Here is a 280,970-nt window from a genome sequence, read left to right on the forward strand (position 1 = left end):
GTGACTCCCCATTAGCCTCAGGAGAGTCCCAGCCTCTCCCCCAGGGCCCCAACACCCCTGGTCTTTTACAGCTCCATATTCTGGGCTCTCTCTCACCTTTAGGCTTGCACACCTGCTTCCCCTTGGCTTCAAACTTGCTGGTCCTTTCTCTCTGCTTTGGAATACTGACTGGAGTTTAGTTTAGATGAGGTAGGCCTTCCCCCCTTCTCTGCTTCCATGGCCCCCGCCCTGCCCTCTATATAACCCTCACCCGCTCAGTACCCATGTCCCTCCCCACATACTCTGCTTGACTTACCACTGTCAGTTCCCCCAATGCCTAAAACAGTCTTTGATACAGCCCAGACACTCAGTGGGTATTTGTGGCATGAATAGATGAGTTTATTAATAATTGCATGGATGGATTGTCATGTAGGTGGCTTTGGTGACCGGGTAGGGCTGAGGGAAGATACTACAGAAGCTGTAGCCAGTGTCTGCCCATGGCAGCAGGTGGCTGGAGGGAAAAGGCCATGTCATCTCCAGCAGGCTGGGTGCTGATTTTAATGGCCCGGCAGTGAGGTGCGTGCATGGCGGAGGCCTGCAGAAGAGGTAACGCCGAGAGGGCAGCCCTGCCCACCTCTAATTATTGCTTGAGTCTTTCTGGCAATGCCAGCCGCCTGCCCCAGAGAGCTCGGTCTCGTCCATCACAGTGTGAGCTCAGGGTGGGGCTGCTGCCACTGCCAGTGGGGAAGATGGGAGAGATTCCCAGGGGCCTTTGGGTCTTGGAGAGCAGAGGCAGCCTCAGGCTTGGACCGTGCTTAGCTCCTGTCCTTCCTGTCCCCAGCTGAAGGGTGTCCCCTGACTTGAGGGTCCCATCAAGAATCCTCCAGGGTGGCCAAGGAGCAAGCCAGCTGAAGTGGGGGGTCCACAGCACCCCCCCAGGCAGGGATCCTCGGATGGTTTGGTGTCTGCTGACGTGGAAGCCCTTGGGAAAATGGTGCTCTAGTGGCCGCCTGGGCAGGCAGGCAGCTCAGGCCCGGAAAGAGGCCTTGACCACACGGCCCTTCAGTGGCTGTGGCGGCCGGAAGTTGTTCACCATGTGGATCCTCTCATCGTCCTCTGAGGTGAAAAGCAGGCTCCGGAACTTCTCCATCTTGAGAAGATGGAAGAGATACTCAGGGCAGAATGGGGGTGGTGTGGTCCTCTCTGATCCCAGACATATCATCTGGCCAATCAGCTCCACCTCTCCCTCCTCTTGCTCCTAGGTCTTGTCCCCACTCCTCCCCACTCGTTCTTTCTTTGGGATCCCGACCTCAAATATTTACCCACTAAAGGCCCTCTGAACCTGGACCCTGCCCCACCTAGCTCCAGTTCCAATTCCGTCTAGTTAAGACTTATCAACAACTGCAGGATTCAGATTCTAACACAGTAGGTAGGGGTGGTCCTAGGATCCAGGGACCTCCCCTCTCAGCCTGTGCTGAGGTCCTAATGACTTACAATCAAGTGAACTCCCAAAGTATCTAAATGTGAAAACAAAAACAAAAACAAACAAAAAGAAAGCAAGAAAGAAAAAGGAGGTTGTGGGGGGGGTGGTGGGCAGCACCTGGCTGACTCATCCAGAAAGCAACCAAATCTTGATCTCAGGGTCCATGAGTTCAAACCCCACGTTGGGCATTGAGCATACTTTTTTTTTTTTTTTTTTTAAAGAATCTAAACGTCTATTAGTAAAAGGTGGCAGCGTTGATGGTGGGACCATAAGCTATAGCTTGTTGGTTGGGAGAGTCGCTATCCCTGGGATGGGCCCTGAATGCCATATCATCCCATCTCACCTGGTTCTCTGGGAAAACTCACCTGCCTCTCGGAGATGCTGATAGGTTCCCGCAGCACGATCCAGGTGACACTCTCACTCAGTGGGGGGGTCGTCAGGGAGCCCGGGTAGGTCCAGTAGTGCCGGCTGGCAGGCAGGAGGCACTTGGGGTTGAAGCAGCTGAACTGGGCCTTTGTTCCCTGAGGCAGGGCAGGAATCAGCATAGACCTGCCACTCGACCAGACCAGCATCCTCCCCACTCTTTCCTGTCGGTGGGATTTAGGCTTCTCCTTGGCCCACTGATGCAAATGTGGGCCTAGGCCTGTGATACCAGAGGCCATCTCCTGGCCCGACCCGGGCCCTGTCCACCTGTTGGCCGGTATGTAAAAGCTGTGGTTCCTTAAGCTCTCTAGTCTCCGTGTTCTGTCTCTGCTTTGTCCTTCAACTGCACTTAGCTGCCTGTAGGATGGCCTTTGACCAATCCTACACCCAAATGGGTGGTATGCTGGGCACTCCGTGAGGCCACTGACTCTGGTGAAGAGGAGTCATTCGCAGGGCCCTGCAGCTGCTAACCTGTAACCTTCAGCTCAGTGGGGGTTTGCTGTCAGATTGGAGCAGTGGATGGGCCCACTCTCTGCTCCAGCCTCTTCCTCCCTCCCACCAGGCTGCTTGGGTCAGGGCTACGGACCCCCGGGCTCACCTTAAACCGAACCATGTACAGCGCATCTGTCAGCCGGTTCATGCTGGGGTGCTCGTTCCCTGTCTGTCAGAGAAAGGGTAGTGTAAGCCCAGCACCCACCACGTTTGGAATGAGGCCCAGCGCCAGGCTTCCCATATCCCTCTTGCCCCCAGTAACCACCCCTTACCTCCAAGAAGACACCGACCACAGCCAGGCCATCAGGTGCTGAGGCTGCCTCCCCAAAGGTGCTGTATTTCTTGGCATTCCAGTGAACAAGGTGCAGCTGCGGGGGCAAGGCCAGTGCTTAGCGCCTCCGAGGGGCCCTGGGAGCTCAGAGCCAGGCTTCCTTCACTCCCACTGGACTCCTGGCCCCTCTGCAAGTGTGGTAAGGCTGGGAGGACCCAGAAGAGCCCCCAGTGGAGCCCCCAGTGGTCACAGATAGCATCCACACTGCTCTGGGCCCCACCTTTTCCTGAGCCCCCGGTGACCAAAGAGGAATCTGGCTGGGGCCCTGCCCTTAGTGAACAGTGAAATAGATAATGGCCCTCAGTGTGACACATCTTGGAGGAGGCAGTGCCTGCAGCTGGGTCCAAAGAATGAGGAGGGGGTTATCAGATAGAACCCTCGGGAAAACTACCCCAGGTAGAGAGAATAGCATAGGCAAAAGCTTGGTGGTTTGAAGGAGGAGCTGGGTGTGGACAGGACATTCATCACATGCCGGTCAATATGGGGAGAGGTAAGGAAAAGATGAGGTCAGGCAAAGCCACTACGTGTGGGGCCTTAAATGCCAGGCTCAGTCCTAACAGGTTGTTAGCAAGCATGTGGTGGGACTGGACTTTCTTCAGAAAACTCCTTCTGGACCCACAGAGCAGGCTATCAGTGGGCAGAGTTCAGGTGGAAGACCCCATGCCAGGGGCCGGAGGAAGGTGTCTCTCCGAAAACCCCTGGGTGCTCCTCCTCACCCTCTCCAGAGCCCCACAGCAGGCACCCATCAGGTCCCTGACTCTCCTGTCCTTCCCCAAACAGTAAAGGGATTCAGGTAGAGGGCCCTTACCTCGCTGGGGAATGACTTGCCATCTACCGTGTGTTCTGAGCCCACACTGTGCTTCTTGCCCCAGTGGAAATGGAACTGCTTGAGCCGGTATGGCCCATCCAAGGGCCCCCCAGTCACCACTGCAGGAAGAAGTGGGGTGTGTAGTCATTGATGTGAGAGATCCCACGTGGCCCAGCAGGTGGTGGTGCCAGGACCAGGCCAGTGTCCAGGACACAGAGAAAGTTTTCATTTGGAAAATTCATTGGGCTAACTACGCTTGGGGCCACGCTCACCTAGTCCCCTAGGCCCTTAGCAGGGCCATGGTGGTTGCCTGAAGGTGGCAAAGGTAGTGATAGAATACGCCAGTCCACTTGGCCATCCTCCTCTTTCCCTCCCACTTCTGTATGGAAGCTGGGACCTTGTCTCCCAGGTCCCCATTACCACTAATAAGAGGACTCTCATGTCGGGATCCCTGACCAAGGGCTAGATTGGAAGGATTCTTTTGTTCAGTCCTTCTGGAAGCCTTTTAGAAGTCATGAGGGACAGAACCTGTTGTTATCTCTATCTCATAATGGAGAAAAATGGCACAGAAAGGGCAAGACATTTGGCCCAGGTCACACAGCAAGGCACTGAGCTAAGATATAAGCCTTTATCTCCCTCGTAAGTCCAGAGCCCAAGCCCCTACTCGCCAGATCACACTGTCTCCCTAGAACCTTGAGCCTTCTCAGGACCTGGTATTGTCTAGAGTGCAGCTCCTAAGGGTCCACACTCTGATGACCAGGCCCAGGACATCTCCCATGGCCTCTTAGTAGGTCCCTACTTGTGCTGGTTTGGTGACTTTCTCACCCTGATACCTGGTGAGCTGGGGCCATACACAAGGCCTCCTGGGACTGGTTGAATTTCCAAGTGAAAGGGATCTGGCCGTTGAGGGAGCCCTGGGATCAGGTGACGGCCCTCGGCTCAGAGTTCCACCCTAAGGCCCCTCCAGGATGGGTGACTAGGGCAGGGCCTTGCCCCTTTGTAGGGCCTGTGAGGAGGAGGAGGACGGAACAGTCCAAAGGGCCACCCTTGCTACCCGGCTTTATCTGAGAAGCAAGTTCTATCCATAGCATTGCTGGAGGGTTGACAAAGAGAGCCTGGGAGGGTGGCCATGGCAGGGGCCTGATCAAGCTGTCCCATCCTGGGGAGGCAGGAGCGGTAGGGCCTGCAGGCTGAGCTCCCTGATAGGACCTGTGAGGGCCCACGACTCCGAGCATGCCCCACCTGGGATGCTACAGTGTGGTCTGCCAGGGAGTAAACTCCCCACCTAAGCCCTTGAGCATAGCACCTCTAGCCCTCTCCCAATGTCCTATCGAACAAACTGTCACTCACTGTGCCCTCACCATGTATTCTGCACTCTGTTGCCATCAACCCCCATAGTGTCCTTGAGAGGAACATATTATTACCCCTGTTGGACAGATGTATGGCTGAGGCTCGGAAAAGCAGATGTCATGCCCAAAGTCACACAGCCGGTGAGTGGCAGAGCCCCAGCGGTGTCACTCCCAAAGCCTACTCTCTTTCCGCTGACTCCCTGCTCCTTCTAGCCTGGGTATCCTAGTAGGAGAGGGAGCCAGGCCTCAAAGTAAGCCACTGGATCACTGATCCAGAGGCATGCCCCCTTGTACTCCCTCCCCGCCTCCCAACAACAGCCTTCACTAAGCTATTGAGGTCTGAATTGAACCCTCAGTGCCCTCTGAAGGCTGTTAGAAGGTATAGTCGTATGAAAACTGCTCCTTTAAAAACTGTCATTTAGGGTCATCAAGAGCCCCATGTCCCTCCCCCAAGCTCTGGGTGAGAGGCTTTATTAAAAACTCAGTACCAGGAAGTGTCTCTCTTCTGAGGGTCTGCTGGATTTCTTCCCTTCTGCAACAAGAACTATAACTGGTCCTCTTTCCCTCTTTTCCTAGCCTACCAGGGAACTCAGTGCTAAGCAACTAAGATCACTCTTCTCTGGCTTCCCTCCTCTTCTCTGCTTTTTGATTTTCTTCTTGAAACTTAAGTTCCCTTGTGTGCTTTCATTGTGTGGGGGGGGAAAGTGGATAGGGGCAGAGTACCAATTACTTCCTTATGCAAGAAACTCTAGCAGCTTCCCTCCTTGATTCACTCCACCCCTCATAGGCCTGTTCATAAGGATAAAATCTCTTCACTGAGGAGCATTTCTGAGGCTTCTGCCTAGGAATTTATTATGAAAGAACCTGAACTCTCAACCCAGGATAAACAGATGTCATAAGTTCTGTGGGCCTCTCTCTGGCCCAAGCTGATTGGAATCTTGAGGTTGTGGGTGGACTGGAGACAAGACCTTTGGAGTTGGACCAGGCTGATTTTGGCATGCCCCTGCTCATTGAGTCTCTGCTTGCCCATCTTAGAGGTGGGTTCTTGAGAGGAATAAAAGAGCCGCCTAAGACTTTAGCAAGGGACCTGGCACACAGAACACTCCAGCTCCCTTCTCTCTCTGGGCTTGGCCAGATCACACAGGGAGGAGCGTTTGGCCTTGGGCTGCACAGCAGGTCAGTGAGAGGGCCTGGACTGAAAACAAACCTAACCTAAAGCTGTAAATGGAAGAGAAGGAAGGGAATTCGCATTTCTTGAGCATCTGCTATTTGCCAGCACTACAAATGTCACTTCCATTTTTTATTTTTCCTCTCTATGACCCAGAGAGGAAAAGAGGGTCTTACTGCTCCCGTTGTATGCATAAGGAGATGGAGGCTCAGCCCAAGTCTTCACAGCTGGTAAGAGGTGGAGCCTCCCTTCCCCACCACAGCATCCTGCCCTTCCTGAGCCTGCCCCACGCAGGGTGAGGACCCCAGTGGGAAGGGGGGCCAGCCTCTGGCAAGGGCCACTTACCAGTTCGGTCATCGCTGTCATTGAAGTCCACCTGGACAGAGTGGCCATTGTTGGCGATGCTGAGGGATATGCAGGCCTCATAGGAAAGCTCCAGTGGTTTCAGGCTGGGCGAGTACACAGCCTGGCTGGACACAATATTGATTGGTGACTGGCGGTCTCCCTGGGCAATGGGATACAGCTTGTGCCACTGTGAGGGGCCTGCAGGTGGGGAGAGGGCAAGGGCTCGGGCTGGCTTGGATCTCTGGGTTTGCAGGTAGAGGATGCCTGTCGGGGACAGTCTCTCCATACCCCTTCAGATGTCAGCCCCTGCTTTGGAGCTCCAGTCCCAGCTCTGCCATTTCCCTCTCTGCCTCCATTTCCTTTCTGCAAAATGGCCTCACTAAAACTCTGCCCCCAGAGGTGAGAGGAATTACCAGAGAGGTAATTCATGCAAGGGAGCACAAGATAGCCACAAGCCCGGGGGGTGGGGGGGGGGGAGGGGTGGGGGGGTGGGGGGTGGGGGAGCTGGGGGCTGGGGGGGTGGGGGGGTGCTGCTCCAGGCAGCAACTCCTCCCCAACTCCCAGTACATGCTCCCAGAGGGCCCCAGGCCTCTGAAGTCCCTGACCTGGTCCTCCCAGGTATCTGGACTCTTCCCACACCTTGAGCATGTTCGTGTTAGTGTTTGTGATAATAGTAACAAGAGCTAAGGTCAACCTAACCGTGGCTCTGTGACATGTGCTTGCCCTCACAACCACATTGTGAAGCAGAGACTAGCATGATCCCCATTTCATAGGTGAAAGAAACGAAGGCCATTCATGCACGCGTGCGTGTGCACGTGCACGCACACACACACACACACACACACAAACTTGGGTACGGGTATAAACATACAGCTTGTGCCTGGGCAGTCCCAGTTGCCTTCCCCTCGCGTGTGCCTACAGATCTATAGAGATTTTCACGTGTGCACACATATGTGCACAGTGACCTGGGTTCGTCAGGCCCAGAGTGGCTGGACCCAGCAACATACATGTGTACATACACACCCACAGTCCTGCCAACTACACCTGACACACACATATGCACCATCACACACAAACACCCCTGTTGCAAACCCAGGTCTGCAATAAAAGACTACAGCAAAACACACACTCGTGCAAGCACGTACACACACACACACACCTGCGTGCACACCCACGAGCGCCCACCACCTGCCTCCCAGAGGCTCCATCTGCAGCCGAGAGGCTCGGCATCTCCCCGGGGAACATCCTGAGATGCAACCTATTTTTAGAGCTATTGCCGGCTGGTGCTTCTCCCCGTTTTTGGCTTCTTAAGTTTTCCTCAGAAAACAGCAGCAGGTGCCGACAGAGCTGTGTCCCCAATGGATGACTCAGAATCATGGCCCAGACCCACTGGGTTATTTTTGAAGTCCTGCAAGCATGCCGCATGCCCGCACCTCTATCCTCTGTCCTTCCCTCCCTCGTTGCCCCTAGACTGAATGGCCCAGGTCCGGCTGGGTGAGGGGCAGTGGCCTGAGCGGGCAGGCCCGTGGGGCAGGCCATATAGGATACTGTATGCTCAGAGCTGGTAGGCAGGACTAACAGTCAGGGGACTCCAATTCTGGAGGAAGCACCCAGAAGCTAGTTCGGAGCCGGTGCTGGAGGGAAGATGATCTTCTATGGGTACTGTCAGCCTGCCCCTTCTCCGTCTCTCTCTCTCCAACTCTGCTGGTCTCTGTTGCCTTTTTGTGACTGTCTCTAGCTTTTTCACACCCAGATCTGGGGATCTCCCCTCCAGAGTATGCTCCTGTGTCCCTGTGTTCCAGAGGGAGCCAGACACATCACAGCACCTCCCTAGCTCCCTCTGGCCCACTGCCACTTCCTAACCCAAAGATTAGCCCAGGACCCCCACCCTCCCTCAAAGAGTAACTCCCAGAAAAGGGGAGATGAGGAGTGTTCTCTCACCAGCACTTCCCTGTCTCCCCACATCCACCTGCCCTGCCTGGGGTTTCCTTCTGGCAGCGTGGATCTTGGGTCTTCATTGTTCACCTGACGGAAAGCGGGGAGCCCTTACCCCACACCCCCACCCCAGCTTGGTAAAAAATAGCTCAAAAGGTAACAGACCTGCCCCAGACCACATTCAAGCCATCTGGCTCTCACCCCTGCCTCCTTCTCCCTTCCTCTGCATCCTAAGGAAACTGAGGCAGGATCTGGGAGCTATTCACCCAGACAGGAGGCTGATGTGGGCCATGCACTCCCACGCCTCACACCAGGACGTGCTCAGACACCCTCCTCGATGTAGACATCCAGACACACGCGTGCACCCCCAGTTCCCCCTTCCCTCACATACCTGCCAACGCGAAAGCTCGGACACTTCCGCGGGGAAACTCTCCCGGGGACACCGCGCCCTTGTCCAGCAGAGCCCGGCTCCCGGGAGGTCCCCGCACACACGCCGTGCGCGCTCCCCGCATAGACACCCGCGCACAGCGCTCGGCCCCGACCGCCCCCCGCGGCCCAGGGCCACCTTCGCCCCCTGTGCCTGCCGCGGGTGAGTGAGTGTCGGGGCCCAGGTCCGGACGAGCACGGCAGTCGGGCTGCGCGGAGGAGGCGGCAAGACTCACGCTCACCCGCGGGGTGGCTCGCTGGCGGCGGGGCCGGCGGGGTCGCAGCGCGGACTTTGGGCCAGAAGCCGGGGAGCAGGGGAGCCAGGGCTCGCGCCAGGCAGGTGGCCTGGGTTCTGGGGGCTGGACCAGAGGGGTGTCCCGGTCCGGTCCGGAGGGTGGAGGCTTGCGGATCCGGGAAATCCGACTGGGCTCGAGGGTAGGGGGTTAGATCCAGAAGGTCGGGGCTGGCGGGGTCTATACCTACCGTCGTTCTGGCCGTAGCCCCAGCCGTGGTGGCCGGTCATGCCGCTGCTGTCCCCGCAGCCGTGCACCTGCCTGCTCCGCTCAGTTCCGCTGGCTCCGGCTGCGGCTCCGGCCCCGCTCGCTACCTCTGAGCTGCCTCTTAAAGCTGCGGCGCGCGGGAGGAGCAGTTCCTGGGGGACCCGCCCCCCAACCCCCGGCAGGGCTAAAGAGGCCGGCGGTGCCCCGCCCCCGGCCACCCGCAGACCAGTTGAACCTCAGAGTTGAGTCCAGGTGAAGAGTCAAGGGACCTAAAGACCTCTCCCTACTCCCCACCTCCCCTCCCCCACCCTGGCTGGACTACTCTCCCCCTCTATTCACGTGTACAGGCTCTACTGCACTGTGCCGTGAACCGCCCTGGGTTCTCCACATCCCATCCCATCCCATGAGCCGCAAATCCCTTTACGCGTTATGGGGGAACCTGGACTCTGGGCCCTGAGTCCTTTGGGATTGGAGAGTCCCCTCGAAACTGCAAAGTGCATTGACCATCAAGTGTCCAGAACTAGAGCTAGACACTATAAGGCAGGTGTTGGACCAAGCCTTGGATCCTTTGGGTCATCTAACTCTCTTAGCTACCCTAGACATTGTGTGGTACTCCAAGAGCCCACTTTTCACAGAGACAGGGCTGAAGCCTTGAGAGGTATATGATCTGTGCAGTGTGCAAAGGATTCACGCCCAGGTGGTCTCACTCTAGACATTGTGCTTTTTACCACTTCTCTTTGGTGCTGGGGGCAAGGGTTCCCATGGTTATGGGTCTAGGAGAGGGGACAGGACTGGCAATCCAAACCTCTGGCCCCAAAGGGGGAATAGGGAGGAAGTAGCATCCAGTGGGCATTGAGGACAGGTGGTCAAGAGCCAAGAACCAAGTCTGAGACCCTGCCTCCCACCCTCTTCTTCTCTCCATTGCTTCCTCCTTCCCTGCAGGACTATCTGCCCATCCCTCTCCAGCTTGCCGTTTGTCCTTCTTCTCCTTTTCTCTTCATGACCTTCGGCACACCTGCTGGGAACTCAGGCCCTCCACCCTGTACTCAACCTCCCTGCCTGCCTTGGCCCAACATTTTCCCACCGATAGGTCTTGGTCCTTGCTGTGCCCTCCTTGCAGGTGAGTCCTCTGTCTTCCACCCACTGGCTTCAGGCCACCCAATCTGATTCATGTTAGGACGTGGCCTTGTGCCAAGGATAGGCCTCATCTCTGACTAGGCCTCAGCAGGCAGTTTTGGGAAGACAAATCGGTGGGTTGATGGAAGGATGGACAGAAGATCCCACCCAGGGACCTGTAACCGACAGGAGGTAGAGGGCCATTTGACCTTGACCAGAGGAGACTTTTTCAGGTCCTGCTCTTCACTGACCTTGTGAAGGAATCTGCCATCTTGTCTGCCTGACTCCCCTACATCTCTGTGGTTATCTCAGTTTCCCTCTTCTCGGCCCCAAATCTCAGTTCCACAAGTTAGAGTTGCGGAGATTAACTGACAACTGGTTGGCTGGGTCAAGGTCAGTCAGTGACTTCGCAGCCCTGCCTAGATCTCTTCTCTGACCCAGGAGCTGGAAGGCGTCCTTACTAGAAATAGGACCGGCAGGTGGGGGCAGGAGATTCCTGATTGAGATTCGGGACTATGGGGCTCCCGGAATCAGCATGTGACAGAGAATGCAACGTTGTCAAGGCCCCAGGTCTAAGCCAGAACTCTCATCCTCAGACCAAGAAGACAAAAGCTTGCTCAGTCCCTTCTCCTGGGGGGAGTTGCAACACTCTCAGGTCTGGGGGGGCCCAAATGTATCTCCCTCACAGAGCTACTTCTTCCTTCAGAGTCACCCAGGCCTAGTCCATATTTATTTGTAGTATTTAATTAAAAAATTGGAATTATGCATATAATTTTGCAACCAATTTCATCTGCACAGCAACCCTAGATGGATTTTTTGCCCCCCTTTTTTTTTTCAAATGAGCAAAGTAAGCCTTCAGGAAATTGAGTTAGGGTCTACGGCCATACCACCCTGAACGCGCCCGATCTCGTCTGATCTCGGAAGCTAAGCAGGGTCGGGCCTGGTTAGTACTTGGAGGGGAGGAAATTGAGTTAGGGAACATGGCAAGTGACAGAGCAAAGATAAAAATCCAGTGCTGCCCAGTCCCTCATTCAACATGTCTAAAAGCATGGAGAGGGGGAGGAAGTGGATTTTAAATTTGATTGTCATTTGCATATATGCAAGACTTTCCCTGGAAGGACTTAAGCTTGGGAGAGTGTTTGCCTCCTGGAAGGAGACTGGGAAACAGGAAGGGTGGGGGAAGGTGCGGAATGGGGGTGGGAGGGACACCATTGCTTATTCCTTTGTACCTTCCGGAGGAAACGATTACCTCTTTAACAACCAAATACAAGTTTATCTAATTCTTTGCTTCCTGCATTCTGTCTTCAGCAATTTTCTCTGGGTTCTGGAGTGCTGGGCAGGTGAGAGGAGCCAGTGCGCTCTGCCCAGTTTTGCCCATTTCAGGTAAAGCCCTCTTTACCCCAGCAGCCCATTCAGGTCAATCTGGGAAAGCTGATAACCCCATTCAAGTGCCTCCTGTCTCAGTTATGTGCTGTCTTTAAAAATGAATTTGTTGGGGCACCTGGGTGGCTCAGTGGATTAAGCCGCTGCCTTCGGCTCAGGTCATGATCTCAGGGTCCTGGGATCGAGTCCCACATTGGGCTCTCTGCTAGGCAGGGAGCCTGCTTCCTCCTCTCTCTCTCTCTCTCTACTTGTGATCTCTCTCTCCGTCAAATAAATAAAATCTTAAAAAAAAAAAATGAATTGGTTTCACTGCCCAGAAGTTTACTCTTTGGTCTCACTGGCATTAGTGGCTTCTAGATTTCACTGTTTATAAGGGAGGGGGAGCAGGGAGAGGGTGTGGGTGGTATGAGGGCCATGATGAATGGTTGGGGGAGGAGGGCAGGAGCAGCTTAAACAGCCATAACTCATTCAAGTGACCTTGACCATATCTCACTTCCTCTCTCAAAGGTACAATGTCTTTGCTCTACAGGGTGATGAAGGGATTGTCCCTGCTGGCCTACCTCATGGGGATCCTGTGAGTATTGGTTGAGACAACAGATGTCCAAAGCTGTTCCAACAAGTAGAGTCCTATGTACTGTATGTGACTTTGTTCCTGTATGTTATGCACAGGGCCTACAGGCCAGGCCAGAAGACTTGTGGCCTGGAGACTCTAAAAGCAAAATTATAGCTTTTCTTTTCTTTTTTTTTTTTTGTAGTCCTTTGGTTTTATTTTCTGGGATTAAAAAAAAAGTAAGGCATAAATGTTTTTACATGGTCTTCTTGAAGATACCCTTTAAAATAACTTATCAAATGGCTTTATTCATGTCTCTTGATTATCAGTATTCATCAATATTACTGTCAGCCTTGATTAACTGGTTAAAATTTCAGAGCAGAATAAAGAACTTTCATGAACATTTCTCCCAAATCCCTGAGAATCACAATCATCACAGATACAAATCTATATTTTAAGGTTTTATTTCTTTGACAGAGAGATAGAGAGCACAAGTAGGCAGAGCAGCAGGCAGAGGGAGAAGGAGAAGCAGGTTCTCTGCTGAGCAGGGAGCCTGATGTAGGGCTCGATCCCAGGACCCTGGGATCATGACCTGCGCTGAAGGCAGATGCTTAACCGACTGAGCTACCTAGGTGCCCCATCACAGATACATTTTATCCCTTCATCATAAATCTCTGGAAAGTATCCGAGTTCGTTCATTGTTAACAAGGCAAGGAGCAGTGTCATAGAGGGTTAATCCATGTAAATTGGCTTCCACTTGTAAAGAAAGCTTCTGAAAATCACAATGTAAGTCAGGAAAAAAACACAGAAGGAGAAAGACAAAGACCATTTTGCTGCAGTGGTGATCATGTGAAGCACGTAACCTTTGTCCTCAGGGTTCCAATGGAGTTTCTGTACAATATCTGTGCCCAAATTCCCACTGGACAGAAGTGATGAACAAGTCATCATGCTAAATGCACTTCCTCCACATAACTTCCTCCAGATAACCACCAGTCGTCTGATCCAGAAGACTTGTTTGCTGCCAATTTTGAGCTGCATTTGGTAGGAAAGGATGGTCTGAACGAACATGTGTAACGAGCCAATACCAAAGGTGAGCACAGCTCCACATACATGTACAAGAATAAGGCTGTTGTCTGGAAGTTTGCCACAACAGAAAGTCCAAAACAGCTCTAAGCCAAGTACAAGACCAGCCTTGATTAATTTGATGATATGACTCTCTTCAGGATTCAGGGCATGAACTTGCTTGTAATGAACATAAATGGTTGCAACGCACAAAACTGCGGCAGTATTTAACATTGCCCCAAACAAGCATTTTTCTAGAGCTACTGAACCAGTGTCACTGATATAAGGCAGAGCAGGGTCAGCATGGTGAAGTGTTATGGCCGTAATGTATGAAAATATGAAAGCAGTAGCTGTCCAAATTACTGGGGCAGAAGGGAGGAAACTGAGACCTTGTTGAAACCATCACATCTCAAATAGGTCTTTGTTGCTTGTTTGCTTGGTTTTATCTTCCTCACTAAACCTTAGCTTCTGACAGGAGCAGGAACCAACCGTTTTGTTTACCATCATATTTCCAGCTCCTGTTTTACAAGCTCATAAGGTACTGGTCTTCAAATCTGTACAAACCTGCACCTTTCTAAATCCCAAAATCTTCTGGGCTTTCTTTGAAGATCCATGAATCAGAATTGCAGTCACAATTCTTAAATTTCACAAATATTTGAAAGCCACTGGTAATAAGATTAATTCCTTATACTGTCTCCTCTAAGTGGTGACTGCTTGCTTGGATGACCTTGCCAGGGTTGGCCGCCACATCCAAAGCCGGCCGGTGGGACTGAGACAGGGTCAGCTTTTTGTATTTAAAAAAAAAAAAAAAAATTTCCGGGGCGCCTGGGGAGCACCCCAGAATAAATAAATAAGATAAAATCTTTTTTTTTTTTTTAAGATTCTGTTTATTTATTTGACAGACAGACATCACAAGTAGGCAGAGAGGCAGGCAGAGAGAGGGGAGGAAAGCAGGCTTCCCCTGAGCAGAGAGAGCTGGATTCGGGGCTCGATCCCAGGACCCTGGAATCATGACCTGAGCCAAAGGCAGAGGCTTTAACCCACTGAGCCACCCAGGCACCTCATAAATAAAATCTTAAAACAAAAACAAAAACAAAAAAACATTTCCACTCCCAAGTATGTAGGTATGTGTGTGCAAACAGTGGGATAGGATGAGCCCTGACATGGCCTCCAGCATACCTGGCTGTGGGACCTGGGGTAGGTTACTTCACCTCTCCGAACCTGTCTTCTCATCTATAAAATGGGAACACAGAGTCTAGAAGGCTAATAGGATGGTCAGGTAACACGATGTCTATGAGACTCCTGGTGTCAAGGATGTACTCCTCAGACCCTAGAACATCTCTTCTTTCCCCCTTTTCCTTAACTTGTTGGACACATTTAGGACCCCAAACATTCCTTTTGCAATTACAATAGTGACACCTATTCATTGTAGAAAACTTGGAAGAATCAGAAAAACACAGAGAAAAAAATTAAAGCCACTGGCCATATGATTACCCAAGAGCCAAAAGTGTTAACATTTTAGTGGCCATCGGCCAGGCTTTCTAGATATGTATTAGTATTTCTGAAAAAAACAGAGTCACACGTATAGCTTTGTGACGGGTAGTTTCACCCAATGCCCTACGGTAAGCATTTCCCTGCTCAGCCAGCCTTGGAGAAAGAACTTTACACTTAATAATTGCACAATGCTCTAAATGTATAGATAATAACCAGTTTTCACTATTGTAAATAGCACTACAGTGAACATTCTTATTTATACATCTGCGCGGGTATGTCTGATGATTTCCTTGGGACAAACTGCTGAATGCCAAATCCGATGATACACATGTTGCCAGTAAGGCATTTGAAAATGAGCAAGTATGGTAGGAGTAGTTTGCAAAATTTATTCTTTCATTCAGTACACGTTTATTGAAGCCTTACTGGTGCCACATTCTGAGCCAGGCTTGGGTGATAAAACTGTGAACATTACAGAGCCACACCTGCCTCAGGGGAGGGGTGAGTGAGAAAGACAAGAAATTGGCCAAAGAGCACCAGAATGAGAAGGGCAAAGATAGGCAAGGACAAGAAGGGAGAGATAGTGGTGGACGCCAGGGAGGGTGTCCTGGGTGTGATTCATTCTTTATGGCTGATTTCCCACATATTGTATGCTCTTTCAGGGTAGAGCTAGCCCCAAACTGCCAGGGAGCCCAAGGATTTAGTCTGTCCCAGCCAAGACCAACCAGGATGGGTAAAATAATAGTTCTGACTGGGGTCCGGCCAGATCTGCTGGGGTATTTATATGTAATCCTTGTACCACTTTTTAATAGCTGTGAGGCCTTGGGATTGTACTCACCTCTCCAAGCCTCTGCTCTCTTGTCTATGAAATGGGGTGAGCAACGTATCTATTGCATTGGTGAGCCCAAAATGAGATGGTGCATGGCAAGGCTGGAAGGTAGTAAGTGCTCAGTAAGTGGGGGTCCTACTGTGGTTGTGGGGCTCATTTTTCCCACTTGCGTTGTTCAGTGGGGGGCTAGGCTAGGTCAGTGGGTGTTTTTGATTGTTTTTAGATTTTTTTTTTATTGGACAGAGAGATAGAGTACTTGTTGGCTGCACACACAAGCAGGGGGGACGGCAGAGGGAGAGGGGGAAAAGAGAAGGAGAAGCAGAAGCAGGCTCTCTGCTGATCAGGGACCCTGTTGCGTGGCTCAATCTCAGGACCCCGGGATCACGACCTGAGCCAAAGGCAGATGCTTAACTGACTGAGCCACCCAGGAGACCCTAGGTCAGTGGTTATTAAACTTGAGTGTGCATCAGAATCACCTGGAGGTAAGCCCTGACCCAATGTGACTGGGTGTCTTTTTTTTTTTTTTTAAAGATTTTATTTATTTATTTATTTGACAGAGAGAGAGAGATCACAAGTAGGCAGAGAAGCAGGCAGAGAGAGAGGGGGAAGCACACTCCCTGCTGAGCAGAGAGCCCAATGCGGGGCTCGATCCGAGGACCCTGGGATCATGACCTGAGCTGAAGGCAGAGGCTTAATCCACTGAGCCACCCAGGAGCCCCGTGACTGGGTGTCTTTATTGGTGACCCAATGTCTTTTTGAGGAGAGATCCAGACAGAGACATGAGAGATGAGTACCAGGTGCCAATGGAAGGAGAGACTGAAGTATGGGGAGCTGTAAGCCAAGCACTGCCAGCCAAACACCAGGAACTAGAAAGGCCAAGGATTCTTCCCTTCAGGCTGCAGAAGGAACAAACATACTGCCCACACTTTGATTCAGACTTTGAGCTTTACTGCGAGACAATACATTTCTGTAAGGTTTTTTTTTTATATAAGAATTTTTTTTTTTCTCACAGATTTTATTTTTAAGTAATCTCTGCACCCAACGTGGGGCTCGAACTCACAAGCCTGAGATCAAGAGTCACATGCTCTACCAACTGAGCCAGCCAGATGCCCCTATGAATCTATAGTTTTAAGCTACCCAGTTTGTGGTACTTTGTTATAACACCTCTAGGAAACTAATGCTGCGTGGTATCTTTTTACAGGCACCACCAACACAAACCCTTGTCAAATTCATACAATTCTGCATGGGCATTATGACTTCCCCCACCAAATTTGGGGATGTTTCCTTTTATGCAGTCCTTGACTGCGCAGAGCATGAGAAGCTAAGCTGTGGACTCTCACCTGTTGTCTTTTGACCTTCTCACATTCCCTGGGTGTATAATTATCCCTTATATTTCACCTGTCCAACTGGAGAAGGAAATGTGACAGCATAAGCACATGACATGCTGGGAGAACCTCATGCCTTTGTTTCCCATCAGTTGTATTCTATGGGTATTGGGTAGGGACCAGGGAAGTCATAAGAGGGTGTGCCCCACCCTGATCCTAGGGACATCACCCAGGAGAATCATGTCCATCACTTTACTGCATCATTACCATCAAACTGTCCCTCCTCCCATCCCCATCCCAGGATTCATTGAGACAGGGATCTGTGCTCATTTTCATCATATTTCAGGCAATTATTAACCCGAAGGTGCCTTTAGGGTCTGGGAGATAGAAGGGAAAGAACCCTCATCTCCCTTCCTGCTGCTCTTCTGACTTCTAGTCTCCTCTCCCCCTTTCTCTTGGGGTAAATCTCTTCCTTGGCACCCATCCCCACAAGGCAGCCATCTTCTTCTTGAAAAGTGGCTCTTTACAGAAAATAAAGCGCTTTACATTCTTTCTTGCTATTATATTAAAGGGCCTCACAACCTCGCCCCTGCTGTCTCTCAAGCCTCCCCTGACCATGTCCTACCCTTCACCTAACACCCCACCACATCAAACTTCCTTTAGAGCCTCCATCCTACCCTGCCTTCTCTGCCTCCCAGGAATGACACCTGCTGTTCTTTCTGCTTAAGACATGCTTCCTTGCCCACACCATGTGAAACATTCCTGGAGAGAGAAGAGGGGGAGTGGGTAGAGTTCCTCTGCACACCTTTCGGGACCCCAGCTTAAGGGTTAGGGTTAGGGCCATATTGTACTTACTTACTGTCCCTCTCCCTTCTGGAGGCTATGAACTTCTCAAGAACAGGGCCGCGGACTTACTTGTCTTTGTATCTGCAGCTGGGAGCAGCTAACTTTGTGGTCTGAAACAAGACCTTGCGTGGGCTTGTGGCACGAGAGGATGGAAGAAATGAGTGAACAGTAATGACCATAATAATGAAAGTTATTATTCACACAGGATTTTTTTGTGAACCTGGCTCTGTGTGTATTCAAAACCTCATTTAAGGCTAAGAGAAGCCGGTGATAGAGACTCATTTATCCCCACTGCACAGATGAACAAACAGAGGATTTAAGAAGTAAAGAGCAGATTTCATAAATAGTAAGTGGTTAAAAACCAATCTGCCCGATTCCAGAGCCCGAGTGCCCCACGACTACCGCACGTACAAAGTCACGGACTGGCGGACTAGCAGGGACGCAGCCCGAGGGAAAGACCCGCCTGAGTCCGGGTTCCGGCTGTGGGCTGTGGTCGTGTACTCGCGGCCGGGCTAGGGACGCGTGCGCAGTGAGGTGGTGGCGCCCCCTGCGGGCGGTGCGCGGGAGGCAGAGACGGCGAAGGGGGCGCTCAGTGCGCCTGCGTGCTTGTGGAGGTGGTGGCGGTAATCGGTAGGGGCTCGGCTGTTCGCGCTGCGGGTGCGGCCATGGCGCAACCGGGGAAGCTGCTCAAGGAGCAGAAGTACGACCGGCAGCTGAGGTGAGCCGGGGCTCACCGAGTCGGGCGGGCCGGCCAGCGGGCTCCTCTGCGTCCCGGCCGGGCCTAAGCGAGGGGGCGGCGCGGTCGGGCCTCTTCCAGGCCTCCCGCTGGGCCGGGCCAGGCGTTCTTGGGCTTGGGGAGCCGACTCTCGGGGCTCCCTGGCCTGGGGCCCTGGGGTGTCCCTTGAGGGTTGGAACTCCCCTTCTCCGAGGGGTGCGCCCGCCCGCCACGCGGTGTGCAGTTCGAGGTTCGCGGTCCCAGCGTCGGCCGGGTGACCGGGGCGGCAGTCGGCCCCGCCTCGCTGTGCGCTCACTCCTCATTTAGCAGAATCGGGGGATCGGGTGGACCCCATCCCGGCCGCCCAGAGCAGCGCCGAGTGTTAGGGATTGTCCTGAGCCAGCGCTGTCCAGTAGGAATATAATGCCAGTCTTGAGTGTGAGCCGCATATGTAATTATACATTCTCGAGTAGCCACCTTAAAAAGAAAAAAGAAACAGGTGAAATTAATTTTAATACAGTTTCTTTAACCCAGTATATCCAAAACATTACCATTTTAACACTTAATATAAAAATTAAAAAAATAAAATAAATTTATTAGGGATTTTTTACCTCTTTTTTTCATACCGTTTTCGAAATCTCGCATTTTACACACTTGTAGGCACGTTCCAGTTCCCACTAGCTGGCCTCATTTTTGGAGCTCAGTAGCCAAATGTGGTTGATGGTTACCTTAGTGGACACTGCAGGTCTAAGCCATCAGACAGGTCCTTGGCTAATTCTTCTCCCTTGCCATTTCTCTTTACACTCCCCATTCCTTATTTATTGAGCATCTACTATGTTTTAAGGCAGTGGAAGTAAGACAAATGCTTGGCCCCCATCCTTTTTCGAGCCCCCCCCCAAGCTGGGAGAAATTACAGTATGTCCCTATAGGTCCCCTGGAACTCCCATATACACCTACAGCCTAGTTCTGTGGTAGGGGCTTTAGGCACTTAATTTTGAAAGCAGCATTGAAGGCAGACATTCTCTTGGCTTTTGGAGTTTCTTAGAGAAACTTAGATAACTTGTCCAGAGTGTCCCATGTGTTTGAGCCCTGATGTAAACATAGGCCCTTGTGGCTCTTTCAGAGCCTGTTCTCAGTCACATCACTCTCCTCCCAAGCTTCTGGGAAAGGAAGCAAGGTGACAGAGCCCTTGTAACCAGCTTGTGTTCTTTTGTAAATTCTTAGCATTGCTTGTGTTTTGAATTCAGATGTAACTATACAAGACAGAGCTGAGAAGATATTTTAGCTTACTTAGTAACTGTGACAAAAGAGAATTTTTGCTGAGTCCCATCCAGTTAAGGACCAAATTTTACTTTTCATGGTGAGAATTGGTTTTGGAGTGTCATAGGGAGGCAGCTAGACGTAAAGTGGTACAGCCAGGCAGCAGTCAGCCAGGCGGTGCTCTCCAGAGTTAAGCCAGCGAGGGAGCAACGAGGATTGATTTCTTGTCTGGCCTCTTTCTTGAAACATGTAACCTAGACATGCACCAGTACTCTCTCTAGGCTCAATATCTGAGTCCCCAAGCATCCATCAACCAAATCTGTCAGTGTCTTCTGTGTGCCCTACTTTCATAGAAAAAAACAGATGTTTCCCATCTGCTTGGTTCTTCTAGGCTATTCCTCCATTCACTTGACAGCTGTTCACTGATCACTTACTCTGGACAAGGCAGTGTGCCAGGCATTTGGGGCTCCAGTGGCCCACATAGGGAGTTATGTGGGCCCTCATGGAGTTTAGAGTGGAATGGAGAGATGGATGTTCCTCAAATAAAAAAAAACAAATGAAGTAGTTACCGTTGTGAAATGCTCTGGAGGACATACTGGCTAAACAATAACAGGGCATCTGTTTTAGATTAGGTGACAGGGAAAGCACAGTAAAACCTGTCAGTCCTCCAGACTGTGGCATTTTTCTGGTGATTTTCAGACTTCCCACACTGACAAGGAAGGATCATAGGCTTTCTGGGTGAAGGTAACCAGGCTGGGCCAGATGCCATGATACAAGTGTGATCATGTGCCTTGCCCTGTTAATGATACGCCAGTGCGAATATATGTAACATATATTTCTAATATTTATTATATCTTTGTGTTTGATAATGTATAAATGTATACATTTATTAATCATGATATTAAAATAACATTGGGTGTTGTATTTTATTTTATTTATTTATTTTTTAAAAGATTTTATTTATTTATTTGTCATAGAGAAGCGAGAGTGAGCACAGGCAGACAGAGTGGCAGGCAGAGGCAGAGGGAGAAGCAGGCTCCCCGCCAAGCAAGGAGCCCAATGTGGGACTCGATCCCAGGACGCTGGGATCATGACCTGAGCCGAAGGCAGCTGCTTAACCAACTGAGCCACCCAGGCGTCCCTGGGTGTTGTATTTTAAAGCACTCCTGTAGAAGTCACTGTGAGGCTTTTCAGATGATGGTAATTCGGTTTTCTTGGTAAAGCTTTCTCTTGGAGATGTCATAGTGATAAGTTCTACGTTTCAGATGATGGTAATTCGGTTTTCTTGGTAAAGCTTTCTCTTGGAGATGTCATAGTGATAAGTTCTACGTCAAGATATACTTGACGTAGATATAAGATATCTTGATGTCAAGATATACTTGACATCAAGATAAGACGTACTTAAATATACTGGCTCTATGTAATTTAAGGAGAAATGATATAGAGGAATAGGTTTTAAGTCTAACGCAGTTATTTAATGTTAGTGTATCTAATATATCTGTACTGTAAGTTATCTTGAAAAGAGTAATGGACAAGGAGCTGGAAGACCCAAGTTTTTAGTACGGATTTGACCCCCTTCTAATCATGCAAGGCATCATTCTGAGTCTTAGGTTACTCAGCTGTATAATCCCCATAACACCTGCTGCTCTTCCTGTCTCACATGTTTACTATGGTTATCACATCAGCCATTCTGTCCAAGAACACTTTGAAGGTCTAAGATCACCGTCCAAATAAGAAAGTTGCATTTGTGTGGAAGTTTTAGAAATGTTTAATTTTTGTCTTGCTTTGTAGGTTGTGGGGTGATCATGGGCAAGAGGCTTTAGAATCTGCGCATGTTTGCCTAATAAATGCAACAGCCACAGGAACTGAAATTCTTAAAAACTTGGTACTACCAGGTAATGTAGTTTTGTGGTAGTCAATTTACTCTATACGGTTTTGAACTAGAAGTTATGTGTTCTTGACTGACTCTGTTTTGTCTTCTAGGTATTGGTTCATTTACAGTTATTGATGGAAATCAGGTCAGCGGAGAAGATGCTGGAAATAAGTATGTTCTGTTCTTTTCAAACACATGTGGGTTAGGAAGGGCAGTGCACTGCCACAGGAGACTAAGGCCTAAATCCCAACTTCACTTCCTCAGTGAAGGTGACTTGACTCTCAGGTGGAAATAATCCTTGTGTTTAGGATTATGGTGAAGATGAAGTAAGTCGATATAGGTAAAGTGCTAGCATAGTGTCCAGCAGATAGACTGTTAATAAAAGGTACCCGCCGTTATTCTCTTCATTGTTTTTATTAGTGCAAAGGAGTAATCCTTATTCCTTGATTTGTGAAATCTAGATAAGTCCTAAGTCCTTGCATTGATCCCTAGGGGTTAGTACATAATTTGAAATTATTGTGTTACTGAAAAAAATTATATTTTTGGATTATAAGAATAAAAAAATTACCTTTTATTTGTGTTTCTTCTGAGCTTAGTCCATATATATCTCTCTGTATACTCCACTGTCTCTATAAAAATGCTGTGGGTCTTTTTGTTTTGTTTTGTTTTTTTTAAAGATTTTATTTATTTATTTGACACAGAGGGAGATCACAAGTAGGCAGAGAGGCACGGAGAGAGAGGAGGGGAAGCAGGCTCCCTGCTGAGCAGAGAGCCCAATGTGGGGCTCGATTCCAGGACCTGGGATCATGACCTGAGCTGAAGGCAGAGGCTTTAACCCCCTGAGCCACCCAGGCACCCCTAAAAATGCTGTTTTAAAGATGGTCTGCATATTATTTTTTAAAGATGATCATAATATAGACTTCCAAAGCATTGCAAGATTTGGATTTCAGGCTCTTTTCAGGACTTGGAGGCTGGAATCTCTCTTATTTGTTAGTATATGACAACAGTGAGTACATACAAGAAAAGTCAGAATTAGTTCATATTGAACTCTGATATCTTTTCTTTGGGTGGTAGTGTTTCTGCAACAGCACGCTTTTATTGGTATCTTTAAAGAAAAGGTCCTGTTATCTTTGCTTACTTGGTTGGTTAGGGCAGTGTATGATGAGAATAAAGTTTCTTTTTCTTATGGAGCCACTGATTTTGTGCTACAAAATGGTACCCAGTCTGAGATCTGGGCCTTGAGACATGACAAGGGTATGTGTGGGAAGAAACCTGAATAAGTCTGTTTTAGTTAACCTGCAAAGCAAGCGGTTCAATATAGCACTTCCCGAGTATGGTCTGTGGAATACTGGCTCTAGGGAATGTTAATAGCTGCTAAATGGGCAAATGGGTTCCATGGTCAGATGAGTTTGGGAAATGGGCCAAATGAAGTTAAACATTTCTCTAATATAAGACCTTAATATCATGTGTTATATTTATTATTAATTTCCAAGGGGGAAATATAACATGCCAAACTTCGTAAAGCCAGGGAACTCTTATTCTCTCAGAGCATCTTATAAAATTTATACTCTGTGGCATACACTTTAGGAATATTGATTTATTAGCCTGGTCTTTGGTTACAAGTTTCATCCTGTTATCTTCCTCCAGGAAGACTGTTAAAATCTAGAATCAAAATATAGTTAGTGTTCTATTATGAATGAAATATACTTGGTGTTACAAATAACCTTCCCTTTGTAGTCAAAGAAGCCCTTAATTTTTTAAATTCTCTTCTAGTTTTTTCCTTCAAAGAAGCAGCATCGGCAAGGTAAACCATCTGTTTCTTATAGAATATAGTTGCGTTTGAGCATCTAATCATGCCACTATGTTTTGATTGCTTGAAAAGTTTTGACTTTGAAAGAGCTTATTATTTCTCTGAGAAAAAAGTTAAATTAGTTTTTTTTTAATCTTGTAAATCTTTATATGCTTAGTAGTTTAAGAACTTAAAAGTACTGTCTGTTTTTATGCTATATCCTGTTTTAAAGCTACAACTTGAGATTAACATAAAGTGTAAATGTTTAGAGGATGGAATATTCTGGTTTACAAGATTTCTAAGACTTAGCAGCATATCTTTTATTTTTGTACATTCCGTATTAATCTTCTTATGAAGCCATAATAGTCAACTTAATACAATGTTCTGAACAGAAATGATTATTTCTTTGACCTCTCTTATATAGGATTATAAATGTGGGAGGTTGTAGTGAGTCTAAACTTGGTCCAGAATATCTCTACCTGCTACCCAAGGTTGTCTGGTCATTTGCGTACTCAGGAATGTTGGGTACAAATAATACAGTCATTTAAGTAATATTTAAAATAATATTGTGGTTGAGCCTTAGTTTAAATACTATGAAGAGCAGAATTGTCATATCTATGTATGAAATTTGGGTAATTTTATAATATGTTTGCTTGATCTGTAAGTTGAGGGGTTACATTTTAACCAGATTTTTTCTAATTCAAGTCAAATGCTTTTTTTTTTTTTTTTAAAGAACCGAGCTCAAGCTGCCATGGAATTCTTACAAGAATTAAATAACGATGTCTCTGGGAGTTTTGTGGAAGAGGTATATGTCCAAAAGCTTATGAAGTCTGACTAGATGGAGGAGGGACAGAGGTGTAGTCCCCATATAGGATTATTGGCTATAAATACAAATCAGGATTTTAAAAAATTTTTCCTTGCTTTCCCACAGAATAGTTATAAAGTCAGTTTAAAGATGTTTGATCTTTGTTTTGAGGGCAATAGAACACATGTATATGCATTATTATTTTTCTTTTTTTTCTTTTTAAGATTTTATTTATTTGACAGTGATCACAAGTAGGCAGAGAGGCAGGCAGAGAGAGAGGGGGAAGCAGGCTCCCCACTGAGCAGAGAACCCGATCCCAGAACCTAAGATCATGACCTGACCCGAAGGCAGAGGCTTTAACCCACTGAGTCACCCAGGCACCCCTACACATTATTATTTCTGTGTGGAAATGTAATTTTTTAATAATTCAAAGCCCTAAGAATTTAGAATTTTGAGTTTATTTATTTTGGTAGTCTCTACACCCAGCATGGGGCTCAATCTCATGACCCCGAGATCAAGAGTCTCCTGTTATACTGACTGAGCCAGCGAGGCACCCCAGTATTTAGAATTTTGAATCTTTGTGTCTTCATGTTTAGTTGAGAGTTGAATTACTTTAACATTGGAGTCTAACATGTTGCCTCATTTGTTCTAAAATAGCTTAACTGTTTCTGCCATGTTTAATATGATTGTAAAATTTTTCAATTTTTTTCCTGTGTCCTATTTAGAGTCCAGAAAACCTTCTAGACAATGATCCTTCATTTTTCTGCAGGTTTACCATTGTGGTTGCAACTCAGCTTCCTGAAAGGTAAATTTTTATGTTAATTCATTTTTATTTTGGTCTCCTACTAGATTTGCATAGTTTTGTTTTCTCTGCAAAGACTGTAGTTCTTAAAATTCTTCATTTAAAAATTTTTTTAAATTAATTTATTAATTATACAGTGTGCTTGGGGGTGTAGATAAGGGTTTTATAAATACTTTCCTCTTTGTTAAAGAAGTGTCTTTCAGGGGCACCTGGGTGGCTCAGTGGGTTAAAGCCTCTGCCTTCGGCTCAGGTCATGATCCCAGGGTCCTGGGATCGAGCCCCACATCGGGCTCTCTGCTCAGTGGGGAGCCTGCTTCCTCCTCTCTCTCTGCCTGCCTCTCTGCCTACTTGTGATTTCTGTCTGTCAAATAAATAAATAAATACTCTTTAAGAAGTGTCTTTCAATAATCTTCTCCCTAATACAAAAGAGAAGGCTTTCATGTCCCTGTAGTCCAAAAGATAAACTTTCTATGAGACTGCAGCCTTGTTGAATTGCTTGTTTTTCAGTGTATCCATGACTTGCTTGTGTAAATGTAACAGATATGTATTTGCATTTATTACTTAGTAAGAAAGTTGCTTTATTTTAGGGTATTTTCCTGTTTGGCCTGTATCCATTTGCTTATGTTTTTATTTATTGTGCTTTCCTTTACAGTACATTACTACGTTTAGCAGATGTCCTCTGGAATTCACAAATACCTCTTTTGATCTGTAGGACTTACGGACTAGTTGGTTATATGAGGATTATTATAAAAGAACATCCAGGTAATTCTGTTGCACATATGGGGCTTGTCATTGATTGCTTTAGCTACAGTTTTAGGAACCTGGCATTTGAGAAAGTCAATTTTATTTTATATTTTTATTTTTTAAAAATTTATTTATTCAACAGAGAGAGACAAGACAGAGAGAGAGAGAGAGAGCACAAGCATGGGGAGCAGCAGAGGGAGAGGGAGAAGCAGGCTCTCTGCTTCTGCAATGTGGGGCTTGGACCTAGGATCCGGGGATCATGACCTGAGCCGAAGGCAGACACTTAACTGACTGAGCCACCAGCCCCATAGGAAGTCAGTTTTAAATTACAGAGTGGGGCACCTGGGTGGCCCAAGATGGTTAAGTGTCTGCTTTCGGCTCAGGTCCTGATCCCAGGATTCTGGGATCGAGCCCCACATTAGGCTCCCTGCTCAGCAGAGAGCCTGCTTCTCCCTTTCCCTCTGCTGCTCCCCCTGCTTGTGCTCCCTCTGTTAAATAAATAAATAAAATCTTAAAAAAAAATTGCAAAATAAATTTTAACAGTACAACTCTGGTTACAGGTTCAGAATCAATAGTCATTAATCTAATATTTCCTTTACTTAGCATTATAGAAGGATACAGAGCAGAAGATACAACAGGTACAGCTTCTTCATTTTATTAGGAGGCTCACCAGCAAAGCAAGTCCGTAGCTTTTTTTGCCCCCTAACCCACATAGGGCGTGTAGAGCTGCTACAGGTGAGAGTCAAGGTATGTGGGTCACAGTGACACATAGACGTCATACTACCTTTCTCTCCCAATCTTTCATTACATTCTCATAGAGGCATTAGGTACAGTTCAGGTACAGTTCTACACGATAAACAAGGCATTTACCTGACTACTGCTCCAAGTAAACAGTGTTGCAGGAGACTGGAGTCGTACACAGCCAGGCTTGTGTTAGCTCAAGGATGATGTTAGACCTTTACTTACAAATTTTTTAAAAAAGATTTTATTTATTTACTTTTTAAAGATTTTATTTATTTATTTGACAGAGAGATAGGCAGAGAGGCACGCAGAGAGAGAGGGGGAAGCAGGCTCCCCGCTGAGCAGAGAGCCTAATGCGGGGCTCAATCCCAGGACCCTGAGATCATGACCCGAGTTGAAGGCAGAGGCTTTACCCACTGAGCCACCCAGATGCCCCATTATTTATTTATTTGAGAGAGAGCATGAGCAGGAGGGCCAGAGAGAGAGAGGAGAGTGGGAGAGAGAATCTTAAGCAGACTCAGCCCTAAGTGGGAGCCTGACTAGAGGCTCAATCTCATAACCCCGAGGTCATGACCAGAGCCAAAACCAAGAACCAGACATTTAACTACATTTAACTTGCTGTGCCACCCAGGCATGCCTCTACTTACAATTTTTTTTTTTTTTTTTTTTTTTTTGTCATAGAGAAGCGAGAGTGAGCACAGGCAGACAGAGTGGCAGGCAGAGGCAGAGGGAGAAGCAGGCTCCCTGCCAAGCAAGGAGCCCGATGTGGGACTCGATCCCAGGACGCTGGGATCATGACCTGAGCCGGAGGCAGCTGCTTAACCAACTGAGCCACCCAGGCGTCCCACAATTTTTTTTTTTTTTTTTTAAGATTGTATTTATTTGACAGAGAGAGATCACAAGTAGAGAGAGAGAGAGCGAGGAGGAAGCAGGCTCACTGCCTGGCAGAGAGCCCGATGTAGGACTCGATCCCAGGACCCTGAGATCAGGGTCCTGATCTGAAGGCAGAGGCTGACCTGAGCTGAAGGCAGAGGCTTAACCCACTGAGCCATCCAGGCAGCCCCTACCTACAAATTTTTAATCTCAAATCATCATCCAGTTTTCATTCAGTATTCCTGCATGGCTCTGAGCCAGGTACTCTGCTAGTGTAGTGATAGCCCTTGGTGTTGCTAGTGTCACTGGGGAGTAGTATCTGCTTGGGCAGTTAAGGGGGTGGCTTGTGGGGATAAACTCTTGGCAGGTGCTAGTAGGCCTTTTAAGACTTACAAGTGAGAGAGTGACAGGGTGAAAATTTTATTTCAAATGTGTACCCTGAAGTGGGGTAGAGAATGAAAGGATTTGAGGGGGCAAAGATTGGAGGAAAGGGTTGTTGTTAGGAAATTTCCAGTGGTGTAGCTGGGTGAGAGAGACAGAGACCAAGCCCCTGACCTAAGGCTGATGCTACAAGGATAGGGAAGAGGGGGTAAAAAATAATGAGGGTTAATATTGCTGGCTGTGTGCCTGCCTTAATGTAGATTATTTCATAAAATCTTTACAAAATCCTTATAATGTAGGTACTATTATATCTCCTTTTTGCAGATCAGGATGCTGAGGCACAGAGAGATTAAGTTATTTGCCTAAAGTCACACAGCTTGCAAGTGACAAAACTTGGCCTAGTTCTAAACAGTCGCTGAAATTACACATTCCGGTTCTTCCCCCATATGGAGACTGTGATATTAGGACATGTGGAATGACTGATGTTGGGCCAAAGAAGAAAGAAATCAAGGATAGGGGCATCCAACTGGTTCAGTCAGAAGAGCATGCGGCTCTTGATCTTGAGGTTATAAGTTTGAGCCCCACTTTGGGTACAGAGATTACTTAAAAATAAAATCTTTTAAAAAAAAGAAAGAAGGCTAGGACAACCATCAGGTTCCTAGGGAAGAGGTCTAGGTAGATGGTGATGATGTCTACGGAAGACCACAGGAGGGGAAAGGTAGTGTTGTTGTTAAGTATTATCTGAACACATGTTTTATCAATTTTGATCTTTTAAAATTATAATAGCAAGAAAATTCAACTCTAAAGGAATTTTGAGTTTATTCTTATTAAAACTATAGTCCACTTATGATTTGTGCATTTGGAAAAATGTGAATGTATATGTATAAATAAATTTATCTCAACAGAAAAGGGGTGCCTGGAGGGCTCATTTGATGGAGCGTGTGACTCTTGATCTTGGGGTTGTGAGTTTGAGCCCCACATAGGGTGTGAAGCTTACTTATAAAAATTAAAAAATTAAAGTCAGTTCCTTGGGTTAAAAAAAAAAAAAAAGGAAACAGAAAAAAACCTGTAAGCCCTATGCCCATTTAGAAATTATAGATTTCTGGGGCACCTGGGTGGCTCAGTGGGTTGGGCTTCTGCCTTCGGCTCAGGTCATGGTCTCAGGGTCCTGGGATCGAGCCCCGCATTGGGCTCTCTGCTCAGCGGGGAGCCTGCTTCTTCCTCTCTCTCTCTGCCTGCCTCTCTGCCTACTTGTGATCTCACTCTGTCAAATAAATAAATCTTTAAAAAAAAAGACATCATAAATTTTTTTTCATGACCTGTGATTTTTAATTTTAAATTTTTTTAATTTTAATTTTTTTAAAAAGGTTTTATTTATTTATTTGAGAGAGAGTGAAAGTGAGAGAGATCACAGAGGGAAACGGAGAAGCAAACTCACCACTGAGCAGAGAGGCTGATGTGGGACTTGATCCCAGCACCCTGGAATCATGACTTGAGCTGAAGGCAGATGCCTAACTAACTGAGCCACCTAGGCACCCTTGTGATTTTGTTTTTAATTATCTTAAGCCTTATCACCTAATTTACAAACTTGTGCTGATGATCTGTCTCCTCAATTTTAACCCTTCTGATGAGTTGGCAAAAGCACGATTACCAATCATACATATATGGTAGTTCCACAGCTGTGTCTTTATGTTTTTTGCTTTTTTGTTTTTATTTTGTTTTTTTTTTTTAATTTATTTATTTATTTGACATACAGATCACAAGTAGGCAGAGAGACAGGCAGAGAGAGAGAGGGCAAGCAGGTTCCCTGCTGAGCAGAGATCCCGATGCGGGGCTTGATCCCAGGACCCTGAGATCATGACCTGAGCTGAAGGCAGAGGCTTAACCCACTGAGCCACCCAGGCACCCCCACAGTTGTGTCTTTGTATAGCTGCTTAGAAGACAATCCTGAATTATAACTTAGTCTGACTTAGTAAAGAATCCACAAGCCAAGTCTGCTGTTATATCTTGTCACACTGAATTTTAAAAGCATCTGACCTTACAGACCATCTATAAAATGTGAGAAGTGTTAAATATTCTTTATTTAATATTATACATAAACACACAAATGTTTTTCATTAAGTAAAAGGCAACATTTCAGATGCAGGGAATTTTATTTATTTATTTTTTTTAAGATTTTATTTATTTATTTGACACAGAGAGAGAGAACACAAGTAGGCAGAGTGGCAGGCAGAGGGAGAGGGAGAAGCAGGCTCTCCGCTGAGTAGGGAGCCCGATGTGGGCATCGATCTCAGGACCCTGTGATCATGACCTGAGCCGAAGGCGGCCGCTTAACCAACTGAGCCACCCAGGCACCTGATGCGGGAATTTTAATTAAATTGGCATAGTTAAGACCAGAAAGATAAAGTGGACACTGTCAGTTTTTCTCTAACCTTGCCTTTAACAGGCTAAGGAACACAACTTGAAACACAGCTGAGTCTTGTTTTTCTGACAGTGAAGGGATTTCCTCAGGATTTAAATATATTAATATAACGAGTTATGTAAATCTAAATTTTAAAAAATCTCCTATAAGTTTAGAGATAGCATTTACCATCTCTGTGAAAAGCTGAACATTACTAATCAATTCCTATCATATTTTTAGAAGGGGAAAATAGTGACAGCACTTGCTGAACCAGAATTACTATCAAAGTTCAAAAAGCTGATCATATTCATTTAACCGTGAGCCAATCTTATTTAAATCAGAACTGTTCAAAAGAAATATTCTGTCAGCCATTCATGATCTGAATTCTGGTGTATGAGATCAATTTAAATATGGTACAAATAAAAAAAGTCTCAAGACATTTTTGTAATAAATGAGCATGGCCAGCTATTTTTCCTTAGTAGCTTTTTGAGATAAGCTATCAAGTCTGCCCTTCCTCCTGTCTTGATGTCACGGAGATCATTTTAGTTCCATGGATGTACTTCCTGGGATTCTCCAAATCCTCCTTCAGTGTCTCCTCTCCCCAGGCGATGCCTTTGTTCTTATTGGCATCCGTGTAAGAAAATCCAGGGGCCTGACCTGTCTTTCAACCAAATAAACCATGGAGATTTGGCCCAATCTTGTGCTTGCCTCCCTTTTCCACAGTATGGCACTGGGCACTTTTTTGAACAAAAAATCATCTTGCCCCTCTCAACATCACCCAATTTTAAATCACTCTTTTGTCACTTGCAAAATGAAGCTGCTTGCTTGCAAGCCGGATATCCCGCTCTCTCAAAAATTACAGATTTCTTAAGCCCCTATAATGTAGTGTATTCTAGAAGTATCACTAAAGAAGTCTTTTTTTGGGGGATTATTTGTTTCACAGTAATAGAATCTCATCCAGATAATGCACTAGAGGATCTACGACTGGATAAGCCATTTCCTGAACTGAGAGAACATTTTCAGTCTTATGATTTGGATCATATGGAAAAAAAGGTATGTATGACCTTCCATTTAAAGATAGATTAAAAGTTTTTTTTTAACCTCAGGTTTTTTAATTACACCACAATGAGAAAATGCTATAAACATCCATATTCTTGTCATCCAGATTACATAGTAACAACATTGTACTTAATTTGTTTGACGTGAATTTGTTTTCCAGCAAAATTTGAAAAGTTCTTTTATTTATTTATTTTTAAGGATTTAATTTGTTTATTTGACAGAGAGAGATCACAAGTAGGCAGAGAGGCAGGCAGAGAGAGAGGGAGAGGGAAGCAGGCTCCCTGCTGAGCTGAGAGCCCGAAGCAGGACTCAATCCCAGGAGCCTGAGATCATGACCCAAGCTGGAGGCAGCGGCTTAACCCACTGAGCCACCCAGGTGCCCCTGAAAAGTTCTTTTATTGAAGAGAAGTTCGTTAACTGAACATATCAGTGTAATCAACACCCAGGTCAGCGAATTAGACATAAACATATCCCAGCAGCCCTCTTCATGACCCCTTTGTAAACAATTAGATACACTTCTTAAAAAGTGTGAATTGGGGTTGGGTGTTTATTGAAATTAATTCCTCTTGAAAGTTATTTTTAGTGTTTGAAGAGTTACTAGGCAACTCCATATTTCATTATAGAAATAATGATATTTATAATAGATTATGTAACTTAAGGAGTATGTGTTTTTTTCCTACCCTGTATTTATTAAAATACAGGTTTTTGACTAGAAGACAGTTTTCTCAGTCTACGATTAATATCTGAAATCAAGAGATTTGTGCTTTCTTTTTGGGCGGTATGTCTCTGAGACACTTTTCTTAATGGTAAAATAGGGACAGTCATAGTACAAACCTGCCATATTAGGATTAAATTGGATATTACTTCTAGAAAAAGTTTATAAAGCAATTTTCATTAACTCAGTTCATTTCTCTCCATTCACTAAACTACATATACTGGGAGATGATCATAATTACTGTTGGATTTGTTAAAAATGAGATGATGTGATGAAGAATAAAGATAAACAATTAATGTTAGCTAATACTGACATTTTCTTTGATTTTCTTTTGTTTTTAGGACCATAGCCATACTCCATGGATTGTGATTGTAGCTAAATATTTAGCACAGTGGTATAGTGAAGTACGTCCTTTTTTAAAAAACACAAATTCCATGTGTGACTGTACTTTCAGTTTAAAGGATTTTATTGGAGGAAAGTGGGAGATTAATTCTTTTCTTTATGTGGTTACAGGGGAGGTGGGTGCTTTTCTCTTTAAATCTGGCATTTCCTCTTTTGAGACTGATATTTTTATTAACAAAATGAAATACCAATAAATGTCATTCTGAAACTGGCCGTGGGGAATGAGTGTAGCAAAATGGCCCAGTTTTGTTTTTCTTCAAGTCAACCTCTGATTTCACTGAGGTATTTGCTGATGAACTCTCAGCATGGAGGGGAGAATGGGGGAATCTTTGGACTCTCGATTTCCATCTTTGATTTTTTGTAACTAGAATTTAAAAATTTCTAACCAATTTAGACAAATGGACGAATACCTAAAACGTATAAAGAGAAAGAAGACTTCAGAGATTTGATTAGACAAGGTAATATGATGGGATATAATTGAATGTTGTATAAAGTTTGAAAAGCAAATTGCTTGAAGCTGTTTATCGGATTTCTCAGGAACTTTATCAGACGATGCCATCATGAGCTTGTATTTTATTTTTTCTCAGGGGAGGTTTAGGAGCCACTCATCATAACAGTTTTTTTTTAAATGACTAATGATAGTTTCCTCATCAGTAAATGAGGAACTGGGGGCTGCTCATACCTACCTCATGGGTTGTTGTGAGGATTCATTCATACCATAAAATGTAAAGTACATTTAATAGTGTCTGAAACAGAGTAAAAGCTCAAAAAGGTAACTACTAATATATTAATAAAAAAAGACTAATGATAAGTTTCAGTATCCAATCCTCCCTTTTAAGATCTGATGAGGTTATTTCCATAATGTTAGGAATAGCATAGGGGTGAGAAGGAAAGGGCTATTTTTTGCTAACCAGTTTCTATTTTACTAGGAATTCTGAAGAATGAAAACGGGGCTCCAGAAGATGAAGAGAATTTTGAAGAAGCTATTAAAAATGTGAACACAGCACTAAATACAACTCAGGTATTAAAGTGTTTCTGAAGAATTCATATAAGAAAGGTGTTTTTTGAAGTCCTCACGTGAAATAGTTGATTTTAGATTTTTCTCTTTCTTTCTTTCTTTCTTTCTTTCTTTCTTTCTTTCTTTCTTTCTTTCTTTCTTTCTTTCTTTCTTTTAAAGATGTATTTATTTACTTTAGAGAAGGGGCACCAGAGAGAAAATACGTGCATGTGTGCGTGATTTGGCGGGGCAGAGAGAGAGAGGGAGAGAATCCCATGCAGACTCCCAGCTGAGTGCAGAGCCTGCTGCCAGGCTTTATCCTATGACCCTGAGGTTATGACCTAAGCTGAAATCACAAGTCAGGTGCTTAACTGACTCAGCTACCAGGTGCCCTGACTTTAGATTTAAATTAATATTTCCTAAATTGTAAAGTTGTTAGAAATTAGTGTCTATAATATGGATTGAATTGTGTTTTAGTAAGACCATATTGTCCTTGTTGAAATGGATATCAGTGCCTCAGGATATAATAGTGATATAATAATTTGTATACATTATTTGAAGTACATGATTTGTGAATAGTAACAGTTTGGGTGTAGGAAATATATAATGAGGTTGATATTTTGCTGGTCCAAAATTGTGTTGCCTAAAAGTTAAATCTTACTCTGCATTTGCTTTTGACAATAGTTACTTGGATATAATGGAAGACATTCTTAATGACATTGCAAGACATTATTTGGAGGATAACTCCATTTAGATGGCCTTTGTTTTGTTGTTAAGGTCTTGCCAGTGAGGTTTTTGGGAAATTTGGAATAACACAACTGGTAAGTTAAGAATTTTCTTATAATTTTAATATGGCAAAAAAATGCTGTCTTTCACATTAGGAAAGCACTTAAGCTGTCATTACAAGCTTTTTGGAGACAATGAGGTAATATGGCTGAGTATTTAAAAGTGTGTGCTTTAGGGGCGCCTAGGTGGCTCAGTCGGTTAAGCGGCTGCCTTCGGCTCAGGTCATGATCACAGGGTCCTGGGATCAAGCCCTGCATTGGGCTTCCTGCTTAGCGGAGAGCCTCCTTCTTCCTCTCCCTCTGCCTGCCATTCTGCCTACTTGTGCTCTTTCTCTATCTCTCTGTCAAATAAATAAATAAAATCTTAAAAAAATAAATAAGTGTATGCTTTATCAGTTTTCTGGCGTGAAGATAATTTTCTATGTCTTAATTGAGGTGATGGTTGAAAGGACATGCATCGAACTGTACGTTTAAGATTCATTTCACTAAATGTAAAATTTACCCCAATTAAAAAAAAACCCAAGGTTCTCATAGTTAGGTTCTGTATAGTGAACTAAGCAAACAGACAAATGCACTAGGTGTTTTGAACAAAATTCAAGCAGAGCAGAGGGGTAGAGCATGATGAGGGTGAGGAGGCCTAGGATCAGAAGGGGTCCATAGAAACGTTTTGAGCAGGGAGTGGAGTGACCTGATTTATGTTTCTAAAAAATCATTCTGGTTCTTGTGAGGAAAATAGACTGCAGGGGACTGGGAACAGAAACAGAGAAACCAGTTAAGAGGTTACTGGTAAGAAGTTTTTTTTTCCCACAAAGCTATAGAATCAAAGCCTACAATTTCAATAGTTGTTACTAATGTATGATGATTTTGCCAGCATTAAAAGTACTTAAACTATGTAGTTTTTACCAGAGTTGTTGTCTCTTCCAGTAGTTACTGATTCAGGGTATAAGGGTTTCAAGTTTTTGACAAGCTGGAAACACATGAAGGACTACAAATCTGAATGTCTGACTCAGATGTTCTGAATTACAAATATCTGAAATCTTTGTTATGTCTTTAGATGTAACTATATCAAAGATTTACTTTGGCTCCTTTTGTAATCCATGTGTGATGGAAGAGAACAGGTCAGTCTTTAGTGCTGACACCAGCGGGCAGGAGGGTACTTCATTCCATTCTCTGTTTCCTCATCAGTTCTCTGTCTGGTACTGATTCTCAATTAAAGTCTAAGCACAGGGCGGCTGGGTGGGTCAGTCAATAAAGCATCTACCTTCAGCTCAGGTCATGATCCCAGAGTCCTGGGAGTGAGCTCTAAGTGGGGGCTCCCTGCTCAACAGGGTGTCTGCTTCTCCCTCTCCTTCTTCCTCTCCCCACCACTTGTGTGCTTGCATTCTCTCTCTCTTTCTCTCTCAAATAAATAAAATCCTTACAAAATTGTCTAAGCGCATCAGAAGTTTTTATTTGATTACAATGTAGGAATTCAGAGAACTTGTTTGGGAAATAGTGGAAATACAGATGGCCACATTCTTAGTATAAGTAAATCTTTTGTGTTCCTTTGTTAGATCCCAAGCAGTATTGAAGATATATTTAATGATGATCACTGCATAAATATCACCAAACAGGTAACAACTGAAGTAAATAGTGCCATCTTAATCTTTGGGTCAATTTCAGATGCCATTTAATACTAATTTTTTTTCTCATTCTTTTAGACTCCATCATTTTGGATTTTAGCTCGTGCCTTAAAGGAATTTGTGGCCAAAGAGGGTCAGGGAAATTTACCTGTTCGAGGCACAATTCCTGATATGATTGCGGATTCAAGCAAATATATAAAACTGCAGAATGTGTAAGTCACTGTTTTCAGACTATGTTCACTGTTTCAAACTATGTTTCTGAAAAATTAACCTGTTTATAGTACAGATGAACATATTTTATCACTCAATCAGAAATCAAATGCAACGGGCGCCTGGGTAGCTCAGTCATTAAGCGTCTGCCTTCAACTCAGGTCATGATCCCAGGGTCCTGGGATCGAGCTCCACATAGGGCTCCCTGCTCAGTGGGGAGCCTGTTTCTCCCTCTCCCGCTCCCCCTGCTTGTGTTTCCTCTCTCACTGTCTCTCTCTCTCATATAAATAAATAAAATCTCTTAAAAAAAAATCAAGTGCATCTCTGTAATAGTTTCTTTAAAAATAAGCTAAAAAATAGTTTTAGCTATTTTATAGCAAAATTGAGCAGAAAGTACAGAGAGTTCCCATCTACTGAGTAGGGGGCAGATTTTTTTCTTTCATATTTCATGATAAAAACCTGATATTTGGGGTGCCTGGGTGACTCAGTGGGTTAAGCCTCTGCCTTCAGCTCCGGTCATGATCTCAGGGTCTTGGCATCGAGCCCTGCATTGGGTTCTCTGCTCAGCAGGGAGCCTGCTTCTCCCTCTCTCTCTGCCTGCCTCTCTGCCTACTTGTGATCTCTCTCTCTGTGTCAAATAAATAAAATCTTAAAAAAAAACAAAACAAAGCCTGATATTTGCGCATTTAACTCTGTGCTATGAACTGCTCTGTATATTAACTAATTTAATGTTTACAACAGCCCCAGACAGAGATACTATTATTGTCCCAGTTTTATAGGTGAGGAAACTGAAACATAGAAAATGTAATTTATTCAGAGGTCAGATAGCTGGGAAATGGCAGAACCAGGATTTGAATCCATGAAACCCAGCTCTATACTCTTTTTTTTTTTTTTTTTTAAAGATTATTATTTTTAGGGAGAGAGAGTGAATGAGGAGGGTAGGGGCAGAGGGTGAGGGAGAGAGAGAACCTGGAACATACTCCCCACTCAGTGCAGAGGCGGAGGTAGGGCTCAGCGCAGGGCTCAGTCCCATGACCCTGAGATCATGACCTGAGCTGAAACCAGGAGTCAGATGCTGCCCAGCTCTACACCTTAACTGTGGCCCTGTAGGAACTTTTATCTGTAACTTAAAACTTGAAGTCTTAGTTTGATGAATTTTTTATCGTCATGTTTCATAATTTAAAGAGTTTGTTACTGTAGATGAACACCAACTCTCTAGGTGTCACTAGTTTGAACCCAGATAGACTGTCTTAAGTATAGGTCTCAGTGGATATTACCCTTATGTAGTTTAGGCATGTTGCTGATGAATTCAGGGCCGCTGGCTTGAGTTCCCCAAGGACCAAAGGATGTCACACAGAAGATCTCTGTTCTCTAGATATTGCACTTTTCACCTCAGCCACTGTCTAACACATCTTTGTTCGCCTAACCTAAGATTTCAACTATTTAAAACTTGGGGAAAGTCAGTTGAGGATAGACGGAAGTATGACCTCACATTGAAGGTAGTCAGCTTAACACAGATCATCTTTAGAGAATGAAAGTATAAATAGACTTAAAGGTTTTACATGAATTTGTAAATAGGTTTTTTCTTTTTAAAGATTTTATTTATTTATTTGACAGAGAGAGCACAATCGGGAGCAGTAGGCAGAGAGAAAGGGAGAAGCAGGTTCCCCACTGAGCAGGAAGCCCAACGTGGGGCTTGATCCCAAGACCCTGGGATCACGACCTGAGCCGCAGGCAGAGGCTTAACCGACTGAGCCACCCAGGCACCCCTGTAGATAGACAGTTTTGAAGTATTTAACTTTCCTTGGATTTAACTTCAGGAGATACATCATGTTCTTCAGTAACATATGTAGTCAGGTCCTCCCAGAAGCATGGCTCATAGATCCTTCTAGGAGGGTAGTTTTTAAGTTGCTGTTGCTATAGACGGAGCTCGGGCATTAGCAGATTCCAGAAGTCCATCGCCAACACTGGGGAGATTCCCAGCCACTAACAGCTGCTGCTGGTAGCATCTCCATGGCATTTTCACATTTTGTATCTTACCAAACCAGTATTTTTTCATGAAAAGGAAAGAAATTTGCTTCATGGTGATATTTAAATTTTGCTAACTTTAAAAATTATGAAAACAGATGTTTGTTGTTTTTTTCCAGTTACCGTGAAAAAGCAAAGAAAGATGCTGCTGCTGTGGGTAATCACGTTGCCAAGCTGTTGCAGTCTGTCGGCCAGGTAAGCTTCTGAGCTGAGCGCATTGCGCCTTTTGTGGACAGTGCAGCTCCATTTGGCCTGATTGCATAACTCTGGGAGCCAGAAAGGTTTAGACATAGAGGGTGTGGCACTGGTTCTAGGCCGCTTTAGAGGGATCACTCACTTACCTGCCTAATGAGAAAGGCCTTCACTAAGGAAACAAGATGTTTTTACAGAACTCCTGCAGCGCTTGGGGAAAGCCTTTCTGTCTCCCAGTGATTGGCTTTGTGCTGCAGTCTGTGTTCATCTCCTCTTTTATACTGCAGCAAAACCTGCGTTTCTCTCTTTACAGGCACCAGAGTCCATTTCAGAGAAAGAATTAAAATTACTCTGTAAGTCCCCTTGAATTAATTTCCTTATTTGCTTGATCAAAATGTTTTCAGGAATTTTAAATGGCTGAAATTAAAAATTTTCCATGGTCTCAGTGGTATAGATAAAAATTACTAAGAGTTGGTGTTTTTTTGCCTCATAATATAATAAAAGGAGAGGGTGTTTTAAGAGTGGGTCACAGATAGAGCTCATCTGTCTATGGCAGTGCTAAAAAGACATGAAGGTCAATTGAAAATTGTCATTAATATGGAATTATTTTTAGCTTATTACTTTTAAATAAATTGGGAAAGTTTTATCTGAAGACTTTGAACGTGAAGTCTTTTTTTTTTAATTTATTTTTTTTTTTTTAAGATTTATTTATTTATTTGACAGACAGAAATCACAAGGAGGCAGAGAGGCAGGCAGAGAGAGAGGAGGAAGCAGGCTCCCCGCGGAGCAGAGAGCCCGATTCGGGGCTCTATCCCAGGACCCTGATACCATGACCTGAGCCGAAGGCAGAGGCTTTAACCCACTGAGCCACCCAGGCGCCCCTGGACGTGAAGTCTTGAGTCACATGTGCATTGACAGTATTGTTTCAAATACTTTGATTTGGGGTGCCTGGGTGGCTCAATGGGTTGAGCCTCTGCCTTCAGCTCAGGTCGTGATCTCAGGGTCCTAGGATTGAGCCCGCATTGGACTCTCTGCTCTGCAGGGAGCCTGCTTGCCCCCCACCTCTGCCTGCCTCTCTGCCTACGTGTGATCTCTGTCAAATAAATAAAATCTTAAAAAAAAACACAAAAAACAAAACCAAATACTTTGGTTTGTGTTAAATGACTGATGGGGGCGCCTGGGTGGCTCAGTGGGTTAAAGCCTCTGCCTTCGTTTCGGCTCAGGTCATGATCCCAGGGTCCCGGGATCTAGCCCTACTTTGGGCTCTCTGCTCCACGGGGAGCCTGCTTCTTCCACTCTCTCTGCCCGCTTCTCTGCCTACTTGTGATCTCTGTCTGTCAAATAAATAAATAAAATCTTTAAAAAAAAAAATTAGTTTAAGAGGGACGCCTGAGTGGCTCAGTTGGTTAAGCATCAGCCTTTGGCCCACATCCTGATCCCAGGGTTCTGGGGTCCTGGGATCAGGCTCCGAGTCTGTTGGGCTTCCTGCTCAGTGGGGAGTCTGCTTCTCCCTCTGTGCTTTCTTCTTCTCTGTCTGTGCTCTCTCTCAAATAAATAAATAAAATCTTAAAAAAAAAAAAAAGAAAGAAAGCAAAGAAAAAACTAAGAGTAAGTTTAAGAATAATAAAATTTGTTTTATGTGCTGAGAATTTTTCCCTGTAGCTATTGCTCTTAACTTCTGCAAAAGTCTTTATTTTGTATGTTCCCCAGCCTTAAAATATATTTATCCATGTTCTTCCTTTAATGACTCTTCCATTGTGCTTGTTGAGGCTTAGTTTTAATGTTTTGTTTCACTACCAATCTTGCATCTTGTTTCTGCATTTGTGTTTGCTCTACTAGCTTATATGATACAAAATTAGAAGCTGGATGTTCAGTACTTGACAGTTAATTCTGTTCTCTCTACTTTGTGGTATGTTTGAAAATTTCCATAATACAAAGGTTTTTTTAAAGAAAGTTTTACAGGGGCACCTGGGTGGCTCAGTAGGTTAAAGCCTCTGCCTTTGGCTCAGGTCATGATCTCGGGGTCCTGGGATCGAGCCCTGCATCGGGCTCTCTGTTCAGCAGGGAGCCTGCTTCCCCCTCTCTCTCTGCCTGTCTCTCTGCCTACTTGTGATCTCTCTCTCTCTGTCAAATAAACAAAATCTTTAAAAAATTGATTAAAAAGATAAAGTTTTGCATATTTAAGTGTACAATATATATAATGCTCTCCATTAGGACTACTTATCCTTAATAATGATAAAAACAGCTATTCACTGAGTCTTATCAGGCATTGTGCTAGGTATGCACTTGCTACACTTGCACATTTGATCCACAGAACAGCTTTCAAAGGTGTAATATCCCCATTTTACAAATGAAAGCAAGCTCAGAGATTTGCCATCACCTCCTTACTCAGTGCTGAGCTGGTTGTACTGCCAAGGATATGAATTTCAGTTGATCTGTGCTCTAGTACCTTCTCTGCTAACCATTCAAGCCAAAGAGATATTTCTTCGGATTTCCATGTCTGTAAAGAGTACACACAGAATTCCCTGTTCTTAGAGTGACTTGTGATTTGGAATATTCACATGTCTTAACTGTTTTCTTCCATAATGTCTTTCTTGTTTTCAGGCACCAATTCTGCATTTCTTCGAGTGGTAAGATGTCGATCCTTAGCTGAAGAATATGGCTTGGATACAATTAACAAAGAGGAAATAGGTAAGTATAATAACCTTTTGATGCTAGGTTATTAATTTTAATTAAATTTAGAGATATAAATAAATATTTTATATTTTAATAGTAGTGAGTATATGATAATTGACAGGATAATGTAAATATTGTACTATAAATTTTATTCTATAAACCAAGAAGTAGTCATATTTCCAAATAGTCATAACTGCAAAATAAAAACTTAGTATATACATGAAATCTTACTTATTTATTTTAAAGATTTTATTATTTATTTGACAGAGATCACAAGTAGGCAGAGAGGCAGGCAGAGAGAGAGAGAGAGAGAGGAGGAAGCAGGCTCCCTGCTGAGCCGAGAGCCCAATGCGGGGCTTGATCCCAGGACCCTGGGATCATGACCTAAGCCGAAGGCAGAGGTTTTAACCCACTGAGTCATCACCCACGCTCCCCTACATGAAATCATATTTAGACTATTGAGTAAGTTGTGTGATATGAAGAAGAGCTAAAGTCAAAACATTACTACATTAATAGGGATTATGTGAGTAGCTGATAGTCCTTAAGAACACAGGGTTTGATCTTAAAATATCTCCCTCTCCCTTTATTTTACTATTATTTATCATTTTGTATTTTATTGTCACAAAATACTTAAATTTTGTGATCGAATTGCTTTGTATCCTGAAGCTTGAGTATATAGTAAATTCAGTTCTACATTGTTTTTATGTAATGAATTACCCAAGTTATATGAATTGTTTTTCCCTTTCAGTTTCCAGCATGGACAATCCAGATAATGAGATAGTATTATATTTAATGTTACGGGCTGTTGATAGATTTCATAAACAACATGGTCGATATCCAGGTAAGAATAGTTGTCTCCTTATCATATACAATAAAGTCTTGAATAAATAATTAAATTGAATTAAATCTTAAAGTTTCTTGGGTGTTCTTGGGGTGTTTATAGTAGTGGTGCTTGAATTTTACACTGTAAGCAGTTTACACTACTTCAGGTCAGTGAGAAAATACCATTTGTTTTTTAAGTGTAAGTATTTGCAAATAATGGTTTGTTGTTGTTTTTTTTAAGATTTTAAAAAATTTATTTGACAGAGAGAAACATAGCAAGAGAGGGAATACAAACAAGGGGAGTGGAAGAGGGAGAGGCAGGCTTCCCAGCAAGCAGGGAGCCCAATGCAGGGCTCAGTCTCAGGACACTGGGATCATGACCCGAGACGAAAGCAGACACCTAACGACTGAGCCACTCAGGCGCCCTGCGAATAATGTTTGATTCTTAACTATTACAGGGAAATGTTGGTTGAGTGCATATAGAATAAAACTTTTTCTTTTTTTGGCAGAGTTGGTGGGACGGAGCAGAGGGAATGGGAGAGAGAGAATCTTAAGCAGGCTCCACGCCCATCACAGAACCCTACTCAGGGCTCTATCTCACAACCCTGAGCTGAAATCAAGAGTCGGACACTTAACCGACTGAGCTACCCAGGTGCCCCTAGAATAAAACTTGTTTTTCTGTCAGGTTCCATAGTTTACTTCTAAGACTCAGACTGAGTTTAATTTAGTGGAATGGGAAAGCTATAAGAAGCATGCCAGTGACTTGAATTCAGAACTCTGAAGATGTAGGGATTTCTTTGCTCAGAATCTATTTTTTTGGTCTGTAAATGTAGTTAATTGGAGAATTGGCATAATCTCAAAGATCTTCAGTTGCCTGGAATATTTTTGTTAAGATGATAATTTTAATTGTGCCGTATTATTGCATAGCAGCACATTTTAGGAGTATCATAAAACCTGCTGCCCCAATTGATGTAGTATGCCCACTGAGTTACAGTCTTAATGAGCAAGTGTACCAGAAGAAAGCAAAGGAATAAACACCAAATATGTATTACTTTATGTGTATTGTTTGATAGCTTGTATTTTTGGTTTACTGCATAACAAACCATCCCAAAACTTAGTAGTTTATTTATTTTTTTTTTCAAAGAATTTATTTATTTATGTGACAGAGAGAGCACAAGCAGGCAGAGAGGCAGGCAGAGAGAGAGGAGGAAGCAGGCTCCCTGCTGAGCAGAGAGCCCGATGTGGGGCTCGATCCCAGGACTCTGAGATCATGACCTGAGCCGAAGGCAGCAGCTTAACCCACTGAGCCACCCAGGTGCCCCATCAAAACTTAGTAGTTTAAAACAATAAATTATTATCTTGTAATTTGTGAATTGGCTGGGCTCAGGCAGTTCTTGCTGGGGAGAGGGGGCACTCTTGTTGTGTGACACCTGGGGCTGGGATCATTCTGAAGGCTTGACTGAGCTAGACATCCAAGAAGACATTTTCACTGTGACTAGCATGTTAGTTTGAACAGCTGGAACTGCTTGGCGGTTGGTCAGACTTCTCTCTCCATGGCTAACTGGGGCTTCCTTTTAGTGTTGTATTCCTAGGGCAGACTTCTTACATGATGGCTGGCTTTCCCAAAGTTAACATTCCAAAAGACCTAGGTGGAACATACAAAGCTTTTTATGAGTTAGCCTTAGAAGTCATACAGCATCACTTATGCTATGTTCTATTGGCTTCATAGGGCCAGTTTAGATTAAGACTGGAAGGGGACTATGTGAGGGCACAAAGGAATGTTCATTGGGGAGCCATCTTGGGAGACTAGCTACCACATAGAGCATAGGCTTTGGAGTTGAACCTAGCTTCAGATCTAAGTTCTGTCACTTACTATCTCTTGATCATGGGTGAGTCACTGTTTCCAAGTCTGTTTTCTCACTTCTGGAATGGCAATAATAGTGTCTACCTACTCTTGGATTTAAGGATTACGCAGGTGATGTATGAAAATCACTTAGCATACTACATGGCACCTTGTAAGTATTCAATAAAGGCTTGGTATTATTATTATTAGGAAGAGTAGTGATGGTTTTTAAACCAGAAGGGCTAAAAAATATTATTTGTTTTAGTAACTTTTTAATATTACAGCAGTTGTGTTCTTCCTTCCAGCAGTAATAATAGCTTGCCTTTGGAGACATACTATAATCATAAGCATAAGCACTGCCCAGGCCCATATCCCAGTTTTGCTACTTAGGAGCTAAGTAACTCAGCCAAATAACTTCATCTGTCTGTGCCTCAGTTTTCTCACCTATAAATGGAGATAATAATAGTACCTACTTCATAGAGTTGTTATGAGGATTAACTCAATTTATATGGTACTTAGAACACTGTCCAGCATTTACTAATGCTCAATAAATGTTACCTATTATAGCTTTATGTCTTCTGTGTCATTTAATCTTCTGGAGATGAATAATAAACACCATAATTTTTATAAGCACCATTATTTTTTAGTAGGTTGGGAGGGGCAGAAGGATAGGGAAAGAGAATCTTAAGCAGGCGCCATGCCCATTGCAGAGCCTGATGTGGAGCTTGATCTCAAGATCCTGAGATCATGACCTGAGCCAAAATCAAGAGTTGGATGCTTAATGACTGAGCTACCAAGGCATCCCAAGCACCATAATTTTTATACAGAGTATAAATGGGACATCACTTTCTTATGCATTCAGTTCTCTGTCAAATAATTACTGAGCACCAAGGATGTGTCAGATAGGTTTCTAGATAATGGGTATAGAACAGTAAACAAAGCAGACTTATCAAACTTGAATTTTTAATAGGTTTCAGATGGTTTCTTTGATTGTTACAGCTTTGTGATAGTTGTAAATATCATACCTTACTATTTTGACTAGGACACCTAAAACGGGATTTAGAAAAGTAGGTGCCATTGGTTTTTAAATTTTATTAATGAAAATTAATCCATATATTTATTTTTAGGGGTATCTAACTACCAAGTTGAAGAAGATATAGGAAAGCTGAAGACTTGTCTCACTGGCTTCCTTCAGGAATATGGATTATCTGTAATGGTGAAAGATGACTATGTCCATGAATTGTGAGTATTTTTTAGGGCATAGGAGAAATAATACCTGTCTTATAAGGCTAATCTAAGTTCATGTCTCCATCTTTTTCTGTAGTTGCCGATACGGAGCTGCTGAGCCACACACCGTTGCTGCATTCTTAGGGGGTGAGTTCCATAGATCCCAGAGATGAGAAGACTGGCATCTCTGGCAACACAGTACAGTTAGGAAGTTTTGTTTTCTGAGCAGTTTTAACTAGGGAAGTCACTGACACAGGATGTTGTGTTGTTTAGGTTATTTTACTTGTCTCTCTGCTTTCCATCTCCCACTGCTGTCCATCTTAAAGTGAAGAGTCATCTTTCTAAAGCACAGCTCTGATCATGTGTCTTACTTAACTGACCCACAAGCATACTACAGTAATCTTCAGAAAACAAGTGCAGAGTCCCTGATTTGACATTAAAAACACACCATGTTCTGGTTCCATTCAGCCTTTCTGGCCTTGTTTTTTTTTTGAGTTATTTCCTTTTCCCAGAGACATGCCCTTTTATTTCCTGCTCCTTCAATCCTTAACCCTCAGGGTCCATTTGCCTTAAATCTCCCTATTTCTTGCATGTCTAAAATCTACCTGTTCTTCAAGGCCATATGAAAATTAGCATCTCTTTCATAAAAATGCCCTGGAGGCCTGAACTCCAAGGTCAGGGCCAGGGCACCTAGTTTCTGGTGAGGCCTGTCTGTGGCTTGTAGGTGGCTACTCTCTTGCTGTGTGCCATTATATAACATTGTCTTTGTTCAGGGAGGGGAGGTCAGATGGGATACTTACCTGGGCACTAAACCCATCATGAGGGCCCTATCCCATGACTCTCTACCTCCCAAAGACTCCCATCTTAGTCTCCAAATACCATCACATTAGGTATTAAGGATTTAACATGAATTTTTAGGCCATTCCGTTCAGTCCATAATGTGTTCTGTATTCTATGGGATATTGTTATATTCCATTTCTTTCAGGTCTTTGTTTAAGCGTTAATCTTCCCTGTGTGAGGCCATTTCTGACTCCGCAGTTTAAAACTGAGTCACTCCTTTTGCACTCATATATATCCCCCTTTCTTGCTTTTTCTCCTTAGCACTTAGAGTCATTTGACTTATTATACATTTTACTTATTTGTAAATTACCTCTCCCTTATTACTAAAAAGTAAGATCCATGAAGTCAAGGATGTATATCTTTTGTTCTTTATACCTAGTGCCTAGAAGAGTATTTTGTACGTAATATAATAATATAATATAATAATAATAATATAATAACATTTCAATTAATGTTTGTGAAAGATGAAGCCTCATATTATAATAGGTGAAGAATTTTTTTCCCTGTAGTTTTTTTGCTTTTTCTACTGTTTGCTTTGATTAGTTACTCAAAACTTGTTACTGTATAAGACTGTTACTGAGTATAGCAGCCTGGTGGTGTTTAGTATAGGTTGTTTCCAAAGTACAGGTGTATTTAGAACAAATATACCATTATCCCTGTCTTACTAAAGTAAAGTAGGCACAGGGTAAAATATAAGGGTGGTCTTTGAGACTCTTTTCTGTCTATATGTATTTTTTTAAAAAGCACTACTATCATCCATACTGCTCTTTTGACTTTACTTAAAATATCAACCATTCAAAACCACCATAATATTTCATTCTTTTAAATTGTGGCATAATATCCCAAAGTGAATGTATAGGACAACATTTTAAGTTCCTGTAATAATAGTTAAAAAAAATTACAGTCCTTGATTTTGATATGATTCGGTAAGCTATGCCTGTTTTGGCTTATTTTTAAACACTTTTGCCTTTGGAAAGGAAAGGTTTTCTTTACAGAATTGAATATTTTTTATATAACTTGAAATTTACCTTTTTCAAAGCTTTGCCTTTCTCCTTTTTCCTTGCAGGAGCTGCTGCTCAGGAGGTTATCAAAATAATCACTAAGCAATTTGTAATTTTTAATAATACTTATATTTATAGTGGCATGTCACAGACTTCAGCAACTTTCCAGTTGTAGAATAAGCACCCTTATGTAGTGTTAATGATTTGAACTGTAATTGCCTTCAAGTTGTGCTCTAGTCTGTATAATTCTGTTAAGGGAGGATTGTTAAATGTTTCCTTAATAAACATTTTTCTCATTTGTAATAATGTAGTCTTTTCCTTTGTGGGCTAAGGGGAAAGGAAGCAGTCGTTTTCTCAAAGAATAAAAGCTATCCACTTTTTTTTTTTTAAGATTTTTATTTATTTATTTGACAGAGATCACAAGTAGGCAGAAAGGCAGGCAGAGAGAGGGGGAAGCAGGCTCCCCGCCGAGCAGAGAGCCCGACGTGGGGCTTGATCTCAGCACCCTGGGATCATGAACTGAGCTGAAGGCAGAGGTTTTAACCCACTGAGCCACCCAGGCGCCCCAAGCTATCCACTTTTAATTGAGTTCATTATTTCTGGCTTGCTAATTCAAGCTTACTTATAAAAATCTCTTGTGGGGTGCCTGGTTGGCTCAGTCTGTAGAGCATCCAACTCTTGATCTCTGGATTATAGGTTCAAGCCCCACCTTGGGTATAGAGTTTACTTAAAAATAAAATCTTAAAAAAAAAAAAAATCTCTTGGGGCGCCTGGGTGCCTCAGTGGCTTAAGCCTCTGCGTTCCGTTCGGGTTGTAATCTTGGGGTCCTGGGATCGAGCCCCCCATCGGGCTCTCTGCTCAGCAGGGAGCCTGCTTCCCCCCTCTCTCTGCCTGCCTCCCCCCTCTCTCTGCCTGCCTCTCTGCCTACTTGTGATCTCTGTCAAATAAATAAAATCTTTTTTTTTTTTAAAGATTTTATTTATTTATTTGACAGAGAGAGATCACAAGTAGACAGAGAGGCAGGCAGAGAGAGAGAGAGAGGGAAGCAGGCTCCCTGCCGAGCAGAGAGCCCGATGCGGGCCTCGATCCCAGGACCCTGAGATCATGACCTGAGCCGAAGGCAGCGGCTTAACCCACTGAGCCACCCAGGCGCCCAATAAAATCTTTTTTTAAAAAAAATCTCTTATGTTGCATTAGAAACGGCTTAAAATAGGCTCTTTTTTTTTTTTTTTTCTTACAGTCTTAAATAATGAATTTAAGCCATGCGTAGATTTTAGCTATGGACATCTTAGGACCATCACTATTTGAAAAGACAAATATTTGAGGTTTTTTTTTTTTTTTAAGATTTTTATTTACTTATTTGACAGACACACAGTGAGAGAGGAAACACAAACAGGGGGAGTAGGAGAGGGAGAAGCAAGCTTCCCACTTTCCGCTGAGCAGGGCCCCAACGGAGGTGGGAGGAGTAGTGCGGCTCAATCCCAGAACCCCGGGATCATGACCCGAGCCGAAGGCAGACAGACGCCCCAAATGTTTCAGTTTTATTAGAAAACAAGGATAGGAAGCTTGGGAGAGAAGAATAAGGTTAGGCTTGGTGCTCAGATGGCCTCTTAACCCATGCTGTGCCCTGCAGCCACAGTCCCCAAACCAGCCTCATCCACCCAAAGCCTGCTCTCCTGACTCCCTGTTGCCAACGCCCCTCTGCAAAGAAAGCCCTAAAAACTGCGGGCCATCAGGTCATAGGATTTCCCATTTACGTTGTGACTTTCCACCCCTAAAAGATACTGCATCCACCCTTTTCACACCCGGTACCCGCTTTGAAAACATCAGGGAGCGGCGGTCGTTAGAGGAACACGGGTTCCGGCGAGGTGGGGGTGGCAGGAAGTCCCGCCCCACGGAAGTGGGCCCGTCGCGTTGGGCGGGAAACCGAGTCGAGCGTCGCTGTAAGCTGGCAGCGAGGGAGAAAGGGCTGAAGCACAGCGCGCTGCGACTTGAGGGTAAAGGCCACGGCCTCTGCTCCCTGAGCGTTCGGATCCTGCCCGGGTCCCGCCCCGGAACCAGGCTGTGGCCTCTTGTGGAAGGTGGGCCGCCGCGGGTAGGCTGGGGTCCGCCCTCACACCCGCTGGGATGCGGGACCCCCCCGGCTATTACCCTTCCCGCTGACTTTAGGGGGTGGATTGAGCTGGCGGGAACTGGTCTTCGTGAGGAGCAACAGACCCCGGCTGCAGTCCCCACAGCACCTGGTGGCAGAAAGAGAATTGTCACGTACCATGTAGTCCAGCGTGTGGAGCCCACAGAGTTTCCAACCCCGATTGTACTTGAGAATCCCCCCGGGTCTCTCGCCGCTTGATTCTGGTGTATGGGAGGGGTGGGGAGCCAGTGGTGGGGCCCTTTATCAGACGGGGGGTTGGGGCGGGCAGCGTGGGCTGCAGCACTTGAGGGGCGGCCCCTCGCTGCTGGTGAATCGCCGGGATCCGGCGTGTCTCGCGCCTTTAACCAGCATCCCGTCCTTGGCAGGAGCTGGAGAGCCCTGGTCTGAGAAGAGAGGGCCTGGGGAAGACCTCTGTTCTTCAAAAGGCGATCTCCCAGCCCTTTAGGTGAGCTGGGACTTGGTGTCAATGAATGCAAACTGGGGAAATGGGGTGGAGGTAGCCTTTCTTCCTTGGAAAGATCAGGCGTCGCCCACCTGTGCAAACCCGGAAGCGGTGATGAGGGTTGAGGCGAAACAGCTGTTCCGGTCTACTGAGTCTGGCAATGTACATGTAGTGTGAACTCACTCCTGGTACCCTCAGCTCGTTTTCTTTTCTTTCTTTTTTTTTTTTTTTTTAAAGATTTTATTTATTTTTTCGACAGAGAGAAATCACAAGTAGGCAGAGAGGCAGGCAGAGAGAGAGGAGGAAGCAGGCTCCCTGCTGAGCAGAAAGCCCGATGCGGGGCTCGAACCCAGGACCTGGGATCATGACCTGAGCCGAAGGCAGCGGCTTAACCCACTGAGCCACCCAGGCGCCCCCTCAGCTCGTTTTCTGCACCTGTTATTTCTCAGTCTATTTAAACTATTGTAACAGCTAATTTATTTGCATTCTGGGCCTTTCTCCCAAGCTTCTCTTACTGTAAGGAAGTTTTCTGCATGTATGAATCCAAGCTCGATCATCCTGATAGTGCCCTCTTAGGATTGTTCTAAAAACTAAAAAGATAGTATTTATAAGGTTTACAGAATGCAGCACTTGCCTATGATAGGACTTGAATGTTAGATTTTTATTATTATAAAAATTGTAAAAATAGGGGCATCTGGTTGGCTCAGTGGGTTAAAGCCTCTGCCTTTGGGTCAGGTAATGATCCCAGGGTCCTGGGATCGAGCCCCAGTGTCGGGCTCTCTCCGGGTGGGGAGCCTGCTCTCCTGCTTCCCTCTTGGCCTACTTGTGATCTCTGTCTGTCAAATAAATAAATAGTCTTTTAAAAAATTGTAAAAATAGAAAAAAGTGGTATAAGACCCCATAGAACTACCAGCTAAAGACAAGTGTTAATATGATATTTTCTATGTGGTTTTATTTTATGTTTGCCTCTACATAATGGGGATCATGCTGTAGGTAAAAGTTTGAGCCTTGTTCTTTTAGATTAATTGTAGCATAAGCATTTTGCCTTGTTATTAAACATTTCAAGTAAATATCAGTATTCTTGTAACAGTAGCCTGTGAATGTACCATAACGTACCTAACCATTCTTTTCTTTTTTTTTAGGATTTTATTTATTTATTTGACAGAGATAGAGAGAGAGCACAAGCAGAAAGAGCAGCAGGGAGAGGGAGAAGCAGACTCTTTGTGAAACAGGGAGCCCGATGAAGGGCTTGGTCCCAGGAACCTAGGATCATGACCTGACCCAAAAGCAGCTGCTTAACTTACTGAGTCTCCAGAGACTCCCCCACTATTTAAAAAAAATTTTTTTTAGATTTTTATTTATTTATTTGACAGAGATCACAAGTAGGCAGAAAGGCAGGCAGAGAGAGAGAGAGGAGGAAGCAGGCTCCCTGCAGAGCAGAGAGCCCGATGTGGGGCTCGATCCCAGAACCCTGGGATCATGACCTGAGCCAAAGGCAGAGGCTTAACCCACTGAACCACCCCGGCGCCCCCCAACTATTTTTTTAATGGAATATCTAAGTTTAAAAAAAGGGGGCAAAACTGTATATATTTATATATTACCTTATAAAAGATTGTCACATTATTTTTTTGGTTATTTCTATTCTGGGAATGAGAAAAAAATAGAAAGGATAAGTAGCTATCTCCCTTTAACCATATAGTGTTGGAGTAAGTAAGAATTCTAGAGTTCTATGAGTCCTGATGACTCTAAGAAGTTAATTGGACTCTGATAGATTTTTTTTTTTTCAGTTTAGCATATGAGATGCCATATCAGGGTTGCTGGTTATTTTAAAAATTCTTCTAACAAGTGATATATAAACAAAATTTTTAGCTTAACAGTAGAATGCTGTGTTGAAAAAAACATAAGTTTTTAGAAAAATAAATTTTTTAAGATTTTTTATTTATTTATTCGAGAGAGAGAGAGAGCATGGAAAGAGGGAGGGTCAGAGGGAGAAGCAAACTCCCCGCTGAGCAGGGATCCTGATGTGGGACTTAATCTCAGGACTCCAGGATCATGACCTGAGCTGAAGGTAGTTGCTTAACCAACTGAGCCACCCAGGGATCCAAAAAATAAATTTTTTTTTTCTAGCTAGTTTTATTTTTTATTTTCTTATTTTTTGTAAACATGTAATATATTTTTATCCCCAGGGGTACAGGTCTGTGAATCGCCAGGTTTACACACTTCACAGGACTCACCATAGCACATACCCTCCCCAATGTCCATAACCCCACCTCTCTTCTCCCAATCCCCCCTTCCCCCAGCAACCCTCAGTTTGTTTTGTGAGATTAAGAGTCACTTATGGTTTGTCTCCCTCCCAATCCCATCTTGTTTCATTTATTCTTCTCCTACCCCCTTAACCCCCCATGTTGCATCTCCACTTCCTCATATCAGGGAGATCATATGATAGTTGTCTTTCTCCGATTGACTTATTTCGCTAAGCATGATACTCTCTAGTTCCATCCACGTTGTCGCAAATGGCAAGATTTCATTTCTTTTGATGGCTGCATAGTATTCCATTGTGTAAACATACCAAATCTTCTTTATCCATTTATCTGTTGATGGACATCTAGGTTCTTTCCATAGTTTGGCTATTGTAGACATTGCTGCTATAAACATTCGGGTGCACGTGCCCCTTCGGATCACTACGTTTGTATCTTTAGGGTAAATACCCAGCAGTGCAATTGCTGGGTCATAGGGTAGTTCTATTTTCAACATTTTGAGGAACCTCCATACTGTTTTCCAGAGTGGTTGCACCAGCTTGCATTCCCACCAACAGTGTAGGAGGGTTCCCCTTTCTCCGCATCCTCGCCAGCATCTGTCATTTCCTGACTTGTTAATTTTAGCCATTCTGACTGGTGTGAGGTGATATCTCATTGTGGTTTTGATTTGTATTTCCCTGATGCCGAGTGATATGGAGCACTTTTTCATGTGTCTGTTGGCCATCTGGATGTCTTCTTTGCAGAAATGTCTGTTCATGTCTTCTGCCCATTTCTTGATTGGATTATTTGTTCTTTGGGTGTCGAGTTTGCTAAGTTCTTTATAGATTTTGGACACTAGCCCTTTATCTGATATGTCATTTGCAAATATCTTCTCCCATTCAGTCAGTTGTCTTTTTGGTTTTGTTCACTGTTTCCTTTGCTGTGCGAAAGCTTTTGATCTTGATAAAATCCCAATAGTTCATTTTTGCCCTTGCTTCCCTTGCCTTTGGCGATGTTCCTAGGAAGATGTTGCTGCGGCTGAGGTCGAAGAGGTTGCTGCCTGTGTTCTCCTCAAGGATTTTGATGGATTCCTTTCTCACATTGAGGTCCTTCATCCATTTTGAGTCTTTTTTCGTGTGTGGTGTAAGGAAATGGTCCAATTTCATTTTTCTGCATGTGGCTGTCCAATTTTCCCAACACCATTTATTGAAGAGGCTGTCTTTTTTCCATTGGACATTCTTTCCTGCTTTGTCGAAGATTAGCTGACCATAGAGTTGAGGGTCTATTTCTGGGCTTTCTGTTCAGTTCCACTGATCTATGTGTCTGTTTTTGTGCCAGTACATGCTGTCTTGATGACAGCTTTGTAATAGAGCTTGAAGTCCGGAATTGTGATGCCACCAACTTTGGCTTTCTTTTTCAATATTTCTTTGGCTATTCGAGGTCTTTTCTGGTTCCATATAAATTTTAGGATTATTTGTTCCATTTCTTTGAAAAAAATGGGTGGTATTTTGATAGGAATTGCATTAAATGTGTAGATTGCTTTAGGTAGCATAGACATTTTCACAATATTTATTCTTCCAATCCAGGAGCATGGAACATTTTTCCATTTCTTTGTGTCTTCCTCAATTTCTTTCATGAGTACTTTATAGTTTTCTGAGTATAGATTCTTAGCCTCTTTGGTTAGGCTTATTCCTAGGTATCTTATGTTTTGGGTGCAATTGTAAATGGGATTGACTCCTTAATTTCTCTTTCTTCTGTCTTGTTGTTGGTGTAGAGAAATGCAACTGATTTCTGTGCATTGATTTTATATCCTGACACTTTATTGAATTCCTGTACAAGTTCTAGCAGTTTTGGAGTGGAGTCTTTTGGGTTTTCCACATATAGTATCATATCATCTGCGAAGAGTGATAGTTTGACTTCTTCTTTGCCGATTTGGATGCCTTTAATTTCTTTTTGTTGTCTGATTGCTGAGGCTAGGACTTCTAATACTATGTTGAATAGCAGTGGTGATAATGGACATCCCTGCCGTGTTCCTGACCTTAGCGGAAAAGCTTTCAGTTTCTCTCCATTGAGAATGATATTTGCGGTGGGTTTTTCATAGATGGCTTTGATAATATTGAGGTATGTGCCCTCTATCCCTACACTTTGAAGAGTTTTAATCAGGAAGGGATGCTGTACTTTGTCAAATGCTTTTTCAGCATCTATTGAGAGTATCATGTGGTTCTTGTTCTTTCTTTTATTAATGTGTTGTATCACATTGATTGATTTGCGGATGTTGAACCAACCTTGCAGCCCTGGAATAAATCCCACTTGGTCGTGGTGAGTATTCCTTTTAATGTACTGTTGAATCCTATTGGCTAGTATTTTGGTAAATTTTCGCATCTGTGTTCATCAAGGATATTGGTCTGTAGTTCTCTTTTTTGATGGGATCCTTGTCTGGTTTTGGGATCAAGGTGATGCTGGCCTCATAAAATGAGTTTGGAAGTTTTCCTTCCATTTCTATTTTTTGGAATAGTTTCAGGAAAATAGAAATTAGTTCTTCTTTAAGTGTTTGGTAGAATTCCCCCAGGAAGCCGTCTGGCCCTGGGCTTTTGTTTGTTTGGAGATTTTTGATGACTGTTTCAATCTCCTTACTGGTTATGGGTTCAGGTTTTCTATTTCTTCCTGGTTCAGTTGTGGTAGTTTATATGTCTCTAGGAATGCATCCATTTCTTCCAGATTGTCAAATTTGTTGGTGTAGAGTTGCTCATAGTATGTTCTTAGAATTGTCTGTATTTCTTTGTTGTTGGTTGTGATCCCTCCTCTTTCATTCACGATTTTATTTATTTGGGTGCTTTCTCTTTTCTTTTTGATAAGTCTGGCCAGGGGTTTATCAATCTTATTAATTCTTTTAAAGAACCACCTCCTAGTTTTGTTGATTTGTTCTATTGTTTCAAAAAATAAATTTTTAATATTAAACTTAGCTTGTGTAGAGAAATGGAGTTCTTAAGTGTGTGTGTTTTAAATTTTTGATTCATGGAGGGGTGATTGGTCAGAAATGATGGGATTACAATTTATAGGAAAGAAAATAAGGAAGGAGTACCAGAAGAGGATCAGCTAGATTCAGTTAACCAGCCATTTTTATGTTTATTTAATAAAATGTATCGAATGCCTATAGTACTTAAGAATGCCACATGCTTTTATGTATGGTTTCAAATTTAACTTGTAACAACTTTTTAAAGTAGGAATTTCCTATTTTGCAGATGAGGAAACTGAGCCTCTGAGAACTTAAGTACAACCTTTATTACATATATATATATTTTAAAGATTTTATTTATTTGACAGGTAGAGATCACAAGTAGGCAGAGGGGCAGGCAGAGAGAGAGGAGGAAGCAGCCTCCCTGCTGAGCAGAGAGCCCAATGTGGGGCTCGATCCCAGGACCCTGGGATCATGACCCGAACCGAAGGCAGAGGCTTTAACCCCCTGAGCCACTCAGGCGCCCCCATTATCACATATTTAATAAGCTGTAGATTGAGTCCCTGCTCTCTGGCTTCTGGAAAACTATTTTTTCCCTATTTCTTTGCATTTATAATTCTGTAATTCTCAAACATTGATTTAAATTAAGAGAATGCCTTTATCTTATAGGTGAAATATAAGGAAAAAGAATACAGATGAGCATGGCAAGTGAGGACACAAAGAAGATACAAGGTGAGAAATTAATGGATTATTTATTTGGAATTAATTTTATCATCTATTTGTGGGATACACTGCAGATTATCTGACAGGACCCAGGAAATTAAAGAATTATTCAGCAATTTACATACATATTTATTGTGCATCTACCCTGCCTATCACACTGACTTCAGGATACTGACATTCTAATGGGTAAAGGCATGCTGATAATTAGAATACCATATGATAGCTGATTTAATAGAGATATATACAAGAACAGTGGGAACCTTAGAGAACCACCGCCAAAATATATATGGAAGTACAGGTTTCAGAGTTGTCCTTAGAAAGATAGAAATTATATCCATGGCCATGGAGAAGATTCACCAGAGAGGAAATCTTTAAAAAGAAAAAAAAAAAGGTTGGGGAATGGTGTTCCTTAATGCACACCATCATGGAAGGGTTTGGCTGAGGAAGAGGGCCCTCAAAGACAAAAACATTTCAGAAAGGTGAATGGAAAGTCAGGAATATGGAATTTTGGAAACCAGCCTTATAAGAATACTTCATGAGAAAGATTGCTTGAGCTCATCAGTGTCAAACGTCCACACATTATGCCTGAATTATCCACTAGATTTTTATTTAGGAGATCATTTGTTTTACTAACAGTAAATTTAATACATTTCAGCCAGGTTGCACTATATTGACTTTTGGATGGGAAATAAGGATCTGGAAACTGTATGAATACTTAATTCTTCTTAAAAGCTTGACTGAAGATACATGGTAATAGTTAGAGGAAGACTGTAATGTTAAGGGAGCCTTGTAAGGGGAGTAGAAACAAGAGAATATATGAAGAGGGAATGAAGATTCTGGAGAGGGAGAGGTTGAAGAAAACTGAAAAGAGATGGGGGATAATTGTAGATGCCCCTCTCACACCCTTTATTACACTATGGGAATTACTCAGCATCTTTCCATCACCAGATTTTGAGTTCCTTGGAATCAAAATCTCCATCTAGTACAGAGTAGATGCATAGTAGACAGGCAATAAGTATTTGTTAAACGAATAAATGAATATATTTTTAAGGAATTCATGGGACTGTAATGGTGCCTTTTGAGTTGCGTGTGAGAGAAATCACCTTGAACTAGTACAAGCAAGAAAGGAAATATTTCAGTTCATACCACTGGGAAACTCAGAATTTTGAGGAAAAGTTCTTCAAGGAAAGCACAAAAAGGAGGAGGAAAGTCATTTTGGCAGGGAAAAAACCCCCACCAAAGTGTGCTAGTTGTAGTCGAAGTAGGGTCCCACAACACAGGTGAATGGTTTAACCAGGAACATGAAGGGTGCTAAGATACCTGTTCTGAGATTGTGGAGGAAGAGATAAGCATGAGTGTGGCTGTAAATATTTTGTAGGAATTCTGTGTTGTGGAAAGTGGATAATTCTGTGAGGCCTAACATCTGTGTCTTTCAGGACTTATCTTGGCATTCGTAACCTGCTTTTGCCCAGAGAGCAAGGCAAGCCAGAGATGCCAGATAATTAATGGCCCTTTCCCTGGGAGCAGCCCTGAATGAATGACTGACTGGAGTTGATGAATAAATACTCTTCACTGATGGTTGGAATGACTCTGAGACACGTGGTTCCACCCTGGCTCCCAGAGTTCCCTTGTGCAGTGAAGCTCTAGTTATCCTTAATAATAACTTGCTTCTGTCTGCCTTCCTGTCCTCTCACTTTCTCAAAAAGTACTTAACACTCAAATCCTTGTCTCTTGGTCTATTTCTGGGGAAACCCAATTAAAACAAAGTGGAAGAGGAGATGTGGGACAGGGGTTGGAGGTTTAAAGATAGCTGAAGATTTGGAATAGCCACTAAGGAAAATGGCAGAGGAAGCAGAAGGGTGTGAGAGAGAGAGAGAGCTGACCATGGATGGCATTGCAGAGTAGATATGGGGGTTATAACTTGGAATGCATACCAAATATTTGTAATGGCATTGTTGCTTGGTTTGTTTTTTTTTTCCTTTAGCAATGCCGAAATTTGGGTTGAAAGAGCAAGAGAAAGCAAAGTGTTTTTGAGTCATGGTTAGGATTATAGGACATGTTTAGAAGAAGGACGGGATCAAAGTAATCTTAGAGAGATATGGTTGAGGTCACGAATTATGGGATCTAGGATGAATAGGGAAGGAAATAAAATGAGAAGCCTCAGTGAACAATAGGAGTAAAGGGATTAGAGATCTTAGGGGTCAAGGAGTAACATAGAATAAGGAAGTAAGAGTAAGACAGTTGAAAGAATTAGGGATAATATTCCCGAAGTAAAATACAGACTTGAAAATATTACTCATAGACCTGTTATGACTAATGGAAGGGGTCCAAAGTTTGGCCTTGGAAATGAGTAGCCAAATTTACATACAGTCTGAGATTTAGAAAAGAGAGACTGTCTTTTTTCCAGTATCTGTATCAGTCATCCAGAAGAACTGAGATTGGGGTTACTTTGGACATTTGGACAACTGCAAGGCATACCAGTAATTTGATTTTTATGTATAGACTAGCTTTATTAAAATATAGCTAACATACCACGCAATTCACCCATTTAAAGTATACAATTTAGTTTTTTTAATATATTCACCAGTGTTATACAACCATCATCACAATCAATTTTAGTTCATTTTTAACCCCCCCCCCAAAGAAACCCTGTACCCTTTAGCAATCACACCCCTCCCCAGTTGTAGGCAACTGCTAGTCTATTTTCTGTCTCTAGACTTGCCTATTCTGGATGTATAAATTGAATCATACAATATGTGGGCTTTTGTGGCTGGCTTCTTTCATGTAGCATAGTATTTTCAAGGATTATTCAAATTTTATCAGTATCTTCATTCCTTTTTATTGCCGAATAATATTCCATTGAATGGATATATCATATTTTGTTTATCTATTCGAGATATAATGAAAATTTCAGTTTCTGCTGTTGAGCAGTTATGAGTAATGTTGCTGTGAACATCCATGTGCACGTTTTTGTGTGACATGTTTTCATTTCTCTTGGGTATATATCTAGAAGTAATATTGTTGAGTCTCTGGTAAATTCATGTTTAACCTTTTGAGTAACTGCTACACTTTTCGCCAAAGCGGCTGTACCATTTACATTCCTACGGTAATGTATAAGGGCTCCAGTTTCTTCAAATATGAACATGTGTCATAATCTGTCTTTTTGATTATAGCCATCCAAATGAATGTGAAATGGTATTTTTAAACTATTTTTTTAGAAGATTTTATTTATTGGAGAGAGAGAGGGAGAGAAAGAATGAGAGGGGGAGAAGGGTCAGAGAGAGAAGCAGACTCCCTGCCAAGCAGGGAGCCTGATGTGAGACTCAATCCTGGGACTCTAGGATCATGACCTGAGCCAAAGACAGTCCCTTTACCAACAGGTGCCCCTGTGAAATGGTATTTAATTGTGATTTGGTTTGCATTTCCCTAATGACTAATGATGTTGAGCATCTTTTCCTATACTAATTGACCATTTGTGTATCTTTTTTGGAGAAATGTCTATTCTATGCTTTTTACTTATATTATCTTTTTATTATTGAGTTGTTTTTTTTTTTTAAAGATTTTATTTATTTATTTGACAGAGAGAGATCACAAGTAGACAGAGAGGCAGGCAGAGAGAGAGAGAGAGGGAAGCAGGCTCCCCGCCGAGCAGAGAGCCCGATGCGGGACTCGATCCCAGGACCCTGAGATCATGACCTGAGCCGAAGGCAGCGGCCTAACCCACTGAGCCACCCAGGTGCCCCTTATTATTGAGTTTTAAGAGTTCTTTGTATATTCTGAACACAAGCCCCTTATCAGATATCTGATTTATAGATCTATTCTTCCCTTCTCTGAGTTGTCTTTTCTTGATATCTTTTGAAGCTCAGAAAATTTCAATTTTTAGGTCTAATTTATCCAATTTTCTTTTATAACTTGTGCTTTTGTATTGTATATACTTGAGTTTTTGTTTTATTTTCTTCAGGAAGTATTAAAGGAACTAGGTTGCATAGGCTAGAGACGATAAAACTGAGTTGTAGACGTCGTTAGGTGCTTTGTCTGGGAAGGGAGAGATTCTAATCGAAAATATCAAAGTAGGAGAGGGGAGTACAGGAGAGAATAGAGGAATACATAAAGAAGTGTGTTGTTTTCTGTGGTTGTGCCTGGAATTGAAAATCACCATGTCCCATTAAAAATCCTCTTTGGCTTGTTGATGATGAGTGGCTTATTGCTATCCATACAGTCAAACTACCCTTCTTACAGTTTCTATTAATATAGAATATGATCAATAAATGTTTGCTGTTGCTTCAAGTTAGTTTATTTTTTTATTTTTTGCTTCAAGTTAATTTTGTAATAACCTTTGCACTGTGGTTTTTCACTAAAAAGTTGAGTCATGAATAATTTTATTGAACCAAATTGTTCAATTTCTTTTAAGAGGAAGACTAAATATTGATTGACAATAGTCTTTTAGTGTGCTCCTCTATATTTTTATATTCTCTCTTCATCTTGTATCTTTGAGAACTTTAAATGTTAATCCAAGCATTATGACAAAATCTGCATACAATTTTATTTAAATCCTTAAAACCAAGAGAAGAAATTGTTTAAAGGTTATAGTGAAGAGTTTTATAGGAAAATGATTGTCTTTCATTTTTAGTTGCAAATAAATATTTCAAGTTTATATTTTCATAGGTTTTGACACATGTGTGTGTGTGTGTGTGTGTGTGTGTGTGTGTGTGTATACGTATAGTAGCACAATCAGGATAGGAAATATATCCTCATGCACCCTTATTATACCTCTTCTTGACCCTTCCTGGACCTCTTTTCCCCAAGCAACTACTGATCTGCCTTCTATTACTATAGAGAAGTTCACATTTTCCCCCAATATATGGAATAATACATTATCCATATCCATATATACAAAAATTATATTTTTGTGGTCTCTTTCAGTATAATTATTTTGAGATTCCTTCATGTGGTTGCATGTATCAATAGTTAACTCCTTTTTATTGCTATACTTAGCAATAGCATATAGTCATACCACAATTTATTTATCCATTCATCTGTTGATGGACATTAAAGTTGTTTTCAGTTTTTGGCTATTACATATAATGCTGCTGTGAATGTTTGTGTGTAAGTGTTCATATGGACACATACCTGCTTTTCTTTTGGATAAATTCTTCAGAGTGGAATGGCTGGATCAAATGAGAGATGTATGTTTAACAATTTATGAAACTGCTGAGGGGTGCTTGGTTGGCTCAGTCTGTTAAGCGTCTGCCTTTGGCTTGGGTCATGATCTCAGGGTTCTGGGATGAGCCCTGTGTCAGACTCCCTGCTCAGCTGGGAGCCTGCTTCTCCTTCTCCCTCTGCTCCACCCTCTGCTTGTGTTCTCTGTCTCTCAAATAAACAAATAAAATCTTCAAAAAAAAAGAAAAAAGAAAATGAAGATTTAAATTTTGATGAAATACAGTTTATTCATTATTTTTCGACAGATTGTGCTATTTATGTTGTGTCTAAGAAGTTTTCGCTTAAACCAAGGTGGAAAGATTTTTTTCCTGTGTTACCTCTTAAAAGTTTTATAGTTCCAGATTTTACATTATGTCTGCAATCCCTTTTGAGTCAATTTTTGTATATGGTTTGATTTAAGTTTGGTTATATTTTTGAATGTGGATATCTAGTTGCTACAGTACCATTTGTTGGAAAGATTATCCTTTCTTCTCTTGCATTGCCTTTGTGCCTTTGTGAAAAATAAACCTATTGGGATTATATTGAATGTGTGGATCAAGTTGGGGAAATTGACATTTTAACAATATTTAGTCCTTCAACTCATGAAAAAAATATTCCCTTTATTTCAATCTTCTTTATTATGTCTCAGAAGTATTTTTTAGATTTTAGTAGACATGTTGTTTACATCTTTTGTCGGATTTATCCCTAAGTATTTCATATTTCGATACTCATAAGCAGCATTGTTGTTGTTGTTTTTTTTAAAGTAGGCTCCATGCCCAAAGCAGAGCCCAGTGAAAGGCTCTAACGCATGACTGTCAGATCATGACCTGAGCCAAAATCAGAAGTTGGATGCTCAACTGACTGAGCCATCCAGGCTCCCCATAAATGGCATTATTTTTCAATTTCAATTTTTAATTACTTATTGCTTGTATATATAGACATATAATTGATTTCTGTATGTTAAATTGATATACTGAAATCTACTTTATTCAGCAGCTCTTTTATAGATTCCATCAGATTATCTATATAGAAGATCATGTTATACATGAAAACAGATAGTTTTACTACTTCCTTCCTAATTTGAATGTCTTTTGTTTCTTTTTCTCACCTGATGGCACTGGCTTTGTTCTCTAGTACAATGTTAAATGGAATGTCAAATAGAATGACATTGGCTAGACTCTCCTGTATAATGCTAAACATCTCTGTCTTATTCCTGATCTCAGGGATAAGAACTCAGTCTTTCTCTGTTAAGTATTATGTTTAATGTAGGGCTTTTCTTTCTTTCTTTCTTTCTTTTTTTTTTTTTTTTTTTTGTAGATATACTTTTTTATGTTGAGAAGGTTTTCTTCTATTCCAAGTTTGCTGCAATTCTTTTTTATCATAAATGAATGTTGAATTTTATCAAATGCTTTATCTGCATCTATTGAGATGACCATATGGTTTTCTATGTTGGTTTGTCGTATTACATCAGTTGATTTTTCATATCTTATGCCAAGCCTGAATTCTTAGGATAAATCCACTTGGTCATGGTGTATTGTTATTTTAATATGTTTTTAGGTTTATGTTTGCTAAAATTGTTTGGATTTTTTACATGAATATTCATGAGAGATATTGGTCTCTAGTTGTCTTTTTTTTCTTTCTTTCTTTCTTTCTTTCTTTCTTTCTTTTTTTTTTTAAAGATTTTATTTACTTGACGGAGAGAGGTCACAAGTAGGCAGAGGAAGGCAGAGAGGGAGGAGGAAGCAGGCTCCCCACTGAGCAGAGAGCCTGATGCAGGGCTGGATCCCAGGACCCTGGGACTATGACCTGAGCCAAAGGCAGAGGCTTAACCCACTGACCCACCCAGGCACCCCTTTTTTTTTCTTTCTAATGGCTTTGCTTTTGGTATTAAGGTAATGCTGGCCTCAGAATAAGTTGGGAATTATTACTTCTCTCCAAATGTTTGGAAAAATTTGTGTAGGATTGGTATTACTTCTTCCTTAAACATTTGGAAGAGTTTACAAATGAAACTATCTGAACCTGGAATTTTCTTTATAAAAATTTTTTTTTTAAGATTTTATTTATTTATTTGACAGATCACAAGCAGGCAGAGAGGCAGGCAGAGAGAGAGAGAGGGAAGCAGGCTCCCCACCGAGCAGAGAGCCCGATGTGGGGCTCGATCCCAGAATGCTGAGATCACGACCCGAGCTGAAGGCAGAGGCCCAACCCACTGAGCCACCCAGGCGCCCCTATAAAAATTTTTTTTAAAGATTTTATTTATTGTTTATTTGACAGACAGAGATCAAAATAGGCAGAGAGGCAGGCAGAGACAGAGGAAGGAAAGCAGGTTCCCTACTGAGCAGAGAGCCTGATGCGGGGCTCGATCCCAGGACCCCAGGTTCATGACCTGAGCTGAAGGCAGAGGCTTTAACCCACTGAGCCACCCAGGTGCCCCTATAAAATGTTTTTAAAGTATGATTTCAATTTCTTTCATAGATATAGGACTATTTAGGTTATTGGTTTTCTTCTTGGGTGAGTTTCGATAATTTGTCTCTCTCTCTTTTTTTAAAGATTTTATTTATTTGAGAGAGAGAGCATGTGTGCGCCCACGAACAGGGATGGGGGAGGAGCAGGGGCAGGAAGAGAAGCAAACTTCTGCTGAGCCAGGAGACCTCACACAAGACACAGGACTCAGTCCCAGGACCCTGGGATTGTTACCTGAGCAAAAGGCACAGGCTTATCAAAAGAAATGAAATCTTGCCATTTGCGATGACGTGGATGGAACTAGATGGTATTATGCTGAGTGAAATAAGGCAGAGAAAGACAATTGTATGATCTCCCTGATATGAGGAATTTGAGATGCAGAGTAGGGGGCTTGGGGGGTAGGGAAGGAAAAAATGAAACAAGATGGGATTGGGAGGGAGACAAACTATAAGAGACTCTTAATCTCACAAAACAAACTGAGGGGGCCTGGGGGGAGGGCATGTGTGGAGAGGGTGGTTGGATTATGGACATTGGGGAGGGTATGTGATATGGTGAGTGCTGTGAAGTGTGTAAACCTGACGATTCACAGACCTGTACCCCTGGGCCAAATAATACATTATATGTTAATAAAAATAATTAATAATTTTTTTAAAAGGCAGAGGCTTATCCAACTGAGTCACCCAGGTGCCCAGTTTGTGTCTTTCTTAATGATTTTATTTTATTATTATTATTATTTTTTAAGATTTTATTTATTTATTTGAGAGAGAGACAGTGAGAGCATGAGCGAGGAGAAGGTCAGAGGGAGAAGCAGACTCCCCATGGAGCTGGGAGCCCGATGTGGGACTCGATCCCGGGACTCCGGGATCATGACCTGAGCCAAAGGCAGTCGTCCAACGAACTGAGCCACCCAGGCGTCCCAATGATTTTATTTTTTAAAGTAATCTCTGCACCCAATGTGGGGCTTGAATTTACATTCCCAAGATCAAAAGTTGTGTGCTTCACTGACTGAGCCAGCCAGGTTTTGTTGACAAATTTGTGTTTTTCAAGCAATTTGTCCATTTCACCTGTTATTGAATCTATGGATAAGAGGTTGTGCATAACTATTATTTATCTTTTGAATATAAATGGAATCTATGATGATGCCATCTCTCATTCTGGTATTGGTATTTTGTGTCTTTGCTCCTTTTTCCTCATCAGTTTGTCTAGAGATTTATCAGTTTTATTGATTTTCTCAAAGAACCAGTTCTATTGTTTTTCTGCTTTTAGTCTCATTGATTATTTGCTTTGATCTTTATTTCCTTCTTTCTACTTACTTTGGGTTTAATTTACTGTTTTTATAGTTTCTTCTTTTTTTTTTTTTTTTTCAAAGATTTTATTTCTTTCTTTGAGAGAGAGACAGTGAGAAAGAGCATGAGAGGGGAGAAGGTCAGAGGGAGAAGCAGACTTCCTTTGGAGTTGGGAGCCCCAAGTGGGACTTGATCCCAGGACCCCAGGATCATGACCTGAGCCGAAGGCAGTTGCTTAACCAACTGAGCCACCCAGGTGCCCTGTTTTTGTAGTTTCTTAAGATGGAAGCTGAGGTCATTAATTTGAGACCTTTTTTCTTTTCTTTCTTTCTTTCTTTCTTTTTTTTTTTTTTAAGATTTTATGTATTTATTTGACAGAGAGAACACAAGCAGGGGGTGGGGTAGTGGAGCGGCAGAGGGAGAGGAAGAAGCAGGCTCCCCAATGAGCAGGGAGCCTGATGCGGGACTTGATCCAAGGACCTGGGATCGTGATCTGATCGGAAGGCAGATACTTAACCAACTGAGCCACCAAGGCACCCCAAGACTTTTCTTTTTTTTTTTTTATAATATAAGCCTATAGTATTGTAAATTTCCTCCCAAATACTATTTTGGTAGCATCCCACAAGTTATAATGTGTTGTGTTTTCATTTTCATTCAGTTAATTTCTAAATGGCAGACATTTGAACTAGTGTAGCTTTATTTAAAGAAAATAATATTTGAATTTTCTATTCTTATGTTTCATGCAAGGGGAAAATCTAATAATTATAAAAAGTTTATTTCAAATTCTTTTATTTAAGGAACATTTTTATATATCTTTATAGTTTGATAGACTGTAAAACGAATATATACTTATTTTAAAAGTGAACATTACAAAGATATATTTAGAAAGTGAAAATTAAATGGTTAGTTTTTGAAAGGAAACACTTGATTTTAAAAAAATGAAATTTTTGTTCTTCAGAAATGAAGACTGACCTGAACTTATTATTGGAGTGCCTGAAGTATCAAATGGACAACCCTTTCTCACAAAAGGAAGCTTTGGTTACTATTTTTTCAATTTGTCAACAAAACAGTAAGACATGATAGTGAATTTTTATCTGTGATTCTAGTTCTTTAGTATTATGATAAATGAAATATGCATAGTTATTTCTTTTTAATTCAGTTACTCTACATGCTTTGTTACTATGTTTATGTGAATTATTTTCTCCTTAAGAGATTCATAATATCATTTATGTTTTGTTTTGTCTGCACACCCTATAGGTAATGCAGGTGTTTATTTTCGGGAAATTGGTGGTTTGATGTTTGTAAAAAATCTTGCAAAGTCAAGTAAACATAGCATGGTAAAAGAAGCAGCCTTATATACATTAGGAGCTGTTGCAGAACAAAATGGTAAAATATGAAAACTTTTTTTTCATTATCCTTCAAGCATTGTGCTATATTTTAACAAACCAATAAAAAGTAATTTTAGAATTAAGTTGCTTTTTTACGTGTCTGGATAGTTTCATCCAGGTATTTTATTTTTTAAAATCCATGCATGCCAGTTATTAACTAATGAAGGAACCAGTAAAATATGACAACTGTTTCGAAGGCAATGACAAAAAAACAACATAGGCCTTTGGCAATGCTGAAATAGATTTATAAGTAGGCACATAACTGGTCAGTATCTGCAAGGCAACAGTGATTTGCATTCCACTGGCCGAAATGTTTTATATATCTATGGTCAAGAATAACCTGGGGCACCCCGGTAGTGCAGTTGGTTAAACGTCTGACTCTTGGTTTTGGCTTGGGTTGTGATCTCAGGGTTGTGAGATTGAGCCCTGTGTGGGGCTCCCTGTGAGAGTCTCTCTCTGTCTTCCTCTGCCCCTCCTGCTCATGCATGCCTGTGCATGCTCGCTCTCTCTCTCAAAATAAATAAATAAAAACTTTTTAAAAGGGAGACCTCTATTATCAGTTTTCTACAATTTATAGAGATGTAGAATAGCCCAACGACAGTGAAAGACACAGATAATCTAGAAGGGTTTGCTAGGTGGGACATTCAGTAATCATTTCAAAATCTTTCACAATTTTTCTTGTCATTAGTCGGAAACATTTTTTTCACTTTGTCTTCTACTGTGCATATCTTTTTTTTTTTTGTCATGCAAAAGTTCTTTATTTTTACAAAAATAAAATTCATCATTCTTTCCCCTTTTTCCTTCCGGATTTTGAGTCATAGGAAAGTTTTCCATACTCAGATTCTAGAGGAAGCCACCCACATTGACTTTTGATACTAGTATGGTTTTATTTTTTACTTTTATATTTTCCAGTTTCTTCTTCTTTATGTGGCAATTCAGCTATTCTAACACGTCTTATTAAAAAAGATCTTTTTCACATTGATTTGAGATGCTATTAGTGCTACATGAATTTGCATATGTGGTGGGTTTATCTCTGGTTTTTCTATTAAGTTCGTTCTCTATATATCTAGATGCTTGAATCAAAAGACGAAGATAACCTAAAACATCTTGTATATGGATAAGTATACTCTGTGTATAGAAGTTCATGTTGGTAAAAACATTTTCCTGTAATATACCCAAAATGAAGTTGAATCTAAAGTATTGTTTTGTCAAACAACTTTCTATTCTTAAATTTTCATTCTTTTTTTTTTTTAAATGTGGAGCTTGAACTCATGACACTGAGATAAAAGAGTTAAATGCTTAGCCTGTTGAACCACCTAGATACCCCTTAAATTATCATCCATACATATTTCTTCATCATTTGGTAGGAACCAAGTTGTATGCTAGTCATTGGGATAAATGAGACACTGTTCTTGCCTTTGAGAGAAAGTGTAATAACTGTTCTAAATACTGGATAAAATACAAATTATATCTCTGTGTTCAAATTATTATTTTTTTAAAGTTTTATTTATTTTTTAAGTCTTTTTTTTTTTTTTTTTTTTTAGTAATCTCTACACCCAATGTAGGGCTCAGACTCATCACCCCTAAGATCAAGAGTTGCATACTCTTCCAATTGAGTGAGCCAGGTGCCCTCTCAAATTATTTTTTAAAAATTCTGTTTATTGTGTTAGTATCACACACGTACATACATGCACACACAAAACCTTACTGTTAGGTATCATTTTTGCTTTTCGGAAAGATACTTTTATTTCTAGAAAGTTCTTTTAAAATTGCACAAGTATCATTTGCCTATCTTCTAAAACAGGTTTCTGAATTTAAAAAAAAAAATTTCTCTTGCTATGTCTTGTTACTTACTCATCCCCTTAAATTTTTTTTTCATATTTTATTTTTTCGTTTAGTTAGGTTTGGGTTTTGGGGGTTTTGTTTTTTGTTTTAAAGATTTTATTTATTTATTTGTGAGAGAGAGTGAGCAAGCACAAGCAGGGTGAGTGGCAGGCGGAGGGAGAAGCAGGCTCCCCACTGAGCATGGACCCCGATGTGGGACTTGATCCCAGGACCCCAGGATCATGACCTGAGCCAAAGGCAGATGCTTAACTGGCTGAGCCAGCCAGGTGTCCCTAGTTAGGTTTTTTAAAGAAATTCTCAGAGATTGTGTACATGTTTTAGAGCCTCAGTCAAATACTTCTGATTAAGGCTTTTTTGGCCTGCTAATAGAGTAAGCACATATCAGTTTGTCAAAAATTTTATTGCATGACAAATAAATGTCAATGAAATGAGATCTTCTTGAGAACCATCTGTTTGGCAACTTTATATTTTGTTCAACATATTTTAAAACTTATGCTAATCCATAGGAATTGAAATTATATTTTTATTTTTCAGTTTACTGTCAGCAGACTTTATGCACTTCAGAATTGTTTGAAGACTTAACTTGGTTCTTATCTAATGATGATTCAAATACAAATTTGAAAAGAATGTCTGTCTATGTTATTTTGGTTCTAGTTTCAAATAATAGTAAGTACATTCTTTTATGGTGTAGAAACATTTAAAAAAATAATAAATTGAAATAGTCTTTGTCCTTTTGTTCTATTCTTGATATCAGTGTCTTTTTTTTTTTTTTTTAAGTAGCCTCTATGCCAAGTGTGGAGCCCAATGCAGAGCTTGAACTCACAACCCTGAGATCAAGAGTCGGACACTTAAATGACTGAGCCACCCAGGCGCCCATATATGTGTCTTTTTAAAAATCTTACTAACTTCTGAGAACCACTAGCTTTAAAAAAATAGAATAACATATATTTGTTTGATATTTATTAATTATAAGAAATAGTAAGTTGATTTGTGTTATTTAAATAACATTGAAAAGGAGCAGCTTTAAAAGAAAAAGAGGCATTTGATGATTAGTTTGGTTGATTTTCCACTGAGTTAGCCATTTAGTTACAGTGTTTATTATATCAGCTAACAATGGTCTTAAATTTCATGTAGCTCTTAAATTTTGTTTATTTTTGGAGGAAATTTTAATGCTGTCATTCTCTGAGCATAGGTAATGTATAACCCTGATTACAGATTTTTATCTATTCTAATTCTGTTATAGTTTGTAATACCTTAAAGTGATTAAAAGTTATTTATTAAAAAACTACTTAAATGTTTTTCATTTTTGCAAACTTATTTATAAACAAAAGTCATATTTGTGTATTATATGTCTGTCTTTTTAAGGGACTGGACAAACACTTGTAAGAGAAACAGGTTGTATTACAGTTCTGACACAGTTGTTCAGGTAAGAAAATAAAAAAATATTTTGTTGTTATTCATTACTTAAGACTTTAACACATTTGTTTAATTTGCTTCTTCCTTTTTTTTTTTTTTTTCCCACCAAATAGGACAGTTCTTTCAAAATATGAGTTGAATTTGTTGGATGAAAATGCATTCCAGAGCTATCAGTTATGGTCTTCGGTTTGTAGTACTTTGTGTGTCTGTGTCAACAATCCTCAAAATGGTAATTATCTCAAATATTTAAATATAAAAATAAAATAAAAACATATGAGATGATATTTTACAAATATATTAAAACATGATTGACTTTGTCTCCTTTCAGATGAAAATCAAATGCTTTGCTGTTCACTTTTTCCACATGCTAATGACTGGCTAATAAATTGCATCAAACCTGAGATAATTCGCCCTGTTTGCTCATTTATTGGACTCACTCTTGCAAATAACAGTAAGTATTCATTATTCTCTAGTTTTACTTGAAGATCCATAGTTCAAAGGATAACAAAAACCTATTGCGTTAATTATTGAATTAATTGAATCAATGGAATAATTTCATTATAGTAAGTTGGATCATTTTAGTTGCATTTAGACTATTACAGATAGGGAAATCTTGAAAGTAGACATTGTTAGGAAGATAATTGGGAAGATGGAGGTAGCAGCATAGTTTCGAATCCCCCCAGATACCCTCACGAAACAGAGCAACTAGATAGCAAAACTAAAACTTCACACGGCATGTTCTCTGAACACATATAATTAAATTAGAAATAAATAAAAAGAAAACTTCTAGATAAGTCCCAAAATGTCTGAAAATTAAACAACTCAGTGCTAAAAAAAAAGACTAAGGAAGAAAACCCTATAAACCCATGAGTAAAAGAATAAGTCATGAAGAAATTAGAAATGTTTTTAACTGAATGATTATGAAAGCATAACATTAAAAAACTGTGTTCCTAAAAATAAATAAATGAATGAATAAATGAAAAATTAAAAGCTGGGTTGCTGCAAAAGTAGTGTTTGGAGGGAAATTTACAGCACTGTACTTTGTATAAGGAAAGAAGGCAGCTCTCAAATCAATTATATTAGTTTCTACCTAAGAAACTAGAAAATAAATCAACTTAAACTCAGAGTAAAGAAGGAAATAATAAAGAGAAGATCAGAAATCAACACAATAGAAAAATAACAGAATGGGGAAAAATCAATGAAACCAAAGCTAGTTCTTTAAAAAGATCAATGAAATGGATCCTTTAGCCACAATATAAAGAGAGAGGACCCAAATTTCTAATATCAGAAATAAGTATCTCTAGCTCTCTAGCTCTTAACAGATATTAAAAGGATAATAAAGGAATAATCCAAACAACTTAATGCCACTAAATTTGACAACTTACATTAATTTGATAAATTCTTTGAAAGACACGAACCACCAAAGCTCACTCAGAAGAAATGGATAGCCTGAATTATGTTATATGTATTAAAGAAATTGAATTTATAGTTTAAAACCCTAGAACAGGAATTTCCAGGCCCTATGGACTCACTGGTGAATTATGCCACACATTTAAGGAAAATAAATTCTACATAAATTGCCAGGAAATGGAAGTAGAAGAAACAAAACACTTCCCAACAGATTTTGATATTTTTATTTTATTTTATTTCATTTTGTTCTTTTTTTTTTTTTTTAAAGATTTTATTTATTTATTTGACAGAGAGAAATCACAAGTAGGCAGAGAGGCAGGCAGAGAGAGAGGAGGAAGCAGGCTCCCCGCTGAGCAGAAAGCCCGACGTGGGGCTCGAACCCAGGACCTGGGATCATGACCTGAGCCGAAGGCAGCGGCTTAACCCACTGAGCCACCCAGGCGCCCCCATTTTGTTCTTTTTTAAAAAAAATTCTTTTATAGTAATCTCTAGCCCAATATGAGGTTTGAACTCAGGACTTAGGATCAAGAATTGCTTGCGCGGGGCACCTGGGTGGCTCAGTGGGTTAAAGCCTCCGCCTTTGGCTCAGGTCATGATCCCAGGGTCCTGGGATCGAGCTCCGCTTCAGGCTCTCTGCTCAGCGGGGAGCCTGCTTCCTCCTCTCTCTCTGCCTGCCTCTGTGCCTACTTGTGATCTCTGTCAAATAAATAAATAAAATATTAAAAAAAAAAAAAAAGAATTGCATGCTCTATTGACTGAGTCATCAAGGCACCCCTTTCCCCACACATTTTAGGTCAGCATTATTCCCATACTGAAACTTGAAAAAGACCTTACAAGAATACTATAGGTCAATATCCTTTATGAATATAGATGCAGAAATCCTTAACAAAACATTAACAGTCAGGAGTGCCTGGCTGATTCAGTCTATAGAGCATGTGGCTCTTGATCTTGGAGTCATGAGTTCAAGCCCCACGTTGGGTGCAGAGCTTACTTAAAGAAGTTTGAAAAAAAATTTGTAGTTAAAATTTTAAAATCCAGCAATATATAAAAAGAATAATATGTTTTGACCAAATGGCATTTATCCTAGGAATGCAGGATTGGTTAAACATTGGAAAATTCACCATATTCACAGGCTTTGACAGAAATAAACTATACAATAATCTATAAGGATGCAAGGAAATCTTTTCACATAGTTCAGCATATATTCGTGACAAAAGCTTTTGGTAAACTAGGAGTAGATAGAACTTCTCAATGTGGTAGAGGGTCTCTACAAAACACAGCTAACATATTCAATGGTGAAAGACTTAATGTGCCTCCCACCAGCCCCAAGACTGGAAAAAAACAAGGATGGCCGCTCCCACTACTTAAAAATTTTACTGGGTGTTTAACCCGATGAAATAAGTCAAGAAAATAAGAGGCATAGAGATTAAAAAGGAAAAAGAAAATACAGTATTATAGAATATAGAGAACTCCTACAAATTGGTAGGACAAAAAACAATCTAATGATTAAAGAAATGAGCAAGATTTGGACAAATACTTCACCAAAGATGATGTGAATATTAAATTGTGAATAAGCAATGAAAAAAATTTTGAAAAGATGCTCAAAATCGTTAGTCATCAGAGAAAACCAAACTAAAACCCCAAGGATACCACTACACACTCATGCCATGCCTATAATCAGAAAGGCTAGTAATATTAAATGTTGATGAGGATGTGGAGCAACTAGAACTTTGTCACACATTGTGTGTACCTTTATTCACATATTTAAAGCAAATGGTCATGTTTCTCATGCAAAGGAACATATCTCTATAATTCCAAAAATTGGATTCTCTTTCCATGATGCTTTGACATTTCCTTTTTCTTTAAAAGTCAGCTTGAAATAGTAGTAATTTTAGGACTTCATTACTCTTAGCGAACTGGTATGAAATATCAGTTAGATAAAATCTGAAATATTCAGTGTACAGTGTATAAGGATGTTCTTATGCTTATAAGCCTGAATTTTTATTACCAGAAACTGTGGTAACACAGTGCCATTTTTATCTAAGCATTTAAAGATACTTCTTTTTTCAGGAGTTGTTTTTTTTTTAATGAAAATACTTTGCAGAAAAGAAACCTGTTGTGGAGTCTCCATAATATTGAAAATGTTTGCTCATCCTTCAGTAACATTGCCTAACAGTTCCCTTCCCAGGTGTAGAAAATTCTGAACCTGATTTTTTTTTTAATACATATTTTTAAAATATTTATTTATTTAATTGAAAGAGAGAGTACAAGTAGGAAGGGCAGAGGGGAAAGAGAGAGAATCCTAAGCAGACTCTGCACTGAGCCTGGAGCCCGACACAGGGCTTGATCTCACAACCCTGAGATCATTACCTGAGCTGAAATCAGTAGTCAGAGGTTTAACCTGCCACACCACCCAGATGTCCCTGAACTTGATGGTTTATTTTAGATTAAGATCTTTATGTTTTATCAAACAGTGTAAAAAGTAATTTTTTCATCTAAATCATCTTGGCTCAGGGTGCCTGTGGCTCAGTTGGTTAAGTGCCTGCCTTCGGCTTAGGTCATGATCTGGGAGTCCTTGGATCAAGTCTTTTCCCTCTGTCCCTCATCCCACTTGTACTCTTTCTTTTGTGCTTTCTCAAAAAAAAAATAAAATCTTTAAAAAAATAATCTTGGCTCAATTTGTGATACTAGGGTAGACTGGAAAGATTTGTGGCAGAATTATAATCACTAATCCATGTATCCATTTATTATAAACCTACTGCTTGTATAGGGGCTGTGAGGACTATTGAATGCACAGACCCATGCGATACTCTCCCATCAGAACCATTTTCAACAGCAAAACAAGACACTTAAAACTTCTTAAAAAAATGTATTTTTTACTGAGACTTTGCTTGGAATAGTTGTTCTGTCTCTCAACAATATGTTATAATTTTATATTCTAAGAAGTAAAAGAAATAGGCTTAAACAAGATGGAGAAAATATGTGTTCCTTTGGAATAATTACTTTGCCCTTTGTAGATTCAAGCGATCTAAGGAATGAGTAAATATTGGAATTCAGAAAATAGGCAGCTTGCTAATTGCTATACCAAACTAAATGAATGAAGTTATTCTTCATAGCTCTATTGAAGGACTTTGAGTTTACTAATGTCATTCTTGCAAAATATACTAGTTCTTGCTAAATGAAACAAAAAACACATTTAATACACAGGAAACACTGTACTGTATATGTACTTGTTCAGTATAAAAGTTTGTTTCTTACCTAAGTAAATGACCCATTTTATGATTATATGCATAGGTAAAGATTGGATTTTTCATTCTTTAATTTGGGGATTTTTAGTATTTGAAAAAGTCATGTCAATGTCATATTTAGTGTAATTTAATTGAATGGAAACATACACTTGTCTTGTTTGAGGTATTAATAGTTTTGCTACTTTATTCCTTAAGCATATGTTCAAAAATACTTTATATCTGTGGGTGGACTGGATGTGTTGTCTCAAGTTCTTGTGCAACTGGAATCAGATTCACACAAGACTCTTTCCAGTGCTAAGCTTGCAGTCGTGGTGACAAAGACAGTGGATGCGTGTATTGCTGACAATCGTGAGTGAACATGCTTAGTAATTTTTCTACAGTTGAGTTTTGTTTGAATTCAGCATGGTGAGTGTTGAAATGATAGGCTGAACACAAATGTAGGCTGGACTTCCCGTGTCTCACAGCAGGAGGGAATCTTAATAATTATCTAGTCCAATTTCTAATTTTCATGTGGAGATTATGACTTCCCTAAGGGTTCAAATTAAAGTCTTCTGACTTCAAGCCTAATGATAGAACAAGATAATTCTGTCATTTCTAAACTTTTGTTTCACTGAAAGAGCAGTATTAAATGAAAAGCTTAAGTGAGAAATGAAGGGACATCTTGGAAACATGAGCAACAAAAACATAAACATAATGGAAAACCCAATTTATAGATTTTTAAAAATTGTATAAAGAATTAAGGTATACCTCTTTCTGATAAGTATGAGGTCTGACTCACCCAGCCATAACTAGGTATTAAGAGGGCTATATAAGCCATGATCTTATTAGAATACATTTATTTATATTTACATATACATATGCATATAGATGAGATGGGAATATTAGATATTATATTGGCATGATATTGTTCTCCCAGGATAAGATCTGACAAATAGCATATATATAGTTTTAAGCTTATACTTTTTTTACCCCTATTTTTTACTAATAGCTACTTTTGGAGTAATACTATCCAAGTATCAGATTGTTTCAAAACTTCTGACATTACTGCTTCATGAAAGTCTCGATTCAGGAGAAAAATTTAGCATCATACTTACCCTTGGTCATTGCACAGAGGATTGTGGTTAGTATTGAATTTATTTAGTGTGCTTATTAAAACAGTGGAGTGGAAATCCACATTTTTCTCCCCCTTATTGTCATATGGGAGGCTTGAAAGTACTGCCTTTCTGTAAGTCATTCAGGCCCAGACCTGTCATTTTGCTCCTCATCCTTCATCCATATCCTTCCTTATCCCTTTCTGTCCAGGTCCAGTTTAGGCCCTCAGCCCCTCAACATCTTTCACCAATGAAATTGGAATAGATTTCTCCTTGTGTTCCTCCTCTCTCCTGTCTCTCTCTCTCTTTTTTTTTTTTTTTTTAAGAGGGGGAGGATAGGGAGGAGGAGGAGGAGAGAGAGAATCTTATGCAGGCTCCATGCCGAGCATGGAGCCCGATGTGGGTCTCCATCTCAGAATCCTGAGGTCATGACCTGAGCCCAAATCAAGAGTTAGATGCTTAACCAACTGAGTCACCCAGGTGCTCTGGATTTATTCTAAGTTTAAAATGTTTTAAAATTTTTTATTGAGGCTTAATCTGAAAACTATATCTTTTTTTGTTTTCAACTATACCTTTTTTTAAACCAGGTGTGGGCTATTTTTTTACTCTCATGAAGTATGGCTACTCAGTGGCTATATTTCAAACATCATCACTTATGAGACAGGTATTTTTATGTCAGAAGATTATTTTCTAAATGGAAAATACTTTTGAAACTATTTTTTTTACTCTCAAGATTTAAACTATGTTCATAATTATCACAGAAAAGAATTATGACCTTATGCAGATAATTTATGAAAAAATAACATAACTATTTTCTACTTTGATTTTTGATGTTTTCCAGAGGAGAATCAGTATGATCTTTTTAAAAACAATGGGCTTCCACTCATGATACAAGCCTTAACTGAATCGCAGAGTGAGGAACTAAACAAAGCTGCCACTTTTGTGCTTCACAATTGTAAAAAAATTAGTAAGTTTATTGTTACTTAAAAAGAAATATGGAAGTTTATGAAGGGAAATTTATATCTGCTTTGATGAGCCCAATCTTTTGGGCTCCCAGGCTCTTCTTAATTTGAAAAGTGGAGTATATAATTTGGACATGACAACAAGAGTATTTCAGCCTTTAACCCTATCTGGAAGAGAACAACAGTATAGATAATTCACTTATTTTATGCAATATGGGCAATTTAGTTGTAGGAATTAAATTTGAGGCCTACAGGTGACTTAAGGTTAAATTATAATACAAAGTACATCTGTTTATTTACTTAAAAAAATGTTTGAGTGCCTATTATTTGCCAGGCACTGTGCTAGGTTTTAGGGATACAGTGATTAGAAACAACAGTCAGCACTCATAGAGCTTCATTTAACTAGATAAATAGTCCTTGAATAATCTAAAAAATGAATGAATTGTTCTAATATTAACTGAAGGGTTAGGAATGGATGGAGCATAGATCTTAGCATATACAAAGGACTGTGACCTAGACTTGGAGCAGAAAAGGCTTCAGAGGAAATGATTGTTGAGCTGAGAACTGAATGTATAGTGTTAACTAGGTCAGCCATAAGCAACAGTGAGGCACAAAGACCCTATGATAGGAGGGAGCATACATTGGAGAAAGGATGGCCATTGAATTGGTCTTTGTGGAAGAAAAATTGCTGCTGTATATAAAAAGAAAACTTAAAAGATTAAAGGAAGAGCTGCTTTATGAAAACTGTTAAAAAAAAAAAAAAAAACCCAAACCTAAAACCAGTATCCACATACCTGGGGATGTTTATGTACCCGACATAACATATTTTCATGATGTTCTTTCTCTTATAGCTCTGATGAGTAAAGTCTAATTTATGACTGGGGCTTGGACTTCTGCCATGCACTTGCTTTCCATTTATTTTCAGTACCACCTAGACAGTTAAGATAGTCTACATGGGCAAAATTTAGAGAGGTGGGTGTGGGGTATGAGGTAGTCCTTATTTAAAGTGTTAGAATTACATTTAAAGTGTCAAAAAAACCCATTTCTAGTAATGAATAAATTCACTATTTTTTTCCCATATTACAAAGCTGAGAAATTATCTCTAAGTCTAGGAGAATATTCTTTTGATGAAAATGAAGAACAATTAAAAGACATAAATATGAAAGAGAAGAATCTTGAAGAGTACTGGAAGAAAGCAAAGGAAATTCTACACAGAATAGAACAGCTTGAAAGAGAAAGAAATGAGGTTGGCTTTTTTGTTTCAAAGAATATAAAACTTTTTTCAAGTATTTTTCTATAATAGAGGTTGGAGGGTAAAAAATTTTTCTTGCTAAACTATTTTTTATATTTTAATGTTTTTTTAAAAAGATTTATTCTAGGGGCTTCTGGGTGGCTCAGTTGTTAAGTGTCTGCCTTCAGCTCAGGTCATGATCCCAGGGTCTTGGGATCCAGCCCTGCCTCGGGTTCCCTGATCAGCAAGAGGCCTGCTTCTCCTTCTCCCACTCCCCCTGCTTGTGTTCCCTCTCTCACTGTGTCTCTCTCTGTCAAATAAATAAAAATCTTTTTTTAAAAAAATCTTAAAAAAGATTGGGGCACCTGGGTGGCTCAGTGGGTTAAGTCTCTGCCTTCAGAACAGGTCATGATCTCAGGGTCCTGGGATCGAGCCCCGCATCGGGCTCTCTGCTCAGCAGGGAGCCTGCTTTCCCTTCTCTCTCTGCCTGCCTTTCTGCCTACTTGTGATCTCTCTCTCTCTCTGTCAAATAAATAAAATTTAAAAAAAAATCTTAAAAAAAGATTTATTCTAGTAAAAGAGTGAGGTTGTGAGTGGGGGGAGGGGCAGAAGGAGAGGGAGAAGGTCAAGCAGACTCCCTGCTGAGCATGGAGCCTGACACAGGGCTCAATCCCATGACCCAGAGATCATGACCTGAGCCAAAATCAAGAGTATGATGCTTAACCGATTGAACCACCAGATTTTAATGGTTTCAAATTTAAAATTCAGTTGATACTTGAGGAACCATCTTTGAACATGGGGGAAAAAACATTTTTAAAAGGTGGAAACGGGGCACCTGGGTGGCTTAGTTAGTCAGGGAGCTGCCTTCGGCTCAGGTCATGATCCTAAGGTACTGGGATTGAGTCCCACATCAAGCTCCCTGCTCATGGGAGAGCCTGCTTCTCCTCCCTCCACCTACTGCTCTGCCTCCTTGTGTACTCTCTCTCTCTCTGTCAAATAAATAAATAAAATCTTTAAAAAAAAGTGGAAATGATGACTGAAAAAATAAGAGACCTCGTAGATAGAGATCTAAGGTTGTATAATAAGAGTTAGAGAAGGGAGGGAGAGGTATTAATTCCTCTCTTTACATACATGTATATGTACATGTATATGTATGTTTCAGCATTTTTTTCTGTGTGTGTACACTTAGTGTCTCTGTATGTGCATGCATTTTTGTTTTTATTTTTTGAAGATTTTTAAAAATTTATTTACTTGACAAAGAGAGCACAAGTAGGCAGAGTGGCAGGCAGAAGGAGAGAGAGAAGCAGGCTCCCGGCTGAACACAGAGCCTGACGTGGGGCTCAGTCCCAGGATCCTGGGATCATGACCCAAGCCGAAGGCAGACGCCTAACTGACTGAGCCACCCAGACACCCCTATTTTTATTTTTATTTATTTTATTTCTTGAGTAGGCTCCAGCCCCAGTGTGGAGCCCAACAGAAGGCTTGAACCCATAACCCTGAGATCAAGATCTGAGCTGAGGTCAAGAGTTTGATGCTCAACTGACTGAGCCACCCAGCTGCCCCTGTGCATACGTTTATAAAAATAAAAGCATAGTGCTCAGCTTAGTATGACAGTATAGTAATTTCATTCTTTTAAATCACTAATATTATAGGTGATTATAATTTTATTTAAGTAGTCTTTTGTTAAGGGACATTAAGATTATATTCAATTTGTGACCAGTGCAGACAGCTCTAGAATAAACATCTTGATACATATATGTATGTATATATATATGTAACAGCTTTACTGAGATATAAATCACATTCAATTCCATTGACCTGTTTAAAGTATACATTTCATTGGTTTTTAGTATACTCCTAGAATTGTGCAACCATTACCACAACCAATCTTAGAATATTTTTATCACCCCAAAAGAAATCCCATGCCTTTTAGCAGTCAGTGTTCCTATTTCTCCCATCCATTCTCCATTCTCCGCACCTCCCCAGCCTAGGCAACCACCAAACTACTCTTAGTTGCCTATTCTGGACTTCTTATATAAATTGAATCATATAACATGTGGGCTTTTGTGACTGGTTTCCTTTATTTAGCATAATGTTTACAAGGTTTATACATGTTTATATCAGTATTTCATTCTTTTTTTAAAAAGCTTTATTGAGGGGCGCCTGGGTGGCTCAGTGGGTTAAGCCGCTGCCTTCGGCTCAGGTCATGATTCAGGGTCCTGGGATCGAGTCCCGCATCGGGCTCTCTGCTCAGCAGGGAGCCTGCTTCCCTCTCTCTCTCTCTCTCTGCCTGCCTCTCTGTCTACTTGTGATCTCTCTCTGTCAAATAAATAAATAAAATCTTTAAAAAAAAAAAAAGCTTTATTGAGATACAGTTCACTTTGAATTTATAGTTCATTTTGCCCATTTAAAGTATGCAGTTCAGTAGTGTTTAGTATATTTACAGTTATGCGTAACTATAGTCATTTTTAGAATATTTTCATAAAATATTTCCTTGTGTCCTTTTGTAGACAGTCCTATTCCCTGTCTTCAGACCCAGGCAGTCATTGATCTGTTTTCTGTCACTAGTTCTCTTTTTCTATAATTTCACATAAATGGAATTATAAATTTTTTATTTTTTTAAAAGATTTTATTTATTTATTTGAGAGAGAGAGAGCGAGCATGAGAGGGGAGAAGATCAGAGAGAGAAGCAGACTCCCCATAGAGCTAGGAGCCCAATGTGGGACTCGATCCCAGGACTCCAGGGTCATGACCTGAGCTGAAGGCAGTTGCTTAACCAACTGAGCCACCCAGGTGTCCTTTTTAAAAAAAAGATTTTATTTATTTATTTGACAGACAGATACACAGCTAGAGAAGGAACACAAGCAGGGGGAGTGGGAGAGGGAGAAGCAGGCCTCCAGCTGAGCGGGGAAGCCAATGCAGGCTTGGATCCCAGGACCCTGAGATCATGACCTGAGCAGAAGGCAGATGCCTAACAACTGAGCCACCCAGGTGTCCCGGAATTATATGTTATATAATCTTTTGTGTTTGACTTCTTTTACTTAATGTGTAATGTATTTGAGATCCATCAATGTTGTTTTTACAATATTTGCTCGTTTTTATGGGAGACTGAATATTCCATAGTATGGATGTACTACAACTTTGATTCACAAGTTGATGGTTATTTGGATTGCTTCTAGAACTTGGCCATTGTGAATAATGTTGTTCTGAACATTGGGTTGCTCTTCTTTTTGTGAGATTTACATTTTCATTTCTCTTGGGTAAATACCTAGGAGTGAAATCACTGGACAGCTATACCTGAAAGAAATTATGGACCTCTCTCATAGTGCATCTACTTTTACTTGCCATCACTCAAACAACAGAACACCAAAAGGAGAAAAAGTCTCCCCTTCACTCTGGGAGTGCTTATATTGTTCTTCCAGCACTTGCTATTAACAGAGACTAACATCAATGCTAGCTGTAGAATAGCAGTCCATCGAGTCTAGTTTCAGTTTTGCAATGTAGGGCAAGGAAGCTTGGGATGGATGTTGAGGAGCAATAAATTAATAACTAGTACATCCTGTAGGCCAAGTATACAACCGTCAGCGTTACCCTGGGATACTCCTTTACCATCATCTCATAGATGCTCTTTTTATCCTTCCTACTTTGATTTCCTCTTTCTTGGAGTCCATGTTATCCTCTTTTTTCTACATTTAAGGAAGTGTTCTCATACTTACTTTTTAAACAAATATGTTTTTCACTTCTGCTATCATATTTGTAGTTACCAAATCCTCTTTTTTCACTCCATTTAAATGATCTTACTCTTATTTCATGGACTTAAGACATCATTGGCATTCTTCTCTTAAATATATCAGTAATTTTCTTTTTTAAAAATCTTTATTTATTTGAAAGAGAGAGAGCATGAGTGGAGGAAGAGGGGGAGAGAGGTAGAGAAGCAGACTCCCCACTGAGCCCGGAGCCCGATGACATAGGGCTCAATCCCCAAATCCTGAGATCATGACCTGCATCAAAACTAAGGGTGGGGGCGCCTGGGTGGCTCAGTGGGTTAAGCCGCTGCCTTCAGCTCAGGTCATGATCTCAGAGTCCTGGGATCAAGCCCCGCATCGGGCTCTCTGCTCAGCAAGGAGCCTGCTTCCTCCTCTCTCTGCCTGCCTCTCTGCCTGCTTGTGATCTCTCTGTCAAATAAATAAATAAAATCTTAAAAAAAAAAAAAAACTAAGGGTGGGCCACTTAACCAACTGAGCCACCCAAGTGCCCCTCAGTGATAATTTTCATTACTTTTTTTTTTCTTCTAGGACACCTGGGTGGCTCATTCGGTTGAGCATCCCACTTCTGATTTGGGCTCAGGTCATGATCTTGGGGTCCTGGGATCAAGCCCCACGTCAGGCTCCACGCTCCACGGGGAGACTGTCTCCCTCTCCCTCTGCCCACCCCCCCCCGCCGCTCATGTGAACACTCTGTGTCTCACTTTCTCTCTCCCTCCCTCTCTCAAATAAATCTTTTTAAAAATTTTTTTTCTTCCTAACCCATCTTTTTCCTTTGAGCTGCCTTGCCTGTTTGCTTGCTTGCTTGCTTGCTGACCCTCTTTTTCCCTCCTTTTCTTTCCATCCCTCCCTCTCTTTCCCTCCCTCTCTTCCCTTCCTTCCTTCCTTGGTCTCTAGCTTTCTTCATATTTCTGGCAGTCTTTCGTTGCTACTCATATTTAAGAATCAGATACTGAAAGTCTTTCTGAAAATTTGTTGATGATGGATTCTCATTGGTTTAGTCAGGTCATTTTGGGGCAGAACCTCCAATGTCTAATCTCCTGCCTAGAGATTGTCAACCATTTTTCTGGAATCAAAATGGGAGAAGAGAGCTTGTGGGTCTTAGTATTCAGTATGTGAATACTTGCTTAGATATGTTTCTTTAGTATTCTGCTTTCAGCTTTGTTTGGTGTCCTCCAGTGTAGAAACTCTTTTTTATCCCTTCCAGAGATTCAAACTTCCCCTTTCGCCTGGGGAAGGAGGGAACCTTCTGGTTTTTAACAAGTCAACTGCTTGTTAAGTGTGTATATATGAGGGGTTGAGATCTAATAAGGCAACTTTTTTTTTTTTTTTTTTTTTTTTATTAAGTAGACTCCACACCCAGCCCGGAGCCCAGTGCTGGGTCTGAACTAAAAATCCTGAGATCAAGAACTGAGCTGAGATCCAGGTTGGACACTCAACCAACTGAGCTACCCAGGCATCCCTGTAATCCAACTGTTTCTTTTTTTTTTTTTTTTAAGATTTTATTTATTTATTTGACAGATGGAGATCACAAGTAGGCAGAGAGGCAGGCAGGGAGAGAGAAAGAGGAGGAAGCAGGCTCCCTGCTGAGCTGAAAGCCCGAATCGGGGCTTGATCCCAGGACCCTGGGACCATGACCTGAGTCGAAGGCAGAGGCCTTAACCCACTGAGCCACCCAGGCGCCCCAATCCAACTGTTTCTTAAACAGACTTTCATCCAGTCTTCCTATTTTTAGCTCCATCTTCATCCCATCTTCTAGAGGTTTGAACACCTCCAATTCCCACGCCTTTTGAGAGTTTGGCAGCCCATCCTAGGTAGTTTCTTAGCTTTTCCGATGGTCAGCTTTGAATTCAGCTTTATCAAGATTGCTAAGTATGTTATCATTCACCTACCTGCTCTCCAATTTCCAAACTTGTGTTGCCTTTATTTCTTCTTTCATTTCTCCTTGTCCTTGTGGATTTATGCCTTTTTGAAAACTGTTCTTTAATTGGTTTTCTTGGAAGGACCAAAAATAAATAGTGTTGTTAAATTCATCATATTTACCAGAAACCCTCTTTATTTGTTTGTTTGTTTGCCTATTTACTTCTCTCTCTTTATTTAAAAAAAAATTTTTTTTAATGGCACCTGGGTGGCTCAGTCCATTAAGCATCTGCCTTTGACTCAGGTCATGATCCCAGGATCCTGGGATTGAGCCCCTTATTGGTCTCCCTGCTCAGTGGAGAGCCTGATTTTCCCTCTGCTTCTGCCCCTCCACTCCTAGGTTATGTGTGTGCCTGTGCCCACACTCTCTTTCTCTCATTCTTGCTCTCTCTCAAATAAATAGAATCCCTTAAAAAAATTTTTAAAGGGGTGCCTGGGTAACTCAGTGGGTTAAGCCTCTGCCTTCGGCTCGGGTCATGATCTCAGGGTCCTGGGATCGAGCCCTACATCAGGCTCTCTGCTCAGCAGGGAGCCTGCTTCTCCCTCCCCCTCAGCCTGCCTGTCTGCCTACTTGTGATCTCCCTCTCTCTGTCAAATAAATAAAAATCTTAAAAAAATTTTTTTTAAAGATTTATTATTTTAGAGAAAGAGAAAGTTTTGGAGGTAGGGCAGAAGGAGAGGGAGAGAGAATTCCAAACAGATTCCTTGCTGAGTGTGGGGCCTACCAAGGGCTCAGTCTGAGAACCCTGAGATAACCAAAAGAGCTGAAATCAAGAGTCGGATGCCCAACTGACTGAGTTTTTTTTTTAGGTAGGTTCCATGCCCAATGTGGGGTTTGAACTCATGACCCTGAGATCAAGAGTTACATGTTCTACCAACTGAGCCTGCCAAGCACCTGCTTTATTCTTTATTTACAGTTGCAGAATAGTTTTTTGGTGGATATGGTAGCTCTCTCTTATGAGCATTTAGGTTATTTCCAACTTTTGGCAATTACAAACAGTGTTGTAGTTAATAACACTAACATTCTGCATTTACATGAGTACTTTCACATAAAAGTAAGATGTGCTTACCTTTACACGAGTATACCTATAGGATTTTTTTTGAAGATATGCACAGGTTTTATTATAAAAGATACTGTAAATTATTTCTCCATAGAGGTTGTACAATTTATACTCTCACCTGTAAATGTATAAGACTGTTTCCGTGTGCCCTTTTGATCTTTGCCAGTGTCCTAGATGAATGCTGTCTCAGTGTGGTTTTATTTCTCTTATTCCAAATGGGATGGAGCATTTTTTCATATGTTTAAGAGCTATTTATATTTCCTTTCCTGTTAACTGTTCATCTCCTTTTCCTATTTTTCTACACCATCATTAATCTTTTTCATATTTCATTGTAGTAGCTTTTTATAAATGTTAATAGAAAAATCATACGCCAAGATATAACACACATATTCTCTGTATATGTGTTGAATATCATTTGGCTTCTGGCCCTTTTTTCTTCTGAGTTCCTCCCCCACCCACCCGCATTGTTCTTGGTCTGTAGCAGAATTTTGTAAACATATTTTGGTTTTTTTTTTTTATGATTTTTTTTATTCTTTGTGATATTTAGAAAAGTCTTCTTCCCCTTAATAGTGTTAAAATACTGTTTTCTTTTAAAACAATCATTGCATTTTTTACAAAACAATATTTAGCTCATTTTGACTTTATTTTTGTGTAAATTCTGAGATAGGGATCCAATTTATTTTTTCCCCAGATGACTACCCAGTTGTCCCCACATCATTTATTAAATATATTCCCTTTTCTTCTAATGTAAATAGTCCCTTTTACTATGTATATTCTATTGGCAGTCATGAACTTTTCCTACATTATTTAAAGAGAGTGTAAATTGGATTATAAAGCAAATGGATTATTTTGAGATTCTTCACTTGTCATTTTTACATTATAGGAAAAACTACAAAGAGAAAAAGATAAGCATAATGTTTCATCTATGAACATAAATATTCAAAATACATTGAAACACCTCCATGCCGATAGTATTGGCAGAGGTCCTACAGCAGAAGATAAAGATAAAAGCAAGTCTAGAAAGCTTCAGAGTTACCAATCCCATGGAGTTCTGTCTACAGCATGTACAAATGATCACCAAATGAAGACCCTGTTAAAGAGTGCAAATCCAGTTACTGCTTGTTATAGGGAGAGTGGGCAAAATAAGACTTTATGTAAAGCCAATTCAAACTATAATCAAAATCTACATGAAGGAACAACTTTTGAAAAAAAGAATTCTGTTTCTCAATCAAGGTATAGTTTAATAATTGTTTCTAACTTTTATGTATTTATTCAAGTATTTTTTTGTGCAGTACTGTGTGCCACTCTGTTAAACCCTCAGATACAGAAATGATAAAATATGGTCTTGGGAGGAGTCTGAATGGAAATGTTGAGAATGGAGTTTGGATGGGAAGGTATAAGCCAGTTCATCTCGGGCCTTGAATGTCACACTCAGGATTTTCAGTTTTCCCTCATAGGACACGGGAGCCACTGAGGATTTTAAAGATTTTATTTATTTATTTGTCAGAAAGAGAGAGATTGAGAGAGCGAGCACAGGCAGACAGAGTGGCAGGCAGAGGCAGAGGGAGAAGCAGGCTCCCCACAGAACAAGGAGCCCAATGTGGGACTCGATCCCGGGACGCTGGGATCATGACCTGAGCCGAAGGCAGCTGCTTAACCAACTGAGCCACCCAGGCGTCCCGCCACTGAGGATTTTAAATTGAGTGACGTCAGATTTGAATTTTAGAAAGGATACTCAGAAAATATAACCTGAAACCCTATACCTGAAGTAACAATGTGCACATTGGTAATCCATTAACAATGTAGCAAAAACCAGTTTCTAAATTTAATTTGATAAAAGGGAGTAGTGTGTGCTAAAAATCTGGTTTAGGCTTACCTTTTCACTTGTTCCTTGCACCTCACCTCTAGCTGATGTCCCTTCTCACTCTGGTAGCTTATGGGTTCAGACCTGGGATTGTCGCATTTCTTAAAACCTTACTTGTGTTCTCTCCTCTAAAGGTTACTGTGCCAGGTAGGAAACTGAAGAGTATGCTGCTATATTCTGGGAAGGTTGCAGGGTGAGCAGGATATTAGGGAGATGGATTACATCATCACAACCCCTTTTTTCCTTTGCAAAACTGTTCTTGATGTCAGTTTTAAATTGATTTCTCAGGAATGTGGAACTGGAAAGCATTGAGATATGTTCTTGGGCCAGCCTTATTGCTTTCTGATTCTGTTCTCTCCTCCCCTCACTTCCTCATTCTTTTCTGTTTTCTTCTTTCCTTTTTTAAGTTTATGTATTTATTTCATTAATCTCTATACCCAACTCGGGGCTCGAACCCATGACCTTGAGATCAAGAGTCTCATGCTCTTCTGACAGAGCCAGCCAAGTGCCCCATGTTTTCCTCTTGCAAAACTTTTTTCCCATGTTTCTGCTGGCATCAGTGGTATTGCCCTTTGGTGTCTTGTGGTGTTTTTTTTTTTTTTTTTTTAAGATTTTATTTATTTGAGAGCGAGTGAGCACAAGCAGGGTGAAGGGCAGAGGGAGAAACAGACTCCCCACCAAGTAGGGAGCTGTACGTGGTGCTTGATCCCGACATGGAGTTCGATCCCTGGACTCTGGGATCATGACCTGAGCCAAGGCAAATGCTCAACCAACTAAGCCACCAAGGTTCCCCAGAGTCTTATTTAATGCCATTTTTGGAAAGGAGGCTATAACCATTACAAACACTACTTTGGCAGAATTTGATAGACTTTGGTAGACCCTGGTTCCATCTCCTTCTGCCTGCCAAATACCCAGAATTGCACCACTGCCTACAGAAACATTTGTCCATACACCAAACAGTATGTTTACTTTTAAAAATTTGGTGTCTATGGGGCGCCTGGGTGGCTCAGTGGGTTAAGCCGCTGCCTTCGGCTCAGGTCATGATCCCAGGTCCTGGGTTCAAGCCCCACATCGGGCTTTCTGCTCAGCGGGGAGCCTGCTTCCTCCTCTCTCTCTCTGCCTGCCTCTCTGCCTACTTGTGATTTCTCTCTGTCAAATAAATAAATAAAATCTTAAAAAAAAAAAAATTTGGTGTCTATTTTCTTTTAGTGACCATGTTTTTAAACATCCAGTTCCCGTTGTCAAAAATAGAAAGCAGCAGTTACCAGTAACAGGTATGTTTAAAAATATTTCTTCTTTGAGTTTTTAAGAAAACATATTTAGGTGACTAATACAGATAAAAATGTACATTGATATATTTCCCCTCTAGCATATAAGCCACACCTTTGACTCTCTTTCTGGTGTAAGGGCCTCAGTCACCTTTTACTGATAACCATAACCTTTCTGTTTATCTACCAGGGTGACTGGATATGTAGTACTGTGCTAAAGTTTATGAGAATCTTGACAATTAATATATTGTGTAAATGTCAGGTCCTTTTCATTAATCAATTTTCATTAATCAGAAGAACCTTACATGTTGCAGTTTTTTTTTCCCAGATCCATTTACATTATGTTCAGATATAATAAATAAAGAAGTCATCAGTTTTCTAGCAAGTGACAATCATTCCAAAATGTTAAAGTACAGATGCTCAGGTAAATATTCTTTAATTACAGTTTGTTTTGCAATTAAACTTTGTATGATATTAGTCAACTAGGATTTGTAGTAGTTCTGCCTGTGTGATTTAAACTTTATTTCCTTTGGAAAAATAAATCTGGAACATCATAAAATATTCAGATCAATACTTATCTGCATTTGCCTGTGCTTCCAGTATTTGTTTATATGAATCACCATAGCTAATACTTTAATACTTTATTATTATATTTTTGTCAGAATAACATCTACAAGGTTAACTTTTCTGAGTTAGGTAAACGTTTTTTATATTCTCAGAGAGCCAATAGGTATGTATTCTGGATAATGCTCTAAACATAAGACATTAAGTATTAAACAATATCTATTTTTATGTCTCTATTTAATGTATATATGTTCATAGTGTTCCATGCCCCATTATTTTATTTTTTCTGTAAGGCCCCTGTAAATGTGCCACAATGCTTAACCCAGCCCCTTTTCCTCCATACCCTGATATTTCTTTTTTTGGTGTCACACGCTGCTCTATGGGCAAAATTGAGGCTATTTTATATTAGGCTTGAAGTAACACTGTTCTTTAGTCTTGGATGTAGAGTTTGTCTCTATGACTCTAAAATTAGCTCTATCTAGCTATAATCGGAATCCCATCTCTTTTTTCCTCCCCATTTTAATACTTGTGAAATATTTCTTTTCATTACCTTTCTATTAATTAACTCCTTTTGGCCCACCTTAAACTATGTTCATTTCTCTTCATCTAAAAAAGAAAAATCTAAGGGCACCTGGCTGGCTCATTTGGAGAAGCATGAGACTCTTGATCTCAGGGTTGTGGGTTTGAGCCTCATGTTGTGTGTAGAGATTACTTAAGTCAATAAAAACTTTAAAAGTGGGGGGGGGGGGGGCGCCTGGGTGGCTCAGTGGGTTAAAGCCTCTGCCTTCCACTCGGGTCATGATCCCAGGGTCCTGGGATCCAGAGCCCCGAATCGCATCGGGCTCTCTGCTCAGCGGGGAGCCTGCTTCCCCCCTCTCTCTGCCTGCTGCTCTGTCTACTTGTGATCTCTCTCTTTGTCAAATTAAAAAAAAGTCTTAAAAATTTAAAAAAAAAAGAGGAGAGAATACTAAATACTTGATGTGACTTGCTGTCTCTTTGAGCATTCATCTATTCTTTCTTCCATCATTCATTATCAGATACCTGCTCTTTCTCCTTTCTCTTTCATTATATTAATTCCCTTCTTAACTCCCTGCACTTTGGCTTCTTTTAGTGCCATTCTACTAAACTTAAATGCTAAAGATTTCCTGAAGTCTCTTTTTTTGTGCCAAAACCAAAGACTTTTAAAAAAATTCTTATCCTTGGGGCACCTGGGTGGCTCAGTGGGTTAAAGCCTCTGCCTTCAGCCTAGGTCATGGTCTCAGGGTTCTGCGATTGAGACCCCCCCCTCCCCGCATTGGGCTCTCTGCTTAGCAGGGAGCCTGCTTACCCTCCTCTCTCTCTGCCTGCCCCCTCTGCCTACTTGTGATCTCTGTCAAATAAGTAAATAAAATCTTAAAAAATAAAAATAAAATAAATAAAATAAAAAATTCTTATCCTTTATGGTATTTCTGCACTGTTGACTGCCATTCCTTGAAGTCCTCTCCTCTCAGTAGTTTAAAGACACACTTCCCAGATCATCCACCTGTGCTCCCTGGAGGTATGCGGCGAACTCAAAAGGGCACTACACAATACTTTAAATTTTAAGTGAAACGCAAAATAGCTAACATCTTTGGATACCACAGGCACTACTAGCTCAAAGTCATTTACAGTTTCAGCATTAGATTGCACTACATTCCCCCTGATGATGTCTTTGTGGAGTTTGGCTTTCAGTGGTTTTGATAAAAAGCAAGCACCGCGTGAAAATAACAGGGAACAGGAAATGAGGGTGGCAGTGTCAGATTCCAAGGTTTGAGAAGTTGTGCTGTACCTATTAGATGCACATATCCCATTAGGAATAATTGTGGTTAATAAGAAGGAGATCTAAATATTATTTTCTTTCTTTAACTTAAAAAAAAAAAGATTTTATTTATTTGAGAGAGAGTGTGAGCAAGCATGATTGGGGTGAGGGGAGTCAGAGAGAGAACAAGTAGACTCAGGGAGCCTGACACGGGCCTGGATCCCAGAACCCTGGGATCATGACCTGAGCAGAAGGTAGATGCTTAACCAACTGAGTCACCCAGGCACCCTTAATTTTACTTCCTTATATATTTGAGAGAGGAAAGAGAGCACTTGCGAGAGGGGGAGGAGCAAAGGGAGAGGGACAAGACCACTCTGCACTGTGTATGGAGCCCAGCTCAGGGTTTAACTCCATGACCCTAAGATTCTGACCTGAGCCAAAATCAAAAGTCAGACACCCAATCAACTTGGCTGCCCAGGTGCCCCTATTATTTTCAATTTAGGTATATTATTTTTTCAAATGGCTACTAAGTTATTAGAACATAAATACTTATTAAATTGTTTTGGACTTAACAGGCAAATCAGTATTTCTTTTGACCCAGGGGTGCCATAAAAAATCAACAAGAACTTAAGGAAGCCATGAACTGGGAAAGTTTGGGAACTTCTTTTATTTTATTTTATTTATGTATTTGACAGAGATCACCAGAAGGTAGAGAAGCCGGCAGAGAGAGAGGAGGAAGCAGGCTCCCTGCCGAGCAGAGATCCCGATGCAGGGCTCCATCCCAGGACCCTGGGATCATGACCCGAACCAAAGGCAGAGGCTTTAACCCACTGAGCCACCCAGGCACCCCAAGTTTGGGGACTTCTGATCTGATGTATGTCAGAGGGCAGTGTGGGTGCTCTATAACCATTAACTCCCTTTCATCCCTTACTTTGTTTGAGATGGTTTTCTCTTAGTTCCTTTCTTCATTGATGATTCATTCATTTCATGGATACTTAGGGAGTGTTTCTTCCATGGCAGGCATGGGTATCAAAGATGAATAGATCTCGGGGCGCCTGGGTGGCTCAGTGGGTTGAGCCTCTGCCTTCGGCTCGGGTCGTGATTACAGGGTCCTGGGATCGAGCCCCACATCAGGCTCTCTGCTCTGCGGGGAGCCTGCTTCCTCCTCTGTCTCTGCCTGCCTCTCTGCCTACTCGTGATCTCTCTGTCAAATAAATAAATAAAATCTTTAAGAAAAAAAAGATGAATAGATCTCAATCCTTACCTCAAAAAGTCTAAAAACCACTCCATTTTATCATCTTCATTACTTTATCTCTCTCTTTCTGCCAAATTTCTACTGTTATTTCCCCCAAGACATACTCTGTAGCACTTTCTCAGCACCACTGCAACATTTACTTGTGTGGCATCAGCCATCATTTTACTGATTTTCAAATCTGTGTCTCTATACTTGGCTTCTACCTTGAACCAGTTATAGCCTCATTCCTCCATTTCCAGCTGTATCCAGGACATTATTCAGTATCTTGTTTTTACTTTAAGCTTGATGTATTTAAAACAGTATCTTCTTCCGTCTTAAATTGCCTTCCCTCCAGCCACTTCATTTCTTGTTGTTGCTATTCTTTTGGCCTCCCAGATTTCAGTCATCTATAAACTTTTTTTTTTGTCTTTTCATCTCCTATTTCTATTCTGTCAGATTTGGTTCTTTCTTTCATTCCCACATAAACCCTTTTTGCTTCATGTCTCAGTTACACCAACTTTCTAGCAGTCTTGCAGTTTCAAGTCTCTCCAACCCCCAACTATAATGTGCATATTGCTGTTAACTTCTCTAACATGTGCTTTTTATCAAGTCATCAAGCTAAAGAACCCTCAGTGCTTCTTTGTAACTCATTGACTCAAACTCTCTGCCTGGCTTTTAAATTTTTGTGGAATTTTGTTCTGCTTCCACTTGTTAAATTTTATTGCATATTTGTTCTTCTTAAGTCTGCCAGAAAGTTGCCGTGCTTATTCCAAACTTTGTCATTCAATCAACTGTCAAAGTACTTAAGAATTATCCTAAGTTTTTCCCTTACCCTAACAGCTCATCATTCACCAATTTTTACGTCAGAAATCTCTACATTCTCCCTGTAAATGTCCTATTTCAGAATCCCCTCATTTATATTCTGGACTATTGAAGTAACCCCTTAACTGATCCTCTTATCTTCACCTAAGCTTTCTATGAGACAAATGAAAGTCATTTCCCTGCTTAATAAATATCCATTAGCTCCTCCCCACCGACTTGAAGATAGATATACTTGGTGTGGCTTTTAAGACCATTCTTATATGGCCCCCTGCAACCTTCACTAGTTTCAACTTTCCTCCTACATTTCTCTCCAGCCACACCAAAGTACCTATAATTATCTGAACATGCTATGCTTTTTCACTTTTTTGTGCTTTTGCACATGTTCATTGTATTTGTAATGTCCTCATCCTAGCCAGCTTTCTGCCTAACTAACTTCTAGCCCTTTAGGAGTTGGCCATTAGGTGACTGGCAGATGGGAAACTTTATAATGGATGGAAGTGGCTAACATCACCTGAACCTACTGGTCAATCTTAGCATTCAAAGAAGAGAGAGAGACTTTATGTACCTCTTAATATGATTAAGTAAGAAGTCCTCAAGACTGCCTGTGAGGAGCTCTACTAAAAACAGTTGAATCTGAGCTCCTGGGTGGCTCAGTTGGTTGAGCATCTGACTCAACCAAATACTGCTCTGACTCTTGGTTTCTGCTTGGGTCCTGATCTCAAGGTCATGGGATCAAGCTCTGTATCAGCCTCTGTGCTTGACTGGAGTCTGCTTGGAGATTCTCTCCCCTGACCCCTCCCCCGATCCCTCTCTTTCTCTCTCTCCCTCTCTCTCTCCAAAATAAAATGAAATAGGGGCGCCTGAGTGGCTTAGTTTAGCGTCTGCCTTTGGCTCAGGTCATGATCTCAGAGTCTTGGGATTGAGCCCTGCATTGGGATCCTTGCTCAGCAGGGAGTCCGCTTGTCCCTCTCCCTCTATCCCGCCCCTGCTCGAGTTCCTTCACTCGCTGGCTCTCTCTCAGATAAAGAAAATCTTTAAAAATAAAATAAATCTTAAAAAAACCCAGTTGAATCTGAATATTATCAGTCGTTCAGATCTAATTGCTAGTTTATCGGATACCCTGGAACGTTTTAAAGCATCTAACTAGCTTAAAATCAATAAAACCTAGACTTGGAGTAGCTCCAAGTACAAATGACCCAGTGTCTATATCAAGTAAATGAGAAGGAGGAAGAGAGGAAAATTGATAGAGTTAAAAAAACTCAAGAGACATTTCAACTGAATGTAATTCAGGACCTTCTTTGGCTCACAGTTTAAACAAACTGTAAAAAGAAAGTTTTAAGGGTGCCTGGGTTGCTCAGTCATTAACCAGCTGTCTTCGGCTCAGGTCATGATCCCGGGGTCCTGGGATCTAGGCCCACATCGGGCTCCCTGCTCAGTGGGGAGCCTGCTTCTCCCTCTCCCGCTCCCTCTGCTTGTATTCCCTCTCTTTCTGTGTCTCTCTCTGTCAAATAAATACATAAAATCTTTTAAAAAAAAGTTTTGAAATGATGGGGAAATTTCAACCCTGACTAGATATTAGATTATATTAGGCATAATTTTTTAGGCTTGATAATGGTTTTTGTGTATTTGGAAAAAGGAGCCCTTCTCTGTTAGGGACACATATGAAATATTTACAGATGAAATGATACTTAAATGCCAGTTCTAGGCTCCATAATCCAGTGTATACATGGAGGACAGAGCAGAGTAAGTGGGTTGAAGGCAAAATATGACTGAGCATGACCTAATAATTATTGAAGGTGAATGATGGAAATGTGGAAGTTCATTATACTTTCCCCCTTATTCTTTTGTGTTTGAAATTTTCCATAATAAAACATTGGGAGGAAAAAAGACAACTGGGCATAAAGGCCACTTCTTTTGGTTATCTTTCCTAATAGTGACTCCTGCTCAGAACCTAATCAAGCTAGGTGGTCCTTTTATATATCACTCTAACTGTTCACACCTCTATTGTAACACTTACTTCATTGTATTGTATCTGTTGTCTTTAATCTCTCCTGTGACTGAGCTTCTTGACATATTTATAATTAAGTTCCCGATTTCACTTCAGTTACCATCATAAAGATATTTGCTTTCATAGATTTTTGTTACTTGATATTTTGTAATATCTATATATCATTTTAATTTGTTTTCTTTTAGGTTGCATAGCAGTAGGAAAATCCCTGAATAGCCGAAATTTTAGCAAGCTCTTGCACTCTTGCCCATACCAATGTGATCGTCATAAAGTCATTGTGGAAGCTGAAGACAGATATAAAAGTGAACTAAGGAAATCACTTATCTGTAACAAAAGTAATTAATTCAGCAGCTTTGAAACTATAATTATGGCTATACCTTCTGAACTGTGATCTAGAACATTAAATATATTAAAAAGCTAGAGGGCAAAATAATGTCTAAAAGAAAATGTCTCTGAGAAACCAGTGTTTTAAGATATACCCAGGGAACAGATTTAGTCTCTGGTGGTTTAAAATTCTTCCTAATCCATCTAAGGATTCCCATTAGAAGGGTGGGGGGAATACCATACTAATGGAATTGATGTGCTCTCACTCAGATTGATACTGTAAGTATCCTAAATGTCTTCTGTATTTTTCAGAAATTCTGCTGACCCCACGTAGAAGACAACAACTCAGTCATGAATCTACTGCCTCTGGAGAAATAAGTGAATATATTTAATTTTTAAATAAACCTAAATTGCATATAGTTCTGAGAAAAAGAGGACAGCTGAAGAATTGTTCTCAGTCTCATTGTCGGTGGTTCTTAAATGATAACCCTTGGCTCTGGTGAGGGCCATAGTTCCTAAGAAGGAACTTCTCACTTTCCTTCCTCATGTTGCTTTCCTCACTCATTTCTTGCCAGCAGGGGAAGATGCAGGAGGAAACTAACATTTATTAAGCACTTACTGTATGTTACGTGTTTTATAGACATTTCCTTTAATTCTTGTAATATTGTAAGGTAGGTTTTATTTTATTCCCACTTTAAGGTATAAGAAATTGGCAAATGACAGAGCTTACATTCAAATGCAAGCCTGTCTTTCTTCATAAGCCCCTAGTCTATCTTCTGGATCACATTTCTATTTTAAGAACGAAATTATTCTCCTATGAATAAGTGCTTCAGAGAGATTTTGCAGAAGGTTTTGGTTCATAACTACAGCACTTCATACCATCAGAACTGAAGAGACAAATAGAGCCCTGCTTAAAAATCAAAATACTTCTTAAATGATGAATTAATTTATGAGAATTTTTATTTAACTATAGGTTAATGTCTCAGGTTTATCACCATTCCAAATTTATTATGGAGACTTAAAGAATGTTATCATTTTATTATCTTCATATGGAATTAATACCTGCAGAGTAAGAATAAGCAGTTGAATAACCTTACTTGTCAAAATAACCTGGAATTTAGTAATATCTATGGTGTTATTCTGTCATTTATTGCAAAGATATTTAGACTTGATACATATGGGAATGTTTTACCATATACTTTTACGTACCATTTTCATTTCCAAAGCCTTAAAAGAAGTTTCAGATTTACTTTTTTAGATTTTTTTTTTGTCGGTGGGGGGACACCTGAGTGGCTCAGTCAGTTGAGTATCTGCCTTCACCTCAGGTCATGATCTCAGGGCCCTGGGATCAAGCCCCACATCAGGCTCCCTGGGAGTCTGCTTCTCCTTCTGCCTGCTGCTCCCCCTGCTTGTGCATTCTCCCTCTCTCTCTCCCTGACAAATAAATAAAATCTTTAAAAAAAAAAAAAAGATTTTTATTTTTTTAAGTTATCTCTACATCCAACATGGGGCTCCAACGCAAAACCCCAAGATCAAGAGTCACATGCTCTGTCAGACTGAGCCAGCCAGGTGCCCCTCAAATTTCCTTTTTATGTCTGGGTCTTTTTCTAAGTTTAAAGTTCTGCATGCAAATTAAAATTAAGTACAGTACTCATGTAGAGCAGCCCACTTTTTAAAGAAATATTTCCTGTAGAAACTGTTAGAAAATGGTTACTTTTCCATAGAAACATGTTGCACTTGGAAAAATTGGTTGTGACAAGGAGTTGGCATCAAATTAATAATGGATTTTTTTTCAACAACATGACTTAAAAGCAAATGTATAACAACTAAAATTATATCCTATAATCATTTTACATAGTAAACTCATTTGTGGAGCCTCATGAAATGTACATAATTAGGGTTATACATTGATTTTACAGAGGGATCCTAAATACTGTTAAGTGATGTCCAGCTCATAAATAATTACATCTTTTTTATGAGTTAAAATTCTTTAGCTTAAAGCAAATAGTTAATAATTTGGCCTGCTTTTTTTAGAATTTAGAAAGGCGTCTTGAGGAGGTATGGTATAGATTGGTCTTATACCTCTTTCTCAAGCAGGCTAGGAATTTTGGATATGTTGCCATTTCCCACCCACTTGATTTCCCTTTCTTTTTGAGAGACATTTATGACCATTTGTATGGTTGTAGGTTACATTCAAATTTTAAACCATCCTTTTAAGAAGAGACCATTGCAACATCTAAGCATTTAAAGAGCCTAGGCTCTCGTTCAGAATGGACTGGTACTGTTTTTTTTTTAAGATTTTATTTATTTATTTGACAGACAGAGATCCCAAGTAGGCAGAGAGGCAGGCAGAGAGAGAGGAGGAAGCAGGCTCCCCGCTGAGCAGAGAGCCCGATTCGGGGCTCAATCCCAGGACTCTGGGATCACAACCCGAGCTGAAGGCAGAGGCTTAACCCACTGAGCCACCCAGGCGCCCCCAGAATGGACTGATATCTTGAGAGGGTTTGAAAAATAAGGGTCTCTAGAACTGAGCCTTCTTTCCCCTACTCTTTCCAAGCACCTGATCAATATAAGAGGAACACTAAAGAAGCCACAGAAGGGAGCCCTGTGGGGTAGAGCTGCTTCCTCCGTCTAGACTGCTTTATTCTGTATTCTGCTGCAGTAACCTTTGAGGAATTGGGCACATATGTAGGAGTCAGTGAAATGTCAGCTTGATTAGAAAAATGGAAATTGACTATGAACAACTTCCAGATGCTCATATCTTGAATGTTATTTCAACCTGTCCAGTCCTGATTATGAGTTCAAATCATTTAGCAAGTGAAGTTGAAATCATGTATTTCTTGGAAAACAACAGTTTTTCAGTAGACCCAAAAGTAAGGAGTAACTTCATTGATAAGTTTTTTTGTTTGTTTGTTTTTTAAGATTTTATTTATTTATTTGAGAGAGAGAGAAAGAGAACACAAGCAGGGGGAATGGAAAAGGGAGAAGGAGATGTGGGGCTGGATCCCTGGGATCATGACCTGAGCCAAAGACAAGACGCTTAACCGGCTGAGCCACGCAGGTGCCCCCATTGATAAGTTTTGAAGCACTTTTTTTTAACCAATAAATTCTTTCTTTCAACAAATATTTATTGATCCTCTTCTATGTGTCAGATACTATTTTAGGCATTGGGATACAGTGGTGACCAAAACAGACAAAAATTCTTACCTGCATGGATCTTGCATTCCAAGTAATACCATTAAGTAATAACCAGACATTACTTTTATTGATTTCTCAGCCTTCTGTTGGTAAGATTTTAGTTTCTGTTTTAAAAGATCTGAACTATGGCTCCTGTCCTAGGAGAGGTAGATAGCTAACAGTCTTGACCTGCAAGGGGAAGATTTTCTAAGGTTATCCCAGCACAACTGTTTCAAGTAGCAGCTGCCTTAAGTGGAAATACAAAAAAAAAGTCTTCCTTATCAGCATCTATCTACAATTATAACATGAGTTAGCAATGAATGAAAAAACTTCAAAGAAAACTATTTCCTGGTAATCATCACCAGGAGATATTAATAAACACCAACTGTTTATTATTTTTTTTGGAAAGTATCCCTAAAAGCCAGATAGTTGAAAACTTCCTTCCTCCGTGCCACCTATTTTTTGAGTCTTATTTATTTATTTATTTATTTAGTTTTGAAGATTTTTTAAAAATTATTTATTTATTTATTTGACAGACGGAGATCACAAGTAGGCAGAGAGGTAGGCATAGAGAGAGGAGGAAGCAGGCTCCCCACTGAGCAGAGAGCCCTGTGTGGGGCTTGATCCCAGGACCCTGGGATCATGACCTGAGCCGAAGGCAGAGGCCTTGACCCACTGAGCCACCTAGGTGCCCCTATTTTTTGAGTTTTAATCAAGCTGAGCACCCATATAGGTAGTGAATGTGCTTTTTAAAATGAATTTCAAAAGACCCTTACTTTAAAATATTTATTAAGCCTGTTAATTAAAGTAACAAGTGTTGATATTCTTTTTTATTCTATGAAGTAATGGAGCCCTTTGGGAAGACTGTATCTGTAAGATAGGTAAGCTGTTTGTTAATTGTCCTCACAGGAATGTTGAGAGACTTAAAAATCAAATGTTTATAAATTCTTGTGTTTCTTGTTGAAAGATGTTGCAAGAATTATTGCAAGTATGATTACAATAGGATTAAATTACAGTTATTGAAGAATTCAGAATGATAAGGCCTAGCTTCATAGTAGGCACTCAATTTTTAAAATTGACAAGCATTTCTCTGTGATGAGTAGTGCAGGCATGAAGCTTTCTCACTATATAGTTCCTATCCATACAATAAAGTTAAGCACCTATTTGGGTCTCAAGAAGATCCATTTTTTCAGCAAGTACTAATATATTGTACAATTCTTCTTAATTACAGAAAAAAGAAGAATTCGTAAAACTTTACTGAAGAAGAAATAAATTACCTTTGCAATGGAGTTAAGAAAATGGGAAATCACTGGAATTTAATTTTGTGGTCTTTCCCCTTTCAGCAAGGACGGAAGGCTGTGGACCTTGCTCACAAATACCACAAGCTGACCAAACGTCCCGAGTGTGCAGCTCCTTGATCGGAATACTTGCCAGTTTTTAGTTTCAACACTTAAAATACAATGTCTTGAAGAAACACAATTTAAAATACTCTTCTAAACTCTCATGAAGCAGGAAATCTGAAAACAGGAATACTGTTTTAATTGCATACTTTTTGTGATGCTCTATCTCATCGAATTATTAAAGTAATTTATAAAACAATACATTTTTTTTAAAAGATTTTATTTATTTATTTGACAGAGAGAAATCACAAGTAGGCAGAGAGGCAGGCAGAGAGAGGAGGAAGCAGGCTCCCTGCTGAGCAGAAAGCCCAATGTGGGGCTCGAACCCAGGACCTGGGATCATGACCTGAGCTGAAGGCAGCGGCTTAACCCACTGAGCCACCCAGGCGCCCCAAAACAATACATTTTTTAAAAGATTTTATTTATTTGACAGAGAGAGAGATCACAAGTAGAGAGAGAGAGAGGAGGAAGCATGCTCCCTGCCTAGCAGAGAGCCTGATGTGGGACTCGATCCCAGGACCCTGAGATCATGACCTGAGCTGAAGGCAGAGGCTTAACCCACTGAGCCACCCAGGCAGCCCCTAAAACAATACATTTTTAATGTGTAGCTTAGTAAGACAAAATTCCTTTATGAGGTCAAACATTCATTTAGGAATATGCTTTTATTTTTCCTTAAGCTCAAGGAATACAGGTCAGAGAAATAAAATGATCAGCCTTTTAAACATTATTTAACATTGTGATGGGTACCATGTGAGACATTTGGATTTTAGTATATTCTTACCCAGTGAAAGTTCTTTCCGGGAACTTAGAATAGTTTCCCAAGCTGTTCAAGTGAAGTTCCCACACATTAAATCAATGTTTGACATTTTGTTAACTAAAATGTTCCCCTTCCAAAGGCTGATTGTGCAGTTCCTTCGAATACTCTCAAATTCTGTGATCAGGTACACTTCTTTTTGGTGCATGTTTATTTACTTTTGCTTTTTACAAGCTTAGAACATTTTTTTAAGTTAGTTTTCTTTTAGTGGGAAACCAAACTATTTGATCTCAATTTTCTATTTTTCTTATTCTTTTTATATTCCTATCATGATCCCCAAAGGATGCTGTTGCAGCCTGTATTATACTTAAAATGCTATGCTGTGGCAAAGTGATTACGTATCAGGGCCTGCAAGCTCTTCTGTACTTATATACCCATTGGCTCACTACAATGACACTTTCATGTCATTGTAGATTTCTTCAGTCCCAAAGGTTCCTTTCCTATAAGTTTTTAGTCTTTGACCTTTTCACATCATGACTATTTCTACTTGGATAAACTCAGAATTTTTATTAAATTTTTTATTTTCTGATCTGTAGTAAAGTTCCAGAGAGTCAATATGCACAAAATCTTCTATTTAAATCCAAAATTTCCTTTAAACGAAAGAATAATTTACAATTAGGAAAATTCTTAAAGCGCCCAAAATGTGAATGAATCTAGCCCATTTATCTCCATTATCTATCAGTATTTCCTAAGTACTGTGGGGAATACTTAAAAGGCCGGTGGGTTGTTCCAATTTGTACTTCTCAAGATTTATGCAAGTTATTTTAGGTCAAAAGGGAAAACATTTTGTCTGTTGCTTCAACCTTACCAGTTTAGATAATCAGAAGTTGTTTCTTACTATTGTTCCAGATATGACTTAAATGTATTTTTCCACTTCAAGTGGGTCTCAGGTAATAGTTCTTTTATTGATTGGAAATTATGTATGTAATAGAAAAATCAAACACTGCTTCAGTGAAACATCCCCAAGAATGACATACTATAGCTTAGACCGATTTGTGTCAGTTATTGAAGCTGTATATAAAATAACCAATACTGGGACACCTGAGTGGCTCAGTCGATTGAGTGTCCAACACTTGGTTTCAGGTCATGATCTCAGGGTTTGTGAGATCAAGCCCCACATTGGGCTCCTTGCTGGGCAAGAAGCTTAAGATTCTCTCTGCTTAAGATTCTCTCTCTCCCTCTGCCCCTTTCCCCTCTAAAAAATAATAGTAATGAAAAGAAAAGAAAAGAACCAATACTATATTGCCTTCTTTTTTAAAAAATATTTTATTTATTTATTTGTCAGAGAGAGAGAGTGCGAGCACAGGCAGACAGAGTGGCAGGCCGAGCAAGGAGCCCGATGCGGGACTTGATCCCAGGACCTGGGATCATGACCTGAGCCGAAGGCAGCCACTTAACCAACTGAGCCACCCAGGAGTCCCTCTATATTGCCTTCGGAAACATTGAAATTTTGTCCTAACCCTTGACTATCTTTTGGTTAACACGAGCTGCTTTTTTTTCCTTCAAATGGAAATATTTAGTAATAAAAGAAATGAAGACATATCAAAAGGAAAGCCAAAGAATGACACTTTAGAGAACTCTATGGCTTTAAGAATTCAGACTTAGCCAAATCAATGGGGAATAAAAAATGATTTTAATAATGATAGACCTTTGGAGTTAGAGGTGACCTCAGTTATAGTTAGTTGCCAGAGGCATGAACTGCTGTATAGTTCATGTACAACAACCTGTCCATTGGTGGCTATCTTTGATTTTACATAAATTCTCAGAAACAGGGAATTTACTACTTAGGGTGATAATTGATAGTCATTTCTTCTTTACATTAAAATGAAATGTGCCTTCCTCGAGCACCTTTTGTAGAACCAAAAAAGTTGAATTTCTTTTCCAGATGCCAGTCCTTAAGAAAGGCAAAGATAGATCACTTTCCCCTTTTCCCTCTACATCCTTTATCCTTCATGCTAATAAGCCCCAGTTACTTCAGCAGAACAGTGTCATGTCTCCTATGAGCTTAGTCACTGACCACTTCTTTGCCTTTATAAACTGTATCCAGAAAGAAATGTGGCCTGACTGCCAGAATAAGGGATCAACTTTGAGGGGCCCAATGAGATTTTATGGACCTCACCTAAGATACTTCTTGGTTTTCTACATGACCAAGTCTCAGACTCTAGTTAATATAGTTTAAGATTTACAAATTATGGGCTGGTTGGGTGTCTCAGTCCTTAAGTGTCTGCCTTTGGCTCAGGTCGTGATCCCAGGGATCGATCCTGGGATTGAGCCCCACGTCAAGCTCCCTGCTCGGCAGTGAGCCTACTTCTCCCTCTCCCACTCCCTCTGCTTGTGTTCCCTCTCTCGCTGTGTCTCTCTTTGTCAAATGCATAAAATCTTTAAAAAAAAAAAAAGATTTACAGATTGTAATTTTAATTAATTTCTATTTTGTTCTTATGCATTTATTTTTAACTGTACTACAGAACTTTGTAGTCTCTTAAATTTGATCTTCCTAGATTTAATCGTACCCAGTCTGTCATCCAGTATATTGGGCATCCCTTCCTGCTTCAGGTCATCCACAGCTTGAGTGTGCTGCCACATTCTCATCCAAGTCATCGATGGCAGCTCAAGTTGGCCTGGGCCAGGATGAGAGGTTGGGCAGGCTCCTAGCAGCCTCTGGTTGTTCCTGCTCATCTACCTGCTCTGGGCCTGGTCTTTAACCTGCCTCAATGCTATCATTCAGCTTGCATTTTTCACTTTCTTATCTGTGATGTGAATTTTCAGGTGCCCTGTTGAAAACTGTATTTGCTATGTCTGCAGCATCCTCCTACCTGGTATTCCTGAAAAAAAGAAAAAAGACTGTTAATCTGGTCCTATCTTTTCCTTTTCCAACTGGCACATTAGAGAATCTTACTTAGGGCTGATGAAGTTCACTGGCCTGTAGTTTTAAACTCCATTTTCTATCCTGTGAAAATTCAGACATTATGACTTACAACACTTTCAGACTTCCAAGGGTGTGACTCTTAATGGGTTTTCACTCTCATTGTCTTGTTCGAACCTTACATTCAGGTTGGCAGATGCTATGCCCATTTGTCGGATCCTGTAACTCTTGCTGCCAACATTTGGCAGAGCCGGATCAGAATTCTACTCATTTGAAACTGATGTAGGTGGTTGCTTTTCTGCCATATCCCACTTCCTTGTGATATTTAGAAATGTCTTATAAAGTGAGCTGTTTGAGGACACCAAAGAGCCCTCAGAGGCCACACCTAACGTTAAGCTCCGTAGGTGAAATGTCCTAGTTTTTTCCCATCACTTCCATACTTCCCCTTGTTGCTTCTTGACCTTTATCCTTTCACATCTTTTTCGTTCCTCCTCCCCCGTCCCGAGAAAGGAAATGAAAGCCGCCTATTTCTGATGTGAAATGCTAGCTCCCTGGAAATACAATTAAAAAAAAAAAAATCCGTTAGTAACTCAGGTGTATTGTTTACTGTGGAAAAGATCACTATCTCGCAGTTTTAATAGGGTCAAGGAAAGAGGAGTTGAAAGGGGGATATTTATGAGGAGTTGAGCGTCTAGTTTAAGGTCGATCTTTCAATGCGGGGCTTGGTGAGAATTGGGCAAAGTTCATGATATAATAGTGTAACCTCAGTGCGTAAGATTGAAGTATTGGGATGCTGTTTTGGGGCATTGCGGTCCTTGGGCAGGTTTCTTAAGTTTTCCAAGCTTCAGGTTCCTTGTCTGTGCAAGGGTTAGATACGATTCAGTGAGATAATGTGTGACTGTGGCACAGGTAAGCGCCATATAAATGGCGCTGTCGTGCATTGGTCTCACTCCGAAGCCTGAACTCTTCGCGCCAGCCCACTTGGCTTCCTGACCCCCGACGGCGCACCTCGAGAGCCCCGCTGGGCGATTACTCCAGGCTGGATGCCGCTGCGCCCCTTGGCCAGCAGAGGCCGCCCGCGCTCCCTCCGTCCGGGCGGCTCCCGCTGCAGCAGCCGTCGCCTCTCTGCGCATGGCTGTCCCGGCGGCCGCCTGACCGCCGCCCACCTTCCCCCACCGCCGCGGTCTCACAGTCCTGTGGGAGCTTGCGAACATCGTGGGCCCGGCGGGGCGCGGCGGGCGGCGTGGACCCTGCAGGGCGGGTGGCGTGAGGTGTGGCGCGGGGGGGCGGCGGGCGGCGGGCGGCCCGGCCAGGGTCCTCGCGGGTCCTCGGCGGGCCCGGGGGAGGGCCCTCTTTGTGGCTGCAGTTGGCAAGATGGCGCCGGTGGGGGTGGAGAAGAAGCTGCTGCTGGGTCCGAACGGGCCCGCGGTGGCGGCCGCCGGCGACCTAACCAGTGAGGAGGAAGAGGGCCAGAGCCTATGGTAAGACCGCGAGGCGGCCGAGCTGAGCCGGCTGGGCCGGGGAGGGCGCGGCCGGGCGGGGAGCCGGCCGGACTGGGCTGGACCGTCGGACAGTCTGACGGGCCGTCGCGGGCAGAGTAGGTCCAGTCGGGTCCAGTCTAGCCCCGGGGCTGACCGCTCCGCTGTTGTCCCCACAGGTCCTCGATCCTGAGCGAGGTGTCCACCCGCGCTAGGTCCAAGCTGCCGTCCGGCAAGAACATCCTGGTCTTCGGTGAGCGCCGGAGGCGGGGCGTTGCCCGGGGAGCTGGGGTGGGCGAGATGGGCGCCCCTCTCACAGGTCCCAGCCTCTCTCTCACCTCCCGACTGCCCGCGCGGCCTGCCTCGCCCGGGAGGGCTGGAGATCCTGGCTGCACAGCCGGAGCGTGGCCAAGTCCACCTGCCTGAGCTTGGGATATCTCTTTTGGAGAGTCGAGTGATGCTGGCATGGAGTTGTCGGCACATTCCTTAGTCACTTGCCGCAACATCTACCTTGCTTTAAATGCCTCTCATTTCCTGCCTTCATAGCCTCGAAGTTCACCAAATTGCTGGTGTAGGGACTGGGGAGAGAATATGAGAAGGTTAGGGGAAGGGGGTGGGGGAACGAGGTGACTTGGGGTCAGGGCTAGAGATGACACCGGGGCCACTCCTTCATCTTCATGAGTAGTGGACAGTTGGGGAGACTCTGCAAACGACAGTAGGTCTTGGAGTCCTTACTAGGGACTTCGCTGCATTATTCCAGCCCTTACTACTGGGTTACCTGGGTCACGTCTGTTAGTGTGTCTGGTCTCCATTCCTTCTACAAGTGAGAGGGTTTGGTCAGGTTCATTCATCCAGAGAACCCTTTGATTGAGTGGTTCCTGTAGGCTGGGCACGGAGACAGCACAGACATCCTTCAGACTTTGCACGAGAACCTCAGGTTAATGAGAGACTAACGTGTTGGTAATTGTGCTACACTATATCGGCATGGCAAGATTATTGCGGGAGCATCACATTGTTTGATGTTTTGGGGTCAGATACTTTTGGGGTCAGGTGTTTTGAAGGATGTCAACATGCAGGGGCACAGAGGGTTAGTGTTTGCAGGAACACAGAGGTGACAGGAGGGTGTGGGGGGTTGAAAGCTGCCAGAAGCTCTTTGTGGAAGGTGATGGATGAAGTAAGTTGGGGCAGATTTGGAAGACTGAAGAGTTGATGCTTTTTACTGGAGGCCCCTGAATCTCAAGGGTCTTTTGTTTCCCCTCCATCCTCATCCTCCTGGCGATCACTGTTAGGGTGGCTTTCTCAGTGTGTTTGAGAGAAGTTTATGGTTTTTAGGTGATGGTCACTACAGAAGGTAATAGAGGACCTTCAGAGATCTTCATTAAGTGGAGCATCAGGGTCACCAGATCTGTGCTTTAGAAAGGGAATTCTGGGAGCAGAGTTGCTGGTGGCAAAAATGAGCAGGTATTGAAGTCAGGCTGTCAAGTGTTCACCATGGCCCAGATGGAATGTGGAGTATCTGAATGGGGTAGTGGCATGGGGGATGGAGAGGAGGCCTTTGATCTGTGGAATGCCTCTCCATTCTCATGTCCTGTAATTCCATATTATTAAATCCCAGGGGTGCTTAGTAATGTTTCTGGGTGGTGGTTTGTTTTAATGTTTAAGGTTTCTGTTTTGGGGGTGGGGGTGGTTGTTAGTTGGTGGGAGGGGAATGAAGAGGTGCTTGATAATTACTGACACTGTGCCTAAGAGTTCTGCTTGGGTCTGTAATTATTTTCATCAGTTTCCTAGCCTTCAGGATGGCTTATGAAAGAGAGGTACTAAAATCAGAAGTGAATAATAGCTTCTATTCTTCATGATGATGAGGCAGGATCAGACTTTTTTTCTAGTTCAAAGTTCCTGGGCTTTAAGGTTAATTATATTTTGAAGATTTCTTGCTTTTCTTATAGTAAAAGTTTATTTTGTGAGAAACTGACTCCACCTTTACTTTCACTTCTCCAAATGAGTGTCTTATAAATTGTATATATGCTGCTGAAGCGAGCACTGCATGTCTTGTAAATTGTAGATAGGGCCTGCCTTATTCCATGTAATAAAGGAATGACTGTGAAATAAGGTTGACTGCAGTAGAATGTCATTTTAGATCTTAGAATTTGCCACCTTTATCACCATCCTCCTCAACCACTCTTAAAGCAAAGCCTGCTCTGTTTATGATGAATGCAGGTGAGACCTCAGCAGCAGGCTTTGTGTGAAATTCTCATTTGTCACTTGTGTAAGTGTTAAGACTCCCCATCCTTGCCTAGAATAAATGGCACACTTTGCCTTCTTACGTATATCATTTGTAGGTGAAGATGGCTCTGGGAAAACAACCCTCATGACTAAACTTCAAGGAGCTGAGCATGGCAAAAAAGGAAGAGGCCTAGAGTATCTCTACCTCAGCGTCCATGATGAGGACCGAGATGGTAAGTGAAACGTTGATCTGTGTTAAGGGGCTTATGCATGTCTCAGACTCCATGGTTGTGGCTCCTGTAATGTGTCTAGGTATTCTCAGTTTTCTGTTTAGTTCTAAAAGAGTTAGTCACAGGGGAACAGATGAAACATATGTCTTTGGAGGACTTTATATCCACTTTTTTTTTTTTTAACTTTATTTCTTTAAGTAATCTCTGCCACCATCATGGGGCTCAAATTCACAGCCCCAAGATTAAGAGTCGCATGCTCTTCCGACTGAGATGGTCAGGAGCCCGTACCCACTTTTCGTTTTTAGAGTATGTTAATAAAAATGAGGAATTGGAACCGTTAACTATTGCTCTGGGTAGCCCCCAATTAAAAGGAGATATTGAAGGTAAAGTTTCAAATGCACATAAAGGTAGTAAAAAAGATATTCTTAAAAGCTTTGGAAAAAATAAAAGCATAAATGCTTTAGACCTTTCTATGAGAGAAATGCTTGGCTGACTGATTTGGGCACACTGTTACTTTGCCACGTCCTACTGGAGAATTTGAAATTGGTATGATTCAGAGAATAACAGCTTAATAGATGTTCATAGTAGCATTTTTCTGAGTCTTTTTGTGGCAATGTAGAAATGCTAATTTCCTGTGTTTCTTTCAGTGGAGGAAATAAGAGGCTTGGAGATGATGTTCTCTCTTAATTCCTATCTCTAGATAAGGATAATGGATAGTAATAGTCTCTACCTACAGGGTAGTTGAGAATATTAAAAGTAAATGATAACCACTCTTATAAAGATTAGCTATTACTTAAAAATTCTTTCTTGGGGCACCTGGGTAGCTAAGTGGGTTAAGCCTCTGCCTTTGGCTCGGGTCATGATCTCAGGGTCCTGGAATCGAGCCCTGTATTGGGCTCTCTGCTCAGCAGGGAGCCTGCTTTCCCCTCTCTCTCTACCTGCCTCTCTGCCTACTTGTGATTTCTCTGTCAAATAAATAAAATTTTTACAAAATTCTTTCTTATAAGTATCATGATAAGTTGGATTGGAGTAATTGTTTTTGGTTACCACTACTCAGTAATGCCTCTTTTGTAAACTTTCAAGCTTTATGACTGGCTCTAAAACAAATAATCATTGGTACCTAGGTCTTTTCATTTGTAAGAAGATTATTTCACCTACAGGTGAGATACGTGTGTTAGATTACTTTATATTTGCCTTTACCCATTTAAACAGTAAGGATCACAGTATAAGGGTGATTATATAAGGGAGCAAATCCCACCACCTCTGGTTCCCCATTTCCTTATTGCTAAAATGAAGAAGATGGACCAGGATAATTTTTATCTCTGAGAGTCATTTGATAGAGGTCATGGATAAGGCTCTCTTATTAAACCTTCGAGACTTGCATTGTATTAAAGTTAACTGAGTGGTCATTTTAGAACCCCAGAGACTTGGTTCCTGCTCCTCCTCTCCTAGCTTCCTTTGCCATGCTGAACATTGCCTGAAAGTTGTGAAAGAAAGGTAGGAGGTAGGCTTGGTGTGAGGGCTCTTCTTGTGTAAGGATGACAGGCATTCGGGTGCCCAGCTGGGCCCACCAGCATCAGTGTGGGTAAGTCTGGGACTAAGGGGCCACTGAGCCAAGCTTGGAGGACTTCATATTGTCTGAGTCTTGCATCCTGTTTTTGTTGGGCAGCGTGGTTATTGTGGAAGGCGCTTGGGTTTTGGAGCCACCAGAACTGATTCAGAGTCCTGCTTCCATAATCACTAGTTGTGACTGACCTAAGCCCTCCACACCTCTGTTTTCTTGTTTGTAGAATTGGGTAATAGTACTGTTTTGTAGGTTGATGGAATGAGAGGTGGCATGTATTAGGTGTCGCCAACTACTTGAGACACAGTGGTAGCTCTCGTACCATGTTGAAAGTACAAAGCCTGGTGTAGATATTCTGTGAATCTGCTTGTATCAAGATGACATAAATATATATCATACCAAAGCATCATATTAACCAATATTCACCTGCCTTTGAGTTGAAGAACCCGTTAACATTTATTTCAGATTCTTTAAGGTTGCCTTAAAAATTTACTGGTCTCTGGCATTTTTAGGCCACCTACTTGCAGGTCTTTTTTTTTTTTGATTGAAGGAGTTGCCCTTACCAGTGGTTAGTTATACATCTTTCAGCAATAGTCTTTTTTATTGTTTGATGTGAGTGGGTTATAAATAATACATTTTGCAGACTATCACACAGGTAGAGAAAATGGTCTCTGGCTTATCCCTGGTTTGTGGTGGGACATGATGTGTCAGAACCACTGCCTCCAGGGTTCTGGGCATTCGTTTAACATCACATGTGGTGTATATGATCTCCATGTAAGTGAGTGATTATGTGTAGTGGGCAGTGGGAAGAGAAGCTAAAGAAAGGAACCATGCCTGGTGAGGGGTAGGCATTAAAATCAATGGGCTTCAGGTACAGAGCAGTATCTTTGAAGACATCCACAGAACCCAAACCAAAACCACTGTCTAAAATGTATTAGAGGGCGCCTGGGTGGCTCAGTGGGTTAAAGCCACTGCCTTAGGCTCAGGTCATGATCCCAGGGTCCTGGGATCGAGTCCCGCATTGGGCTCTCTGCTCATCAGGGAGCCTACTTCCTCCTCTTTCTCTCTGCCTGTTGCTCTGCCTGCTTGTGATCTCTATCTGTCAAATAAATAAATAAAATCTTTAAAAAAAATAAATAAAAATAAAATAAAATGTATTAGAATTTTGAAAGTTTAGTTAGATATAGATAGCTTATTATACTGTTGAAATAGTCATGAATGTAACATTTTTAACAGCATTTGTTTTAATGAATCAGTTACACAAAAAAGGATAGCTAACAGAACATGGGCTTTTAGAGTGTATTTTGGAGTTTGTTGGGAAAGAAATTAGTGAAATGATACTGGTTGTAGGAGTTCTCACTCAAGGCACTTTTCTGAAAAAATATTTCTCAAAAATGATACCTAAAAACTTTTAAAAATAGGTTATCATTATGGAGACTTATCTTCTGTGGTTTGAGCATCCAGGTATAATTTTGGAATCATGTGCTTCATTAAATGTCAGTAGTTGCACATTTGTGTGTATGTTTAACTTTTTATTATGGAAAAACCTTTAAAAATAGGTACAACATAGACTTAGGGTCATGAAACCCAGTGTATGTGTTATTTGCCTTGAACAGTTACCTTAAACAGTTCTGTAGCAATTTTATTTCAACTATACTCTAACTTGCTTCTCCTTTCACTCCACACTGGATTATGTTGAAGCAGTTTCAGACATTGTATCATTTGGTTTACAAATACTTCCATATGTATGGTAAAAATAGGGACTTTTTTTTAAAGATTTTTTTTATTCATTTGAGAGAGAGAGAATGTGAGAGCACAAGCAGGGACCCTGGGATCATGACCTGAGCCAAAGGCAGAAGCTTAACGGACTGAGCCACCCAGGTGCCCCTAAAAGATGAGGATTTTTAAAAACATAGCTATATTCTTCTTATACCCAAAATAACTAATTCCTTAATATCACCAGGCATCCAGTAATTCATACCTCAATTTTTATATGTAATAATTTTATCTTGGCATTTAAACACAAAGATCCTATCTCTTCGGCACTGTTTGTAGTATGTGAACTCCCTGTTCAGTGTGCATGACAAGAAGAGCTTGTTTAACCGCAGGCTGTTCGGCATAGATTGCTGATACTGAGAATGGATTACGTAGACTATGGTGCAGTTGACCAATGAACATTTTAGCTTTTATATGTATCTTTTGATTCTTATTGAGAGCTAAAATGCCCTTCACTCTTTATTCCTCAGACATTGCTGGAATCTCTTTAGACGTGGATATAACATATTATTCATATTATTGTAGTTAAAAATTTTTTAAAGTGTAGATAGTTCACCAGGCCTCTTGACCAAGGGTTACTGCTCACTGAGCACTTGGGCTGTTTTCCAATTAGGATTTCTTTTTGGTTTTGTCTGGAATTCTGTGGCTGTCACCTTCAAGTTTTCTTTTTTTTTTTTTTCTTTTTCAAGATTTTATTTATTTATTTGACAGCACACACAAGCCTCGGAGCAGGGGGAGGGTAGAGGGAGAGAAAAAAGCAGACCTCACTAAGCTGGGAGCGTGATGCACTGATGCAGGGCTCAATCCCAAGACCCCAAGATCATGACCTCAGCCGGGGGCAGATGCTTAACTGACTGAGCCACCCAGGCGCTCCTCAAGTTCTTGATGTGGGTTTTTTCCAGCTGTGTTGATGGTTTTTGTCAGGTAGTAACTTAACTTTACTACTTTTTTCAGATCACACACGCTGCAATGTGTGGATTCTGGATGGAGACCTATACCACAAAGGCTTGCTGAAGTTTGCAGTTTCTGCTGAATCCTTGCCGGAGACCTTGGTCATTTTTGTCGCAGACATGTCTAGGCCTTGGACCGTGATGGAATCTCTACAGAAATGGGCTAGTGTTTTACGTGAGCACATTGATAAAATGAAAATTCCACCAGAAGAAATGAGGGAACTGGAACGGAAGTGTAAGTACAATAGGATTTTCATAATTGGAAAATTCACTAGTTCTATGGATGGTTCAAGCCACCTTCCTTTTCAGTGTCAAGATGTTACAAAGCTTCCGTTATGGAGTATGTGGTTTTGTTTGCGCCATTTATTTCAGAATTGCTCTTGTAAATTCAGTAGTCAAAAAGTATTTAAAGCTGTCTTATTCTCAAGCATCACAGTTGAAGAAAGTAGAACAAATCCATATTCCTTGTTCTTCATTGGTTCTCTTAAAATAAGGGTTCTTTCCTCGCCTCTCAAATTTGAGTCAGTTCTGTGGGTCTTTTCATTTCTCTGTTACTCTGGCTTCTGAGTTAGCATCAGTGGCTGTGGAGACTTAATGTGGGATCTGCAGCTTGAGTCCATTGCCCTGGGATTCCATTGAGGCCCCATGGACTCTCTTACTGTCAGGCTTAAAGGAAGCCCTACAAAAGACAAATCTTTCAGCTTCTACCTTAGTTCATTTTGAGATTCAGCAAGTATGATTTTAGTTAGAAACAGGAAGGTCATTTTTTTGTCATTAAAATGAAAGGCTGTTTTGAGATTAAGACACCCAAGTCCTTTTGACAACAGGGAACTTTCAAATTAAATGAAGTTTGTTTTGTTTTGTTTTGTTTTTCCTTACTGTGATTCAGAAGCTTATTTTTCCTTTCCCTTGCTTCTGTGCACTTACATCAGCTTCTGTCCACTTGCCAGGGAAATGGGAGGAGCAGGGGCTGGGGCTGTGGCCGTGTGCAGCAGCAGCAGTCTTGGCCAGGGCGGGCTGGGCTCAGCCTGGCTTTTTGCCACAGGATGACATCATTCCCTTTAGTGAATTAATAAGGGCTTCTAGGGCATGGCACACAGGATCTTCACACTTACTGGCGGAAGGGTTCAGAAATTTTGATGTGCTTTCTAAATCAGCTCTCTGGCTGTGTGTCTTCCTATCATAAATTCCTCTTGTTCTTGTCCCACACTAGCTAAAATGGGAGTTTAACATCTAAATCTTTGGTTTGCTGTGTGTATGTGTGTTTCCTAGGTTACCCGCATGTGTTCTACAGTGGTTGTTACGCAGCTCAGCTCATCTGTCTTCAACCACTGACCTTTCTAGATAATGCCTCTTTTTCCCCTGGAATAGAGACCTTAAAGACAACTTCTTAGAATAGTTCTAAGGCTGAAGAGCTCTTTGTCTTTCACTGCCCATTTAACATCTTACCAGATTAGTGGGTTAATACCCTGAAGATTTCAGTCTCTGAGTCTGTTTTCTTAGTGTTATAACCTTGTGAATACTTTTGAAACAAAAAAGTAAAATCAAGCCAAGCATATTGTTCTTTTCCAGATAGGAAAAGTGTCTTGTCTTGTGCTGGGTCTGTTCTAGGCATCAGAGATGCACACAGCAGACAAGATGCCTGCTCTGGGAGCTTGAAGCCCCATGAACTATTAAATTTATTTTGTGCTTAGTCATTGATGTCTGTCACTTAGGATTAGTTTCAGCTGCTTGTGACATAAAACCCAAAATAACAGGGATTTAAACAAGACAAGTTGATTTCTCTGTCCTATAAATGAAATCCAGAGGTAAGCAATTGAGGCCTGGAAAGCAGCTCTGGGAAGTCAGGTCAAAGATGCTGGCTCCTTCTCCTTATTGCTTTGTCATCTCTAGGGTGTGGTTCTCTTCCTCTGGACAACTAGAGCTGTAGCCTTCACATCCGTGTTCCAGACAGCACATGGAGGAAGAGGAAAAGGGGGCTGAAGGGTGCGTGTCTATCGTCTTCCTAAGGAGGCTGGGAAATGTAGTTCTGAATGGCCATATGTTCTGTGTATCAAGGTTGGGTTTGGTTATAAGGAAGAAGGGAAGAGAGGACACAGGCTGGCAACTAGCGATTACTGGAACCACGTCCATGCCTCCTGACTCTGCTTATCCTTCTGAAGGCCTCTGTTGTTTTCACCGCCCTTCCTCTGAGATGTTTGGATGGTAGTCATGCCTTTGTGCTACATGTTGAAGGAGTGCCTTTGTTAGTGCTGGCTTTAGGTTATGTTTTCATAAAGCAGTCAGCCATCTTCTTGCTCATCAGATTCCTGCTTTGCAGATCAATTGGACTCTAGGTTTTGTATTGAACGAGTAAAGGGCTGCACCCAGCCTAGTTCCAATCCAACACCAGTCTCCAGTCTGCTGAATTTGGAATGCTGCTCCATGGTGGGCCACTCTTTCAGGTTTGGTTCCCCAGCAGCCCTGAGTCTGTGGCATCTGTTTGATTGGCGGTGATGGGGGAGGGCAGAGCAACCCCAGAGCTGCTAGAAGATGGTGCTTGTGTAGGTTAGTCTTTCCTGCTTTATGTCTGGGGCTTCCCTTGCTTATCAAATAGAGAGAAAAGATTAGGTGCTCTCTGTGGGACGTTTTCAGGATTGTGGAATCAGTGGGTGATCAATGAGGTAGGAGGGAAAAGATGAGAGAGAGAGAGGCAGCAGCTAGGGTAGAGCACTCTGATCTCCTTCCCCTTCCCACTCCCATGAGATGCTAAAGGGGGACCCCCAGGTGGACTGTGAAATATTGGGCATCCCACCATTGGAGAGAAATTGTTAATACTGTGGCATGTGTGCACTCTAAGGGAAATGCACATTTTATTACCTGAATTACATGGTCATTATGTTTTTATCCTCCTTTTTCACCAACCTCTATGTTATGGACACTTACATTGCCTTCCAACTTACTTTCTAGAACTCTGAGTTATTAAAAACACATGTGTTGGGACGCCTGGGTGGCTCAGTTGGTTAAGCAGCTGCCTTCGGCTCAGGTCGTGATCCCAGCCTCCTGGGATCGAGTCTCACATCGGGCTCCTTGCTCAGCAGGGAGCCTGCTTCTCCCTCTGCCTCTGCCTGCCACTCTATCTGCCTCTGCTCACTCTCTCTGTCAAATAAATAAAATCTTAAAAAAAAAACAAAAAACAAAACACATGTGTTTCCTACAGTTGCTGGATAGCCATAGTTAAGTCAGTCTAACCCCGGGCTTCCCAACTATTTTTACATCCTGGCATAGGTAGAATACAGCAGTTCATGCAGGGCGCTGGGTGACGGAGTTTCCTGGAGCTCGCCATTGGAGCTGCCCTAGCCCTGCCTCACTTCCCATAGCCACTTAGCTGGCCTGTAACTTGCTCTAGGCTCTGCCATGCTCACTCTCTTGGAATTCCTGGTTGAGTGCCTTATGTGATGTTGGGCAGTCATAGGTATTACCCAGACTTAAGGCATTTTATTTTCTATTGATTTGAAGATTTGTTAAAATGCGGAGGGGGGGGCACCTGGGTGGCTCAGTGGGTTAAAGGCTCTGCCTTTGGCTCAGGTCATGATCCCAGGGTCCTGGAATCAAGCCCCAAGCCCCCACATTGGGCTATCTGCTCAGCGGGGAGCCTGCTTCCCCATCCCCCCCACCCCCGCCTGCTGTTCTGCCTGCTTCTGATCTCTGTCTGTCAAATAAATAAATACAATTTTTTTATTTATTCGTTTGTTTATTTTTTTTTAAGATTTTATTTATTTATTTGACGGAGAGAGATCACAAGTAGGCAGAGAGGCAGGCAGAGAGAGAGAAGGAAGCAAGCTCCCTGCCGAGCAGAGAGACCAATTCGGGACTCAACCCCAGGACCCTGAGATCATGACCTGAGCTGAAGGCAGAGGCTTAACCCGCTGAGCCACCCAATCTTTTAAATTCAATCTTTTAAAAAATTCAATCTTTTAAAAAAAAAATGCTTTCAGGGAGAAAATTTGAGAACCTTTGATTTCTTCAAAATCCTTCACAGTCATGCTAAGTGCATCAGAAAACCCTTCAATTATCTTTTTTTTTTTAAATATAGTAAAGATCTCTTGACTGTTTATATTGACAATGAAATTATATGAATGAGCTTAATGAGGAGAAATTGTGGGACACCTGAGTGACTCAGTTGGCTAAGCGTTTGCCTTCAGCTCAGGGAAGGGATGATCCCCGAGGTTCCTGGGTTTGAGTCCCACATTGGGCTCCTTGCTCAGTAGGGAACCTGCTTCTCCCTTTGCCTGCGCTGCTCTTTCTGCTTGTATGCATGTGTGCTCTCTCTCTCTGACAAATAAAATCTTAAAAGCTTCTTTCCCTCTCCATCTCCCTTTGCCTTTGCCTCCCTTAAAAAATGTTTGAAACAGGGGCATCTGGGTGGCTCAGTGGGTTAAAGCCTCTGCCTTCAGCTCAGGTCATGGTCCCAGGGTCCTGGGATTAAGCCCCACATCGGGCTTTTTGCTTGGCAGGGAGCCTGCTTCCTCCTCTCTCTCTGCCTGGCTCTCTGCCTACTAGTGATCTTTGTCTGTCAAATAAATAAATAAAATCTTTAAAAAAAATATTTAAAAAAATGTTTGAAACCTGTTCTGTGGATGAAGAGTAGTATGTGCACCTCTCTTTAGGTTCTCTTTAATCCATTTATTTGCATTTTCTTAATGAGCATGTTGTGGATGAGACTAAAAGGCGTTTTGGTCCTTTTGTCCCATTGGGTATAGAGGGTATAGAGCTTCATATTTGCTGTTCTAGCTCAAAGTAGCTTTAAGTATCATATCCTGTTTTCTGGCCTGACACGTAAGCCTTGAAGTACCCATGAAAAACTGTGGGTCTGTGAGCTTTGTGTTCACTTAGCTTCACCAGGGCCGTGGACCATTCTCAGCCTGAAGGCGCTCCTGTGGGATTGCACTCTTGGCCTGAAGTAGTGACTGCCTGTGCCAAGAAGTGGACGTTATACTGCTGACTCCTTCATGTGTTAGGCGGGAACAGGTTGTTCAGCATTGCACAGTGACTCAGGATCTTCGAAAGATGAGGCTGAGTCCACAAGAGTGAGGGCGATGAGGAGATGTGGATGGGCTGGCCAAGTCCGGCCTCACTCCTTAGTGCAGACATGTGTCAGCTGAGTGGAAACAGCATGTTCTTGTGGAATTCAGATGGTGTTACTAGTCTCATTTTTAAAAAATATTAGATATATAAGAAATGTGGCTTTTCTTCATAATAGAAAGTATTAAGACCTTAGAAATTTTTAAAACCTATTTAAGGGGCACCCGCCTGGTTCAGTTGGTAGAGCATGCAACTCTTGATCTTGTGGTTGACTTTGATCCCCACATTGGTATAGAGATTACTTAAAAATAAAATATTTTAAAAAAGAGTAGGTAAATAAAAAAATTAAAACCTACTTAAGAGTTGAATAATTTTTTTTTTTTTAAGATTTTATTTATTTATTTGACAGGGAGAAATCACAAGTAAGCAGAGAGGCAGGCAGAGAGAGAGGAGGAAGCAGGCTCCCTGCTGAGCAGAAAGCCCGATGCAGGGCTCGAACCCAGGACCTGGGATCATGACCTGAGCCGAAGGCAGCGGCTTAACCCACTGAGCCACCCAGGCGCCCAAGAGTTGAATAATTTTTTGGGGCGCCTGGGTGGCTCAGTGGATTAAGCCGCTGCCTTCGGCTCAGGTCAGGATCTCAGGTCCTGGGATCAAGCCCTGCATCGGGCTCTCTGCTCAGCAGGGAGTCTGCTTCCTCCTCTCTCTCTCTCTCTGCCTGCCTCTCTGCCTACTTGTGATCTCTCTCTCTGTCATAAATAAATTAAAAAATCTTTAAAAAAAAAAAGAGTTGAATAATTTTTTAGTTTTTATTATTTCAAGATGTCCAGGGATATGTCTTTGCTGCTCTGAAGTCACAGTGCTCAGACTGAATGTGTCAGAATTGGGATTTTGCATCACTACCTCCAAATCCCTAATACCGCAGTAGAGCAGAGTTGGGAAGTTTGTCATGACTCGTTATGTTTTGTGCTTATTACTGCCTTTTTTGGTTTTCTAAAACTGGTATGTGTGTTTTTTATTTGTGTGTGATTTTCTTTTCCATTTTTCACCTGTAGTTGTGAAAGATTTTCAAGACTATGTTGAGCCTGAAGAAGGTTGTCAAGGTTCCCCACAGAGAAGAGGACCTTTGACGTCAGGTCCTGATGAAGAAAATGTTGCCTTGCCCCTTGGTGACAATATGCTGACTCATAACCTGGGAATCCCAGTGTTGGTGGTATGCACAAAGGTATGTGCCAGGGAATTGTAAATCTGGCTGGGTTTGGCCAGTGTACAGTCAGCATCTGAAAAAAACTAAGGAGCTTTATTTGTGTGTCTTCCTAAGGGAGAATTATACTAATTCGGGATTCATTAAGGTACATTGAATAGGTCAGGCTAGAGAATATTGTCATTTAGTGTTGTTGCTGGAAACATGACATCACTCAGTTTGTTCATAGTTTGAATTAATCTCTCCATGAAACACTGTCAACTTTATTGAGTGATTCAAACTTAAAACTAAAAGCAGTTTTCTTAAGGCTCTGTGAACCAGTTGGTCTAGCCCAAGTTGATGGTAAAAAATAATAATAAGAGCAGAATTCTTTAGGATTTTGGTCTCATAAAATCTGTTGGATGTTAGATGATTTTCAGAAAGGAACATAACACTCAATAGAAAAAGAAGGAAGGGAATGCAAAGTTTCAATTTCTTCTGCCCTATAGAATGATGACATTTAGTCATCATTGAATGAAAAGTGAGAAATAAAGAGAGAAATAAAGTTGTTTTGGGTTTTTGGACACCTCACTTGCTCATTCGGAAGACCCTGGGGCTCTTGATCTCAGGTTGTGAGTTTGAGCCCCACATTGTACGTAGGGATTATTTAAATAAATAAATAGACTTAAAACACCCACAACATTTTGGGTTTCAAAAGTACTTTATTCTCAATCACAAAATGTGCCATTTGCAGTATATTCTGTGAAACAGGAGTGCTGTGGAGTGTGCAGTGCACAGCCATGTCCCACGGGCCTGCTTCCTGATGTGACTGTGTTTAATTCTTAGAACAACTGTGAGGTGATCAGACTGTTCTGTCCCCACTTTACAGCTCTGGAAACTGTGGTCCAGGGTGAAAAAAATTCCCAGGTGTTTTTGACTCTTGTCTAATTAATGCTTAGACCTTTGGCTATGGCTTTATTCTTTAGAACTATGAAACTTTAAAGATGATGCTATTCCCATCTCAGCAGGGAGAGAAGCAAAAAGATGACTCCTTTCTCTTTCTGCCATCCCTGCAGTGTGATGCGGTGAGTGTCCTGGAGAAGGAGCATGATTATAGGGACGAGCACTTTGACTTCATCCAGTCACACCTACGGAGGTTCTGCCTCCAGTGTATCCTTGGAACGCTGTGTCAGGGCATCAGAGCACAGACTCCCCGCTCTGTGCCAAGCCAGGCTGTTGTCCAGACGGGGCATCTTCAGAAAGCTCAAGTACTTCCTGAATTCAGAACAAGTCTTCTGCCGTGGAGAAATTATGTACATCTTTTTACTAATTTTGTATTTTACTGTATTGGAATTTGAGATGTGCTAATTTGTGTCTTTCATCACTTTTTTTTTTTTTAATGCTCTACATTTAATAAGGCTTTCATAGTAAGAAGAAAGCTGATATGGGTAGTCACTACCAAACTACTTTTGTCATATCTTGGAAATCTTTTTAAACTTTGCTTTTTTGCAGAAAAAGTAAATTACCCAACACAGTATTGGTTTTGATGCCACACAGTTTTTCCCATATGTTTGTTGTATGCTGTCCTTGAGAGAGATAGTGTTCAGCAGTCTTTTTTGAGTATTACTTCTATAAAAATACAATAGCAGTTGGTGCTATGGACCCGTGCTCTGGAATATGGGGAGGAGGGATAGGTCCCTTCCACTTCCTCTGGGCCTTTTATCTTGTCCAGCTCAGTGAAGGGTGCTGCTACATGTTAGGTACCCATGTCTTTGATGTGCTTAATGATAAACTGGATCCCGTGTGCACATCTGTCTAGGAATGAATCTGTGTACCTTGGATATGCTGAGGGTGTTTTTCTGGGCTAACCTCAGAGCCATTAACTTGACTGCTTAGGAATCAGCCTGATGAATCAAAAGGTAGCAGTCTGTGTCTTAAATGAAGTGCATGGTCTGCCAGCATTGACATGCTCTATGCATTTGACATGTTCATCTGTTATGATTACTGTTTTAGTTTTAAAAGTTTTAATGCTTTCTAATGATCATGTATTGATCAAAAACTGATTCACCTCTGAATAGTACTTTGAGGATTATACTTGCATGTGTTTGCCTTTATCTTTTTGCAATGAATTTGTTTTCCTTAAGCAGATTGATTAGATGGAGCAGCCTTGATTTACACATCAGTGAAGGAGGAGAAAAACCTCGACTTATTGTATAAGTACATTGTTCATAAAACGTATGGCTTCCACTTTATCACACCTGCCTTAGTTGTGGAAAAAGATGCAGTTTTTATGTGAGTTCCATATAGGTTATTTCAAATCCTGTTTTGTTTTAAATGCTTCTTTTTATAGTACATTTACCCTTCGCATTTTATCCTTCCAAGTGAGGTTCCTTCTGTCTCTGTTGTACACAGCCAGCTTTCTGCTGCCTTGGGGTGAAGTGCTTGGGCTGGACCTCACAGGGGATAGATATGCCCAATTCCTCTCCAGATGACTTGCCATTCTGCCTCTACTCTAAGGGAAGTAGGTGAAGTGAGGCCAGGGGTGCTGCCTTTCTTTATTGAGAGCAAGGTACCAAAACTTAAGTTAGCCATTTTTGCCACTTGGTGTCAGCTCTGATAGAATACTGGCTGGAGGAGGGAGTTGAAGTGTAGGGAACTGGTCTTTGGGGAGCCTGATCTCTTCTATTGAAGTATTTGATTTCTCTGCCCATTGGCTGGGAAGATTTAGAGCACCTTCACTGGTGGACCTAGTCGGCATGGACTTCAGCTATACTGAATACTTACTGGGTTTTTGGCATTTCATATTTTAGGAGCTACTGGGCCTGATGGTCTTGGGCAGAGATTTGGATACCTGTTTGCTCCAGTTTGTGTCTTTCTGTCCCGGGAGAATGATGCGCGTTTTGGATGCATGAGTGAATTTTGAAGCTGTGTGGCCTCCGAGAGGACTTGTGCTAGTAGATTGGTGTTTTAAGCTTAAATATTCTCTTGACTTGGAAATTACAGTTCTTCAGGAACTACTGAGCACTTCCTAGATGCCCAGGTTCTATGCTAAGGATGCTGAAATGAACAAGATGTGGTCCCTGCACACAGGACTAGAGGGCAGGGGTGGGGCAGTAATGGGGTAGTGGAGGCGGTGTGGCAGGGAGGGCAGAGGGGGTGATGGCGGAAGGCTGAGTGTGTGTGCCAAGCAGGCCAGAAGGAGTGGAGGGGCAGGAGGGACAGTTTCTGAGAAGGCTGAAGATGTGAAAGCCAAGAGCTATGAGGACTGAATAGGGTTGCTTCCTGGACATTTGGGGAGAGCCTGATTCGGGCTGCTTACAGCTGGCAAAGCTAGAACCTCAGATGGATTTTAGAGAATTGCTATCCAGAGCAATCAGGCAAGCAAAAAAGACGCAGGCTCAGTGAGTGGTATGTGAGTGCCCAAATCACTTGGGATCCTGAGGAACAGGAAGCCCAGGAAGATGGATTGGGGACTGGGGCTGCCCTGGAGAGGAGAAGCATCTCACAGCTTCCGAAGGCTGCCTGGGTCCTGGTGGCATCTCGATCACACCTTGTCCCTTTGTGTCTTTGATCCTGTTGGTAGTTTAGCTGTTTGGAAGCTGGCGAAGTCAGGGTGGAGCACCCTGGCTGAGAACGAGGTCTGGTCACAGAGCTGTGAAGCAGGGGTTATGTGGGGAAAGGGAGTCCTGCGAGAACAATCAGGTGCCGTTTTGTACAGCTTGTAGAGTTCTAAAGTATGTTGTGTAGGGCTTTTTGCAGTTGCTCTTTCAGGAGAGCCTGGTGGAAGGCAGCTGTGCTCACCACTATACCGCCAACGCTGCACCAGCAGAGCCTGGTGGGAATGTAGGCTACTGCAGCGTAACTTAATGGAACCTGGGTGCCATCCTGCTTAGCGAAATCAGTCAGGGCGGCACCCATGTAGGAGCCTCAAGGACTGCTTGTGTCCCTTTGCTTTGGGGCCCAAGTGAATGTAGGTGCCCTCGTGCTCTCCTTTGCTCTGTGTCTTCCCACACCAGTAACATTAATGACGCGGTCCATAAGAAAACTTTTCAGAAGAGTTCTCAAAGAGAGAGTTCCTCTGCACTGAAACCCGAGACAAACAGTCTCATCCTGGGCTCTGTCCTTTGTGCTGTTCTGTGCATCCTCCGCTGTCGGAGTAAGGCCCCATTGTGTCCTTGCTCTTCTGGGTGGAGCCGTGTGAAAGCCCTGAGCACTTCCTGTGGGTCAGCATGTGTAGTCCATCAGCTCTCATTTTGGCTCCTTGGACATTGGGCCCATGAGCTCAGTCTGGAGTAGGACCTGCGATGTCAAGCTGATGGGTTATGCTGGCACTAAACGTTGACTTGTCTGCCACAAGCTACAAGCCAGCCCCAGCAACTACAGACCAGATCTTGTGGGAAAGACTCATCTGAGAGTCCTCTCTAACTCGGAATGTGCTCTAAAGTCTAAAGTGCTGTGAGACAGTCCCAGGAGAAGCAAATCAATCCCCATTTCCTTGCTTTTAGACCTGCAGGTTGGGACAATGAAAAGAAAATAGCAATTTTACATGAAAATTTCACAACTGTGAAGCCAGAAGATGCATATGAAGATTTTATTGTGAAACCACCTGTGAGAAAGGTACCCATATCAGTCACTTTGAGTTGTAGGGTTTGTGTTTTGTTGGAGGTTTCTTTGTTTGTTTGTTTTGTGAGACAAGAAACCTATAAGGAAAATATGTTTTGCATATTGAACCACTTTCAGGGGAAGAAAAAAGTAATCCAAGGGCCTTTAAAAAAAAAAAAAAAGTCAGCTCAGGTCTGGTGTGAAGTAAATGGCTCCAGGTGGTGGGGCATGAGTGATGGAGTGCCCACATGGAGTTGGGCTGAAGTTTCCCACTAAGTCCTGACAGTCCATCACTGCCTCTGGATAACTATTAGGAGATCCTTGTGCTTCTCTGACCTGCAGGGTTAGGGTTAGGCCTAGGCCCTGATCTGGGATGTGTTTAGAACCTGCCAGACTTAAATATGTCGGTTGGCCACATGCCAAGGCTGGTCTTGGAACAGAGTTGGTTCCAGACTAGGAAAAACATAATGGTGCATTTGCAGCAGGGACTCTCCCAGGATTGTCCCTTGTTGAGACCCGAGCCCAGGATTTCTTCTTTCATTGAGAATTTTGATAGTAGTTTGGGTGTTCTTGCTCTGTGACCACAAGTGAGTATGTCACTTCACTTCACAGCTGGTCCATGACAAAGAGTTGGCAGCGGAGGATGAGCAGGTGTTCCTAATGAAACAACAGGTAAGAAGAACCCGTGAGGCCAGAGCAGAGACCTTCTCATGCATGAAATGCCAGCTCCCTAGGGTGAGGCTGAGTCCATCACAAAGAGCTTGCAGCATTAACGGGCTTGTAACCAGGTCTCCTTGTTCCCTTCCATTTCTAGCATTGGTATAGAGTAGGGGTTAGACTGTTTGCCTCAGGTGATCCCCTGCCTGCTTGCAGATTCTCAGCGGTGTGAGGTTTAGTATCTTTTTAAGTAACCTTTCTCTCTGGAAACTAGGTTTCCTGACATAATACCTCCTGTATTGACAGTTTACCAAGTGCCTTGACCTTACTTCCATTATTTTACATAGCTCCACACAGCCCTGTGCATGAAGGCAGGAGAGCTGACATATCCATTTTTTAAGTGAGGAGAGTAACTTCCCCAAGCTGAAAGTTGGGAATGGAAACCCAGTCTCACCTTTCTGTTCTACTAGCAGTATTGTTGGACCTGTCTCTTAGCCGTGTCACGGGTCCACCTGATGGTGCAGGCAGCTCAACGGGCTGGGGTGTTGATGGTTCTTTTGCCAACCGGTCCTGCCTTCTATGCCCTCCTTGCTTCCTTAGCTCCAGAACTGGTTACTTGGATTATTTTTTTCAGTATATACCAAATTGCTGAATTTAAACTTTCTGCATGCATAGTATAAAATCTATGGCTTGGTTGTTGTTCATGGCGCCCTCTAGTGGAACACTGGGAAGTAAGTGTTTCTGCAGAGTGCACTGGAAGTGTTTCTTCAGTGCGCTCTGCAGGCCTGGGTTAATGGCCAATATGTCCCTCTCTTTGCAGTCACTCCTTGCCAAGCAGCCAGCCACGCCTACGAGAGCCTCTGTGAGTACCTTAAACTAAACAGGGTCAAGGCCCAGTGTTGTAGGTGTCTTCAAACTTCATGCCATTATTTCTAAGAGCCTATATTTGTGTGGGTTTTTGTATTTCCGAGGGAATTTGGTTTCTCTGAAGGCCCAGGGCCAGGAACATAATAAGGACTCAGGAAATGTCTGATGAAGGAATATAGCTCAGGGAAATAGAGTGAGCAGACTTTATTACCTTGATCTTGATATCTCTTCTCTAAGGAGAAACTAAAGTCTAGAAAGAGATGAGCTGGAACAAACTCCCAGTCCTGCCACCTGTCTCCCTAGACTGAAAAATATCCTTCAGAGAATGTCTTCATTTTTGGAATATGTATTTCCTGTTATTTTTATGCCTCTGTGTAACTTGGGCTGGTTTTGGACTTAGGAATCCCCTGCAAGAGGACCCTCTGGCTCCCCAAGAACTCAGGGCCGGGGAGGGCCAGCCAGTGTACCTAGCGCCTCCCCAGGCACATCAGTAAAGAAGCCGGACCCAAACATCAAAAGTATGTATCCTGTCTCTGGAGAGTGCTTAGTCTTAGGCCTAAGCCCTGAAGGGCTTCGATGGCTGGGTTTCAAAGGTGGAGACTCATGGCAGCTGGGCTGTTTGCTTCTCCCAAGAAGGGGCTGCTTTCCCCTTTTTCTCGCTCAAAGGGAGGGGGTTTACGGTTGACAGGGACCAAGGCCTGTCCCTTTGTTGGAATCAGTGACCTTTGCATCTAAGACCCCAGTTAGGCCATGCGGGTTCCTTCAGAGAGAAATACAACATAAGAAGTCATTTTGGGGGACGCCTGGGTGGCTCAGTTGGTTGGACGACTGCCTTCGGCTCAGGTCATGATCCTGGGGTCCTGGGATCGAGTCCCACATCGGGCTCCCACATCCATGAGGAGTCTGCTTCTCCCTCTGATCTTCTCCTCTCTCATGCTCTCTCTCACTGTCTCTCTCTCAAATAAATAAATAAAATCTTTTAAAAAAATAAAAAGAAGTCATTTTGGGGGGCACCTCGGTGGCTCGTGGGTTAAAGCCTCTGCCTTCGGCTCGGGTCATGATCCCAGGGTCCTGGGATCAAGCCTCGCATCAGGCTCTCTGCTCAGCAGGGAGCCTGCTTCCTCTTCTCTCTCTCTGCCTGCCTCTCTGCCTACTTGTGATCTCTGCCTGTCAGATAAATAAGCAAAATCTTTAAAAAAAAAAAAAAAGTCATTTTTTGGGGCGCCTGGGTGGCTCAATGGGTTAAGCCTCTGTCTTCGGTTTAGGTCATGATCTCGAGGTCGTGGGATCAAGTCCTGCATTGGGACTCTGCTCAGCAGGGAGCCTGCTTCTCCCTCTCTCTCTCTGGCTGCCTCTCTGCCTACTTGTGATTTCTCTCTCTGTCAAATAAATAAATAAAATCTTTTATTTTTTATTTTTTTTTAAAGATTTTATTTATTTATTTGACAGAGAGAAATCACAAGCAGATGGAGAGGCAGGCAGAGAAAGAGAGAGAGGGAAGCAGGCTCCCTGCTGAGCAGAGAGCCTGACGCGGGCCTCGATCCCAGGACCCTGAGATCATGACCTGAGCCGAAGGCAGCGGCTTAACCCACTGAGCCACCCAGGCACCCAAATAAAATCTTTTAAAAAGGAGTTTATAAAACTTAGAAAAACACTGCCTCGTAGACGGGGAGATGATGTGGAGCATGAGTTATATTGTGTCCCTAAACAGATAGAAAATGTAAACAGGTTTGCACTTAATTAATCACGCTAACAGTGGCCGTATATAAGGCATCATAGTGAATGAATGTGCTTAGTGTGTAGGGAAGATGATAGCCACAAATGGATAATTCCAAGCTGAAAACTAGTTTTGTGGTGGTATTGGGTCGTCCAGTGGTGTGATGCTATTTTTCTTAATGTTTCCCATAGATAATGCCGCAAGTGAAGGTGTGTTGGCCAGCTTCTTCAACAGCCTGCTGAGTAAAAAAACAGGTTCTCCTGGCAGTCCTGGTGCTAGTGGTGTGCAGAGCACAGCCAAGAAGTCAGGTACCGAAGGGCCCTTAGAGACCTCTGATCCTTGTAGTTGACCAGCACTGGAGGTGGGGGTGGGGGGCGGAGTGGACAGGAGCATCTGCCTTCACCTGACATGCAGATCCTCCGTGTTCTGAGCAGCCAAGCAAGTAAGCTCCTCCCCACCTTATACCAAGCAGTACACTTTACAGTAGGATTACCTTATTAGCATGCAGGTTTCCTTGGCACATTTAAGGTAGAATTTATGTACATTGGGTTCTCAGGAACTGACTGTTGGGTGAATTGAGATACATTCTAAACTGTACATGTGACTGGTGTCAGAGCTATTCATGGGAGGTCATGGGAGGATATTTTATTTATGATATTTAGTATTCTATAATGCTTTATAAAGATTTTTGTTCACTGTGCCTAGTCTTGCCATGAGCTGGAGCCTGTGACCCCTCCCTGTCTCACTGGAGGGTCATCCTTTCCTCCTCCATGAAGCTCCCCACTTGTCACACATACTCCCCTCTGTGGCAGCCCACCCTCCTGTCCTTCCTTGTGGGCAGTAGGGCAAGTCTTTGTCTTGGAGGCCTCTGAAACAGAAGAGCCAAGTTCCTTGGGAATTACCCATTTTACCAGGAAGCTTGAGACCATAAGGGTTTTTGCTTTTACTTTTCCATTGACCATAAGAAATGTTAATACAGTATTTTCCCTAATTGGTGTTTTCAGATGAGAGGAGGTCCACAGGAGATCACTCCATGCTTAGGTCAGCCAGACCTTCAGGGACTCCTCGGTTCTTAATCTCAGTTGGGTCTGGTAGCCCAGGCTGCAGGCTGGTATCCCCTGATAGGAGATAAGGGTTATTTCCAGGCCTCAGTTAGCATTTGATAACAAAAGAATATGAGGACTGACTTTGTGCAGTATTGAAATATCTGGCCTTAGTCTTATATTCTTACTGAAACGTGGTGTTTCCGGACTACCCATGTGAGTTAGAGTGTCGTAATTAAAAACAAAACCTAAACACCTGTTCTGAGGCACAGAAAGTAGTTTTTGGTATACCAGAAACTTATATATCGCCTCTAAGAAGGAGGTGATGACAGTGCATGGGGTTGGAGTTGGGTGGTAAGAGTGTTTTTCAGAAAGGCCCTTATATTTGGCACAAAGGCATTCCTAGGCAGGGGGCAGTTATGTATCCAGGGGAATGCAGACCTGTGATGTTTGGAATTAAGGGTTGAATTAGGGGATCTCCTTATAATCATTGCACTGAAAAAAGACTTGGTTTTATTCTTACTGAGGTTGGTATCGCCACAAATGATTACAGAAGTCTGTGTAATTTTAAATGTTCCTTTTAGGAAAATAATTTTCCCCGTCGCTGCTGACTTTTTTCTTTTTTTTTTTTTTTTTAAGGACAAAAGACTGTGTTGACAAATGTTCAGGAAGAACTGGATAGAATGACTCGAAAACCAGACTCCATGGTAACAAACTCTTCAACAGAAAATGAAGCCTGATCCTCCTTAAAAAGTGCATATGTAAAATGACCAAATAACTATGTATATTGATCTGCTAAGACAAGGTTTTTTCTGATATGGCACATGCTATCAGTTTTTTGGGGCAGGGGAGATGAACTTAAAAAATACTTCATTGACTCGTCCGAGTATGAAATGCACATTTAGGAAGGTTACGTGTCAGACCCCTTTGTTAAGGATAACCCTTGGACTCTCAGGCATGCGGCTCTCCCGTGGGAAGCAAGTGCAGCTGGGCTTCTTGTGGAAGGGAAGGTAGATGAGAGGAAGAAGGCCTGCTTTCTTTCAGGTAGAGCAAATGAGACCAGGAAATCATTGATCAGAGGGTGGTTAGTCTGACCAGTTGCGTGTTAGCAAATTCACTTGTTCTTGGGAAGCAGATTAAGTAGCAGCAAGTCCAGGAAAGAGAAAGACTGAAAGGAGGAATGAGAGAAGTGATGGTGGGGAAGCCGAATGTTGAATGAGATGAGGAAGGCAGAGATGAGCAGTGTCAGTAAATACTGTGTGGTCCGTAGAAAGTCGAATAATCATTTTTAAGGCTTAAAATCAGAAACATTTCCAGACTAAACACTAAGAAAAATGGGAATTAGACTTGTTCTGAATGCATCTTTAACTTATGACAGATGTGTAGAGTGTGGGGGTGCCTGAGTCAGGTGGAGTTGACACGGGTGGGGAAGATGGCGGCTGCCTCACAGTCACGTGTGTGGCCCAGGCCATGTCTCGTGGGACGTGCTGGGCTCCACGGGTTTGCATCAGGGCAGACAGTCACTGTGGGGTGTGTTTAAAGTCAGCAGTTACAAAATTAGTTTACTTTGAATTGTTTTCTAAATAGCTCCTGCTTTGTTTTTTAAATTAAAATAAATTTTTTTATACTACCACAGGCTGGCCTACTAATAGAGAATGGGTAACCAACCTCTCATTTTACCATAATGCAGTGTGCTACAGAAAGTTAGAGGGAGGTTTGTAATGTAATTGCACTCTGAATTGGCTTGCACCAATCCCTGCCTTACGGTCTGTGGAAACCTCATGGGGTTCCACTGATGCAAAAGGGTCTTGTCCTAGCTCTCTGGTCTGATTAGTGCTATCAGATGGACAAATAAGTGTGAATGTTTTATATTGGAAATGGAAATGATACATTTCTCTTGTTTGTGTTTTTCATAAAGTGTAGCGTTTTATTTTTTTTTTTCTCTTATGGAAATAAGTGTTTCAGTGTTTCCATTTAGGGCAAATTCATACACATCGTCATGTCATACCACCATTCTGGAAATGATTTCTGTGGATTTGAAATGGCACTTTTAATTTTATACGTGACAGAACATTTGAATGCAAACACTACCATTAATATAATGTATAAAACATTTGTTGTCAAACCAAGGGGAAAAAACCACAGTTCACTTATGTGGAGTTTACTTTTTTTTATATGAATGTTTGTTGTACTGTGTCTGAGCATAACTTCCCTAATGTCATTACTTTTACATACCACATTTGACTGACCACTAACATAGTACTGGGCATAACTTAATATCCTGTGTTATATAACAAGACAAGACTCTAAGACTGTCTTGAATTGCTTTTTAGTAAAGGTCTGAACACTGTTAAGGAGGAAGCTGAGTATTTAGTTGCCTTTCCGACAAACAGAAACATGTTCCTTGTGCCAGTTTTATTGTTAAAAATACACTTTTTCACCCCTTTTTAAATTCAGTTTTTGTTTTTAAATGTATTGTGGCTTCCGATTACTAGATTGTCCAGATAATGACAGTAAACTGACTGTATAAGGATAGCTGTGGTGTAGTGACCAATAAATGCCCAACAGCTGTGGCCACACTGATGATGGGGTCACTTAACCCCTCTTCCACAGCAGCTTGGGGTGGGGGTGGGGGCAAAATGAGTGACCTCAGAAACAAGAAAGAATTGTTGGAAAGGCACATGCCTACAGGGGATACAGTGTGATTTCAAATTGTAATGCAAAATTTTACTTAAAAAAACCTTTTTTTGTCATTTAAACTGAAAAGCACTTTTGTGTCACTATAAAATGATGAAATGCTAAGACACCGGTCTTGTGAGGGAAGGTTTCTTGGAGATCACTTTTAGTTTCTCATGACAAGTGGATGCTCCTAGTAACGACACTGGTGCGTGTAATTTCATGTGCTCAGTGGTTGCCAAAGTCTACCAACTTTGGGGAGCTGCAGGGTTCCTTTGGGGGGGAGGTGGGGAGATATTTTTTGTTATTTCGGGGTTTTCAAGCAGTGGAACCAAAGGCCGAACAGTAAACAGCCTTTACTTTTTAAAGTAAAACTCATTTTATTTGCAGAATACACTTGTATGGTAGACTGTTAAAGACAATTTTATGACTATTTATATATATTATAGTGGTTACATCTGCTGTTTGTCTTTAAAATGGAAAAATCAAAGAAATAAGCCCAACCTTGAAGATGTGGCCATAAGGGCCATGAATTGGTCTTTCCTAAAAATGCAACGGGTATGCTGCTAGAATTATTTAATTTTGTTTGCACTTTTTTTTTCTTTTGGATTGGCATTTTAAAATCACTATTTAAACTGAAGACTTTGTTGTTTTTTATTAGTTTAACAAAGTTGAAAGTGACTGCTCTGTACATCATGACCTTAACAATGTTGATGCTGTAAGTGAAATTTCACTGTCATCTCTATACTAAGTTTATTGGTGTTTTTAACTTAAAATTCGGACTGCAGACTATTCCCTCACCAGCCTTAGTCCAGGGGTGTGGCTCTAGCCGGATGCAGTTATGCAGTCATGTGGAACCTTGCTTTCTAGTGCTGGAAGAGAAGATGTCTCTAATCACCGGCTTCAATAAACACGAATCCAGACTGCTTACAACTTTTGGTGGCTTTCTTTATGGTATATCATCTCACTGGAGATAAAAGTTGAATTGTCTGCTAATCAAATGGCCTGTCTACCATGTAGCAAAAAATGTATACCTCTTTCACTAAAACTTAACAGAAATTCTGTTAAAGAAGAAACATCTTGAAGCCATATTTTGAAGTATGTGGAGTTCTAAGCTGGGTACAGTACAGTGGGGTTTGTGAGTTACCCAACATATTTTCTTGCCTCTTAGATAAGTTTTTTATCAATTGAATTGGGCTACTTTTACTTAACTAATTTAGAAGCTTCAGGCTTCATAGAGGAATTTCGAGCAACTATACCATAATTTTTTTTTATCGATTTAAATGGGGGAACAGTAAAATATGTTCAAGAAAATCACATTTTTTGTATCAGAGATACCTAGTTTCTGTTTATTACATTTAAGCATGTTAAATTTTTGTTCTTTAAAGCTGATTTATAATACACATTTCCTCCTGATTTCTTATTTTGAAAAATTATAAACCTACAGAAAAGTAGAAAGTATATTGAATGCTTATGTTCTTTTTTTTTTTTAACATAGATTCACCAGTTTTTAACATTTTGAAACATTTGGTTTTTCTTTCCCTCCACTTCTCTCTCTCTCTCTCTCTGTCACGTGCATACACAGATGCATGCACACATACAGTTTTCCCTCCTTAAGTCATTTAAAGTAAATTTTAAACATCAGGGCATTTTACCCATAAATATATTTGCTAAGTCCAGGTCAGTTGTCTTTTTTTTTTTTTTAAAGATTTTATTTATTTATTTGTCATAGAGAGAGAAGCGAGAGTGAGCACAGGCAGACAGAGTGGCAGGCAGAGGCAGAGGGAGAAGCAGGCTCGCTGCCAAGCAAGGAGCTCGATGTGGGACTCGATCCCAGGACGCTGGGATCATGACCTGAGCCGAAGGCAGCTGCTTAACCAACTGAGCCACCCAGGCGTCCCCCAGGTCAGTTGTCTTATAGAAAATCCCACATTATGGATTTGTCTTTTTGTTTCCTCATGATTCAATTCAGGTTAAATGTTTTTTGCAAGGAAGCTACACAAGTGAGGTTGTGTATGTTCTAGGGCATCACATCAGGCTGTCCTGTGTTGGTGATGTTGGGTTTGATTCTTTGGTTAAGGTGGTGTCTCCTAGATCTATCCAGAAAACTGTGGGTGGTACCATTGAGTATCTTGGTCTTCAGCTACCTTTTTTTTTTTTTTTTTTTTTAATTTATTTGAGAGAGAGCATGAGAGGGGAGAAGGTCAGAGGGAGCAGACTCCACATGGAGCAGGGAGCCCGATGCAGGACTCAATCCCAGGACTCTGGGATCATGACCTGAGCTGAAGGCAGTTGCTTAACCAACTGAGCCACCCAGGCACCCTTCAGCCACCTTTTTACACGTTGGTTGGAGCATCCACTGATGATCCTTGCCTAAATCAGTTCTCTCATTAGGAGTCTTAAATGGCTGTATTCTTACCCATCATTCCTCCTGCATTTATTAGCTGGCATTCATATATAAAGAGTTTTCTGTCTTCTCTCTCCCTTTTTGGGTGGTTGTTTTCGCTATGAATTTTGTAATTCAGAGTGGTATAATCCAATAACTCATTCTTTCTCATGCTCAAATTGCCCCAGATTTGATGAGTGGGAACCCCTTCAGCCAACTGTGTCCTTTTTTCTTTTTATTCAGCTATAATCTGCAGCATAAAATTCACCACTTTAAAATGTTGAAGGGTTCTTAGTATACTCACTATGTTGAGCACCCACTACCACTGTCAAATTCCAGAACATTTCCATCATCCTAAAAAGAAACCTCATGCCTATTAGTTCAAATCTCCACACAAACCGCCCCCCGCCCCAATTATTTAGCAGCATCTTTTCTAGGTTCACTGATGTCATAGCATGTACCAGTACTTGATCTTGTGTGGCTAAATAATGCCCCATTGCATGGATAAAACTGCATTTCATTTGATCCCCTTATCAGTTGATACACATTTGGGTTTTTTCAGTTGTTATGAGTAATGCTGCTAGGAACATTCATAGGTAAGTTTGTGTGTAAACATGTTCTCTAGGCACATACCTACGAGTATGTGCTGGGTCATATGGCAATTCTGTTTTAACTGAAAAACCACCAAATTATGTTCTACAGCAGCTGAACCATTTTACATTCCCACTTACAATATATAAGGGTTCTGATTTCTTCACAACTTGGCTAACACTTGTTTTCTGGGAGTTTCTTGTTTGTTTTCATTTGTTTTAATTATAGCCACCCTAGTGAGCGCAAAGCGGTATCTCAGTGACTAATGGTGTTGAACATCTTTTCACGTACTTATTGGCCATTTGTACATCTTCTTAGAATTGTCTTTCAGATCCTTTGTCCATTTTTAAATTAAGGTATTTGTCTTATTGTTGCACTGTAAGAGTTCTTTATATATACTGGATACTAGAGTCAGATACAGCTGTGTCCTTTTGATATGCCCCCATTGGTCTTTGGGCTTTTCCTTACTTGCTGGCACAGAAAGATGTTTCCGGCTCACCTTGCATTTTCCTTGCCTCTAACTTGGAATTAGCTATTTTTCCAAGGAGTCCTGGTTCTTTTTAGTGGGGATTGGTATTTAGAGCCAAGGTCTAGACTGTAGGCACAGTGAATGTTATGATCTAGGATGCTGTTGGATCTAGGCCTTTTCAGTGGACATATAATATATGCTTTTTTCACTTAATATCTAAAAGTTGATTTATATGAGTTCGGTCTTCTGTCTTCAAGTCCTTATCCTTTTTTTTTTTTTAAAGATTTTATTTATTTATTTGCCAGAGAGAGAGAGAGAGAGAGAGAGAGCACGTGCGCACAGGCAGGCCAAGTGGCAGCAGAGGCAGAGGGAGAAGCGGGCTCCCCGCTGAGCAGGGAGCCCAATGTGGGACTCGATCCCAGGACGCTGGGATCATGACCCGAGCCAAAGGCAGCTGCTTAACCAACTGAGCCACCCAGGCGTCCCAAGTCTTTATCCTTTTTTATGGCTGCGTAGTACTCAGTTATGCAGACGTAACATAGCTTTTTCAACCAAGCTCATAGGTGGACATTTAGGACATTTCTGGTCTTATTTGTACATAATGCTACAATTAGTAACTGTGCATCTGTTGTTTTTATCTTTGGGGATGTATCTTCAGGGTAAATTCCTAACAGTGGGACTGCTTAGTAAAAGGTAACTATACATCTGTAGTTTTTGTTAGATGTTATCAGAATCCCGTCCATGAAGGTCACATCATTTTTTTTTAAAGGTTACATCATTTTGAACACCTATCAGTTGTAGAACTTACTAACTCATTGTTATATTTTGCCTTGAAATTGAGTTTAGGAAGTTTGGTGAATAAAGATGTACTTAGGGGATTATTTTATTTCAAGACTAGCAGTCAAATGGTAATAGCAAGTATATTAGAGATCACTGTATACCAGTGACTCCTCTAGATGTTTTGTATAAATCGATTTAATCTTCATAACAACTCTGTGAGGCAAGTGCTGCCATCATCTCCATCTTAGTTTCCAGAAGAGGAAACAAAGGCACAGGCTGAACAGCTACTAGGGTCAGAGTGAGAATTTGAGCCCAAGACGTCTTGCTTTAGAGTTTGAGCTCATTGTGGTGCTGTGCTGGTGTGTACTGTACTCCTATAAAGCAGATGAGGGAAATTTATCAACTGGAAGTTTTCATCTGTGATACTAAGCACATGTATATTGCTCTTTAACCTTTTCCTATTTCTGTCCTGGATGAAGAAGTCATTCTTGTTAGGTGGGAAAACTGGCAGAGAATGCACCCAAAGAGAAAATACAGAATATACCTGTACAGAGGGGGAAGGGCCCATAATCATAGTTTCTTTGCTGAAAAAGGTGGGTTGAGGGGCCTGCCACTCTCCTGTCTTGGAAGGACTTCTGCCTCTTCTGGCATGAAGAGTTTTGGGGGTCACCTGTGGTAAGAGCTCTTGTCAGGCCCTAACATACAGACCCTTGTGAGTGTAGATACCCCTGAGTGTGTGTGCAAGGCCAGCCTGTTTGCCTGCCTGGTGGCCCTCACACTGTGGGGGCCCACCAAATCTAGCCCATTCGAGATTTCCTGTACCTGTCACCTTAGATTGGCAGCAGCACACAGGGAGGCAGTTGGCACAATGGGGCAGGCAGGGGCTCTGCTGGGTTCCAATCCTGGTGCTTGCTCCAACTTTACCGAAGTCTCACTACTTTTGAATCAGGCAGGTACAGCTTATACAGATAGGGGATGGATCAAGAAGCAAAATGAGAGGGGTGCCTGGTGGCTCAATTGGTTGAGTGTCTGACTAGGTTCTGGCTCAAGTCATGATCTCAAGGTTGTGAGACCAAGCCTCATGTTGGGCTCACGCTCAGCAGGGCCTGCTCTCCAAAATAAGTGTTTAAAAAAAAAAAAAAAACACAGGACAAGAAAGCAGCCCAAATTGGGGGACGTCACCCTTTTAGGCCTCCTTCCTCTATAAAGGAAGGATAAAATTTCTTTCCAGTCATTGTGAACAGTAGAGGACGCATACCTGCGCCTGGCATGTGGTTGGTCTTTAGTGTGATTGCTGGCCTTGAAGATGCTTCTTGGAAACTATAATTTAAACATTGTTCCAGCAACCCCATTTGTACCTGTGTAGAATCTACCCTTTCCATTTGTGGCATCTCACATTTTGTAGTTCAGTGTTTCATCTGTAAAGGAAATAGAGGTTGAAGGGATGGATTACCTGTAAGCACTTGCCTGGCGCAGTTCCCGTGGGATGCCACACCTGAGCCTGGATTCTGAAGGCAAGGACAGTGCTTGCTGTTCAGTACCATAGTTCTTTCCCTGCAAGGCCTGCAGGTAGCCACAGGGATGCCGTGTCCTGTCCTGGTGCTCTGCCACTTGAGGTACAGGGGGTTTGTTCTAATGAGACAGCAACAACAGGGCTGTAGACACGGGATTGAAAGCAGGAGGAAGCCAAAATGCCCACTGTGGGTGGACAGTGCACCCTGCTGGTACAAAGAGCCAGACTGTAGCTGAGCAGCAGCCCAGAAGTCTCCCTGGGCCCTGAGTCTGAAGGAATCTTGGAGCTTGAAGGGGAAGGAGAAGTTTGAGAGGGCAGCAGTGGGGGGATGAAGGTGGGCATCAGATCAGTGGGAAGGGTTCTGTGTGGGAGGGTTGAGGTCATGAAGTCCCTTCCGCAACCTTGGGCAGCATTTTAGAAAGGAGTTGCCTAGCTTTCCTAGAATTTCGATCCTGAGAAATTCCAGCTTGTGGGGGTGTCTGGGTACCTCAGTCAGTTAAGTGGCCAACTATTGATTTCAACTATGGTCATGGTCTCAGGGTCATGAGATCGAGCCCCCTGTCCTGACCCTCCTCCTGCTCGTGCACTCACTCTGTAAATAAGTAAGATCTTAAAAAAAAAAAAGAAATTCCAATGTGGGTAAAGTTAAAAATTTTTCCAGTCCTGTTAACACTTAACTTTGTTTTCCATCTTGTTTTCATCAACCAAGATGAATCACAAGACCGTTGAGATATCTTCATATATGATGTTTTTCTTGAACATTTAACTGAACTGAATTAACATTCGGGAATGATCATCAGGTTCCTCCATCTTCCCCACCCTACCTCCCCTCCAAAGCCACCTCACCCAATCAGCTTCTTTAAAGAACTATTTAAAGTTCTACAAAAGGCAAGCAAGATGTAAACTTAAGATTATAAGCATCTTAATTTTTATTTGGGGAAGAATTCAACTATTTAAACTCCTTTTTTAAGGCAGTAATTTATTTGAAAGAGTGGGGGCGCTTGGTACATCTGTCAGCAGTCTGTGGCATGTTACATCTGTCCTTGATATTTAAAATATTTGGCGCCATTTTACTGTGAATCCATTTTTGACCTACTCAGAATCGGCTAACAAATGCTAGCCTGGAATTAAACCCTGGAGTATACAGGAAGCTAAAGGATGCGGTTGTTTAGACTTTGTATACAAATTGTGCATGTTGAGAAAGTATTTCAGAGGTTCCAATTAGGTGGTTTGCACCCTGAAAACCTATCTTAGAGGACATGTTTCCTCTTACAGCAACATAGACATGTTCCGTCTTAACAGCAGCACATGTTCCCTCTTAGAGCAAAGATTTGCTTCCCGTTGCTGTAATTGCATGAGCATGCCCCTCGTTCTGCTGCAGACTCTGCCCCACACTGGGCAGCCTTACTCTTGACATTCTCCTTCCCACTTATAAAAGCCTAAATCTAGGTTTTCCACAGTGTGTTCTGGGCATATCATTATGCGTGGTTGAGTGGGATTGGAAGACTCAGGGTTAAACTGAACTAAATGGATTTTTGTTTCGATTTGTTTCATGGGTGACTGGGTAGGTGTGACTTTTCAGAAGGGCTCCCGTGTGGGCTTTTCCAGCTAGCTGTGACTATGGACATCCTCTAGGTTCCGCAGAATGTTCTTTGAGAACATTCATATGAAGGGGTTACTAAGGCTGGGCCAAGATCCCTATTTTTATGACTGTTGGAATTTAGAGTCCGGTGATATTTCTGTGTGGCCTCTTAGTTTCCTCCCTCCTGCCCCACCTACTCTTCCTTCTCACCTTCCCTGAACTGGGGGAAATCAGCGTTTGTAAATTGGTGGGTTTGCCATTATAGGGACACCCCTGGGAAGTTTTGCCCCTGGGAGTAGGTTTCTCCGACTCCCAAGGGTGGCATGGTGGCAGGCACAAAGGGCAATCCAGCAAACAACTCGCTTCTCCAGGCTCCCAAGTCCTCAAGGGAGGCATCACCAAACCCAGTCTCAAACCAGCCACTCTGCCAGATGGTTCTCGCCCACGCTTGGAACCATGAGTATTTCTGGCATTGAGCTGAACCAGAACTGCTCTGCATAAAGGGAAAAACATAGCCCACGGCCCCAGCCCTGACACATGGGCTGTCAGGTAGGCTGGGGTTTTGAGTCCCAGCTCCAGAGTTGAAGAGTTGTGTAATTGTGGACAAGTGAGTCACATCATCTCTCTGAGTCTTAGCATCCTCATCTGGAAAATGGCGAGGAGACTCCATCTCATGCCTCATGGGGAGGCTGGATGCGTTGAGGTGAGTGCCGGGCACAGTGCCAAGTGTGCAGATGGTCCTGAAACAGAACCAGCCCTGAACTATTTGTGTGAGAGAGAGACCTTTAGTGCTTGAAATCACCACTTTCGAGATGGGGAAATAAGGCCTGGGAGGGAAGTTACACAAAAGGGAACCGAGAATCCAGGTGTCATTGCTGCTGCCCGGCTGCCCTCCTGGACCTAATCTGTATGCCTGCCCCCACCCGCAGGGGCAGTGCTAACCACCAGGCCTGAAATACAAAGAAGCAAATTGCTAGTTGAGACAGTGAGCAAGAGAGCTATTTTAGGGCAGACAAGCTTTCGGCACACTATAAATTCCATCACCTGGGCAACTGCCTGGTTTCTTGGGCAAGGCAGCTCCCCGCCATCTGCACGTGTGGGCTTTCAAATACGTGCTTGAGGTATGGGGTCTCTTGGGGCCTCCCCCTGCCTCTCCTCGGTAACCATTGCCATCTTCCAAGGAACAGTGGGCACGAGTGGGTAACACTTGAGATATTGATGATAAGGAGGTAAACAAGAGGCTCTGCCCATCCAGGACTGATATTCTGGGAGCAACACACAATGCAAGCAATGTGTCTAACACCACAGTCAGCTTCTCTGCTCAAAATAAACCTCAAATCGTTGATGCTTTTCCTCTTCCCCACTGATGTGGCCCTAAAGTTTTTAGATGCGCAGAGCACAGTAGGTGGCTGGGGCTGGGGTGAGAAGTTGTGGTGACCCAAAGCCAGTTTCTGGAAACTGAGCAGAGTGAAGAGATTGTCTCGGGGGTGGGGGGGGTAGATAGGGGAATGGCCTGGCATTTAAAAAAAACCTCCTCACTCTTCTCAGGGGCGTGAAGACGGCAGACCCACTGGGGGGCTGTCCTAACTCCAGGTATCAGTCCAGAGTGGGGAAGAAGGGCATCCACATGGAGTGTCAAACTGAGTCGGATAAAGTGAGTCTCCATGTGAGAGTTGGGGCCCAGTGTGGGGTCATCTGCAGGGACTGGGGTCATGGGCATTGGAAAGTGGTTACATACAGGGGCATTGATCATGTAAATTAATGTATGAAAGATAACAGCCAGGTTTCTCATCACCAGAGAAGGGAGTAACAAGTAATGGAGAAAGAGAAAATGAGAAGGGTGCCTAGGTGGCTCGGTTAAGCATCTGACTTTGGCTCAGGTCATTATCTTAGGGTCCTGGGCTTGAGTCCCCCATTGAGCTCCCTGCTCAGTGGGGCGTCTGCTTGTCCCTCTCCCTCTGCCCCTCCCCCACTCCTATTTTCTCTCTCTCTAATAAATAAAATCTTTAAAAAAGGGAAAACTAGAATGTTGGAATTAGAGATATTAGTGTGAACTCATGGTATTCAGTAATAACAGATTTGCATGTAAGCCTATAGATACAGATATATACTACACATGTGTGTATTTCCTATAGCTCTGCACCACCAGGGACCAGGAGCAGCATCAGCCCAAGTGACCACAGCTCATGCCTAGATTTTGGTTTCCAAATACCATTCTCCAATAAACTACATTGGAGCTCCTTGGAGAAATGGCTGATTCTAGGATTGGGGCAGGGAAAGTATAAGTGAGCTTGGGAGATCTGTGCCAGAAAGTAAGAAAGGGCTAAAAGAATAGGGAGACATATCAAAACAAAAAAAAAAAAAAAAAAGGAAAAAAACCCCCCACAGGACCCCATAGTCAAATCAGACAGAATATGAGGGAAAAAAACAGAGATTGAAAAGGATTATAACCCATTAAAAAATAAGAAATCATGAGTCTATAGCTGGTATAAATTGGAAGTTTAATCAGAAACAGCCTTCCATGTCTCATTCCTCATCAGTATTTCAATGTATGATTTATTCAATGGGTTGTCCATTATAATCAATATTTATTTGTGTGCTCAATGTGACTCAGGTTTGTTCATTACAAAGAGTAACTTACAGTGGATCAGGCTGGTAGACGAGCCTCATCTTACTGATCAAAGTGAACGTCATTAGTAATCGAACAAACAGCAATCTTGTGCCTCCCGATAGGCTGTACTGAGAAGAGTACAACATCGCTTCTAGGATATTTCTGCCAAAAATGTATGATCTGAATCTAATCCTGAGGAAAATGTCAGAGAACCCAAATTGCAGGACATTCCTGCAGAATTTTGGCTGTAATCTTCAAAAGTGTGAATGTCATAAAAGTCAGACGAGTCTGAGGAACTGTTCTAAGTCAGAAGGAAACTAAAGAGATAGGACGGCTATGGCAGTTGCATGATCCTTACTGGGATAGCTTTGGGCTGTGAACACATAGGGACATTTGACAGAATGTGAATGGGATCCAAGGATTACATGGTAGCAACATATCAGTAATAATTTCCTGCCTTTGATGGTTGTATTCTGGTAAAGGAGGACAATGTCCCTGTTTGTAGCACATACACACTGCCAAGATATTTGGGTGTAATGGGATATTAGGTTGGAAACTTACCTTGAAATAGTCAAGGGGGAAAAAGTTCTTTGTACTGACAGGCTTTTGGTTTTTTGGAGGGGTTTTGTGTGTGTGTGTGTGTGTGTGTGTGTGTGTGTGTGTGTGTAATTTTGAGATTGTTTCCCAGTAAACACATTTTTTAAAAAGATTTATTTATTAGAGAGCACATGTGAGCCAGAGGAGGGGCAAAGGGAGAGACTTTCTAGTAGACTCTCTGCTGAGCGTGGAGCCCAATGTGGGGCTTGATCCCATGACCGCAAGATCATGACCTGAGCCAAAATCAAGAGTCAGATGCCAAACCAACTGAGCCACCCAGGTGACCCCAAGTAAATACATTTAATTAAAACAACTTCCGGGTGCCTAGTTGGTGCTCAGTCGGTAAAGTGTTAGCCTTCAGCTCAGGTCATGATCCCGGGGTCCTGGGATCAAGTCCCACATCAGTCTCCCTACTCAGCTTGGAGTCTGCTTCTCCCTCTGCCTCTCCCCACTGCTTCTGTGCTTGCTCTCTCAAATAAATAAATAAAATCTTAAAAAACAAACAACTTTCAAGTCTGCCCATGTATACAGGCTAAAGAGCAAAAACCACGTAGCATTTGTGCCTTTGACAGTAGTTCCTAAAACCACTCCACCCCCATGACTTCTTTAATAAATACATCCCTCAGCCCCTACTTCATTCCCTCCCTCCGTCTAATCTTGCCTCCTGGACTCTGCCCTTGGCTTGTCCTACTATCATACTTTCCTGCTCACTCTGACCACTTGCCCAAGGCCTGTCCCTCCTTTAAGGCTTAGCTCAGATGCCCACAGATGCAGGCAACCTCCAGTTCCCCCTTCAAGAATCAGGCTCCCTGAACTCTTTGCGTGTTTCTGACCGCACCAGGGTTTCCCCAAATAGGTCTGGGGATCCCTAGGCATCCACAGATGTCCTCTTGGGGGCTCTGAGACCTTTCTTTTAAAAGTCTCTATACATTATTTAAGGCAACAGAGTCTGCTACCCATTTGATAGAGAAGATAAGACTTTGAATTATTCACCTCTACTTTTTGTTTTCACCCCAATCTGATCTTGTCAGTCCCCTGCTTAAAGAGCTCAGTACAACTCTGATGGCTTTCCTGAGTGCAGGGTCCTTCAGAATGTGTTCCCAACCTTCCCTGCCTGTCCGTCCCTGCCCCTGCCCTACTCAGACCCTTTAACCCTCTCTGTCTGAACACACACTCAGACTGCTCACCTCTTTCCAAACCCCTCAGGCCTTTCTGTCACAATATGACAACAATAATGAGTGAACATTTTCTGAATGTCTACTTTGTCTCAGACAGACTTCTAAACCCTTTTCAATTTACAGACGAGGAAACTGAGGCCCACAGATGTTAACATCTCATCTGAAGCGACAAAACCAGTGAAGATGGTCCTTTGTTCCCCAGATGGTTCCTTGCATGCTTGCATCCTTTGTCCTCAGATGGTTCCTTGCATGCTTACCACATGTCAGGCCCTGGGCCGGGCTCAGCGGACACAACAGAGATCATGATCTGGAAGGGCTGCGGATGGGTTGGTAAATACTTCGATGCAAGGGGCTGGGGAAGCCAGGGCAGGAGCCCCTGACCCTACCTGGGGACTCAGGAATGTGTTCCTGAATGAGTTGACATCTAGCTTGAGCCCTACAGGAGACCTAGGAGTTAACCGTCTTCATTGGTCTACTTTGAGGATTAAATGAGGATTAAATGAAAACTGGGTAGAGCAGTGTCTGGCCCATGGAATGTACTTTTAAAATGCCTCCTCCTCCTATTGGCCTCATAAAGGAATGGGCAGGGTTGCAGGTTTGGGGTGCCAGCAGGTGGGATTATGAATTATGTTTTAGCCTCATGAAATTCAGGGACCCAAGGGTAACGTCTAGTAGGTAAGTGGATCTAAGTGGCTGAGCTCAGGCGAGTGGTGTGGAGTTAGGAAAGGTGATGAAGCTAGTACCCTGAGAAATACTGAACTCCAGGGACCAAACCTATAAGAAGACTGAAAAGAGCAGCCAGAGAGGTAGGAGAAAAATCAGGAGAGCCTGGGGCCATATTATACCAGGCAAGGAGACTGTTTCAAGAAAGCACAACTGTTGGCGGGATCACATGCTGCTTAGTGAATTCCTACCTGGCCTTCAAGACCAAGGTTAGCTCCTTGAAGCATTCCCTGCCCTCTCCTACCCCAGGCAGTTTTACTGGTCGGTAGTCCTGTAGACATTTGCATTAGCAGATTCCTGTCCCCACCTTAAGCCTAAGTATCAGACTCTTGGAGGAGGTCCTGAAAATCTACCCCTTCAATTATTCCCATGCACACCTAAATCTGTATACCCCTCATGCTAGAGAGAAAAAGCCCAGGGTAGGATATTCATTGGCTCAGCTTATGCCCCAAGGCCACCCTAGCCAATCTAGGGGAGAAGGGGAACATGACTTCTCATTCTTGAGTCAGGGGCTGATCTTTCCTGGGTGGGCATCACCTGGGAGGTGAGAAGTGGAAATCGGAGTAGAAAGGAGTAGTGCAGAAGGAGGTGGGGGTGCTGTTGTTAGAAGCAGGGGGATGGATGCTAGGCAGACAGAAGCAAGCATGCCCACTATGGCCTCACAGTGACCACCCTCCCCCCCCCGGCCCAGTTCTTCCGTGAGAGCCTCGAGGCTGCAGCATGTGGCCCAATGGCTGGCACATGGAAGCGGGCCATTGGCAAAGGTTTGGTTTATATATGTCCCCGCCTGGCTACCACAGAGGCTCCCTGAGTTTCCCAGGCTACTTTAGTCAGCATCCGGCCTGGCATGGCCATGGGGACAGGAGGTAAGAGAAGGCAGCACCCACATTTCCTTACGGTCACACTTTCCACCTTCTCCAGAAAACCATTCCCTCCCCTCTGCCACAAGAAAGGAAAGTGGAGGGCTGCCAGGGAGAAGCAAGGCAGCTGCTGAGCAGGCGAATCTTTGCCTGAATGCTCAAGTGCCCACAAAGTTTGGTGGCAGCAGGACCTTCAAACTGGCCTCCCACAGAGGGTGAGCTTTCACCGGCATCTCTGGGAAGGGGTGCAGATGCATTGGCTTGAGTTGTCCTTGGACACAGGAACTGAAAGAATGTCAAACTGGAAAATCCCAGCAAGTACTATTTTTAGAGAAGACTTGGAGAGCATTTTTCTGGCTGAAGAGACACGTTTTTTTCAGAAGCAGCAGTTAACTCCAATCCCCGAACTGCTCCCGCCTGGAATTCGCCCAGGCCCAGCCCCTCCCTCCAGGCGTGTGGGAACGTGGCTGGAGGGGTCCGGTCAGTCCTCCCATGGAGGACAAGGGGCATCTGCTTCTTTCAAACATAAAAATGGGTTGTTTATTTTTACGTCTTTGAGTCTAATCCTTCAGACATAAGGAATTTGTATGGGTACTTTTTCTTGAAAGGCCATTTACAAGTGAAATCGTTTCAAAGCAACTTGTTTGTCTTGTGATATTAATCATAAGATTTTCTTGGGCATTTGGTTCATTTTGACATTAACACTGATAATTATTAATGCTAAACCTAATTCATCTTCCCACTGTATACTTCCTACTTGAAATGTTCTTGTTCCTCACCACCACCTATATTTTTGTTTGAAGAAGTCTCTAGGGATGATCCTGCTAATTACTGAGCTTATTAAAAGTAGATTAGATCTGTTGCTTAATTGAAATTACTGGAAAAGCTACCTACACCTTCAGCACTGACAGATGCACGAGGGAGAGGCCTCAGGAAGAAATGAAGTGAAATATGAACCCCCTTTTGCCTCAGCAACACCAGGCACCACCTCCAGGTATAGACCACCAGGGACCACACCATTCAGGAAGGTGTTTTGCTCCCAGTCCTTCATGGAATTAGGGATCTAAAGTCCTTGGAGGGCCGATGCTCTTGAGGTTAGAACTTTCCATGAGTCCATGGAATCATTGTGTTTTTGGAGTGGGGCTAGAGTGAGGAGGGCCCCCAGCCCTGGAGGTGGTTGTCCTTGGAGGGAACTAAGCTCAGGGCTAAATGAGAGGTTGAGAAATGCCTGATCAGGTGAGCCAGGGTATCCTGGAATTAGCCCTTATCTATAGGGATGCTTTGCTCCAGGAAACTCTTTCAGGAGGGGTTCGGGGGTGAGATACAAAGTTGGCATTACGATTGCTGGTAGAGTCTATGCACTGGCAGCAATGAATAAAGTGATATCTGGTTTATCCATCAGGCTTCTGAGTCTTGTTGCCTTGTCTCAGCCCTGGATATGTGGACTAGACCCTGAAACCAAGGAACCTGGCAGAAGGCTGCCCACTTCTCTGTCATTATCATCCTCATTCTGCTCTCAGCACTGACAGACACTTGAAGGCACAGCTACAGCCACAGATTCACGATATATTACAATTTAAAACTGAGGAAGACACTGTAATACCAGGTTGTACCTACCATTACGATGTGGGATTCCTAACAACATCCTTTGGAAGTCTGTTTAACTTTTGCTAAAAACTAGAAGTAAAAATTTTGAGTCTGTCCCTAGAACTAAAAATAAACCTAGGCTAGTGTCCAGGAACAGGGAACAGTTAATACGTGCTGGAGGAGACTCTAATCTCACTTCCGTTCTATCCTTCTCCCTCAGTGAAGTCAGAGTTCTAACAGGCCTCCCTGGGTCACTGTCTCATTTGAACACTCTTCTGTTCAGAGTCCACCCTGCCACACAGCCCCCAAGGGTTTTGTAGGGACCAACCAGAGGCTTGCTTCCAGCTTCAGGTCTTGTCCACCATCCTCCTCCCCTTGAATTCTGTGTTTGAGCCTCTTCATGGTGCCTTGCTTTCGCTTGTCTCTGGGCCTTTGCACATCTCGTTCCCTCTCCCTGGAACACACTTCCTTCAACCCTTATCATCTCTTTGCTTTGCTCACTGCTCTTCACATTTCAAATCTCAGCCGAAATTCTGATCCCAAGACTAAATTAAATCCGTGCTGGAAATTCCCATAGCACCATGAACAACACTCAGCACATGCTCTGTTAGACTTACTGGCTTCCGGTGCTTGCTCTCCACGCCTGTGCTGGGGGGGGCCTGTGTTGGCCTTGCTCACCATGGACTCTTAAGTTCCTTTTTTTTTTTTTTTTTTTATTCATTTGAAGGCAGAGAGACAGGCAGAGAGAAAGGAGGAAGCAGGCTCCCCACTGAGCAGAGAGCCAGACGTGGGGCTCGATCCCAAGACCCTGAGATCATGACCCGAGCCGAAGGCAGAGGCCCAACCCTCTGAGCCACCCAGGTGCCCCTTAAGTTCCTTTTTTAAAAATTCTTTTTAACTTAGCTTTTCTTCTTAGATATTTAAAACATATTTAAATATTTTATTTTTTAAAGTAATCTCTACACCCAACATGGGGCTCGAACTCATGACTCCAGGATCAAGAGTCACATGCTCTGCTGACTAAACCAGCCAGGACCCCCAGCTTGTATGTTGTATGTGCACCAAGTTGAGAATATCAGATAGTTCTACAAGGCCTAGAACCCTCATTAAATTCCTTTTCCCCATAGGCAACACTTTGAAACTTTTAACTGATTGTTTTTGTACTTATCTTTATATTTTTAATTAGCATGCATATACTGCTACCTCTCGATTTTTCAGTTTTTTTTTTTTTAAGATTTTATTTATTTATTTGACAGAGAGAAATCACAAGTAGGCAGAGAGGCAGGCAGAGAGAGAGGAGGAAGCAGGCTCCCTGCTGAGCAGAAAGCCCGATGCAGGGCTTGAACCCAGGACCTGGGATCATGACCTGAGCCGAAGGCAGCGGCTTAACCCACTGAGCCACCCAGGCGCCCCTGATTTTTCAGTTTTAAGCATCTACTGATCTCTCATGATAGATGATGAGTATTTCAATCTCTCACATACCCTCTCCTTCCCCCTATCACACCTGCACACATCCTGTCCCTCTTTCCTTTCCTTCTGCTACAGTTACTTATTTCTGGTTAGATCAGCATTCATTGTTTAAATTATTATATTTATGCAAATATTATTGAGCCTTGAGATTTACCATACTTGTTTTCTATGCATCATTTATTTCCCTTGCAGTTAATAAATATATATGAATATTTCCCTCATTCTCTATGCATTTATCTGTAACTTATCTCAAAATCTTCCCAAAACTATGTATCTCTTTCTGTACATTCAACACATTAATTTCATCTTGAAGAGGTTTCTTAGAGCCTCTGGCTGCTCCAGTCTGGGCTGGTTGATTTCCAGCCCTACTGCACTGGAGTCTCTGCCCGCCTCTCCCTGGGCTCTTCACCACCTCTCTCTAAACAGCATCCACCCTTTCCTGCATTCCACGTCCTTTGTTTCCTTGGTTTAAATCCTAATTCTGGCGATGTCCTCCAGCAGCCTCCTGAGAAAAGCAAAAAGGGAGTCTTGCATATCTGAAAGAGACATCAACTTTCGTACCTGATTGATCCTCCAGACAGAACCAGATTTCAAGGTGGGGATCATTTTTCCTCAGGATCATTTTTCCCGTGGAAGGGTTTGCTTCATTTCCTTGTAGCTCCCAAAGTTGCTGTAGAAAAGTCTGATGCCTTTCTGATTCACAGTCCTTTATAGTGAAACCTGCTGTGTTCCTCTCTGTAACCTTGAGAATCTTCTCCTTGACAGTCCCATGGGCCTGGGTGCAAGTCCATGTTCATTCACTGTCCTGGGCAATGTCCAAAACTTATATGCTTTGGTTCTGGAAAATGTTATTGAATTATTATGGTTTCTTCCCTCCATTTCCTTGGTTTTAGCTTTATGGAAGCCTTACTATTCTATTACTCTCTTGGACTATTTCTCTAATTTTCTCTTCTCTCATTTCCCATTTCTTTGTCTTTCAGCTCTACTTCCCATACGATTTCCTTTCAATTCTTCCATTAAACTTTTTTTTTTTTTTTGCTTTCATATTATTTAGCATCCAAGGTGATACACATAGACACATACAGATACATAGTTTTCAGTATGGTACTCCTGCCCTTCACTGTGCCTAGTGATCAACTCCTACATGGGCTTGGTGCTGCCCGTTCCAGAGCCCTCTGTCCTGTGATATAACCTAGGTTGTAACTCAGCTTTTCCCTGTGCCAGTTTAGGGTTTAGCTTTCTTAGATCTGCTAAGTCAGTTATTACTTGCCCATTTGCTATTCTGTTTCCAACACTTTGTTGCCCTTGTCTCCCATTCCCATTCTTTGTCCCAGTGGTTTTTTTTTTGTGTGTGTGTTTGTTTGTTTTGTTTTGTTTTAAGATTTTATTTATTTATTTGACTGAGACACAGTGAGCGAGGGAACACAAGCAGGGGGAGTGGAAGAGGGAGAAGCAGGCTTCCAGCCAAGCAGGGAGCCTGATGTGGGCTCAATCCCAGGACGCTGGGATCATGACCTGAGCCCAAGGCAGACGCTTAAAGATCTAGCCACCCAGGCGCCCTGACCCAGTGGTTTCATGCTAAAAATAAATAAATCAATCCCCCATCGCTGTCATTTTACTGGGTTTTGGGGAGACAACAGAGGCCAAAGCCTACATCCAACCCATCATCTTTATCTGGCAGTCTATTTCCAGATCCTAGTATATTTCTTAGCACACAGTAAGTGCCCAATACAGATTTCTTGGTTGATAGAGTATTAGAGATATTGGCTTTCCCTTCTTTGGTAACCTAAAGGTGAAAGCCCTTTAAATGGAGATCTTTTTAGTTATGATGTTTACTGCATCTCAGCTTGGAGCTCACCAGCCTATCTACATTATATTTTAGGCAACATTAGTGAAAAGTTGGTACTTGGTGAGTTGGTACTCACCACGGAATTGTGTTGCTGGAGACAAGCTACTACCACTCCTGAGCTTTAGTCTGCCCTTCTGAAAAATGGGAACAATAATACCTTCTTCAAGCATCTTGCTTAGTGCCTAGAGTGCGTAAGAGTTCAGTACCAAAGCGACAATTCTTAGAAAGTCAGTGTTTTACTTAAGCTTAAAATTAGCCTTCACACTTGAATTGCAAATTGGTCCCTAATTAATGCCCGTCAGAGCAAAAATCTGTGTTCAACCTGACTTGACGATTAGACAGAGATTGCAAAATCTTTTCAACAGAGGCAACTAACGTTGCTTACGGAGGGTCTACAATGTGCTAGCGCCCCTCCACGGTCAGGCGGGTGGATCCAGAACTTAAATCGGGAGTTGCAAATATTTATCGTGTCTGTTCTGCAGACCTTGTTCTGAGCGACCCCTCATTCATTCTTTCACTCCCGCCGCACTCGGTCTGGCTTCAGTACTGGTTTGTTGCAAGGCTCCCAGGGAGAGGATACAGACCCTTAGCTCCCTCTAGCCCGACCCACCCGGGACCCAGCACCGTTCGCAGCAGGGGGTCGTACAGCACGTCTTGGTCTTCACAGGGAAGTCTCCCAGCCTACTGCAGAGGACCCCACTCTCTCCAGAAGAGAAACTAAGGCAGCGCCCTGAGAAAGCAACTCTGTGTAGTCTAGGTTCACTCTGATGCTTCCTCGGCCCTCATTCCTCTCCGCCCTCACGACCGCCTCACTCGCACGCGGGAATGGCAGAACTTGGAGCGGGTCCCTGCGGCCCCAGCGCACAGGCAGGTGAGGGCGGGGTCTGAGGAGACGGCGCCCCGCCCCGCCCCGCCCCGCCCTCCGGAGCTCCGCCCCCCGAGGCCCCCGAGGCGCTGGCCATCGCCCCCGTCTCGCCGCAGCCGCGGAGCGCCGCCGAGTGGCAGGCGGGTGGGCACTCGCTCCGCCTCCTCCCGGCCCGCCGCGCCGGCTCCCGCCTCCTTCCCTCTCCGCCTGCTCCCGCCTCCCTCCCTTTCCGCTGCCGAGGCGGCGGGAGCCGAGCCCGAGCGGACCGAGCCGCGGCTGCAGCCGGGCGGCGGGCGCAGAGGAGGCGGCGGCGGCGGGGCGGGCCGCGGGCGGTCAAGCAGGCGGCGGCGGCGATGCGGCGGCCCCGCTGAGCCCGCCAGCTCCGGGCGCCGGGGGCCGGCCGGCAGCATGCGGAGCGGCGAGGAGCTGGACGGCTTCGAGGGCGAGGCCTCGAGCACCTCCATGATCTCGGGCGCCAGCAGCCCGTACCAGCCCACCACCGAGCCGGTGAGCCAGCGCCGCGGGCTGGCCGGCCTGCGCTGCGACCCCGATTACCTGCGCGGCGCGCTCGGCTGCCTCAAGGTCGCCCAAGTGGTAGGTGCCGGGCGGGGCCCCAGGTGCGGGCGGGCGGCCTAGCTGGGCGCCTTCCCTCCCCGCTCCCGCTTCGGGGGCGCAGGCCCGGCCGGCCGCCGCCGCGCACCAGCGTCCCGGGGCCAGACTCCAGCCCTTCGCGCCCCCTCTTCCTCTCTGGGTCCTGGGCCACCCTCCCACTTTCCCTGGGGACCGTGCCCTCTCCAGCCCCTCACTTCACCTGTGCGCCTCCTACTCGAACACCTGCCCCCCACCCCCCCCGGGCCTACCTGTTCACTCCCGCCTTCGCCGTCGCGAGCCTTCTTCATTTTTGGCTTCGTGGTCAGCGAAGCCCAGCGCGGAGGTCATGCTGTCCCCTGAGTGACTACTGGTCACAGCAGTTTGTGGCAGGTTTTCGGGGCCCACACAACCTCCACCTCCCCTAAAGGCCCTTCTCTGTGTCTGCTTCCACCACTGGGGACTGTGGCTTGATTTCCTGCGCCGCACCTAGCCCAGTGCGGGGCATAGGGTAGACACTCAACAGATGTGTTGAATGGAGGCATGTAGCCTAGATGCAGTGGGGGGTGCCCAGATCTGCCCCTCAGAGTCTCCAGTTTATAATGCGGAGGTTTGATTCCCCCCTGATTAACCTAGAAGACCCAACCAGCATCCTTGAAGCCTCTGTCCCGGCTGGGTGGCTGGCATTGCCCAATTGGTACCCAGAGTTAAATCACTCGAGGAGGGCAGCCAGTGTTGGAGGCAAGAGCAACAGAACTTTCCGTCAGACTTGTCGCTCATTTCTCAGAGTTCTTATTTTCCGCTTCCAGGGTATTTAGGGCAGGGGCCTGCCAGCCCTGCCCCTCTTTTATGGTTTTGTAACAGGCCTCTCTGGGTAGTTGCTTAGCTCTCTTGCGGACAAGGCATGCTCCAGTTCAGGAAAAAAGTGTGTCCCCACCTTCCCTGTCCACAGGTAGGCCTTCCTCTGAGGCCCCACAACAAAACTTTATAGCCTTCTCAGCTAGAGAAGCCATTTGCTTGGAGCTGCAATGTATGTACATTTTGTTTCTTCCAAGCACTGGGCTTATGCTTACTTGAGTACATAGATAAACATCCCTTAGGAATAATACAAAATGTGGATACCCTTCAAGTAAAGGTCTCAGTATTTGTAAATTGCAGAATCTGAGACTATTTTCTCTCTCTCCTGCTTGTTCTGCTGATGGCCAGGGGATATTTTTGAAGGGCTCTAAAGAAAGACGAATGGAATAGGTTATCCCTCTCTAGAATTTTTAAACTGACCTTATCCGGTAAGCTGGAATGTTCTCAGGGATATGTTGGTTCCGTAGTTAGGCACTGCTGTTAGCAAGGAGAATGGAGGAGGTTGGGGGAGGGAGGAGGGTGGTGCCTTTTAAAAGAGGCAGCTAGCCAATGTTTGAGTACAGCCCTATGATCAGAAATGAGTAAAGAAAAGAGCAGGGCGTGAACTTGGACCCAGGTGGAAAATAGGACCTTCTTACGTACCTTCCTTTGTTTATTCCGTGGACTTTTGAAAGTAAAGAGAAATTGCCACTCAAAGGATCTATGTAAAAGAATGAAAATAAGTAGTTTGTATAAAGCTCTAATTGCCTTCTCAGCGCTGGAACTTTGTCACTGAAGGCCAGAAATGGAAACCGGTGGTGTTTGTCATTGCCTTTTGGTAAGGTGCAGTTTTGTTGTAGAAATTTGCTTTTCATCTGGAAAAACGTGGGGGCCCAGTCCCTAAAATCTCACGTAATTCTGCCATTTGTCTCATGTTTGAATTTAACGCAAGATGATGTGTGGGTGAGTGAAAGAAAGGGACCTGTTGGAAGGCTATGGCAGCTTGAAACAGTCTCCCATTATGTGGCTTCTCGGTCTTGATCTCAAGTCAGGGGTTTTAGTGGGGACAGGGACCCTCAGAAAGCTCGGAGAAATTGGCCTCTAGGTTTAAGAAGTCCTTATGAAGATATTTTAAAGATGTTACAAAGTTCAGAATCCCATCAGGAAATATGGATAAGTTTTAATTCTTACATTAGAGCTTATATTGTAGTTAATGTATTGTTTTGAGAAAAATCTGACTTTTTCATGGACTTTTTTTTTGTGGTTTGTGGCCTTCTTGTAACCTGTAGCTATCCTTGGCACTCCCAAGTGTGCTCCACAGAACAGCCACGTTGCCAGCATCACAGAGCTTGTTGGAAATGCAGGATCAGAGCCTTACCCGGGACCTTCTGAATCATAATCTGCAGTTTAACAGGATTCCCCCGGTGATTCACATGCACTTTCAAGTTTCAGACTTTTTTTTTTTTTTTTAAAGATTTAAAAAAAATTTATTTGAAAGAGTGGGAAGAGAGACAGAATGAGCAGGGGGAGAGGGAGAAGCAGAAGCAGGCTCCCTGCTGAGCAGGAACCAGGTGTGGGCCTGAATCCCAGGACCCCAGGAATCTGACCTGAGCGAAGACAGACAGACTGAGCCGCCCAGATACCCCTTTATATCATTTTAATATTAAAGCTTCACAGTGGTGTTAGCAATCAGTTCCTTTTTTTTTTTTTTTTTTAAAGATTTAATTTATTTACTTGACAGAGATCACAGGCAGAGAGGCAGGCCTGGGGGGGGGGGCGGGAAGCAGGCTCCCCTCTGAGTAAAGAGCCTGATGTGGGGCTTGATCCCAGGACCCCGAGATCATGACCTGAGCCGAAAGCCGAGGGTCTACCAGAACTATTAATACTCAACCTCAGGGCTGAGCTTTTTTGTTTGTTTTTTTTTTTTTTAAAGATTTTATTTATTTGACACAAAGAGAGAGATCACAAGTAGGCAGGGAGGCAGGCAGAGAGAGAGGGGAAAGCAGGCTCCCCGCTGAGCGGAGAGCCTGATTTGGGCTCTGATCCCAGGACTCTGAGATCATGACCCGAGCAGAAGGCAGAGGCTTTAACCCACTGAGCCACCCAGGCTCCCCAGGGCTGAGGTTTTATTGTAAAACAAGCCTGTGCCTCTTAAAAGTATTAAGAGAATGAGATGATGTAGAAATTAGCACCTAGCATTTTAGGTGCTTAGTTAGTGTGTAAGAAAAGATAGATATCACTGTTACTAATTAATATTTCCTGTCTTTAAAGAAACTTGGTGAAGTTGCCATCCCCATATTACAATTCTATGTTTGAATTAAAGATAGTTTACTTCCTAGTGATTTCTTTCTTTCTTTCTTTTTTTTTTTTTTAAGATATATTTCTTTATTTTAGAGAGAGACAGAGAGAGCGAATGGAGGGGGGGGGGTCAGAGGAAGAGGGAGAGAGAGAAGCAGACTTCCCCAGTGAGCTTGGAGCCTGAAGCAATCTCAGGACCTTGAGATCCTGACCTGAGCCGAAATCAAGAGTCAGTTGTGTAACCAACTGAGCCACCCAGGTGCCCCAGCTTCCTAATGATTTAAAAGCTAAATTGATGGGGTGCCTGGGTGGGTCAGTTAGTTAAGCATCTGCCTTTGGCTCAGGTCATGATCCCAGTATCGTGGGATTGAGTCCTGCATTGGGCTCCCTGCTGGATGGGAAGTCTCCTCCTTTCTCTGCCCCTCAACCTCAGGTTCTCTCTCACTCACTCTCAAAATAATAAATAAAATCTTAAAAAAAAAAAGTTAAATTGATATTTTAAATGGATTTTTTAAAAAGAGTTTATTTATTTATTTGACAGAGATGACAAGTAGGCAGAGAGGCAGGCAGAGAGAGAGAGGAAGGGAAGCAGGCTCCCTGCTGAGCAGAGAGCCCGATGTGGGGCTAGATCCAGGACCCTGGGATTATGACCTGAGCCGAAGACAGAGGCTTTAACCCCCTGAAGCCACCCAGGCGCCCCTAAAACAAATATGGAAGTCTTCACGAATTTGTGTGTCATCCTTGCGCAGGGACCATGCTAATCTTTCTCGTATCGTTCCGATTTTAGATATGTGCTGCCGAAGCGAGCACTGGATGTTTTTGATAGTAAAACTAATCTGAAATATGAAAATTGATCAGTGTAGTTTTGTAGATTAAATCTTTTTAAAGCTTTATTTACTTATTTCAGGAGAGAGAGAGAGAAACATGCAAGCCTGAGAGCAAGCAGGCTCCCCACTGGCTAGGAGTCCGGTGTGGGGCTCCATCCCAGGACCCCAGAATCCTGACCTGAGTTGAAGGCAGATGCTTAACTGACTGAGCCACCCAGTCACCCTATTGATTTTTTTTTTTTTAAGAGGTTATTTATTTATTGACAGAGAGAAACCACAAGTAGGCAGAGAGGCAAGGCAGAGAGAGAGGAGGAAGCAGGCTCCCTGCTGAGCAGAAAGCCCGATGTGGGGCTTGAACCCAGGACCTGGGATCATGACCTGAGCCGAAGGAAGGGGCTTAACCCACTGAGCCACCCAGGCGCCCCGATTTTTTTTTTTTTTTTTTTTAAAGATCTGTATTTATTATTGACAGACAGAGATCACAAGTGGGCAGAGAGGCAGGCAGAGAGAGAGGGGGAAGCAGGCTCCCCGCTGAGCAGAGATTTTCCCGATGCAGGGGCTTTGATCCCAGGACCCTGAGTTCATGATTCTGAGGCTTAACCCACTGAGCCACCCAGGTGCCCCGTAAATTTAAAAAAAAATGAAACTTATAGCTATCTCTTAGTTGGGGAGAATGTCTTATTATATAAAACAATAATGTTCCTTTTTGTTTGGAAAAACTTGCTTAAACTGTTGATTTAAATACTTCCGTCTGGGGCGCCTGGGTAGCTCAGTGGGTTAAAGCCTGGCTTTGGCTCAGGTCATGATCCCAGGGTCCTGGATAGAGCCCCACATCAGGCTCTCTGCTCAGCGGGGAGCCTGCTTCCCCCTCTCTCTCTGCCTGCCTCTCTGCCCACTTGTCATCTCTGTCAAATAAATAAATAAAATCTTAAAAATAAATAAATAAATAAATAAATAAATACTACCGTCTTGTGAATATGGATTCTGTGACTGCTTATTGGTTTTTAGCTCCCAGGTGTCATTTAATGAAATAGTTAATGTAGGCTTTTTGCTTTTTCTCATCAGCTTGGTTGAAATCAGAGTTTTGCTCTCGGGTCGGTGGGCCTGGTTGGGGAAGGCGTACTGTCATTTATGCCATGATTTAGGACAGGCTCAGAAGAGGACAGGCCCTGGATTGGTCAAGACTTTCCGAATAATAATAATAACAGCAGGCATTAACTTAGAGCTTACTCTACTGTTGTTTACCCCCTGTGAGGGATGGAGGAAACTGAGGCACACAGGTTGTGTCTCATTCACGGTCCCCTGGCTGGTGGGTGGTTGTGCTGGGGTTTGAACCCTGGGGCAGTCTGGTTTCTGAGTGTACTCTTTACTGCCTCCTGAACCCATCAGTTTGAGTTACCCAGAGCAGACAACCTTGAGTTCAAGGACAATTTTCTTGGTTTGGGGCCAGCCTGGTGATGGCTTGGGGAGACTTTTGCATGCTTAGAGACTTGCAGGGCTTTGGGATTTCTCAGTGGCCGTGGTGCAGGTGTGCTGTTCCCGGGTGGGGTCCTTCCCCCTACCCAGCAGATCATGCACTTCCCTCAGGAGGGGATGGGCTTCTCAAAAGTGCCCAAAGAGTCAGCATTTCAGTTCAGCTTCTTTTCCGTAGAGATTTTAATTTATTTGAAAAAGATAAATAAGAGGGGCGCCTGGGTGGCTCAGTGGGTTAAGCCTCTGCCTTCGGCTCAGGTCATGATTCTCGGGGTCCTGGGATCAAGCCCCGCATCGGGCTCTCTGCTCAGTGAGGAGGTCTGTTTCCCCCTCTCTCTCTGCCTGCCTCTCCGCCTACTAGTGATCTCTCTGTCAAATAAATAAAATCTTTTTTTTTAAGATTTTATTTATTTATTTGACAGAGGTGACAAGTAGACGGAGAGGGCAGGCGGGTGGGGGGTGCTCCCCGCTGAGCAGAGAGCCCGACGTGGGGCTCGATCCCAGGACCCTGAGACCATGACCCGAGCCAAGGCAGAGGCTTAACCCGGCTTAACCCACTGAGCCACCAGGTGCCCCTAGTATTTCAGTTCTAAAAAGATTTCTGAGGAAGCTCTTTCGCCTCAGATCCTTTTCTTAAGCCTCTCCCATGCCTGATCGACTTTCTGACATTGCATTGCCATTATTTCAGAACCTTTTATAAGCAAAGTTGGGTGATACGAGGTGTTTAAAATCAGATTTTAGTCCTACTGATCTTGAAAGCTCTTAACCCCATCCTTGGCTTGGCTTCCTCCATAGTATAATGTGGTCAGTAGTGACAGAGCATTTTAGGAATTTTAAGAACTCCGAAGTCCGTGTCCAATAGGCGCTTTCTTAGGTAATTCAAAGGCAAATGTGAGTATTTACATTTTAGGGTGGAGTAATAACATACCTATATTTGATGGAAACCTTGTCTGCTTTTTATCTCAAGCCAGTTGGGCACAGCCCCTCTCGTGCTGGCTGGGGGGCGGTGGTAGGGGGGTGGCCCTGTCACAGGGCCTTAGGGTGAATGAAGTATGGATTTTGCTGCATTATATTCTCAGATCTACCTTAGTGGCTCCTTGTAAAACAATCTCACTTTCATTTAGGAACTTACTGTTATCTTTGGAAGTTGTCTTCCTGGCCAGAGACTTAAAACCAAATTAATTCTACCAGAAAAGCTAAGTTCAAACCACTCTTCCTGGGCGCCTGGGTGGCTCAGTTGGTTAAGCAACTGCCTTCAGCTCAGGCCATGATCCTGGAGTCTCGGGATAGAGTCTGGCATCAGGCTCCCAGCTCCACGGGGAGTCTGCTTCTCCCTCTGACCTTCTCCTCGATCATGCTCTCTCTCACTGTCTCTCTCTTCTCTCAAATAAATAAATAAAATGTTTAAAAAAAAACAAAAAAACCACTCTTCCCTTTAATGGTGTTCAAAAGAGTAAATTATCATCCCAGGACCTCAGGAAAGTGTTAAGTACAACATACACTTTATAAAGCCAGACAAAGACAGTTCAAGAAAAGAATATTACAAACCAGTCGTTCTCATGAGCACAGACTCAAAAATCCTCCACAAAATACTAGGAAATCAAATCCAGGGATAGTATATAAAAAGACTAGTATACCACCACCAATTGGGACTTATCCCAGGAATAAAAGACTGGTTCAGTTTTCCAAAATCAATAGATGTAATCCACCATATGAACAGCTTAAATAACAAAAAACACATGATTATGTCAATGGATGATGAAAAAACACTTAACAGAATTCAACATTCATTCATTCCGGATAAATGCAGCCAGCAAACTAGGAAGAGAAGGGAACTTCCTTAACCCAAAAATGGTCATCTACCAAAAATCTACAGCTGACATACTTAGTGGTGAAAATGAAAGCTTTCCCGGGGCGCCTGGGTGGCTCGGTGGGTTAAAGCCTCTGCCTTCAGCTCAGGTCATGATCTCAGGGTCCTGGGATGGGGCCCCGCATCGGGCTCTCTGCTCAGTGGGGAGCATGCTTCCACCTCTCTTTCTGCCTGCCTCTCTGCCTACTTGTGATCTCTGTCAAATAAGTAAATAAAATCTTAAAAAAAAAAAAAAAAGGAAAGAACAACTCTCTCTCTTTGCAGATATCTGTGTAGACCTCCATGGGAATCTCTAGATAAAGCTCTCATAAGGTCAGCTCACAAAAATCAGTATTTCTGTATCCTCACAATAAAAGCAGTACATTGTCCAGAAACGGGGAAAAAACAAACCAAAAAACCTGACAGTTACAACAGCTCTTAGGTATAAATCAGATGAAATATGTACAGGAAGCACACTGAAAATTCCAGAACACTGAAGAAAGAAATTAAAGACAGCCTAAGTAAGTGGACAGATTTACTATGTTCATGGTTTAGAAGACTCATTATGGTTTGTTTTTGTTTTTTAAAGATTTTATTTACTTGACACAGAGAGAGTGAGCACAAGTAGGGGGAGCAGCAGGCAGAGGGAGAGGGAGAAGCAGGCTTCTGGCTGAGAGGGGATCCTGATACTGGGCTCCATCCCAGGACCCTGGGATCATGACCTAAGCCGAAGGCAGCTGCTTAACCTCTAATGACCGAGCCCCACCCAGTGCCTATAGAAGACTCAGTGTAGGTGTTTAATACTCTACACAAATTAATTTATAGGTTTAACACAATCCCCAAATTCCTGCAAGATTTTTTTAGGTGGAGACAAACTGATTCTAAAGATTTGTTTTTGTTTTTTTTAAAAGAATTTTATTTTTTTAAAGTATCTCTGCACCAGTGTGGGATTCAAACCCACCGCCTCAGCATCAAGAGTAGCATACTCTACGACTGAGCCAGCAGGTCCCCCTGATACTAAAATTTAGATGGAAAGTCAAATTAGCCAGGCAAACAGATGGTGAAGATTGGTGGGAGAGTATTTAGGGGACAGGGAACAACGTAACATCAAGTCACCTTTGGTTAGGGATGCGTGTGTGTGTGTGTGTGTTTGTGTGTATGCATGTGCGGGTGTGCGTGTTGGAGAATAGAAAGATGGGGACGGGTTCCGAGAGTATGAGATGTTTGGCCAGTTTCTTGTTCATTTCACGTAAGCAGGTCTCTTGACTTAAAATTGGGGTTGATGATAGTACTACCTGCGCTGATGATGAACATAGCAGACAAAATCCTGAGCAAAGTGCCTCCAGTATAACTTGTTACACACCTGTTGGCACTATAGAATATCTCTAAAATGATACGAGCTGGGAAACTGGTGGCTGAAGGCCAGAGTAGAAGGGAGACTGAGTTTTACTGTATGACTTTTTATACTTGTTGAATTGGATGCCACATGCAAATATCTTCTATTCAAAAATTATTAAAATGTTAGCTGTTATTAGTTCTACATTAACATACATTAGCCTGAAAGCTGATGTACTGACCAAAACCTTTATTTATTTATTTATTTATTTGACAGAGAGAAAGAGACATCACAAGTAGGCAGAGAGGCAGGCAGAGAGAGAGGAAACAGGCTCCCTGCTGAGCAGAGAGCCTGATTTGGGACTCGATCCCAGGACCCTGAGATGATGACCTGAGCCAAAGGCAGAGGCTTAACCCACTGAGCCACCCAGGCGTCCCCAAACCTTTATTTTTAAAGATTTGATTTATTGGGGCACTTGGGTGGCTCAGTGGGTTAAGGCCTCTGCCATCAGCTTAGGTCATGATCTCAGGGTCCTGGGATCGAGCCCCGCATCAGGCTCTCTGCTCGGCAAGGCGTCTGCTTCCTTCTCTCTCCTCTCTCTCTGCCTGCCTCCCTGCCTACTTGTGATCTCTGTCTGTTAAATAAATAAATAAAATCTTTAAAATATATATATTTATTTTTTTGAGAGGGAGAGACAGAGAGAGAGAAAAAATGAGGGAGCAAGAGCACAAGAGCAGGGGGAGGGAGAAGCAGACTCCCCACGGAGCGTGGAGCCCTTTGTGGGACTTGATACCATGACTCAATCCCAGGACTCTGACAGGGATCATGACCTGAGCTGAAGGCAGACGTGTAACTGACTGAGCCACCCAGGCATCCCCTGACCATAACTTACTTTTAACTTGACCTTTAACTTTCTTTTACCTACTTTGTAATTTGGAGGCCCTCAGGGAGAATGATCTAGATAATACAGAACTGTTAAAGAAACTAAAAGCTTGAACATTTTTTCAGTAGCTTTTCTTGTTAAAAAAAAAAGGAAGGATTCTGCATGATAGCAGGCACTTGATCTATTTAATTTATTTGCTAAAGGCAAAATTTCTTTGATTTGAGAGGAATTACCCTCATTCTATTAGTTGAAATGTCATATGGGTTTGTAACATGATATAGCATGGTGACTACTGTTAATAATCCTATATTACATATTTGAAAATTGTAAGGGAGTCTATATTAATAGTTGTCATCACAAGAAAAAAATTTTATAGCTATGGATGACAGCACATATTAACTAGAATTATTGTGGTGATCATTTCCCAGTATAAACAAATACTGAATCATTGTTATACACCTGAAACTGATAAATTATTAAACGTCAGTTATATCACCATTTAAAAAAACTGTAACGGGAACCTGGGTGGCTCAGTAGGTTAAAGCCTCAGACTTTGGCTCAGGTTGTGATCTCGGGGTCCTGGGATCAAGCCCCACATCGGGGGCTCTGCTCAGCAGGGAGCCTGCTTCCCCTCTTTCTCTGCCTGCCTCTCTTCCTACTTGTGATCTCTATCTCTGTCAAATAATTAAAAAAAAAAAAAACTGTAACAGATAGGAAATGAGGAAAAAAGAAATCTTAGTATGACAGAGCAAATGAAAAGATGTTTGGAGTTTTTCTCTCCCAAAGGCTTAATGGGATCATGATTTCCAATTTTTGTTCTATTTAAGAAGAATGTTCAGTAAATGTCCTGCACTCTTCTTGTGATTTGTTACGACTTTTTGTTCCATTTAAGGAATGCTTTTATTAGATCAAAGAACAATGTCATTATATTCTGAGCATTAAAGAATTGTGGTGCTGAGTCAGCATTTCTGTACAATATGCCTGAAGGTCCCAGTTTATTCCAGGTCTCCAGCGTGCCTGACCTCAAGTACTTACCAGTGGGAACGGTGAGCTCTGTAAGACCTTCTGGCTTCTCCAGGGTCACAGGGCAAATCACTTCTTCTTGACAGCCTTGGAGGAGGACCTTTTTTCCTAATTGGAAAGCAGGAAGAGCCTTTCCCAGGTCATGCATGGCCCTACAGAGGATGCTGAGAGGAGGTAGACCGGGAGTGTATGTGCACTGCCCAGTCCATGATGCCTCTCCCTCCGGTAAAACGGATGTCTGCTTGGGTGCTCAAGAGAGGCGTATTTCCAGCCTCGAGGGAGTTCCTAAGACACCTGAGCTACAGCACGTACAGGGCCCGCCCCATAAAGGGCTGAGGTCTATGTGGCAGCTGAGGCTGATGGTTTTGGACGGTGGACCGGCTAGCTCCACGAGCTCTTGGAATAACCCGGCAGTGCCAGCATTCGGGCCTGACCCCCACAGCTGCTGTCAGTGCCTCTGTCTCCTCATTGCTCAAAGTAGCCTCAGATCCTTTTGTAGGATGATGTCCGACTTCTGTGGACAGGTCCAGTGTTTGTTAGAGAATAGAGCTGTACTCCAAGGCCCATGACCGTGAGCACAGATTCTGATTTTCCCAGATGGCCCAGTGTGCTGTGCTGTGTCATCAGATGATGCATAAGTACATCTGAAGTTAAAAAAAAAAATGATACTACTTTAAATCATGAAGTATTCCAAGCATTGAAATTACAGTGATTCATACAGCAAGTACCCATGTACTCACAGTGTGTCCCGATATTGTTATTTGGAAAATGAGATTATCCCCGGGGGGGCCCAGGCTCTGTTTGTGCATGAGAAGTAAGAAGCAGGGTGAGAAGAGCTGGGGTTTGGATTCATTAGCGAAGTGGGACTCCAGAGAGCCCAGGAGGAAGGAGGATAGACCCGGAGAGGTAGAGAATGAGAGAACAAGGCACCCCCTGGATGAGGGGATGGCCTCAGCATGGTGTGTGGTGGCGGAAGGCCAATTTAAACTTTCAAAGGCCCCGTTCAGAGTGGTCCAGGACTGGGAGCCGGCCTGCAGCTGGCTGAAGAAGGGACAGATGAGTGGAAGGGGACGGAATTTAGAAAGCAACACCTCCTTTGGGAAATCTTGCTTTATTTTTAAGCAGTTTAACTTCTTGATGGGGAGGATTCTTGGTGTGGAAGATTCTCACTTGAAGTGAGGTCCGATGTTCATGGTGGTCTTGTCTCCAGACATTAAATGGTGGGGTCCATCCCTGGTTTTCAGAGTGGGGTCCCCTGGGAGCCCTAGAGTTTATTCATGTAGAAATAGGAGATTGAGAGACTGGGGTGCAAGGTGCATTATATTTGCACAAGTCTAATGTAGCTACATTAACTAGTAATCAGGCCAACTTCTTTTTTGGCTGGAATTTTAACGGTACTGATGATTTTATGTTGATCAGAAGCTTTGATTGACGTTTTGAGTAACATACTCCTGCCTTAGAGTCTTTGCATTTGAGATTTATTCTTGTGTCCTCCACTCCCTGCCCCCTTCCCCCAAAATGTCACTTGGCTCTGTTCTTCAGCGCCGTTGTTCTTCAGTTCTGCTCCAAAGAGACCATCCCTGACCCCCCTGTGTAAAGTAGGACACCCCCATCCCCACTCTTGATCCCCTCTTCCTGCTTCATTTTTCTTCATAGTTTTTACCACCAGACTAGAACCTCAGCTCGATGAGAGCAGACATGTCGTGTGTTAAGTTTCCTGCTATGTCCCTGGGGTCTAAAACGGTGCCTGGCCATAGTAAGGCCCTGAGCAGCCAGTTGAATATGCATCTCTGTTTAATAAAAGAGAGAAAAATAAAGGAGGATTACTTAAGGGAGCTTATAAGGTCAGACTGTTGGAAAACATAGGATCTGGAGGGAAAAATAACCTATATTTGTGTACTTAGAAATAACCTTCTGGACTCAGTTCTGAGTGGAAAATACTGGGGAGAAATGTATGGAAACAAAATGCCACTGTAATTCTTTTTTTCTTTTTTTAAACTGTGAGTTTTAGAAGGGTATCTACTGCTACTAGGAAACAGAAGCTTTTGCTTAGAAGGCAGATTTTTGTAAAAGGAGGGGAAACCATAAGAGGCCTCGCCAAGCTTCTTGCTTGGGAGAGTGTAAGATGAAAACCAGGGATTCTCCGATTATTGTCGAAGTTGTCTGCTTTCTGATTAACATGTTAAGAGAGAGGATTGCTCAGGATCTGCCAAGCTGGCATCTTTGAGAGCCCTCAGAATAGACGTTTAACATATATAAGAAAAAGTTGCAACGGGGGGATTGAGGCTGAGGGTCCTAGTGGTTGTCTTTATAAAGACTTTTGGAAATAAAAGAACAGCAGTTCATGGGGCCTGGGAAGGGAGGCGTCGATTTTCTGGAGGCTGGAGGGGGCTGGAAGGAAATACTGGAACCCAGAATTTTGTCTCTGAGCACTTCAAATGATTGGGAATTATATGGGTTAATAAACACTTAAAATGTTCAGAGTTCAATCAGATGTGGATAGTTTGGGATGGCTTCTTTTTTACCACTACAGTTTGATGGCTGGCGCAGTGGAAGCCTTCATTTTTGTGGTTTCCCGTTTATCCCAGCGCAGCTCTGAAAAACAGTTTAAGGCTAAAAGATTTTTGTGCCAATAAAACAAAACAAAATAAAACAACAACAACCACCCAAGCCCCAGGAGCAAGGGCTGTCCTAGCGGTAGTTGCTGCTTTAGCTCGCATGGTTGGTCTCAACCGTTTTTGGTCCAAACCCCGTACGTGTGTGTCCTTTAAGAGTTGGCTGAATGACTTGAGAGTTAGATCAAGATCAGAGGCTAAATGGTAAAGGTTCTAACGTATTCTTCCCTTTAAAAAAAAAAATCTGAACGTGTTTGAAACCCTCAGCTGGGTCAGCTGCTGTTACACATAAACAGGACAAAAATCCTTGCCTCCGATGGGTGCTTGGTTGGCTTGGGAGTGAGAGTGTGGTGTGGGGTGGAAAAGCACAGAAACCCTTGTTAGCACCAGAGCCAAGGGTGCTCCCTTAGGGGTCGGGGATGGCTTGGCAAGGAAGCCCTTGTGGGAAAGGGGCCGTCACATGTTGAGTGGTGAACAGTCAGTGGCTGGCATAAGGTGTGGTATGTCCTGTGGAGGAGAAATATACCGGTGCTGGGAGTTGGGGGACAGGTAAGGAAGAGGGGTAAACCCAGGCAGAGTTGTGGAAGAAGGGAGGAGGGCCCAGGTTGAAAAGGGTCTGATTTGTGAGGCCGGTGAATTTGGATTTTCTGGAAGACATGGGGAGCAGTTGGAGCTGAGGCTGCCTGGAATGTGGGTAGTACGAACTGAGATGTGTGTAAGTACTAAATACACGCTAGATGATGAAGCTGTGACGGGAAGAGAAAGAATGTAAAATATCTCAGTTTTTTATATTAATCACATGTCGAAATAATACTTTGGATATAATTGGGTAAATATACTCGGAAAATTCTGTTTCTTTTTACTTCTTAAAAGTCTGGCTACTAAAAAATATAAAATCACTTACGTGGTTCTCCTGTTTCTCTTGGCTGTCGCTGGGTTAAAGGGGGTGAGGAGGGATGGTTTTGAGGTGGATGCGATGAGAACAGCCCACGTGACAGGAGACGTTGAGTAATTCAGGTGAGAGCTGGAGACCCAGCTGGTCTTCTGGCAGTGGTAGTGGAAAGGATGTGACAAATGCGATTTATTTATTTATTTTTTTTTAAAAAAGATTTTATTTATTTATTTGACAGAGAGAAATCACAAGTAGGCAGAGAGGCAGGCAGAGAGAGGAGGAAGCAGGCTCCCTGCTGAGCAGAAAGCCCGATGTGGGGCTCGAACCCAGGACCTGGGATCATGACCTGAGCCGAAGGCAGCGGCTTAACCCACTGAGCCACCCAGGCGCCCCACAAATGCGATTTATAGGTGGCAGTTAGGTTTTATTGTAGTCCTTGTTTTTATTTTACATTATATTCAATTCACTCTCAGTCAGAAAACTACTGAAGCTGACATTTATTGTGCCTTTACTATGTGCCAGACTGCGGAGTGTTACACTCGTGTTTTCTCATGTAATGCCTGCAGCCGTCCTCTGAGGCAGATGCTTTCTAGAGGAGAAAACAGGCTCCTTGGTATCACTAACTCGCTCGTGGTCCCCATGGCTATGAGGTGGGGAGCCCGGCGGCCAGCCTGCAGAGACCCCTCCTGGGACCCCCTTACAGGGGTTTCTACAACCACAAGGCAGGTTTTGAGCCTTGTTCCAACGACCTGTGTCTTTCCCGTCCCACGGGGACTTAGTCCATTTCAGTTTCCCCTCTTTATTGAGCCCTCCTCCTGGTAGGTCTGCCAGCCTCGAGAGCCCTTCCGGCTCCCGAAAGTTCCACAGCGAAGGGGTCCCATCTGTCAGAGTCTGGAGAGGTGCTGGTTTCATTGTAAAGGGGAGCCTCTCAGCCCTTCTCTTCTGGCTCCTCGGATTGCCAGTGAAATTTAAGAATTTCTAGATCAGAGCCAGTGAAAGTCTTGAGGAAGCCGGAGGCTGCCGGCAGGTGGAAGAGGGGTAGAGAGGTGGAAATTGAGGCTTGATTGTCCTGTTCCCTTGAGCCAGCGCCTCAAAGTATGTGGGTTTGAACGAACTGTTGACCTCTGGAACCTGTTTTTTCCCTTGGGAGAACAGCTGCTGCACTATATTGCCACCCATTTGGACTTTAGCTTGTTTATGGGCCTTACAAGATGATTTTTAGAGGATAAAGTCAGAATTCTCGTACAAATACGAAAAATTTTATTAATTAATGATGGGACTAGTAAGATTAAACCCGTAAGATTACAGTGTGTTGGAAGGAAAAGTCCAGACATTTGCATGGAAAGAGTATGTGTGCATCCCCCCCCCCCCCACACAGATACACACACACACATACACACACACAGATACACACTCACCATGAAATGAATTTCGAATACATGCCACTTTGGCTTTTCGGAGGGTCACTTGTCTCTCCACCAGAAGATTAATTTGCCTGTCTACAGACAAGAATCATTTGCACTGCTTATCAGTTTTGTACGACTTAACAGAGTTGCAAAATATCTCAAAGGTCATAAAAGGCACAGATCCCACAGAATCAGGTAACTTGGAAAGTTATGTTCTAACAAGGCCCCTTCTTGTAGTAAAGATACTCAATAACCCTTTTTGGTCCATTTCAAAATCTTTGAGAGTTTATTCTGAGATGTGGACTGTCTGGAAGGGGCCCCTGTGGGCTGCGTTTGCATGCATGTTAGGCCCTCCCGGTTTCATTTGTCCCTTTCATTTGTCCTCTGCTGCTCCTGCTGTGCTGTTGGGTGGCTGGAAGAGCCCCGTCATGGCTTTCTGTACCCCAGTCTGGATTTCTCTGTTGTTTTTCTTGCTTCTCCCCGGTCACTTTTCCTTCAGAGAAAGAGGTCTTGACCACCTACACTTAGGGCCATGCCCTTTAGTCCTCAGCCTGGTCTTCAGGGGCCTGAGTCAGGCCAGAAGGGCAGGGAGTACAGGTAAGAGAACCACCAGCCACGGAGGGGTTGGTGTGAGGTGGACCGGAAAGGGCCTCTTGTGGAACCTGGCCGAGGGAAGTGCTTGCTGAGTGCTGCTGTTACCCTTCCCACCCATGGGTCCTGGCTCCTCCGGCTGGGTCTGTTTCATTTCAGGGTCTGTTGACCTAGATCAGCCGCCTCATCCTGATTGGAAGCTCTGCGTTCTCCCCCAGTAACACAGGGACCCTGCAAGGGCGCTGCAGCCCTTTGCCCAGCCACAAGGTACCCCAGCAAAGAGTGGGCTGGGGTGAGGCAGGGTCATCCTCTTCCCTCTTTGCTCTCCCCCAGCCTTCTTCCTCTGGTCCTGCCAGGCCTGTCCCGGGTTTTCTTGGTTCCAGTTTGTGTCCTGGGATGGAACACCAGCTTACACTCCATGTGGCCCTCCCTCTCTGGACTCCCTCCCTCCCTCCCTTCCTTCCTCTCCTTTCTTTCTCTCTCTCTCTCTTTTTTTAAGATTTTATTTATTTATTTGACAGACAAAGATCACAAGTAGGCAGAGAGGCAGGCAGAGAGAGGGGGATGGGAAGCAGGCTCACCATGGAGCAGAGAGGAGAGCCCGATGCAGGGCTGGATCCCAGGACCCTGGGATCATGACCTGAGCCGAAAGCAGAGGCTTTAACCAACTGAGCCACCCAGGCGCCCCTCCTTTCTTTCTCTTTCCCTTCCTCCCTCCCCTCCCCCCCTCTCTATTCCTTCCTTTCTTTCTCCTTCCACCTTTCCTCCCTCCCTCCCTTTCCTCCCTCCCTGCCTCCCTCCCTTCCTTCCCTCCCTCCTTCCTTTCCTCTCTCCTCCTCTCCCTCCATCTCTCTCTTTCTCTCTCCTTCCTTTCTTCCTTCCTCCCCTTTCTTTCTCTTTTCCTTCCTTCCTCCCCTTTCTTTCTCTCTTCCCTCCCTCTCTTTATTTTTTTAATTTTTATTTTTTATTTTTTATTATTTATTTTTTTTTTAAAGATTTTATTTATTTATTTGACAGAGAGAGATCACAAGTAGAGAGGCAGGCAGAGAGAGAGGGGGAAGCAGGCTCCCTGCTGAGCAGAGAGAACTCGATGCGGGGCTCGATCCCAGGACCCTGAGACCATGACCTGAGCTGAAGGCAGAGGCTTTAACCCACTGAGCCACCCAGATGCCCCTATTTTTATTTTTAAAGAAGATTTTATTTATTTATTTGACAGAGATCACAAGTAGGCAGAGAGGCAGGCTCCCCGCTGAGCAGAGAGCCCTACTCAGGGCTTGATCCTAGGACCCCTGGATCATGACCGGTGCCAAAGACAGAGGCTTTAACCCACTGAGCCACCCAGGGCCCCTCTTTCTTTTAAAACAATGTACTTATTTGAGGAAAAGAGTGCGCAGGAGCAGCAGGAGCAGAGGAAGAGGGAGAGTGAATTTCAAACAGACTTGGTGAGCTCAGCGAAGAGCCCAAGGCAAGGTTTAGTCTCATGACCCTGAAATCACAACCTGAACTGAAACCAAGAGTTGGAACTTAACCCATCGTGCACCCAGGTGCCCTTCTGGCTTTTTTTTTTTTTTTTTTTAAGATTTTTATTTATTTATTTGACAGACAGAATACAAGTAGGCAGAGAGGCAGGCAGAGAGAGAGAGGAAGGGAAGCAAGATCCCTGCTGAGCAGAGAGCCTGACGCGGGGCTGGATCCCAGGACCCTGAGATCATGACCTGAGCTGAAGGCAGAGGCTTAACCCACCGAGCCACCCAGGCGCCCCCCCCCCCCCTTCTGGCTTTTTAAAATTTTATTTAAAATTTATTTTTTCAAGTTTTATTTATTTAAGTAATCGCTATACTCAGGGAGAGGGGCTCAAACTCAAAACCCGGAGTGAGCTGGGGTGAGGCAAGCCCCTCTGACTGAGCCAGCTGGGCGCCCCTGGATTTTCTGGCTTCCTGAATAGATTTGGGTATACTTACAGTTAATTGTCCTAAGTCCGTAAACACCTGCAAGGCAGAGACCCAGTTTGCTCCTGTTCAGTTCTCACAGTGGCAAACACTTGGCTGCTTGGTAAGCACTTCCTGTTCATCCAAGTTCAGTTTGATCTATTAGCGAGTCTAGAACTAGCCCCAGATCCAGGAAGAAAAGAAAAACAGCTAATTCACGTTGAGGATATGTCTTCACCTGCTGTACAAAATCCCATGTATTGGGTGGCTTTAACAATAGTAGTTTTGTTGCTCACAGTTTTGGAGGCTGGGCCAAGGTCAGGGTCTCTGCGAGGTAAGTGTCATTCTGAGGTCACTTCTCTTGGCTTGCCATTGACAGTCATCTTGCCGAGTGCTCACATGGTCTCTTCCTACATGCAAGGAGAGAGGCATTTCTCTCCCTCTTTTTTTTTTTCTATTTCTCTTCGTCTTCTTACAAGGGCACTAACCTCATCTCGCCAGCTCTGTCCTTAGGACTTTATCCAACCCTAATTACCTCCCAAAGGCCCCATCGCCAGATACCATCATTAGCATATGAATTGGAGGGGGGGGATAGACTTAAGTCTGTAGCCAGGTGAGATCATGGTATAAATCAATAGTGGAGGTCCAAGATGGCTCAAGAGAGTCAGAAAATTCTTGAGATTCAGAAAATCTCAGAATTTTGGGTGCCTGGGTAGCTTAGTCGATAAGCGTCTGCCTTTAGCTCATGTCATGATCCCAGTGTCCTGGGATCAAGCCCTGCATCGCGTTGGTTCTCAGCTCAGCAGGGACCCTGCTTCTCCCTCTCCCACTCCCTGTGTCTTTCTCTGTCAAATAAATAAAATCTTAAAAAAATTTCAGAATTTTATACTAGGAGGAAACTTGAAGCCATTCATGTATGCCCCTCCTTTGTTTTATGGGTAATAAATCCGACCCCTAAAGAAGCTGTGGCTTGCTTGTGGCTGCCCAGTTTGTTGGTGGCCCTGGACCCCGAGATTCGGGCTGGAATTCTATCCTTAGCTGCTTCTCTACTGTGAAGATAGCTGTGGAACAGCTCTCTGAATTCAGATCATCTTTCTTACCCTTCAATGATTATGGGGAGAGAAGATGAGTAGTAAATATCCTTGGGTGCTTCCTAGGGCATTACTTTAGTAAAGACCAGATAGGACAGATCAGGTCTTTGGCTGCGATGTCCCCCGGAAAGTGCAGTTGTCTGACCAGCCCAGGCAGGGGGCGCCCAGGTGAGCATCCTGGGGCGGCCAGTTGACTCGGGGGCCCTAAAGTTTGGATTATAACAGAACCCAAATGTTGGTAGAAGTAAAGTTGCCTTTTTGTCCCTTCGTTTCTCTGATAATAAATTGAGATCAATATAATTTGCCAGCAGGTTGGTCTGTCTTCTTGTAGAGTACGGTTTTGGAGCTGAAACTGGGAACACAGACCCCATTTGTCCCAGGGGAGTAGATCCGGATGGCTCTCTGCACCGTCCTGACACAGCGTGGTGATGGTGGAGGGGGGCTGAGGCCGTTACTGGGATGGCGGTGCCCAGGCGGATGGCGGTGGGCTGGCTGGGGAGACACTACAGATGCCACGTCTGCACCGGATGCTTTGGGAAAGCTTCAGCTGTTGGGGTGCGACTTTGGGGGCCCTAGGGGCTGCCACTCTGATTAGATGAGTGAGACCCACAAAGAGTGACCAGTTGCCAGATGGAGGGAAGCCTGTGGGTATCCTGTATGGTCAGTGTTTTGTGCAGCCCCTCCTTTTTGTCTGGTTCCACAGAATTCTGTAGGAGCCCTGCAGTTCTTTTTTGTTTTTTGATGGACCGTAAAATCTACCATTGTGTCTCAGACCAGATCAGTATAAATGAAAACAAAGTTAAAAAAATTTTTTTTAATTCTACCTGTTTGCAACAGTAAACTTCTTTCTTTTCCTTTCTTCCTTCCTTTTTTCAATTTATTTATTTGAGAGAGAAAGAGAGTCTGTCCCACCCACACTCTGTGCTGAGCACAGAGCCAGACATGGGGCTTGATCCCACAACCGTAAGATCACCCCCTGAGCAGACACCAGGAGTCAGTCCCTTCACCGACTGCAGTAGAAAACGTCTTACTACTGAACACACAGATGATTAGGAATCCGCCAGCTACGGGATTTAGCGAGTGGTTCAGCAGTGTTAGTGTCCTAGAGGGACACGGAGAGTCTTCATTGTCCTGCTGTGTCCAGAGCTATTTTGTACAGTTGGGCAGGTTGTGTGCTGCACGGCAGATCTGACTGGGAGGGTGAGGGGGTGCCAAGGTCCAGCCTGCACGCTGCTCTTGTCCCGGCACATGGCTGGCGCTGGGCTGTGTCCGCTGGGAGGAAGGGTTGCCTCCTCCACTTCCTCAGCCCGGGTGTGTGTGTGCCGTTTTTAACTCACTGTTCCCTTACCGAGCCAGGCCCACCCAGACTGGGCTCCGTCTCTAACCGGCACAGAGGTACCGATGTGGCAGCTTGTGTCTTCGGTACTTAATTGGGAAACATACTGGCGACGTGGCTTAGCTGCGACATTAAGCTAGATAGGAAAGTGTATTTTTAAATAAGACCAAATAAAGCAAAAAAAACTGTAAACTTGGAATTTAATTTTCCAGATAGAGTATTTTAAACAGATTTATTTTGAATTAACAAGCATGTGCGTGTGCCGGGCCTCCCAGCACCTTATGTGGGCCTCTGTGGTGTGTGCGGATGACGATGTATTTAATACCATGCGACTGAATGAAGACAGGTACAGGAGTAATTCGCTGACTCACTTGGACAAGAGCTCCCATGTCGTTGAGATTAAGAGCTTTCAGTCCCGCTCAGAGCATCTGTCAGACACTTGATGGCGTGTGATGGTCATGGGGGTTGGTGCGGATAACTGGATGGGACTTCCCCTCTAGGGGATCCCGTTGGGGTGTGTGCACTGAGCCGCCTATATGACCAGCTGGGCGGGCTGCTCCTGAGGCTGAGCCCATCCCTGCAGCCTTGGTCAGCTCTCAGTTCTTTGGGGTTTGCTGCAGGACAGGTAAGCCAGGCCTTGGGGGGAGCCCTGGGAGTAGGGCCTCACGAATTGGGAGTTTAACTTGAGCAGAGTATATGGGAGTCAACGTTTCTTTCTCGCTGCCCAGTGGCTCCTGGGCTACAGAGGGCCCATGTCCTCCCTTCGTAGAATGGACTGTGAACTAACCACGTCTGAAAGAGGACTGGGCTCTGCTCAGATTCATGTTGGTCCCATTCTAACCTGAGGCCTCCAAGTGCTTCATCCTCTGTTGCTGGGGGCTGCTTGGGGATAGATAATCTGTCCCTTGGACTTGTATCTGGCAGGAGCTTATGAGCATGGACTAACTTGGCCTGAGAACTTGGGGGCAAAAACTTGGCAGGGGTCAGGGGCCATGACCCCCACTGTGGAGGGCAGCATCTGGCACTGTGTCTGTCTCACAGAGCCAAGGACCCACGAGAATCCCGGGAGCAGGTCTGGTCCAGGACCTGAGAGGAAGTTGAACACCCCGGTGAAGGAAGGTAGTTTTCCTAATAAAAGTGAATGCTCTGGTTGCTTCCAAGAAGAGAAAACTGGCTGAAGAAAACACTGTTTTAAAGTAAGGAGACTGCAAGGAAGAGTCTGTGAAAACCCTTGTTGCCTTGCTCGCTTGCAGAGGGAAACACTATTTGGGGCTATAAGGAATGCCGGAGTGAGAGGCCCTATGGAACAAATGCATTTCGCTGTTAAATGGCAGCATATGAGTGCGGGACAACACTCAACTCTGCAGGGTGACACCTCGGTGTTTTCTGGAAATGATTGCATAACCCCAAGAATAGCTCTTAAAGGTCAGAAGAAGCATGAAAGAATGCTTAGGAAAGTGCAGTCGTGTTGTTTTCTGATAAAGCTATAGCTATACATATTAGAAGTATATTCTGAGAGGTTATTTATTTTATTATATTTATTCTTTAAACTCTAGACCCACCATGGGGCTTGAACTCATGACTGTGAGATCAAGAGTCATATGCTTCAGTGACTGAGCCAGCCAGGCACCCCCAGTCTGATAGGCTGTGGAAAATGTTCATCCCAGGTCTGTCTGCTCTCTTGGCCACCAGCTTGCTGACTGCATTTGAATTACAGGCAGTGTCTGATTGGCCTGATTCCCACTGACTTTATTTGGGTGGTGTTTTCCCAGCCAGGCCAGATTGGAGTGCCTGGCCAGCCTGTGGACTGGCTGCCCTAGGTTCAGGCGTCCACCCCTCTTGTGCCTTCAGGATCCTGAGCGTGACACCCCTGTGCAAGGAGCAGCCTGGGGTCACTTCTCCTATGTGAGGGGAGAGGATGGATTAGTTAGCTCTCTGAGGTATCAGTGAGCACGGACAGATCTTTTCCTATGAGACTACTGTTACTCTCCATCACACGCCCTCCTTCAACTCTCCTTCCTTCATACCTCTTCCAAATTTCCTGGTCTCCCCCTGGGTGCGCTCCTCTGCCTTTTTCCCATGTCAGGATCCATTCTGCCTGCTCACCATCACTCATGGGCCTCCCTCCATCTGAACGCCATTATCATTGGCCTGATTTCTTCCCCCTTCTTTATTTAGAAACACCAGAGAAGGCATTTCTCTTGAGAAGCCTTCTTTTTTTTTTTTTCTTAAATATTTTATTTATTTATTTGACAAAGAAAGAGACAGCCAGAGAGGGAATACAAGCAAGGGGAGTGGAAACGGGAGAAGCAGGCTTTGCGCTGAGCAGAGAGCCTGATGTGGGGCTTGATCCCAGAACCCCGGGATCATGACCTGAGCTGAAGGCAGATACTTAACGACTGAGCCACCCAGTGCCCCTTGAGAAGCCTTCTATATTTCTGTTCTTTATTCTCCAGCCAACCATCTGATAAAGTGTCTTTTGGGATCTGGTACTATGTGAGGCTTACAAAGCTCCTTTATGTCAAGAAGCACGCAGTGTTAAGTCATACGTAAATAGATCTGTAGTATAAATACCACATTTTAAACTTGATTTCTGTTTTTCAAAGTGGAAAAAACTTATTTTCTAATTTTAAAGGTATTTTGTATTTGTTGTTAAAAAAAAAGATCAGGGGTGCCTGGGTGGCTCAGTCCATTAAGCATCTGCCTTTGGCTCAGGTCATGAATCGGAGGGTCCTGGGATCGAGTCCCGTGTTGGGCTCCCTGCTCAGCAGGGAGCTTGCTTCTCCTTTGCCCTCTGCTCCCTACCCACCCCGCCGCTTGTGCTCTCTTTCTCAAATACATGCAATCTTTTAAAAATAAATAAATAAAATTTAAGAAGATCAGATATAGAAAAATGAACAAAAGAAGTAAAAATCACCAGTACTCTATTCTCAGCTATTAAAAATTTCCATTAGCAGGTATATATTGTAGAAATGGAATACTATACATGCACTTCTGTAACTTTTGGATATATTTATAATTCCAAAAAATACCCTGTTTGAATATTTAAACTATGAACATTGAACACTGTGTCCCGAAAGACAGCTAGCATCTGAGTGTTTGCTTCCTTACCCTTTAGACTGTCTCTGCTCGGACCTGTCCAGTAGACTCTGGCTTGCTTTTTGGTTGCCATTTTGGAAATTGATCTGTTTCATTCTTTTTTTTTTTTTTTTAAAGATTTTATTTATTTATTTGAGAGAGAGACAGTGAGAGAGAGCATGAGCGAGGAGAAGGTCAGAGGGAGAAGCAGACTCCCCATGGAGCTGGGAGCCCGATGCGGGACTCGATCCCGGGACTCCAGGATCATGACCTGAGCCGAAGGCAGTCGTCCAACCAACTGAGCCACCCAGGCGTCCCTGTTTCATTCTTTTTTAAATGGATTTTTTTAGAAAGGTGTTTTGTTTATTTATTTGCAGTCAAATGCTCTACCACTGAGCTATACCCCCTTGTTTATTTATTTGAATGGGGCTGCGGAGGGAGAGGGAGAGGCAGACTCCACACTGAGTAGGGAGCCCGATGCAGGGCTTGATTCCAGGACCCTAGGATTATGACCTGAGACGAAGGCAGACACGTAACTGAGCCACCTAGGAACCCCTTAATTAAAAAAAAAAAAAAGATTTAATTATCATATGGTTTCACTTATTTGTGGAGCATAACAAATAGCATGGAGGACAAGGGGAGATGGAGAGGAGAAGGGAGTTGAGGGAAATTGGAAGGGGAGGTGAACCATGAGAGACTATGGACTCTGAAAAATGATCTGAGAATTTTGAAGGGGTGGGGGGTGGGAGGTTGGGGGCACCAGGTGGTGGGTATTGTAGAGGGCACGGATTGCATGGAGCACTGGGTGTGGTGCAAAAATAATGAATACTGTTATGCTGAAAAAATAAAAAATTAATTAAAAAAAAAAAGATTTTATTTATTTATTTGAGAGAGATTGGGGCCAGGGGTGGAGGACAGAGGAAGAGGAGAAGCAGACTCCCTTGCTGAGGAGGGACTCGGACATGGGACTTGATCCCAGGACCCTGGGACCATGATCCCAGCTGAAGCCAGGTGCTTAACTGACTGAGCCACCCAGGTGGTCTAATCTGTTTCTTTCTTAAAATTATTTTTGTTTCATTTAATGACTGAATGGCAAAATTGAAGGCTTTTACTCTGTATTTGAATCTGGAAGAACAGCATTTAAAGGCTAATTTAGAATTTGTCATATTATGGTTTTGAACTAAATCAGCAAGAAAATATTTAATTAGGGAGCACACACCATTTTCTTAGAGCATAAGAAAACTGACAGAAGTTGAGCTCTGGAGGTCTGGGCACGTGCCAAGGATTTTGGTGGTCTCCACGTGTTCTGTTTTTTCAATTAAAATACACTGAAATGAACTTTCTTGGTGTACAGTTCTATGATTTTTTTTTAACAGATAAATACATTGACGTAACCACTACTGTAATTAGGGCACGGCGGTGTCACCAACCCACAAAAATTTCATGCTCCTTGCAGTCACACCCAGCCCTCAACAACCATTCATCTGTTCCGCATCACTGTACTTTCGTCTTTTCCAAAATGACGTAGAAATGGAATCACCAAGCGTGCCACCTTTTGAAACTGTCACTCAGGGTAATACACTTGAGATCGTTCATGTCGTGTTTATTATTTTTTTTTAAGAATTTATGTATTTATTTATTTGAGAGAGAAAGAGAGAGAGAACACAAACAGGGGATGGCAGGCAGAGGGAGAAGCAGGCTCCCCGCTGAGCAAGGAGCCCTATCCGGGACTCGATCCCAGGACCCTGGGATCATGACCTGAGCCAAAGGCAGATTCTTAATGACTGAGCCACCCAGGCGCCCCTCATCTTGTGTTTGAATCATAGTTCATTCCGTGAACAGTTTTCCATTGTAGGTATGTTACCACAGTTTCTTTATTCATTTATGTGTTGAAGGACATTTGAGTTGTTGTCAGTTTTTAGTGATTATGAATGGAGCTGCTGTAAACATTCATAGATGGGTTTTGTGTGCACATAGGTTTTTATTTCCCTGGGGTTGGTACCTGGGAGTGGAATTACGGATCATATGTTAAGTGTGTGTTTAACTGTCTAAGAAACAACCATGGGGTTATCCCGAGTAACTGTATCATTTTGCCCTCTCTGGGCGATGAGCAGTGTTCCAGTTGCTCTGTATCCTGGCCAGCACTTGGTATTACCCTCCCTCCCCTCTTTTTCTTTTAAGCCAGTGTGATAGGTGTGTTGTGACCTCTTATAGTGGTTTTAATTTACATTTCCCTAAATGGCTAATGAAAAATTGGTGAAAAATCTGTTCGGGTCTTAACGCCCATTTTTAACTGGACGATTTCTTTTCTTCCTTTCTTTTTTTTTAAAGATTTTATTCATTTATTTGACAGAGAGCGAGAGCACAAGCAGGGGGAGCAGCAGAGGGAGAGGGAGAAGCAGGCTTCTGCCAAGCAGGGAGCCCGATGCAGGGGTGCGATCCTGGGACCCTGGGATCATGACCTGAGCTGCAGGCAGACGCTTAACTCACTGATGCTTAGCTACTGCCCAGGTGTCCCGACAATTTATTTTCTGTTGAATTTTGAGAATTCTTTATATACTTTATTTTTTTTTAAAGATATTTATTTATTTATTTGACAGAGAGAAATCACAAGTAAGCAGAGAGGCAGGCAGAGAGAGAGGAGGAAGCAGGCTCCCTGCTGAGCAGAGAGCCCGATGCGGGGCTCGAACCCAGGACCTGGGATCATGACCTGAGCCGAAGGCAGCGGCTTAACCCACTGAGCCACCCAGGCGCCCCTCTTTATATACTTTAGATAGAAGACCTTTGTCAGATACATGACTTGTAAATATTTTAACTCATTCTGTTTTCTTTTCGTTCTCTTAACAGTGCCTTTTGCAGAACGAGTTTTTAGTTTGATGAGACTTGTTTTGTCAGCTTTTTCCTCATGGATTGTGCTTCAGGTGTCCTATCTAAGAATTAATCTTAGGTCATGAAGATTTTTTCCATTGTTTTCTTCGAAGAAATAGTTTCACGTTTTACATTTAGATCTATAATCCCTTTTGAGTTAGTTTTTATGCCAGGTGAGAAATGTAGATTGATGTTCATCTATGTGCCTATTGGTATAAAGCTGTTCAAATACCGTCTGTTGAAAGGGCTGTTCTTTGTCCTTGAACTGCCTCCCCACCTTTGTCAAAAATCAATTGGCTCTATTTTGTTTCTGGGCTCTTGGCTCAGTTCCATTGATCTGTGTGTGCGTCCTTTCATCAATATTATGGTGTCTTGTTTACTGTAGCTTTGTAGTAATTCCTTTTTTTTTTTTTTAAAGATTTTATTTATTTGAGAGCGAGAGAACGAGAGAGCAAGAGCACTAGAGTGAGCACAGGTTTGGGGGAGGGGCCGCGGGAGAGGGAGAAGCAGATTCCTCTCTGAGCAGGGAACTTAATGTGATCCTGGGGCTCGATCCCAGGACCTCAGGATCGCCACCTGAACTGAAAGCAGACGCTTAAGTGACTGAGCCATGCAGGCATCCCTATACTAATTCTTACATGAGGTAGTGTGGATCCTCTGCCTTAGTTCTTTTTCAAAATTGTTGTCACTATTTTAGTTCTATATAAATTTTACAATCAACATGTTTCAATCTATTAAAAAAATATTGCTGGGATTTTGGGATTGTGTTAAATGTACAGATGAATTTGTGGAGAATGGGCATTGTCACTATTTTGAACCTTCCAGTCCATGGATGCAGTCTGTCTGTCCACTTATTTAGGTCACCTTTGATTGCTTTCTTCGTAGTTTCATAGTTTTCAGTATGTGGATCCTGCATACATTCTGTTCGATTCCTACGTAAGTGCTTCATTCTTTTCAGCTCTTGTAACTGATACAGATTTTTGTTGCTGTTGTTGTTTTAATCTTAGTTTCTGGTGATAAATTGCTAGGATACAGAAATATGATTGACTTTTGTGTGTTGACCTTGGACCTTGCAACTGTGCTAGCTCACTCAGTTGTAGGAACGTCTTGAGAGATTCCCATGGGATGGTCTGCAGAGACAGTCATGCCATCTGCACATAGGGACGGGTGTTCTTTCTTTCCAGTCTGTATGCCTTCTATTTATTTTTCCTGCACTGGCTAGCAATACCAGTACAATGTTGAGTATCCACGGGGAGAGTAGAGATTGTTGCTTTGGTCCCCTTAGGGAGAAAGCATTCATTTTCACCACTAAGTATGTTAACTGTAGATTTTGAGTAGATGCTCTTTTTTTGGGTTGAGGAAGTTCCCTTCTCTTCCTGGTTTGCTGGCAGCATTTCTCATGAATGAATGTTGAATTATGTGAAATGTTTTTTCTGCAGCCATTGACATAATCATGTGTTTTTTGTTATTTAAACTGTTAATATGATGGATTACATCTGTTGATTTTTGAAAATTGAACCAGTCGTTTATTCTTGGACTAAGTCACAATTGGTTGTGATGTACTATTCTTTTTACAAATTGCTGGATTTGATTTCCTAGTATTTTGCTAAGGATTTTTGTGTCTGTGTTCATGAGGAATAGATGTCTAGTTGTCTTTCCTTGAACTGTCTTTGATTGTTATCAAGGTAATGCTGGCCTTATAAAATGAGTTGGGAAGTATTCCTTCCTCTTTTATTTGCTGGGAGAGATTTTTATAGAGTTTGCGTTCTGTTTTTGATGTTTGGTAGAATTTGTCAGTGAAACCATCTGGGCCTGGAGTTTTATTTTTTTGAAGATTTTTAAACTACTAATCCAATTTATTTGATAGATATTAGACTATTTTAAGTTCTCTTTTACTTCCTGGGTGAGGTTTGGTAGTTTGTTGCTTTCCTGAAATTGGTCCTTGTCACTGTCAAACTTTGTGTATTGATTTGTTTGTAGTATTTCTGTATTATTCATTTAGTGTTTGTGGGGGTTCAGAGGTATATCTTCTTTTTTATTCATGATAGTTGGTAGATTTTTTCCTCATTTTCCTCCCTGTATCCATCTGGCTAAGGAACTAAACCATTTTTTTTGTTTCATTGGTATTTCCCCATTTTTCATTTTATTGATTTTTAACTCTTTAGTATTTCCTTTCTCCTACTCACCTTACGATTTCTTTGCTCTAAGAAAAGTTTCTTAAGGGGTGATTCTTAAGGTGGAAATTTAGATTGTTGATTTGAGAGCTCTGTTCTTTCTAAGATAAGCATCTCACAACTTTTTGATAAGCGATACTGTCATTTTCATCCAGTTAAAAATATTTTCTAATTCCCCCTGAGACTTCCTCTTTGACACATCAGTTATGCAAAAATATGTTGTTTAGGGATGTCTGGGTGGCTCAGTGGGTTAAGCCTCTGCCTTCGGCTCAGGTCATGATCTCAGGGTCCTGGGATCGAGTCCCACATCGGGCTTTCTGCTCGGTGGGGAGCCTGCTTCCCCCCATCTCTCTGCCTGCTTGTGATATCTCTCTCCCTCTGTCAAATAAATAAATAAAAATCTTTTAAAAAAAAGAATATGTTGTTTAATTACCGAGTGTTTGGAGATTTTTCCAGTTTTTGTTGCATTATTAATTTCTAGTTTAGTTCTGTTATGGTCAGAGACCATACTTGATGCAATTTTGTTTTTTAAAGTTGAGTTAGAGTTGACATACTTTATGCAGTTTTGATGCTTTCAAATGCAGTAAGATATGTTTTCTTTTTTTTTTTTTTTAAAGATTTTTATTTATTTATTTGACAGAGAGAGATCACAAGTAGACGGAGAGGCAGGCAGAGAGAGAGAGAGAGGGAAACAGGCTCCCCGCTGAGCAGAGAGCCCGATGCGGGACTCGATCCCAGGACCCTGAGATCATGACTTGAGCCGAAGGCAGCGGCTTAACCCACTGAGCCACCTAGGCGCCCCTAAGATATGTTTTCTGATCCAGGATACAGTTGGTGATGATGATGTTCTAAGTGTACCTGCGAAGTTTGTGTATTCTCCTCTTGACAAGTGACATATTCTGTAATTTGTTAGATTCAGGTGGTTGGTGGTATTTTTCAGTACTTCATATATTTTTAAAATTGTGATAGAATATACCTACCATAAAAGTTACTGTTAAAACCATTTTTAAAAGTGCAGTCCAGTAGTGTTAAGTACAGTCACATGATTGTACAAGCAATCGCTAACACTTATTTGTCTTGCAAAACTGAAACTCTACACCCAGTAAACATTTGCCTGTTTCCCTCTCCCTTAGGTTCTGGCAACCGCCATTCTACTTTCTGTTGGAATCATATAATATTTATTTTTTTGTGGCTGGCTTATTTCACTTGGCATAATGCCCTCAGTGTTCATCCATATTGTAGCATATCTCAGAATTCCCTTCCTTTTTATGGCGGAATAATAGTCCACTGTATGCATATACCACATTTTACTTATCCGTTCATCTGTCAGTGGACCTTTGGGTTGCTTCCATCTTTTGGGTATTGTGAATAATGCTGCGAGGAACATGGGTATGCAGATAACTTTTCAGACCCTGCTTTTAATTTTTTTGGATATATACACAACATTGGAATTGCTGGGTCATACAGTAATTCTATTTAAAAATTTCTGAGGAACCACCATACTTTTTTCCATAGTGGCTACACTGTTTTGTGTTCTCAACAGTGCTCAGGAGTTCCATTTCTCCACTTCCTCACCAATACTCATCACTTTCTTCTTCTTCTTTTTCTTCTAATTTTTTTTTAAGATCTGTTTTTTTTTATTTGAGAGAGAGAGAGAGTCCTCAAGCAGACCCCCCCACCCCCCCAGCTGAGCACGGAGCCCAAAGTGGGACTCAGTCCTAGGACCCTGAGATATGAACTGAGCTGAAATCAAGAGACGGCTGCTTAAGGGACTGAGCCCTCCAGGCGCCCCAAGACTTGTTATTTTCTGTGTTTTGTTTTGTTGGATAGTAGTCATCCTGATGGGCAGGAGGTGATACCTTACTGTGGTTTTGATTTGTATTTCTTTAATGATTAGTGATGTTAAATATCTTTTCATGTACTTGGTGGCCATTTGTATATCTTTGGAGAAATATGTCTGTTTAAGTCCTTGGCCCATTTTTTAATCTGGTTGTTTGTTATTGTTGAGTTGTGGGCGTTCTTTATATATTCTGGATATTAACCCCTTATCAGAGACATAATTTGCAGATATTTTCTCCCATTTTCTAGGTTGTCTCTTTACTCTGTAAATTATGTCCTCTGATGTACGGAAGTTTAAAATTTTGCTGTAGTTCAATTTATGTGTTTTTACTTTTGTTTCCTGTGCTTTTGTTGTTATATCCTAGAAATCATTGTTAAATCCAATGTCATGAAGCTTTTCTCCTGTGCTTTCTTCTAAGAGTTTTATTGTTTTAGGTCTTCTGTTTCACTCTTTGATCCATCTTTCTTCTATATTCTTGCTGATTTTTTTGTCTGCTAGTTCTATCAGTTATGGAGCGAGGAATGCTGAAGTCTTCAACTGTATTTGTTATTTCTTCTCTCATTTGGATCAGTTTTTGCTTCATGTATTTTGAAGCTCTGTTATTGTGTACGTATTTAGGATTATTACCCCTTTTTAGTGAATTGAAGCTTGTATTTTTTATATAATTTCCCTTTTTATCCCTGGTAATTTTCTATGCTCTGAGTGTCCTTTGGTATTTTTTTTTTTTTAAGATTTTATTTATTTATCTGACAGACAGAGATCACAGGTAGGCAGAGAGGCAAGCAGAGAGAGAGGAGAAAGCAGGCTCCCTGCCGAGCAGAGAGCCCGATGCGGGGCTCGATCCCAGGACCCTGGGATCATGACCTGAGCTGAAGGCAGAGGCTTTAACCCACTGAGCCACCCAGGCGCCCCTGTCCTTTGGTATTAATATGCCATTCCAACTTCTCTTATTGGTGTTTGTATGGTGTATGTTTTTTCATCATTTCCCTTCTAACCTACTTACATCATTATATTTGAAGTGAGTTTCTTAAAGACGGCATATAGTTGGATCCTGTTTTTTAATCCATCTGACAGTGTCCATCTTTAATTGGTATGTGTTTAGACTACTTACATTTAGTGTTAATATGTTTTGATTTAAAACATTTTTAAATTTATTTTCTGTGTGTTCCCTTTGTGCTTGGTTCCTTGGTTTTCCCTTTCCTCTCTTCTTTTGGATTATTTGGATATTTCTAGTATCCCATTGTATTTGATCTGCTGGATTTTGACTGTGTATGTCTTTCAGTAGTTTTGTAGTGTTTGCCTTAAGAATTACTTTATAGCATTTCACAGTCTAATTATAATTACTATTTTACTACTTTAGGTAAAGTACAGTAACCTTACCATCACATGGGTTCATTTGCCTCTTTACTCCCTTCCCTCATTTTAGTTGTCATATACACTGAAATCCCATCAAACAGTGTTAGAAATTTTGCGCTCAAACATCATACGTATTTTAAAGAACTTGAGAGGAGAAAATTGTCCACTGTATTTACCCAGTTTTTTTTACCATGTCTGTTGCTCTGCTTCCATTCCTGACATTCCAGGTTTTCCTCTGGGATCCACTCTGTCTGATGATTTGAAATTTTAGCATTTCATTTAGAGCAGGTCTGCTGGCTATGAATTCTCTTAATTCTTTTTCTAAGAATGTCTTTTTTTTTTTAAGAGTTTATTTTTTATTTGACAGAGAGATAGCGAGAGAGGGAGCATAAGCAGGGGCGAGTGGGAGAGGGAGAAGCAGATTCCCCACTGAGCAGGGAGGCTGATAATGATGATGGGGCTCCATCCCAGGACCCTGGGCTCATGGCCTGAGCCGAAGGCAGATGCTTAATGACTGAGTCACCCAGGCGCCCCTAAGAATGTCTTTATTTCACCTTTAAACCTGAAGGATAGCTTTGCTAGATATAGAACTTCTCAGTACTTTAAAAATGCTATTCCTTTTCTTTCTGGCCCCCATGGTTTCTGATTATAAATTTGCATCATTCAAATCATTGTTTGACTATGTAGAATGCATCTTTTTTCTCTGGCTGATTTTTAAAAATCAGGACCTTTTTAAAAATTTTTTTTTCTTTTTTTAAAATTTATTTGACAGAGATCACAAGCAGGCAGAGAGGCAGGCAGAGAGAGAGGAAGGAAAGCAGGTTCCCCGCTGAGCAGAGAGCCCAACTCGGGGGCTCGATCCCAAAACCCTGGGATCATGACCCGAGCCGAAAGCAGAGGCTTCAACTCACTGAGCCACCCAGGCGCCCTTAGGACCTTTTTTCATAGTTTTCAGCAGTTTGGTTATGATGCATCCAGGCACAGACTTCTTAAATTTTTTGTTTAGGATTTGCTGAGCTTCTTGAATCTTTAAATTTATGTCTTTTGTCAAATATGGGGATTTGTCTGGCATTATTTCTCCAAATGCTTCTTTCTTTTTCATGTTTGTTTTTTCTCCTCTCCTTTTGGAATGCCAGTGACAGAAACAAGTAGACCTTTTGGTATTATCACATAGATCCCTGAGGTTCTCTGCAATTTTCTTTTTCCTCTTTATTTTTCAGATTTGGTAATTTCTTTTTTTCTTTTTTTTTTTTTAATTTTTTTTTAAAGATTTTTATTTTTTATTTATTTGACAGACAGAGATCACAAGTAGGCAGAGAGGGGCAGGCAGAGAGAGAGAGGAGAAAGCAGGCTTCCTGCTGAGCAGAGAGCCCGATGCGGGACTCGATCCCAGGACCCTGGGATCATGACCTGAGCTGAAGGCAGAGGCTTTAACCGGCTGAGCCACCCAGGTGCCCCAAGATTTGGTAATTTCTATTGATTTATCTTGAGGTTATTTTACTTGATCGGCTCCATTCTGCTTTTTAGCCCATCCATTGAGTTTTTTTTATTTTGGATATTGTTTTATAAATTTGCACTTGCTTTTTCTTCTTCTTCTTCTTCTTTTTTTTTTTAGATTTATTTATTTATTAGCCTGCACACATAAGCATGAGTGTGGGAAATGACAAAGGATCAAGAGAATACTCAAGCAGACTCCTTCCTGGTTGAGCGTGGGGCCTGACACCAGGCTGGATATTATGACCCATGAGATCACAACCTGAACTGAAGCCAAGAGTTGGATGCTTAACCAGCTGAGCTACCCCAGGGCCCTTGGTTCTTTATATCTCAGTTTCTTTGCCAAGACTTTCTTTCTGTTTGTTTCAGATGTACTCATCCGTCCTTTTTCCTTGGATTATTTTTACTACAGCTGCTTTGTAACCTGGTCATTCCAGCACTGTGTCATTCAGCATTGGCATCTGTTGCTTTCCTTTTTCCATGTGATTTGAGATTTTCCTGGTTCTTTGTATGCCAAGTAATTTTGGATTATATCATGGACATTTGATTATTATGTTTTGAGACTCTGGTCTTGTTTAAATCCTGTGAAGAATGTTGATCTTTGTTTTGTTTGCTTTAGAAGGCCATCAGTCTGCTTGGATTCAGATGGCAAGCCAGCCTTCTGTGGGGTTGAGGATTCCATGTCAGTTCTGGTTCAGAGCCTTTGTGGTGCTATTTGGATGGTCCCCTTGTGTGTGCTATCCAGGGGTCAGTCTCAGAGCTGTGCGGTGACCTGTCCCATAGTTCAGTTCTGAAAGTCTTCACTGTGCTGCTTAAGGTCAGGTCTACACATGTCCAGTTGGGAGTGAGCCCCCAAGTTTATGAGCGACTGATGGATCGCTTTCCCTTTCTGCTAGTTCCAGTTCCCCTTTTCACCCCCTTTTTTTAGACATGTGTCCAGCAGCTGGCATGTTAGTTGCTACTGTCCTCTTTTCATGGCTGTGCCTATGCCCAGTAGCAAGCAGTAGGAGGACTGGGACAGGGAAAGGAAGTCGGACTCCCTCTTGGAATTCTGCTTCCTTGGATCATATGGGAAGAGTCTCCTTCGTCAAAATTAGGGCATCTGTGGGCTTCTGCTGCTGCAGCTGCTTCTGCCACTTCACGCTTGCCTGGGGTCTGGAATAGGAGAGTGAAGGAAAAAAATTTTTTTTAAGGAAAATTAGAAACAGGATTTCCCACCAATATTTATAGTATTAAATAGAATGCCATCGACCACTTCTCTAGCCAGAACTGGAGGGATTGGCCTAGAGCTCTCTCTGTCCATACCTGATTCCCTTTTCTGAGTTTGAGGTTGCCTTGAGTCCAAGTTGGGCAATACTGAGAGGAAAAATAGGAAACTGGCTGCTGGTTCAGTGAACTCTGAATTCTGGTCTGCTTCCCTCATCTGCCTACTACTGTTTAGTTTTCAGTGTCCTGAAGGAGTTGCTCCATGCACTGTTTCCAGATTTTACAGCTGCATTTAGTTGGAGAGACAGGGTGCACTGTACTTAATCCATTAACTGGAACAGGAATTCCCAAATTGTGATATTTGGAAGCTTTTTAATTTGTTCTTTCTTTCTTTCTTCCTTTCTTTTTTTAGGATTTATTTATTTATTTTACAGGGGGAGAGAGCATGTGAGCAGGGATGAAGAGTAGAGGGAGAGAGTATCTCAAGCTGACTCCACATGACTCGGTCTCATGACCTTGAGATTGTGACCTGAGCCAAAACCAGAAGTCAGACACTTAACTGGCTGAGCCACCCAGGTGCTTACATTTTCTATAGCAAATAGGCTATTGGCTTGTAGGCTGCAGGGACCTTAGCCTGCTGAGGCTAGAGAGAAATCGTAGTGCTGTGGTGTTTTTTTTTATTTATTTTTGTTTTAGAAGTAAGGAAATATTTAAAATACTGCTCTGGATCTTCCTGGCATGTGCAGGGAATCACAAAAATACACTTTTTTTTTTTTTTTTTTTTTTTTTAAGTAAGCTCCTGGGGCACCTAGTGGCTCAGTTGGTTAAGCATCTGCCTTCGGCTCAGGTCATGATCTCAGGAGTCCTGGGATCGAGACCCACATCAGGCCACTTGCTTGTTGGGGAGTCTGCTTCTCCCTCTCCTTTTGCCCCTCTCCGCACTCATGCTCACTCTCTCGCTCTCAAATAAGTAAATAAAATCTTTTTTAAAAAAATAAAGTAAGCTCCACACCCAGCGTGGAGCCTAGTGTGGGACTTGAACTCACAGCACTGAGATCAAGACCTGAGCTGAGATCAAGAGTTGGATGCTTAACCGACTGAGCCATCCAGGCGCCCCACAAAAATATACATCGAAATGAGTTGGGTCTTCATATCTTTTCAAACTAACAGACAGAGTTCATCCTGTAGGTGTGAAAATGGAATGTCCAAGATGAGAAAAGATTTGTGACCACTCAGTTCAACCCTGCCATCAAAGTTTAAGTCTTCTACTTCATCCTTAACTGACTTTTAGCTTCAGTGTGACTGATGTCACCTAAAATCACCTAAATTCCGTTTTCACTTGACTGCTGTTAACCACATCTGGCCTCTTCCTTATTCCCGTAGCTGAATCTTTGACCCTTGAGTGTGTGTCAGAAGGCGCTAGCCTGGCCCTCTATCCCGTTGGGGTAATTTTAAAGCTTATTATCTTATGAATTGACAGTTCCGGGTCTCTGATCCACAGATATGGCAAGTGATAAGCCAGCCTTGCACGTTTTCTGCCAAATAATTTCTAGAAACTTACCTGGCCAGGGGTCATCCCAAAAGCCTTTCACCTGAGCCTGTGTTCTAGGCTGACCTGAAACATTAATTATCTCCCTTTGGACAGTGTCTGGTTACCCTGTGGGTATGGCTTAATGGTCATTTATTCGATGCCTGTTCATTGGTCGTTGGCCGGTCAGTCATTAACCAGCTGGTTATTGAATGCCCCTTAAGTGGGTACGGAGCAGGGTACCAGAGAACACGATTCCTGAGACAGGCACCGCCATGCAGTAACTGAGTGATCACGGGAGCAAGGTACGTCGGAGGCATTTCCTCCTTGAGCTCAGTCACCAGGAGAGCCTGAAGGGCCATGGAGAAAATGAGACTGAGGGCAGCCTGCTTGGAAGACATCGAAGGGAAGCCTGAAGGGAGAAAGGCTACTTGTGGAGAAATCAGGAAAAGTCTCCCAGAGAAGCTGGTGTTTATCATTTTATCTGTTTGTTTCAAGATTACTCTTTAAAGAAATCATAAAGGTACCACAAACTTATTTTTAGGGAAAAAAAATCAGAAAATACCAGTACCTTAAAAGAAAAAAAGTGAATTTCCTGGAATCTTACTAATCAGAGACGAGCACTATTCACATTGTGCATAATGCTTGTGTCTCTGCGCTATGGATGGGTGTGCGCGCGCACACACACACACACACACACACACACACACACTACCTGCAGACTGCTTTATAACGGGATGATAACATGCTTCTTTTATCAACAGACTTCACAGCCTTTTTTTTTGTTTCTCATTTTTAGATTTTTTTAAGTTGACACACAATGTTTTTCATTATTTTTCATTTGAATACAATAAATTTCACTTTTTAAAGTGTATGCCGATCTGTGAGTTTTGACAGATATATAGTCCTCTATCCACCCCTACAGTCAAAGTTCAGAATAGTTGCATCAGAATTGTCTCGTTCTGCCATGTTCTTGTTAAACATTCCCCCTTCTTCCATCCAGCCCTTGGCAACCAGCATGTCTTGTTTCTATCCCTATAGTTGAGCCTTTTCCAGGATGTCATGTAAGCAGACTCATACATTCTTGTAGCCTTTGAGTCTGGCTTTTTTCACTTAGCATGATGTATTTGAAATGTTCTTCCGTGTTGCCGTGTGTATCAATAGTTTGATTCTTTTTGGGGAGGGGTAGGTGGTATTCCAATTTTCTGGGCATACCACTATTTGTTTATCTATTCCTTGAAGGCCACGTAGATTGTTTCCAGTTTTTGGTGATTATAAGTAGAGCTGTAGTAAACCTTACGTGTAGGTATTAGCATGATCATAATTTTCCTTTCTCTAGGGCAGACACCTAGGAGTGGGATTACTGGTCATATGGCATTAAGTGTATGTTTGGCTTTATAAGAAACTGCCAGACCATTGTAGAGTGGCTTTATGCCATTTTGCATTCTCACCAGTAGTGTATGAGAGTCCTAGTGGCTTTGCATTGTTGTCATCTCTGAGAATTGTCTGTTATTTTCTAAATTGTAGCCATTCTGGTGAGTATGAAATGGTATGTCATTGTGATCTCAATTTGCATTTCCCTAGTGACTGATGGTGGTGAGGGTCTTTTCTGTATCTGTTTGCCATCTGTGTATGTATCTTCTTTCATGAGGTAATCTTCTACCCACTTTTTTTTTTTAAGATTTTATTTATTTGAGTGCAACCAAGGGAGTCAGTGAGAGGGAGAGAGAGAGCATGAGCTGAGGGAAGGGGCAGAGGGAGAGGGAGAAACAGACTCCCTGCTGAGCAGAGACACACACACACACACACACACACACACACACACACACACCCCACCCCACCCCCGCCAATTCAAGACTCAATCCCAGCACTCCAGGATCATGACCTGAGCCAGGGGCAGATGCCCAACTGACTGAGCCACCCAGGGGCCCCTCTTCTATCCACTTTTTATTTTATTTTATTTTTTTAATTTTTTATTTTTTTTAAAGATTTTATTTATTTATTTGACAGAGAGAAATCACAAGTAGGCAGAGAGGCAGGCAGAGAGAGAGGAGGAAGCAGGCTCCCTGCTGAGCAGAGAGCCCGACGCCGGGCTCGATCCCAGGACCCTGAGATCACGACCTGAGCCGAAGGCAGCGGCTTAACCCACTCAGCCACCCAGGCGCCCCTTCTATCCACTTTTTAATTGGATTGTTTCTTACTGCAAAGATTGGAGAGTTCTTTGTATATTCTGGATATAAGTCCTTCAACATCTTTTTAAAAAGATTTTATTTATTTGAGAGAGAGAGGTTGAGAGGTCACGAGCAGGGGGAGGGGTAGAGGGAGAAGCAGACTCCCCACTTAGCAGGGAGCCTGATAATGGAACTCAATCCCAGGACCCCAGGATCCTGACTTGAGCCAACGACAGACACTTAACCAACTGAGTCACCCAGGCGCCCTCCACATTCTTTTTAAATTAAGGTTTTTATTATGGAAACTTACATTTACTAGTTGTATTAATCAGCATTCTCTAGAGAAACAGAACTAGTAGGATATAAAAGGAGATTTATTGTGAGAAATTGGCTCACATGGTTGTAGAGGCTGAGAAGTCCCATGATCTGCTGTCTGCAAGCTGGAGATCCAGGAAAGCCGGTGGTGTAGTTCAGAGTCCTCTTGGCCCAGAGCCGATGACGGAGACTCCAACCCAAGGGCAGGAGAAGATGGGATGCAAGCAGTGGGCCAGGAAGAAAGGGATGAACTCTTCCCCTCTTCCCCTTTTGTTCTGTTCAGGCCCTCAGTGGACTGGTTGGTGTTCACCACGCTGGGGAGGGCATTCTGCTTTACCGAGTTTACTTAAGGTTCAAATGCTGCTCTCCCCTGGATGCCCTCACAGACCTACCCAGGAAGCGTTTAATCTGGGCACCCCTTGGCCCACTCAAGTTGACACATAGAATTAACCTTCATCCCAGTACAGTGAATTGTATTATGACCCCCACCTCCATATCCCCTTCACCCATCTTCAGCAGTTACCAACATTTTATGTTTTTTTACCAGTTACCACCCCACCCCCAAACTTTTTCTGGCTGTCCTGTTAAAACCGGTCTCAGATACCGCAGCATTTCAGCTGTACATACTTAGTGTGCATCTCTAATGGTTAAAGACCGTGTTCCCTAAATGACACGGCCACAGCATTGTCACATCTAAATAATTAACAGTTCCTTAGTGTCTTAAGATCCAGAACGAGTTTCTTTTTCTCCAGGGATCTCAGAAGTGCCTTTTTGGTTTGTTTCAAGTAGGATCTAAACAGGATCCGCACGTTGCCTCTGCTCAGTACGCTTCTTAGGCTCTCCTAGTCTGCAGGAGCCCTCCTCTCCTTTTACGCTGGTTGTCGGTTGATGAGAAGAGGTAATTTGTTGTGTAGCGTTGGCCACATCTTGAATTTGGCTGATGGTCTCGTGGGTGTAAAGTTAACATGCTTCTCTGACTCTCGCCGTTCCTGTAAACTAGTTCACTCTGGAGGCTTTGTTTCGGGGGACGGCAAGAAAGCTCTGTTGGTGCTGCCATGTCCGTCCTGTTGCATCGACATCAGAAGGCAAAAGTGTCTGATGGTCTCGCTTTCAGTGAGACTGGGATCGATGGCTCAGTATGAGTGTATTGATCCATCTACTTAAAATTCCTTATTGGCCTTTTTTTTTTTTTAAAGATTTTATTTATTTATTTGACAGACAGAGATCACAAGTAGGCAGAAAGGCAGGCAGAGAGAAAGAGGAGGAAGCAGGCTCCCTGCTGAGCAGAGAGCCCTATGCAGGGCTTGATCCCAGGGGTATCATGACCTGAGCCGAAGGCAGAGGCTTTAACCCACTGAGCCACCCAGGCACCCCCATCATCGGCCTTTTACTTAGTAGCTTAACAGCCAGTGATGATCATGACCTGGACCCTTGGTTCTGAATGGAGGTGGGAGATTTTGCCCCTCCAGACAATATCTGGAGACATGTATTTTTTGGTTACCACTGCAGGGGTTGGGTTGAATGCTGACACCTTTATCAGCTTTCCTTTTTTTTTTTCTTTAATAAAGATTTAATTTATTTATTTAATTGACAGAGAGAGAGAGGGGTGCCTGGGTGGCTCGGGGTCAAAGCCTCTGCCTTTGGCTCGGGTCATGATCTCAGGGTCCTGGGATCAAGCCCTGCATCAGGCTCTCTGCTCAGCGGGGAGCCTGCTTCCTCCTCCTCTCTCTCTCTGCCTGCCTCTCTGCCTACTTGTGATCTCTCTGTCAAATAAATTAAATCTTAAAAAAAAATTGACAGAGAGCACAAGCGAGACAGTGAGAGGAAACACAAGCAGGGGGAGTGGGAGAGGGAGAAGCAGGGAGCCTGATGCAGGGCTCAGTCCCAGCCTGGGATCCTGACCTGAGCTGACGGCAGCCACTTAACCACTGAACCACCCGGGTGCCCCTTTATCCGCTTTCCTAATAACAAGCTGAGGCTTTAGCAACCCCCAAAGGCGAACAGTGGGATTTTCCCCTTGAACTGTCCATTAAAAACTCATGGCTTTTGTGTATTTAATATATTTCATTATTTTGTGGTCTTTTAAAAAGACTTTGGAATCTGACATAATTTCAGACTCACACAAAAGTTGCGAGAGTAGTACAGAGTGATCTGTACTTTCTCCTAGATTCTCCAAATGTTAACTTTTTACCATATTTGCTGTATCCTTTCCCTTTGTGTGTGTACAGACACATGTGTATGTGTATATTTATGTAGCATTTTAAGACTTCTAAGTCTTTTAAGTCTTTGGTAGTGTGGACTTGACGCCGGTTTATCCTTAAATACTTCATTGTCCTTAAAGACAAGACCCTGTTGTTTCAAAACCACAGTACAATGATCAAAGCCAGGAAATTAACACTGATACAATCAATACTAAAGATAAACTGCAGACCTTATTCATAATTCTCTGGTTGCCTCAAAACCGTTACACGCAGGCGCCTGGGTGGCTCAGTTATTAAGCGTCTGCCATCAGCTCAGGTCATGATCCCACGGTGCTGGGATCGAGCCCCGAATCAGGCTCCCTGCTCAGCGGGAAGCCTGCTTCTCCCTCTCCCACTCCCCCTGCTTGTGTTCCTTCTCTCTCTGTCAAATAAATAAATAAATTCTTAAAAAAAAAAACAAAAAACCCCGACAACCTACTATACATAGTACAAGAACATCCTGGATCACATGTTGCGTTCAGTGTCATTTCTCTTCAATCTCCTCGAGTCTGGAATAGTTCCTCAGCCTTTGTGTTTTGTGACATTGACATTTGGGAGGAATGCCGGCCAGTTATTTTGTGGCACCTCCCTCAATTTGGGTTTGTGTGACGTTTTCTCATGTTTAGACTCTGGCTATCTTGTGGTATTGTCAGGAATGCTGCAGAAATAATGATGCCTTATTTTCAGTGCCTCCTGTCAGAGGCAGATGACGTAGATACCTGCTCCCTTACTGGTGATCTTAATTTGGTTCAAGTGATATCTGCCAGGCATCTCCACTCTCAGGTTGCTCTTTTTTTTTTAAGATTTTATTTTTTGGGGCGCCTGGGTGGCTCAGCGGGTTAGGCCGCTGCCTTCGGCTCGAGTCATGATCTCAGGGTCCTGGGATCGAGCCCCGCATCGGGCTCTCTGCTCAGAAGCCTGCTTCTTCCTCTCTCTCTGCCTGCCTCTCTGCCTACTTGTGATCTCTCTCTGTCAAATGAATAAATAAAATCTTTAAAAAAAAATAAATAAAAGATTTTATTTTTATTTATTTGACAGACAGAAATCACAAGTAGGCAGAGAGAGAAGGGGAAGGCAGGCTCCCTGCTGAGCAGAGAGCCCCATGCGGGGCTCTATCCCAGGACCCTGAGACCACGACCCGAGCCGAAGGCAGAGGCTTTAACCCACTGAGCCACCCAGGCACCCTCTCAGGTTACTCTTTTTCCCCCCTGTATAATTAGTAAGTATTTTTGTGGGAAGATACTTTGAGTATGTAAACATCCCGTAACTCCTCAAGCTTTCACTCATTAGTCTTAATATCCATTGATCTTGCTTGAATCCTGTGTTGTTATGATGGCTGGCAAATGACCATTGTATGGATCCATCTTTCCTTCTGTCTTATTAGCTGGATTTTTTTTTTTTTAAGATTTTATTTCTTCATTTGTCAGAGAAAGAGCACAAGTAGGCAGAGCAGCAGGCAGAGGGAGAGGGAGAAGCAGGCCTCCAGCCGAGCAGGAAGCCTGATGCGGGGCTCGATCCCAGGACCCTGGGATCATGACCTGAGCCGAAGGCAGATGCTTAACAACTGAGCCACCCAGGCACCTCTTATTAGCTGGATTTTCAACTGTAGGGAAGAGTTTTCTCCTCTTCCCTGTTTATTTATGTCAGTATGTGTTTATGGGTTCATGTTTTATTCACAGACTTTATTCACAGACTTAATATTTAATTGTTACCTATTTTGATGCTCAGATTGTCCCAGATTTGGCCAATGGGAGCCCCTCTGAACTATTTCCAGTGCCCTTTAGACATGTTCCCTTCTTCCTCAGACACAAAATTCCAGGCTCATCTTAGATCCTCCTGCCTCAACCCTGGAGTTCTCCAGGGAGCCTTGGTTCCCCTTCACTGGAAAATGATATTATTTAGAAATCAAGGTTTGAATGTTACTCAGATGTATACAATGTCCTCAGGTGTATACATTTATTATAATATGTATTTATGTGTATATTTCTATGTATATTGTATAAATACATCTACTTGTATTATCTTGTTTGCCATTGGGAGCCCCTTCAGGTTGACTCCTGCCTCCTTCTGACAAAACCTCAATGGCCTTCGACCTTATACTTGCTTTTGCATAGGCTTACCTTGTGTGTGCCCTGCCCCAGACCTGAAATCAGTCATTTCTCCTAGAAGTTCTTGTTCCTGTTAGTGTAAAATAATACTCTGAGACCTCAGTCTGGGCACTAGGATGGTTATAATTATTGACCTTGTGTTTCTAGGCCTTTTCAGTGGACACAGCTATTAAAAAAAATTTTTTTTTTAAAGGTTGTATTTATTTATTTGACAGAGAGAGAAATCACAAATAGGCAGAGAGGCAAGCAGAGCGAGAGGGGGAAGCAGGCTCCCTGCTAAGCAGAGAGCTCGATGCAGGGCTCCATCCCAGGACCCTGATCATGATCATGAGCCGAAGGCAGAGCCTTAACCCACTGAGCCACCCAGGGTGCCTGGTTGCTTAACATCTTGCCCTCATTTTAAAAATTTCATTAATAGGATGGGAGATTAAAAATGCATCCATGTTCCTTGGGGCACCTGATTGGCTCAGTTGGTTTATAGTATCTGACTCTTGATTTGGGCTCAAGTCAAAGATTGTGAAATTAATCCCTGGGTCGGGCATTGCTGGGTGTGCTGCTGCCTAAGTAAGCGTCTCTCTCTCCCGCCCCCCCAAACAAACAAACGTGTTCCTCTTAGAATTACCTTATGGTGATGGTTGTGTAGCTTTGAATATACTAAATCCCACTGAGTTGTATACTTTAAATGGGTGGATTTTATGGCCTATATATTATATCTCGATTAAAAACAAGTAGATCAACCGTGTGTTCCTTACAGGGTGGAATGAAGATGAAATCAAGTGAGAATGCTTGTGGCAGTGCCCACCACATCATGTGGCCCACAGTAGAAGGCTCAGCAAATGTTGAATTTAGTAGGAGGGCCACCATCCTTATTGTCTGTGGAGCTGGGGACACCGCTGACAGATCCTGCTGAGTGGTAGTCCCCTAATTCGTGTGTTAAGGTCTGGAGGAAGGTACTTAAATCTGCAAGTCGCTGACTGTTTGTGCAAGGGCCTGAGGACCATGGGGTTTGGCCCCTGAAGTAGGTTCCTCTCCTCTTGGACCCTCCTTCCGTTGGCTGATGCAGAGGTCCCGGGCTGGTCGGGCTCTGGGTCTCCGGGCTATGAGGGTTTTCCAGGCGGGCTGCCTCCTGGCCTCTTAGGATATGCAGTTCACTGTCGGAGCCCAAATTAATCTTTCGCAAAAAGCTCCTCTTGGTTGACTGGTTTCTCATTCAATGAGAAAAACAGTGTCCTTGTCACTTAAGGTGGTTTGTCGAGGATGCTAGGGTGGGGAGCTGCCTGAGAGTTCAAGCAGGGGGAGGAAGGAGAGGGGGCAGGTTTTGCTTTTGAATCCAGTAGGGATGTGATACTACTTCCTGGGACTTCAGCTTCATCTGGGAAGCGAGGACTTGAGAAGGGCAGCCGGGAGAGGAATGCCAGCCGCACAGTTAACTGCCTTCACATGTGGACAGTTTGAAGGCATCGCGTTTCCTGTGTCCTCTACATGTGCGTTGTTTTTTGCTCCATTACTAATTGAAACAGTCTGAAAATGTAGCTTTTGGGGCAGGGTGGCATTTGCAGGAAAATGTTGTGGGCATTTTTTTGGCAAGAAAGATGCTGACCGTCCTGTGGTTTTCTGAAGTCATGTGCAATTCTATCATCAAACCACATAATAAGTTTTTGAAACTTTTTTTTAAAGAACAAGAAAATGTTTTGCATTTCATTGGGAACACTGTTGGTTGCTCTGCGTTGTTGGATGTCCAAAAATAAGCCTATTTTAATCTTTCCAGGACTGTGGTGTGCTGTGGCTAGCCATTGCATGCAAGTGACCCATGGGTCGTGTGTGTGTGTGTGTGTGTGTGTGTGTGTGTGTGTGAGAGAGAGAGAGAGAGAGAGAGAGAGATCAGGCTCACTTCTGTAAATATAATCATTGGTGTTGAAGGTGAGAGTCAAGCCAAACAAAGATATTGAAGTGCAGTCCCTTGAGTTCAGCTCTAACTTATGTATGTCTTTAGGATTTTAAAATGGCAAAATTATTGACACAGCAGAACCCAGCTTGGAAACTATGTCAGGAGCACTGGGCGAGTTGGCCTCGTAACATGGGCCAAGCCCGGACCAGACCAGGCTGACAGCTTCCCAGACCGGCCGCAGCCTAATCCCTCCTGTCCTTCATCGGAAATGAAAATGAAGCCTTCGGGGTTGGGAGTGGCTGGGAATGTGGGTGCCCGTGGGGCATACCTGGCAGAGCCTCAGGTGCCTGTCACCTCCTCTGGTCTCCTGCTTTCTTCTTGCTGCTCTCTGCCCCAAGTCCTTGGCAGCCTTCCCTTTCTGTGCTCTCTCTCCCTTTCTTCTCAACAATAAGGCATTTATTTGCCTTTGCCCCTGGGCTCCTTTGCCTAACGAATTTTCCTGCCTGAACAGTACTCCCTGCCAGCCCTGGTGGCTCTCAGCCCTTCCTAATAAGCAGGTAGTTCTCTTATTTTTCCTAATTCTCCACCTCTCTCCAATCTATAGCTCCAGTCCATTGACATTGCAGTTAGCTCCCTGGTTTGAGAACCACAAAAAAAAAAAAAAAAAATTGCTCATTGCTCTACTGTCTCAGGGGAGAGGAGGGAAAAATTTTAAATCCACTTTCCTCGGGGGATGGCCTCCCTTGAGAGTAGCAACTCATGGATCACTTTCCTTAGGAAAAAAAAATGTTTTTTATGACTTCTGAATTCTTTTTTTTTAAAGATTTTATTTATTTATTTGACAGAGAGAGATCACAAGTAGGCAGAGAGGCAGGCAGAGAGAGAGGAAGGGAAGCAAAGCAGGCTCCCTGCTGAACAGAGAGCCCGATGCGGGACTCGATCCCAGGACCCCGAGATCATGACCTGAGCCGAAGGCAGCGGCTTAACCCACTGAGCCACCCAGGCGCCCTGAATTCTTTTTTTAAATTTATGTTCTGGGGCGCCTGGGTGGCTCAGTGGGTTAAAGCCTCTGCCTTCGGCTCAGGTCATGATCTCGGGGTCCTGGGATCGAGTCCCGCATCGGGCTCTCTGCTCAGCGGGAAGCCTGCTTCTCCCTCTCTCTCTCTCTCTGCCTGCCTCTCTGCCTACTTGTGTTCTCTGTCAAATAAATAAATAAAATCTTTTAAAAAAAATAAAAAAATAAATTTATGTTCCATTAGTCACCATACAGTACATCATTCGTTAATGGTATGGTGTTCCGTGATTCATTGTTTGCGTATAACACCCAGTGCTCCGTGTAGTCCGTGCCCTCCTTGATACCCATCACCAGGCTCACCCATCCCCCTACCCTTTTAGAAAAATTAAGATGTGACTTTAGTTAGATCTCTTTGAGAACAAGTAACCAAGCTGTGAGCTTTGTCACAGGCCCTCACGGCCCTGGTTGCGCAGGTCGCATACTGTGTTCCTGGAAGAAAAACCATACAGGGACGCTTTCCTCCAGGGGGAGTGCAGGGGGACTGGACCCTGGTCAGTCACAGGTTAAACCAGTCACTGGTGTAGGGGAACAGGGTATGTGGAACAATAGCTTGGGGGCCTTGGATGACTCTTCTAGCCACATGATGAAGACGCCCTCTGCTTCCCGAGTGGGCATGAGTGTGACAGCAAATGGACGGGGCCCAGCCCGGGGCCTGAGAGCGTCATACGTTACTGGTGCTCCTCAGCACAAACAAGCCAAGGCTCTTATTTCGGGAGTCAGGCACTGCCTCACACGGGCTTTCTCTCTGTTTCTCCTCTTAAGACCACCTGAGTCCAGTGCCTTCCAGGCAGACTTCTCAAGCCCTCTGCTGCTGCCCACACCCTCAGGGACCCTCTGTCGTCCAAGCCTCAGCAACTTCTGGACACTGAGCCTTCGGACCTGGGTAGTTCTCTGTGTGTATCATGGGGTGTGTTGGCTGCGTTGGTACTGAGACCCTAAGCCCAGCAGGCCTCTAGGTGCCATCAGCGTCACTGAAGAAACTGGCCACCTAGAAGCCACTGCAGATCGCATTGTTGGAGACGGTCTTCACATGGGCAGTCCCTTTTGCATCTGGTTGTTTTAAGGCTCCTTAAAATTATTTTTAAATATTATGATTTTTGCTTATATGACTCTTTTTTTTTTTTAAAGATTTTATTATTCATTTGAGAGCGAGAGAGAGAATGAGGGAGAGCATGAAAGGAGAGAGGTCAGTGAGAGAAGCAGACTCCCTGCCGAGCAGGGAACCCCATGTGGGACTCGATCCTGGGACTCTGGCATCATGACCTGAGCCGAAGGCAGTTCCTTCACCAACTGAGCCACCCCGGCGCCCTTCCATGACTATCTTTGAATGAGTTTCATCAGATCGATTGATAAACTGGTGATGAAGGAAGGTTAGGATTTTGCTTAATCTTCGAAAATGTCTTCACAGATTTTAGGGTTTCTGTTCCTTCCGGCGGCGGGGGCGGGTCCCTGCCATCACTTTAGTCAGAGTTGTTACATGCTGGCCTCTAGGCTGTTCTGTGCCCACGGCTTGCACTTAGAGTGCAATGGCAGCTGGGCTGTGGGATTGTGCTCTCAAGAAGGCTTTAGATATGATGAACTCTTCTGATAAAGAAATGGGACCAACATGGGCTTGCAGAATGACTCTCATTTTCCATTAGAGCTTTTAATGTCATTGTAAAATATTCATGAATGGTTTCAAAACAAATAAGGATTGATTCTTGGAGGTCACTAACGTTTAACTCACAATAAACCTGAGTGCTTCAAAAAGTGTTGATGGAGAGAATACTGAAAATTTTTTTTTAAAGAAGCACATATACTCATTGTAAACATTTTGGAAAATAAAAGAAGCCTACCAAACAAACAAACAAAAAAACCCCCAAAACCAAAAAACTTATCCACAGTCCTATCACATAGATGCATTCCTGAAATAAAATTCCACATATTTTATTTTTTTGTTTTAAAAGTATAAATAACATGGTCCATATCTCTATATCTTAAAGATTTTATTTATTTATGTATTTGACAGACAGATCACAAGTAGGCAGAGAGGCAGGCAGAGAGAGAGAGGAGGAAGCAGGCTCCCTGCTGAGCAGAGAGCTCATGCGGGGCTCGATCCCAGGACCCGGGGATCATGACCTGAGCCGAAGGCAGAGGCTTTAACCCACTGAGCCACCCAGGCGCCCCATATCTCTGTATCTTAACCTTGACAATCTGGTAAGAGTTTGTAAAACAGTTTGGATCTGGTGTCTTGAAGAGTGAGTGACATATTCATTCTGTAAAATTTGCAGGTTTTTTTTTTTTTAAGATTTTATTTATTTATTAAGGAGAGACAGAGAGAGGCAGAGGGGGAAGCAAGCTCCCCAAGGAGCAAGGAGCCGGATGCAGGACTCGCTCCTGGGACTCTGAGACAATGACCCGAATCAGAGGCAGACACTCAACCATCTGAGCCACCCAGGCACCCAGATTTGCAGTTTCATACTAGATACCTCCTAAGATAACGTTGTGAAATTTTACAGTATGCCACGGCACCTTTTCTAGTCAGTATGAGTTGTGTTATGCTGCAGTAACAAACAGACCTAACATCTCCCTCTGCCTGCTGCTCCCCCTGCTTGTGCTCTCTCATGCTCTCTGTCCAATGGATGAATACAACTTAAAAAAAAAAAAAAACTTTAAAAAATTTCCTAAAACCCCATGTTTCTACTGGCGGGAGTGTCAGGTGTTAAGACCGTTCTGGAGGGCCCCAGTAAGGAACAGCACTGTTTACCAGGATGTCCTGTTCTCGGGCTTCCAGGCACACTGTGGGGTTGGACATTTGTGCTGTGAGATGTTCCCCAGGCAGATATACGCTCACCCTGGTGGAGTTTATGCCCCAGAACTCCACATTTGCCGCTCTGGCTTCTAATCACAACTCCTCTGGGCGGGTGGTGATGGAGTAACAGTGGGCGTTACGGGGATTTGGCTCATTGGAAGCCGAGTGAGAGATCGGTTACATTTGGTCCCTCTGTCACATCCACCCCTAGTTAGTTATTGTAGCCTTCCTGCTGCAGGAATGGCTTTCAGATAGGCTCCAAGCTGACATCATGGAGAAGAAACAGGCCCTAAAACCCACAAGATAGATCAGGATTCTGTTCAGTAATGCGGAATATGCAGATATAAACACACTGTACATTTTCTCTGTTTTGGGTGGAAATCACAAAAAATAGAACTGATCAGAATCCCAGGGTCTGTGTGGCAAAAGCCTACAGCGGTAGCACAGAGCACAGTCCGTGTGTGTGGGAGATCACAAGCCCTGCGTCCCTGTCAGATGGTATCTGACAAACCTTGAACTGACATCGGAAGGCCTCCCCCCGCCATGTCCCCAAATGGCACATAAAACTACCTCCCATGCACTGAAACGGACTGAACGAATGTGCTAGTGATAAAGTGTGACACACTTGTCTGTAAGTTAATGCATGTGGCGTAAGAGCACACGGATTGTATAATGGTGTTGTGCACGATGCAAAATAGTGGGAGTCTGAAGTTTGAATTGTTCCTGATGTACACTGACACTTCATATTGATTCTGTATACTTTTTTTTTTTTTTTTTTTAAAGAATTTATTTCTTGGGGCACTTGGGTGGCTCGGTTGTTAAGCGTCTGTCTTCAGCTCAGGTCGTTGATCCCAGGGTCCTGGAGTCAAGCCCCACCTTGGGCTCCCTGCTTAGTGGGAAGCCTGCTTCCTCCCTCCCACTTGCCCTGCTTGTGTTCCCTCTCTCACTGTGTCTCTGTCATATAAATAAATAAAACTTTTTTTTTTAAAAGAATTTATTTCTTTGTCAGAGAAAAAGAGCACAAACAGGGAGCACTGGTGGAGGGAGAAGCAGGCTCCCTGCTGAGCAGGGAGCCCAAAGCGGGACTTGATCCCCGGACCCTGGGATCCTGACCTGAGCCGAAGGCAGATGCTTAAACAACTCAGCCACTCAAGCACCCCTGAAATTTTTTAAAGTTTTAATGGTAACTTAATCAGCCCAAGTCTTTTTCTCCCTCCCTTCCTGCTTTTTGATGTCGATCATACTTAGCGGCAGTGGTGGAAACCTGACAACCTTTGAATCCCAGCTCACTTACCAACTGTGAAAATACTCCTGGTCAGCTGGTCAGTGCCCATGGAAAGGGCTCTGTCCAAGGACGGGCAGGATCCTCCGGTTGGCAAATGCAGTAACTGTTGCTTATTTTGCATCTCTTTGAACATCTCTGTGCTGTTTCACATTGTGGCATTTGTCTGCTGCAGAACTGTTGGAACTTGAATGGCTTTTCATTCCTTGGTTCCTTTGAAGTTGTTGGCGTCCCGTATAATTTTGAGCCCTTATTTTCTTCTTGTGGGTCAATAGGTAGCTTTTATTTTAGCAATGATCGTTAGACTTCACTGTGCTGGAGGAAAATTGGACATTTGCTGTGCCAGAAAGCAGGCAAAAAGGTGTTCTATTTATTAGAATATTAGAGGCCACCAAAATACCTATCAAAAGGGGACTGATGAAATTATTACAAGCATAGTTGTATGTGGGCGCCGATCTGTCCATATCTCTGTCTGCATTTGAATACTTGTGGTATTGTGTATACGTGTTCTTCATCTCATTTCTGGTGTGGAGCTCCTAAAACCCTTGAATTTTCTACATGATAGGAGGTGTCTTTTGATATTCTCAGCAACCCACTTTCAACCACACCCGAGTTTGTGGTAATGAGGGGACGGACCTAGGGCTGGGTGCTGGCCGCCAGGGAACCAGCCATGAGATTAGAGAGTTGGAGGTGTCAGCTGCACTCATCTCTGGGAAGGGGAAGAGGGCTACAGACTGAGCGCTATAAAAACTTGAACACAGGACAGGACCGCTGCCCAGACACTTGTGGACCTTGCCTTGCCTATCCATTCGCTGTTCAGTTACATCCTTTCATAACCTGGGTGCCAGAGCCCCTGGCTCCAGGGGTTCCACACAGAACAGGTTCGGCTACTGGCCACGGACAAAATCCAAAGGCAGAGAGAGACAGTGTGGTGAAACTAGAAAGGAATTTATTCCCGTGAGGGTGACACCGGGAAGACAGACATCTGAGAGCCATCTCTTAAGCGCTGAAAATGCTTCTGGGCTTAGGTAAGGAAAATATGGGGCAGAGGTTGTAGGATAAGCCGGTTGGCCGGAAAGGTCAGGTGCATGACTGTCTTGGGGTCAACCCCACTGGGTTCTTGCTGGCTCAGGGCAGTCCCTGTTGCTTGAGGGGGTAGTTTCGGTTTCTAGCCCAGAATGCCTTGCCTGCAGGGTGTTTTTCCTGAGTGGAGAGATAAGCTTGAAAGAACTCAATCAGATAACAGACTGAGGTCAGAATGGAGGCAGTTGAAGTTCTCTTCCACGTGAATAGCCTTTCTAATAGACTGTAATGAACTTTGTAATAAATCTAGAACCTTCTCTGTGAGGCCTTCCATGTCACTCCCTAAAACTTCAAACACCTTTGCCCTAGTTAACATTGCATTCTTCTTCCCGACTTTGATTTTCTTCCCCTTTGTATTTCATACCACCTGGCATCCCTGATTTCATTTTTGAAAGCTTCTTCTTAGACTATGAGCTAGAGAGCAGATTTCTGTTTTGTTCACTGCTGCTGCATGAGTGGCCCGTTAGATTTGCATATTCTTGAAACTGTTTTTATTTTAATATTTAAGACTGTAGGTGTTACCTTCCCACACAAATATGGTTGAAGTTAGCATACCAGAAACATTTGTAACTCATCAGTACAGTGTGTTATTTTGTGTTATTTCTTGCCCAAGATTACTAGACCCAATTACAGGGGGAAGAAAAAGTTTAGGAGTTTCCCTTATATGAACTACTTCTTTGTGAATTGATTGCAAGTCAAGCATGTAATTCAGATGGAGAATTCAGGTCCCTGATTCTATAGAAAATTAAAAGAGCCATTAGGAAAAGGACAAAGCATGTGCTTAAAGACTCCTGTCTCTAATGTGCTGACTTACACTGTGAACCACAAATTGATAGGAGACGTGTCTTTTATGATTGCTGGGCACAAATATGGATAATCGATAGAGTGGAGCTGCCCTGCCCTAGCTCTTACGGGAGACCCTGCCAAGCCCACCCCCCACCCTGTTTGTTGACGGTGTGCAAGGAACTGCACTTGGTACCTCGGGTGGAGAGAGATGGGCTGGGCCCTGTCCTCAGAAAGCTCAGGAGGCAGAGGGACGCATAATGTCAAGTATTAAAAAAAGGGTAGAATGTGGGGCGCCTGGGTGGCTCAGTGGGCTAAGCCGCTGCCTTCGGCTCAGGTCATGATCCCAGGTCCTGGGTTCGAGCCCCACATCGGGCTTTCTGCTCAGCAGGGAGCCTGCTTCCTCCTCTCTCTCTGCCTGCCTCTCTGCCTACTTGTGATCTCTCTGTCAAATAAATAAATAAAATCTTTAAAAAAAAAAAAAAAAAAAAAAAGGGTAGAATGCAGTCACAGATGAACACGCTTTCCTGGGAGAGGGTGGAATCAAATAATGTCTGGCAGGGGGAGAGACAATCAGGGAAGGCATGGGGAGGAGGTGGCATTGAGTAGCGCCCTGAAAAGCATGCGTGGGACTCCAGGAGGCAGAGAAGGGCCACAGAACAGCCCCTGCATTGTGTTCCCCACACTTCAATCATCTGGGGATCTTGTCACTCTGACTGCATAGATCAAGGAAGAGAGGCAGAAATTCTGTACTTCTAGCCGGCTCTCTGGTGATGCCGATTTGCTGGCTCTGAAGACAGATCTGGGACCATAGAGCTGCCTGCCTACACGTCCTGGACCTTTGCAGTGGGGGTCGCCTCACGTTCTGAGCCAGGCTGGACATGAGGTGGGCTGCGAGGTACTTGGTTGGAGAAGTGCTAGAGTAGAGGCCAGGAGCCCAAGATCGATCTGGTTTTTGGTGCAAGATCACCTGACCTTTCATTGCTCCCTGGGCCATCCACTGAGCTTTTGGGCCGCCTCCTTCTCCTGAAATCTTTCTTTAAAAGCTCACATGGTGGGGCTCCTGGGTGGCTCAGTGGGCTGGGCTGCTGCCTTTGGCTCAGGTTGTGATCCCGGGATCCTGGGATCAAGTCCCGCATTGGGCTCTCTGCTCGGTAGGAAGCCTGCTTCCCCGCCTCTCTCTCTGCCTGCCTCTCTGCCTACTAGTGCTCTCTGTCTGTCAAATAAATAAAAAAAACTTAAAAAAAAAAAGCTCACATGCTGATTTCCACCAATACCTGTTTGACTATGATCTCCAAGCTCTTAGGACAAATTGCTGGAATGTTACTTTGGTCCTTCAGGAAGAAATTGGTGCCATTATTGGTAGATTTTTCAACATTTTTTTTTTAAGATTTTATTTATTTGACACAGAGAGATAGAGAGAGAGAGCTCAAGCAGGGGGAGTGGCATGCAGGCAGGGAGAGGGAGAAGCAGGCTCCCCGCTGAGCAAGGAGCCCCATATGGGGCTCCATCCCAGGACGCTGGGATCATGACCCGAGCCGAAGGCAGCCACCCAACTGACTGAGCCACCCAGGTGCCCCAATTTTTCAGCATTTTTATAAGCTGTTGTTCCGACTTTGTAATGGCCAAGCCCAGTAATCGCCTTTAAAAAGCATAGCTTGTGAATGAATTAGGTGGGCCTCGCCTTTAGGCGCTTGTAATTGGGAGAAGAGGGGATAATTCGCATCCCTTCCTGTTTTAAAGCCCTCCTGGGTCCCCGACCACCTGCTTGACCTCTGCCTGAACCCCCAGGGTAGCTGCAGATGGCATAAACAGACACCATTTGGACCCTGCCCTCTTGGCATCAGCATAATTGTGGTAGGGACTTGAAATGAGAAACGTGTGTCAGCCGCGACCACTTACTGGTGGCCGAGGAAGCACTGAACACATGGCAGAGCCATTCTGTTTCCTCCCAGGGCCCGAGCCACCCCCGGACAGTGGCCGGGGACCACGGCGGGGCGGAGGTGTCCACGTTAGGACTTGATCCCTTTGCGAAGGCCGCCATACCTGTTGTTACGTAAGAATTTCATCAGGTCCTGTTCCTGACAGCGATACTGCCGTCCCCTGAGGACTACTGGCCGCATATGGCGGTGGCGGTGGGGTTTTATTTAAATGTGGCAGGCACATATGTCCACGGACGGGTACTAAATATATACACGTGTGTGTGTTTCCAATTTTCTTCCTAGATCTTGGCCCTGATTGCGTTCATCTGCATAGAGACCATCATGGAGTGCTCCCCGTGTGAAGGCCTCTACTTTTTTGAGTTTGTGAGCTGTAGCGCATTTGTGGTGACGGGAGTCTTGCTGATCCTGTTCAGTCTGAACCTCCACATGAGGATCCCCCAGATCAACTGGAACCTGACCGTGAGTACAAGCCCCCAGCGTGCTCTGACCCTAAAAGGACCGGGTGCTGCCCAGCTCCAAGGTCAGCCCGGAATCTCGCCGCCATCTTGTTTGGTGCCCATTTCTTTGATACTGGGTTTACTGGCATGCAGCTGTGAGAGTTTGACTTTCTCCACTGGGTTGAGTAAAACTGTAAAGTAAGTTGACTCTTCACCAACAGTAGAGCCGTCGTATAGCAATTATTTGCCCCCTTGGAAGATGTCATTTCAGTTTTATGCTCCTCTGAGCAGATTGATAATGTTGATATTTGCAGAACCTGGAAAGAAAAAAATGGAATTAATACGTTTGTATATTTTTCACACTGGACCCAAAAGCCATTTACAAAAGCATTGATTTGGGAAGAACTGAAAATACGAATGAATATGCCAGTGACTTGCAAAGCCTAGGATTAGTATTAAATTCAAAGACAACTGGGAGGACACGGAGGGTTCTGTGCTTTGATCAGAGTTTTGAGTGGAAGCCCAAGCTCTCAGGGGTTTGGGTTCTTAACCTCCTTTGACAGCCTCGCCTTCCGGTCTGCCCCAGCTGCTCCTGGCTGGTCACGCCCAGGCCGGTCTTGTGTTACTTTTCCTTATCCTGCTCAGTGAGAATGGAAATTTAGTAGTGCTTGGTCTTCTTTCTTTCTTTCCTTTAAAGATTTTATTTATTTGACAGAGAGAGAGAGAGAGCGCGAGCGAGCCCGCGCAAGCAGGGGGAATGGCAGGCAGAAGGAGAGGGAGAAGCAGGCTCCCTGCAGAGCAGGGGAAACCCGATGATGTGGGACTTGATGGCAGGACCCTGGGATCATGACCTGAGCCAAAGGCAGTGGCATAACTTTGGTTTTCTTGATGTTTCTTTGCAAACAAGCATGTGCAAGGGCTCAAAGGGAATCAGTCAGAGAATCACAGGAAAGGACCATCACCTGCCTCACATGTGCCTTTGGGAGGAGAGCCCTGTGGGGCCCCAACCCCGAGAGGGCGCATGGTGGCAGCAGCAGAGCAGGGCGCTGCAGACTACCTACCCTTGTGGGAGCTCCCCTTCTGCTGCCTTGTGCTGGGTGTGTGCAGCACTGTGGGAAGGGAGCCTGGGAGGAGGTGGGTCTGGTCACCCTGCCTGACAGGGCCCCTCCCACGGTGATCCTGTGGCCTGTGGAGAGGAGAGGGTCTTCCCACAGAATATTCTGTGTGGTGGTCGGGCTTCTAGGAGGGAGAAGAAAAGCAGAGCTGAACTAGAAAAGCTGGTGTCAGATGAAAACTCAGCTGGTTTTGTCCTGGTTTTGTTACAGGTTTTACCATCTCAACTTTTTTTTTTTTTTTTTTTTTTTTTTGGTGTGAGTCACCTACTTTTTTTTTTTTTTTAAGATTTCATTTGTTTATTTGACAGACAGAGATCACAAGTAGGCAGAGAGGCAGGCAGAGAGAGAGAGAGAGAGGAGGAAGCAGGTTCTCCGCTGAGCAGAGCCCAATGTAGGACTCCACCCCAGGACCCTGAGATCATGACCTGAGCCAAAGGCAGAGGCTTAACCCACTGAGCCACCCAGGCGCCCATCAACTATTTTTTTTTTAAGGTTTTATTATTTATTTGACAGAGAGACATAGCAAGAGAAGTAATATAAGTAGGGGGAGGTGGGAGAGGGAGAAGCAGGCTTCCTGCCAAACAGGGAGCACGATTCGGGGCTCGATTCCAGGACCCTGGGATCATGACCTGAGCCAAAGGCAGACGCTTAACGACTGAGCCACCCAGGGGCCCCTCACCATTTTTTTAAAAAAAGATTTTATTTATTTATTTGAGAGAGAGAGAGTGCGTGCAAGGGGTAGGGTGAAAAGGGCAGAGAGAGCAAGAGAGGGAAACCCAAGTGGACTCCGCTTAGAGCCCCATATTGAAGGCCACCGTTGGTAAAGTAGAGACGACACTGTTTTATAGGGTTGTTTTAAGAATGAAATGAGACCGTGCGTATAAGGGACCTCAAGCCTGTGTACGCAGCTGCCATTCTGAGAGAAATTAATATGACTGCAGGCAAGGGGCCCTGGTCTCCTACCAACCACGTTTCCCCTGCAGACTTCTGCCAGGTTTGGCTTCACTCTCTCATTCAGTCTTATCTGCTGATTTGACAGCTATAAATCTGTTAAAAGATTTCATACTGCAGCTTAATAACTAATTCATACTGGCCATTATCCCCAGAAATACCTCTTTAGTGAGCTTGCTAGAATTCTGAGTTTTCTGTTTTATTTTATATTTTTTTAAAGATTTTATTTATTTATTTGTCAGAGAGAGAGGGAGAGAGAGCGAGCACAGGCAGACAGAGGCAGAGGGAGAAGCAGGCTCCCTGCCAAGCAAGGAGCCCGATGTGGGACTCGATTCCAGGACGCTGGGATCATGACCTGAGCCGAAGGCAGCTGCTTAACCAACTGAGCCACCCAGGCGCCCCTTGATTTTTCTGTTTTAAACATGAAGGGCTTTTCCCTCTTGGTGGCTACCACATGTTGGGTCATACTGATGTGCATCTTTTTCACTGGGAAGTTCACGTACATGCTCTTCTCTTGGACAGCATTGGGTAGGGCACACGCCTATGTGTGATACAGTCACTTGAGAACACTTTCAGTCCTCTGGGATCCTTTCCAGAATTTCCACCCTTTTGGAGCAGATGAAGGTGTATGCTTATTCAACAGAAGAGTGCATGAGCACATGAACTTGAGGAAGTGTACTTACTGAGGGGAGCTCAGGTCATCTGTTCTCCGGGAGGGGTGATACAGGCTGTGGAGCATCCACCTGGGTCAAGAGAGACACCTGACATCCTTGAAAGTCCTCTGGTCGGGATCACTGGGGCCTCCATGGTCCTGGATCCCTTGGCTGTTCCTCTGTCTCCGTACCCCCGCCCCGCCCCTTCCACTGAACAGTGCGAGCAGAACTGCCCTGGAATGTTCTGTGTCCCTCCTGCTGCACTCTCCGCTCTTGCCTGCCATGACACCAGACTGTCCTGGCTCTTCTTCCTCAGTGCCTTGGTGGCCCCTGCTCACCCCACAGACCTTGCACGATCAAGAACCCAGGTTGGCTGTTGAGTGGGGACAGTCTGAATCACCCAGAGGGGCCACCTGCAGAGCCCCAAGGCCTTGGCCATGACTCGTGGTATAATGTTTCCTGACACCCCTTTTCACACCAAATATAGGTCTTTTTTTTTTTTCTGACAACTGAATCTGTGTAGTATTTCCACACCAAGCAGATCTCTAATTCTCTTGACACTAACAAGGTGTCCGAAAATTCAGCTCCGTTCCAACACTAACTTCTGCAGTTGGCACAGATCCCCGGGAGAAGGGCCCAGTTGGAGACTGCCCCTGCTCAGACACCTGCCACAAACGGGGCTCCCGGGGAACCTGCACCGAGTGCAGATTTGCCTCCTGGGGTTTATAATTCTGTAGAACAATTTACAGAGCTTGGGAGGAGTGCTGTATTTAGGCTCACTGGTTTGCCAGAAAGGGTACAACTCAGGAGCAGGCAGACGGAAGGGATGCGTATGTGTAGGGCAGGGTCCAGAAGAGTCTCAGCGTTCTGGAGCTTCTGTCCTTACGGGGTGGGGGTGTAGCACCAGCTCAGAAGCTCCCCGCACACCGTGGTTTGGGGCTTTTCGTGGAGATCTCATTACACAGGCATGATTGAGTTAAAGTCATTGACCATTTGCATCGAGCCTGTTTACAGCTGTCTCACCTGTGGCCAGTCCAGCAGACATCTGTTGGACACCTGCTTTGTGCTGGGATTTGGGAACCAAAAGCATGGGGTGGGTCGATGCAAGCTGCTCCCCCTTGGTCAGTGTGCTTCGTGAGATGCAGTTTTGTGTAAGGCCTGGTGGAACACAGGCAAAGAGGTAGTACATGCCTTGGGGCAGAAGCCTGGAGTGGGTGTCAGCAGGGGAATGTTCAGAGAAGAAGCCAGATGCCGGCTGGGCCTTGAAAGCTGTGTGGGTACCCACTGGGCCCAGAGTGTGGACGGATGGGGAGGGCACGTTGCTGGATGGCCCATTCTCTGGAATGGAGATGGGGTTGGAGACGGTGGGCCTGCCAGGGCTGGGCACCTGAGCAGATGGGCCGGAGATGGGGCGGCAGGGCAGGTGGCTCTCCTTCCCAGTCCCCGCTGACTGTGTCGTTGCTTCCGGGCGTTTCTGGAACAGCTTTTCAAGAACAGCTAGAAGCTTCTTTTTTTCTTTTTCTTTAAGAGGTTAGTTTTTTATGTGCAGTCTTCTGGTGTTTAGATGTTGGTGTGTTCAAATTTGTTTGGAATGCTGTGCATGTCAGACCCGTCTGTGGACCAGATATGGCCAGTAGGCCTTGGGTTCATACCCTCTAGGCCACATCCTGTTGACCTGTTAGTGGAGTTAGAGAGGCTCACCCCTGTATCTACCAGTGTGTCAGCGAAGGAGACACCCGGAAGCCTGTGTTTGGGAGGGTGGATTTCCTCTTCATCTCCTAGCACAAGGACGGTCTACACCCTTGGGTGTTCTAGGGGCCAGACTAGAAGCATAAAGTGGTGGGAGGTGTGAGACGATAGGGAGTAGGGATGGCTGGGGCAAACTGGAAAGCATGTGGCTGAGAGAGTATACATCCCAGTAAAAGCATTAAAAAAAAATTGCATTAAAAAAATGGATCACCTCATTGGTCAAGTTTCTGAACTCCTGAAAGACTCAGCCCATTTCTGTACAATGGGAATATCTACTCCATAGGCTTGATGTGAGAATTAAATGAAAGCGTGTATTGAGGAGTACATTAAACTGGAGCTGGTGAAGGTAGATATCAAGAATTATTATTTTTAGGGGGCACCCAGCTAGCTCAGTAGGTGGACTGCATTGACTCTTAATCTCAAGGTTGTGAGTTCAAGCTCCATGTTGAGTGTGGAGCCTACTTAAAATAATAATAATAATAAATAAATAAATATTAAATAAAATGTTACTTCTATATTTAAAAAAAAAATGGGTCACCATTGTTGACTAAAACCCCCCCAAAGCCCAGTCAGAGGGCATGTCTGTGTGTTCCCCCAGGGTGAAGGATGAACCTGCAAACCTTGATTTTTGTCTCATGGACAAGGAACTCCAGTAGTTGATGCTGACCCACAACCGCAGTATTCCACTTTTAAGTCTCTTAAGCTGTCCCGAGCAGTGTCTGTTACAGAAAAGCTGGAAGATGCAGGTAATAAAAAAATAAAATCATGTGATGATCCAAGGCCAGTGAAAACATACATCTCCCCAAAACCTTGTAAGTTCACACGAGGGTCATTCAAAATAACTGGAAAGTAGAAATAACTCACGTGTCCAAAGACGGACAAGAAGGTAGATAAAAACGCAGTGTATCCGTACGATGGAATATGGCCTACTCACGGAAGGGAGAGAAGTGTTGGTCCGTGATCCAGCAGGAGTGATCCTTAGAACCGTCCTCCTGAGTGGAAGAAGCCAGTCACAAAAGACCACATAATATATAATTCTATTTATATGAAGTGTCCAGAACAGGAAGACACAGAGAGAGAAAGCAGGTGAGTAGTGGTTGCCTAGGATTAGGGGAGGGAATGGAAAACTGCCTGCTGATGAGTTTCTTCTTGGAGTGCTGACAATGTTCTAAAACGCGATCGTGGTGACTGAATTGTGCATTTTAATTGGGCATAGTATGTGGAATATGAGTTACATCTCAGTAAAGCTGTCAAAAAGTCCTACAGGACAGAACCCATCGGGATAACCACTTGTATTACTTGTTGTAACAACCTTCCAGACCAGGTAGACTAGCTTTCCCATTGGCGTTACGTAGTGATGTGTGAAGCAGGGAGAATGGAGCCATCAGAATCACACTTTTTCACTTAAACTATCTTAGGTATATTCCATGCTAAATGTACAACTGCATCATTATTTTTTTTTTTAAGATTTATTTATTTATTTATTTGACAGACAGAGATCACAAGCAGGCAGAGAGGCAGGCAGAGAGAGAGAGAGGGAAGCAGGCTCCCTGCTGAGCAGAGAGCCCGATGTGGGACTCGATCCCAGGACCCTGGGATCATGACCTGAGCCGAAGGCAGCGGCTTAACCCACTGAGCCACCCAGGCGCCCATGCATCATTATTTTTAATGACCACATAGTGTTCCATTTTGGCGATACCATTTTATTTCACAAATCCCCAGTTCGTGAGCATTTTCTTCGCTTCCGTGTTTTTTTTTTTTTTTTTTTTTTTCTATTTTAAGCTCTACCACGAACGTCCTTATACTTGGACCTTTCTGCACTAGCGTGATATTTAAAGTGAATTTCCAAATGTGGAAATCACATAGACAAATAGCATGAACCAGCAAGGGCATGTAGGCCCTTGACCACACGTGTATGTTTCTGTTGTCGCCCCTGATGTACATATAATGTTGTTTGATGTCTGACCTCAGCATTGTATCGTAAAGCGTGCCCCCCACTTCTGAATAGTCTTTGGTTCAGAAAGGACATTTTATAGTCTTCATTACCCTTACAGCACTTTATGTAGAACTGAGCATTCTAACTAAACACTTCCTGGTTGGAATTTGTGAAAAATCTGCCCTTGCTGAACGCTGGCCACAGCTAAAAGTGGCCCCGCTGGCCAACATTTCTGGATAGTTTTGTAGTTGTGGGTACTCACAGCCCATGGTGAGCCCCCTCAGAAGCCCACGCCAGGAGGGAGCTGGGCTTCCTGCCGCGCATGCTCAGTACCTTCGTGATGAGAACGTTGTTCTTCATGCATCTTTAGAAAGAGGAGATGGCCCTTGAGGGCCCCCACCCCGGGCACTTAAACAGTCTAACATGTTCTCCGTGTCCTCTGGGTTCTTCCTCTGTGGAGATGATAGAGGGGCTCTGGCATGGCCCAGGCTGTTGGGGGCCCTGCGTGGCTCCCCCGGGGCCCTAGGAGAACTCTGTGAGGCGTGGGTGCTGTTCTCACATGAGACACAAGATGTGAAGTGGCTTATCCCACGTCGTGCCTGGTTAGGTCCCAGTTGGGCTGTGACACTTAATCGCTGTGCTCTGTTCCTCTCAACAACTAAGAAAAGAGTTCAATCTTGGAAGCATTGGATGTGTAACCTCCTTTGCTTTTCATAGAGCTTAGGAGAAAATCCTCTGGGTTTTAGCCACACAGAGCCTTGAAAGACTGTGTAAGCAAGAGCGTGAGGTCCGGCTGAGTGTGTTGTCTAGGTTGGAAAACAGTGTGCTCGGAATGTCACACATGAACGAGGGCACGTTGGAGGGGATATCGCCAGTTTGGTATATTCTGGACTCCCGGGGAGTGTTGTCCATGCCAAGGTGTTTTGAATGTATTTTTTTTAAAAGATGACAATAGAATTCTTAACGGCAATGAAGCTGCGTGTCCTTGATGGGTTAGCCATTGGGTTTCTAGAAAAATTCACTAAGAAATGACTGTGTGGTTGGTTAAAACATGAATTTTGCCGTGGTGACCTATCAGGTGATGTACATCGTACACTGGTCCCATCTCTGCCTCCCTCCATGGGGCCAGCACCCCTGGGCCTTCAGGACTAAACTGCAGAACCATCAGAGAGGCTGGATGTTGTGCTTCTTATTTTGAAAATCCTTCCATTGCTTTCAGGGCAAAGCATAAAAAATTCTTTTCAAGTGACTTTATTTTTTCTTTAGGATTTGGTCAACACTGGACTCAGCACTTTCTTTTTCTTTATCGCTTCGACCGTACTAGCTGCTTTAAACCACCAAACTGGGGCAGAAATCGCTGCTGTGGTAAGTGCACTCGGCTGGTGAAAACACAGGCCAATTCATACACACTGTGATGGGCTCTCCTCTGTCCCCTAGCATGTGTCCTGCTTGTTCTTCTTGGGCTTTCTCTTTGCTAATGATGATGTTACTGAGACAGTGGAGGTCCTGGTTCCTTTAGTGCTGTGGTTCTCAAAGTGTGGTCCCCAGAACAGCAGCCTCTGCATCACCAAGGAACTTTTTAGAAAGGCCATTCCCGGGGCTCCTGGGTGGCTCAGTGGGTTAAAGCCTCTGCTTTTGGCTCAGGTCATGATCCCAGGGTCCTGGGATTGAGCCCCACATCAGGCTCTCTGCTTGGTGGGGAGCCTGATTCTCTTCCTCTCTCTCTGCCTGCCTCTCTGCCTACTTGTGATCTCTCTGTGTCAAATAAATAAAATCTTTAAAAAAAAAAAAAAAAGAAGAAGAAGAAGAAAGGCCATCCCAGGCTCCCCCAGAGCTACTGAATCAGAAATGCACCCCCCCCCACTTTAGAGATTTATTTATCTCTTTGAGAAAGAGAGCATGGTGGGAAGGGGCAGAGGGAGAGGGAGCGAGAGTCCCAAGCGGACTCTGCACTGAGCACAGATAGAGCCTGACGCGGGGCTCGATCTCACGACCCTGAGATCATGACCTGAGCTAAGAACTAGGAATCATACCCTCAGTCGACTGTGCTTTCCCGGAGCCCCTGAACCAGAAATACATTGTAACAAGACTTCCAGGTGCTTCAGGTGCACACTCAAATTTGAGAATCACTGATTTTGTCAGTTCGCAACAGAGCCCTGGGTGTCTGTCAGTGTTGTTGCTTTTAAGAGCCTGATCTGTCGGTGTGGGGCTCTTAATGAAGGAGAGGGCAGTCCTGATGCCATTTAGCAGTCAGATGACTTTTTTTTTTTGCTCTTCAAGGTAGAATGCCTTTGCAGGCAGGGTAGGAAGCAGATCACGTTAAGACCTTGATTCTCTGTGCTTTGCATTTCTGTGTTGTTCTGTATTTTAAATGAATAGGCAGCACTTTCGTGATGTGAAGGGGAGTTCGAAAGGTTTGTAAAAAAACACGGAACAAGCTGTTCACCCAAGTGTCACTCGGTAGGTTGATCCGTCATTAGGAAATCATTAAAATTCTGCTGCTGCTCTCGGAGGAGCTGCCCACCTGGGGCTGTCCAGGGGAAGGCGTCTGGGCAGCAGGCAGAGGCTTGGAGGACACAGTTTGGGATGTCAGGCGTTGTGGCTTGACACTCATTTTCTCTCTGTTTGGTATTTTGGCTACATTGTACTTTCTTACCTGAGACCAGTGGCCACGAAAACGGGGCACTTCTGTGAATTGTGTGTGTGTTTGTGTTTCATAGATCCAAAATACTTGAAGAGAAAACCTCAGGCTGTCTGTCTTCTGGTCAGGCAGGACTTTCTGGGCATCATGATTAACTACACTCTTGGCTGTCGTCTGACAGCCAGATGACTGTGGGGACGGCTCAGGTCAACAAGAGCTGCTCGGGGCCGGTCCTCCCCTGACACCCCGTCGACGACTAATGGTCCGAGGACTAACCGTGCCCGTGTTTTGTAGATATTTGGCTTCTTGGCAACTGCGGTGTATGCGGTGAACACGTTCCTGGCGGTGCAGAAATGGAGAGTCAGTGTCCACCAGCAGAGCGCCAGTGAATACATCCGGGCCCGCACGGAGTCCAGAGACGTGGACGGTCGCCCTGAGATTCAGCGCTTGGACACATGAGCCCCAGGGGCCCTCCTCCCTCTCATCCTCGTGCCCACCCTTCCAACCAAGTTTTCTTTTCCTCGTCATGTCAGATTTTCCTGTGATTAAGCTGAATTTTGTCCTCTTGGTAAAAGTTCATTCCAGGAAAGGGTTTTCAGAGAGTGGCCCTGTTGGCGGGTCTGTGAGGCAGGACCCCAGCAGCCCCTGCTGAGATGGGGGCGGGGGCGGCTGGGAGAGGCCCGAAGCTTCTCCAGCATTTGGTAGCTGTCGGAGCCGCTAGCCTCACTGGCTGCCATATCTCCTCTAGATCCTCACTGTCCCCGAGTACAGGCTTCACATCTGACGCTGAGCCACCCTGTCCCATGTTTTTGTGACAAGTCAAGACTTTGGATTAATGGGAGCTGCTAAGGGGTAAAAAAAATCAAGGACTGAAGGTGCAGGGGTGAAGAGCCAGCAGTAGTCGCTGGCCAGGCCCCCCGTGGGCCCCAGGGCAGCGTGGAGTCCTCCCCCCCGGACCCCTCCCCTGCTCCTCGTCTTCCATCCCTGGGCCTTGGAGACACCGAGGGTTTGGCCCCGGGTGTGCTGCTGGAGCTGTTTGCCGGGTCTGGACTCTACGGGGATGGGAAGAGCTGCTGTCCTCCTGGCACAGCCTGGCAGGCCTGCTGGCATGCGGGAAGGTCGCCCTTTGGTTCCCGCCCTGCTGAGAACTCACTCCACTGCTCCTCCCATGCGTCACCTCCCTGAATTCCATGATCTCCTCCAGGAATATGGGACCATCCTGTTTTCCAGTTTCCTACCCACCCTTGTTACTTGGAGGCCGAATTGCAGACTTCCTGCAATTTTACCTTCTCAGGTAAAAGTCATACAAAAAAGTACAGTCCATTCCACCAGCCAGAATGCTTGCCCTTTGCTGGCTTCATGGACCACGGGTGGGGACACATCTCTGTTTTAGGGACGTGTGCTAATTTTTGAATGCCTGAGGACAGTTGTAAAGTGATTCTGAGTAGGTTTGTCTAGGATTTGAAATACTTGAATTTCCACCACAACACATGGTTTCACTGATGTTTCGGGAGGCACAGATTGTAGCTTTCGTGCCTCAGGGTCCTAACTATGAACACTGATCTTGGAAGTTGTTGGGAAGAATTCTCGTGATGTCAGATTTTAAACGGATTCTTGAGAAAGTGAAGGTTATGTAGTGAATGTGTTCATTGAGCCCCTCTGATCCTATAGTGTAGTGTTTTTTGTCCTTCGTATTCTTCCTGTTGGAGACTATCTGTATTGTTCACGGAAAAATTGTTTTACCTTGTTGGTTTCCACTCTCTGAACTGTTAATGTTTACAGACCTTCTTCTCACTCTACTTATTCTGTGTTTGGCCATCCCTCGAGAGGAGACCTGTCCCACTGGGGGGACAAGTGTGCAGCCCTGGGAGAGCCCCCGGGACGACCTTGTAGAGTGGTGGACGATGGCAGTGGTGGCTGGGCACCGTGTAAGAGGGGAGCGGACGTGAGTGTGTCGGGCGGTGGGGGGGACACAGCATAGGTGAGAAAGCGTCCAGCCCTGCCCATGCCTCTGATTTCCAGTGCAGGTCCCACTGCTCAGCCTGCAATTCTGAAGAGTGGGGGCAAGGGGTTAGCCCCGCGGACAGGCCATCCAGTACGACTGGAATTCTGCTGTGTTTCCTTTCTGGGGCAGTGGCCTGGGTCACATGTGCAAGCTCCTTGTCTGTGTCCCGTGCAGACCCCCGCTCCCCCGCAGGTGGGATGGAGCCCCCGGCCCGTGTGTGTGTTGTGAGGCAGTACCAGTCAGGAGTCGCAGACTTTGAACTTAGTAGATGTAGTGACTTTGGGGGAGATTAGGACATCTGGATTTTATCTGCTCCTTTTGTGTATTTATTCTGCATTTGTTGAGTGTGTCTGCATGGTCAAAATGGGCTTATCTCCCTCTGAGAGTTCCAGTTAGACACAGGGTGGCGAAGACTCAGCCCTGCATTCAGCGGGGCCCACTGGGGAAGACCACCCTGAGCTTTATCAGCAATCTGCCGGGAATCGTGTTACTTGGTCTTACTAAAAAGCCACCTTTGAAGTGAGATTGGGGGGCGGGGAAAGAATGCCACTCAGGCAGGCTCGCTGCCTAAGTTTTCCCAAGTCACTACAATAAAACCAGTTTATTGTCTGGTGAAAAAGGGCCTGTTGGTCTCCTGAGGATGTGTTGAAAGCTGCAAGAAATGGTTCAGAGTCCATCAGAACTGTAACGGCTTAGAGCTGATGACAAGTGACAGCATCTTGTGCCACAGAGGGGCTTAGAGTCAGTTTGCATCGTAGTGTTAGAATCTTCCGAATTATTTATGTCCCTGTAACTAGTTAATATCTTTTGTGCCATGAGGTTCCCCCCATGCTTTTTGTAAATACATTTCTTTATATTTAATTAGCTCCCAGCAAACCCAGCAGCGGCCAGGCCCGCTCTCTAGCTCACAAACCCGGGTGACGTGGTGACACAGATGGTCGCGCTGGGCAGTGTGGCAGTGAGCGCTGGTGGAGGGAATTCGGCTGTCTAGGGCGGGTGTGATGCCGCTTGCATTTTCCTTGTGTTGCCTCTGTGTACAAACAAGACAGTCTAGATGTAGGGGGGCTTAACAGGCCTTTTTTTTTTTTCCTTTTCTCCAAATTGAAGGAAGCCTATGTGTGCATTTAATAGTTCCAATATGGACCACATCAGTTTGGTTTGGGGGATTTTAAGGCTAAGGCAATCTTCATGTTTCTCAGCTTTCTGGTAGGATGATGCTGGCTTTCATAGTGGGAGCCAGACTTGATGGGAACTGCAGTTGCTGTGTAAGTTGGAATTTGTTCCTGGAGACAGTGTGGTTGAAACCCGCAAGCATCTCGGGGAACTTCTGGGGGTTTTGGATGGACGCAGACACGTCTTCAGGGAAGGTTGGTCTTGGCACTGATTCGGTTGATGTGGTATTTTTTCCCTCCGATTCTCCTGTGTCTTTTCTCACTGCTGAAGACATGGAGGGAGAGGTCTTTCCCTTGCAAACAGAAGGATTACAGTCATGGAGGCTTAAAGACCCTCATTGGCTTCATAGAAAGCCAGGGAAGGACAAAGGCAGTATGGATTACACTCTCACAGAAGTTTGATACAAAGTATTTTATTTTCGATTTTTACTCTGTGCAGCAATACTTGTCCAAGTGGGATGACCTTTGCCTACCAAAAGGCAGGGATAGTATAACCTGTCCAGCCCCAACACCTTGCTTTCTCAGCAAGCAGAGTTGAAGTGCCCTTAGGGGCAGAGTCTGGCCCAGCCACACGGAAGCCAGTGAGGACCCAGCATGGCTCTGAGGGTTCAGCTCTGGGAGGCAGAGCCCACTCCCAGCCCTCGGGGGCACCATGACAGTCCCTGGCAAGGATGCTCTTGCCCATGGGTAGAGGTGGTAAGTCTGATGTGTTGGATGCTTCTGGTGAGAGCTTTTGACTCCACTGAAAACATGTCAACTCTTTTAAAATTTGCAGTTTCATCCGTCTTTCTTTGATGCTTTCTTAGTGATTCGATCTTCAGTTAAGCCACAGGCAGTCTCCTGGGGAGAGGAAGCACCAACTCCTTTGTCTGCGCACATATGTGAATTCTCACTTGCAGCCAGTAAGCCTGGAATAATGCCTCCGTGTGTCACATCCTACGTGTGGTCCTTCTCCTGTAGACACTCGTGTGCTCTTTGGGAAGAAATTCCTCACCCCTGCATGTGTTTAAGAGGTGGACCGGGTTCTAATCTCTGGCTATGCAAGATCTTCCCTAAAGATGAATAGCATGTGGAGGCAGTGTGTGGCTAGCTCAGTGATTCTGGGAGTCAGTGATGGTTTAAGTGGTCCCCATCGAGCCTCCGTGTTCAAAACCAAGCAACCGTGAAGTCCTTCGCTGCCGCCTGTTGTTTTCTCCCTATCTTGTTTATAGGAAAATAATGACATTAAACAGGTAGCGAAAGGCAAAACAAAACAAAAAACACTTTCTAGACTTAAGGCTTCTGCCGCTTGATTCTCTCCAGCAAAATAAAAAGTTCCTTCTTGCCCCAGGGATTGCCGTGAGCTTGTGAGGTCCCAGACGCTTTTTTAGTTCCTAGTGAACTTTACAGAACCCAAGGGTTCTGTCTTTGAGTGTTTTTTACCTTATCAGCAAGCACCCACTCTGAGGACCAGCTAGGCAATGGCCTGGAGACGTGGGAGCAGGGGGCGGGGCCAGTTTGGGCAGTGAGAGGAGGGAGGGGCTCAGCACACCCAGCTGTGTACTGGGGGACCCTTCATCACACCACACATGGTGACCGACCTGGGCCATTTGGAAAAAATGTACTTGGTGACCTACCTTCCTATCCTCTTGCTTTGGAAAAAATGAGGTCTTGTGTTTGGAATCAGCCTAAGAGTGAGAGCTGGATGTGGGGACCAGGCCGCCCTGGTGCTCTGCATGGGCTCTGGGTGTCTCTTGAGTCTGGACGGGGTGCCTCAGATTTCGGTGTGCGGGCCTGGAGGGAACGCAGCCCTGACGCTGCCCGCCTTGAGCTTTGTAAATCTTCCTGGCTCTTCATAAAATCTTGTGTTTCCTCTCTCCTCAGCAGATATTACTGAGATCATAAGAACTGTCTGGTTGAAAAGGTAATTTGAAATATTTGACCCTGTCCCTTGCTTTTCTTTAGAAACCATCTCCGACAGAAAACTACTCAATACCTGTCCGATCGGGAATTTCCTTCTGAAAATGAATGTCCGGTTGACTTTTCCTTACACCTGTAAGTGGCATTTATACTCTCCTAGGCTTGAAACAGAGCAGTGGGTCCTGATGTGTTTTTCCTTCTTTGGTCTAGATTACATTTTTATTCCATTTGTTTGTCATTTCCCAACCTTGGGGATTTTTCCCTCCCTTTCTGGTTTTTCTTATTCCATCAACAGTACAGAAAAAAGTTACCTATAAGCCCACTGAGCTTGAATCAGTGGCAACTTGCCTAAAGTAAAACTTAGATTATGGATCCTTTAATAGTGCATCATTTTTATAGGGTTAGTTTTTTTGTCTACATTTTTATGCCAGGACATTAATTTGGGTGACTTGCTTATTAGACTCCTGGGAGTGGCCTGTTTTCTTTGGGCTGCATTGTACACAAAGGCCAGAGAGGAGAGAGCCTTCATTAAGGGGTTAAAAGCCTGGCTTGTAGGGAGCTCTCAGAACTTTCCTGGTTCTAATGGAACTTGTCTCAGAGGACCTGAGCGAGCTCTATTGATGGGATTAGGGCTTGGCCCAAAGTTTCTCTTCCAAATTGTGCCTCTGAGGAGAGGAGGTGTGACAGGTTGATTCAGGGACTGGTTTGTATGGGACTTGGTAATAGTCTGAACCGGTCAAATCTGAGTCATCTCTGGAGGACTATGCCAAACCCTGGTGGGAAGCATTTTGTTTAACCAGGAAGTGAGGACGGTAGGTTGGGGGGGGGCAGGTGCTGGTACCCAGGCCAGGCAGGGCCAGGTCTAACGGATGGCTGCCTCCCTCTGTGGGCCATTTTGCTTTCCTGCCTTTTCCAGAATAGGTTTTGCAAGTTTTGAAACTCTGTTCCATTCTCTAGAGAATGGAGGAAGGCAAATCATCAGGGCTTGAAGGCTGACCCAAGGGCTGGGGGAGGGCCAGCTCCCTGGGGGAGGACGAGGGCAGGAGGCCTGCATGGACCCCCAGGCCGGTCCAGACCCACATGGGGGCTGCCTACTTCCAGAGCTTCCACTCTGTAACCCAAAATGAGTTTTCCAGTCCTGCCTCATGATGAAACTGACGTATGTGGATAAAACCAGTGCTTTTAATAACTTGATTTTGATGTTCCCTCGAAGCGACTGTAGGGATCGAAACTATTTGTATATGTTGAAGTTTGTAGGGGTTCAGGAACCCGTGGCAAAAACACTTAACTATTTATTACAGGTATGACTGTATGTGTTTCCCCCCTCCCCACAAAGTAGGTAATTCTGTCTTTGTATATTTTAAGACAAATAATAATCACTTCACCTTCGGTGCCTTCCGTGTGTCAGTCACATAAACACTTGTCAATCATGGAATTGAAAAAAAAGATGTACATTTAGTTAAACCAGATGACACTATTTTTGTAGCATGATTTTAGATTGTGTCCTTTTAATATTGCTTTTAGCAATGATGGTTTTGAGGTTTGGCCATTATCCCTTTAAACTTCGTTACGTATTTTAAAAAAGAAAAAAAAAAAAACCCACCTTGGCTATTCCTGTCTCCTCTCTGCTGCTTTCTCTCCCCAGCAACTTGTTTTCTGCTTATTTCAAGTCTGAGAGTAAGAGTATATTTCTGTGAAATGATTATTAATCAGTATAACTGCATCTGGCATTTTTAAACCACTTGGTCAGTTAGAGAGCCACTGCTCACCTCAAGCAGAAAGGAGAAAGTGGTTTCATAAAAAAGGATGGATACCCGTGGTGCTGACTCCCCCCTCTTTGGGTCCAAAACAGCGAAGAGCCCCATTGTTGGGGGCTGGTGAGGCTGAGGGCCTTCTCGGGCCCGGATGTCTTCCAGGACCGGCTCGGGCCAGTGCTCCTGCCCTGCTGCTGGCTTCCCTCTGCCCGCAGGAGACAGGCTGCCCGCGCAGCCTCCACTGGCTGGCCTTCTCCTCGGACCTCACGTTGGTTTACGGATGTGCAGGGTGGACTCCGTGGCCTTTTCTGATTTTCTGCCTGGACAAAATAGATGTCCTGCTGCGAGGAGCTTCGTGAAATTGAGACTCGCTACACTCTAGCTGCTCCTTTGGCTTTCCCACCCCTGTAGGATGTGGGTTCTGTCTGGTCAAGAAAATTCTTGAGTAAACTAGCTGAGCCGTTGCAACATGAAGGAATGGATTTATGGAAACGTAAGATTATAGCTTCTCTTTTGTCCCTTTGAAGGGTCAGAATATGTAATTATTTTAACAAAGGACGTCAAATCAGATGGCTAATAACTCTAATATGATTTTACTCATTGGTACTTGGCCCGGTGGCACTTTGGGGGGCAATGTTAACTTAACATTTTACATTTTGCTTCTTAAAATCTATTTCCTTTGTTAGTTTGGACACAGCTGTGGGCATTCTGAGGTGATGCCATGTGGCACACGACGGTTTATGCTGTTGGTGGGTCTCCTGGCTTCTCAGACTCTGGCTTGTGGGTTTGACTCTATCCATTTGGAGTGGTTTTGGCACCCCAAAGCCTTTGCTCCTGGCGGTTTGTCCCTGACAGCAGACAGAGCCTCACATTGCCCTCAGTTTTGCCCCTTTATTTCTTTTGAAGGACCTATTTTTCATGGTACTTGTCCTGATCGTTTTCATAGTGTTCAAATCTGTATTTTTGTATGTAGAGGGAAATAATTTTCTCAACACTAATCGCTAATAAATATTGTATTAAATTGTCATGAAGGAGTACTTGTTTAATAAATGGACACATAAAAGTAGCATTGTCTCTGTCCTCGCTCTCACTTCCCCTCTGTACCTTCGAAGGCTGTGGACCCAGTTCCTGAAACAGGCCTCGGAGGTAGAGGCGGAACACAGTCCACGTCCACGAGAGGGGCCACGGTGTGGGTGTCAACAGGCAGCGAGGCTGGCTTACCTGCACAGGCAAGGTGGGGCAGAAATTCCCGCCATACACGCCTCTCGGCATCTGCACGCCAACTTTCAGACAGGTTTTTGAACACGTGCAAAAGCTGGAGCAGAAGGCCTAGGCCAGATGCTGACCCAGCATCCTCCCAGGCTTCAACTCTGAGGTCCCGTGTGCAACCAGTTTCCAAACCACAAGAGCCCCAGGTTGTGGCTGCCTCAGAGGTGCTGTGGGTCGTTACCCTGACACTAAGTGAGAGGGCCCTGGGCCCCTTCAAAGGGGCTCCGGGGAGCAAGGCAAGCTCCAGAACCTTCTTTCGGTTTCCTGCACTGTGAACCAGGACTGTGTGAGGAGTGAGGGAGAGCACATGCGTCAGATGCGTCGGGGTGTGAGCTGTGGAGCAGGAGCTGAGCCCCGGGGCTGTCGGACTCACCATCGACAGGAGCCATCTGTGCTGAACAGGACACTGGACTGCACTGCTCTGGGTGGTGTGAGTTGTTTTCAAACACATACAGTCCAAGCACAGAGTCAGTCTGGTTTAATCCATTATGGCTTTTTTCATATGCAAGAGAAGAACAAAGATTACAAATGCCCAAGACATGTGTCCAGATCTGGCTCATTCATGAGGCCTCTTGGGTCAGAGGAAATGCCATTTAAAAAGCTACTTTTGTGTAAAAAAAAAAAAAAAAAACAAATTACATAAAGTTACAAAATCCCATTGAACATACATAGCACATATCCTCAGGTGAACGCAGAAGGCACATCTCACCTCTCGAAAGGCACTCAGGAGACCTGCTCTGGTGTCGAGAGACTCTCATCCTGAGTGCCCGAGAGCCCTTCGCCGGCTGGCGGGCCCCCGGGAAAGAGGGTTTGGCCGGGCCTGCCCAGCCCCCCAGAAACCGTCAGTTATTTCATGGTTAGGTATCTGGATCTTGGACCTGGTAAGCTGATCTACAACTGTCAGGTCCCCCGGAGAAGACATGGCCCCCCAGCGTGTGAGGTGCCTGTTCTGGGCACTGTGACCTGCTCGCTCCTAGAGTAGAGCAAAGGTCGGTTTTCTTCCTGCTTCAAATGAAGAGGGAACTGGTGCTCCTGGAACAAAAGAATCTTGCAAGGATCATTCTCGACAAAGTGTCTGGCATGAGTGGGACACCAAATGCAGCCAAAAATCCCTGGGGCCTAGCAGGTTGGTCCTCTGGTGGCTTTGGTCCTACTTTTACCCCCCTCCCCGCTGCAGGTGACGGAGGTGACAAGACTCCATCAGCTCTGTCCCCTTGTGCTTATTTTTGGCAGAGAGTGTACAAGGCTTAAGGTCTGTGAGGCAGAAATGAGGAGGCATGGCAGACTATTCACGATGCCCCCGTGTGTGCAGTGGTTATTAGACGCTGCTCAACCGAGGGGTGCTGTTGGGTAGGCCGGGCTTGGGCATGTCACCTTGGAGCCATGAGGAGGCCGGCTCCGTCAGCAGCTCCCACTGCTGCTGGAGAAGTCACCACCTCTCTCCCAGCGCATGTGTCTTGACTGTGCCCGGCCAGAAGGCACGACTGTAGGGGCCTTTGGGGCTCGGGTGGTTGGGGCGGGGCAGGGCTTCAGTCAGAGTCAGAGTCGGAATTCTCTTCTGAAAGCAAAGAAAAGGGGATGCTTGGCAGGAGTTTGTAGGCCAGTGGGGCCTGGAGGCTGTTTCTGGGGAGACTGCCTGGGTTTCTGGCTGTTGGCTGGAGCCCCAGGCTCAGACCCCTCCTGCGTGGACTGTGCTGTTGGTGGTGGCAGCTTGGCAGGAGGTCTGGCCTGGGGCCTGGGACCCAACCCTGCTGGGGCAGCTGCTGTCACCTCCAGGACGTGGACACATGGAGCCGGGAGCCCACATGCTCCTGCTCCAGGCCCTCCCCAGTCTCCCCTGGGCCGTGAGTGGGCTGGGGCTGTCAGCATGAAAACTCACCAAACTCAACCCTACCATGCAATTCAGCAGGGCAGGGTGGGGTCAGCTCTTTTCTGGCACAAGAAAGTAAAATATACTAGAAAATCAGGAAGCTGCTTTTTAGCCATCTTATAGAGTCCCCTTTGCCCCCAGTCTTAATTTTATGTGGTAACCAGACACATTTTATGACATTAAGGGCCTATTTAAAGTTTGAGTCAAGGGTTCCTGAAGTCCAATATTGAAGAGTACTTTCTAGAGTCTTCTGGAACCCCCACTCCAGGAAGGAAAAGCACCCAAGTCGCTAACCCTCCAGCCTCAGCCCCAGTGCCAGTTGCTAATTTCAGGGAGGGATACCCCTTCACCGGCCAACTCTGTCTCTTGAGCCCCAGTCTGTCCTCACACTGTTGCCGGGTCATGGATTAGCTCCGAGAGCCTCTGTAAACCCTGACTCCCTTGGCCCTGTCCCGAGGGTTAGACTGGTCTGATTTTGTGGGCTTGCTGTATTCTAACACATAAGCTAGGAATCATTTTACATCAAAAAAAAAAAAAATCATACGTCCATCTCCAAGTCTCAAAGCCCACAATACTCAAACACATGTCTCCACTGTCACTTCCTACTTGCTTACTAGGCTAGTGGTCTAGAAACACCCAGGGCAGGGAATGAGTATGTCACAAAGGCCTAAGGAAAATGTCTAGGGACAGCGACCCTAGGTGTGGTTGAAGTATAGGATGGGAGGGGATGAGCCTCATCCATTCTTAGCAGAAGAATGGTTTCTTCTGGCTCATAAACCTGAGCTTGCCCAGGTCTGCGGATAACCATGAGAGCCTGGTTCTCTGGCCCCTGAGCCACAGGCTGGTGAAACTGGGCAGGTGCCTGGGTTTCAAGGTAGATGGCCGCTCCGGCTGCCTTGGGGGCTCACCAGGGAAGGTCTTGTCAGCAGGAGGTGCCAGGCCTGCCCTCAGCATGCCTTTCCTGGAAAGCCCGAGGCCTGGGGAGCCAGCCCAGCCCGCTTTATGATCCATGCCCCATAAAGGGACAGGAGAACCAGGCTGGGAACCCATTTCCTGTCCATATTGGGAGAGAGGGAATGCTCCAACCTCAAACTGGTCAAGTATCCCTAAGGGAGAACAGGGTCCCCAGCAACAGTCCTGGTTTGAGAAGCCAGGGTCCCAGGTGAAAACCCACAGGGTGGCCACCCACCTTCTGCCTTATCGGCTGTGTTCTCTTCTGCAGAGTCCCCTTGTTTGAGGAATTTGGCCACTTCATTAAAGATCAGGTAGAAGTCGATTGCAAACACAATGGTGGCAAAGAAGCCAAACACCTGTGAGACAGGGGACAGGATGGATGGGACCCATCATCAGAAGCTGGGAGTCCCCGGTCCAAGAGCCCAGGAGAAGTGGAGAAGCTGCCTCCCTGCTTGATATGCTCGGATACGTAGCTCAGAGAGCAAACACACCCCTCCCGGTACCAACAAGAAGGAAAATTAGCTGTTACCTTGGCTCAGCAAACAGCCTTCAAAACTTGGGGCAGATTAAGTCTCCAGTAAGAGGAGTTTGGAATCTCTGAGATCCCCTGTGGGCACAGACTCTGCCCCAGACGTTGAGCATCCAAGGGGCATCTGGGGCTCCATCGGGGTGGGGTGAACTTGAGGGGGCATTGCTGGGCAACCCCCTCCAGGGCTAGGGTGGCTACTCACCCCAGCTGCTTTGGAAGCCCCGTCCGAGTACTTGGCGACAGCTGTGATGGAGATGGCGAAGTAGATGAGAGCGGCTGTGACACAGCGCAGGAAGTCCTAGGGAGAGGTGGGCGTGGTCACTGCCCTGGGCTCCCAGGAGTGGAGCAGGGCGGGGAGCCCAGACAGGGGCATGGGCTCAGAAGGCTACCAGGTGGCAGGAACGAGGCTGGAACCCACTGTTCCCAGGGGACAATGGGCCCCCCCGCAGGCTGGATACACACCCGGTGCCCTGCAGGTCTGGCACCCCTGGGGCTCCCGCCCTGTCCTGGCCCCATCCTGCACTCCCTAGTCCTTCTCCCACCCCCATTCCTGCCCCTGCCCGGGTGCCCCTGGAGGCTTCCAGCAGCTGGGCTGCCATGTTCCGGGTCCAGCTGGCCATCCCCTGCCCAGTGGACAACAGGACGTGGGCCAGCTTGTAGTTTGCTCTGTGGCTGGGCCCACACGCAGATCTATTTGATGAGAACGATGTGGGAAACCTGGTCAGTTGCTTCTTGCTGGCTCTCCAGTGGGGAGATCTGGCCTTGGGCCTCGCTGTGCCACATACTTGTGGCAGATAACATTTATGTATCATGGTTTCCGCTCACCTGTTCCCAAAATGGGGACACAGGGTGCAGCCCATCAGGAAGCACATTGGATATGAAGCCAAGGAACCAGGGTTCACTCGCAGCCCTTCTGTCCCTTCTCAAACAGCAAAGTTTGAGGTGGGGCTCTGGGGCCTCCTGGGTGACCAGGCAAGCTGCCAGATGGCTGGGGTCTGGCTAAACCCCGCAAGTCCTCATTTAACCTGTCCTGCTCTTGTGGAAATGGCTTGAATTCCTGTGGCCGAGGCTCATTCCGGCCGGCCCGGCTGGGAGCACCAGCGCCACCTGGTGGCCAGTGGCCAGGATGTCAGCTGGAGTTCTCAGCGTCATCCAGACAACCTGCTCTGGGTCAGGTGGCTGCGGAGTGGGGAGTCCGGGCTCCAACCAACTGTAAAGAGCCCCTCCGGCGCACTGAAGAAAGGATGAGGGTCAAAATGCAGCCAGCCCCTTCCTCCTGGGCCCAGCCCTCACCATCATGGGCCAGCACAAGCCCTGCCATTTGTCATTCAGCTGCATCGCGTCCGCAAAGAGGAAGTAGAGGGCCAGCAGGAACTCCAGCAGAGGCGCCGCGAGGAAGGCGGATGCAGAGGACGCCACATAGCAGACAAAGGTGATGAATGAGAGACCCTGGAGGGGACGGGAGGAAAAATCAGAACCTTTTTTACAACCCCTGGCCCTGGGCTCTGCAGCCAGGGCAAGAGGTTGCTCCAGCAGGGGAGGCGACCTGCCCACAGTCCTGCAGCTGCCAGGATTAGAACCCCATCATGGGGCCCTGGCCCACATGCTTGCTTCCCTCGAGGCCTCTGGGCACAGGTCTGCACCCTGATCCCCGTGCCTGTGCCCTGTCAGGACCCAGTCAGGACGCCCCAGCTTCCCATGTGTATCCAGCCCCCCAGGAGGCTGCCTTCTGCGGCTGCTTACCCAGCCCCCTACCCCAGCAGACTCTATGGCAGAATCCACCCAACTTAGATGGTGCACGACAGGGCAAATCAAACCCAAGCAGTCTCAGAGGCAGCTCATGAAGCAGGAACCACTTCAACAAATGACACCCAACTCCCGAGAATGTGAATGTAGATGAGAAACAATATGCAAAACTTGAATTTAATGATATGCATGATGAAGTGCTCAGAATTGAAATGTACTGATGCAGGTAATTTATTCTGCACGAAAACCTAACAGGTGGACAGACAGAAGGATAAGATGTGTGAGAAAGCAAAGCCGGCAGCAGGTTAACAACTGTACAGTCTAGTTGGTGGCTATATGGGCGTTGACGGTTTAATTCTTTGGGTTTTCTGTCTGCCAGTTCATACGAAGAAAAAACCTCCAGGAGGGGGAGCGTTGACTCTGCCGCTTCAGTGCACGCAGCACTAAGGAACAAGTATCAGCGTCTCCGCAGCCCCGTCCACCTGCTGTGGGTGGGAACCGATGCCCGAAGATGCTGAGGCCCCCTGGCCAGGTCTGCAGACCATAGGAGGCGCTGTTTCCCTGGCCAAGGCCTGAGGCTTGGGCATCCTCACAACCACCCACACATGGGTGCTGCCCACAGCCCACCTCGCAGATCAGAAGACTGAGGGACAGACAGGTGAAGTGAGTTGCTCAGTGTCATGTGGCCAATAAGAAGGCATGGGAATTTGAACCCAAGGCTGCCTGACCACATACCTGTAGTTCTGAGGGAACCCTGCCCTATGGGTGCTGGCCTTTATCTGTCTTGATTTCTGTCACTATGGCTGGGCAGGGTTTGAGCATGTCCATGGCTGAGTAGCTTGGAGTGGGGCCCAGGGGGCCCTGTAGGGACACTGAGATGCCCCACAGGAAACGCTGCGGCTGCTTCAGACAAATGAGCTGCAGAGATCCCAGGGAGTCCCCAAGGCACCCACATCTGCCTTGAACAGGGCCAGGGAAGTAGCCAGGTTCAACCTGAACAGATGGGAAATTAAGGCACAGAGAGGGGCCTCCCAGGAAAACAAGGCCATGAGACCCTGACCCACCCTGTCCATAGCTCCTGCTGCAAGTCCTGTTCTTGCGTCCCTCCCCTTCCTGTCCACCGCCCTCCAAAGCCAGATTCTGGGCAGCCCCCTCTTCATTCCTGTTTCCTCACTCCCTGATTCCTGGTGGCTACTTCCTCCCCTTTCCTGTCCGTCAGCCTCCCCATTTCCTTGGGCCTGGAGGCAGTGAGAGGTGACCAGAGGGAGGCAAGATTGACCAGAGTGGCTCCCCTCGTGATCAACTCTAACCAGTTCTTCCTCCCTACTTCTTCATCCTCCTAGATCTGGATTCCTGACACCCAGCTACACCAAGGGCCTCTTTTGAGGCTGGCTGGAGCAGGGTTGGGGTTGGTGTCCTTCACTGACCTGTGGATTTAAGGCTTCTCTGCAAAAGTGGCTCCCATCCACCTCCAGGCTGGGACTGGGGTGCCAACGAGAGGCGACTCCCTGGAGTGTGGGCTGAGTCCTGGGCCCTTGGTGCCTCACTTGAGAGTTGGGCTGGTGACCTCTGGGCTGACCCCAGGGGCAGAAGAAGTGGCAGGAAGGCCTCCTGCCATCTGCCCTGGGCAGTAGGAAAAAGAGGTCTGGGGCAGAAGCCTCCTTCCTCTGATCCCCACTCTCATCCTTCCCTTACTTGACCCTCAAATCCTGTCAAATTCCCTAGACGTCCTGGCCTCAGCCTTCTTGTCTGCAAAGTGGGAATAACAAGAGGGACAGCCAAACTGCCGGGGATCTAAGTAACAAGAGCTGCTCCTTATCTCGCCTTCCCTAGGCAGGGCCACTTCGTTCCCTTCCCTGCACAGAGGCCCAGCACCAAGCCCCCGCCCCACCCGCGGATGGTGCGGGAGTTGGGAGTTCTCGTAGTGTCCCCAAGACAAAGGCCTGACGGGCCCCGGTGGGGGTTGCGGGAAGGAGGAAGGAGCTTGGCGGGGGCGGGGCGGCTGGATCTGAGCAGGGGAGGGGAGGAGGAGGATGAAGTCACCCCGCTGGGCTCCTGCCCCCGCCCCCTGCACCCGGGGGGAGGGGTCGGCCTGCACACCCCTCACTGTGCGGCCCGGGCCTCACCCAATCCCGGGGGTCCCCTTCCCACTTCCCGCTGTTCCCCGTCTTGGCTGGCCGGAGTCCACCCCGGCCTCCGCCCTGCAGCTCGAGGCCCGGCCGGCCCTCCCAGCGCCCAGGAAAGCAGGCAGGGGCGCGGAGAGCCCACCCTGGCCCCGACTCGGGCGTCGTGAAACACCGAGCCGGCTGATTTCTCCCGGGGCGCAGCCAGGAATGGCGGGAGGGTTTGGGGAGCGGAGCACCCAAGACGGATGCCAGAAGATGCGGGGCCGCAGCCCGTTCCGGGGGCCCAGAGACGGCGGAGGCGCCCGAGGTCACACAGCGCCGGGTTGAGTTTCCAGGGGCCCGCCCGTCGCCTTGGCAGGCCCGGGCCTCAGGCTTCCCGAGCAGCCCCCAACGTTGGGTTAGGGAGCCCGAAGGGCCTGGGTTCGGGCTCCGCCTCGTCTCTGCCTCCCGCGTTCAGAGCTTCGGCGCCCCCCGACGCCTCGGGAAGTGCTCCCAGCTCCGCCCGTCTTCCGCGCCTCCGAGGGCTCGGCTGGGCCCGGGAGTCCCGACGGCGCCTCCGCGGTTCCATGCCCGGGCCCCGCGCCGCACTCACCGACTCGGCCAGCAGGAGGCGGCCTTTGAGCGAGCAGAGGAAGGCGCGCGCCGGCAGGAGGGCGCGGAGCCCCGGCATCGCCGCGCCGGGCTGAGAGCGGCCGGCGCGCGCCGAGGCCGGGTCCGGGTCCGGGTCGGGCTCCTGGTCTGGTGGCCACATGGCGGCGGCGGCGGCGGCGGCAGGGACCGAGGCGCGCCCCGCTCCTTCACCCCGCGCCTGGGAGGGAAGCGGAAACCCGGGCTATGCGGAAGGAGAAAAAGGCAAGACCCAGGAGCGGGGGCGCATCCCCCACCGCCCCGCCCCCGCCCCGCCCCTCCCCTCCCCTCCCCTCCCCTCCTGCCTCGTCCCCTCCTCCCCTCCTTAGCCGTCTCCGGCTCCGAGCGACCCAGCTCTCTTCTTCCGCTCACCCTCCTCCTCCTCCCTTCCTCCCCTCCGACCTAGGTTGCCCCAGCTGCTCCGGGGCCCTCAGGGCGGGAGCGTCCGTGGGACTGGCCTGAGGCCCCCTTACAGCCCCCGCACTCTCCGCACAGCCCTGTCCCGGAGCTCCGAGACCTTTTTGCGTCCCCTGAACGCCCCGTCGGGGCTTCTAGTCTTCTCTGCCTGCCCTGAAGGCTTGAGTACACTCGTGCGTCGTCTAGCTTCCTACCCGTGTCCTTGCTCATGTCCAGGACCCAGGAAGCCAGGCGCCCAAACGGCAAGACCCCTGTTTCGTCCTCCTGCGCTTTTTGTGGAGCTGTCAGCTCCCCACCCCACTCCCTCTTTCTCCCCTGGCCACCCCTCCCATCTTTGGCCAGCCCGGCCTCCTGTATTGGCTGCCCCAGCCTGCCTTCTGCTCCCTCTTCCCATTCATACCTGGGGGACTCCCAGAGGGCACCTGGGCCCCAATGAAGGGCGCTGCCAGCCATCCTTCCCCCCCCACAAGATCTGAGACCGGAGGTTGTCCTTGTTCTCCCTCACCCTCACCGCCAGTCCATCACCAAGGCTTGTACCTCTTCACCTCCTAAAGCCTTCTTTGTCTCTGTTCACTTCTCACCATCACCAAGACCTCTAGAAGGGCCCAGAATACTCCCTTCCCCTCCTACGACTGTTGGAAACATGTCTTTAAGAGGCCTCTCTGCTTTCTCTCTTGGCAGCCAGAAAGATGCTTAAATCCTCAATCAGGATCACTTCCATTTCCCTTATCCCCCAAACCTTGGGAGATGGGGAGATTCCCATCTTGCTCAGAGTCTTGTTAGAGAGACTAAAAACGTTATCTCTTGGTGTCCTCTGCTCCCTGTCTCTCCCACACATAGGCCTTCTTACAGTTTCTTGAACAAATTGTGCTCCCTCCTCACTCCAGGGCTTTGGAGCCTGCTGACCCTGCTACCCAGAATGCTCTTCTCCACCTCCTTATCTGATGAACTCTTCACTCTGGGATCATCCCACAGTGTCACTTTCTCAAAGAAGACTTCGATGGGACCTCCTGCTGGGTAAGAGGCATTCATTCATTTATTTATTCATTCAACAGCAGTGCTTAGGAAGATTGCATTTGCAGGATGCAAGGATGCATCACCTTAATTTGCGGGGAGTGGGTCAACAGTGTGTCCGGAGACTCCTGAATGAGATGATTCTTGGTAATAGGCGTCTGCCTGGTTATGTTGGGTTCTGAGGGTTGCCAGGAGCCTTTGTGGAAGAAAGGACTGAGCAAAGGGCCAGGGGGAGAAGACAGATGGTAAAGAACCAGACCCTGGTGTTTGGATCTTACTCTAGATCCCCTGGGAGAAGGCCAGGTGAGGGTTAGAACAGAGACAACCTGATACTAATCAGTGTTAATTTGGCTCAAAATTGTAACGCACTAAGAAGTAGAAAACAACCCAATTTTTTTTTTGATTGGCCAAAGTTTTGAACAGACAATCCAACAAAGATATATGAATGTCCAGTAAGCACTTGACACTATATTCAATATTATTAGACATCTAGGAGTGCAAGTTAGAGCCACCGTGAGATACTATTTTATACCTATTAAAATGGCTTCAGAAAAGGGGACTCTCCCATTCAAGTGCTGAAGAGGAATCCTCATACACCCCTGATGGGGGTGGAAGTGATGACCCCCACTGCAGAAGATAGTTTGGCAGTTTCTTAAAATGTTAGAGACATACCATGTGTCCTGGACATTTTATTTTATTTTAAAGATTTTATTTATTTATTTGACAGAGAGCGATCACAAGTAGGCAGAGAGGCAGGCAGAGAGAGAGAGAGGAGGAAGTAGGCTCCCTGCCCAGCAGAGAGCCCGATGCGGGACTAGATCTTAGGACACTGAGATCATGACCTGAGCTGAAGGCAGAGGCTTAACCCACTGAGCCACCCAGGTGGTCTGCCCTGGACATTTTATTTGGAAGGATTTACCCAAGGGAAATGAAAGCGCGTGTGTTTCAGAAGGCTTGGACCTGAACGTTCATAGTGGCTCTATTTTTATTTTTTAATTTATTTTTTATTATTTTTTAAGATTTTATTTATTTATTTGTCAGAGAGAGAGAGAGTGCATGGGGGCGCAGGAGATGGGGCACAAGGCGGGGAGGGGCAGAAGCCGGGAAAAGCGGGCTCCCTGCTGAGCAAAGAGCGGATGTAGAACTCAGTCCCAGGACCCTGGGATCCTGACCTGAGCGGAAGGGAGAGGCTTAACCGACTGAGCCACTGCAGGGGGCCCGAGGCGCTATTTTTTTTTTTTTTTCCTCCAAAGATTTATTTATTTATTTGACACAGAGAGAGAGAGAGAGAGAGAGAGAGAGAGATCACAGGTAGGCAGGCAGAGAGAGGGGGAAGCAGGCTTCCCACTGAGCAGAGAGCCTGATGTGGGGCTGGGGGCTCAGTGCTCCGTCCCACAACTGGGAGATCATGACAGGAGGCAGAGGCTTAACCCTCTGAGCCACCCAGGGGCTCAAAGCTCTATTTTTTTTTTTTTAAAGATTTTATTTATTTATTTGACAGACAAGGATCACAAGCAGGCAGAGAGACAGGCAGAGAGACAGGCAGAGAGAAGAGGAAGCAGGCTCCCTGCCCAGCAGAGAGCCCCATGCAGGACCCAGGACCCTGAGATCATGACCTGAGCCGAAGGCAGTGGCTTAACCCACTGAGCCACCCAGGGGCCCAAAGCTCTATTTTTAATTACTCAAACTGCACAACGCCCAATGGCACAATACGGCTGAGAGTATGAACTCACTGCGGGCTTCCCGCCGCTGGAATGTGCTCAGCAGGACGAAGGAGTAAACCACAGACAGATGCAACAGTAGGGATGCATTTTGCAGACATGATGTTGAATGAAAAAAGCCAGGCTCAAAAGGGTACATGCTGTATGATTCCATTTTTATGAATTTCTGGAACAGGTGAAACTCAGCTGTGATGACGAAAGTCGGATCAGTGGTGACCTGGGTGGGGGCAGGAGAAAGCTCTCTGGAGCGCTGGAACTGTTTTTTATTTTCATGAGGGTGATTGTTGCACAGAAATACGCATTTGTCAAAGCACATCAAATGCTCCATTTAAAATGGTTGCATTTTATTTCAAGTAATCTCTATCTCACTTTACTGAAAGGGAACTCGCTGGGGTGGCTGAAAGGGCCCAGGGGGAGGCAAGGAGAGCCCGAGGGGTGCCCCTGCTTGAGGTGACTGGATGCCTGTGTTTGCTGTCCCTCCACCACAGGCTGTGAGCTGCATGGGAGACTGTCCTCGTCCAGCCCAGAACCTGTCACTCAGATGGCACCAGGAAGTGTTTGCTATGGGATGAAGAAAGGTGCTGCTAATTCCCTTTACATTCCTGCGTGAGGAATATTTTCTGTTCTCCTGCGCTGATTTTTTTATTTTATTCTTTGGGTTATATTTGAATACTATCATGCTTGATTTTGTTGGTTAAATTGTTGAATCTTTGGCCTTTATTAGCTCTTACCGGTGGGCTTCTGGGTACCCATCCCTCATCCTCTCCTCCTCCTCATTTCCTTATTTTCTGGCCCTATAAGATGCCTCAGGTTCATTTTGTATTCTCTCCATCCCAGCCCTACATTCCTCCAGGAAGCTCTGGTTTTTACTGGAGAATGGTATTTAAAGATAAAACCCTCAGGGCGTTCCTAATTTGCATTTCTCTAGTTATAAGTGGATGGGGGGGGGTTTGGTTGCTTTTTGTTTGTTTGCAAATGTAACAACCATTTGCATTTGCTTTTCTGAGAACTGACTTTTCATACACTTTGTATGTTTTTCTATTAATTGTTGGTTTAAAAAAAATGGGCACATAAGAAAGCATATTTTCAGGAAATTAGTCCTTTTTCTGAAATTTGAGTTACAAATAGTTCTTCGTGGCTTATCATTTGTCTTTTACTTTGCATTTTTGCCATACAGATTTCTCCTTTTAGAATGTGGTGTTTTTCTCCTTCAGTCTATGAATGTGGTGACTGACATAGCAATTTTTTCCCAGGGCTCACTGTCCTTACATTCATGAGATGTGCCTTTAATGGTCATGTTGCTTTGCTCTTTTGATAAACCCCTAGATTCCTTTAGTTAGTATTTGGGGGGAGATTTTTGCCTTTATTTTCATAAATAGAATTGACCTCTAGTTTTTGTTTCATTTTAATTGTTTTGTGTTGTGTTATCCTTTATTTAAGTCTTTGTTTCCTAATGAAGGCATTTAAAGCTATAAATTTTTCTTTCTGAGGACTGCTTAGGACACATTCTTAAAATAATGCTCTAGTTTTTATCCACTTCTGATTAGCTCGTAGTTTCCATTTTAAATTTCCTCTTTAATCCAATAATAATTTAAAAAGGTGTTTTAAAATTTTCAGTTTGATAAATTTTTGGCTGTATGTTTGTGGTGAATATCAAATTTTAGTATTTATTTTATTCAGAGAACAACTCTGTATGTTCTGCTTTTTGGAACTTCTTGTGATTTTGAGTTCTGATACAGAGTCAGAGGTTGTAAGTGTTCCTTGCATGCTATAAAAGATCTAAAATTCTCTCTTAGTTGGGTACCATGTATCCATTATATATCTTGTTAATTATATAATTTAAACTCTCTGTATACTTACCCCCTTTTATTTTAAGGTTTATTTATTTGAGAGAGGCAAAGCGTGAACACAGGAGAAGGTGGGGAGAGGGAGAGGGAGAATCTGCATCAGACTTCCCCCTGAGCCAGGAGCCAGGTGCAGGGCTAGATCTCAGGACTCTGAGATCACCACCGAACTGAAATCAAGAGTCCAATGTTGTAATAAACATGGGGGTGCAGATATCTCTTCAACATGATGTTTTTATTTCCTTTGGCTATATACCCAGAAGTGGGATGGCTGGGTCATATGGTAATTCTGTTTTTAATTTTTAAGATATTTACTATTTCTGGGGCGCCTGGGTGGCTCAGGGGATTAAAGCCTCTGCCTTCGGCTCAGGTCATGATCCCAGGGTCCTGGGATCGAGTCCCGCATCGGGCTCTCTGCTCAGCAGGGAGCCTGCTCCCTCCTCTCTCTCTGCCTGCCTCTCTGCCTACTTGTGTTCTCTGTCAAATGAATAAATAAAAATCTTTAAAAAAAAAAAAAGATATTTACTATTTCTGTTGCTCATCCTTTATCCTTGAAATTTTGTGTTTCTTTCCCAGTATATTCTCCCTGCTGTCTAAAGAACTTCCTCTGGCACATCTTTCAGAGCAGATCTACTAGCCATATGTTCTCTTAGTTTTCCTCTTGTTTTTTTTTTTAGATTTATTTATTTGAGAGAGAGAGTGTGGAGGGAAGGAAGTGTGGGGGGCAGGTTAGAGCAAAAGGGGCAGAGAGAATCTCCAGCAGACTCCCTGCTGAGTGCAGAGCCCAACTCGGGGTTCGGTCTCATGACCCAGCAATCATGACCTGAGCTGAAATCAAGAGCTGGATGCTTAACTGACTGAGCCACCCAGGCACTCCAGTTTTCCTCTTTTTGACAATGTCTTTTTTTTTTTTTTTTAACCCCCATTCATGAAGGGTATTTTTACTGGATATAGAATTCTGGGTTTGACAGTTCTTTTCTTTTAGAGATTTATTTATTTGAGAGAGAGAGAGAGAGGACACGAGCAGGAGGGGCATAGGGAAAGGGAGAGAGAATCTGAAGCAAGGTCCATGCTGAGTGTAGAGCCCAGTGCAGGTTTCAGTCTTGACCCTGAGGTCACAACCTGAGCTGAAACCAAGAGTCAGATGCTTAACCAGCTGTGCCATCTGGGTGCCCTGACAGTTATTTTCTCTTAACACTTGAAAACTGTGCTGTTTCTTCCTGGACTCCTTGGGTACCTGATGAGAAATCCTCAGTCATTCAAATAATTGCATCATTTTTCTGTAGGTACTCTCAATATTTTTTTCTTCATCTTTAGTTTTCAGAAATTTGATAAGATGTATCTTGATAGGCATTTTTTTGTTTGTTTCTTCTGTTTGAAGTTTACTGAATTTCTCGAATCTGTAAATTTATGTCCTTTGCTAATTTGGGGAAGTTGTCAGCCGTTGTTTCTTCAAAAAGTTTTTTGCCACACTCTTACTCCATTCTTTGTGGGAATCCAGTGATACAAATATTAGACCTTTTGGTATTGTCTCTAAATTCCCCAAGGCTCTATTCATTTTGTTTCAATCTTATTACGTTCTTTTGTTGACATTGGATAATTTCTATTGATCTATCTTCAAGTCCACTAACTCCTTCCTCTGCCATTTCCATTCTGCTGTTAAGCACACCCAGTGAAATTTGTATTTTGGTTATTGTGTTCACTTCTAAAATTTCCATTTGATTTTTAAAAATATCTTAAATTTCTTATATTTCTTAACTTAAGACTTAAGAGTTTCTACCTATCCATTTATTTCACTTATTCTTAGAGCATGGTTACAGTATTCTCTTTCAATTTTTTTTTAAAGATTTTTATTTATTTATTTCACAGAGAGAGACACAGCGAGAGAGGGAATACAAGCAGGGGGAGTGGAAGAGGGAGAAGCAGGCTTCCAGCCAAGCAGGGAGCCTGATGCGGGGCTTGATCCCAGGACCCTGGGATCCTGACCTGAGCCGAAGTCAGACACATAACGACTGAGCCACCAGGCGCCCCTCTTTCAATTTTTGTCTAATCATCTACCACTTGTGTTATTCTTGGGTTGTTGTCTATTGACTGTCTTTTTCTCATATATTGCTGAGATTTTTCTAGGTCTGAATATGTCAAGTAAATATTGAATGTATCTTGGACCTTTTTTTTTTTTTTTAAGATTTTATTATTTGACAGACAGAGATCACAAGTAGGCAAAGAGGCACGCAGAGAGAGAGGAAGGGAAGCAGGCTCCCTGCTGAGCAGAGAGCCCGATGTGGGTCTCCATCCCAGGACCCTGGGATCATGACCTGGGCCGAAGGCAGAGGCTTTAACCCACTGAGCAACCCAGGTGCCCCTCTTGGACCTTTTTAATATTCTATGAACTCTGGAGTTAATTCCTATAGACATTATAGGTTTTTGTTTTGTTTTGTTTTTGATTTTTATAAGCATACAATCAACTGATTAGATTTAGGCCACAATATCCTACCCACCATTGAACTGTGGCTCCAATGTCAGTTCAATTTTCTTTTTTTTTTTTTTTTTAACAATTTTTAAATGTTTTATTTATTTATTCAAGTGAGAAAGAGAGCACTAGCAAAAGGGGCAGAGGGAGAAACAGACTCCCCGCCAAGCAGAGACCCTGACATGGGACTCAATCTCAGGACTCTAGGATCATGATCTGAGCTAAAGGCAGATGCTTAACCGACTGAGCCAACCAGACTACATCTGTAGTCATAACAAATACTGGTATATAGTTTTCTTTTTTTGTGATATCTTCATCTAGCTTTGGTGTCAGGATAGTGCTGGCCCCACAAAATGAGTTAGGAAGTATTCCTTTGTCTTCTGTTTTTTTGGAAGAGTTTGAGAAGGTTTGGTATTCATTCTTTAAATGTTTGGTGGCACTGGACTTATATTTGTTGGGAGGTTTTTGGTTACTACTTTGATATTTTGTAGATCTACGGGAAATTTTTTATTTCTTCTTGAGTCAGTTTAGCTAATTCGTGTGTTTCTTGTGTGTATGTCCATTTCATCTAATTTTTTGGCATACAACTGTTATGGAATTATCTTGTAATTCTTTTTATTTCTCTATCATCAGTAGTAGTGTCCTCACTTTCAATTCTGACAAGTTTTTTGTTTGTTTCTCTTTGTCATTAGGTAAAGACTTGTTGATCTGGTTGATATTATCAAAGAACCAACTTCTGGATTTGTCGAATATTATTTTTCTACTCTGTGTTTTATTTATCTCTGCTTTAATCTGTCTTGTTTACTTTCTTCTAGCTTTGGGTTTAGTTTGGTCTTTTACTGGTTCATCAAGGTGTAAAGTTAGGTTATTCATTTGAGATCCTTCTTCCTTTTATTTTTATTTTTTTTTTTTAAAGATTTTATTTATTTATCTGACAGACAGAGATCACAAGTAGGCAGAGAGGCAGGCAGAGAGAGAGGAAGGGAAGCAGGCTCCCTGCTGAGCAGAGAGCCCGATGCGGGACTCGATCCCAGGACCCTGAGATCATGACCTGAGCCGAAGGCAGCGGCTTAACCCACTGAGCCACCCAGGCGCCCCCTTCTTCCTTTTAAATGTAGGCTTTCACAACTATAAGTTTCTCTCTGAGCACTGCCTTTGCTGCATCTCATAAGTTTTGTATGTTGTATTTTAGTTTCACTCATCTGTACATATTTCTTTTTCTGATTTCTTCTTTGACCCTTTGGTTGTTTTCCACATATTTGTCAGTTTTCCAGTTTTCCTTCTGTTACTCATTTTTAGTTTCATTCCATTGTGATCAAAGCAGATGCTTTGTATGATTTCAGTGTTTTTAAATTTACTGAGACTTGGTTTGTTCCTAACATCTGGTCTATTTTACAGGCTGTTTCATATGTACTTTTTTTTTTTTTTTTAAGATTTTATTTATTTATTTGACAGAGATCACAAGTAGGCAGAGAGGCAGGCAGAGAGATAGGAAGGGAAGCAGGCTCCCTGCTGAGCAGAGAGCCTGATGCGGGACTTGATCTCAGGACCCTGAGATCATGACCTGAGCCGAAGGCAGCGGCTTAACCCACTGAGCCACCCAGGCGCCCTCATATGTACTTTTTAAAAAATTATTTTTGTTAACATATAATGTATTATTTGCCCCACGGGACAGGTCTGTGAATCATCAGGCTTACACACGTCACAACACTCACCATATCACATACCCTCCCCAACGTCCATAACCCAGCCACCCTACCCCTACCCCCACCACCTTCCAGCAACCCTGTTTGTTTTGTGAGATTGAGTCTCTTATGATTTGTCTCCCTCCTGATCCCATCTTGTTTCATTTTTTTCCTTCCCTACCCCTCAAACCCCCCACTCTGCCTCTCAAATTCCTCATATCAGGGAGATCATATGATAATTGTCTTTCTCTGATTGACTTATTTCGCTCAGCATAATACCCTCTAGTTCCATCCACATCATTGCAAATGGCAAGATTTCATTTCTTCTGATGGCTGCATAGTATTCCATTGTGTATATATACCACATCTTCTTTATCCATTCATCTGTTGATGAACATCTAGGCTCTTTCCATAGTTTGGCTATTGTGGACATTGCTGCTATAAGCATTTGGGTGCACGTGCCCCTTCGGATAACTACATTTGTATCTTTAGGGTAAATACCCAGTAGTGTGATTGCTGGGTCATAGGGTAGCTCTATTTTCAACTTTTTGAGGAAACTCCATGCTGTTTTCCAGACTGGCCGCACAAGCTTGCATTCCCACCAACAGTGTAGGAGAGTTCCCCTTTCTCCGCATCCTGTCCAGCATCTGTCATTTTCTGACTTGTTAATTTTAGTCATTCTGGCTGGTGTGAAGTGGTATCTCATTGTGGTTTTGATTTGTTATTTCCCTGATGCCAAGTGATGTGGAGTAATTTTTCATGTGTCTGATGGCCATCTGGTTGTCCTCTTTGCAGAAATGTCTGTTCATGTCCTCTGCCCATTTCTTTCTTTCTTTCTTTCTTTCTTTCTTTTTTTTTTTTAAGATTTTATTTATTTATTTGGCAGAGATCACAAGCAGGCAGAGAGGCAGGCAGAGAGAGCGGAGGAAGCAGGCTCCCCACTGAGCAGAGAGCCCGATGCAGGGCTCGATCCCAGGACTCTGGGATCATGACCTGAGCCGAAGGCAGAGGCTTTAACCCACTGAGCCACCCAGGTGCCCCCTCTGCCCATTTCTCGATTGGATTATTTATTCTTTGGGTATTGAGATTGATAAGTTCTTTATAGATTTTGAATACTAGCCCTTTATCTGTCATTTGTGAATATCTTCTATTCTGTCAGTTGTCTTTTGGTTTTCTTGACTGTTACCTTTGCTGTCAAAAGCTTTGATCTTGATGAAGTCTCAATAGTTCATTTTTTCCCTTGCTTCCCTTGCCTTTGGCGATGTTTCTAGGAAGAAGTTGTTGTGCCTGAAGTCAAAGAGGTTGCTGCCTGTGTTCTCCTCAAGGATTTTTTTTTTTTTTTAATTTATTTGACAGAGAGATCACAAGTAGGCAGAGAGGCAGGCAGAGAGAGAGAGAGGGAAGCAGGCTCCCTGCCAAGCAGAGAGCCCAATGTGGGGCTCGATCCCAGGATCCTGGGATCATGACCTGAGCCGAAGGCAGAGGCTTTAACCCACTGAGCCACCCAGGTGCCCCTCTCCTCAAGGATTTTGATGGATTCCTGTCTCACATTGAGGTCTTTCATCCATTTTGAGTCTATTTTTGTGTATGGTGTAAGGAAATGATCCAGTTTCATTCTTCTGCATGTGGCTGTCCAATTTTCCCAACACCATTTGTTGAAGAGACTGTCTTTTTTCCATAGGATAGTCTTTCCTGCTTTGTCGAAGATTAGTTGACCATAGAGTTGAGGGTCTATTTCTGGGCTGTCTATTCTGTTCCATTGATCTATGTGTCTGTTTTTGTGCCAGTACCATACTGTCTTGATAATTACAGCTATGAAATAGAGGTTGAAGTCTGGAATTGTGATGCCACCAACTTTGGCTTTCTTTTCCATTTTTTTTCTTTTCTTTTTTTCTTTCTTTTTTTTTTTTTTTTTTAAGATTTTTTAGTTATTTATTTTGGCTTTCTTTTTCAACATTCCTCTGGCTATTTGGGGTCTTTTCTGGTTCCATATAAATTTTAGGATTATTCATTCCATTTCTTTGAAAAAAATTGATGGTATTTTGATAGGGATTGCATTAAATGTGTAGATTGCTTTAGGCAGTGTAGACCTTTTCACAATATTTGTTCTTCCTATCCATGAGCATGGAACGTTTTTCCATTTCTTTGTGTCTTCCTCAATTTCTTTCAGGAGTACTGTATAGTTTTCTGAGTACAGATTCTTTGCCTCTTTGGTTAGGTCTATTCCTAGGTATCTTATGGTTTGGGGGGCAATTGTAAATGGGATTGACTCCTTATTTTCTCTTTCTTCTGTCTTGCTATTGCTGTATAGAAATGCAACTGATTTCTGTGCATTGATTTTATATCCTGACACTTTACTGAATTCCTGTAGGAGTTCTAGCAGTTTTGGGGTGGAGTCTTTTGGGTTTCCCACATATAGTATCATATCATCTGCGAAGAGTGATAGTTTGACTTCTTCTTTGCCGATTTGGATGCCTTTAATTTCCTTTTGTTGTCTGATTGCTGAGGCTAGGACTTCTAGTACTATGTTGAATAGCAGTGGTGACAGTAGACATCCCTGCCGTATTCCTGACCTTAGGGGAAAAGCTCTCAATTTTTCTCCATTGAGAATGGTATTTGCTGTGGGTTTTTCATAGATGACTTTGATGATATTGAGGTATGTACCCTCTATCCCTACACTTTGAAGAATTTTGATCAAGAAAGGATGCTGTACTTTGTCAAATGATTTTCAGCATCTATTGAGAGTATCATATGGTTCTTGTTCTTTCTTTTATTAATGTGTTGTATCACATTGATTGATTTGCAGATGTTGAACCAAACTTGCAGCCCAGGAATAAATCCCACTTGGTTGTGGTGAATAATCCTTTTTTTTTTTTTTTTAAAGATTTTATTTAGTTATTTGACAGACAGAAATCACAAGCAGAGAGGCAGGCAGAGAGAGAGAGGAAGGGAAGCAGGCACCCTGCTGAGCAGAGAGTCCGACGTGGGGCTTGATCCCAGGACCCTGAGACCATGACCTGAGCCGAAGGCAGAGGCTTAACCCACTGAGCCACCCAGGCGCCCCGTGAATAATCCTTTTTTTTTTTTTTTTAAAGATTTTATTTATTTATTTGACAGACAGAAATCACAAGTAGGCCGAGAGGCAGGCAGAGAGAGAGAGGGAGAAGCAGGCTTCCCGCTGAGGAGAGAGCCCGATGCGGGGCTCGATCCCAGAACCCTGGGATCATGACCTGAGCCGAAGGCAGAGGCTTTAACCCACTGAGCCACCCAGGCGCCCCGTGAATAATCCTTTTAATGTACTGTTGGATCCTATTGGCTAGTATTTTGGTGAGAATTTTTGCCTCTGTGTTCATCAAGGGTATTGGTCTGTAATTCTCCTTTTTGATGGGGTCCTTATCTGGTTTTGGGATCAAGGTAATGCTGGCCTCCTAATATTAGTTTGGAAGTTTTCCTTCCATTTCTATTTTTTGGAACAGTTTCAGGAGAATAGTTAATAATTCTTCTTTAAATGTTTGGTAGATGGCGCCTGGGTGGCTCAGTGGGTTGAGGCCTTTGCCTTCAGCTCGGGTCGTGGTCCCGGGGTCCTGGGATCGAGCCCCGAGTCGGGCTCTCTGCTCGGCGGGGAGCCTGCTTCCCTTCCTCTCTCTCTTCCTGCCTCTCTGCCTGCTTGTGGTCTCTGTCAAATAAATAAAATCTTTAAAAAAAAAAAATTGTTCGGTAGAATTCCACTGGGAAGCGTTCTGGCCCTGAGCTCTTGTTTGTTGGGAGATTTTTTGATGACTGCTTCAATCTCCTTACTGGTTATGGGTCTGTTCAGGTTTTCTATTTCTCCCTAGTTCAGTTTTGGTAGTTTATATGTCTCTAGGAATACATCCATTTCTTCCAGATTGTCAAATTTGCTGGCATATAGTTACTCAAAATATGTTCTTATAATTGTTTGCATTTCTTTGGTGTTGGTTCTGATCTCTCCTATTTCCTTCATGATTTTATTTATTTGGGTCCTTTCTCTTTTCTTTTTGATAAGTCTGGCCAGGGGTTTATCAATCTTATTCATTCTTTCAAAGAAAACCAGCTCCTAGTTTCATTGATTTGTTCTATTGTTTTGTTTGTTTTTTTTTTCTATTTTATTGATTTCTGCTCTGATCTTTATGATTTCTCTTCTCCTGCTGGGTTTAGGCTTTCTTTGCTGTTCTTTCTCCAGTTCCTTTAGGTGTAGGGTTAGGTTGTATACTTGAGACCTTTCTTGTTTCTTGAGAATGTCTTGTATCGCTATATACTTTCCTTTCAGGACCACCTTTGCTGTGTCCCACAGATTTTGAATAGTTGTGTTTTCATTTTCATTTCTTTCCATGAATTTTTTTCAGTTCTTCTTTAATTTCCTGGTTGACCCATTCATTCTTTAGTAGGATGCTCTTTAGCCTCCATGTATTTTAGTTCTTTCCAACTTTTCCTCTTGTGGTCTGAAAGTATGCAGGGAATGATCGCAATCTTTTGGTACCAGTTGAGACCTGATTTGTGACCCAGGATGTGATCTATTCTGGAGAATGTTCCATGTGCACTAGAGAAGAATGTGTATTCTGTTGCTTTGGGATGGAATGTTCTGAATATATCTGTGATGGCCATCTGGTCCAGTGTGTCATTGAAAGCCTTTATTTCCTTGTTGATCTTTTGGTGGGTGATCTGTCCATTTTAGTGAGGTGGGGTGTCCTACTGTCCCCTACTGTTATTGTATTATTGTCGATGTGTTTTTGATTTTGTTATTAATTGGTTTATATAATTGCCTGCTCTCATGTTAGGGGCCTAGATATTTAAAATTGTTAGATCTTCTTGTTGGACAGACCCTTTAAGTATGACATAGTGTCCTTCCTGATCTCTTATTGTACTCTTTGGCTTAAAATTTATCTGATATAAGGTTTGCCACCCACTGAGCCACCCAGGCGCCCCCTTTGCATTTCTATAGGGAATGCAAATGAGCTATCTGATGTCTTATAAGGACGCTAATTCTATTGGATGTGAGCCCCACTCTTGTGACATTAACCTTAATTTTATTTTTATTTATTTATTTTTTTTTAAAGATTTTATTTATTTATTTGACAGAGAGATCACAAGCAGGCAGAGAGGCAGGCAGAGAGAGGAGGAAGCAGGCTCCCTGCTGAGCAGAGAGCCCGATGCGGGGCTCGATCCCAGGACTCTGAGATCATGACCTGAGCTGAAGGCAGTGGCTTAACCCACTGAGCCACCCAGGCGCCCCCCCTTAATTTTATTTTTAATAAAATTAGGCTTCAGGCTCAGCGGGGAGCCCAGTGTGGGGCTCGATCTCATGACCTTGAGAATATGACCCGAGTTGAAACCAAGAGTTGTTTGCTGAACCAACTATGCCACCCAGGCACTCCCCGCTGTCAACCCTGCCCCTGATTTTTAAAAAAAAGATGTATTCGTTTTGGGGGCACTGCAGAGGGAGAGTCAATGCAGAGCCTGACACAGGGCTCAATCTCAGCATCCTGAGATCACGTGAGCTGAAATCAAGAGTAGGACATCCAGTCACCTGTGTCACCCAGATGCCCCTGCCTTGTCCTCTTATATCCAGGTAGTCTGTGATGTTTGGTTTTGTTCTCATGTCAGTAATATCTTTGTACTGTTTCTCTTGCTCTGAGAACTTTCAAGATTTTTCTCTTTATCTTTCAAGTTCCTTTATTTTACTGAGCAATGTGGACTTTATTTTCCCTATTTCTAACTGTCCCTTCTATTAGTCAATCCTTCTGTTAAATGTAAAAATATTTTTAATAAACTTCCCCTCCCCTCCCCGACTAAGACCTCCTGTTAATTATCCTCTTCACAGTTTCTGTTCTAGGCACACAGTATCCGTCTTTACTCTGAATATACTAGGTAGGATTTTTCAGAATCTGCATTTTGACCAGATCTATAGGTGATGCATTCGCTACTCCTAGCAGGTATTCTGATGTAGTTTTGCTCCAAAGGGACATCTTCCTGAAGTCTCTGGTGACCACAGCCCTGTCCCAGGGTCCCTTTTTCTGCATGACAGGTGGCTGCATTGCTATGTTCCACCTCCAGCCCTGCTCCCCCTACCCCCCACCCCTGCCCGCAGGCCTTCTCTGTCTGGGTGTGGGGAACCTCCCCGCAGAGAGCCGCCTCCAGGGAATAGAGGAGTGGCCACACAGAGGAGTTCAGCGAGGTCTACCGTTTTCCATGAAATTCTGAGTACGGTCCTATTTAGCTTACATTTTTAGATAAAATTTACATATGAAATACACAGGTGTTAAATATACAGTTGAATGCTTTGACAAATGTATACTCCGTGTGACCACTTCCCCTAATGAAAATAAAGAACTTTCTCATACCCTCATGCCCCTTTGTAATCAGTCCTCCAGCTCCTCTTGAAGCAATCAGTATGTCCATTTCTTTCACTGTACTTTTCCCTGTTTTGAACTTCATAGAAATGGAATTGTGGGGTACTTTCCTTCTTTGTGTCTGCCTTCTTTCACTCAGTATGATGTGAGAGTCATCATTGTGACTATTTTATTTCTACCATTATTCATCATTATGTTGTATCGGTATTCTTTTTTTTACTGCTGAGTGGCATTCCATTTTGTGAATGTAGCACAGTTTGTCTCCTTTTGAACAGTTAGGGTCTTTTTTGCCTTTTGGCTATGATGAACATTCTAATACACCATTCGTCCTGGCTCAACCCCGAGGAGAGGAATTTTGGGTCACATGGCAGGATAGGGTGCACTTTTGAGTTTTCTGTACAAGGGACCTCCCTCATGTTGCTCCCACTTTTGGCAGGGTTGTGCCTCTCCTGCCCAGCCTGGGTGGGTGCTGGGGTGCTGCAGAGGGAGTAGGGACTGGAGGCGTGGGGGGCCTGTGAGTGGGGCCATCCAAGCCCCTGGCTCTGCCTGCTTCCCCCCACTCCCCTGGAATGCCAGGCTGCATCCTCCTCCGGCCTCTCTCCTGGCAGAGGCGGACTGTGCCACTTTAGGAACTCCCCAGACTTGAGTCACAACCGTGGCTCCCATGGACCTCTCAGCCTGCCTCTCATCTCATTCCTGGCTGGGCTGAGGGGGGGGTGCCCCATTATTCCCCCCCCCCATCTCCTCTAGCTCTTCATGCATCAGTTTGGGACCTTGCTTTCCTGTCATCTGGATGACCCTTCTTGCGCCACATGGCTGGTCTGTTCAGTGAGACTGTGGCCCTGGCTGAGGCCTCTGAGCGAGAACTGTGGCTCCAGGGCCCAGCTGACCCTGGCTCAGGGCTTATGCCCTGGTCCTCACTGAGGGAGACACTGCAGATCCTAGAGGGCTGCTTGGAGTCCCCTCAGTTCTTCCTGTGCCCATCCTGCCTGGCCCATGCGCCAGCCTGACTGTGGCTCTTGGAGGCCCTGAGCCCTGAGGGGACGAGACCAGCTCTTCACCCTCCTCCCGAGTGCACCTCACAGGAGGACCAATGCTGAACTACAAAGTAAGAGGAAGGCACGCCAACAACTGACTTTTCTCATAGGAACTACCTGGATGCTTTTTTTAAAAAAAAGGGGGGGAAATAAAAATAGCCATATGAACAAAATGTTCATTTTCTTTTGTAGTCTCTTGTTTTCCTCTGGCCCTTCAGGCTGATCACTGTTGACAGCCGGTGTCACCCACACTGGTGGTCCCCCAAAGCTCATGTGCCCTGCAGGTACCCCAAGAGCCCGAGGCCTAGCCTTGACCTCTGCACTAAAACTTTTGTTGAACAAAATAATGTTTACATCAACTTTAAGCTTTGAAATCCATTTAAAGAGGAATTTCTTTTCCAAGCAAAGGTGATTATTAGGATGGAAAGGAAAACCATTCTGGAGAGAAGACAAGACAGACAGCGGACATATGTTTTGTGGTAAAACACGCCATCGCTTTGACAGCGGGGGTCTCTTTCCCGTCATTTCTTGCCTCCCTTTCCTTTATCCTTGGCCTTTTCTGGTGCCTTTTCCGGGGGCTTTTCTCCTGCCTTTTCCGGTGGCTTTTCTGGTCCCTTTGGCTTTTCCCTTGGTGGAGGGGGAATCAGCACATTCCTTTTGACTTTCTTGCCTTTGAAATGTTTTCTTTGAAGACATATATCGATTAAAGCGAAAAGTCCAGCCACACCGATGAGGATCTGGAAAACAAAAGAATGAACTTTTACTTTTCGTTCCAAAGCTGGCATAGTCTTTCCTTGTTTTAATTCATCAGCAGGTGCTGGTTAAGACATCCCTTGGTCCCCGCAAACTTCCAGGTCAGAGATACTCCGATTTTGGCCGCCCCCCATCTCAGCCTCCCTATCCCCGCTACACCCTTCTCTTAAAGCCCAGCGTGGGTGTGGCCCATTGCCTTAGGGATCAGGAGGAAGCCCTTAGCTCCCCTGACTTTCTGGACCACATCTTCTTCACTGGAAACACTGACCAGCTTTACTTTTAAACTTTGCCTGGGTCCCAAGATTTTTTTAAAAGAAAAGAAGTCCTTAAGTCAGGAGAGAACACCCATTCTCCAGAAGAGGTGATTTCTGAGCAAATGAAGTGCCCAATACGGAAGACTCACCACAGCAATGAAGTAGGGCGTCGGCATGCTCGTCCGGCTTTTCACTGCGATGACAATGGCCCCCACAAGGAAGATGAAGGTGAACAGGTCATTGAGAAGGTCCTGAAAGCGTGGGAGGTAGGAGAGCCAACCTCAACTAGAACCAAACCCCCTTCAACACCCAGCCTGGCATTGCTTCCCCCGGAGGGGATGGTTTCCAAACTTTGGCCTCATTTTAAAAACCTATGTGGGAATACGAGTATGCATCAGCTGGTGGATGTGCTGTGCTCCCAGGGTTGGGCCCTGTGTGTTGAGGCCCAGCACGCCTAATTGCCTTCATGGACCCCTCTGCTGCCATCTTCTCTGAAATCACACATTTAGTGGCTCTTTCTTTTTTTTCCCCCTCCAATATTCATTTAAGTAAATGCACAACTGTTCAACTTAATTGCGATACAACCCCTCATCATCTTTCTGTTCTGGGGGCCAGCTCCCCTCTCTGGATCCAGGGTGGGCTGTGTTGCTGGCAGGAGACTCCGTTGGATTCTGGCCTCCCCAGCTGGGAGCTGGGAGCTGGTAGCTGCCTTCTCCACCCCTGCCCCCACACCCCCTTCCTGTCTTACTTCCTAGACAGTCTTCCCTTTGCAAGGCCACACTGCCTCCTCCATCATCAGCCCTCCTTCGCATCCCTTCTGGCCTCACCCTTAAGCTTGCCCCATACTTGTCTCCCTTAACCTTCCTGATAAGGTTCAGATGTTTGTAGACTGGGCAAAAGGCTGCTTTCCCAGCAGGCACCATTCACAGCCACTCCCTGACATAGCCAAGCTTAGAGTTGGCCAAAGCATGGCCATTGCAACACAGCTTGCCCTCTCCACTGCTCGTGGGGTGATGGTGGCCCAGAGTTTGTACACCCTCTTAATCCTCTGGGCAGCAGCCAACACGGCAGCCCTGGACGAGGCCCACCCTCCCTTCCCCTTGGTTCCTGTGATGCCGTTTTCTGTTCATTGTCCTTCCTTGGCTACTTGTCGAGGGCCTGTTCTTTTCTTTTTCAGGTTTTTGAATTTTAATACATTTCAAACCTCCCATTCCCCATTCCAACCTCCAGCAACCATGAACTACTGAGATTAAACAGATGTTACTGTCTTGCAATATTTACTTAGATTGCTTAAAAAAAAAAAAAAGCCAGAAGTAAAACTTCTCAGAGCCACAGTGTCACCATTCTAGCCCTTTGATACCCCTTGCTCACAGGCAACTACATGCGTTGGAGCTAATGGATACGTTTCCCAGGAGTGTATTCGTATTTTCTTCCATATTATATATTCACAAACAGTATATGCTGTTTTGTGTGTTTCAGAAATTTAAATTTAAATAAAATATATCTTGTAGCATTGTCTTTTAAAAAAAAAAATATTTTATATATTTATTTATTTGGAGAGGGCAAGTGCTTGTGCAGGGTTGGCAGGGGTGGGGTGGTGGAGGAGGAGGAGAAAATTTCAAGCGGACTCCATGCTGAGCATGGAGCCTAATATGAGACTTGATCTCACAACCCTGAGATCATGACCTGAGCTGAAATTGAGTCAATTCCTCAGTTGGCTGAGCGCCCCCAAGAGCCCCAGCATTGGTTGTGTGTGTGTGTGTGTGTGTGTGTGTGTGTTTGAGATTTTAATTTATTTATTTATGAGGGAGAGAAAAAGGGAGCACAAGAGCAGGGGGAGGGAGAAGCAGACTCCCTGCTGAGCAAGGAGCCCAACTCGGGTCGTCGTCCAAGGATGCTCTCATCATGACCTGAGCTGAAGGCAGACACTTAACTGACTTGAGCCATTAAGTTGCCCCACAGCACTGGCTTTTTAAACTGAACAAAGTTTGTGAGATTTATCAGTTTTGAGAAATACATGTTGAATTCACAAATTTTAACTGATGTAGTCTATGAAGAAACCAAACTAGAGACATTAGGTTGTTTTCTACCTTTTAGGAAATTATTATTACAAACTCTGCTGCAGTGAACACACTTGTCTGTGTCTTCTTTGCTTATTTCCTCCTGGTATGAACCAGTAATCAAAAATCTCCCAATGAAGAAAAGCCTAGGACCAGATGGCTTTCCTGGTGAATTTTACCAAACATCTAAAAGAGAATTAACACGAGTTTTTCAAGCTCTTCCAAAAAGTCAAAAAGGAGAGAACCATTCCCAAAATCATTTAATGAAGCCATCATTTTCCTGATACCAAAACCAGAAAAGGACACTACTGGAAAAGAAAATTTCAGACCAATCCCTGATGGATAGAAATGCAAAAAGTCTCAATGAAATACCAGCAAACCAAATTCAGCAGCACATTAAAAGGATCCTCTACCATGATCAAGTAGGATTTGTCCTTGGGATGTAAGGAGATTTTAAAAGTATGCAACTCAATCCATGTGGTAGGTCATGTTAGTAGAATGAGAGAAAGAATCACATCATCATCTTAATAGACAATGAAAAAGCATTTGACAAAATTCAACAGCCATCCATGAAAAAAACTCTTTACAAATCAGGCATAGAAGGAACATATCTCAACATAATAAATACCATACATGACAAACCCACAGCTAACCTCATATTCAATGTCGAAAGGTTGAAAGCTTTTCCTCTAAGATCAGGCACAAAACTAGGGTGCCCACTCTCACCACTCCTGTTCAGTGTGTAGGACCGAAGTAGAACAGTCAGACAAGAAGAAGAAATAAAAGGTCTCATCATATCCCTGATCTCATTTTTTTTCTTTTCTTTTTTAAGATTTATTTATTTAGGGGCGCCTGGGTGGCTCAGTGGGTTAAGCCACTGCCTTCGGCTCGGGTCATGATCTCACGGTCCTGGGATCGAGCCCCGCATCGGGCTCTCTGCTCAGCAGGGAGCCTGCCTCCTCCTCTCTCTCTGCCTGCCTCTCTGCCTGCTTGTGATCTCTCTCTGTCAAATAAATAAATAAAATCTTAAAAAAAAAAAAAGATTTATTTATTTATTTATTTGACAGAGATCACAAGCAGGCAGAGAGGCAGGCAGAGAGAGAGGAGGAGGCAGGCTCCCTGCTGAGCAGAGAGCCCGATGCGGGGTTCAATCCCAGGACCCTGGGATCATGACCTGAGCTGAAGGCAGAGGCTTTAACCCACTGAGACACCCAGGTGCCCCAATCTCTTTTTATCGGTTTTAAAAATGTTGTTTATGATGTCTTCTGTTGTAAGGTTTTAATTTTAATGCGATGTATAGTTTCTCCCTCTCTCTTGCTCACACACACATTCCCAGGAACATTTATTAAATATTCTGTTCAATGGTTTTATAACGCTACCGCTTTCATATACCGAATTGCCATATGTATGTAAGTCTGTTTCTGAGTTCTTTTTTTATTCCTTTGTTCATTTTCTCAGGCGACCTTAGCAAGATATCACAGATTGGGTGGCTTAGACAACAGACATTTATTTTCTCACAATTCTGAAGACTGGAAATCCACAATCAAGGTGCCAACATATTCAGTTTCTGGTGAGGGCTCTCTTCCTGGTTTGCAGATGGCTGCCTTCTTGCTATGTCCCCACATGGCCTTTCCATGGTGTGCACAGTAGGGTGGAGAAGAGGCAAGGGGAGAGGGATGAGGGAGAGGAAGAAGGAAGGAGATCTCACTGTTGTCTTTTCTTTCTTTCTTTTTTTTTTTTTTTTAAGATTTTATTTATTTATTTGTCAGGGAGAGAGAGGGAGAGAGAGCGAGCATAGGCAGACAGAATGGCAGGCAGAGGCAGAGGGAGAAGCAGGCTCCCTGCCAAGCAAGGAGCCCGATGCAGCACTCAATTCCAGGATCTGGGATCATGACCTGAGCTGAAGGCAGCCGCTTAACCACCTGAGCCACCCAGGTGTCCCTCGCTGTTGTCTTTTCTTATAGGGACACTAATCCTATTGGATGAGGGTCCCACTCTTAGGATTTCATTTCATCTTAAGTACTACTCTAGAAGCCCCATCTGCAAGCTTAGTCACTCTAGATGTTAGGATTTCAGCCTGTGAATTTGGGGGATACGCATTCAGTCCACAACAATTCCATTAGTCTTTTTGTTAATCCTTGAGCTAATACCAAAGCTTTATCGTAATTCCGGTATCTTGTTGGGTGAGTCCATCCTTGTAAGAATTTTAGAATTACCTTGTAAAGTACCAGGGACAACCTCTGTCAGGTTGGAATTTCATTTACTTTATAGATTACTGTGGAATTAAAAGGGTATCATCTTTATAATAGCGGTTCTTCAGATCTGTGAATGTGATATACTTTTCAATTCTAGGTAGAGTTTTCTATCAATAAGTTATAATCTCTATGTAAAGTCTTACACATCTTTGAACAGGTTTATTCTAAGATTCTTCTAGTTTCTGTTGCTGTTTTAAATGGTTACTGTGAAAAGTCAGATTTTCTCCTTGTTCATTGCTCATATTCAGAAACGATACTGTGCTTGTCTCTGGTTGCCCTGTGGCACTCAAACAGTTCTGGAAATTTCACTGTAGATACTCTTAGATTTTTCTATGTAGAGAATCATATTATCTGTGAATGATGCTAGTTTTTTTTACCCCTTCTCTATTCATACACTTTTTGTTTTTCTTGTTACATTGGGACTAATTTAAGATCTCCAGCACGGTAATGTACAGGATGGGGGACTGTAGGCATTGCTAAGGAAATGCTTCTAAAGTCTGACCATGAAATGCACTGGTTATTGTCTGTTTGGGTAGGTACTTATTATTAAGATAAGGAGGTTCTCTTTTAAAGTAGTTTGCTAAGAGTTTTCTAAAAATTAGTATTTAATATTACTAGCTTTCCTGAAGCTTGTGAGATGACATGGTTTTCTTCTTTAGATACAAGATTTTAAATTAATAGAATTTTGCAGACTAAACCATCTTTGCATTCCTGACCCATACCCTGCTTGATCATGATGTATTGCTTGCTTATACATTGCTTGCTTTAGTTTGCTTGTAATTTTTTTCAGTTTGTTTATATTTTATTGAGGATTTGTATAACCACATTCAGATAAGCCAAGCATATATACTTTACTTTCCTTATAGGTCTGCTTTTAAGGTCAAAAGCCTACTAGATAATACAACATATTATCAAACCTTTAAAAAGGAAGGGAAAAGGGACTGATCAATGAAACCAAATGTGAAATCTAGAAATAAACCCTGCATTTGGGATTTTAACATTTAACAAAAATGCCAGTTAAAATCAGTGGGAAGGGTCGCCTGGGTGGCTCAGTCAGTTAAGCATCTGTCTCTGGCTCAGGTCATGATCCCAGGGTCCCCCAGGGAACCGTGTTGGGCTCCTTGCTCATTGGGGAGGCTCTTTCTACCCCCTTCCTTTTGCCCCTCCCCCACTTATGTTCTCTCTCATTCTCTCACACATGCTCTCTCTCTCTCAAATAAATAAAATCTTAAAGTCAGTGGCGAAAAGATATACTATTTAGTAAATGAATAAATTGAGTGATAGGGTAGAACAACTGGACAATCATCAGGATATAAAGCTAGAAGGGCACCTCGGTGGTTCAGTTGGTTAATCTGACTTGATTTCAGCTCAGGACATGATCTTGGGCTTGTGAGATTGAGCCCCACATCAGGCTCTGCACTGAGTGTGGAGCCTGCTTAAGATTCTCTCTCTCTCTCTCCCTTTGCCCCCCCCACCACACCCACCCCCTGCTCATGCGCACACCCTGTCTCTCTTAAAGGAAAAAAAAAGATATAAAGCTGAAGTCATCATTCACACTATATACCAAAATGACTCCAAATTAGTTTTTTAAAAGATTTTATTTATTTGAGAGAGAGAGAATGAGACAGAGAGAATGGGGGGGGGGGTCAGAAGCAGACTCCCTGATGAGCAGGGAGCCTGATGTGGGGCTTGATCCCAGCACCCCGGGATCATGACCTGAGTCGAAGGCAGTTGCTTAACCAACTGAGCCACCCAGGCTCCCAAAATAACTCCAAATTCACCAAAAGATTTAAGTGTAAAAAGGGAAACAAGTGCCAAAGGAAAACATGGATGAATTTTTTATAACTTGTTTTTCTATTTCTTTTTGAGTCAATTTTCTGTTATATTTTTTCTAGGAAATTAACAATTATCTAAACTTTCCAATTTATTGGCATAAAAGTCCACATTTTCCCTGTAATCTTTAAAAATGTCTTTTTGAACTTTTTGTTTTATTTTTTTGTTTTTGGTTTTTTTTTTTTTTAAGATTTTATTTATTTATTTGACAGAGAGAGATCACAAGTAGGCGGAGAGGCAGGCAGAGAGAGAGGAGGAAGCAGGCTCCCTGCTGAGCAGAAAGCCCAATGCGGGGCTCTATCCCAGGACCCTGGGATCATGACCTGAGCTGAAGGCAGAGGCTTTAATCCACTGAGCCACCCAGGTGCCCCAATCTTTTTGTTTTAAAGATTTTATTTATTTGAGAGGGAGAGAGCTTGAGCACAAGCAGTGGGGAGGGGCAGAGGGAGAAGGAGAAGCAGACTCCCCCTGGAGCAGGGATCCTGATGAACCCAATCCTGGGAACCTGGGATCATGACCTGAGCTGAAGGCAGATGCTTAACGACTGAGACACCCAGGCACCCCAATTTTATGACTTTTTCAAAGAACTAGACATTTTGTTTTGTTGGTCCATATTGTGGATCTTTGTATCCTATTTCATTAATTTTAGCTCTCATCTTTGGCATTGCCTTCTTAATTCCAGTGTCTTATTTTGTTTTGGTACCTTCTTACAACTATTTTCAGTCTTCTTTTCTACTTCTATAGATTTGAATTTGAATAGTTTAGGGACATTCTACGGATAGTATCTGTGAATACTACATAAATACTCAATCTTCATATGTTTGGGGAACACACTAGATTTCCCGGCAGTCGGGGATTGAGTTAAATTTTGCTGATTGATTTCTAATTATATTACACTGAAATTAGAGAATATGGTCTGTATGATATCAATTACTGGTAATTTACCTACATTTACACTGTGGTCTTTTTGAGGATACATTTTAAAGATTTTATTTATTTATTTGAGAGAGAGAGAGAGCACACAGGAAGAGGGAGAAGCAGACTCCCCACTGAGCAGAGAGCCCAGTGCAGGGCTCCATCCCAGGAATCTGAGATCATGACCTGAGCCGAAGGCAGACACCCAACAACTTAGCCACCCAGGTGCCCTGAGGGTAATTTTTTAAAAAAAGATTTATTTACTTATTTGAGAGAGAGAGAGAGAGCATGAGGGGCCAAGGGAGAGGGGGAAAATCTGTTACAGACTCCCCGCTGAGTATGGAGCCAACATGAGGCTTGATCTCAGGAGCCTGAGATCACAACCTGAGCAAAAATCAAGAGTTGGATGTTTAACCGACTAAGGCACCTAGGAATCCCGAGGATAATTTTTATGATTCTTCCAAGTGTACTTAAAAAGAATATATAGCCTCTTCTGTCGGGTATAGTGTTACACATGTTCTATGTATGTCATTGGATCAAGCTATCAGTTGCCGACAGAGGCATGTTAAAATCTACCACTATAGTTGCTGTTTGCCAATTCTTCCTTATAAATAACTTCATTTATATATATATATATATATTTTATATTTGGGGGCTATCTTGTTAGGTGCATACAAGTTCAGAATTACTACAAATGATAATCTTTATAAATTTTTAAAAAGTATAAAATTGGCTTAATCTGGTATTAAAACTATGCCAGCTTTCATTTAGTTAGTATTTTCCTTTTATTATTTTTTCCATCTCTTATAGCTAGATTAAAAAAATCAATTCTTAGAGTCCTCTGTCTTTTAAGTGAAGAATATTGTCCATTTATATTTGCTACCATTTCTGATATATTTGGTATATAATACCATATAAATGGTATTTCTACCATTTTACTTTTTCTTTCTTTTTTTTAAAAATATTTTATTTATTTATTTGACAGAGAGAGATCACAAGTAGACAGAGAGGCAGGCAGAGAGAGAGACAGAGAGGGAAGCAGGCTCCCTGCTGAGCAGAGAACCCGATGCGGGACTCGATCCCAGGACCCTGAGATCATGACCTGCCGAAGGCAGCGGCCTAACCCACTGAGCCACCCAGGTGCCCCCCATTTTACTTTTTTTATTTAACATACACCACATTCTTTTTCTCCTTTTCCCTTCTATTGACTTTATTCTGTTTTCACTCTTTCTCCTCATTAGGTTTGATGTTATATGCCTGGGAATTCTATTCTTTTTTAAAAATTTTTTATTAATATATTCTTTAGCAGAATACAGAATTATGTTTTAATATGTTAAGGTTAACATCATTACCAAATGTCCTTCTAAATCAATGACTTTTCATTCCTGTCATACATCACTGCTGTGGTCCTAACCTGTTACTGGGTTGCTGCTGCTTCATTTCCACCTTGTTTTAGTGTTCTCTCCCCACCTCCCTTAACCGTTAATACCTTTTTTTAAAACCCCAATTCTGTCTTAATGTTTATTTAGGTCAATCCACAAGCTCACTAGGCTCTTTGTTTAGTGTTCCTTTTTCACATTACATCTCTTTTTGGTTTAATTTCCTTCTTCCTGAGGTACATCTTTCAGTAGTTTTCTCAGTGAAGGTCAGGGACAAGAAATTGTTTCATTCATTGTTTAAAAATATCGTTATTGAATGGGAGAAGATATTTGCAAATGACAGTACAGACAAAAGGTTGATATCCAGGATCTATAAAGAACTCCTGAAACTCAACATACACAAAACAGTCAATCATATAAAAAAAATGGGCAGAAGATATGAACAGACACTTCTCCAATGAAGACATACAAATGGCTATCAGACACATGAAAAAATGTTCATCACTAGCCATCAGGGAGATTCAAATTAAAACCACATTGAGATACCACCTTACACCAGTTAGAATGGCCAAAATTAGCAAGACAGGAAACAACATGTGTTGGAGAGGATGTGGAGAAAGGGGAACCCTCTTACGCTGTTGGTGGGAATGCAAGTTGGTGCAGCCACTTTGGAGAATAGTGTGGAGATTCCTCAAGAAATTAAAAATAGAGCTTCCCTATGACCCTGCCATTGCACCACTGGGTATTTACCCCAAAGATACAGATATAGTGAAAAGAAGGGCCATCTGTACCCCAATGTTTATAGCAGCAATGGCCACGGTCGCCAAACTGTGGAAAGAACCAAGATGCCCTTCAATGGACGAATGGATAAGGAAGATGTGGTCCATATACACTGTGGAGTATTATGCCTCCATCAGAAAGGATGAATACCCAACTTTTGTAGCAACATGGGCAGGACTGGAAGAGATTATGCTGAGTGAAATAAGTCAAGCAGAGAAAATCAATTATCATATGGTTTCACTTATTTGTGGAGCATAACAAATAGCACGGAGGACAAGGGGAGATGGAGAGGAGAAGGGAGTTGAGGGAAATTGGAAGGGGAGGTGAACCATGAGAGACTATGGACTCTGAAAAACAATCTGAGGGTTTTGAAGGGGCAGGGGATGGGAGGTTGGGGGATCCAGGTGGTGGGTATTGGAGAGGGCACGGATTGCATGGAGCACTGGGTGTGGTGCAAAAACAATGAATACTGTTACGCTGAAAAAAAAAAAAAAGAATATCGTTATTTTACTCTTGCCACCTCATCCCTTTAAAGAAATTATTCCAGTGTTTTCTGGCCAGTGTCACTGCTGTTGAAATATATGAAGTTAAGTCTAGTATTTTGAGGGTTTTGAGGGGTTTTCTTGTGGGTTGTTTTGTTTTAAGGTAAGTTGTCTTTTCTCTTGGTTTGGTTTTAAGCTTCCCTTTGTTTCTGGTGATCAGCAGTGCCTCTGTGACATGCCTAGGTGTGGTTTTGTGTTTGTTTATTTTTCTTGGTACACCTTAGAGAATTCATGTCTTTCATTAAATCTGATATTAGTATGGCCACCACAGCACTTTTTTGGTCACTGTTTACATGGAATATCTTTTCCCGTTTTCACTTTCAACCTATTTCTATCTTTGGACTAAAGTGAGTCTCCTATGTTCATATTATATCAGTTTAAAATGGATCACTCAAAAAATCCATTCTGATAATCTCTGCTTTAATTAGAGAGTTTAATCCATGTGCACTAAAAGTAATTACTGATAAGGACTTATTTCTGTCATTTTGATGTTTGTTTAGATATTTATTTATTTGACAGAGAGAGAGAGAGAGAGAGAGATCACAAGAAGGCAGAGAGGCAGGCAGAGGGAGAGGGGGAAACAGGCTCCCCACTGAGCAGAGAGCCTGATGCAGGGCTCAATCCCAGGACCCTGAGATTGTGACCTGAGCTGAAGGGAGAGTCTTAACCCACTGAGCCATCCAGGTGCCCCTTGATGTTTGTTTTTTATATATAATATCTTTTTGTTCCTCAATTCCTCCATTATTACCTTCTTTTGTGCTTAATTTTTTATAATGTACCAATTTCATTCCTGAAATTTCATTTCATTTTCTACACATTATTTAGTTAATTTCCTAGTGGTTATCTTGGGGTTACAGTTAATATCTTACATTTACATAGTATAGCTTGAATTGATACCAACTTAGTCTCAATAGTATATAAAAACTTACTGTTGTCATCACAAATTATATCTTTACATATAGACTTATTAATATAGATTTATAATTATTTTTGTATGCATTCATCTTTTAAATCCTATCAGAAAAAGAAGCTACAAACCAAACATACAATAATACTAGCTTTTATATTTACCTATGAAGTTATCTTTACTGGTGTTCTTCATTCTTTTATGGGTTCAAATTACTGTCTTGTGTCCTCTCATTTGAGATTGGAGGACTCTTTTAGCATTTCTTATAGGGCAGATCTACTAGTAAACTCCCTCAACTTTTGTTTTATCTAGGAGTCTCTTAATTTCTCCTTCATTTCTGAATGATAATTTTTTTAAAATATATTTATTTATTTATTTATTTATTTGAGAGAGAGTACATGTGCAAGCAGGGGTGGGGGCAGAGGGACAGGGATAGAGAAAGAGAGAAACAGAAGCATACTCTGCACTGAGCCTGGAGCCCAATGCAGGGCTCAGTCTCAGGATCCTGAGATCATGGCCTAAGCTGAAAGCAAGAGTTGGGTGCTCAACTGACCAAGCCACCAGGTACCTCTTAAGTGGTGATTTTTTTTTAAGATTTTATTTTTTTATTTATTTGACAGAGAGAGATCACAAGTAGGCAGAGAAGCAGGCAGAGAGAGAGAGAGAGGGAAGCAGGCTCCCTGCCGAGCAGAGAGCCTGATGCGGGACTTGATCCCAGGACCCTGAGATCATGACCTGAGCCGAAGGCAGCAGCTTAAACCACTGAGCCACCCAGGCGCCCCTTAAGTGGTGATTTTTTAAAAAAAGATTTATTTATTCATTTGAGAGGGACAGAGAGTGCAAGTGAGAGCACAAGCATGGGAGAGTGTTGGAAGGAGAGGGAGAAGCAGCAGACTCCCCACTGGGCAGGGAGCCTGATGTGGGGCTTGATCCTAGACCCCGTGATCATGACCTGAGCTGAAGGGAGATGCTTCGCCAACTGAGCCCCCAATGTGTTCCTTAAGTGGTAATTTTTGAAGGATAATTTCAATTTTGAAGGGTATTGTATTCATTTCCTGTAGTTGCCCTAACATAGTACCACCAACTAGGCAGCTTAGAACAACATAAATTAAAACAAAACAAAACAAACATCAACAAACAAAAACTAAAAAAAAGGCACAACATAAATTTATTGTCTCATGGATCTGGAGGCCAAAGTCTGAAATCAAGGTGTTGGCAGGGTCATGCTCCCTCTGAAGTGCTAGGAAATGATGTGTTCTGGCCTCTCTTCTAGCTTCTGGTAACTTTAAGTATTCTTTGGCTTGTTTCACCTTCCTGTCTTCTTCCTGTGTCTTCTCACATCACCTTCCCTTTGAGCACATCTGTCTCTGTGTTCAGATCTCTCCTTTTTATAAAGATACTAGTCATACTAGGTTAGAACCCACTCTAATGACCTCGTCTTAACTAGATCTGCAGAGGCCCTTATCTCCAAATAAGGTTATATTCACAGTACTGGGTGTATGGACTTCAACATATTTTGGGGGGACACAATTAAACTCATAACAGATAGCAGATGTGAAAGATGGTATTCTTGGTTGGCAGGGTTTTGTTTGTATAGTTCCATTTCTTTCCTAAGGCCATCATTCCACTGCCTTGGAGCTTCATAGTTTCTGATGAAAAATTGGCTGTTAATCGTATTAAAGATGCCCTTGTAGGAAATTGGTTGCTTCTGTCTTGTGACTTTTAAGACTTTGTGTTTTGACAGTTTGATTATAATGTGTCTCAGTGTGGATCGCTTTGAGTTTATCCTACCTGGTCCTTTCTGGAGGTATAGATTTGTATCTTTTATCAAATTTGGAAAGTTTTTGACTATTTCATTGAATATTCCTTCTTCTCCATTCTCTCTCTCTTCTATTGGGATTCAGCATATGTTAGTATACTTGATGGTGCCCCATAGGTCTCTTTAATTTTCTTCATTCTTTTTTTCTTTCTGTTTCTCAGACTTGATAATCTCAATTGACTTATCTTCAAGTTTACGGATTTATTCTTCTGCGTGCTCAAGTTCACATTAAACTGATCTAGTCAGTTTTTCATTTCAATTGTATTACTTTTGGCTCCAGAATTTCTTTTTGGCTCCTTTTATAATTTCTCATTACTGATATTTTCTGCTTGTGCATGAATTGTTCTCCTGGTTTTAGTTCTTTAAGCATTTTTAAGATAACAAATTTAAACTCTTTGTCCAATAAGTCTAATATCTGGCCTTTCTCAGAGACAGTCTCTTATTAATTTTTCCCCCATGAATGGGCCATACTTTCTTATTTCTTTGCATGCTCTATAATGCTGAGTGGTTTAAATATTATAATGTAGTTGCTCTGTAAACCATTTTCTCCCCCCTGCCCAGGATTTGTTGTTGTTGATTGTTGTGAGGTGTAGACATTTGTATGTTTAATGACTTTCTTCTAAATTGTTTTTTTTTAAGATTTTATTTTTTATTTATTTGACAGAGATCACAAGTAGGCAGAGAGGCAGGCAGAGAGAGAGGAGGAAGCAGGCTCCCCATGGAGCAGAGAGCCTGATGTGGGGCTCGATCCCAGGACCCTGGGATCATGACCTGAACCGAAGGCAGAGGCTTTAACCCACTGAGCCATCCAGGTGCCCCTAAATTGTTTGTTTGGTTTTTTTTAAAGACTGTTTTCTTTCAGTGCTGCCACTGAAGTCCCTGTTTCACTCACTTAATGGTCAGGTAGTGATTTGATAGAGATTTCCTTAAATATCTGAAACAAACACAAATACTCTACCAGTCTTTGCGACCTGGCTTTGTGTTGAGGCACTCCTTCAGCACCTGTCCAGGCTGTTTAGAACTCTGTTTTCACTTGCTGCTTGTGCATAGCCTAAAGGTAGGTAAGGGGCAAAAGCTTAGGGTCTTTTGTGACTGTGTGTCCAGCCCTTGCCATGTGTGTGGCCTTCTGGAGTCCCTGAGGTAAGTGGTAGCTTTTCACAGGTCTTATTCCCCCACTGAATCTCCTTCTCTTGCTTCTTCCTTCCCAAACTTCTGGTCTATTGCTTGCCTCATCTGGTTTCCCTTGACTTAGGTGGTTATGGTTAGTAGATATGCCTTTAAATGCTTTTTTTACAAATGCTATCCAGGAGGCTGCTTCAGCCCTGAAAAAGCTCTGTGGCAGGTGAAACAAAGTCAAGTTCCTGGGCCCATCCCTCAAGGAGCCACCAGACAGCTAAAAACACACAACCATAATTTTTTGAGAACAAGGTCTCAAAGAATGTGACCAGGAATGTGGGCTGTTGTCTTCATGGCTCTGGACAAGCTAGGATGTGAGGGTTGGGGGACAGTTACGTTAAAATGCCACAAGACTCTTAGCAAATTCAACATCTTCTTTATTAAGCATTCCCCTGGTTGTTGTTTTAAAGATTTTTATTTTATTTATTTGAGAGAGAGAGAGAGAGAGAGAGCACAAGCTGGGGGAGAGGCAGAGGGAGAGGGAGAGGCACACTCCCTGCTGAGCAGGGAGCCCCAGGTAGGGCTCAGTCCCAGGACCCTGGGATCGTGGCCCAAGCCAAAGGCAGACATCTAATCAACTGAGCCACCCAGATGCCCTGTGTTGTAAGTTTCTTTTAAAGGTTTATTTATTTGTTTGAGAGAGAGAGAGAATGGGGTGGAGGGACTGAGGGGGAGGGAGAGAGAAAGTTAACCAGACTCCATGCCCAGGATGGAGCCTGATGTGGGGCTTGATCTCAAAACCCTGAGATCATGACCTGAGCTGAAACTAAGAGTTGGATACTTATTTGACTGAGCCACCCAGGTGCCCCATAAGTTTTTTTAAGTTAGATTCCAGAGTTCTGAAAAAGTTGATTCCGGCAGTTTTTGACAGCATTGCTTTAGTGGAGAGACAGAGTTTTGGCGCTTCCAACTCTGCCGATGACTAAAATGACTAATGACTAAAAAATAGTCATTAAATGTGGCGCCTGGGGGCGCCTGGGTGGCTCAGTGGGTTAAGCCTCTGCCTTCGGCTCAGGTCATGATCCCAGGGTGCTGGGATCGAGCCCCGCATCGGGCTCTCTGCTCAGCGGGGAGCCTGCTTCCCCTTCTTGCTCTGCCTGCCTCTCTGCCTACTTGTGATCTCTCTGTCTAATAAATAAATAAAATCTTAATAATAAATGAATAAATGCGGCGCCTGGGTGGCTCAGTGGGTTAAAGCCTCTGCCTTCGGCTCAGGTCATGATCCCGGGGTCCTGGGATCGATCCCCACATCGGCCTCTCTGCTCAGTGGGGAGCCTGCTTCCCCTTCTCTCTCTGCCTGCCTCTCTGCCTCCTTGTGATCTCTCTCTCTCTGTCAAATAAATAAATAAAATCTTTAAAAAAATAGTCATTAAATCTGGAGAGTTCGTAGGCATTTTCACATTGAGTATTTCTCCTCCTCCATTCTTTTGAGTATCTTTTTCTGGGATTCCTATTAGGCTTATGATGGACTTTCTCATTCCATTTTCTTTATCTCAACTTCTCTCATATTTTTTCTCTTTATCTCTCAGTGCCATAATCTGGGTAATTTCCCTGTATCATTTGGTTTGCTAATTCTCCAGCTTTGTTTGATATGCTTTATAACCTATTTATTGACATTTTCATTTCAATAACTGTATGTTTTAATTCTAGATATTATATTTTATACTTTTTAAAAAGTATATTCTGTCCTCGGAATGTCTTATTCTGCTCTTAGGGCTCTGTTTATGTCTTTAATTATTTTAAGTATATTTCTTACTATTTCCAGACAGCTCTTCTATTCATCTCATATTCTCAGAGTTCTAATCCTCTCTTTTGTTGTGTTTGCTGATTCTCAATTCTTGGACATGGGAATGTTAAAACTCAGGTGTTTTGTAGTTTTGGATTGTGAGTTTGTTTTTGAAAAGCCTTTCCCCCGCATCCCAACCTGTCCTGTGGGAACCTCTTTATGCTCTGATTGTGACTTTGCATTTGTTTCTGTCAGCAGTCCCAGGGACATCACCAGAACATCATTAAGTTAGGATCAGTTTTTATGCTAACTCCCAGGTACAGATAGGCTGCATAAAGGTGAAGGGTGAAAGTAGTAAAAATTCAAACCAACTCTGACAAAATTCAGACTCAAGGTTTCTATTTCTCAAGGTAGTCTTTTTTCCTTTCCTTTTTTTTTTTTCCCACTCAAAGCTCAGACAGAGGTGAACATGGCTTCTTGTTCCTATGTGTGGAGCGAAAGGTGTCTTCTCTCCCTGTCTCTTCCTTGTCTTTGCAGGGTGCTGGCTTATGCAGGGGTCTCAGTTCTAACTCCCCATTTTGCTTGAGACCAAGGCTTCTCCTCCTCTAACTCCTGCTTCCTGGGGCAATACTTCAGGGCCCGTTCCACCCACATGCCAGTGCTGAGTCATCGCCACCCCTGTTTTTCCTTTCTGGCACTCATGTGTTTCCTTTTTTTTCCTACTGGCTCAGCCATTCAGCCTCAGCAGTTGTGTTTACATTTTTTGTAGTAGTTTTAGGTAGGTGCAGGAGGAGGATTTTCAGGGGTTATTGATTTTTCATTTTGCTGGAACTATCTTCTCAAGTGCTTTGGCTGGGAACTTGCCTTCTGGCTGTCCCTTTACTTTGTCTGCTGCTTATCCCCCTCCCAAGAGTCTTATTTGGTCCTCCTCCCCTTTCTCCTTATATTGGGGGTCCTCACCTACACTGCTGAGACCAATGAATCCCTGGGCCCGAGGCACTTTTGATCAGGAAGCAGAACCAAGTGCAGTCGGGGCTCAGAATCTACTGACAAAGCTGGATTTCTTTTTTTAAAGATTTTTTTTTTTTTTTTTTTTTTTATTTGACAGAGAGAGATCACAAGCAGACGGAGAGGCAGGCAGAGAGAGAGAGAGAGGGAAGCAGGCTTCTTGCTGAGCAGAGAGCCCGATGTGGGACTCGATCCCAGGACCCTGAGATCATGACCTGAGCCGAAGGCAGCGGCTTAACCCACTGAGCCACCCAGGCGCCCCAGACAAAGCTGGATTTCGATCCTTTTTCTGCCACTTACAAGCTGAGTTACCTGGGGGTGGGTCTTTGGCCATTCTGAGACCGTTTCATTTGTAAGGCGAGTAAAACCCTGAGTTTAGTGGGCTGGAGGCATGCTATAAATGTGCAGTGAGATGGGAGTTCAGTGGGTGTGCTCTGTGGCGACACATGTGATGGCCAGGGTTTCAAGTCCCTAAGTTCTCAGGCACAGCATCAAGCACTTTGCATTTATTTCTCAGGCATAATCCCATGAGAGGTTATTACTGTCCTCATGTTATAGAGGAAGGAAACAGAGGCCACAAGTGGTTGGGTAACTTACCCAGCTCCTGTTCCAATGGATGACTGCTTTGGGCTTAAGTCTTTTTTTTTTTTTTTTTTTTTTTTTTGAGAGAGAGAGAGAGAGAGAGAACATGTGCTTGGAGGAGGGACAGAGGGAGAAGGAGAGAGAGAATCTTAAGCAAGCTCCATGCCCAGTGCTGAGCACTATAGGGGCTCGATCTCACAACACTGAAGTCATGACCTGACCCAAAATCAAGAGTCAGATGCTTAACTGACTGAGCCACCTAGATGCCCCTATGCTTCACATCCTTTACAGGGATAGTCCCTGGAGTTCTAAGACTGCTTTAGAAGGGATTTCTTTAAAATTCTCATTTTATTTTACTGATTTATTGGAAGACTGGTTTTCTTCTTTGAATTCTGGGGATGGGGTACCTTCTGGAGTGATCTCCCCACTCAAGTGTGAGCTGGCATGGAGGCCCACCCCCACGACCCCGAAGCTGGGCTCTTTGACTTTCCTACCCAACTTCAGCTGCCCCTACCCTGGCCCCATGGCAGGTGCTAAGCCCATGCCCTGGACACCGATGGGGCAGGTGGCACATGTCTCTCTGTTCAGTCACTTTCAGGTACCAAGACCCACACGTGAATGCTCCCCAGCCTCAGGCACTCCCCATCTCCTTTCACTTACAGAAATGGGCCACAGGATGAAGGGCATGTATCTGTTGATGGCGAAGGTGTAGATAATGAAGAAGAAGCAGAAGACGGACAACTCCATGTTGATGATGACTGTCAGGAGAGGGTGCACGGTGGTGCCCGTGAACATAACCATTGCAGCTATGAGGCAGCCCTGCTGGGAGACACACACCTGAGCTCTGGCAGAGGGTTCTCACCGGCTCTACAGCTCTTCCGGAGCCCCTCTGCAGCCTGCTCCTTCTCTCTCTTCCCATCATCGCCTCCCTCCCCACCCCTGGGGTACCAGACCAACTTACCAAGCTCAGGATCTTGACCTCAGCGTGCCCCATAACCCAGAACTCTTTATTGCTGTCCTTGAATTCCCACTTGTAGCGGCGACAGCCCTTCCTCGTGCCCACCTCATCCTGGGGCTGCACCGACTTTTCCTTTTTCTTGGGCTCCTTGTCTTTCTTGTCTTCGGGTTGGGGGTCCCCCGGAGGGGGCGCGGCTTCGGGTGCCGGGGCTGCTGCTTTGCCCTTTTTGCCTTTGTCAGCCATCTTTGCGTGGGAGTTCTTAACTTCTCACCGCCTACCCGATCCCTCCCGCTGTCCCCCGACAGGCCTGGCCTCTGAGCGAGCCTGGTGCCCACCGACCTGCTCAGAGGTCCCGCTCAGCCAACGGCCAGGACTGGCGAACGCCAACGCCTGGCGCTCCCCCGCGCGCCGCGTCTCCCGGTGCCGCATCACCTGGCTCCGCGCCACCGCTGCCCGGTCGCACCGCGAGGACCCCAGTGGGTGCCAGCCGACTGCCTCCAGGGTTGCCCACCTCCATGCGGGAGCCCCCACCTCTTCTCCCCCCAGCCCCAGCCGCAGGCGGGTTGCATGGGTGGGAAGCCCAGCGGGGTCAAGGCCCTGGCCACCGCCCCCTGGGGCAGCCTCGTCAGGCACCGCGCGAAAAAACGGTAACTCGACTTTCACACAAGGCAACACGAGGAAGCACAGATGTTCCCGACTTAGCAGCCCTGATTTTATGATCGCGTGTGGGCCGGGAAGGGTGACAGCATGCAAGCTCAGCGGTGGGATTAGCGGGAGGGACGAGGCACAGATGCTTATGTCCGCAAGGGTGGCAGCGAGGGTGCCCGTGAGGATGGCATCGTGGATGGCTTCGAGGATGCCTTTGAGGATGTCTGGGTGGATGCGCGCCTGGCGTCTGCGGCGGGGGCCGGTGTGGGTGCCTTTCCCGCTGCGGGCGTGGGTGCTTTTCCAGCTGCCTGCGCGGGTGCTTTTGCAGGTGTCTTCGCCGGTGCCTTCGCGGGTGCTGCTGAGGGTGATTTTGAGGGTGCGGGTGTGGGTGGTTTGGAGGATCCCGGCGTGGGTGGTTTGGAGGATCCCGGCGTGGGTGGTTTGGAGGATCCCGGCGTGGGTGCTTTTGAGGATCCTGGCGTGCCTGCTTTCCCTGCTGCCGTTGTGCCTGCTTTCCCCGCTGCGGGCGTGGGTGCTTTCTCGGCTGCGGGCGTGGGTGCTTTCCCCGCTGCCGGCATGCCTGCTTTCCCTGGTGCCGGAGTGGGTCCTGGCTCAGGTGTCTTCTTGGGTTCCAGGAGCAGGGAGGAACTGCTTTCATATTCGAGTCCCAGGAATCTTCTCATTTTATCCCTCATCTTCTTGGTGACCACAATCGCATCCAGGATACACACGATTGCCGCTGTGAGACACTGGGTCTGTCAGACACGAGACCATACACAGGAAGGGAAGGCTGGGTTAATTTTGCGGCTCTACGGCAACCTGGCTTCCCTATCCCATCCCATTCCCCTCTGACCCAGCACTACCTGTTTGGTGTCTGCCTAGCGGGCTGCTGAGGCACATTCTGCAATTTCCAAAGAAAGGGATTTTGGAAATTTTGCTGCCAGTAATGACCTCACCGGATGCCTGAGGCATCAGAAAGGACCAGAGAAGACTATTTGTCAGCTGTAGGAAGCTCTGGATAAGTATGAGGTCCTGAGAAGGCCCTTCAGCAGAAAGGACTCTTGGACTTTGTTTGAAAAGAGCAGGAAGGAGTTGCCAAGGGGACCAACTGGGAGGAAAAGAACTTCAGATCGTGGACGGAGGTCTCCAAGGAGTGTGGTGTGACTCGGACCTCTGGAGCTGGTGAGGGAGGGGGCAGAGTTGAGGCTAGGAAGTGCAGGATTTGGGACTTGATCAAGAGGTGAGATCAGGTGCCAGAGTCAGAAAGCACACTTGCAGTAACCGTGAAGTGAAAAGGACAGGAGGCAGGCACACCTGGTGGGGTGTGGTGGGGGCTCCTGTCATCCAAGTAAGAACTGAGGGGCTCCAGATGGTGGGAGTCCCTGGCAGGTAGGAGAAGGCTTGGTGGCTGAGTTAGTAGATGGGGACCTGCAGTGCATAGCAGGATTCTAGGTGCCTCCCCCTTCCTGCCTGCTCTGGATGTTTCTCTTTACCTGTCACTTAATCCCTGGTTGCTTGAATGCACTTTCCTTTGGTAGGTCTTGCCCCAGCTAATCTGTGGGCTCCCACAGGGATAAGGGACTTTATTCCCAACACTGAGCCTGGGCCTGGTACAATCCAATGGGATTGACAAATATTTGCTGATGATGGAATGAGTATAAAGAAGTCAAACTTTTTTTTTCTAGATTAATTTCTGTTCCCATTGCTTAACTTCCAGAACCAGAAGTCTCGCCTCCTCAGTTCCCACCCTCTATCTTCAAAGCATTTTAATCTGCCATTTCTTGTGCTCTTCATACGGTAAAGATTTGAGTCCCAGCTTGTCCCAGGCTTGTGAGCCAGGGCAAATTATTTAACCTCAGTTCTCATATCTGTAGAAATGAGAAGTGTAAAAATCAAGTCAGAACACGCCTGGCTATGTGTGGGGCACAAGTGGGAGCTTCTTTCTTTCCTTTCTTCCTTCCTTCCTATGGGGCCATTCATTTTTGACAATGTACATTTTTTTTTTCCTAGTCATATACTTTTCTTTTCACATGCTTTTTTTTTTTTAAAGATTTTATTTATTTATTTGACAGAGAGAGATCACAACTAGACAGAGAGGCAGGCAGAGAGAGAGAGAAGGGGAAGCAGGCTGCCTACTGCGCAGAGAGCCCGACATGGGGCTCGATCCCAGGACCCTGGGATCATGACCTGAGCTGAAGGCAGAGGCTTTAACCCACTGAGCCACCCAGGCGCCCCTCACATGCTTTTAAAATACAATTCTCTAGTCCAAAAGAGTTAAAGCCTTATTTATAGACAAGAATACCTTGTTGCAACATTTCAAAAAATACTGTGTACATTTCTCAAAAGGGGAGTTTGTACCTATTTGGAGAATGAGTATTAGGACGAAGTTTTCATGAGTTTAGAATTTATGTAACTTTACATCTTCTGAAGAAGTCAGTGCAGAAGAAGGGGTGGTGGTAGTGATATCATTCTGCAAACGAAGTAATTACGGTCTGCCAGTTTCCCTTTGCAGAGTTTTGAAGTACTGATTTTTTTTTTTAAGATTTTACTTATTTATTTATTTATTTATTTATTTGACAGACAGAGATCACAAGTAGGCAGAGAGGCAGGCAGAGAGAGCGGAGGAAGCAGGCTCCCTGCGGAGCAGAGAGCCCAATGTGGGGCTCGATCCCAGGACCCTGGGATCATGATCTGAGCCGAAGGCAGAGGCTTTAACCCACTGAGCCACCCAGGCGCCCTGAAGTACTGATTTTTTTAAAAAAGGACTTATGTATTTGTTTGGGAGAGAGAGAGCAAGCAAGTGGGAGGGGCAGAGGGAGAGGAAAAGAATTTCAAGCTGACTCTCTGCTGAGCGCTGAGACCAATGTGGTGCTCCATCCCATGACCTTGAGATCACGACTTGACCGGAAACCAGGAGCTCACCCTTAACCGACCGAGCCATCCAGGCACCCTTGAAATACTAATCTTAAATGGGGCCATGAAGGCTTTGACTTACCCCTCCAACATAGAATAAGTGCCTTCTTTCCATTTCTTGCATCGCCAGGATGGCAACTATTAAAAGGAACACAGCTGTAATGAAACTGTTGACAAGATCCTGTAATACAGAATTGAAAACTGTCAACTCTACATGAAAATGTGATTTCATAAAATATTTTAAGTTGGTGAATTACCCATCTAAGGATGGGTGTCTTTTTAAAACTTTCCCTTTGATTAATATTAAGAGGCACTGTTAGCAGCAAAATTCTTGCATCTTCCAAGCCATGAGTTTATGTGATCTTAAGGTCCTGGATAGGACTTTGTCAGCAGAAATGGGTTTAATGTCATTAAAGAGTGCCATTAAAAAAAAAAAAAGCTGACAACTTTCCCATTATATTCTCCTTCAAAGGGCATAAGAAAGTGAGCATGAAAAACACTAGAGGTATAGGGCCCTACCTCCATAAATATGGTTTTTAATAATCCTATATGTTAAATTAATGTAAATCCTGCATTCTATTCTGTAATATATATATATATATATATATATATATTTAAAGATTTTATTTATTTATTTGACAGAGAGAGATCACAAGTAGATGGAGAGGCAGGCAGAGAGAGAGAGAGAGGGAAGCATGCACCCTGCTGAGCAGAGAGCCCGATGTGGGACTCGATCCCAGGACCCTGAGATCATGACCTGAGCCGAAGGCAGCGGCTTAATCCACTGAGCCACCCAGGTGCCCCCTGTAATATATTTTTGATATAAAAATTAAATTTTAGGTTTGCACTTTATTAATTTAATTGCATTCCCAAATCTGCAGGTAGAACTAGCGAGTCTGGAAGTTAGTTGAGATTTATTCTGTGGGTTCACATATCCCAAGGAGGCAGGAACACATCTGGGGAGCAGGGTTGGTATTCTAGAGTGAATGCCTATGCTGTTGACTTCTGTTCTTTCCTAAGAAATGGCTGGAATTGGGTCTGTCCTGGCATCTGTGGGCTGCCTTTGTCCTCTCTTCTGGATTCCAGTACTGGGTTCTTTAACTGCTAGCCCAAACTGCAGCTTTGTGTGCCAAATAAAGGACAAGAAGGAGTAGATGGAGGCCACTCCTGGAAATAAGCAGAGGCTGGGCTTCGGTAATAGAGCAGTAATGGAAAAGTGGGTACTCAGTGGGTCCGTGGCACCAGGGTGGAGACGGTCAAAAGCTCAGGGTGATAGAACCATGGTATGGCCCAGATACCTAATTGGACATTTTTAGTCCTTCAGTCTTGATGGCTTGACTTGGTAGCGTCAGCCTGTCTGGTGCACCTGCCCAATTCTAGCAAGGAGCCCTACCACCCAGTGTGTAAAATCATAATATCTCCGATGGGAACTCTTCAGTGTGCCCAGTATTTTCCAGTCCTTACCTTATCTAACCGTCACAAACACCCTCCAGGGTCAGTATTGTTATGATCCCTATTTTAAGAGGACATAGCAGAGGCTTAGAGAGGTTTAAGTTGTCTAAGATAGGGTATCTGCCGAAGAAGGGAGTCAGAACCCCTCTCACTGTTGCCTCCCGTCATCCGCCCAGGCTGGAAGTGCAGCACCCATCTTGGGCATTTTTCTGTGGGTAATGGGTCACAGAGGGGCAATATGATATGGGACATGTATGGTGGGAGTGTATTTTGTTGATGAACTCTCTTGACCTACCAGTTTCTAGATGTGTGACCTAGGGCCTGTTTTATCATTTCTCTGTGTCAATATGTTTATTTAAAATATGGGAATAGTGCTTGGGATCCATTGGGTGGATCTGAGGAGTAAATGGTATAATGAATCTGAAAGTACCAGATGAGTGCCTGGCATTGGCACCGAGTGGGTCGTGAGTGCATCACAATGTGGACTTGTGCTGTCTGCCTTCAGAATGTGCACAGAAGTTGAACTGTCTGCAGACGTCGGGTGTCCTTCCCGTTGAGATCGCTGAGCAAGGAGTCCTGTCCCTATCACGGAGTGTGACTTGCCTCACGGAGGGACAGTAATTATTTGGACACCTGGTGGGTAACGCTGGGGAGAAAAGGAGCAGGGCTAGTGAGAGGGTTAGAAGTAAGATCCAGCTGCGTTCTGTGGGCTGCATGAAAAGTCTGTCCACAGTGAGACGGGCACAGCGGTTCACAGGTTTACAAGAAGCTTAGTCCTTTAGGATTATGTGAACCAAGAGAATAATAATGCACAAGAACTTTTACAACTAAGACGCAGGATATAAACTTTTTAAAACAAAAATTAACTAGCTGTGGCCATAGGTGGTTGAGAATTTAGGTGAAAGCCAAGGAATAATGATAATACTAATAAACCAAGTGTAGACTAGGCTTGGCTAGCCCCTTGTTGACTCCCTGTCGTAATTCCATCTGCTCACCGGAATACTAGACGTTCCTTTACTCTGTCCTTACTGTGATTTACTCTGCTCCTTGCTCACAAGGAAGTGCTCTCCCAAACTGTCCTTTGGAGCTGATGTTTGCCTTATATCTAACATTCTGTCATAGCTCACGCCTCGTGAGCACTTCCTGTGTGTCACATAGTGGGCCAGGGTGTTAATCTCATTTGATTCTCACAACAGACTTTCATTATCCTCAGTTTACAGGTGGTTTAGCAACATGCCTGGGGCTGCCCAGCCAGTAAGTGGGGAGGCCCCTCTGTAGCCTGACTTGAGTGTCCAGAAACCTTCTCAGGACTAACCCCCCTCCTCCCTTCTGCCTTAGACACATCATTGTTATTGGCCTCATCTTTGACAGAGAGGGAGAAAGAGAGGGAGATAGAGGAGGGAAAGAGAGAGAGAGAGAAAGAGATGTTCTCTCCTAATGCAGTAAAATTGCAGCTGAGTCTTGTCATGTGCCATCTTTACTCATCATCTTTTTCTTACCCCCTTGACTACATGCCCTACTGACTCAGGCAGCCTCTTCGCATTAAAATGAGAGATAGAGGGGCGCCTGGGTGGCTCAGTGGGTTGAGCCGCTGCCTTCGGCTCAGGTCATGATCCCGGGTCCTGGGTTCGAGCCCCGCATCGGGCTTTCTGCTCAGCGGGGAGCCTGCTTCCTCCTCTCTCTCTGCCTGCCTCTCTGCCTACTTGTGATTTCTCTCTGTCAAATAAATGAATAAAAATCTTAAAAAAAAAATGAGAGATAGATTTGTTGCTTGACTGTTATTTTTCCATAAAACTCCCAAATTGCTTAGATAAAACTGTGTAGAATTTTTAACTGGGAAAGAAAGAGTTGCTTTAATGGTGAATGCTTATTTTTAAAAATCATTGAGTATTAGAAAAAAATTTGAACATTGACAATTTGTTTCACAAAATGTGGTATTTGTAGCAAGAATATATATGTGGTAAACACTCTATAGTATTCAACTAGCTACAACTCCCACTGACTCCATTTGTGCCTGGAGTTCTCCAAACATGTGGTATAACCTGATCAGAGATGACCAGAACTGTGGTTTTTTCATTAATCTTATTTGAAGGGGACATTCGAAAGCTGGCACTTCCTCCTTATAAATGGAAAGATTTTGCTGGAAGTTTTGGAATCATCAGAGTTTTAGTTTAAAATGCTTATTATGCTTATTATGTTTTTTTTTTTTAATTTCTTTCTCTTGGCAAAAACATCTGCTTGACCAGAACTCAGTCTCTCTGACCATATTGGGTAATATTTTTTATAATGTAGAAGTGTTAAAAATATGGGCTATTCAGAAGGGAATTACAATTTATACTTTTCTGGGGTACGTTGACAGATGACACTAGATTCATGGGTAAAGTTGATGACAAAGTCTAACAATGAAGACAGTGACCCCACCATGGGTAGGGTAAGGAAAGCTCTCTGCTCACTAGCTCTGATGCAGGCCCAGGATATCGAGTCAAGGACTGGCTGGGAGGTGGACGCATGGGTGTCAGAGTCACTGTCATAGTCTTCACAAGAAGCCACAAGATGCAATTGAGAATGGAGTAGGGATCCCACAGCCCAGACTCCACTATCTCTCTGGAAAAGGAGGCCTTGCCAAAATACGGTCCCAGACTCCATGGATCTCAGCAGGTCCGTACGTGAGGCCAGTCCTCTTTGTTGCTGCTCTGCTGAGCACCTGAAGCCCTGATTTATCAATCTGTCTATTTCCCGGCGGGGAGCCTTTATCACCAGCCCCTTGCCAAACAAGACTGGGAATAGAGGAATCAGGAACTCTGTACTCCTGGGATCTTCTAAGTAAACCGCCATTTAAAATCAGCACTAATGCTCTGCCTTGGGGGCAGGCGAGAATTCTACCACTGAACTACCCATGCTGCTCAGCCTTGGGGAAACCAAACCATCTTGCCAGGAGAGAGGGTCTGCACACGCTGGATGCCTCCAGTGTGTGGGTGGGCCCTCGAGCCTGCACAGAGCCCTGAAATAGGGACGCTATGGAACAGGCCTGGGATCTCTTGGCTTACCCCAGTTCCATCAGGTCCCAGGGGATTTCTGCAGCTTGACACCTCCACGTCTCCAAGTCCTCCTGCTCTGAAGTGACCAGTAGTCCTCTCCTAGGCACACAAACTCTCCCTAAACCAGCACACTGTGTTCCGTGCCGAGGCCTCTGTGGTACCACGCAGTGGTTACTACCCTTCTGAACAATCTCGTAGGCACACGGCCTTCACCTTACGGAAAGAGGAAGACTAGAAAGGAAGGGACCGGATAGGAGAACACAGTTTTGAATCCTGTTTTGATGGGTCTTTTAAAAAACCTTCCAAGTCCCTTAGATCACGCACACCACCTGACCGGCTGTGTTGGTGAGTATGTGGCGGCTTGGTGTGGACCGCCAGTCCGTTGTGCCTCTGAATAACGGAGCAGCCTTCACGGCACCCCAACCATGGAGCTGCTGGGAGCTCACCAGCACCAGGCATGTCCATGTGAATCATGCTTCAGGGCTCCCAGAGTCACCCAAAGGAAAGAGGATGCTCTGACCCAAGGATAGAGGTAGGCCTGGGACCCAAGTTAAAGGGGGCCCGGCTTTATCAGAGTTGACCGAAGGCCTGCGATTCTACAAACGCTGTCGTGAGCCATCTATGACCCTGTGAGAACAGTTCTTCTCATAGGACCTTCCTGGTTCATTTAGGAGCCCCCACTTCCTAGATCTTCTCCCTCATCCCTACATAAAGTATTGTGTCTTAAGGTTCCCTCCAGCTCCCCAGCTTTATGGCAGCAGACCTTTCTTTCCTCTGAGGGCTCCAGTCCCTCTGACCGCAGCTGACCTTGGTGCTGTGAAGCCCTCAGTCACCCGCCCTAAGGACCTGTACCCGCCCTCCAAGATAATCTCACCTCTAGCTTCATATTTTAAGGAAACCATGAGAAAACAGGAGAAGATATAGAGAACATAAAATTTAGAAAATCCAAGGAGGATAACAATGAGGGGAGAATGAAGACAGAGAAACCATTGTAAGGTAATAAGGCAAAAAGTCTGGAAAGAGCCTGGGCTAAAGCCTGGTCTGAGTTTCCAAGTGACGGCCCATGGCCACGGGCAACTTCACCTTTCATCACGTCTTCTCATCTGCTAAACTACAACCCCACTAGATTGTTGTGAGGATTAAATGAGGTAACACGTATGAAGAAGTATCTGGCACATGCTGTGTGCTCAAAATGAAGATTTTCTCAAAAATCTCCAAGGGCAGAGATTTTGGTTTCCCTTCAGAACCCTCTTTATCCTTCTAGCTCTCCACAACGAAGAGGGTCTTTCATGTGTCCGTTTAGACTTGCTCACATTTTGTTGTGTCTGCTTCCTGTTGTTCTGCACTCTGTGGGGCAAAGAGAGCTCAGTAGCTTTTTCAGAAAATGCCTCACATGCTTCAAAAATGTGATTTTGAGTTTTAGCTCAATGCCAAACAATCCTATCTTAAGGTTAGAAAAAGGTACTGCAAGGACGTGGGATGGGGGAGAGGCCTGACCTCTTGAGTTAGGATTGTTCGCAGTGCAAGAGAAAATGGTAAAATCCGGCTCACTACTTTATGGGGTCTGATGGACACTTTGTAAATGAATGTTTGCTTTTGCTTTGTGCTGAGCATTGTGGTGTTTGCTTTAAACACATTTAAATGTTCCAGGAACCCTATGAGGTAGTTATTATGATCACCCTTTTCCTTTGCTGAATTTCCCGGATGGGGAAACGGAGGCTAATGTTCACACACTAGGAAGATGCCAGGGCCAGGAAGTGGGCCACGTCTGTATCTGGACAGAACAGTAGTTCTTCTCCATTCTGCAAGGACACAGAACCTCAGGCCCCATAATAAATAGGATTTATCTGAGACCTGAGGGATTAACCTCAGGAATTTTTCAGTTGGTAAAGAATAGGAAGTTCTGGAGTAAGTTACTGAAGAAGGCAATGCAATGTTCTTTTCTTGACTATTCTGCCATGTGGCACCCCTTTGGGAGTATGGGCCCTTAGTACCCAAGAAGAGATTGATTCCTGCAATCTTTCAGGGTGTGGGTGACCATTTTGGACAACTCTGCCGTGCCGACTCTTGCTTACAAAAGGGGGAAATGTTTATAATGTTAGAGTAGCTGCTGTTGGAAAGTAAAAGCATGTGCTGTTTTACAAACAGTAGATGAGAAGCGTGTTTACGTACTGCATATACCTAATTGAAATTTTCTTTAGGACAGGCTGCGAGGTACCACTGTTCAGTGCCCCAGTGAGAAGGAAGCAGGTGTGTGTTGGTGGTGCTGTGGACAGAGGTGTCTAAGGGATCTCTCTGGGTTGTTAGGCTAGTTTCTCCCCTGAGACGAGGGCAGCACCCCGTCACAGCTCAGTTTTGTTCTTGTCCAGAGAGATTAGCTCTTTTGTTTTCCCTTGAGGAGAGACTGTACTCTAGGACTGAGGCCCAAGCTTATATTTGAATTATGAAAACGAACACTTACAAGTAAGGACCAATCTAAATTAATCAGCAAGTGGTGAAGGGTTAGCATATATATTAGAATAAAAAAAAGAACGATGCAGATTTCCAGAACTGTGATGGCTATGTACGGCTCATGGGCTTTCGCAATGATGAAAGAAACTAGTGCTCCTATGAGAAGACCCTGCAATAGAAGAAACAGGACGTGTTTTAATGCACATGGGCTAGTGAACAGCAAAGCAAACCCATCAACTGTTAGAAAGTAAATCTGGTGATATTGCACTTGCCTGTATCGCTTTGTACCTATATTTTATTTGTAAAATGTCTCGTATTTCCAGAAATAAAATAATAAGGAAATAATAAAAGTGCAATTAGGTAGAGAAGAATGAAAAATAACTCCAGTTTCTTTCTTCTTGCTCAACCCAACCCTAGTCCATCTCCTGGAAAGTCACCACTGTTCACCGGGTATATTTCATACTGGAAAGAAGTATATACAAGTAGAATAAATATATACTGATTTTGATAGAAAGAGGTAGAGCTCCAGTTTTCTTTCTTTCCAAACAGTTGCTGGTTATCCCAACATCATTTGTTGGGAAACACCAGTATTTTCCCTGCTCATCGGAAATCCAGCCTTTCTCATGTACTAAATTCCCAGGTATATTTGGGTCTCTTTTGAGAATATGCCCTTCCATTGAGGTGCTGATTTCTTCTCTAGTACTTTTGAAATTACAGGCAATTTATTTTATATTATTGTCTGACCTAGTCCCCCTTTCAGTGGTAATCCTCACATTGTTTGTGTCTCCCGTGTTTGTCTTGGTAAAGCTCCCCAAGCTAAGCCTGTTGGTAGTTTAATTGGGATTTCATCTAACTTCTAATTTTGAAAGATTAAACAATTCACTTTTACTACTCAAGAACAAAGTATGTCTTTCCAGTTACTTTAGTTATCTAAGTTTTTCAAGTTTTCTTGATGTAGGTCTTTCAAATTTATTTCATTTAGGCATAGATGTTTTACTATTTTGATTGTTGTTATAAAGAGAAATATTTTCTTCTATTTTAAATGCTTGTTTGTTCATTTCTGCTAGTAAGTTAGTAGGGATTATCTTGTTTCCCAGTTGATTTTGAGTTTTTTGGACATACAGCAATGTCAGCTGAAAAAATGATAAATTTTCCTAATCTTTTCAACTGTTATTTATTTTTCCTCATTGTGATGAGCAGTTCCAGAAAAATACTGAATACAGTATTGATGAGGGCATCCTCTTTGTTCCTCATTTAATGGGAATACTTCTGATGCTTCATTATATATGGTCCTGACTTTTGGGTTTATCTTTATAATGTCAGTAAAATATGTATTCCTATTTTATGGATTTTTTTTTTTTTTGCAATCAGAAATGAATGTTGAACTTTGTCAAATGTGTTCTTTTCCTTATCTGACATAATCTCCTAATTTGTTGTTCTTTTAACCTAAAATGTTGGTTAGTTTAATAGAGTCCTAATATTGCATCGTCATAGTGTATTTTTTAAAAGTACTGAATATTTTCTGCTAATATGTTAATACTTGTTGATTTGATACAAGTGAGATTTCTATTTTGTCTGACTTGGTCAGGTTTTTTTTTTTTTTTTTTTTTAAGATTTTATTTATTTATTTGTCAGAGCGAGGGAGAGAGAGCGAGCACAGGCAGACAGAATGGCAGGCAGAGGCAGAGGGAGAAGCAGGTTCCCCGACGAGCAAGGAGCCCGATGCGGGACTCGATCCCAGGACGCTGGGATCATGACCTGAGCCGAAGGCAGCTGCTTAACCAACTGAGCCACCCAGGCGTCCCATTGGTCAGGTTTTGATATCAGTGTTATACTACTTTGAAGAAATAATTCAGAAGGGCTTCTTATTTCTCCATTCTTTGAAGGAGTTTCAATCGTATCAGAATTACATCCCATTTAAGATTGAAAGAGTTAATGTGTAAAAAAGACTGTCCCTTATATATTTTCGAAAGATACTCATTTGATTAGTTCTTACTTTCTTCTGTGTTTACGTTGGTCTGGTTAGGTTTTTCTCTATCCTGGGGTCAGTTTTGGTAATTATATTTTCCTAGAAAATAAGCTGTTTCTTTCAGGTAGTCAGGTTTATTTGTTTTGTAAAGTACTCTTGGGGATCCTCTCAGTTTCTTCATCCTTTGTGATTATTTTCCCTGTCTGGTGTCTTAACTTTAAATACATGTTCTCTCTTCAGTCTTTTTTCATATTATACTAGCCATTGGTTTATCAATTCTGGTCAATTCTGTTATTTTTGTTTTGTTAATTTATACGTTTCAGCTCTTCCTCTCTCTGCTTCCCTAATTCCCTTTGTGAGGGAAAACCTGAGAAATACAAAGGCAGGAAAACCAGCGCTGGTTTAGTAATCCGGGTTGAGTGTGGGGAGGGGCAAGGGAGAAGGGAGGAAAGATGGGGCAGAGCAAACTGGCTGGCAAAGGAAGTAGGGAAGTTTTCCAGACGCGGCGTCCCCTGAGATTCCCCAAGGCCGCACCCACCCTGCATCACCAGCTTTCTCTGCTCACCAGCCTTATGACCTTCATCATTCCCGTGGGCGTGAAGAAAAAATGCTTGAAGCTGTCCCTGAATTTGACTGGGACTAGGGCCCGTCCTTCCGCACGCTTTTGCATGGCGGCCTTCTCAGCTTCGCTCTTGGGCACCTGCGGTGGCTGGGTGGGTGTTGATGTTGCAACTTTTGGCGCACCCAGTGCTACGTTCTTGGGTTGCGCCGAGGGCCCTGAGCGTGCGGGTGTCCCCGGAGGTGCGGGAGCCCCTGGGCGTGCGGGAGCCGCTGGGCGTGCAGGTTTTCCTGGAGCTGCGGCAGCCCCTGGGCGTGCGGGAGCCGCTGGGCGTGCAGGAGCTGAGCGTGAGCGTGTCCCCGGAGCTGGGGCAGACACTGGGCGTGAGGGTGTGCCCGGAGCTGGGGCAGACACTGGGCGTGAGGGTGTGCCCGGAGCTGGGGCAGACACTGGGCGTGAGGGTGTGCCCGGAGCTGGGGCAGACACTGGGCGTGCGGGAGCTGAGCGTGAGCGTGTCCCCGGAGCTGCGGCAGCCCCTGGACCTGCGGGACGCTGCTGCTGTTGCAAGCTCCCTGTGGGGGTCCTGGTGGTTTTGGCATCCATGGTGGGCCCCGGGGGCCTGGCTGTGTCAGGCAGGCCCTGCTGCTGGGAGCCTGCCGCCACCGGCAGGCTGGCCCCTGGGAACCAGCGGCGTGCCCCAACGGCTGCTGCCCCCTCCCTCCCGGGCCCTCACGCGCACCCAGCTCTGTGCCCGCGGACAAACCAGGCCCTCTAGCCACCTTCATCGCCATTTGGGATGCGATGCCACTGCCTAGCCTGGGAACTCATTTTCCCGGCAAGCCCACCCCTCCGCGCTGCCAGCCAACCAGGAAGGGGGCTCTGGAGCCCATTTAGGGTGGTCTGGGTGCATTCTTCTCTGCCACCCAGGCCCAGGAGGAGGCAAACCCAATCAGATCAGGATCAGTGCTGGGTTGGAAATGACGATATGGGTGAGCGCTGGGTACAGAGTTCCCACATCTCTTCTTCCAGTTCCCATATTGAGATTAAAATGAGAACAATCGCAGGAAATATGTGGAGGAATAAATACATTTAATATACTTAATACTTAGCATCAACTAAAGAGTAATATAAAATTACAAAACTTATATTTTGTCATGAATAGACTGTTTCTGATAAGGACCACTTGGATTAAATAGAAGCTTCCGGTAAATAAGGACCCCGTCCGCAAGACAGCACACTCCCGCCAGGATTCCAAACACCTGGAAACGAAGACACTTTGTCACTGCTGTGGCCACGTTCTGGACCTCAGTCACTCACAGGTTTTAAGTGGTCTGCCCCCTGGCTTCCTCTCTTGCTTCCACCTGATACTGGAAGGGGAAGAGACTTCAGAGATTATTTCATTCTCATGCCCAAGTTTTCCCAATACCTGCCTAAAAAAAGGGAAAAGGTAACTCAGGTGAGCAGAAATAATATTGAAGGGGTGTGAGCTCTGAAACAAAGACTTGTCTGGATCTCTTAACTTGCTCCCGCATGTATGATTTAAAGCCCTACTGAAGGTATCTAGTTATCAATCAACATTTCCACCCCAATGTTCAGTTGCCTTTCTTCCTACAGACTTGGCTCGAGGGCCAAAGGTAACAGCAGCTCAAGATTAAACCAATGCAACAGTAGCTGTGACACGCACTTTAGAGAACTGGAGTGGTTAAGATGATCCAGAGTGAACTCTTAAGGCTGGGCTACATCTGCTTAAAGGGTGGGATTCTAAATAGGCCTCAGGGGGAGAAAAAAAAAAAGGTAAAGGGAGTAAACTAGAACTTGGTCTTTAGGTACTGTGATGGCTGTTTGAGAGCTGGCACCTGGGCTGGAAAAGAGGGATACCATTCCTTGTGTGCTATTTGGTCAGTTCCATCCAATGGCCAGGAAGTCTGACCCCTTGGCTCTAGACACCACCCCATTTTCCATGCTGAATCTCAAACTCAGCTTTTTAGCTTCTGACCACACTGAGTACTTCCTGCCCTTCCATGACTCTGGTACTCTGCGTGTTGCTGGTTTCTCTACCTGGAACCACGCCCTCCCCGCCCCCCGCCCCCCCCCGTCTCCCCTTTATTCCTGGCAAGCTGCATTTCCACTGCCAGAGCGAGGTAGTTGCTTCCTCTTTTCTGTGCCCTGAAGTACTCTGTCCATAGCTTATATACAGCTGTTTACATTTCTCTTCCCTGTATTAGGCTCTAAGCAATTTGAGGATAGGGCAGGCTCATGTTCTAGCCCAGTGCTGTCCAAAAGAAACAGAATATGAGTTACCAATGTAAGCCACATAATTTTTTCTAATAGCCACATTAAAAAGAAAAAACAAGGGGCGCCTGAGTGGCTCAGTCATTAAGCGTCTGCCTTCGGCTCAGGTCATGATCCCAGCATCCTGGGATCAAGCCACACATTCGGCTCCCTGCTCAGTGGGAAGCCTTCTTCTCCCTCTCCTACTCCCCCTGCTTGTGTTCCCTCTCTCACTGTCTCTCTCTGTCAAATAAATAAATAAAATCTTAAAAAAAAAAAGGAAAAATAAGTGAAATTAATTTTAACAACATATTTTGTTTAGCCTAGTATATCCAAAGTATAATTTTAACATGTCATCAATATAATAAAGTTATTATGAAATAATATACATTTGGGGGGTAAGTCTTTGAAATCCATCGTGTATTTTACATGTATAGCTCATCTCAATTCGACCAGCTACACTTCCAGGGCTCAGTAGCCGCATGTAGCTAGTGGCTATGGCATCGGACAGCACAACTCTATACTCTGTCAGCATCTACTGAAGTGCGCCTTTGTAAACACTGGGTCAGTGAATGAATGAGTAAGTGAATAAAGGTCCAGGTGACTTTTGAACAACATGGGTTTGAACTGCATAGGTCCACTTACATATGGACTTTTTTCTGATGAATATAGTAGTACAGTATTGTAAATATATTTTCTCCTCATGATTTTCTTAGCATTTTCTTTAGCTTACTTTATTGTAAGATACAGTATATAATACATATGATACAGAAAATATGTGCTAACTGTTTATGTTTTTGGTGCTTCTTGTCAACAGTAGGCTATTAGTCGTTAAGCTTGTGGGAACTCAGAGTTCTAAAAGTTTCAGCTGTGTGGGGAGCCGATGTTATTCAAGGGTCAACTGTAAGTCCCATGCTTTGTCCCTCTTTCTCCATAGAAGAGGGTTAAGATTATCGTTTTTGTTTGTTTAAAAGTTTAAAAAAATATTTATTTTAAGAGGAGTGGGGTAGAGGGAGACCAAGAGACTTCTCGAGCCGACTCTCTGCCGGGTGCAGAGCCTGACTGAGGACTCCACCCCAGGACCCTGAGATCATGACTTGAGCCAAAACCAAGCGTCGGATGCTTAACTGACTGAGCCACAGGATAAGATTATCTTTAAAGATAACTGGAGGAAATTGCTGTTACAGCATTATCTCATTTCTAGAATAATTCTCATCCCTCATGAAGTTGCTTGGGTCTTTGTAAGGAGATGAAAAACCATGGATTGTGACATACATGGCTGTCTGAAAATGGTTAGTTCTCCCAAGAAGCCCATACTATGGAAAGACAAGGAAGCAGGAGGGAGATTTATTTAAGAACTTTCCGATTTAAAAAAAAAAAAAGGTCTTTCGTATTCACATCTCTAGCTAAGAATCTAGAAAAGCCAAACAATTCTGAGCCTCCTATAAAAAATCTCAGAAGTATATCAGATGGCACTAAAACTCAATTATTTGTTGACTCTTATTTATTTTGGCTTGCCTTCCAGGATAAATTCTGATTAAACTGGCTTGCTTCTCTTCAAGCAACGTTCAAAATAAATCCTTTTCTTATAAGGTTTCCTACAACCTTTTCATGAGACATCTTGTATTATATTCCATCTGAAGAAAGGTCTGGACAAAGAATAACTGAGCTCAGAGCCATCTGTCTCACCTTAACAAATGGTTTGTATCCTTTTCCTTAAAAGCCAGCACTATGAAACTCATCCGTGGTCTTTTGCTTGCCATCAGGTTTCTCAGAGCTAAGTGTAACAGATTCCAGTAACTTTTCTCAGTCTAGTGCAGCTCTACATATCGATGTGGAACATATGGGAAATACTATTTAGTTAACTTCCGTTTTAGGGTGAAATCATATTCCTTCAGGTTTATCAGGGCATGTACTCACATAAGAAATATTAAGCCACTAGGAACCATATACTGGCCTAGGAGACACAAGGATGAGTATAGTATAGATTCCTGTTATTATATCTGTTTTTCAAGTAAGTTTGAATACCAATCAAACCTAAAGCAAGAAATCAGAAAGACCTCCACTTACCCCTCCAAGGGCTATAACTCTTGTGGTTTCTGGTAACAGTGCCAACACAGATATAATTACCAAGAATATTGCTGCTATTACTGAGTTGAGGATATCCTAAAACACAGAATAGAAATGTCAACTTTATATGAAGATCACACACACACAAAAAGAATCAGCTGCCTATAGATTTTGAAAGTTCCATTTAAAAAATTTTTATTTATTCTTTTTAAGGATTTTATTTATTTATTTGAGAGAGAGACAGAGAGAGCATGAGAGGGGAGAAGGTCAGAGGGAGAAGCAGACTCCCTGTGGAGCTGGAGCCTGATGTGGGACTCGATCCTGGCACTCTGGGATCATGACCAGAGCCGAAGGCAGTGGCTTAACTAACGGAGCCACCCAGGTGCCCGAAAGTTCCATTTTATTAAACAAATTTAGTGAGTTGTTTTTTTTTTTTTTTTTTAAATCCAACTGCCATAGTAAGAAGACACCTATATTATGTTTGGTCTACAGTGATGCCTAGTGTTTCTCTTAATCTATGATACTATGATATACCAATCATTTGCACTTAGGCTTATTTCTTTTCTATTTAAATACAGTTGGAGGGAGAACACATCTGGTTGGGAATGCAGGATGTATTATGTGGAAGGTTTATGATAGAGTGGTACACTGGAAATTCAGAATGCTAACAGACTATGTGGAGTAGTTTACACTGTAAATCAAACAACTTTATAATGTTACTAAAATGCAATTAATAAAAAGCTGCACACATTTGGCAGAAAATGATAATTTTCAGGAAAAAAACTTTCCTACATCTGTATGTAGGCTGACTGATTATACTATTATTTTCTGACAAGGTGGCTCATCTAATAATTTCTAGAAACAGGACATTTGCCTTCTGAACAATGGCTTTAAGGGCTGCAGCTTACATTATGAATGGTTGTATAACGTGAGAGAGGTAAATCATCTTTATTCTGGAGTGGTTTATATCTGTTTGCAGATAACTCTGGAGGCAGGAAGATATTGTTAACAGAAATATCAGACTTCAAATTCCTGGTAACTTAGACATGTGGTTATTAAAAAAGAAATGGGGGGGGGGGGGGCGCCTGGGTGGCTCAGTTGGTTAAGCCTCTGCCTTCAGCTCAGGTCCTGGGATTGAGCCCCGCATCGGGCTCTCTGCTCAGCAGGGAGCCTGCCTCCCCCCGCCCCCTCTCTCTGCCTGCTTCTCTGCCTACTAGTGATCTCTCTGTCAAATAAATAAATAAAATCTTAAAAAAAAAGGAAAAAAGAAAGAAAATGAGGAGCATGTAGGTGACTTGGTTGAACGTTTAACTCTGGATTTCAGTTCAGGTCACAATCTCAGGGTACTGAGATGGAGCCCCAACATGGGGCTCCATCTCAGTGCAGAGTCCTGCTTCAGATTCTCTCCCTCTGCCTCCTACCCGCCCCCACCCCCCTACTCATACTCCCTCAGTCTCTCAAAAATAAAAGTAAAAATAGGAAGAGAGGGTGCCTGGGTGGCTCAGTGGGTTAAACCTCTGCCTTTGGCTCAGGTCATGATCTCAGGGTCCTGGGATCGAGACCCGTATCGGGCTCTCTGCTCAGCAGGGAGCCTGCTTCCCCGCGCCCCCCCTCTTTCTGCCTGCCTCTCTGCCTAATTGTGAACTCTCTGTGTCAAATAAATAAATAAAATCTTAAAAAAAAATAGGAAGAGGTTCAGTGGAGACAGGCAAGATTAGATGCACCTAGGAAGAAAAAATTTCTCATTTGCAAGAAACATTGAGGCTATCCTAGGTTAATGTTCTTCTGTGTTGGGTATTTTCCTCTGCTTCAAGGGAAGCCAC

At 44.0% G+C, this 280,970-nt stretch overlaps 9 protein-coding genes, 1 long non-coding RNA gene, 1 other non-coding gene and 1 pseudogene across 15 annotated transcripts in view; 5 read left to right on the forward strand and 7 right to left on the reverse strand.

Annotated features, from left to right (window-relative positions):
- Nucleotides 1-356: 356 nt before the first annotated feature.
- On the reverse strand, nt 357-9,422 carry CA7 (carbonic anhydrase 7). Its single transcript, XM_047710415.1, has 7 exons — nt 9,223-9,422; nt 6,379-6,576; nt 3,517-3,635; nt 2,650-2,745; nt 2,484-2,546; nt 1,828-1,983; nt 357-1,129 (listed from the first exon to the last, which is right to left on the reverse strand). Exons 1-7 carry the CDS (start codon nt 9,260-9,262, stop codon nt 1,007-1,009), a joined length of 795 nt encoding a protein of 264 aa, XP_047566371.1. The 5' UTR covers nt 9,263-9,422; the 3' UTR covers nt 357-1,006.
- A 3,044-nt stretch (nt 9,423-12,466) lies between these two features.
- Nucleotides 12,467-13,769, reverse strand: LOC125088856 (DNA damage-regulated autophagy modulator protein 2-like). The gene is given in 3 exon segments (XM_047710416.1): nt 12,467-12,735; nt 12,939-13,071; nt 13,074-13,769. Coding segments are annotated over 2 exon segments (630 nt in total). The 5' UTR covers nt 13,585-13,769; the 3' UTR covers nt 12,467-12,735; nt 12,939-12,952.
- Nucleotides 13,770-18,403: 4,634 nt separating this feature from the next.
- Nucleotides 18,404-46,947, forward strand: NAE1 (NEDD8 activating enzyme E1 subunit 1). Its single transcript, XM_047710408.1, has 20 exons — nt 18,404-18,559; nt 21,608-21,711; nt 21,800-21,860; nt 23,463-23,493; nt 24,212-24,283; nt 25,009-25,088; nt 25,738-25,847; nt 31,169-31,278; nt 32,341-32,403; nt 32,796-32,859; nt 33,331-33,422; nt 35,737-35,796; nt 35,884-36,017; nt 38,163-38,238; nt 38,549-38,588; nt 40,840-40,926; nt 41,660-41,752; nt 44,704-44,818; nt 44,901-44,950; nt 46,710-46,947. The coding sequence occupies exons 1-20, from the start codon at nt 18,507-18,509 to the stop codon at nt 46,817-46,819; spliced, it is 1,605 nt and encodes a 534-aa protein (XP_047566364.1). The 5' UTR covers nt 18,404-18,506; the 3' UTR covers nt 46,820-46,947.
- LOC125089462 (cytochrome c-like) lies at nt 30,657-31,004 on the reverse strand (annotated as a pseudogene).
- A 1,802-nt stretch (nt 46,948-48,749) lies between the features above and the next one.
- Nucleotides 48,750-98,079, forward strand: TERB1 (telomere repeat binding bouquet formation protein 1). The gene is given in 20 exon segments (XM_047712114.1): nt 48,750-49,001; nt 49,162-49,241; nt 55,101-55,163; nt 65,061-65,171; nt 65,360-65,488; nt 67,870-68,001; nt 68,701-68,761; nt 68,865-68,980; nt 69,080-69,202; nt 73,605-73,757; nt 74,398-74,529; nt 75,342-75,467; nt 76,551-76,708; nt 84,322-84,671; nt 86,512-86,576; nt 86,899-86,994; nt 93,161-93,310; nt 93,612-93,677; nt 97,708-97,722; nt 97,725-98,079. Coding segments are annotated over 18 exon segments (2,190 nt in total). The 5' UTR covers nt 48,750-49,001; nt 49,162-49,241; nt 55,101-55,126; the 3' UTR covers nt 97,895-98,079.
- A 4,632-nt stretch (nt 98,080-102,711) lies between these two features.
- On the forward strand, nt 102,712-128,516 carry DYNC1LI2 (dynein cytoplasmic 1 light intermediate chain 2). 2 transcript variants are annotated; one of them, XM_047711429.1, is made up of 13 exons: nt 102,714-103,034; nt 103,211-103,284; nt 105,371-105,487; nt 109,779-110,009; nt 115,894-116,063; nt 117,098-117,191; nt 118,178-118,313; nt 120,527-120,638; nt 121,236-121,295; nt 122,101-122,142; nt 122,548-122,665; nt 124,056-124,172; nt 125,547-128,516. In XM_047711429.1, the coding sequence occupies exons 1-13, from the start codon at nt 102,928-102,930 to the stop codon at nt 125,645-125,647; spliced, it is 1,479 nt and encodes a 492-aa protein (XP_047567385.1). In that variant the 5' UTR covers nt 102,714-102,927; the 3' UTR covers nt 125,648-128,516. The 2 variants fall into 2 exon arrangements, with proteins under 2 accessions (XP_047567386.1, XP_047567385.1); XM_047711430.1 differs by lacking the exon at nt 122,101-122,142 and having other exon boundaries at nt 102,712-103,034.
- An 18,240-nt stretch (nt 128,517-146,756) lies between these two features.
- CMTM4 (CKLF like MARVEL transmembrane domain containing 4) lies at nt 146,757-214,757 on the forward strand. The gene is made up of 4 exons (XM_047710202.1): nt 146,757-147,238; nt 201,123-201,299; nt 208,948-209,046; nt 210,617-214,757. The coding sequence occupies exons 1-4, from the start codon at nt 147,053-147,055 to the stop codon at nt 210,779-210,781; spliced, it is 627 nt and encodes a 208-aa protein (XP_047566158.1). The 5' UTR covers nt 146,757-147,052; the 3' UTR covers nt 210,782-214,757.
- Nucleotides 151,072-151,177, reverse strand: LOC125090044 (U6 spliceosomal RNA). The gene has a single exon (XR_007124154.1). It is a non-coding gene; the product is annotated as a U6 spliceosomal RNA (small nuclear RNA).
- Nucleotides 214,758-216,881: 2,124 nt separating the features above from the next.
- CMTM3 (CKLF like MARVEL transmembrane domain containing 3) lies at nt 216,882-226,525 on the reverse strand. Its single transcript, XM_047710203.1, has 5 exons — nt 226,239-226,525; nt 223,068-223,223; nt 221,977-222,072; nt 221,481-221,601; nt 216,882-219,979 (listed from the first exon to the last, which is right to left on the reverse strand). The coding sequence occupies exons 1-5, from the start codon at nt 226,395-226,397 to the stop codon at nt 219,951-219,953; spliced, it is 561 nt and encodes a 186-aa protein (XP_047566159.1). The 5' UTR covers nt 226,398-226,525; the 3' UTR covers nt 216,882-219,950.
- A 1,056-nt stretch (nt 226,526-227,581) lies between these two features.
- LOC125088764 (uncharacterized) lies at nt 227,582-278,771 on the forward strand. Its single transcript, XR_007123783.1, has 3 exons — nt 227,582-227,707; nt 229,914-230,003; nt 278,603-278,771. It is a non-coding gene; the product is annotated as an uncharacterized LOC125088764 (long non-coding RNA).
- Nucleotides 243,227-262,041, reverse strand: CMTM2 (CKLF like MARVEL transmembrane domain containing 2). The gene is made up of 4 exons (XM_047710201.1): nt 261,780-262,041; nt 261,479-261,637; nt 243,986-244,087; nt 243,227-243,566 (listed from the first exon to the last, which is right to left on the reverse strand). The coding sequence occupies exons 1-4, from the start codon at nt 262,017-262,019 to the stop codon at nt 243,351-243,353; spliced, it is 717 nt and encodes a 238-aa protein (XP_047566157.1). The 5' UTR covers nt 262,020-262,041; the 3' UTR covers nt 243,227-243,350.
- CKLF (chemokine like factor) overlaps nt 261,942-280,970 on the reverse strand; it is a 25,903-nt gene continuing 6,874 nt past the window's right edge. Inside the window, exons 1-5 of one of the 4 annotated variants that reach the window (XM_047710199.1) lie at nt 275,320-275,551; nt 274,813-275,073; nt 272,289-272,447; nt 265,420-265,518; nt 261,942-263,179 (exon numbers count right to left, since the gene is read on the reverse strand). In XM_047710199.1, the coding sequence (XP_047566155.1) occupies nt 262,571-263,179; nt 265,420-265,518; nt 272,289-272,447; nt 274,813-275,073; nt 275,320-275,409 (1,218 nt within the window). In that variant the 5' untranslated portion in view covers nt 275,410-275,551 and the 3' untranslated portion in view covers nt 261,942-262,570. Of the gene's footprint in view, nt 263,180-265,419; nt 265,519-272,288; nt 272,448-274,812; nt 276,066-279,147; nt 279,244-280,970 lie in introns of those variants that run through there. The other 3 variants (XM_047710196.1, XM_047710197.1, XM_047710200.1) reach the window with 3 other exon arrangements.

Source organism: Lutra lutra, chromosome 17, assembly GCF_902655055.1.
Source record: "Lutra lutra chromosome 17, mLutLut1.2, whole genome shotgun sequence".
In the NCBI taxonomy this organism is placed as follows: Eukaryota; Metazoa; Chordata; class Mammalia; order Carnivora; family Mustelidae; genus Lutra; species Lutra lutra.

Excerpts from the sequence above, each read along its gene's own strand:
- CA7 (XM_047710415.1), bottom strand. The coding sequence starts at position 9,262 with ATGACCGGCCACCACGGCTGGGGCTACGGCCAGAACGACG. Across the intron at positions 6,577-9,222 it reads GGGCTACGGCCAGAACGACG|GCCCCTCACAGTGGCACAAG; the intron begins GTAGGTATAGAC and ends CCCCACCTGCAG. Across the intron at positions 3,636-6,378 it reads TGACAGCGATGACCGAACTG|TGGTGACTGGGGGGCCCTTG; the intron begins GTAAGTGGCCCT and ends TTCTTCCTGCAG.
- NAE1 (XM_047710408.1), top strand. The coding sequence starts at position 18,507 with ATGGCGCAACCGGGGAAGCTGCTCAAGGAGCAGAAGTACGACCGGCAG. Across the intron at positions 32,404-32,795 it reads TAGCACAGTGGTATAGTGAA|ACAAATGGACGAATACCTAA; the intron begins GTACGTCCTTTT and ends TAACCAATTTAG. Across the intron at positions 38,239-38,548 it reads TGTTGCAGTCTGTCGGCCAG|GCACCAGAGTCCATTTCAGA; the intron begins GTAAGCTTCTGA and ends CTCTCTTTACAG.
- DYNC1LI2 (XM_047711429.1), top strand. The coding sequence starts at position 102,928 with ATGGCGCCGGTGGGGGTGGAGAAGAAGCTGCTGCTGGGTCCGAACGGG. Across the intron at positions 116,064-117,097 it reads TGTTGGTGGTATGCACAAAG|TGTGATGCGGTGAGTGTCCT; the intron begins GTATGTGCCAGG and ends CCATCCCTGCAG. Across the intron at positions 124,173-125,546 it reads GAGCACAGCCAAGAAGTCAG|GACAAAAGACTGTGTTGACA; the intron begins GTACCGAAGGGC and ends TTTTTTTTTAAG.
- CMTM4 (XM_047710202.1), top strand. The coding sequence starts at position 147,053 with ATGCGGAGCGGCGAGGAGCTGGACGGCTTCGAGGGCGAGGCCTCGAGC. Across the intron at positions 147,239-201,122 it reads GCCTCAAGGTCGCCCAAGTG|ATCTTGGCCCTGATTGCGTT; the intron begins GTAGGTGCCGGG and ends TTTTCTTCCTAG. Across the intron at positions 209,047-210,616 it reads GGGCAGAAATCGCTGCTGTG|ATATTTGGCTTCTTGGCAAC; the intron begins GTAAGTGCACTC and ends CGTGTTTTGTAG.
- CMTM3 (XM_047710203.1), bottom strand. The coding sequence starts at position 226,397 with ATGTGGCCACCAGACCAGGAGCCCGACCCGGACCCGGACCCGGCCTCG. Across the intron at positions 221,602-221,976 it reads GGGCTTCCAAAGCAGCTGGG|GTGTTTGGCTTCTTTGCCAC; the intron begins GTGAGTAGCCAC and ends CCTGTCTCACAG. Across the intron at positions 219,980-221,480 it reads CACAGCCGATAAGGCAGAAG|AAGAGAATTCCGACTCTGAC; the intron begins GTGGGTGGCCAC and ends CTTTGCTTTCAG.
- CMTM2 (XM_047710201.1), bottom strand. The coding sequence starts at position 262,019 with ATGGCTGACAAAGGCAAAAAGGGCAAAGCAGCAGCCCCGGCACCCGAA. Across the intron at positions 261,638-261,779 it reads AGGTCAAGATCCTGAGCTTG|GGCTGCCTCATAGCTGCAAT; the intron begins GTAAGTTGGTCT and ends GTCTCCCAGCAG. Across the intron at positions 243,567-243,985 it reads CGCCCTACTTCATTGCTGTG|ATCCTCATCGGTGTGGCTGG; the intron begins GTGAGTCTTCCG and ends TTTGTTTTCCAG.